The sequence below is a fragment of the Patagioenas fasciata genome, chromosome 5 (assembly GCF_037038585.1).
Source record: "Patagioenas fasciata isolate bPatFas1 chromosome 5, bPatFas1.hap1, whole genome shotgun sequence".
Lineage (NCBI taxonomy): Eukaryota > Metazoa > Chordata > Aves > Columbiformes > Columbidae > Patagioenas > Patagioenas fasciata.
The window spans coordinates 27,909,025-28,152,817 of NC_092524.1; the positions used below are offsets into that span (position 1 = coordinate 27,909,025).

At 42.2% G+C, this 243,793-nt stretch overlaps 10 protein-coding genes across 30 annotated transcripts; 5 read left to right on the top strand and 5 right to left on the bottom strand.

Moving 5' to 3' along the window:
- Positions 1 to 64,623: 64,623 nt before the first annotated feature.
- Positions 64,624 to 85,612, top strand: C1QTNF4 (C1q and TNF related 4). Its single transcript, XM_065840256.2, has 2 exons — positions 64,624 to 64,757; positions 84,085 to 85,612. The coding sequence occupies exon 2, from the start codon at positions 84,093 to 84,095 to the stop codon at positions 85,176 to 85,178; it is 1,086 nt and encodes a 361-aa protein (XP_065696328.1). The 5' UTR covers positions 64,624 to 64,757; positions 84,085 to 84,092; the 3' UTR covers positions 85,179 to 85,612.
- A 1,801-nt stretch (positions 85,613 to 87,413) lies between these two features.
- FAM180B (family with sequence similarity 180 member B) lies at positions 87,414 to 91,712 on the bottom strand. Its single transcript, XM_065839810.2, has 3 exons — positions 91,187 to 91,712; positions 89,283 to 89,362; positions 87,414 to 88,741 (listed from the first exon to the last, which is right to left on the bottom strand). The coding sequence occupies exons 1-3, from the start codon at positions 91,251 to 91,253 to the stop codon at positions 88,298 to 88,300; spliced, it is 591 nt and encodes a 196-aa protein (XP_065695882.1). The 5' UTR covers positions 91,254 to 91,712; the 3' UTR covers positions 87,414 to 88,297.
- A 7,182-nt stretch (positions 91,713 to 98,894) lies between these two features.
- NDUFS3 (NADH:ubiquinone oxidoreductase core subunit S3) lies at positions 98,895 to 104,939 on the bottom strand. The gene is made up of 7 exons (XM_065838775.2): positions 104,721 to 104,939; positions 104,557 to 104,619; positions 103,353 to 103,450; positions 102,934 to 103,083; positions 101,789 to 101,914; positions 101,388 to 101,507; positions 98,895 to 99,140 (listed from the first exon to the last, which is right to left on the bottom strand). The coding sequence occupies exons 1-7, from the start codon at positions 104,761 to 104,763 to the stop codon at positions 98,973 to 98,975; spliced, it is 768 nt and encodes a 255-aa protein (XP_065694847.1). The 5' UTR covers positions 104,764 to 104,939; the 3' UTR covers positions 98,895 to 98,972.
- KBTBD4 (kelch repeat and BTB domain containing 4) lies at positions 104,846 to 113,860 on the top strand. 4 transcript variants are annotated; one of them, XM_065838771.2, is made up of 5 exons: positions 104,895 to 104,920; positions 106,281 to 106,342; positions 107,070 to 107,690; positions 109,852 to 109,958; positions 110,546 to 113,860. In XM_065838771.2, exons 3-5 carry the CDS (start codon positions 107,099 to 107,101, stop codon positions 111,404 to 111,406), a joined length of 1,560 nt encoding a protein of 519 aa, XP_065694843.1. In that variant the 5' UTR covers positions 104,895 to 104,920; positions 106,281 to 106,342; positions 107,070 to 107,098; the 3' UTR covers positions 111,407 to 113,860. The 4 variants fall into 4 exon arrangements, with proteins under 4 accessions (XP_065694842.1, XP_065694845.1, XP_065694843.1 ...); XM_065838770.2 differs by lacking the exon at positions 106,281 to 106,342 and having other exon boundaries at positions 104,846 to 104,920; XM_065838773.2 differs by lacking the exon at positions 106,281 to 106,342 and having other exon boundaries at positions 104,869 to 105,001.
- PTPMT1 (protein tyrosine phosphatase mitochondrial 1) lies at positions 112,369 to 115,058 on the bottom strand. 2 transcript variants are annotated; one of them, XM_065838777.2, is made up of 4 exons: positions 114,717 to 115,052; positions 114,561 to 114,641; positions 113,871 to 114,062; positions 112,369 to 112,612 (listed from the first exon to the last, which is right to left on the bottom strand). In XM_065838777.2, exons 1-4 carry the CDS (start codon positions 114,885 to 114,887, stop codon positions 112,472 to 112,474), a joined length of 585 nt encoding a protein of 194 aa, XP_065694849.1. In that variant the 5' UTR covers positions 114,888 to 115,052; the 3' UTR covers positions 112,369 to 112,471. The 2 variants fall into 2 exon arrangements, with proteins under 2 accessions (XP_065694849.1, XP_065694850.1); XM_065838778.2 differs by lacking the exon at positions 114,561 to 114,641 and having other exon boundaries at positions 114,717 to 115,058.
- A 48-nt stretch (positions 115,059 to 115,106) lies between these two features.
- On the top strand, positions 115,107 to 176,510 carry CELF1 (CUGBP Elav-like family member 1). 13 transcript variants are annotated; one of them, XM_071809123.1, is made up of 16 exons: positions 115,218 to 115,282; positions 128,150 to 128,236; positions 133,128 to 133,168; positions 147,683 to 147,870; positions 148,630 to 148,712; positions 149,125 to 149,173; positions 152,357 to 152,491; positions 152,674 to 152,753; positions 153,064 to 153,225; positions 154,388 to 154,469; positions 157,472 to 157,600; positions 163,953 to 164,066; positions 164,250 to 164,435; positions 165,299 to 165,442; positions 167,096 to 167,264; positions 173,331 to 176,510. In XM_071809123.1, exons 4-15 carry the CDS (start codon positions 147,693 to 147,695, stop codon positions 167,221 to 167,223), a joined length of 1,470 nt encoding a protein of 489 aa, XP_071665224.1. In that variant the 5' UTR covers positions 115,218 to 115,282; positions 128,150 to 128,236; positions 133,128 to 133,168; positions 147,683 to 147,692; the 3' UTR covers positions 167,224 to 167,264; positions 173,331 to 176,510. The 13 variants fall into 13 exon arrangements, with proteins under 13 accessions (XP_065694828.1, XP_065694827.1, XP_071665219.1 ...); XM_065838758.2 differs by lacking the exon at positions 128,150 to 128,236 and having other exon boundaries at positions 115,147 to 115,282; XM_071809124.1 differs by lacking the exons at positions 115,218 to 115,282; positions 128,150 to 128,236 and adding an exon at positions 123,142 to 123,191.
- Positions 176,511 to 181,012: 4,502 nt separating this feature from the next.
- On the top strand, positions 181,013 to 190,979 carry RAPSN (receptor associated protein of the synapse). 4 transcript variants are annotated; one of them, XM_071809125.1, is made up of 8 exons: positions 181,015 to 181,570; positions 184,095 to 184,274; positions 185,704 to 185,862; positions 186,204 to 186,302; positions 186,400 to 186,522; positions 189,118 to 189,171; positions 189,807 to 190,006; positions 190,753 to 190,979. In XM_071809125.1, exons 1-8 carry the CDS (start codon positions 181,355 to 181,357, stop codon positions 190,823 to 190,825), a joined length of 1,104 nt encoding a protein of 367 aa, XP_071665226.1. In that variant the 5' UTR covers positions 181,015 to 181,354; the 3' UTR covers positions 190,826 to 190,979. The 4 variants fall into 4 exon arrangements, with proteins under 4 accessions (XP_065696325.1, XP_071665226.1, XP_065696324.1 ...); XM_065840252.2 differs by having other exon boundaries at positions 181,016 to 181,346; positions 184,095 to 184,433; XM_065840251.2 differs by having other exon boundaries at positions 181,018 to 181,570; positions 184,095 to 184,433.
- A 318-nt stretch (positions 190,980 to 191,297) lies between these two features.
- Positions 191,298 to 200,176, top strand: PSMC3 (proteasome 26S subunit, ATPase 3). The gene is made up of 12 exons (XM_065839329.2): positions 191,298 to 191,560; positions 191,647 to 191,727; positions 194,721 to 194,846; positions 195,557 to 195,661; positions 195,755 to 195,817; positions 197,291 to 197,428; positions 197,568 to 197,711; positions 197,937 to 198,085; positions 198,588 to 198,684; positions 198,833 to 198,978; positions 199,153 to 199,234; positions 199,357 to 200,176. Exons 1-12 carry the CDS (start codon positions 191,534 to 191,536, stop codon positions 199,465 to 199,467), a joined length of 1,269 nt encoding a protein of 422 aa, XP_065695401.1. The 5' UTR covers positions 191,298 to 191,533; the 3' UTR covers positions 199,468 to 200,176.
- Positions 200,177 to 200,833: 657 nt separating this feature from the next.
- LOC136102339 (transmembrane protein 178B-like) lies at positions 200,834 to 213,253 on the bottom strand. The gene is made up of 4 exons (XM_065839330.2): positions 212,549 to 213,253; positions 204,359 to 204,472; positions 203,057 to 203,194; positions 200,834 to 201,724 (listed from the first exon to the last, which is right to left on the bottom strand). The coding sequence occupies exons 1-4, from the start codon at positions 212,928 to 212,930 to the stop codon at positions 201,480 to 201,482; spliced, it is 879 nt and encodes a 292-aa protein (XP_065695402.1). The 5' UTR covers positions 212,931 to 213,253; the 3' UTR covers positions 200,834 to 201,479.
- A 2,129-nt stretch (positions 213,254 to 215,382) lies between these two features.
- On the bottom strand, positions 215,383 to 238,011 carry SLC39A13 (solute carrier family 39 member 13). Of its 2 annotated transcripts, none has more exons than XM_065838049.2 (10): positions 237,852 to 238,011; positions 230,801 to 231,100; positions 230,265 to 230,378; positions 227,846 to 227,967; positions 226,453 to 226,605; positions 221,130 to 221,219; positions 220,697 to 220,747; positions 220,336 to 220,468; positions 220,105 to 220,204; positions 215,383 to 218,197 (listed from the first exon to the last, which is right to left on the bottom strand). In XM_065838049.2, exons 2-10 carry the CDS (start codon positions 231,066 to 231,068, stop codon positions 218,122 to 218,124), a joined length of 1,107 nt encoding a protein of 368 aa, XP_065694121.1. In that variant the 5' UTR covers positions 231,069 to 231,100; positions 237,852 to 238,011; the 3' UTR covers positions 215,383 to 218,121. The 2 variants fall into 2 exon arrangements, with proteins under 2 accessions (XP_065694121.1, XP_065694122.1); XM_065838050.2 differs by lacking the exon at positions 237,852 to 238,011 and adding an exon at positions 237,706 to 237,804.
- Positions 238,012 to 243,793: the final 5,782 nt, after the last annotated feature.

Sequence of the window (243,793 nt, forward strand, 5' to 3'; positions counted from 1 at the left end):
AGGTTTCAGCTTACCAGTGGGTTCAAAAACGGGTCATTAGATATAGATGCTCATATAAACATACACATAGGTGGATCAAATAAGCCTTAAGAAATAAGACAAACTGGGTGGAACAAATCCCATAGGAAGAAGAGCTGTGGTTATTGAGTGGAAAGGAGATGAATGAGGCAAGACAAAAAGGAAGCTGACTTTGTCATGGCTTCAGGACAATTGTTGAAAGAGGAGGTAAGATATATTGAGACAGCGTTCAATAGAAAGAGAACTGGGAAGAAGGCAGAAGAGAGCGATTTATTGAAAAGGAGGAGAAGAGGGGATAGTGAAAATAGTGTGGCCAGCAGGTTCTGCAGAAGGAAGGAGAAGAGGAAGCTGTGGCTCCCGAATGACAGGCAATAAGGTTGGAGGGCAGGAGACAGCTCAGCAAACTGAAGGAGAAGATAATGAGACAAGAAGAAAAGTGAGCATATGCAGCAGTGGGAAATACAGTAGTACCATCTGACTGAAGGGACAGAAGGCAACAGGGACAGGTGGCCAAGTACAGAGATGCGGATATGGGGAAAGAGTAAGCTGACATAAGGATGAACTGTGTGAAGAAAATTGAGTAATGGGCATTACATCACTTCTGCCTTGCAACTGTGTGCCAGGGCTTGAGGAGGAGGGCTGGAAGGGGCTGGCAGGCCTGCTCAGCTATTCTGTGTTGTGGATGCTGCCAAAGGGGCAGGTGGAGCATAACTGGTAAATGCTTTGTTCATGAGAGAAATATTGAATTATGTCTGGTAATTATACAGCAAGGGAACTAAACATAATGATGTGCCTGTGCGTCAGTGTCTCTGGGAGTATCAATTAATCAGTGTCCCAGTCAAAGCTGATTGTGAGCTCTCCAACATGACATGGATTCATCAGAGCAGGCTGGCGTCAGCACCAGGATCAGCATCTTTGATGAATAATAGGGTGGGATTCCAGGGGATCGCCAGGAATTCAGACTCTGGAAGCAAGGGAGCCAGCTGGCTCAGAGGCCTAGAAACTCTGAAATCACAAGGCAACCCAGAGGACAGACCCATCCCAGTGATCCAGACCAGGGAAGGAAGCAAACACTGAGCAAAATTAGCATGATCATGAAAGTCACAGCTGGTGCTCAGGAGGCGGACAGCACTGAGCCCAATGAGCACCATACTGATTCCAACCAGCAGCTGCCAGGGATGATACTGCATTTCAGAAATCCTATGTGTTGGTATTTGCAATGGAAATTCCAGCTTACACAAAACATCAGAAAATGTTGTATTTCCCAGACTGAAAAAAATGTATCTGTATTTCTAATATTTGCCCAACTTTGCTTACCACATAATAACCTTTCTTTGGACACAGCTTCACTGAAAATGAAACTTTCTGAACATGCAAAAGACAACACAAAATGAAGAAGAGTTACTTTTCTTCTGAAAGCTTTCTTCAGCTCATTTTTCCTTCTCCCTCCCTATTTATGGTATCCTGTTGCTTGACTTTTTCTGTCATATTTCTCTGCCCTGAGGTTACTGGAATGTCCTGTCCTTGATACAATCAGAGGTTAGCCACAGTGACGTTACAGCAGCCTGCACTACGACGATAAAACACAGATTTGCTTCTCTGCCAGCCACTGCAGAAACACAGATGTTGAAAACTGTTTAAGATCATAGAGCTTGTTTCTTATACTGACAAGCTGGCAGGAGCTCCTCTCCTTGTTACTTACCAGAAAGAAGGTAGCTGCTTTTAACACAGTCTTTCCTTGCTGTTGTCTTAACTGTTCTTTCAGCATCTTTCTGACAAAGACCGAGTCTAAAATGTCATCTTATCATGTCACACATTGCAGTTGAGAAATAAATATTTCTATTACAAGAAAAAATTCTCCTCTTTGTCTCTTTTTAGGATGTAAGCACAAAATGGAAAAAATGGGAAAAATATTCAACCCTTAACTGTCAGTACTATGTAGCCAGAATATTTTTACTACTACCATATCATGCCTATCATGATTATCTCACATTTCAGGTATCTATAAGATATAATCATCCTTCTAGATATAATATTTTTCCCTACATTAATTATGTGTGTAATGTTATATATAGATGAGCTTTGGGACAAGGGTTTTATATCAAGTTTCTGCTCTGTGACGAAACAGAAATAATGACCAAATGTACCATCTCCTGGTCAGAAAGGGCCATCTGAAAGATATGAGTTTGCTGAAATAACCACTTGTGCTTTCTCTCATGGGTCTCACAGTTAATTTTAGAGATCAGTCTGCAGCTCTGGACTTCACAGATTACAGGACACAGGTGTTTAACATAGAAAAAAAAAAAACAAAACAGTATTTGCCAGCAGCTAGATAGCTCAGAGAAACACACAATGCTGTATACAGTCTTGACAATCTTGTCCAGTACATAGCCTTGAATGGGATAAATTTCTGAGGAAGCCATACTGGCAGGTCAGTCCAGAATGCTCTAATTGAGAGATGTGAGGAGTGTAACTGGACTCATGACAAAGACTTTTCAACTGTAACTGGACAAAATTGTTCTACCTGCCACTGACTCTGCTGTTTCTCTTCCTGTTCCCAAGCAGTGTGAATCTAGTAATCAATAAATAGCTAGAACTCTACAGATCTTTCATCTGCAAGAAGCACACACAACTGTGCAGGAAACAGAGGTGGAACAATATAAAAGCCCTGACTAAATACAGCTAGGGCTATGGACATTTGGATAAACTGGGTTAAGCTCCCTGAAGAAAGTCACAAGTAAGTATTGACAAGTCTGCAAAATTAAACAGGGAATAGATGACTGCACAAGCCAGTAGGAAAAGAGTGAGTAAATATGTACAACCATGACATTTAATAAACAGCACATTAGAAGAGAACATGATTGCTAAACATAATATGTTAGTGTCACACCTGCTACTATCTACATTGCTTTTCTCTTTGTTTTTGAGATGACATTAACTATATTGTCTATAACTAGATTAAACTGTAGAAGTCCTTTACCTACAAAGAGCACACACAATTCTCCAAAAAGCACTGTGCTCATGCTGGTCTGAACAAAAGATGCATTGTGTAATGGTGGAGAGGATGGTGGTGACAGTTGGTGGTTGCTGAGGCTGAAATCTTCCACATAGCCACAGACCTGTGACAGCAACAGTACAACCTTCTCTTTGACTTGCCATTATTGTTCTTCTACATTGATCTGCATGAGATAATTCTACAGGTGAGAGACATATGTATAAAACTTGCCATCTTCTTCCAAATGTAATCTTGAGATTCTTTCTGGTTTTTAGCCACTAGAGAATGCATTGCATAATCATATACCAAGACAAATATATGCCCTCGAGTAATCTAACCTGCTGGAAGAAAACGAAGCACTTGAGAACATACTGACATATTTTCCAGCAGGGATAGAGAGCCACTCCCAGAAGCTGGCAAAAACTCCTCAAAAAAAAAAAAAGGCAGTATTTACTTTTAACCTTGCACATATCTTCTCTATCAGCACTTTCTGTGATTCTTCTGCTTAGTTGGGTCTCATATTCAGCTCCACACAAGATGTCCTAATCATTATCTGATAGCCATCGTTGTTGAAAGCTGTGAACCTCTTTGAGGCTAAGTTTGTCCTTGGCAATATTATTCGCTTTCCCAGAACCATTCAAGAGGCTTGGTTGGCATTTCAGCTAGCTTGAAGAATGTCATTCTTCTTTGTCAAAACAACAGTAACATTTTACCTCAATTTGGGGCAGTTCAGAAATCCCTACTCCCTTTCTCCTTCATACCCTCTTGATCTCTTTCCAGTTATTGCAGCAGGCTCCATTCAGAGTTCAGTAGTATGGATCAAGCAGCTCTTGGCCTGCTGCACTCTGCAGCAGCCATAGAAGAAAGCCTTTTTTACCCAACGCAGTGGTCAGCCAGGTTGTGCGTGTTCATAAATGGAAGCAACCCCCACCCCTCCACAACACAGCTGAGGAAAGCTGGGCGATACAGACCAAGTCAGATGTATAGCACAGAACAGCAGGTAGATTGTCAAAGAACTCAATGCCTGAGCTTTGGTCCCATCCGTCTGATCAGGCAAAGACACTGGTGCTTCATCTCCCAACTATCTGCCCGACGCAGAAATGCTCAGATGAGCTGCGAATGCAGCGTTTGTACCGGTGCAAAATCCTTTGTCTCACTGACATTATGCTATGCTAGAAGAATACAGTATTTATTTTACAGTTTAATTCTAAAGCAAGTCAGGAAAAGTTTCCTGAAGAGGCACAGGCACGCCTTCATTTTAAAAATCTGTAAGAACAGTAAGTTCTTACTCGTTAGAACAAGTACTTTTTCTAGATCAAAGTGCTGTCTGTTTTTATTACTACTTTCATTATGATGCAAAGAGAAGATACTCTGATCTAGAAAACAGATAAAATATTTCAACCATTACAAAGTAGCAACCTCAATTCATTGTTTTTTAAGTAAATGCAGCTCTTTTATCAGATTATGGCACATGGCAGTAGTAACAGAAAAAATTCACTACTAGTGAAATTTTAGGAAACAATAAAAGAATTAGAGTAAAAACATCCTAGGCTAAGTGAAATGTCAAAATTCTGAAATGAAATTATTCAAACCCGGTTTTCATTTTATTCAATTTTTCCTGAGGAGTATTTACTGAAATTTGTAAGTTCACAAAGAATGTTCTTTTGAAACATTCTTCTTTCAAGCTGTTTTAATTACATTTTCTGGCCAATTCTATGCTTCTATAGACTTCTCTGGTAGTTTACTTCACAGATCCTTATATGAAGTGTCACATCCTGGATGGAAGCGGAGAAACCCCCATTCAGCTTTCTAGTTGTATTGAAATCAGCTGTTCCAAACTTAGAGGTTAGGCAGGTCACTAGAAGCTCAACAGCAGTTTGCCTCTTAAAGGCATATAGTCAGTAGGAGCTCTTGCCTCAGGCCAAGTTCAGATCCAGATACTGTGGAGAATCTACTTCCTGCAGACAGTTCTCTAAAGATGGTGAAGCTCCAGCACGTGGTTCTGTAGCAGATCTTCTCTGTACCATTTGAAGTATGCTTCCATACTCCCATTAGCACCCATGTTAGAGGTAGATGACCTGTACTGGAGGTAAACTGAGGCATGGAGTAGTTACCCTTCTGAGGGGGTAAACAACATCCTGGAATCCCAGAAGTCTAACAATATTAGTGTTCTCTTTGGAATAATATTTCCAACTTTGGCATCCCTTGCAGCTGGAACAGGTCTTCAGATCTTCCCTAAAAAGTGTACACAAACTTACCAGACAGTAACTAAGAGTCTAAATATCAGGACATGTGGCAGACAAGATGGGATTCAGGACACCTACTCCTGCCTACCTGTATCTATCTTCCTGCCCCTTAATACCTGGTTGATGTGGGAGGTCAGGAAAGCAAATGAGCTCCAGACATATCTGAGCTCTAGGCGCTGTCAGCATGTGACAGCTCAGGCTCAGAATACTGGCAGCCTTACTGATTGTCCCTTGAGCAGGGCAGGATTTTATTTACAACATTTAAAAAACAACATTTAAATTGAAAAATTATGATTCATTGATCCACAAATATTTGCTTGTAAACATTTTAGGCTCTACAGATGTGCACAAATCAATGTCTGAACTCCTGGAGGTCGTCAAGTGGCCTCAGTGCTCCCAGATTCATAGGTGTGGAAGCAGCAAGCTGTGCCAGAGCTTGGCATAACCTGAAAAGCCTGAAGCTGTGGGTTGGGGCCCTGGGTTTCAAGAGCAGTTTCACAGGGCAGACCAGAGTTACCCAGTCCTGCAGACTCCTGGTCTGTCTGAAGAGCCATATAAACCATATTAAGCCGTGGGATATTTTCAGGTAAGACAATCACAATCTCAGCAACCTTAGCAGCAGCTGAGTAGAAATGACATCCTTGTCCTTATGGAGAAGTGTACCACTATGAAGGTTTTCAGTACTCCTGCTTCTTCAGCTGGCCTATGTCTTTCCAAATTTTTCTACATTTTGAGTAACTATGCTGACAAAACTAGTTTATGGCTTAAACCAAGCCTCACTCCAACGCAAAAGTATACTGAAGTAATCCCAGGAGATCAAGGAACTCATTCTCTGGATGACAGTGTTACCAAAGGCTCTGTGTGTGGCTGCTCTTTTATCATTTTCAAACAGGTTCTCTTGCCTTTATAAAGATCACTGCAGCTTCTCTTCAGTGGAGTGACCTTTATAGAAAACAATGGTAGAATTGCATAAAGTCTCAGAGGCATTTTTGCCTTTAACCATTTCAAGAGAATCTTGCAATAGGCAATATCAACAATCTGAAAAATAAGAGACAAACTCAACAATCTGAAAAAATAAAAAGAGTCAGAGGATGCAAAGTAGTATCAACAACATTCCCCATTCTGTGTCCTCAGAACTATTTTAATACACTAAGTAGTGTTTTCACCAACTCATGGTAGGCCAGGGAAAACATTATTGGAAGACAAGTCTAGAAAGAGAGTCACAAACAGAGCTGAAAGGAAATTTTCCACAGATTTCTTGCGGAAAAAAAAAATGAGTGGATGTCCTGAATGTCCTGAGGTTTCATTCTCTGCTAGCGCACTACTAGTTTGGGACTTTACAACATCTAAAATATCACTCTATAATGTTCTATTATGGTGTCACTTACTGACATTAGCCAGTATTTGTGAGAGGCTCTGTGTAAGTGCAGCAGCATTAGACCAGCAATTCAAACATCTGTCTCAGACCAATGAAATTTTCTTTTAGCTAATTTCTCATTCACAAGATAATTGTTTTCCATGCTCTTTCATGTAGGAGAACTTGAAGAACAAATTCACAAATTTTAGACAATTTTTCTTTATCTCATAATAACTGTACATCAGATTGGGAATCTATTACGCTGCTTCCATACAAACATAATTTATCATTTACTTATTTGGGCCAAAAATTCACTGACTTTCAGTTCATAACATCTCTATTATATTTACCAGGATACAGAGATGAAAACATTACTAAGACATACATGGACCAACAGCTCATGATATTTTGAGTCATTGCTGTGGTAGGAACAGCAGTAATACAACTCCAGAGTCACCCTGATAGTATTCCAGTTTACTGAAGCCAAAATATGAGTCATACTTCCTTCTGTCAACAGTACCCTTGGTCATTGACAGGGTTTTGCCCTCACAGGAGTGAGAGGTTGCTTTGTTACCTGACTTTCTGCTGGGAGAGGACATTGGCTTCTGAACCAAAAGCCCACTGAAGAATGCCCTCCGTTGTCCTGGCCCTGGTCAGGTCCCAGGCACTGCAGCACTGGTCTTGGTTTTGTGCCCTGAAAGGTGGAGAGTTGGTGTAATTCATACTACAATTACTTCCACTCCTGGGTAAGGTTTTACTGTCTTGGCCTTGCAGTACAGCTTATGTTGATGGAAGCTGATTTAAACAAGGATTAAATATAATTGCACTTCAGTGTCACTATTCACACATATAAGGAAGGTGATGAAAAATAAATGGAGACTGCATTATGGTTATTTGACTTTGTAATATATTTAAAAGCTGTCTCTCACTGCTGTTCCCATTTTCCAAATTTGACTGGAAGCTGGGACCTAATTCCCTGCTACTTTGCATTGAACGGGGAAAAAAATGCTACTATCATGATAAGGTAGGATTCTGCAACTCCCAGTTTTTAAACATGTAAATACACGGGCATTTCTAAGAATCAGACCTAAACAGCAAGATTTTTAACTGAAGTCAAGTAAGCTCTGCTGATTTACCCAAATCGATTACCCAGATTTTGTCTTTACTAGAAGCTTAATATGCTTCATGTTTGAACTTCCCAAAGAAATTTGATGGTAACTGACTGACAAGCCCAGAGCTGCATAACAAAACAGCTTGCACTTTTCATTTCAAATCATATTTGGTTAAGAAAACCAAATTCTTCATTCATATGAGCTGTCCTAAAGAGGCATACACAAGCTAATGCAAAGACAGTCACGGATAGATTTTGCTACATATCCATTTAACTGAAGACAGAATCATGTTTAATTACCACTACAGTGATTACTGATTAATGCTAAATATTTTCACTTCAGGCTTCTGGGTACTTTTGATGGTCTTTGTCAATTGTTATTAACCAAATATTTGTTCCAAAATACTAGATACCAATGAACCTGAGTGCTTCCTTTTCATAAACACTTTTTTCCCTGTGGGTGCTCACAAATTCTACTTAAATAAAGCTTTGCTGCTATATCATACATGATGATTCACAGAAATTATTTCATTGTCTGTAGGCAAGAAAGCTCAGTAATTTCTCAGATAAACAGTAAGGCTTAATTTTAACCTCACATATACTAGTATTTTGTATTACTGTTCTTGATCTTGTCCTATTTTGTTTCTCTAGTTGGGGGAAGAGTAGTGTCTGAGGACCTCCAGTACCTCACTGTGGGTTGCATAAAAATGCAAAATGATTACAGAACGAGACAAACTTATTCCAAGAGATTAAGAATGTGAAGATAGCATCAAGAACATGGGTATCAGGAAAATCCCTGACAGCTCACCTATTTGGCAAAGACACTCTGCAAGTGAGGAAGAAGTCACAGAGGTTGTGAGTTTGAGTGATTTCAAACAAATGTCTCCAGCCAACACCACTATACTTTAAAGACAAAAATGGCATATTAAGAAAGCAAGCCTATTCACATCTCTAGAGCATTTTAGGAAATAAACTCTTGCGAACAAGCAAATCAATAAGTTTTTTATACTGCAAGAGCCAGTATGAAACAGATATCAAAATGTCTTGATTCTAATATAATGAATGAAGTACCAGGTCACCTCAGCAAGACAATGAAATTGTTAAAAACAGACTCTTGAACAAATGGATGTGCTGGTAAATGCTGTAAAATGTTTGAGATACCATCAGCTCCCAGATTGTAAAAACACTTCTACTGGTGACAGAAGGTCTGCTGATCATCAACTTGTCACAAAAATGCAATTTTAAAATTTAAACCAAATATGGATTTTTTAGAAATACAGAGTCCCATAGATCTCCTTCCTTGTAAATGAGAGAGTCTAAAATGCTGCTATTGAGGATTGTACGTAATAATACTTCCACAAGCGAAACAGCCCTGGAAAGGCTTTGTAAAAGAAAGAAGTTATTTGGTTAATATAAAAGAGGTTTTCTCCATATGGAATCACACACCTAGAGTATGAAGAGGAAAACTGTAACAGTGTAGCTATCAGTGCTAATTGCTTCATGTTTTGGAGAAACTTTATGGGGAGACATTTTCAAGTGAGCATCAAAATTATCTATAAAAATCTTCTGACTTCTCCTGGAGGGGAAAAAAGGCTGACAAACCAGACGAAAATCATATTATGGGAGAACAAGATAAAAATTACTCTTATTATCTTCATGGTTTCATTTGGTTACCAAACCATTATATGAAAATTCAAAGATACCAAATAAAATTATGAAATAAGTACAATGAGCACAGAAAAGATTTTTTAAAAGTTTTAAATAATAGCTGCATAAAAAACCCTCAGCAGATGTATGTTATAGTACTTTAATCTTTGGTCCATGAAACATTTTAAAAAAGATTGAACACTTGTGGAATGTAGTTGATAATAAAATGAAATATTTAAGCAGCAGTTCACTGTTTATAGTGACGAATAATTAAATTTAATATTAAGCCATTCATTAGAACCCTGTGCAGTAGAAGGTGGAACTCTCTGGTAAAAACCAGAAACTCTAAAATTAACTTCTTGCCCCTCTCTGATCAAAACAAACAAACCAAACCAAAAAGTAAAAAGAAATTTTTCAGAAATGTTCCAATGGCCAAGAATAAAACACAGTAATGAAGGACACATAAAAGGAGAGGAGAGAGGATGGAAAACGCAGTGGTCGCATATTTCAAACAATATGTTAGGATCATGTGTATCAGATCCTCTGTGGGATGAGGCATTAAGAGGCAATTATGACTGGATCATAAGATGGCAAACTAATTCTCATTATAGCAATTATAAGACTTTTCCTCCAATATTCTGGCACCCATGAAATACCACTTGGTAATTAAAACTGTATCTACTAATTGGTCACAGAAGAGACAAGTTATTGAGTAAAAATAATAATATTAATTTTAAAAAATCATATCCCAGAAATGTATCTTAATCAGAAGAAAAATAAAATACTTTCATATCTTCATTGAAAGAAACTGTAGTAAATAGATGATTTCTTACCAGGAGGAAGGGAAAAAGGCAATGGAAGGAGAAAGAGGGATGTACAATATAAATGTATACTATTTGCTTAGATTATTTATAATATTTCCAGACAAGCAACAAAGTAGACTAACTTCATTAGAAAGTATAATTCAAAGGCTGAAATTTTCATGATCAAGATTATGTCTAAAATATATGATTCATAGCTGGTTTTAAAAGACAAAGTGCATAAAAACTATTAAGTTATTTAATCTAGACTGTAAATATGAAATAACACCGAAAGACTGAGATGAGATCATGCAGATGATAAACACTCACTCCCAAGCTAACCGTCACACAGGATTCAGTACTATCTGGTTTACAGAATACATATTTCTCCATTGCTGTCTCACAAAATACATAATGTTGCCCCAGATGTCTGTATGAAATGCAAAACAGTCTGTTTTTCCTTTGTACATACAAAATGGGAATAGTAGGTGGTTAAAATATTTTGAAAATCAATGTTGAAAGCAGTAAAAAGTTGCTAGAGACAGAACTTGAACAGGGTTTATAGACATGTGTATGGGGATTCGGTCCATTCAGAAGATTTAAGATGGGCAAGGGGAAGCTACTGTTGTTACTGCTCTTTGTAGGAAGAAAAGAGCAATCTTAAAACCATAGACCCAGGAAGCAGCTCCCACTATATATTGCTGGAAAAAACTATTAGTACAGTATCTAATATGGAAGGCTCGACATATCCTGTGAGAATAGTGCCAAGTAAACTCTCCAAAATGGAGAGTTTGCATACCTTGCAAAGAAAAGATGGCACAGCAGAAATACTAAGCTTATGGAGAAGCTTTGATACAGAGAGTATGATCTTGTGAAATGAAGCAAAGAACATTTCAAGGGGAAAATAATTGAACTGGATACTCCTACTTCTCTAATCTTCTATACTGCCTCTCTTCAAAAGCATTTTCATCTCCTTCATGCTAGTAAATAGTCAGCTCAAAAAAAATGTCTCAGAAAGCTAATAGAAGTGTTAAATATTCAGATCAAGTTATGGTAGTATTAATAGATAATAATATGAAAGCAGAGGACAGTTACACTCAATATACAGTCATGTATTCTTAATCATGTAGCAAGTTGTCTTAAGGCCTGCCACAGTAATTACAATGGAAATGTTTTATTGTAAATAGCTAAAAATATTTACTTTTTATTTTGAAAATATTTTCTTTTAATTTCTTAACTAAAGCATTCTTTTCTTGGTTTCTCTTTTTCCTACTCAAGTGCTTCAGTTTCCAGAGAACCCATAGACAGTTAATATGTGAAAAGGTGCAAAGAAAAATGAGTTTAGCCTGGCAAATCATGACCAATATCCTTCCTTCAGCACCTTAGCTTCTCAGATTAATTTAGGACTATGTTTTCATATGGGTGAAACTGTTCAGAGGCACACATCCTTATGTATTCTGAGGTTTGTAGGTGCAAATTTGCAGCTGTATATTTGCTTTCAAAGTAGTACAAGGCAAGTGAATAAAAGTTCTGTAATTAAGAAATCTCCATTAAGAAATTGAGATGTAAGGTGAAAATAAGGAAGCAAACACAACCTAGCCAAAAAGCTAGATACCTGCCAGGAGAAAGAGGACTCTAATTTCTTTCATTAGAAAGTTTTGTTGAAATTCTCACATTAGAACTCACATTAGAACTAACCTTTCCCAGCTGTGATCTTGCCTTGTTTGAGCCAAGAGAGGCAGAAGTGGAGTCTTGGGTTGGAATGAGAGCAGAGATGAATGGAAGCCCTTTGTACCACGTCCAGCCTCTCTACCTGTGAATTTGCTTCCCAGAGGCATGAATAGGAATTAAAACAGGTGAAGCACCTCTGCTCTGCAGCTCTGGTCCATGCAGGCTGAATGCTGTGCTGTTAGTATGACTGCAAAATCTTGTAATAAGTGAAATGTGGAGTTGGTCTCCTCTGCACATTTGGAGTTTAGTTTTCTATATGAGAACAGAAAATTTCTGTGCTAGGAATAACACAATCCCACACAATATTGATGTAACGTTCCAAATATCTCATGCTTTTACAGTCTACAAATTAAGCATCGATACCAGCTTTTAAATGTCTCTTTTCACACTGAAAGAAACCGAGAAGAAAAGAATAGTGATGTAGCGTGGGACTAGACAGCAAAATATTTATCAATCTCAGACAGTTTCCATGTCATGAAGTATTTTGTGTTTCAAAGCATCGCTGAAGGAGCAGCATTAATGGTAAGACAAAAGATGAACTTCTGTCCAATAAACAGTTCAAAATTTAATGAGAAATAGTTTGTGTTCTCTGTTCTACAATTTCTTTCTGTTCAGATGAGGCCAGATGACCTTGACATTAAGACTCCAAACCATATTTGTGAGATTGGGTTTCTGTTCCCAGCTTCTGCTGAAGAGCTGCTGTATCATCCTGAGGAAGTCACTCTCCCTCTTTGTGGCCTCAATTTCCGTCTGTACACAAGGGGTAATATGACAGTCATAGCCAACTTGGTACAATTTATTGCATTTTAAATTGTAAGGCAGAGCCTGAGTCTTGCTGCTTGTTCATGTAGATACAAAAACAATCCTATTTTTGTCTTGCTGCTATTCGAAGAATTTTGTTGTCTATTGTGCTGTATTTGCGCTTGGAGCCTGAACCACAAGTGCCAATATACCAGGATGAAAGCTAATCTCTCAGCATTGCCAGCCTGTCTAGAATTAGGTGATACCTAAAATCATATTAAAACCTCTCTCCCTCTCTTTCACTTTCTCCCTCTAACATGCATGCACCCTAAGCCACCTGTCTACACCAGTCTGACAGCCAAAAGAAGTTCCAAAAAAGCTTCCAAATTCTTCTGGGATTATCTGAACCACACTTTGTGAAAGCTTCATTTCAACAGTTTTAGGACAAGCACAAGGATTTATGAGAGCATAAAGTGCAAGTTACCTACTGTACAGCCTATCAAAAATAAAAAAGGAATCAACAAGTTTTGTAAGATCACCATCCTGCAAGCGTAGTGCATTCCCCACCTAAGCACAGAACTGATCTGCTTCAACCCATGAGACACATGCCCTGACGTTATGGAAATTGCATACCTCCTGGGCAACGGATCCCAACAAGTAAACTGGCTGTGGAAAATTGCTGCGAACAGCAATCCAGTGTCTTTTCCTCATATTACATGGCATGGCACTGCAAACTGTGCTTTGTAAAACAACCCTGTGCTACCAGCTGGAATGTACCGGCATCTTTCCTGCCCAGCTCTACTGTTTTAATGATCAATGAAGGAATCTAGTGTCATTATCACTCTCCTACCGTGTCCTCCTCAACTCTTGGACTAAAGACCATCAGTAGTCTTCAAGAAAGTGACCAGTAATCCTGTTCTACACACATTCTTGTTATACAGAGCTGAAGCAAATTCATACACAGCTTAGAAATATCTAGAATAATCTCTAATAGAATTAATTTGGCACAGACCTCCCAGCTATTCTTCAATGCAGAGTTAAGAATAGAAGACCTTTTCACAGGACTGCTTTGAGACAATTTTTTGACAAGATGCTGTTTATAGGACTGCTATGGACCTAATAGTAAAGATGAGGGGAGGAAAAAATCCCTGCTATCCAATAAATGGTCAAAAATGAAATAGAAAATGGTTTATATTATTTTTACTACCATTTCTTTCTGTTCAAGAAAGGCTGAATGACCTTGACAACAAGGCTCCAGACCACACTTGTGAGATCAGGTTTCTATTCCCAGCCTCTGCTGAAGAATTGTAAGACTTAAGAAGCCTCTGCTGTTGCACAAAGATTGAATTTCATTAACATGAAACAAACAACCCAGGGTTCAGAATGCTGCAAAGTAGATCAAAAGGTTAATTCTTCCTTTGATGGAACAAGAAAGAGCTTTTAATACTTCAGCATACCCACAATGCTGACAGTAATAAGGGATTGTGAGTTTGTCAGTCGCAGACTGAAAGGTGATCGCATCAGCCACTTAGAGGAGAGCTGGGCCTGAGTCCTGCCGGGTGACAAACAAATGATAAAGCACTTTCACTGACAAACAGCAGAACGCATAAAACACATGAAGATTTCATTGCCAGGGCACAATATTCTCAAACAGAAATAACAGTTCTCTGAAAGAAGCTTTGTTCCGAGAAATATAGCCCCACTGGGTTTGGGTTACTATGCTGGCACTCCATCAGTGCCTACAAGTTTTCATCCCATGCAGACAAAACCTGAATACAGGCCTCCTTTTCCCTCTTTTCTTTTCTTTTCTTTTCTTTTCTTTTCTTTTCTTTTCTTTTCTTTTCTTTTCTTTTCTTTTCTTTTCTTTTCTTTTCTTTTCTTTTCTTTTCTTCTCTTCTCTTCTCTTCTCTTCTCTTCTCTTCTCTTCTCTTCTCTTCTCTTCTCTTTTCCTTTTTTTTTTTTTTGGAGGGACAGGTGATGGGATGCAAAGTTGCCAGACTTTTTTCTAAGACATGCCTATTAGTTCCAAAGATTCCCCCACAGTGCTTTTGTCCAAGTTGCAGAAACACTTTCTGAAGGTTCAAAGACCTTTAACTCATCTCTTACTCATTTGAACACTAGCTAAGACAGTAGCCTCCTATTGGAATAAAGGCTGAACAGAACATTGTTTCCTCTTTGGATAACCAAAGTGAAATCTTAGGTTCAAAACACAAAGCTGAAAGCAGAGTATTTTGCTTTGTCTCAGCACAATATCAAACCACAGCTCTCTAAACTAGCACATACTTCATGCTCACATCTCCCCTGGAGACTGAGCCCTCCACCAGCCTACACCTTCTGTGAGGCATGGTGACCTCCCTTCTTGTTCTTTTCCATAGTGCAGGTACCATCAAGTTTGACAGACAAATCCAGGGACTTAAAATAACTTCTAATACATTTTATTGCTTGAAAAAAATGTTAAAAAAAAATGTTCAGTTGCTTTTTTTCCTCCTCAATGAAACCTGTCTGCAAAAAGAAACTCTTAGCAAATTTGTTTGTCTGAAAACCTCCTTCCTTTAGACTTCATGTTGGAGTCCTTGATTTATTTTGTTATTTCTAGCAAAATGAAGTCTGTTAGTCTGTTATTTCTGGCTTGTATTATATAAACTCTATTTAGATATGGACCTTAACTGCTAAGCTGTCAGAACAGCTGGGAGACAGGGCAGGCCAGGCCAGGCCAGGCCAGTGCAGAGGGGAGTTCTGCTTTATCAGGACATCAAGATATTGGCACACTGAATATTTAGATGTTACATAGTAGTTTGGAAACTAACTTGTAAACTTCCATCAGGGTTGTTGGAAAAGTGCTTCTGTACTTAATGTGTGGTGCATGTGGCTGCTTCTGCTCAGTTATACTCTAAGGATCCTCCACTTGAACATGTATGTGATACCACAGACTGGGAACTGTAGTCTTTGCAAACTGCGCTTCATAAACACAGTGGATGTTCCCATCTGCTTTATTTTTTAAAAGCCCTAATTGTTGCAAAGTAAAATACTAGTGTATATGCTGTCCTCCAATCTGTGAAAATGTAGAGAAGAGGAAAGTTCTCAGACAATAGCTTCCCACACCATCATCTTTTTGAAGTCTTTAAATGGCTGGTACAATCACGCAAAGAGTGATTTTATCTGTATTCATCTTCATGTACATCTGAATGATCTCCACCTGTAAAGTGAGACCATGATTTCCATAGCCATTTAAACTGTATGTCAAGGCAAAACCAACTCCAGCATTTACTGTAACAAAAAATCCAAATTATTTTGCAGCTCCCTGATAGCAATGTAACAGATACACTGTTTCTGAAAGTACTGTTCTCTTCAGGATGCTTTTCCCATTCATTGTTGAATGTAGTTTGTAGAAGACACTAGCACAACATTTTGAAAATAAATGCAGTCCTTTATGAGGAAAGACATATTCTATCTCCTTCATCTTTACCATCACCTTTGAGGGATTTTCCCTCTCTCTTTCAATATAATTTAGTCAGACACCTTCATTTCAGCTTTCAGTCCCGATCCAGACAAAGGAAAACAACTAGGAATTATCTCACTGCAGAAATGCTGTACACAAAAGAATACACTGGCTTTTATTAGAGAGAAAGAGATCTGAAGAAGTTTGTATGTTTGTTTCATTTAAAGCAGATGCCAGTTTTCATTCAACCTGAGGTTTTTAAGGAATATAAACCAACAAGCTATCCCGTATCAGAATAATTTTTTAAAGAATCACTTCCACCCACTGGGCCCTTTAATTCCTGTAATAGGAAAATACCATTTGGGAAATAACCTGGTTCTAGCTGATGATGTATTTATAGCCAAATACAGGCAATGAGAGTGTTTGCCATTTTAGCTGAACTATTGACTCTGCAGGTGCTGTTCTGCGCAAAATAGGATCTGGTTCTGAAATTAAAAGCTGTGGCTGAGTGCATGAGCTTTCAGTTAGGCAGGGGAATCAAAGGCAGATGATGTCCTTTCTAGCTTTTAACCCTGGAGCAAGCAGGGGTCAGCTGCTGTTTGAAAAGCTTCAGGGCACTCTGTCCATAGATCCCTTTCAAACCATTCTTCCAACCTTGGTTGCTAGACTGCATTGTGTCCCAGTTCCTACTACCACTATCTTCAATATATTCCTCAAGCCAAAGGCATCAATCAGAAATTAAGGCTATTGTGCTTATTCAAGCAATGATGGCACAGGAACCACTGCTGGCTATGAGGCTGGTGTGGAAAGCACTTCCATGTCAGTACTCTTGTTCAAAGGGATCTTGTTGGGGACTGAAAATGTGGCCCTTCATTTTCAGATGTAATTCATTTTTGAAATACTGTATTTCCCAGCGGACAGATTTCTTACCTAGATCAACCTTCACACTGCTGGGATCAAACAAACATGGATCAGAAGAAAAGCTTCTTATCTTAAGAAGGGCTTAGCTCAGGCACAGTATCTGATCATGCCCCAAACTGTGCTGCGTATCTCACAGTACTGAACCTGTGCACCAGAGGCTTCAGCTGTACACCACTCCAGGTAGAGAAAAGGGGCAGGAAGCAGTGGGGAGGAAACAAGACAGGAAACAAGACTACAACAGCAACACATCAGATGGGATGTGAGCACGGCAAGGCTCGTTGTTCCTAATGAACCACAACAGAGCTTGGGTTGCCTCCCAGTTGTGGCAGATACTGTTCTCATGGAGAGATTTGAGCATGATGAGTGGCAACAGGAAGGTATTCTCACCACTCTGGGTATACAGCCATCCCACTGAGTACTGTATAGCACAGAGATATGTCCAGGTTTAAAATTAGCTACTCAGGGTATAGCATGCCATACTCATCTCACAGAGTGGAGGTCAAAATGGGAATGAAACGCAGCTAAGGAGCTGAAGAAAATGAGCTTATGCTGGGCTCTGTGCTGCACTGGACAAATGACAAAATGAAGCAGTTTAAACCTAGCTAGGATGCGCCTGTAACATGTTACTAGTTTGAGCGTTATATAGCCATACCCTGGCTGAGGTGCACCCAATGGACAGAGAAGCTTCACTTCTTCCCCCTCTCACACACAGATGCACATGTGATTTGAGAAATTTCTGTCTTCCTTCCACAGCTCCTCCTGGATCACTCCACACCACTTGCCCCACAAAGTAGAGCTCTGGCACAAGTACGTCTGGAAAATTAAGTTTTCCTCATATATTTGCAGAGTTCTCTCTGGGACTGGAGAGCCTTGCCCATTATTTTACCATAGCAGTTTTTATTAGGTGGGGCACAGAGCTGTTCCAGGGTTATTACAGTTGTTGTTATGAACTGAGGATCTCTGCATCACAGTCTGTTGAGAAGTATGTACAGCTTATTAAAGGAGACTTCATGCAGCACATGGGGTACTAATGTTCCTGGTGGATTGTTTATTCTTTCAAGAAGAGTCATCTGCAAGAGAGGAAGTCCCTAGTGCTTGGAAGCCCTGATGTCCTTGAGTTGCCTGAGCCAGGATAGCAGGTTATTTCTCCAATCCTAGATCTGACCAAATGTCAATTGTTAACGTCATCATTAATCTGAGTGGGCTGTGGGGAAAAAATGATAACAAAACTGAGATGCCTAATGTTGGTCTTTAAAGCTATGTGAAGGGCTTCTGCATAAAGGTAGCAAGATTTCCATGCAGCAGACTTCTCAAAATATGAACGTAGATTGCTTAAGGTTAGTTTCTGAGTTGAAATATATTGACCTCAGATTGAAAACTCAGAGGCAGAATCAAAACCAAGAGTGCAATATTCACATCTTGCTGATGAAGTATTCACATTTTCTCCTGGCTACTGCATACCTTGTAAAAGTATTCTGTAAGACTCCCAAGTAATAGGACTACAGTCCTTTTACTGATTAATCCTACAGAGGTTTGAAGGACACTGTCAAAGAATCATAAAAATTACAAGCCCTATTAATTAGAATCCTGCCTATATGTCTGCCAAAGAAGGGATTATTTTCTTCATTCCTTTTTCTGGGGTTTCACTCATCCAGTTTTAAACTGGATGAGGAGAACACATTTTATTACAAAGGAGATCTAATTAATGTTCTTTTACAGCTCTGGAGAGTTAATTCCAATTCTGAACTGCACTTACAGCATCGCAGCCATGAACTCAAAACCAGCAAAAGACATTTGAGCTCAGGAGCAGCTGTGCCTCTTTCCATGATACTCCCCTGTTTTACTTCTCGTCCTTCTTCCTTACTGATACAATTTATAGGAAAATAGGATCTGTTTAGCAGTTCATCTGCTCCTGCTGCATAATCCTCTGCAACACGCTGATGGCAGTTGTGGGAGTAATTATGTGACCAGGAAGGTTCTGGCAGTGGGTAATGCCCAGTGGCAGGAATGAACTTGAAAAGAATAGTTTATTTCCATGCACAGTCCTTCTAGAAAGCCAGAGAAATGCTTAGAAATCAGCAGAAAGGAATGCCTTTTCAATAAAACCACAGAATTTGCAGGCAATATCCCAAATCTGTCTGCCCAGCACTGTCACAGCACTTTGACCAAGCCATTTAGTTTCAACATATCTCAGGCTTCTCAGCTGCAAGACAGGGACAAAGTACTCCTGACAAGAGTGTTCTGTTTTCACCTCAAGACAGGGCTTATAAGTTGGGCACTGCTAAAGCATTTTCAGACTCCCAGAATTAGGTTTAAATGTTATTAAATACAGAAGACAGTTGAATACCCTAACAGAATGTGCTTCCAACAGGGCTCAGTGTTTTTTTAAAGGGTCTTTGTATGGTAATGTGACATTTTACAGTCTACATGTAGGCAATTATCTTTGAAAGAAAAATGACCATTTTTTTTTTTCCTTTTTGAGAAGAGGCTTTGATTAAAACACATTTCTGGGGGAGCTGATATGCAAGGATGGAATGTGGATACAAAGCTGATTCAAGAGCTGGAGCTGTTATTAAAGGTACTAGAATGAAGGAGCTTGAGGAGGCCTTAGCTAGAGACATTCAAAGAGCATCAGACTCCAACAACTGGAACCAGTGTAGTCTGTCATGTCTGTAAAGTATTTTTCAGTATCTCCTAGAAGGTTTTCTACAACTAGACTTCTGCATTCCAGCATGATTCTCAGTGAATGACAGAAAATAATAATTAAAAGGCTTGTTGTTGCTGCTTAGCATCTAAAAATTGTTTGGACTACTGTGTAAACAGAACATGCAATAATAAACATTAATATTGGTTGAATTAAAACTGGTTATATTGGTTTGAGTGCATATTAACTAATATTTCTTATTGTCCTCAGAACTAAGCTGTTACAGCAATGAGGTCACTGTAGTTTTTACCACAATTATACTGAAGGCAGGAATAGGTCTTAGCAACAGAGGGTTTGAAACTGCAGTCCAAAACACACATTTTGTCTCCATCCACATAGCACCTTTGCTGTTCGAGCAAAAATACTTTCTCTGGTTTAACTCACAACCAGCATCAGAAGTTACACCGCTTGTCATGCATATAACATTTCCACGTGCTGTGTGTATGGTGTCATTGTCTACTCAGGATACAGGTGGTCAGTTGCATTCACATATCAAAAAACCTGACTAAACAAGACTTCAGCATGCTTGGTAATCTCCAAACCAGGAACATATAGCCTGTATTGACAACTATTCCTACCAAACCCATTTTTTTCCCAGCTACGTTCATTCGGTTGTAATTTGACTTTCATTGACCACTCCTACATTCCACAGTTACACCAACAAAAGAATAAATTTAGGTCCCTTCAGACACTTCCTTTAACCTCTCCTTGCTTCCTCGTTCTCTCTCTCCCATAACAGTCATACATTCAGGAGTCTCCAGTTGAGAGTGCTCACCATAGGAATAAGGAGGCAGGAAGACAGGTTGAGCAGCAAACTGAAAAGGCACAAATGCAAATGTCTTCAGAATTCAACATTTCAGTGTCTGTGCTGGATGTCAGTGCTTTTCAGATAATGTTTTCTCCATCTGCTTTGCTTGGTGTGAAGTCCAGGAAGTCTGAAAAATAACAGGCTTCATTTAAAAGCACAAAAAAATGACAACCAGCCTTTTTCTGGGATTTAATCTAGGACCACGTGAACATAAATTGCAATCAGTCATTTGTAAATTAAACGGAACTAAGAGAAGATAAACCCCAAAATCAGGTTTTTTAAGGAGTTCTTTTTCATTCAGAATAAAAACGCAACCAGCTTCTGGGCAGCTTCATTCATGAGCCTTTGCTTGTAAATGAAGCCCTGTGCATTTGAAGAGCAAACCAGGTTGACAGACTAAGGACTCCAGTGAGGAGCAGTAGGCTGCTTACACAATTTCCTGTTACCAGAGAGTCTGTCAGAGCAGTGAGGTGTTTGTTCTACTGGAAAGCAAGCTGAATCTGGTGATGCTTAAGCCTTCCAGCTGAACCATCCCTAACACAAGAAATCTATTCCCCTAACAGCTTTGGTTTTTTGGCCTGTTTTTCAAAGGAAACGAGTCAATGTCTTGATACTATTACACATCTCTTCCAAAACACTGCTAGCCAGTTTTAACCCAGTTCATCAGAGGATATAGTGTGCTTACTGGTGTTATGAAACTAGGCAGCTAGGTGGAGAAATGCAGGAATGCCCCTACTGGGCAGAGGCAGCGAATAGCCTCTTTTCAGATATCAAAGGGTCTACAGGAGAGTCCTAACTCAAGACAAAAACCTGTGGGAAACCAGGTTTCATCAGTTCTACTGCTGCTGAAAATACTCATTTGACCTTTTAATGTCAGCTGGGGGATAAAGAGTTTGTTAATGATTGCTGTTATTGGAAGAACCATAGAATACAGCCTTCTCCTAAACAGTTTACAGTTCATTGTCAAATCATTTGTGTTCCTTGTCCTACAAGTCCATTTGAAAGGCTCTCTCAGAATGTGAGTGTTCTGATTGTCAGAAGTCTGGAAATTAGAAGGAACATCAGTTTTTCTGGGCAAGTTTGTATGATCTGCTCTAAAGCCAAAATTGTCTTTTGGCTGGAAGACCTCTCCTTCTTTTGTTTCTGCCTTCCCCAGACTCTACCATGGGTTTTCAGAACTTCTGCCCTCTCACCCTTGGCTTCCCGAGGCTAAACCAGGCAGACTCTGTTAATCCCCTTTGTATTGTAAACTCTCCATTCTCATCATCATCTGTCCTACTTTAATTCTTGTCTCTTGAACATGCTTGCTCGTAAGTCTACATAGTCATGCCTTGTACCTTACTGCTAGTACTTTATTTCTTCCTTCACTTGCTTGATACAAGTCCTAAGACTGCACTTTCTTTATGATTCTGTTACACTGACAGCTCACAGATACCCTGTGTCTTTCTCTGCCTTTGTCATTTCCAACTCATGAACTCTAAGCATGTCACAAAATTTCTGCTTATTAATTTTATACATGATCTTAATATTTTGAAATATTAAAAACCAACATGTTCCACAGGCTCAGATCCTTAAGATCTTTTGGTTCTTTCTGTAGCATATCCCAGTTTGTCATCTGATGGTATCTGCCTACTTCGGGCCACCAGTAAGTTTCATGACCATAATTTTGGTTTTTTGTCAATATCATACATAAAACTGTAAATTGGACTGGTCTCAGAACTGATCGTTCAGAAGCTACATCACTAAGATCCTTCTAAGCTGATTCTTCCATCATAATTATTTTTTTATCCCAATTGTAATGGGTATACAGTCCAGTTAATCAGTCTTTCTCTCTTGCAAATTTTTGCGTATTCACAGATTTGTGTCCTTTTTAGTCCTTCCATTTCATTCCATGATGAATTGCTCCTATATATGAACGCTTAGAATGGTTCCAGTCTGTACCTTAGAACTACATCAGTCACACTGGCCAGTTTTACATTATTAGGATCCAGCACAATCTCCTTGCCAGCCACAGATGATAATTAATATTTTTCACCTCTGCAGCTATTGATTGTGCAGTACAGGCTAAGAGGACCCTAAGGCTTGCATTCAATGGGGGTGATTGTTATTGGAGAAGAGCGTTTTCCTCTGAGTGCTTCTTCTCTATAGCTTCATTACTGTCTTATCTAGCTTCAGCCAGAGTCACCTGCTCATCTCTTCAGGACAACTGAAAACTATGAGTTCATTATGATTTCAGCTAATATTAAGCAGCCTAGAATAGGGCATCATATCCAGAACACTGGGACTTCAAACTCTCACCACCTCTCCTGATGTCCCCATACACATACTGTTAGAGAAGATGAGCTTTCAGACTACTTGTATGAAAATACATAAAAATTTTATTGAATATAAGTTTTAAGCTCAGAATCAGTGTAATGTTGCTGCTGTAGCTCTGTTCCTATTGGATCTGAGAAAGAATGGGCAGGGAACAGAACACAAGAATTGTATCTGCCTGTCCAAAAATAAAAGGTGGAAGTGAACATACAGAGAGGACATGGATTATAAACCAACTAAATAGAACCAGAATTACTTTCAACATTCTTCAGAATCATTTGATTTTAAGAGTCCTAGGAGATGCCTACTAAGGATTGTTGATCCAGCCTCCTAAGCAAAGTAGTAATTTTTGAGGTTGTGATGCCTGTCACCCATAGGATCAGTTATCTTGCTGAGAAAGAGAATAAACAGGTGCCATTCTAAAAATTTCACAAGATAAGGGGAAGAGAAAAGGTTAGTCAGACTTTGATTGTAATATCTTTTAATTGAACATATACAAGCAATCTGCTTACCATAGTTTTTCTTGGGAATTCATACAAAAAGTGAATTCAGAAAGACAATCTATCTTTAATACTTTTGAACAAAACTAGACTGCTCAGGGGTTGGGATTGCAAGGCACTTTTTTCTGACAGCTGATATTCACTGATTTGTCCAAAAATGCTCTTAGCACCCAGTCTCTATTTCAAACCACTTAAGTTGACTACTATCTCTCTAAAAATTGGAAGCAGTTCGTGTATTGAAGAATTAAAAGTGGACATTCCAGTAAACTACCATTTGTACAGGTTTTCAATGATCCATTCGTTTGGGATTACAATTAAAACATTTATTTTCCTGAATAAGAAAACACATTAAAATATGCCAAACTCCCCTACCAAAAATAGTTCTCTAAATAGAGCAAAGAATTTTTTAAATTTACTGCTGTAAAACTTTTATGCTGCTCAGTCACCTACTGCCTCCAAGCTCACTGGCCTTGTCTTTGGGCCCAAGGAGGACTTATTTGTGACCACTGTTGAAGACAGGATATTGAATTACATGGACTATTGGTCTGACCAGGTATGACTGCTTTTATGTTCTTGTATTTACATTATTAGACTCAACAATTTATGTTTAGACATGACAGGATCCATCCCAGTGAAGCAGGAGGAATGTTAATACTGAAATGCTGTAATATACTCCATCAGCAAAAAGCCTCTTTGAGATGAAAGACAGAAGACTCACAAACCAGATTCGATCATGTTGACAGAGTTACGTTGATTGTCTGAGAAATTAACACACTTGCAACTTAAATAAAACCCTCCAATTTATGTTCTGTAGAAAGCCTGATTAATATTTTATGGTTTATTACCATTCTTTTGGTAAATTATTCAAAAGCATAGCTCAGCAAAGCACACGGGAAGTCCAGAGTGTCAGGTCAATTAGTTCTTGAAGGATTATGTAGAATTTCAAGTATTTGTTTCCAATTACAGAATATAAATGTTATGGCTGGGGAACAAGAGGAAGTGGGGAAGGTTAGATGTATGTCTTTAAAAAAAAATCCACTTAAATATTTGGAGATTAATACCCCAAATGTTAGACTTCTCCCTGTCATTACAGGTCTTGTAGCAACAGTAGTTCTGAGGTGAAAACCTAAGTTTCTATGTGCTAGCTGAGAAAAATTAAGATGTATAACTGAGGATTTAATTTCTGCATGCCTCTATCACGAATAGGTGAGTAAACTGACTAGCTATAGAAGCAACTACTTTATTAGGGATCATCTAACAATCTGTTCCAAAATTTGTGGGCAGCTTGTTATTTCAGAAAATGAGAAAACTGTCATTTCCTGATGTGTTCCAGCTTCCTGCTACTGTGGGATCGTTCTCTCTTGTATATTTCAAATTGATCCCTCCAGACCACTGAAGCTTTTAAAGTCCCATGTGTAAGCAACAATGCTTCCTTTCAAAGGCTGCTCACAACACAGCAGAGCTCATCAGGAAAGACAGCCAGCCCAAGTATTACTCTTCTTAATTGAGTCTAGTTTCTCCTCTACGTCTTTCCTACTCTGGAAATTGTTCTTGTCTTTTGAGCAGTACATACATATCATTCTGGCATGTAAAAACCTTCAACATGCTTAGCTCTTAATTATTTCATCAGTTTCTCCCCTGGGTGCTACAGTTTACAGTCATGAAATGTTTCAGCCTTTCGATGGCAAGAAGATCTGTTATTATTCACAATTTTCCTTAATGACTGTTGTGGTAGTCCCCTCATTTTTCCTCAGTCCTTGATTACTCCTTTGACAACATAGGCACACCTACCCACACTGCACTAAAAATTTAATAAATAATCCTAAAGCAAAAAAAAGGCAATGAGAAGGCTAAGATCCTCAGTGTCATCCTTCAAAGCTATGATTAGGCTCCAACCCAGTCTTCTAGGTACCATTTAGTGTTCTGCTGTGCAGCATGTGCCTTTGTCATTATTTTGTCCTAGAAGGTAGCAACTTTGCCTTTCCAGCTGGAAATCTGAAGAAGCCTGTCAATGCACACAGGATACATTGAATTATCACGTTTCAAAATGACTACTCACCCTCATACCATCACAATCATCCCAGCTGTGTCTAGGGATGCTCCTTTTAGGCTTGCCTTTGCAGTTTGACAAAAGTCAGAACTAAATCACTAAGTATATTCCACAGCATCCTGGAAACTCCTGAATCTCCCAGGTTTCAAAAGCAAGAACCTCTTGATTCCTGTCCCCAGTGACAGCACTTCCTAGAGCTTCCTGCTTCTTCTATAGAGATTGGAGATGGAAAAGAATTAGTCCTACAGCCATTCTGTCTGTGATTACACAGTCACATTAATGTAAGCTAAATCCATGACAATAGTGAATGGGATGGTTCTGCCCACCTCCATAACACTAAACACTCCCTCTACGTACCTTGTCTAGGTATAAGAGCCCTTGCAGGTACACGGTGAGATAGACCAGGTAACAGGTCTGGCAGAAGAAGAAAGGACAAAGAAAGTCATGGCAAAGAAGAATGAGGGAAGATGGAAAAGGAACAGAAGAGTGAGGAGAGGGTGGAAGAAGGTGAAGAGGGAAGATAATTTAACTAGATGACTTTCCTGATTTAGTTTATCTGGCCACACAAATGCTAGTGCCTTACCAGGGGAAACAGAGGAATACTTACAGAAGCAGAGAAGATGGGGGATTACCACTCTCTGTGATAAGCATGGGTCTGTGCTAGATTGAACTAACTGCATAGCCACAGCTCTTAAGTCACAAAAATCCAGGCTTTCTGACCAAGTCAGCAAACCTACTACACCAGAGCATCTTGACTTCATAACTGAAACACCTCCCGTTCACCTCAGAGTCAGGAATGAATAGGCAAATGGACTGACATTTGAAGTAAGAAGCAGGAAATACATTTAAGACAGTGTTGATTATAGAAAAAACTGATGAAAGAGAGAAAGGAGTACTGAAAGTGAATGCTTTAAGGCACATCAGCATAAAGGCAAACTGACAATATCATTCATCAACTCACTGAATAATTTCCAGTCATCTTTTGAGCAAGAGAATTGTGCAGTTCTCACATCATTCTCCATTCTCATTTAACAGGGATCCCATGCAATGCTACAGGTTTGGGGAAGAGTAGCTGCAAAGCTGCTTGGCAGGAAACGATCTGGAGGTGTTGGCTAACAGCTGGCTGAACATGAGCCACTGATGTGCCCAGGTGGCCAAAAAGGCCAACAGCATCCTGGTGTGCATCAAGAATAGTGTGACCAGCAGGACTAAGGAAGTTATCATCCCCTTGTACTCGGTGCTGTTGAGGCCTCGCCTCGAATCCTGTGTTCAGTTTTGGGCCCCTCACTACAGGAAAAATGTTGAGGTGCTGGAGAGAGTTCAGAGAAGGGTGACAAAGCTGGTGAGGGGTCTGGAGCACACGTCTGATGAGGAGCGGTTGAAGGAACTGGAGCTGTTTAGCCTGGAGAAAAGGAGGCTGAGGGGAGACCTTATCACTCTCTGCAACAGCTTCAAAGGATGTTGTAGTGAGGTTGGTGTTGATCTCTTCTCCCAAGTATCAAGAGATAGGATGAGAGGAAATGGCCTCAAGTTGCACCAGGGAAGGTTCAGATTGGATATTAGGAAAAAATCTGTGACAGAAAGGGTTGTTAGGCGTTGGAAAAGACTGCCCAGGGAAGTGGTTGAGTCACCATCCCTGGAGGTGTTTAAAAGACATATGGATGAGGTTCTTAGGGATGTGGATTAGTGCCAGAGTTAGGTTATGGTTGGACTTGATAATCTTGAGGGTCTCTTCCAACAAAAATGATTCTATGATTATATCTTGTTCTCAAAAGCATTAGGCATAGACCACAGCTAATGACCAAACTGGCAGTGCAATGGTGTGGTCAAGTAACTCACATAAGTACTTCTAATACTTGGTATTTCTTCAGTTGTTCCAAGAGATTCTCAAAGTTCTTCACACAAAGAATTAATTATAATACAGTTCACAACAAGCTGATAAAGTACAAAAGAGCCCACTGCACAGCTGGAAAACAGAGGTACAGTGCATTACTGTCTGTAACCACATGGTAAAAGAGTAGAATCATGTGGGTTATCTGTCTATATCAAAATGTAAAATCTTCAACACCAGATTGAGCACCAGCAGTGGTCACAGTGGCAGTTACCACCACTGAGTCTTGCAGTTTTTGGGTGGACAGACTCTGTGCCACTCTGAAATGGCTCACTCCATCTGCCACCTCTGTCTAACATATCAAATACTGGCAAGGAAACACCATCCATGAAGTATACAAAGAAACTTTACAATCCAATGTTTATCCTTTCCCCAAAGGCGGGCCCTAAGGAGATATTTGGTTAGGCACAGAAATGTCACTGAAACATGGAGCCTTCCAGGCAATTGCTGATGAGCTCAGAGAACAAGACAAAAAGAAATCTAATGTTCCTATGAGAATCTGTATATTTTTCCATTACTATTTCCAGAACAATACAACAAGCCATGCATCCTTTGGCAGGCTGCTTTCTGCTTTGGACCATGGTGAGATACGTACATTAGTATCTGCTCCTAGGTATCACCTTTTCAGATTGCGAGCACCTCTTGGTGAGAGTACTTATGCTCAGCTCCCCTGGTTTGTTTCCACCCACCAACTGGAGGCAAATTTACACATGAAGAGATAGTGCAAATCTCCAGGAAAGAGACAATGCCCCTGTCAAATTCTAGTTTTTCCTGACTACCCTTGCAGAAACTGATACACCTGGTGTCTCAGATCAAGTGGGGTGTGGGTTGTCTGGTTTTGCACAAAATTAAATCCTTTCAAATAATCTAATACTATTGTTTAGTACTTTGAAGGATTATTCATTCTTCTTCTTGGCACATGCAAGGGAATCAACCTTCCCAATGTACCAGTTCAGCAACTTGCTTGTTGTTAGATAACAATTCTTTACACTTCCTACTTTACTGCCTTTTGGTACCCATGACATCTTATTTAAGTTAAACTGTTCTTAAGCCACAGTGGAAGAGGAAACATTCCATTTGAATGCAAGGGACAGAGAACCAACAGATACAAATCTGAGCACCTTCCTAGCTACATAACACAACTACTGCAATGTGTACCAGTGTGGCTGGACTGGGCCAAGCTGCAGAGCATTACATCGTTGCAGAAACCACCCTGTGCCAGAAATGCAGCATTCACTGCTGCATAATGTCCTCTGCAAACACTGCAGAAGATCATTTTACCTATCCCAGAATTCCTTCTAACTTCCCAAAAAGAAGGACACAACTTTAATGATGTGTTTTCTCACACTAACATTTTCAGTTCATCCTAATTTCTCTACCTTGTACAAAAATAGATGTCAAGTTTTTGGGAGACCTCTGCACAGTTTTTCTTGACAATGACTCACTGAAACTCCACAGGGATGCACATCTTTCCCCACGGGGTCAGAGCATACTTCACACATAATTTAAAAGCAAGAGATCTTCAGAGTAAATAGGGACAGCAGAAGGAGACATATTCTAGAAGAAGAATGTGTTGATTTAATCTTACATTTTCAAATGCTAGATGCTTAGCTTCGCAACTAAAATTATTTTGCATAGAAAATTGACATTAAAACAAAGATTGCATATGCACAGATCTCCTCATGAAACTGTAGTAAAGAACAATGGCAGGGGAGAAACATAAATTAAAGGGACCAAACCCAAGCTGTAATTTTAAGATAGCCTACCAAAAATTTTCAGGACACTGATGCAAAGAAGCTTAGCTCCAAATTTCCACATGGTTTTAATTTCACAAAAAAATAAAACTGATTACAGTTGTGGAAAAGCTCAAACCACAATATCCTCTCTAACACAGTGTTTGGAGTATTTCTCAAGGCCCTTAAAGGGAGACTGTCATCCTGACAGCCTTGTACTTCATGTTGCAAGATCAGATACATGTCAGCTATTTCACTGGTTCTTCAGTCACCTGTCTAACTTCTGTCTTTACTGTCATTTTTATCACTGCCTTTAAGAGGCTTATACAAATGAAAAAGCAACGGATTTCTAAAGTCCTAAAGACAAAGGACTGTATAGTTCAAAAAGTGAGGATAATTATATTTCAAGTGTTACCGAACTGGAAGACGAAAAGATTAGTGAGAGAAAGTACTTCTTAAGAAATAATCTCTTGGTCAGTTTGTGTGTTACTTTTAGCATCAGGTAAAAGCATTCAGGAAGAACTTTATAACCAAATGTTCTTGCAATGGGAAACCTCACACAACAGAAGAATAACTAATTGCCACTCAGCAGCTCTTCCAGTCTTATACCAGAAGTGTATGTGGGGAAATGCTGATACCCTGTAGATGAGCTCTTGGTAGTCTCCTTTCCAGTACGCACCGTCAGGATTGGCATCATCAGCCTGTCGCTGGAAAAGCACTCCACAGGGTCTTGCACTCAAGTTTCTTATTCTATCAGTTCCTCCTGGAGCACTTGCCAGCATGTTCTCTGTGCTACCAAAACGTTACATATGGCTTTGAAACATCAGTTAAGGACTTTCCATTACTGGTAGCCTAAGCAGTTTGGTTTCTAGCTTCAGGCTACTACTAGTTGCCCTTCCAAGTTCAGGTATTGTGCATCTGTTATTACACCTTATCATATACATGACACTTTAGGCAAATATGATAGTTTAGAAAATATAGATGCAATCCTTTCTCCAGAGTCACAAAACATACACACAAAGTTCTCATTCAGGGATAAATTCTTGCATCACAAAGGAAGTGAAGGGAGCAATGGAGATTTTGCCTTTGGGGTAAGATGTCGATTTTAAGGAACAGTTGAAAGGGAGATCACATTTTATATATGCATATGATAATACATGAATATATACAATATAACAATATGTAATATGTGTATATACACACACAGACATCACAGATGTTGGAAGCCCTGGGGTGGGGAGGAATCCCAGCACAAAGTCCTATGTGAGAGAGACAGAAAAGGAGCAGTTGAGAGACAAGATTGGCAAAAACAGCAAGTGGACTTGTGGGCAGAAACATGTGTGGGCAGAGTTGTTTACAGCCTTGAAAGCAAGGACAAGGAATATGAATTTGATGTGGATTTTCAATAAAATACACAAAGATTTTTTTACAATTACTTGGCTAGCATTTCTAGACTGTTCTGCCCTCTAATATCTTCTAGACTGCTTAGCTTTAGCATTTCTGAGTCCTTTAATGTGAAAAAGTTGGGGCAAGGGACTGGGATGAGGCAGGCAGTACTGCAACAGAGGGCCAAAATTCCTGGTACATACACAGAAAACTCGGTCAGCAGAGATTTCCCAAGCAATATATGTCGGTCCAGGTGATCTTCGATTTGTTCAGCATATTATTTTCTAGCATAAATGTCTGGATACATTCTTTTAATTGTGCAAACAGGCACAAATTGGAAGGGTGAATGACAGCAAGTTATTCACCCTTAAGAAACACATTTGACAAAGTTCTGGAAATAATGATTCTGGGTTTTGTCAGAATGGCAAAAGATAGGCTGCTGACATGTGGAGATGAGAATTAGTTAGGCACAGAATAATCATTACAATCCTATTGCCACATTCACCAAATAGAAAGCAAATATAGCAAAGTTACACCCTATATCTCCAGTACACTAAATCACAGTGTCAGCAGGGTGCCAAGAGCCATCTTTTTGATGTACATGCTAGCTCCCTGGCCACCAGGCACCAGGGTCAGGCACAATGCACCCCTGAGTGACACCCTGAGCATGGGCAGGTGGGTGACACAGTGGTGCCCAGTGGAGGAATATGAATTTCCTACTGCTGAGTGGGAATCACCAAGTAAATGTGTGCTCGTGTCTTACTTCAGCTGAGCATGCGGGGGCCTTCATACAAATTAGATAACACATATGCCTAAAAATACAAAAGGCAGGACAGAAATACAGATCTTTATCAGGTAGACATTCCATTATGCTAGTGCCAGGTTTTCAAGTGTTATAACAGAAGTATTTGACACATGGAGTAGGTTCAAAATCTCACAGACAGATTTTGCCTTAACTGAAAACCAAGCTGGAAAATTAATCCATGTCTCTCAGAAATCATGGTAAGTCTAGGAGAGCACACTGCTGCTCTAAACTTTTCCATGCTGAGACTTGGGATGGGTGGAAAGGGTTACTCTTACAGCTTTGGGACCTGCTGACAGCTGCAGCTCATCTTTGGTGGAACCACAATGATGGATGGAAAAGGAACACACAAAAATGTTTTCTGTGTAAAAGGTCTCCACAACCTGTGTAAGCCTGGCCTGCTAAATCTTCACCAGCAAAGTGAGTAAAGTGAGACAAGACAGTATTACAGCAATTCCCTGTTCTTGCAGGTCTGTGGGAAACTCAAAGTGGGTGACAGCATCCCCAAAGCAGTGCTTATTTATATCTATGGACGTAAAGGCAACTGAAATCTTCCTGTGCCCACACAGAGCACCCTCATAGCCATCAACAACACAGAAATAAAATAATTGATATTGCAGGCTTCTAGACACAGCAGGAATTACAGGAGTCTAACTTTGCCCCCCACAGAGAACCTCACCTGTCATTTGACATAACTAGCTTCAGAGGCAAGACAGCAATTCACTCTCCACACTGCCTCGAAGGTTTGGCATTTTTTGAGATCATTCAAAAAATCAGACTAAATTGTCGTATGTGTAAGACATGAATGTCGATCAGCTGAGGAGGCTCAAATTCAGCCATTGTTCCTGTTCTTCAGAGGCATATCTTGTGCCCAAGCAGTGCAGTAGTCGAGACACACTAATTCTTACAGCCACCAGCACAGAAGGGACCATTTTAGTTACCAGCTCGTCCAGCCACCTTTGATTCCTCCTTTTCCACCCACAAATAACTAAATACATGCCTGCAGTTGGGCTCCCAGGAGAGCTGAAACCCAAAACCAAATGTAAACTCACACTATACGTCCAGACAGTGAAACAGAGAAATTACTAGCCTCTACCAGTGGAAATCAATGTAGAGCTCTCCCACCATTGGCTAAAAGCCAGTCTGTCCATGGCATGGACATCTCCAGCAGACTAAACATAGTTCAGAAATACTGTGTTCATATGACCAGCCTTCACATCCATGTTCTTATGTAGTTTTGCCAAGTGAGTGCCCCTCTCTATAGCATAAAGTGGGGCATATGCCCACATCCAAAGGATCTTCAGGGAGGAAATGTTAGGGATGAGATTGCAAGCCAAGTAAATTGTGCTGAGACACTGAATCTGGATTGTAAATCATCAAATGCATGTTTTTTATCCAAACAGTGCTGAGCATGTTTTTGTTTGTCTGTGCCAATCAGCTGCACAAAGCTTGCAATCAAACCTTCAGCTCAGTCTAGAAATGTTTTTTTGCTTTGTGCCATACACTGCCTTGTTTTCTTCTCTGTAGGAAAGCAACAAAAAACAGACAACAATTACTTTTTTTATAGAAACTCAGTTAGTAAAAAGCAGCTACCTCTCCTAATCTGACATTATTTGGAACTACTCTCTTTCTGGGCCCGGTTTTATTTGCAGATTTGCAATAGCTTAACCAAGTCCATTTCAAAATATCTACCCACTCTTGGCCACTCAAAGCATTTCCTTTTTAGCACAAATTATGATAGCACACTTCGGTAGTGTCTCTCAAAATATACTCCTGTTTTCCTCATATCTGGGGAAAGGTGCCTGCCACTTGCAATCAACAGAGCTTCTTCAATGCTGGCCCAGCGCGCTCAGTAGCAGCCAGGAGAGGGTGACCTGTTTCAATCAGATGCCACTAGCCTGCTACCAGGGCAGCAGGAGCAGTGGCACTACTTCAGTCACATTGTCACAGGGTTAGCAATGAAAAGACATCCTCAGAATTTGTGAAATGAAAATCCTAGTGCCCAGAAGCAATCTGCAAGCCACTTGGAAAGGCAGGAGGGCAGCCAGGCATAACTTGTTTCAGGCTTTCCTCAGAGAAACCCACTCCAGGAGTGCTACGAAGTGGGGAGGAACAGCAATGAATCTTCACCTGTGGCTATAATTACGCCTGTCCTTGTCTTTCTCTATGATATTTATGAAGGAAAAGGGTGGTTTCAGATCTGATGGGGAGTGAGACTCGGGATGCTCCAAACAGCTTTTTAGCTTTGTTATACAGGGTACATGATTAACTTGCTCTAGTTGCTGATATTATAGAGTTGAATATCTCATGGCATTTCCCCTATAGATTTACCATTCTTTGCAAAAGAGAAGAGTGAGAAGTACCACCTGTACCACTTAATCAGTTTCCAATGCAGTTTGTATTCACTGTATATAATGTAAAGTAAGCTGTTTCTCATCTGATGGTGGCTGTCTTCTTTACTTCTCTCTGGAGATGACACCAATGATTTACTAACACCTGTACAATTGCAATGTCAAATTCCATCTCTTGAAATACAAAACTTAGCTCTGTGATACATGCCAAGACATCTGAAAGTACATATATCACCTCTACAAAATCTGCCTGGTACCAGTCCTTTATCAACTCAGGTATCAGGGTCCTTCATTAACACAAACTACTAGTAGCTGAAGTTTTAAATACAGGTTACTCTCTATTGTATAATGTTAATCAGCCATGAACTTCCTTCATGTTCGCTGGTGACTTATCTGGTAAATCCTGAATATTTTTCTTTCTGGGAATTCAGGACTAATATAAAAGACTTCTTCAGTTAAATGTTGAAAGTAAGAAACTGAATCAGCTGTAAAAATTCACAAGTACTGACCTATGGGTAGTAGAATAATATTTTATTAACATAGTATTTGACATTTGGAAAATTCATGTGAGTTGTAACAGTTCTCAATATAACTAGAAGATAAGCAACATAAAAACTACTTACTGAACAAGTTCTTGGTCAATCAAGCAACGTTATGAAAGCGTGATATGATGATGTATGCATCCCACTACAAAATTCTTTACATTTCTGTAGGAGTAACAGCCAAGGCATCGACTGACTATGTTAAACTCTTTCTTTCCTACTCTACCTGTTCCTCTGAGCAGTAGCTGTAGGGCCTTAACATTCATAGTCAGCTTTCTCAGTAATGTCCTTGGAGTGAAAAATGATCTTTGGCTAGAATGCAAAAAGGCAAACAAAAACTGTTGCCACTTATTATAGCTTTTCATATAGTTATGCAGCTATATAGTAAGCATTTTCACTGCTGTTCCTAAATCTGTTCCAAGAATCTCAGGAATTTGCAAAGTAGGCTGCTGTTTCTTTTCCTACCATCAGGAATCTGAGGAATCAATTCTTATTCCTCGTGTTCCCAGTAATCCTTGATGTTTTCAATTAACAACTGCAACAACAGCTGATGTTACAGTATCTAGGATGATCCAAGGCTTTTTTCAACTCCTTCACTAAGCTGTTTTTTTGCATTTTAACCCATCTCCTGCCAATTATTATATAAGCTTGGACCCAGGTTTGATATCTAAATTCAAAAGAATGGTGGAAGTATCAAGGATAATTAGGTTTCTACATGTCTCGTGCTAGGCAGGAGAAAATCGAGGGACATGCAGGAAGAACTGAACTATTACACATTCTGTTTATCAGCAAATGGCTTAAAGCCGGAGCTTGGGGGCAGCTAGGGTTGTTGCTGGGAGGAGGAGCTAGTACTTAGACGTTCAAACTATATAGATCCCTGAGAAGTCAGGCTGTATTTATTTTGCAGCTCCTGGAAAAACTTGTGTGTTTTCTGTGTTTACTAAAAGATTTAGTGTATCTGCCAGGATAAGATTTCAGTGTCTTCTTTTTCCTGCATTTTCCTGTGCACATCTACAGGGAGTTTCAAAAAGATGGACCCAATTTGAAATTACTGTATCTCTGCAACCACAAACTGCCCATGAAAAAAAGTCTCACAGACCATGCAGCAGGTGGAGGGAACACTGAGCAATTTTAAAAAGATTACTAAAACTTGGTAAGTCATTAAACTGTTTGCAAATTTTTGTGTCATTGTCACATGTTGGGTCCATCTTTTTGAAACACCCTGTAGTATTTGGAGGTCTCCTGCTAAGTTAAATCCGTATTTGTCTTGCAGATCTACATAGTAGTAAATCTGAATTTTGTATTGCCATGCTGAATATTTTCAGTGAAGTTTCTCTCAGCTTCCTCATTATTCTGAGGACACCTTGACAAGGAAAGGCTGTGCTGGAACTGGCAGATCTTACTGGATGTCTGAAACTCTGCATGAGAGTTGGTGCTCCCTGTCAGTCCTCAGAACCTTACATTTTTCCCTGCCTTGCAAACTCTGATTTTATGTCAGAAATCAGCATTCAATAGTTCTGTCAGTTCCATGATTTTAGAATGTAATTCAATTAGCCATATATACATTTCTCTGTCATACTCAAAATAAGCCCCACTATCCAGATTTTTGCTACGATTTGTGCAGGTATGCATTACTATAGATCAGTTTTTTATTATTTTCAGAAGCAATTATGGATATCATGTTGCATTGCCCTGTATCTTATCTGAATGCTTCTTCCAAGTGGAATGAGGTACTACTTCTCATTTGATTACATTTTTATTTTCCTAGATGGCTAGTTTGTATGTCAGCAGTGATTTATTTTCTCTGTGCCACTAGGATAAGCACTCACTCTTCTGTTAGTAAAATGTCCACCTTAATAATTTCTCCCTTAAAGTGCTGGTATCATACCAGTTTGTGCTTTAAGTCTCTGCTTTCTTCTGACCATCCTTGTAAAATTTCAGTTTATACTAAATAAAATCTCTCTATGTAAGTTACAGTGTGAAATTCTGTTAATTTTGAAATTATAAAAGGAGCATGCTTCACTACATAAATTTCATACCCATCAATATCTCTTTCATGTAGTATTGATCTGTTTATCACCCTACTAAAGAAATCCATATTTCCTCCCTTATTTATATTCTACAGAAAAATTGTGTCACTGTAGCTTCAGCATCCTATGTACAACTTTAGCTGGTTGTAAACCAGAAAGTTTCTTCAATGTGAGCAAATCTGGAATTCTTGCAGTCTTGGTAGGTGTGCTTCAAACAACCAAACTGGAACCAGTTCTTACTAATTCCTTTTCAAACTTGAAATAGTTTCTTCCACAGCAAAGTAAATATCAGGGAATATAAAACTGACTGTTCTTGAGAACACTCAGATCTGTATTTCTGGAAGATGCCTTTGCTGAAAGTACACCAAACAGAGGCAGATCCTTTGCATTGCTGTTTACTGGTGTGTTAAGTATCTCTTTGGTCTGCCTTCCCGATGTCAACAAAGCTCCTAATATGACATGTGATGCCTCCATTCTATGCAAGGATATGAAGAACTAATTATTAAATATGCTTATGAACATATAGTTCATAAGATGCCTAAATGAAACTTAAGATTCTGGTAGCCTTATATGGAAGGGCAAATATACATTTTTACCAAAAAAAAAAAAAAAAAAGTGTTCAGACATTTCCACCCCTGGTTTATAGGCCCTGCAAATTGTCACTCTTGCTAAGAATTAAGATGCTCATGCATAGACAAATCTGTTTCAGTATTACTCTTCTTTGTTATTTTTATATGCCCAAGCTAAAGTTTCAGAGCACCAGAGGGTTTAGTTGTTCAACTACAAAGAAGCTTCTAAAGCTAGTTTGGCTCCTTGGATTCCATGGGCAGGGTGACTATCATTGAATGGAGATGGTTCAAAATAGGCCAGCTGCAGGACAGGCAGGGGAAAAGTGAGAAGATATAGTAAATCAACAAATCACAGGAAAATACTTAAAGAGTAGTCACCCCCACTTACCTGCAGATCTCTATTATTTTCCCTTCACAGCATACAGAGCAGCCAGCAGACCTAAGAGATGCTGCTCCAGGAGGCCCTTACATAGTTAGTTTTAGATCAAATCTATATCTGCAACACCAGCCTATGTCCCATCTTTTTCTTAAGGTCAAAAATGCATTTCAACACAAACAGATTTGATGAACCATTTGCAATAGCCCAAAATTTGCAGCCATTTTTGCCATTTTGGTTTACTTGGCTGGATAAGTCCCTATTACACAGTCAAGTGTGGTGGGTTGACCCTGGCTGGACGCCAGGTATGCACCACAACCACTCTATTTCTCCTCCTCCGCAGCTGGACAGGGGAGAGAAAATATAATGAAAGGCTCGTGGGTCAAGATAAGGACAAAGAGAAATCACTCACCACTTCCCATCACAGGCAAGACAGACTTGACTTGGGGAAAATTAATTTAATTTATTACCAATCAAATCAGAGTAGTATAATGAGAAAATAAAAACTAAATCTTAAGACATGTTCCCCCACCCCTCCCTTCTTCCCAGGCTTAACTTTATTCCTGAATTCTCTACCTCATCCCCTGCAGCAGCACAGGGGGACATGGAACAGAGGTTGTGGTCAGTTTATCACACACTGTCTCTGCTGCTCCTTCGTCCTCAGGGGAGGATTCCTCACACTCTTCCCCTGGTCCAGGGTTGAGTCCCTCCCACAGGAGACAGTTCTCCATGAACATCCCCAGCATGAGTCTTTCCCACAGGGTGCAGCTCTTCACTAACTGTTCCAGTGTGGGTCCTTTCCACAGGGCGAAGTCCTTCAGGAAGACATTGTTCCAGCATGGGTCACAAGTCCTGCCAGCAAACCTGCTTCACCTTGGGCTCCTCTCTCCATGAGTCCACAGGACCTGCCTGGAGCCTGCTCTAGCATGGGGCCTCCATGGGGTCACAGCCTCCATTGAGCATCCACCTGCTCTGGTGTGGGGTCTTCCATGGGCTGCAGGTGGATCTCTGCTCCACCATGGACCTCCATGGGCTGCAGGCAAACAGCAGCCTCACCAGGGTCTGCATCACAGAGGAATCTCTGCTCTGGTACCTGGAGCAGCTGCTCCCCTTCCTTCTGCACTGACACTGCTGCCTGCAGAGTTGTTTCACTCACATCTTCTCATTCCTCTCTTCTGAAAACTACCATGTTGAGCAGTATTTTTATCCCTTTTCTTAAATATGCTATCACAGAGGCATTACCACCATTGCTGATGACCTTGGCCTTGACCAGTGGTGGGTCTGTCTTGGAGTCAGCTGCTGTTGTCTCTATCAGACACAGGGTAAGCTTCTAGCAACTTCCCACAGAAGCCACCCCTGTACCATCCCTGCTACCAAAACCTCGCCATGCAAACGCAATGCACTAAGGTTTAGCATTTGCAAGCCAAATTGAAGATACAATTAATACCAACCCGGATTGAAGCATAGATTATTCTGAATGAGGTACAAGCTTGTACTCAGTAGCATCCAAAGGTAGTGGAACTTCTCATGTCATCACTCAAGCTCACAACACAGACACATACAGAAGTCAGAGAGAATTTTAAAATATATTTCGCTTTACCTTTGTTTTCCTTCCTCTGGTACAATGAAATAAAATAGCTACAGGCAGTCGGCCACGCCTTTTGGATGATGGTTTAAAACTCTGTGTTCTGATAGAATACCAAGTCTTTGATTTTGTAAAACTCAAAATATACAGAACAGTCTTTCAGAACCAGCTCTTACTCCATAAGTCCATAGTAAATATACTGCAAATGTAATTTTCTGTGGTTGCAGCCTATTCAAAGTGGCCTTGTTCTAGTGCAAAAGAATAAAAAAGTCTTAAGCAGAAGTGAAACTTACTGGTCTATTTTCAGCATGCATACCCCAAAATGAGTGAAAAACGAAACACTGCTAATGATGAGATATAAATAATTTTCATTCTTTCAATAATAGCTGGCAACTTTAACATTTTAGTATGATTTTTATAGTGATGGCATCCTCTTAAAATAAAATAATAGCTAATTAAGAAAGTATATGTTTCCATAAATATATGCATAAAAAATAAATGACCCCATATTTCTGTGTGAGTAGGAAGTATGGAGAAAAAAAATGTACAGCAAGAGGTTGGTCTGTACCATTTTGATAAGTTGCTATAAGGTGGAGGCAGCAGAAAGAGGACACCATCTATTGTTGTGCATTTATATCAAAACCATTTAATATAAAAATGCTAGTAAAAGGGTTTGTTGAACCAGATCCTCATATAGCTCGGGCTTTCATCTTTAATGGAAACAAATTAACTCATCTGATGTGAGAGGAATGTTTGATGAGGGTGGAAAGAATGCAAGGGCTTTTTGAGTAATGAGGGTTTAAACTTACAGGAAACAAATGTCAACTTACTAGAGGTCACTTCACCTCCATATGTCAGGCACTCATTGTGGAGGAGTCCCAGTCTAAGCTGTGGACAGTGAATGCTGCAAAGGAATGGAGGGTTCCATCCATTAACCGGAACCCCAAGAATAATCTAAGTGATAATGGATGGCTTGAATCAGCAATCAAACAGAGGTGGTTTGCATATAACTAGGCAGCTAAAAGGTTTTGTGTGAGATTGGTTAGGGCTTGGAATTGGAAATAAAACATAAATGAAAGTAAACCTGCACCATAAATTAATCATACCACAACTGGAGATGAGCTCTGAAAAGGTCTTTTGACAACGGTGAGTTCGGCTACAGAAATGACCTGTCTAATGAGAGAACAGAGAAAGAGGCTTACATGAGAAGAAATCCTGGGAAGCAAGTGGGTGGGGCAGTTTCAGAGTTGGAGGGAAGATAACCTAACAACACAGGGAACAAGCCTTTCGAGCATTAGCTAAGCAGTCTTTCTTACACTCACAAAAAAACCCCATAAAATTACTAGCAAACACAGAGTTAGAAAACATTATGAGCTCATGGATCCAAACTGGGCCACAGCTGAGTCCAGAATCAGGAGCCTCTGTCCAAACTCAGCTCCAGAGGTCATGTTCTCATTCATGTTAAACTTCTAAAAATAATTCCCAATGATTTCAAGACTATCTCATTTAGAATTAAGTTGGTGCAGCTAGAAAGCCTTTTGTGCGCAGACACAAAACATCCCTTTGCTGTTCTGAAAGCTCTCAAATGCACTGTGGCATTCTTTTGCCCTAATATACGTGTATCTCTGGTGCACTTTGCTGCCTTCATACAGCTATGACAGCAAGTTGCAGAACAGTACCCTCCTGCAAACTGTTCATATTCTGCTGCTCTCCTGTGTTCGTCCGCCACGGACAAAGATGGAAGTGTTTCAAGTCTTTGAAAAGGACGGAAGAGGGACTGTCATCTGCAGGATGCTCCATCAGGGAAGTCCCAGGCTTTCCCTGCCACAGAAATAGAGAATAGGATTTTTGAGCTGCTCCTTCCCTGCCATATTCCTGTGATGTAGGGAGGACTTATTATTATCTTCTGAAGGGCAGAGAAGCAACCAGGAGTTTCCTGTCTCATGTATCAAGACAGCACCTATGATTCTTGTAGGAAGGAGTACTGATGTCTTCTGGGCCCTCCCTGCCACCTCGAGTTTGAGAAGGGTGTCTAATGTCTTCTGAGATAATGGCATGAAGAACATTTAAGCAAATACCTACTGGTTCCTTACAATTATTCTGGCTCCTCTTACAGCTGCTCCCAAGGAAGCTAGCTTGAATCTCAGATTGGTGCATGTAGTTTCACTGAATATGTCTGCCCAGCTCTCCCTCAGGTTATTCCGTTGGCCCTTGGGATGGCAGGGCCCCACATGCTGTCTTCTTCAGCCTTTGCACTGATCTGGAGAGATCATCTTGAAGAGCATGAAAGAAGTTTGTTCTCCAAGACCTGTTAAGCTTCTGGCCTCTGCTAGGGGCTTGTATATGACTAATTAGCACCAATTCGATGATAGATTTCAATTTAGAAATTGGGCAGTGACCTATCAGAGCACTGAGGTATGAAAATTTAACATAAATTTATCAGTCCTTTCTCTCTTGCATTTGTCTGTAAATATGGCCTTTCCGGTCCCCTCAGAGAAAGTGAGCTCAATTACCACAGTCTGTAATTATTACTGGAGGAAGAGCAGAAAGCTCTTTGAAACCTTGAAAAGTTAAGGGAATAATTTAAATCACTAACAGATTCAGTTACACTCAGGCATGTGAAGCTGAAAACACAAAAACCTTCTGTAATGTGCAATCATTATCCTCCTCTGATGGTGGTGTTAAATTGTGCACAATGGCAAGAAAAGCGAAGATCCCAAGCCTACCGACTGCTGTGATAAGAGAGAAAATCCTGAAGTGAACAGGACTGCAGTGGGATTGTGACATTTTAATGATAGTTTAGAAATACAAAAATATCTAAAGTGAAGATAGTCAGTCTTCTATTCCTCCTCTTTCTGTGTGAATAGCAGTCCACTAGCCTTTCAGTTTTGTAGACATAGATTTAAGGAACTATTTTAAATCAGAAATAATTTTTATCTGAAAATAATGTAGTGAGTTTTAGTTTCACTTCTACAAAGATCTGTCTATAACCAGTGATACAAATACATTACACATGGCCCTTCTTTCTTCTGTTTTCTTCCCCCAAGTTCACACGATCTGAGCCCTACCTAATGATTCATAAACCCCCAAAATAACGTCTTCCTAAATTGTTAAGATTGTCCTGTAGATCCCACAATGTAAGGCTAGAAATGCTGTCAGTCTGACACAATGCTGTTACTATAGGTTGTTCAATTAAAAAATGCAGCTATCTGGCTAAATTAGCAAGTATTGTTTTGCAATTGAAATTAAGGTAACTATGTAGGTAGATCAAAGTGGAGAGATGGAGAGAGCCTGAGTATAGGTGAGGAAGGTCCAGGGTGGAGAGAGAGATCACAGCTCGACTAAGGATGTGAGTTCAGTTAAAAATGTGATGTTTGGGTCAGTGCAGCCTCTAGACTGCCTTCAGGACTCATTAAAATATTCTCACCACTTCCACTAGAGCTTTATGAAGCTAAGTGCTTTGAAAAAGCTTTTTAAAAATACATCTTGTATCCAGGCAAGCTGTAGTTTTGAGAAAGTAGTGGCAGAAGAAACTGTGGAGTAGAGGGGATTTCACAGAGTGCCAAAGGAAGGAAATTAAATATGTGTGTCAGGGTTTTGGGGAGGATATGTATCATGAAGGTCTGCTTGCGGGACATGTTATTTTTGTCTCACACCCGGTCATGCCACAAGACTGCTTCGTTTAGCTCAGGAAACAAAAGATTTTGTAATATCTGGTTGCTTGATATAGTTGCATAAAAATTGTAAAACTGAGATAATAGTTCCAAGTCTGCAGTTATTAGAAGGAATCAAGTAACTGGCACCAAGTCTGCAAATAGGTAACATCTATCTGGTTGGGCCAAAATGAGCTGGCTTCCACCTATAAGAAGAAGTAACTTTTTGGACCACACTCATCCTGGTCTGCGCTGAAAGGCTTACAAACAGCAGTGATACACCAGGGGCTAGAGGTCAGGACAAGATGTGCACTTCATTTCCAGCCTTCTTCATCAAAAGGCTCTGAATCCAGGTGATCTTAATCTTGGAAAACATGAACCAAGACAGTGTCCTCCAAGCCAAAATGGCATCAGATTCACAGTATTGTATTCTGAAGATTTATCCAATACGTTTGGTAAGTGCTTGAACTTTAGTTGTTAACAAAAAGCCTAGTTCGTGCTATGAGACTTCATGGTGTCTCAGTCTCACAGGTGGTCCCATCATAGCAGCCCCAATTCCATGCTTACAGTTGCAACAGATCCATTGTGAGGAATCGTGAGGTTTTGAGGGGAGATGGCTCCCATGTTTGAACAGACTGCAAGGGAATCTGCATACATTTGTTTGATTTTGAGGGACAAGCTTTGGGGTACTATGGCCGGAGACCTGTACAGCTTCATTAGAACAGAGGAGATGCAGAGCCAAGAGAAGTATATTCTAAGCAGTGCAATGCCTGCCTGTATGACTCAGTGTACCAGGCAGTGGTCAGTGGCTTCCTGAGCTTATACGTCATTCAAAAATGAATAGAAATTCAATAGTATAATAAGTGTGACTGTCACTGATTACACATCCCAGAAGAAATACCATCGCTATATATCTGAGGTTTTTGAGGTCTGCCTCAGTTCTACTACACTGTATCATGTTGTTATCAACTGTTCCATAAATCATTCTCTCCTCTTTCAAAAACTTCTACGTTCTCTTGCTCAAGCTATTAATGCTAATAATACATTGCAGCTCTATTAAGTTTATAATATGGGGTTTAAACAAAATGTCTCTTTCCTCCCTCCCCCAGATAAAGCTAGAGGAAGAGTAAACATTCATCTTTTGATGAGGTATATTATAAGTTCTTTAGAGCATGTGAAAGAAAACAGGTATCTTCTTTGACCAGAGAGGATGTAAATGAAATACATTTCTGCCTTCAGCAAAATAACAAAACCAGTACTGGGATCCTGTTGAGAAAACAGTGCAGTCCAGGATTACTCAACTTATCATGGAGATTTAGCAGTCCCAGTCTAAGATAAGCACTTCTAGCAGCTTAACTGCTGAAAATATGTCAGTTTTAGATATAAGAAACTACCCTTTCAGTAATTAGAATTATATTTGCATTTCACTGTCTCGCTAGGAAAGACCCTCAAGTGAATCTGGCTCAGGAAGGTATATGGCCAGGCTACACAGCAACAACATGGCTCAGGCCAGGACTGAGCCTAAGCAGATGCCCCCAGTGAGGCTCCTCGCAGCTCTGCCTCGCAGAGCTCCTGCACAGCAGCCTCAGCCCAGGCTGCAGCTGCACGGGTCAGAGCTGGCCACCAGCACAGGCAAAGTCTCTGTCCGGGTCCCTGACAGCAAAGGCCCAGGAGGGCTGATGGAGTGGTCTTGCTTATCTACAAGGGTACAAGTACATTTAACAGAAAGTATGTTTTAAAATGCTGTACTTAGAAGTGGAAATTGTTTCTTTATAACTCCTCCTTCATGTTAAACCAGATTTATCAGTTAAGCTTACATTGACAAACATACAGTAACCGTCAGTCCCCAGGTAATCCACATCAATAAGAACGTTTATTTATTCACTGAAAAAGGGGTGGTGGTAGCTCTTCATTTTAACCAGATGTTTACATGAGTCACACCTGAGATAACTGATAATCCAGACAGTGACAGCTGGAAATAATGGCATTACAGGACTTCCAGGTTCAGTTAAAGTAACACTAATTTTAATTGTTGCCTGTTTCCACACTTGCACAATGAACCACTCATTCTCTGATATCTTAAAGCAACACAGTTCAGTTCTTCCAGCAGCACTGTGCTCCTGTGTGAGAGGAGGCAGGCAGGGCTGCAGCCTCTCTCTCTTCTCCTATGGAAATTCAGTCTTAAAGCCCCCGACCTGTGCAAGCACAAGCCAATATGTTCGGCTGGTTGGGCAAAGAGCACACTCTACCAAACACACACTTGTCTCCTCCCAGGAAGCTGGGGTGGGCTCAGTGTATCACACAGTCCCTGGGCTGCCAGCTGGATCAGGCCAAATTCAAAGAAGAAATTCTCATAATCATCGTTTATGTTTCTCTGCTGGATCCCTTTGAATTGCAAGATGTAATAATTCTGAGAATAGGCCATCACACTCCCCATAGTTACAAGTTTGCTCATCACTTTAAAAAAAAAATTATTAAGTATTTCCTTAGCAATCTGGATTGATAGTCAGAAAGCAAAATATTTCCTTCTTTATTAAAGTTGGAGGGGTTAATTTAAGGAGGTTTATCCTTTGCAACTGGATATTTGAACCTATGATCTCTATAATTCTGATATGTTCTTCGTCTTTGTTTTTAATGCCTTAAGCGTGTTTCTCTTCTGTTGTTTGTAGAATGACTAATACTATCAAATACAAATAACATGGAATTAAATATTTCACATGTCCTAGAACCAGAACCTTAAGTGTAGTTCAAGTTAAGAAATTTATGAAACTTGTCTAGTAAATCTCAGAGCTCATTAAAAAATCTGAAATATCAACACAGTTTTGGAAGACTAATATTTTAATAATACAAGTGACATTGAAAAGAAATAAACCTTACAACTGGAGAAATATTACCCACATTAACAATATCCAAAACCATAAAAAGGCTGCTGTAAAATTATTTTAAATTAAACATGAGACTCTAACACAGGTAAGTCTGATCAACTTATTTCCTTCTACAAAAATTGCAGTGAAATTTTTTGATTGGCTCCTGCCATCTACTGCATGTTGTAGGAAATACATCACAGAAATGGGAAAAACTATGCAAAGTGTATTTGCTGACAGTTCTGCATAACATAGACAATCCCTATTTTCTTACACTTTCAAAGCTTAAATACCGTGCATGGCATGCTTTCCCCACCACTGTGGATTCAAAAAATAGTTTTCCAGTGTCTCATCCATCCAGTGCATCAGTCTCACTCTGGAACTGTGATACAACCTGCAGCTCAGTGAAACCATGCGAAGGCTGAGGAAGAGTGAGAAATTATCCGCAGTCTCTAAGGCTGCACAAGTCCTGTGGTGAACAGCAGTATTCTCAGATTATGCCTGTGGCTCAAAGCTTGTCAGACTGACCATACCTGATCTGCTTCCCACTGTGAATTAGCAGCGTAGTCTGGACAAAGCTGTCTTGAAGGCAGAATATAGAGAGCCTTCGGTGTAGTGAGGCCACTTAAAGCCACATCTCTTCTTTTTGGCACTGGAGACAGAGCAGGAAGGGAAGAAAGAGTCCACTTCTGTTCAGTAAGCTGTTCAGCTGTTCAGCAAGCTGATGAAGTCAGAAATCTTGCTCTAAGCAAGCTCTCATGCTGCATGTTATCTGTCTCAGAAATGCGGCAACTATTAAAGGAAGCACCTGTAAGATCAGTTAATGTTTTTTTGTTCAAGAAATCATTGCCCTGGTGAATTCTGGTTTTAGGGAAGAAGGCAATATCTGTGTGCTGTTTACACCCACAATATCAAAACAAAAGGTGTTTGATTTAGGGATCCAGGATTCACTGTAATAATTTTTTTGTAATCTAGTTAATGGTGATCCAGCCTAATATCATATCCCTCAGCAGATTTTCATATTCTTGAGAGCAGTCTTTCCATAACTGTCCTTACATAACGTCCACTCACCTTCAAACAGCTTTAACTGATAGTCATTGTGAAAGACTGAAGATAGTTTCCGGGATCGGTAGACTGAAAATCATCAGGCAAACACTCAGAAGAATGCAAGAGAACCTCTGTTGCCTGTATGTGAAGTGCTGATAAAAGGACATCTGTTTCCAGGGAAATACAGTATATGAATCAGGTGTCAGTTGTGTTGACGATGTTAGTTTTGGTCTGTCAGGGTCAACGCACTATTATGCCTGCTGCACTAATAGACAGTTCACATATTTAATCGGACTATAAACCTTGTAAATCCTGTGACTGCTTAAAATTAATAGCAATTCAAGAAGCATTGTTGGAACTTGTCTTAAGACCTGTTGATTAACTTTATATCATGAGGAACAGGTCACTAGTAGGAAAATCAGTTTAAAACCCATCGCCATGATAAAAAAATATAATATAACTCAGAAGTTAACTACTACTTTGATTTGGTATATGAAATTCAAACAAGAACAAATTCAAAACAATATGTATGTGTTAGTTCTGCAAGAGTGCAGATCTGCCTGCATTGATGTGTTGCTGTTCTCTAATGACAGGAGCATTTTGGATCAGGTCGAGTCTCATATATTTGCAACCTATTCACCCAAGGAACTAGAAGACTGAAAGGAACAAAACACACGTTGCAATGTCTAAGGTAGTTGACAGTAATTGTCCTGCAGTTCAAGAGGTAATCTGGTTGCTGTGGGATTTCTGCATGTTTCTGGATGTCAGTAAGGGCCATCCATTAAGCACAGAACATGCTTTGCATTTCTACTCACTCCTCTGTAACAAAGAACTCTAAAATGTGAGAGAGGCATCAAGAAAAGCCCTTGGCTTTCTATCTTTTTAACAAAGAAGTTGTTTTATCAGTAGCAGAAAGAATGAGGCCTAGTGACCTACAAACTTTGTCCTCACATTTTCCTCCTTTCTTCCACTCCCTCAGTACCACCAGATAGATTGCCCCTCCAGTTTCTACTTGCTTAGCTGGACAAAGGGCAGGGCAGTTCACTGGGTTAGTAGTTTGCAATTATATTTGAGCCAACGCTCTGTTCAGGATTTCCAGGCTGACTCCCTAGCCAGCTAATGCCTCTTAAGTGGGTATCTCTCTCCTCATGATCACATGATCTTTGTTGTACAAGAAAACTAGATTGAAAAAAACAAGAGTAGTCCCTAATTCAGGCACCTCTCTCTGGATTACCCCTCCCTGGAATTTGACCCTGTTGGGTCAAATGGAGAAACCTTACTGGTTCTCTATTTTCTCCCTTTCCAGTAACTTGCAGGGAAAGTCACCACACAGTGTTAGATTTGAGGTGTATTGGGGAGAATTCCAGTAAGGCAAACCATCTTTTCTGTCCTTCATAAAATTCACAATGTGTGATGTGACGTGAGAAATGTTATTACACTGACAAGGATTTGCATAAATAAGATTCCTCCTGCAAAGTCACCACAATTCAAAAAGACTAAGGAGGAGCGCCAATCTATCGGCTTGGTAATTTTCTTGGAAACCCTCCTTTTCTTTTACAACACATTGTGTGTCATCTGGCTACATAGTTTGACAAGAAATATTAATTGAAGGAGACAATACGTGGGAGGGATTGCAACAATTTTATGTGGCTGCACAGAGCAAGAAGAAGGCATAGGCTATCAAAATTTTTTACAACCTTAGCCTTTCACTTCTAATCTAATACACTTTAAAATATTAACATCTGACATGTTTCTCCAATTTCCTTATATGTTCCATCATGAAAAGATGGCCATGACTTGACATTTAACCCCAGGATCCCTTCCTGGGAGTCCTGGACAGATCTTGCATCATGTTCTGTAAGCGTGGGAGGGACTGGGGGATTTTTTATTTTCCCTGGCAGCTCGTCATCCTGCAGCATTAATGGATGCTTACTGTGCAGGGGAGTTGGAAAGATGAATTTAAATGCAAGATGACCTTTTCCTCACCTTTTAGGAATTTGAATCCAATGCTTATTTTAGATTTTGGTGTTAAAGAGATATTTCTCAGACTTTATTCCTAGGTAACAGCATGTGGGTAGGCACTGGAACAATAAGCTGTTGTGTATCAGCTGCTCAAAGATAACTGACCTTTCTTTGAGAGCAGATGTAGAGGAAATTTGAGATAGTTTACCTCGAACTGACTTGTGTAAATATGATTAGAGATTTGTAAATATAAAATATATGAAATATTTTTCCTAATCCAGTCCTAAAAATTAATTTAGCGATTCAAAGCTGACCTACTTGTGGGTGTATACCATAATTTTCCTCTGAAAGAGCTCACATTTGAATATGTTTCTTGCTTAGAAATTTTGAGATCTTTTTCGAACCTTTACAGTGTTTTATGAATTTTTGTAACCTATTCCAGAACTTTGTCAGTCTCTGATCACACTCCTACCCTCCATAGTTTTTCTTAGTCCATAGTTGTCTGTAGCTGATAAGATGGTGATGCCAAATTCCCTCACCAAAAGAACCACTTGTATAGACAATCTTTCAAAGGACACTATGCATATATTTTGTACAGCTGCTCTTTTCCTGTTTTATTGCATGCTGTTTGATTCCTACCAGGTCCTCCCTGATACTCATTTCTGGTACATGTTCATGTGTTTGTTTACTAAGAAGAAAACACATCTTCATTTTCAGAGAACTTACTGACTTCCTCTTTACCATATAGAAGGAGGGAGCGGTAAAGAAAGGAAATTACTGACCTATTTTTTAGATGAAACACAGTAGTTTATGATTAGGCTCTTTGAAAGCATGATGTAGCAGCAAGAATTAGCTTTGTATTACGCAAGATAAGTTTATGTAGATGACTGAGTCATATTTAAGAGGTTAAGAGCTTTGACTCCGAAAGCTGTTTGTACCAGAGGCACTGCCTTCAGCTCTATTTTTAACTTGGTATTTTTTTCTCTCAAAGCAACGGAGATTACATATCCATTGTACATCCTTTTTGCATTTCTGGATGTGCTGATGGCAAGCATGAAAGTTTCTTTATGCATCTGATGACTCATAAAGTTGCTTCTTTGACTGGTCAGCCTTTGGCTTGAGATGCTTGAGAATCAAGCCAAATAGTAACTTCCTGGTTTTACACCCAGTTTTTTTTTTCCTTCATATCTAACCAGCTGGTATTTCAATTGTCACAAAAGTTCTCTCCTGAATTTTTTTTGTTGCATTGTGCATTACAAAGCAGGCATCAACAACAAACTTAACTCACAAAGTTTTCCTGGCTTTTTTGGTCAGATCATTTTCTCTTGTGCCACTATACATTACCGATGCTAGTTTTCTGAATTTTCCATGAGATAAGAAAAAAAAAAGGGGACCAGTTATACATACCTGGAGGTATGTATAACTCAAAGCACACATGAAATGCTGCTCTGCAATGTCTGAGAAAGAAGCTGTCACCAAGTCCATTGGTTGAGTCCCCTTCTTTAAATTATAGTTCCTACCTTTCTCAGATTGGGGATTGTTATCAGGGTTGGAAGCTATTAGTTTTTGAAAAATAGTGAAGGACAAATAGGTAAAGTCTCTTTTCATGTTCCCTCTCATCCTATTTTTTGCTTTCTTGTTTTGTGGTATAGGGTTCTGTGTCACTGGTGAGCTAGACTTTTCTAAAAGATGAAATAAGAAAAACAACCAAAGACATTCATACCATGTTTTCCAACAGAGGATTACATTTCACTGAATTGGAAATCAAGAGTCAGAAACTTAACAGATTGTGCAAATCCTACTGTAAGTCCATTTTTGCCTTTGGCAAAAGATGCTTTTGAACACTCTTCCCTAAAGGACTTATCTCTTAGAAAGGGGAATAAAAGGGGAAGGTGGCAAAAAAAAAAAATAGAAGGAGGCAATGTGAGTTCTCAGAGTTAGTCTTTATTAAACTTCATGTTGAAACCAAACTGAAAATTGGCAAAGCTTCCAGGAAAATTTAGCAAAGAAACAGCTTGCAGTAATCTAGCAACTAGGGTTACTATGGCAATAGCAGTACACTGTGAAATTTAGTAGATATAATTTTCCATGATTCACTGTATATTTTTAGCTATTTTTCTTTTTGTTCTTTCATACTAATTGCATTTCTGAAGAAAAGGAAGGATTGAATGGTTAGGTCATGCCCTTAGAAAAGACAGAGAGGTGTCAGTTGATGCTTTTGTGTTCTAGCCTCAAATGATCAACCATCCTAAGGAAATCTTAGGGTCTCAACTCCTACCCTATTCATCTTGTCTTGAGCCTTTAAGACCACTGTTCCCTGCTTCTTGAAATCCTTCCATCCCTTGTTCACTTGAATTTCCTTCTCTTATGCTTCTCCCTGCTAGTTCACAAACTGAACCATATGAATAAATTTTCTCCTTTCTTTCTTTTTCAGCTATTATCCAGCTTGATTCTTTTCCATCACACTATCTCTTTTCTTTGTGACATGGTTTCAACTCAGGGACTCAAAAATCTAACTCCCATCTCCTTGCCCCCCTCCCTCTGCACAGTCCTCTCTTTGGCATCTCTGTAGCTTGCTCATAACCTGGACTGATCACAGAATCACAGAATCACAGAATGTTAGAGACTGGAAGAGAACTAGAAAGATCATCTAGTCCCATCCCCCCACCAGAGCAGGAACACCTAGATGGGGTTACACAGGAATGTGTCCAGGCAGGTTTTGAATGCCTCCAGAGTAGGAGACTCCACAACATCCCTGTTTCCATGTTCTGACACCCTTACTGAGAGGAAGTTTCTTCCAGTTTGAACCCATTACCCCTTGTCCTATCATTGGTTGTCACCGAGAAGAGCCTGGCTCCATCCTCGTGAAACTCACCCTTTATATATTTATAAACATTAATGAGGTCACCCCTCAGTCTCCTCTTCTCCAAGCTAAAGAGACCCAGCTCCCTCAGCCTTTCCTCATAAGGGAGATGCTCCACTCCCTTCATCATCTTTGTGGGTCTGCGCTGGACTCTCTCCAGCAGTTCCCTGTCCTTCTTGAACTGAGGGGCCCAGAACTGGACACAACATTCCAGGTGCAATCTCACCAGGGCAGAGTAGAGGAGAAGGAGAACTTCTCTTGACCTACTAACCAGCCCCCTTGTAATACACCCCAGGACGCCATTGGCCTTCTTGGCCACAAGGGCACAGTGCTGGCTCATGGTCATCCTGCTGTCCACCAGGACCCCACAGTGCACTCTATTCCCTCATCCAAGTCGTTGATGAATATATTGAATAGTACTGGCTCCGGTACTGACACTTGAGGCACTCCACTAGATACAGGCCTCCAACTGGACTCTGCCCCATTGACCACAACTCTCTGGCTTCTTTCCTTCAACCAGTTCACTCAAATGTTCCTTTGTTGTCAGTCACACTGATTCAGTCACTTTTCTAGCCATTTAGATATACAGTAATGATTTTATATATAAGCCATGATTTTTATATTGCTCTGATATGCAAGCTCTCATGCTCTGTTTACCCTCATAGTATCTCTAAGACCTGGCCTCCTATTCTTTGACGAAATCCCAAAACTTGTCATACAAGTCCTTCTGCTCCTGGGCCACACATGCTCAGAGTCATTTAAAATGTTGATGGCCTCATGATCTTCCCTGCTTGCTTCTTCAACCACTAATCTCCTTTGTGCTGTTTTTTCTCTGCTATGCCAGGTTCTTCTTCTGTTCCTCAGCTGCAAGAACTCATAACTAAGTGCCTTTCTCTATAATGGTGCTTTTATCACACACCATCACTGATGAAACCCCTTCACTTTACTGTTGTCTGCAACTTCTATCATTTTATTCCACAGCTTGTACTGGTATCTCAGTGCTGTGTTACATTGAGCTTGATATGTGATGGATGGGTCACGGAAAAAGTAAAGAATATATCCTTTAGCTCGCTTTTTGCAGTTCATCTCTGCCACCTTATATGAAACAGCAGCATTTAAGTATGTTTAGGCAACTGGAAAACTACATGGGATTACAGGGAGCCACCAGAACATGCTCATGCTATTATTACTGGACCTTCCTTACTCTTCACCTCTAACCATTTGCTTGCTGAGTTCACTTCTGTATTGTCAATAGGGCTTTAAGTGTTTTAAGGCTGGGACTGTTTGCCTGCTATATTGCTGTATATAAACAGCTCAAAAGAAATGAGGCTCTGTGAAGCTTCTATGAACTTTGGAAGAAAGGCATAAATGGAACAAGTAGGAGAAATGCTGAAAAAGACCAATTGCCCAAGCCAGTCAAGGCTGGGAAGGCTTACAGGGATCTCTGGGCAACTTAATAAAGGACCAGAACTTGGATACCCACCATTCTCAACTCCTACAGATTTTAGTCTTAGCTGTTAATACCAGCATACATAAACACAAATAAACACATAAGAAATAAGAAAACATTCCTAGAAAATAAAAGTTTAAAACATACAGAAAAATAATTTTATTTAAGCATAATACATTTATATAGTCAAACCTCCTGCTGCAAGGTACACAAAAAGGCTATGTATTTGTTTATGTATATTCATGAGCATTTAAAAGGACCACAGTGCTTCATCTCAGACACAGCTGATTAGTAGCTGGGGCTGTGGTGCAGTGTTATATAATGCAAGTTTATGACTTTATAAGATGTCATTTTCTTTTCCAGCACTTATGGGTTTGGTTTTTTCTGTGTTTGGAAAATAAAGTATTTCAAACTAATTCTCACTTTATGTTTATTTTACACCATGTAGGACATACTAGATTCAATCACAGTATAAAATATAACAATACTCATTGTCTTCTGTCACAGAGGATAGTAGAATAAAGATGTCCTCATCTGTTCTGTGGTAACATCCCTATGTTCCTGAAATTACGTTTTTCTTTTCTCTGAACCCCTATAAGCTCTGGCAATATGGGCATAAGGGAAAGTCAAAGGAAAAGCTTCCCTGTTCTGAGTGACTGTTTGTGCATGAGGATGAAGAAAATGCCCCATCCCTCAGAATTACCCAATTTTAGACAAATGATTAATCCAAAACTCAAAGAACGAGAGTTTCTTTCACAAGAACCAGCAGTACTAGGGCTCCCATGGCTCCCCTGTAGTACCAGAAGACCCTCATGTTGCAGCAGGCTGAGGCTGTGAAGGGTCTGCAGTGCTCTGGTGTGGCAGGCGGCATCGTGGGCTGGGCACTCCAGTTCGCAGCTCCACTGCCCTTCTGCGAGCTGCGGGGCCTTCTGTTGAAAACGCAGCAGCGTTCTTGCAAAAAAACACATCCAGTAATAAAATGGTAACTGATCTGCATTTATTGTAGCTGTTCATGATTCTCAACACCTGTTCAGTTTGGGGGAGATTTAGAACAGTCCCTGTAGAGTTCTGCTGATGTTTTAAACAGTCTTTTCCATTCCATGAAGTGCATCCCTCTTTCAATCTGCCAAATTAATGTCTGACATCCCTTACAGTCAAGACAGTCAAGACTAACATTTCCCGCTGCACTTTATGTTTTTTCTGGCACAACCCAATTTCCTGCTTCCTCTCTAAGGTGTGACTGTGAATTATTTTTCTGGGTTTCTTTGTAAAGATGCTCAAATTGTTCTACAGCTAAAGTAATTAAGCCCCTTTTAGAGAAGGTTACATTTGTAATTAAATGCCAATATCATAATTTCAGAATGTCACTCTTCCTACAGTTATCACACAGCACTTTCTGCTACTTGAAGCTAGGACTCTTTAGGCAGAAAAAACATATTTAATCCCCATGTTTTACCAGAGAAAAACTTCCAGAAAGAAAAGCAAACGTGAGATGTTACCAAAAAAGGAGTTTGAGCTGTTCTGCCTATTCCGGATGACTTGCCAAATACAATAATGCAATATATGCTATTTGGTATTACTGTTTCCAAACTGTATTCCCTGTACTATCCAGCAGATGATGCTAATGTGTTACAAACTGTTCTCTGTTCAGTTTTAATCAAAGGAAAGATGATCAGCTAAAAGTTGTAGTTTTGTCACATTCCAGACATTATTAAAATTTTTCATATGTCCTCTTTAATTCTTCTCTTTTCTAGTATGTGTGATTCTCATTCTCAGATTGTGTTGTTTTTCTGAAGCAGATTTGTTACTAAACGTTGATCCTTTCAAGTACCTACCTACCAATCTTTCATAACCCTCTGAAATTCCTGTGAGTTTGACATATAAGTTTGACTATTTTCAGAAGTTTCTTGACTATATTTACCACCTACTTACTTGTATTTTGGGACATCCAGCATAAAGTTTTATGCTGTGTCAAGCATTTGTTCCTGTTGCCAGTCTGCAGTAAATACGGACAGTCATATCCTTGCACTAAAAACAAAAAAGCCTCAAGGGGAAATAAAACACGCTATTCATGTACATCAAGAAAAAGGCAGAACTGAGTTTGCGTGCGTCTTCCAGAATCCTCAGATTCCTAATCCTTTCTCTAGTGTAAGCATACCTTAATCATAGACTATGAAAGGAAACTTTATAATCACATCTACTTTGCAATGGCTTCTGATTCTCTTACTCAGGGAGACTTGCTCCTAATTTCACAAGAAGCCTCCACACAGGCCTTTGGATTATTCGCAGAATGAACATGCTGCTAATCATATATATCAGAGTCTAGGATTTTTCAAAATGAGTGACAGTGCCTGCATGGCATTTATAGATGTGGTTTATATTTTGCTGGTGAAAGGAAATTAGGGTATGAAGAACAGGTTTTCCAAGATGGATGCAGAAAAAAACTGAGTTTTCTCTGATTGCCTCTGTCTTGATCTCATTCTCTGATGTGGTGGGTTCGTAGCCAGCCCTCTCCAGAAGCTAGGCAGCTAGGGACTATTTCTCTTGTGCTAGCAGTCTAGTGCTTACAGTCCTTCTAGCCATAGGATCCTGTTGTAGCTGTTACTTGCTTGCTGAATTGCTGCACCACTAGAAGGAGACAAGCCAAGAGGAACAAATCCCAGCTTCTGAGGAAGGAAAAAGTACAGAAGAGGGAATTGAGCTGCCTTTCTTTGTCCTTTATTTCTTTCTCTGTCTCTTTTTTTTTTTAAACTCTGCTCCCTTGGGAAATGTATGGGCCTCTGAGGAGATGTTGAAAGAACCTTCGTGTTACTGGCAGCAAGCAGGTCAGATGTCTATATTTTCCAGACCATGAGGCTGAGGCTAATTAGACCATTTGGCTTTTCTGATACATTATTTTCCCCCAGGAGGGCTGAGTTATATGAGAAATCTGAAGCTTCTCATGTCACTGTGCAGCAGGCTCAAGGACAGGCCAACCCCATTACTGGTAATTGCATTGCAAGAGTTGGCGCTATAAAGGAGATCCAAGAATAGGCTGCCCAACTGGCAGCTGGGACATGAAGTAGACAGGTCATGCAGGATTCAAGGTGTAGGCCTTGGAGTTTCTGTGCTTGAAGCTAACAGCTGGGGAAAAAGTTCCAGATTTTACAAGTAAATCAGCACAAAACGCTTCAACAGAAGCACATTTTGTCATGTAAGTCGTGCAGGCGTAGCTGTGTGGTTAGTTGTTGTGTAGTCATTAAAGCAAAGAAAAACAAGAAGTCAGTGGGTGGGCAAATTGTTTTAACAGAGAACACAGAGGAGTCACCTGATCCTTTTCTGTTTCCTTGGCATCAGTCACCAACAAACACACCTTTGTCACCATGTGCAAGGAAGAGAGAGTAAGGCAGGGAAAGAGAAAACATAACACTTCAACCAACAACACATGTCCTTTCTCTTGAACAGGAACCGCTTGCCTGACCAAAAGTCTGCCTCTGATCTGGTTCTGTGATGTGTGAGTCCCTTTGGACATGAACTTCATGCAAGTGCATCAGAAGACGCTATATTAATGGCAGAGATAAAACACTGAAGTACTTAATAGTTTGTATCAATAAGTGTTGAACACTTACTGCTAACAATCCAATTACAGTTCTACCACATGAAATACCTGCTTTTCTCCACAATGTCCTGTTATATAGAGAGCTGGAGGACATCACAGAAGTACCTGGATTCCTCCCTTTGGCGATCGTCTCTGTGAAGCAAGAGAGGGAAAAACATTTCACAGAAATCTAAAAGAAAGGGAAATGATTGAGAAAACACAGACCTTAGAGAGGTTGCTTTCAGCCCTGGCAGGAAAAGAGCTGGACAGACAAATATTGAAGAAATGGATGTGTTTTATTTTGAAATTTGATACACTCTGGAGTGGGGCAAACTTTTAATGTAATTGACAGGAATTTCAACACAGAAATACAGCTGGATGATGAGAAAGAAGCTGCTGGTTGCTGTAGCTTAACTTGATAGAATTCATCAAGAATTACCTTGCTTCCTGCAATGAGTGGGCACAGGAGATGTTTGGTTGCTACTGCGCAGGCTGTTTTTAATTTGTTGGAGACATTTGGGATGGGAGGATCAGTTTATGGGCCATTGCATTTAAGTAATTTGGAAAAATAGTTTGAAGTAGTATAATGGACGCGATGTTTAGAGGATGTTGATAATCAGAAATAAATACTGAAGTCAGCCTGTGTGAGGCTTTTGTTTGAGTGGTATGCATATTGGCATGTGAGCTTCCTTGTATACAGTGACGTGGGTAGTTTTTAGTTTAGTAGAACAGAGGTGTGTTAAAATGATTTTGCCTTCAGGTATATAACATAAAATTGTGGGCTGAAAGCTCAGGTTTGGAGAAAACTTTATGTATAAGAAAGATCGATCCAAAGAAGGCAGATTGTGGGAAATGAAATTAATTTCAAAACAGTTAACAGGAGTGCGGATGTCTAAGAGGTGTCATCTTCAATGGCCATAATGGCAAAGACGTTCTGTCAAGGTATTAGCTATTTCTTTAAGAGAAAGTGAATTTTTACTGAGAAAAATGTTTACAATAAATACCCAGTTCATGCAATATTAAGCACTTAACATTCTGAAGGAATACGAGGTATTTGTCTTTTTAAGCAGGGCACAGTAAAAGTACACACACTGTAATTTCTATCACTTCTTTTATGCAATTTCTGCATGCCTAAATTGCTTAGAAAATTGTAGAGCTAGCAATCTGAAACTGCATGATTCACATGTGAGATTTCAGGGGGATTGGAGCGTACTGGGTAAGGAATTAAACATCTGATTGTTAAGGTTTGGGATTTTTAGAAGAACTGTAAATGTTCTAAACAGCTTAATGCAAGAAATATTAGGTACAGCGTTAGAAACTACCAAATAGAAGAAATTTGATCAAGCTTCCTTTTCAAATCAAAAACATTGTAGTCTTTTGGGAGGGGCAGGGGCAGAATTGCAAAGTAAGTAGAGTATGAACACAGCTTTTGTCCAGTTATATAGAATATTTAGAAGAAAATGGAATAAAACTTGTACTTGAATATTTTTGCTTCAATGAGTAACAAGAAAATAAAGTTATTCATAATTATAATAAATGGAATGTGTGTTAAGTTCATCCTATGATTTCAAGTATATATCTGAATATCAGGAAAATATTTTTATTCAAATAGTGAAGCTCGTTGTTTGCAGACAAAGGAGCTTGCACAGGTGGAAAGACAGAAGTAACTTCTTTTGCCTCTTGAGTAAAACACATATAACTTACCACAGATATCAGTTATGTGGGAAATTTTTGGAAGGAAAACTATTTTTTGAATGATAAAACTGACTTGGATCCATCTTCTGTAGCACCAAAGTCTCAAGAATGACAGAAAAGGTGGTTTCCAAATGTAAGAGATGTCTTCAAAAAAAACATTGTTCATTTTAAAAAATGGTGCTGCCCTCTGTTTGCCAATTCTTTTTAGAAGCCTACATGTAGTGAGTGCCTTGGACTTTGTTATGGAGATCTGGGGTTCAATCAAAGTTAGCTTTAACAGGGATGGGAAAGAGGAGTCTCCTATTTCACAGCACTGTTTGAAATAAAAAATAGTGAAGAAATCATCACTCAAGAAATGAGATTTTATGGCTGTCTTCTGTTGAGTGGGTAGAGTAGCATAGAGGGGTGATTTCTTGCAGACACTTCTGTTGTGTCATTATTCACTCAAAATAATGTGACTTATAACACATGCAGACTGGTGGTTTTTTTCAACAGACACAGTTAAGTGCTAAATTGAGAACTGGGGAAGCGAAAATGGCTGTCTTAAAGAGCTGGAGCACATGTGCAATCTCATCATTGACCTGGGATCAGATGTAGAGAAAGGGAAGATTTACAACTATGTTAAGACAGTTGAAGGAACTACCTAAGCACATCCAGAAGGTTTACATAAGCCTTACGAAGAGACCTAACATGATATTTGCAGGAGACTGTTTTTGTGTTTGAGGATGCCAGTTGACAAACATTTCTGCTATTGGCAATGGTGCCTGAGGCTGTCCTTGCCCCTGACTGATTTCTGACAGATGCCAGGACAACAGTTTGTGGAAATGCATAATGAACAGGACCAGGGAACTCATCCAGGTGATGAATTGTGGTTTTTTTCTCCTTGGACTGTTTTCCAGACAAATCTGTTTCCTAAATGTGGGTTACCACATGACAGCTTAAATACTCATCCTGAAACATTTAAGAACATATCTGAGGGACAAGAAAAATTGCAAAAGGTTAGAGGTTACTGCTTAGACCAGTGCTGCTCACCTTTGTTCCAAAATTCCCAGGTGCATTGTTATCAGTAAAAACAGCTTGGCAGGGTGTTAGTTTTATAATAAGGAGAGATCTTGAATCCCAGGGATGCCTAAAGGAGAATTTATAGTAATAAAAGTTTGTGGATTTACAGAATTTAATAAATGTGAAGAATCAAATCTTAAACCTGCATAGGCATGAAGAATACGGTGGGGTTCTGCTAATACGCAGATTGTCAAACTGAAATTTTGAAGAACTTAGTTACTGAAAAGGGTGTTCGATCCTGTAAAGACTTTTCTCAGCTTCTTTGACTCTTCTGTTCTGGTTAGTCTCTTGGAGTGAGGACGAAGAGTTTAACATTCAGACATTTGAGAAAACAGCTCAGAGTTGAAAAGTAATTGTAATTGTTGTGGGTAAACACCCACATACTTCAGCATTTAATTCAAGAAAGTTGTAGGAAAACCAAAGGTACACATATATAGGTACACACTGAAGACAGGATGACTTCAATATAGTTTTATTATGTGCCTAAAAACTAGAATTATATTATCTTCGCTTGGATATAAAGGATCATTTTGTAAAAAGATCCATAAGATCTTAATAACTTCAGGCAAATTTTATTAACACAGAAAAACTCTGAACTTAGCTGTCAGTGGATACCATTTTAGTTAAGATATTTATGCATTAAGGAAATAATTCCCTCTGCATTTATATAGTTACCATCTACAAATTGAGAGGGATTGTTTGGACTTCTGAATGGGTGCAAGTACAATAGTATTGTTAATCTTTCCTGCCTGCATATGCAAATTGATCTTCATCTTTAGAAGCTGATACTGGGACAATACTACAGAATATAACCAGACTTAGTTCTGATATTTACTTGTATCCTATTGATACGTGAAAGCATTAAATTTTCCAGAATATTTGTCTGGAAAAGAGACAAAGACTAAAAAAAAAGGGGAAAGCCAATACCTGGAAAGGTGTTGTTTTCTTCATTGGTAGATGCATAAGAATTAGTTCTTAGGCAAACTCTTTTAAAGCAATTGTTGGTTGTTTGCTTGCTCACTTCTTTCTCCTGTGTTAGAGAGATTTGTCTGTGGTGTCAGTTAATCTGTTGTTGACTATATGCAAGGCCTGTGTACTTGTCTGTGGGTATCCCAGTGGAATTCAGAGCTGTACACCTTTCTAACATAAGATATCCTCTTCAAATATAAGGGAAAATACTTAAGTTTCTTTCAGGAGGATTTTTGACCTTCTTTTCCTGTTTGGTCATAGTGAAATGCTTGGCAGAACTTTTGTGGAATTATTCCACACCTTCCCTTTCTACACAGTCAACACTCCAGTCATGAGAATTGTTCTGATATTTCAGTGTTGTCAGTTTTATCAGATTTCTTTTGTCATCAATAATTGCCTTTTTTTTTTTTTTCATCCTTGTTTCTCAGACTCTAGCTTTAGGAGAGAAACAGGTGAAATATTTATTTTCTTTAAATAATTTGCCAACTTATGTGTGCCATACACTGAGTTCAAACAATATTTTTTCTACCTTCTTCTTCTGTTGTCAATTTTGTCTTCTTGGCTGTTTCTCCAATGAAAAAGATCAGCATTTGTGTCTATCAAGTACGGCAAAATTGCAGCATGCTGCCCTGCTTTCACTGTGCTGTTGGCTTCATCTGCCTTTTCTGTCATGGAGTCACCAGCAGCCATTGCTCACCTTCTAACAAGAGCTGCCATCAGATATCTCTTGCAATTTTCTATTACATTTTGCCAGACAAATTCCTCAGTAGGTGACTTGCTGAGAGTCTAACACCTGTTTGATAAGCTGAGTGTTTTCCAGGTGCTTTTTCATCTCATGTCACAAGTTGCCAGTCAGCTACATGAGTTTCTGCTTTTCTGTGGTTTCCTGCTGCATTTCCAAGCTGCATTTCCAAGCTGCATTTCTGCTGCTTGCACCACATGCACACAAAATCTCTTTCAACTAGCAAAGAAGGAAAACAAAATACATCCAACACTGATCACAACTGTTTTTCCCTCCTCATTCATGCACATGGCATAGAGCTACTCCTCTACAGAAAGAATCATAATTGCCCTCTGACCTACCTTTCTAGATGGACCTACTCCAGACTTCAACAAACTCTGAATATCTCCCCTCTTGGCTTTCTGCCATTACAACACGCTCCAGTTTCTTGATATGATCGATGACCCCGAGGCTCAGGCTTTGAATTCTTCTAAAGGTAATATGAATATCTCTCTTAAGTAGACTATTTAGAATCACAGAGCCCCAGACCATGAAAAGAAACAAACCAAACAGAAGCTCACCAAATCCCTTCATTTCCAAGAACAGGATTCCATAGGTGAGCTCTCAAAAAATCCTGTTAATTAATCACCCATGACAGTCATTGATTATATCCTTGCTGTTGAGATTTCATTGTAAGCCAAGTGATGCCATCTGCTAACAGCTGTTCATTAGATTTCCAGGATAGTAATACATATAAAAAACAGCAGCAGTCTCAAAGTTTTGAGATACCTTGCTGTTAACTGTTACCACACCAAAAATGGACTACATAGGTTTATTTCTTTTAGCCTTACAGTGTCCCGCTATAAGCTGATTCATCTGTTAGTGAGTCTCTATATATTCTTGAGGCATTCTTTTTAATCCTTACGCTTGTTGGAATTACTTCTTATTTTGACATTTCTCATTTTTATAGTAATACAATACAGATCAAGGATTAAAAATATGGCATATATTGATTACTAAGGGTACAATCAGCAACAGTAAAACTGGTAATAAGAAATGTACATACATCAAGACCAGGAGGTCTGCACTTCAATAAGGTCACATAAAAGATGACTTAGCAGCAGAAAGCTTTGGGTCTGATAACAGGAGAATGGGAACAAGTTTTCAATAAGTCACATGGGCCATTCCTGTTCTCTCAACAGGAAGGCAGCTGTAAAGATACCCAGAATGAGAAAACAAAGATGATGGGTGGCAGCCTTGCCTAAGAATCAGGGAGGATGAAGAATGCAAAACCAAAGCCATAATCATGTCATAATGACTGCTTGACTCCCAGAGGATACAAAGAATTTGTCCAAATTATAGTTTGATGTGACTGTTCAAGACAAACCTAGGAGACATATCAAGGACTCAATAGTTATTGTCACCTGTCCTTTGTGTCACACACACACACACATGGTCCTGAGCAGACCACTTAGACATACCTCTTGGTGTGAGTGCATGAGTGAATGAAATAGGAGTCAGTGTGTACAAGTGACTGAAATGTCTTATTTAAAATAAATATGAGCATCACCTTCCACAGAGTTTTGAACTGAGTTTTGTGGCACTGATTCTTACACTTCTAAGGCTGCCTTTGTTAATAAGTTATGCCATGAGAGTTTTCATGATACTAACGCCAAAACAGCTTTCCAATACACCCATGGGGCATCAAGGGATACATCCTTGTGGGGAAGACTCTCACCTGCAGTCAAGGCGACAGTATGAGATGGCACCAAGAGGTCTAGTACTTTTCCTTCTCCATTTTGGCGGACTGTATTCCTTTCTCTTCAAAAAACCTCCGCCTTCTCCTACCTACTTCCTAGGGACACACAGGTAAGGCAGCTCTACTCTGTTCTAATACTTTTCCAGGAAAAAAAAAAAAACCCACTGGCTGCTACTGGGTAGAAGTACAGTCCATTTCTCAGCCCTCTGCCTCCCCTCAGCTGGGGCAGAGAAGGCACGTAGCAGTATTGCCTCGGTGAGAAAGAAAGACTGCTGGAGGCGTAGGCACCATTAGCAGAGGCAAAGCAGGGTACAGCTCATCTGGATTACAACGGACGATGCAAAATATATGCCCAGTTTATAACACTGTAGTATCTTTGTAGTCAATCACTTTGACCCCAGTGGCAACATACATACTGAGAAGGGCAGTTCTGTCATACTCTTGATAAATTACTCATCTCTATTGTCGTTGCTAGATGATTAAAAGGAATGCATTTGTCTGGGCTATGCTCAAGATGAACATTCTCATCTCCTGGGAGTCAGTGGTCCATTCATTCTTCCAGGAGCAGTAAATTGGGTCTTGACTAATCTGTCCTTTGCAATGTGTAAAGATGCTGTTAAGAGAGCACAAAATATGTTTAGCCAGCAGTACCAGCTGGACATGAGCCCATCAGGATACTTTGTTCAGTTGGCAGCTGTTACCAGAACCACATGATGGTTAGTCTCTCTCTTGTGTCTCATTCTGCTTGTCATTGTGCTCTTTGTTTTGCTCTGTAGGAGAGGAGGAGAAAGATATAACCCAGGGACAGATGCAGCTGCTGGTGGATAGAAAGGTAGGGATGATTTCTATGGTGGCAGTTATTCAATATGACGTGCACACCATGCTAGACATGATATTGAGGGAAAGAGTGGAAGAGAGCTCTTTTAATGCCATAAATTGTGTTCTCGCACTGAAAAGGAAATTACTTACTGGTTATGCCATCTGTCAATCTTCTTTGAGGAAAGCTATTCCTTTTTTTTTTTTTCCTTGCTGTCTTTCGTGGGGATTGGCCTCATGACTGGTACATGGGTGTGCCTGAGCTCTGACACCTTGTGAGGAAGGGAGGGGAGTGGAAAGGAGTGATGTGAGAACTGATTCAAATGCATCGGTGCACAAGTCCAGATGGGAAAGTCCTGGTGCCTGCCACAAGAGGGGTAAGAGGAGATAGAGGCTGGAGAGCATACCATGCCGACACAGGGCAACAAAGGCTGGACCATACTCTAGCAGAAGTATTACTAGGTGCCCCATCTGTACTCTGAGATGAATACACTAGCATCTAAATTTCTCCCATAGCAGATGGTCATGGAAGAATAAAAGACCTTTGGTATTGGAGAGCTAGGACTTTTTTTAAACATTCAGATCTTTACATCTTCTTTCTGGAAGTCAACATTGGATTTTACAATGCTAACAATAAACATGCTTTACAAAACCCCAAATGTGCTCTTCAACATTGAACAGTAATGTGAAAAGCCTGCTATTTTGCTGTCAGCAAAAATCAATGCCGACCTTCAAAGGAACAAGTAGTAGCTTTGTTATTTAGGTGATGATCTGAAGCAAGCCAAGCTTTCTAGAGAGAGATACAAGATTTCGTTGGACCAAATAAAACAGCTTTTGGATTCACAGATCTCCAGAGCAGGAGAAGGTCAGACACGAACATGGTCTTAGGTAGCCAAAAGCAAGTCGTTTTCTCCAATTTGTCTGACTGACGCTATCACCGCACCTTCACCAACCTGCCCGGGAACGCCGGCGTGGCAGTACTGCCCGCGGGCCGCTTCGCTCAGGACCGGAGGGCGCTGCCCTCTCTCCCCACCACCCCACCGCGGCACGGCCAGTCCCACAGCGTTGCCGCCGCCCCCTCACCGCCCGGTAACCCCGCCGGTGCTCCCGCCGGCCGCCTGCGCCGGGAGAGGAGCGGCGCAGAGCGCTCCCCCCTCCTCCCTCTGCCGCCGCAGATGCTGCCGTGGTGAATGGCTGCTGCATAATTCCACGGTGCCGGTTGCCAGCACCCTCTCCTCCCGGGAAGGCAGCGGGGCGCCCAGCCCGGCTTTCTCACACCGCCCCATCTCCCCACGGCCCCTTCCCGTACCGGCGCTCACACTCCTCCCCCGCCCGCAGTGCCCGCGGGCGTCGTCGCCTCCCGGAGGCCGACTCGCTTCTGGCTGTGACAGGGGCTCCGAGCCCCTTCGCCCCGCCACCCCCCCCCCTTCCCCTCTCTCGCCCGCCCCCGGGCCCTCCTCCTGTCACTGATTCGGCGCCGGGGCCCCGGGTGCCTGAGCCCCCCTCCTCAGCCCTTGCCCCCGCCGCCGCCGCGGCCCCCGAGCTGTCAGTGCGCAGGCAGCGCTGCGGCCCCGCGCACAGCCCCGCGCACAGCCCGCGCCGCCAACCACCGCCACCAGCCGCCAACCGCCGCCAACCGCCGCCGCGGAGCCGCCACCGCGGGGCGGCAGCAGGTACCGTGCCGGGGGAGCCGCTGGTGGCGGGGCCGGGCTGCAGCTGGAGGGGAAGGGATGGGGATTGGGATCCCTGTCCGGACAGCGGCTGTAGGAGGGGGACGAGGGCCGATCTGCCCTGCGGCGGCGCCTGTGAGGAGGCCGTCGGTACGGAGCGGTGCCCGGGCGGCTGCAAAGGGGCCGTCGGGGCTCTCACCGCTCATGCGAAGGCGGGCGCTCGGGGCACGCTGCGGAGCTGGAGCTCGTGGCCCTCGGGGCGGCGGGCAGGGCGCGGGCGGGAGCCTGGGCTGGCTGCGCGCCTTTGCCGACCCCGTTGAGAGTCTGGACAATAGCGGGAAATGCCCGAGTTATCCACACACACACCCCCTTTTATTTCCAATATTAAATGGGTAGAGTTTATGTGGGAAAGGATATGAAATTTTGGCCCCGCTTAGCATGGAGCCGAGGTTGGAGAACCATCCAGGGGCCGACCATGGAAAAGGGCATCCTGGAAAATTCCTGCAGGAGCAGTTTCTCAGGTGGGAAATACCATTAAGCGTGGACCTGTACTTTAGTTTCCTCGGGGAACTGACTCCCAAGGGTTTTGCTGAGACTGGCATACATGACTGATTGTCATGTACGATTTTCTGTCAAATAATCTGTCTTAATTCTTCCCTGTGTACTTGGCAATCCCATTATCATCTCCTCAGCCCACTCCCTAAAAGCTCCCAGGGAAGTGGGTCAGTATTTCCAGATGATGGTTCTGTCAGACACTCGGTGAGTTTCTGCACTGCTGGCTGACTAGAAGGCAGCATTTTGACCCTTCAGCTTATGCACATACTGAATGAGGTGTGCTTCAATTATTCATTCTGATGCTATTGCAACCTTCTGCAGTTTCTCTTCTCCAGGGACATGATGTGTAACAAGACTTTGAAATACTTTGCCAGTGAGGCTGCAATCCTATCTAGGCATATAGCATCTGTTTGCTTGTCTAGCCATTCTTAAGGGTTAATTTATGGCAGTAAAAGGTAAGTAAGTCAAGGATGAATAAGGATTCCCAATAGGGCAGCATTACCCTCTTCAGTTCCTCTGTTCCCCTCTAAAAAACTGAGACCAGAGTACTGAATGGTTACTGGACTAGGCTCTACAAATGAGTTTTGTATTTTCCACCTGGAAGAAAGCAAGCCTTCTAAAGTACATTTGATCTCCGTAATGGAGAACCTATGGCTTTGACATGGAATGGACTTACATCTGATGATTTGTCAGTGTGGTAGACATTTACTGTTTTGTAGACGAAGAAACAGGTGCAGAAATGAAATACAGTAGAACCAGAGATTTGTTGGCAAAACTTGGAATCCCATTTGTTGTTGTTTTTGTTTTACTAGTGTGATCATCTGTCATTGTACTGTGCTCTGTAGAGAATGTTCATTGATAAACTGAGAACCATTAATATTTTCCAGGTACAGAAGGCTGAGTGGACCTACAATGGCAGCAGCTGTACTTGTGGAAATATAAGATAACTATACTGTGACATGTAGTCAAGTGGGTGTATGATAGCTTTTTAATTCTCCATTTGAATAATAGATATACTTCCAAACAGCAGCAAGGCTCCCAAGTTCTTGGAATACTCACTCTCGTGTAAAATAGTAATCAAGCTGAACACAGCCACACAGAGAAATACTGTGTGTCTAAGGTGTATAGACCCAAGATAGTTTAGACCTTTTGTGCACAGCACCCAATATAAAGACCAAAGAAAGAGACCAGTGCTAGTGCAAAGTGAACATGCAACAATCCTCCAAGTGATCACTGTCATTGTGCCAAAATTTCCACTTTCTTATGGTTAGTTGTAGGCAGAAAGCGTTGAAATGAACTAATCTGATAATGACAGTAGATTTCCAAGGTGAAGAGTACCTCTGAGAATATTATAGTCTCAGCTACGAAATGTCATCCTCCAAGATGTGCTCATCTCTACATTGACTCTAGGACATGAGAATAGCGCAAAAAAAAAAGAGCTTAAAATGCTAGAGTCTTAAAAATGCTGATGTTTAAGGCTTTATTACCAGCATCTGAGGTCAGATGTTAGGATTTGATGGGATTTGCTCCTGAACTATTCCATTTACCTGTGCTGTTAACTGCCCAAACTATGACGCATACCTACTAATCTAAGGTGCACAGTTAAGAAAAAAAATGATCCACCTGCCTTAGAATTACATCTTACTGGCTAGTCTGTAAGGGTGAGAATCTTTGTACTGTCTTGCAAGACACATTAAGGCTGGGCAACTTGATACTTTGTCACACATTATTTGAAAGAATCTACCTGACTCTGATTTTCAACCAGTAAAGGTTAAAGGCTTCAGCTCTTACTTCTTGATTGACACCTGGAAATTTAATATAGATCCCATTGCCCATCAGATCCAAGCTGAAGTAAATCCAGGACTTCATTTTTCCTTTCGGTTTGGGTGCTAGGGAGGCTCTTCAGTGGGCCATCTCAGCAGAGGTAGCGGATGGAGAGCCATGCAGTAGCAAAGACACAAGGATTATAGATGTATTAGAAACCACAAAAGTGCCTGAGAATGGTCACAAAAGAATTAAGGCTTCTCTCCCCAGAAAGGTGGCAGGATCAATAGCCCAGGTGAAGTCCATCTGCACCAATGCACACAACATGGGCATTAAACAGGAAGAGCTGGAAGCCATTGTGCAGCAGAAAAGCTATGATGTAGTTACCATCACAGAAACATGGTGGGATGACTCCCACAACTGGAGTGCTGCATTGGATGGCTATGAACTCTTCAGAAGGGATAGGCAAGGAAGGAGAGGAGGTGGGGTAGCCCTAGGGAGTGTTTTGATTCTCTAGAGCTTGATGGGGATGACAATGCGTTGAGTGTTTATGGGTAAGAATCAAGGGGAAGACCAACAATCCAGATATCCTGATGGGAGTCTGTTAAAGAACACCCAACCAGGATGAGTGTTGTTGATGTTGTTTGTGAAGAGAAAAGGACTCATGGGTGATGTGATGGTCAGAGTTCGCCTTGGGCACAGCAATCATGAAATGATCCATTTTTCTGTTCTTGGAGAAGTAAGGGGGGCAGTCTGCAGAACTGCTGCCTTGGACTTCCGAAGGGCAGACTTTGATCTGTTTAGGAGGTTGATTGACAGAGTCCCTTGGGAGGCAGTCCTGAAGGGCAAAGGAGCCCAGGAAGGCTGGTTGCTCTTCAGGAAGGAAATCTTAGAGGCGCACGAGTAGGCTGTCCCCGTGTGCCAAAGACAAACCGGTAGAGAGAAGACCTGACTGAACAGAGAGCTGCATCTGGAACTTAGGAATAAAAGGAGAATTTATAACTTTTGGAAGAAGGGGCAGGCTACTCAAGAGAACTACAAGGACGTTGTGAAGTTATGGAGGGAGAAAATGAGAAGGGCCAAGCCCAGCTGGAGCTGAGCCTGTCTACTGCTGTAAAAGGGAACAAAAAATGCCTCTATAAATACATTAACAATAAAAGGAGGGCTGAGGAGAATCTCCAGCCTCTAGTGGATGCAGGAGGAAACATAGTGACAAAGGACAAGGAAAAGGCTGAGATACTAAACGCCTTTTGTCATTTATATGGACAAGTGGATTGAGTGCACCCTCAGTAAGTTTGCAGATGACACCAAGTTGGGTGGAAGTGTTGATCTGCTGGAGGGTAGGAAGGCCATACAGAGGGATCTGAAATGGCTGGATCAAAGGGCTGAGGCCAATTGTATGAGGTTCAACAAGGCCAAGTGCCAGGTCCTGCACTTGGGTCACAACCCCAGGCAGTGCTACAGGCTCAGGGAAGAGTGGCTGGAAAGCTGCCTAGAAGAAAAGGATCTGGGGGTACTGGTCAACAACTGGCTGAACATGAGCCAGCAGTGTGCCCAGGTGGCCAATAATATCCTGGCTTGTATCAGAAATAGTGCGGCCAGCAGGTCTAGGGCAGTGATCATCTCCTTGTACTCAGTGTTGGTAAGGCCCCACCTTAAATACTGTGTTCATTTTTGGCCCCTCACTACAAGACATTGAGGTGCTGGAGAGAGTTCAGAGAAGGACAACGAAGCTGGTGAGGGAACTGGAGAACAAGTCCTGTGAGGAACGGCTGAGGGAACTGGGGCTGTTTAGCCTGGAAAAAAAGGAGGCTGAGGGGAGACCTTATCGCTCTCTACAACTACCTGAAAGGAGGTTGTAGCATGAAGGGTGTTGAGAGGAAACAGCCTCAAGTTGCACCAGGGGAGGTTTAGATGGGATATTAGAAAAAATTTGTTCACAGAAAGGGTTGTGAAGCAGTAACAGGCTGCCCAGGGAAGTGTTTGAGTCACCATCCCTGGACGTGTATAGAAAACGTGTCAATGAGGTTCTTAGGGACATGTTTTAGTGCATGAGTGAGGTTAATGTTTGGACTTGATAATGTTGAACGCCTCTTTCAACTGAAATGATTCTATGATTCTTTAATTCTATAAGGAAATTTGCTGATGCTCAAATGAGGGAAGACCATGATACACAACTGCTGTGCTGCTGGCTCTCTTGTCAATCTGTTGCCTTCTCGAGTGCTTTCTTGTCCCTGAAAAGCCTCTTTCTAGTCACATACTTCCTCCAGACAGGTTAGAGAGCAAAGGAAGAATTCCTGCTGCCTCTAATCAAAGGCCTGAGGTTTCCTGCAGAGGTAACACAGACAGAATCAGGAGATGATCACAGAGCAAGCAGTAAGTGGCTACTCCAGAGGCTAATAATTGTTTACTAGGGTCCCACTGGAAAACAGTACAAATTCATAAAGTCCTATTTCTCCCTCTTCACCCTCCAGCTGGTTAATTCGTCGCATGCATGTTTTCTGCTGTGCCAGTGCCTCAGTCACAGCGCCAGGAAAACAGTCTATTTTGGGCTAAGGAATCTGGGGGACTATGGAAGTAGTTACTAGAACGAGAGCCAGAGCCAAATGAGAGAGACAAGTTGCTGTTGTCAGGAGGAATACCAGATCATCTTTATTCATATGTACACAAAGGCTTAGTATCTGTTAGTGCCTGGTTGTGACCACCACAGCTGGCACATGAGCCCTGAGGAAAGGAACCTGCAGTCCTTTGGTCAAGGGCAGATGCAAAAAAATGTTTAGTCCATTGAACTCAACTAGCTGCCTCAGTGCACCCCTTCTGGTGTGTGTTGCTGGTGTAACTATTGTGAATGTAATAGATGTTCACATTTATAATATATCCTTAAATCTGTGAAATGAGCTGGTCATGTATTTCTCATTCATTGTTTCAGTATTCCAGCAGATTCTAACAGAATTGGCTTTTGTTAATTTTACATATTAAAAGATTTTTTGTGGCATAAGGGTCAGAGATTTGAGGGGGTTTTTAAGTAAAAGTTGAGATTGTTGATCATGGTTGTACATTAATTGTATATATTTGCTTTGGTGAGGCACAGGGCATAGCAGGTGAAGGAGACTATAAACTGGGTAAACATGATTTTCTGAACAGGAAGATCTTCTTTAAATAGTACCAGAAGATTCGGAGCTCATAATCTGTGTGCTTTTAGTCTGTACCAGTCCTTCAGAGGGGCCACAAGCTGCTTAAAACTGATACGATAGCTGTGTTGGTGTGTCCTGGATCTGCTTTTGTTCAGTGTTTTCTTAGATGACCTGGATGGTAATATGAAGACTGAGTTTATCATATTACCAGAGACATAAAACTGTGAGACTTGAAATATGCTGGAGGAAAAAATTAGAATTAAAAATTATTCCAGCAAATTTGAAGAACTACCAGGAAAAACACGGATTAAATGTGATAGGGATAAATACAAGGCACCACAATAAGGCAAGAATAATCAACTGCATAAGCACAAGAGAAGCAAATGAGTAGGTTGGAACTCTGCAGAAAAGAATCTGACTGTTATGATAGGTCACAAGCTGAACATGAGTCAATGTCATGCTGTTGCAAATGAAGGCAAGCATCTTGCTAGGATATATAAAAGACATATAGCCTGAAAGACATGTGAAGCAATCCTCCTGTTCTGTTCAGCGTTGCTAAAGCCTCAGTTTGGATGCTGTGTGGAATTTTGATTATTACACTTTCAGACAGGTGCAATTCAATTGGAGAGTGTTCAGAGAAGGGCAGCAGGACTGTTGTGGTTTTACCCCAGCCAGCAACTGAGACCATGCAGCCACTCGCTCTGCCCCCTGCAAGTGAAATGGGGGACAGAATTGGAAAGGTAAAAATACCTCATGGGTTGAGATACGTACAGTTTAATAGGGTGGCAAAGGAAGAGATAATAATGATAATAATAATAGAATGTACAAAACAAGGGATGCATGATGCAATTGCTCACCACTCATGACCCAGTGGCCCATTCGGTCCTGAGCAGCAGTATTTGCCCCTCAGCCAACTCCACTTTGTATACTGAGCATGACATCATATGGTAAGGAACACCCCTTTGGCCAGTTTGGGTCAATTGTCCTGGTTTTGCTCCTTCCCAACCTTTTGTGAACCTGGCAGAGCATGGGAAGTTGAAGAATTCTTGACTACCTGGCAACAACCAAAACATCAATGTATTATCAGCATTTTTCTCATATTAAATCCAAAACACAGCACTATACCAGCTACTAGAAAGAAAACTATCCCAGCTGAAACTAGGACAAGGACTCATCAGAGGTCTGAAAAACGTGACCCACAAGATAATTTGAAAGAACTAAAATTATTTAGCCCAAAGACAAGGAGGCAATCAGGGTAATATTACAGTCTTCAGACAAAATTGAGGAGGGAATGTCTTTTAGTGGGACTCATGGTGGAAGGAGCAGAAAGGAAGTTGTTTTTTTTTTTTTTTTTTTTTAGACTACAAGAATAGTTTTCTAGGACCTAGGATAATAAAAACTGCTGAATATTTGATCTGGGGAAGTTGTGAAGTCTCTTATTTTAAGAACAAGACAGACAATTATCTCTGAAGAATGAAATTAGGCTAGTCATCCTATTATGGGAATACACCTTGGACTATTTGACATCTTAAGTTCTCTTCTAGACCATTCTTCTATCAGTTTATTAAGACAACATGCTTATTTCATGTAAATGAAATAAAAGCTGTCTGCTGGCCCTGTCCTGATGCTTGTCTGATATCCAAAGGTAAGCACAGCATCAAGAACACAGTGCAGCTCTTTCTAAAAAGACCCTGAAAGAAAAGTAGGAGCTTACTAGAAGATGGTTAAAAGAGGTCTCTCTTTTTGGGGAAGACATAGCTAATGGGACATTCCAATTTCCCTGGAACAGATGTTTGACTGAGTCTATGAATGCTGAAAACATTGATATGGAAGAAGAAAAAATGAATAAGGATTAGCAGTAAGTAAAATTATCTGAACTGAAAGTACAAACTCTTCTAGTATTTTACTCCCTGAGTTAAAGACCATCGTATAAAAGACCTTTGTAGAGATAAAATGAAATAAAATAATTGAATTCAGAATAGAAATAAAATATAGTTCTACAGGTGATGTGTTTAGGAATTTCTCCAGGGAGAAAAAATCTAGGACCTATAGTACTCATAGTTTAACATATATTGTTTAATGTAAGTGGAACAGATGGTCCCCTGTGCATGGTGAAAAACTGCTGAATCTCTGTGAAGAGACAGGTAGAAAGAAATAAGAGAGCAATGATCATTTCTTTTGGATGTTGTAGTGGTGAGCTGCATATAAGATCCTAAATAGAACACATTGAGTCCAACCAAACATTTTTTTAATCCCCTAAAGGGAGAAGGATTTTTCTTTCTCCCCAGGCTTTAGACCTCACCACTCAGACAAAAAGAAAAGCTCTTAGATAAAGTTAAAGACATACTAGGAGGAGTGCAAGTCTTTTTTAGACCAGACAGACAATAGAGATTTTTTTCTAAGAAAACAGGTACTCTCTGGGACTGAAAGGCTGCAGAGCAACTGCTGGAAAGAATCTGTGTTGAATGAACAAGACAAGCAGAAAATGAAGAATCAGGCTGTGCTTTTTACAAGGCTGTTTTCACGGAGCTGTTGCTCAGTGAACTGGAGCATATTAGCATTATAATCTGCTGTCATTCAAACACTATAACACTGGAATTATCCATACACTGATGGAAATCCTCATATTTTTATTTACTCTGGACATGTGCGAACAAACTGTGACACCATATAAGTTCTGATTGCTTTTCCCCCTGCCCTCATCTTCCCTTGCTGATTGAACACTTTTGGGAAAAATAATGATGTGCTTAGAAAGCCGGTCACTTGATGCCCCAGATATTTTGAGGTAAATTCACGTTCCTTTCACCCAAGGACTGATCATTGCTTCCCATTAGCTTGTATTGCTTTTCCTGAGTCTATTTCATCACTCCTTCTCCCATCCTTCCCTTCGCTTTCTTTACTCCTATGAGTATGTGAAACACAGTCTTTATTTGGGAGAGAGAAAAGGTATCCAAAAGCAGGCTTGCCGTGACTCAAAGGAAGTTCAGCTTTGGAAAAAGGTGGCTCTGGAAAGAGATAAAGCAAAGAATAGCTAAAGTAAAAAATCTCCTTTTTACTAGTAGGTGGAGGGGTTGCTCTCTGTGAAACTTGTGAGGAAATCTGAGACAGGCTGGGCAGAAAACTACTGAGCATGCTGGAGGGGGTTCCTCAGATGGTAATCTCCTGTTGGAAGAGTTAGACAGAAGTACCTAGAAGGAAGCTAGGGGACTGAAAGAATTTGAGAAGAGGGAGCACTGGTTTGAAATATGAACTGAATATGAATATTTGGGTTTCGGGTGCATGCTTGAAATTTCTCAGCGTGGTTGTGAGGAAAGTGTGTAGGCTATTGCAAATGGCACTTCTGTCAGTATGAGCTGCATATTTAATGCAATGTAACAATATCCAAGCCTGCTTTAAATAAAGCATCTGCAATAGCAGTGTTCAGAACAGCTATATCCTTCTTGTTATTTTTTTTTCTTTTATGTTATGCCTAGTTAAGGACTAGAAGTTACATAAAACCTGCCAGTGGGTTACTGCAGTCTTTATTTCCATATTTTAGCAAAATTCTTTTCCTATAAGCAAGAATCAGAGGCAGCAGCTTCAAGCTGTCAAAAGCGATTTTGCCTAGGAGGAAACTGACCTGTCACGCAGATGAGCCTGGAATCTGTGAACACTTGACAGGCTCTGAGCACTTTCTCACTGTGAATGAGGAACTGATGAGTGAACAGCAGTGTCCAGCAGCGCTTTTTGATGGTAATGCCAAAGCCTTTTACCAGCAGTTTCCCAGTGCAGATGGTAGATTTACAGAAATAGTCACACAAAGATTTCTACTGCCATTATGGCATTTTTTAAATAATGGACACAATTTAAAGCCAGAAAGGAGATATGGGAAAACTTTGTAAAACCTTGTGTGTACTGAGGAGTTTGTTCAACAAATGCTTCTCTCTGTCCCTCCAGCCAGGGTAGCAGACTTTGCCTTGTCGGCAGCAGCACCTCTGTGTCAGATTGTCGCAGAAAAATACAGATTTCAAAGCACAACTGTGAAAACTTGACATGTACAGGGTTTAAGGGAGGAACTTCACAGCTCCCTGTTGAAGAAGATGACAAGCTGATTAAATCCATGGACCAAAATATACTCAGAGTTTTAAAAGTGGAAACAGAAACTGAGGTTTTCCTGAAGAGATCAGTTACGAATTCACAGCTTTGGGATGTGTCATTTGCACCAGCTATAGCCTTCTGAGAAACTGCTGTTAGTAAAATGGCTGATAATCTGAAAAGGCCCAAGTTCCAGCTATCTAGGCATTCCTCAGAGAGGTCTCATGACAAGAGATTTGACAGGAAAAGTCACTGGAAATGGGGAACTGCACATTGCTTATTGTGAAGGGTTAGTACCAACAAATGTGACAATGGCTAACTTTGCTAACTTATTTTACTACTTTTAACTGTGTAACTGTAGACATAAAATAAAGAATGCTACTGGGCCTGTAACTTGATAAACCTGATTCATTAAAAGAAATAGATACTAAAGAGCACTTTGTAGAATTTCGTTGTTAGTCAAGAACTTCTGTACCACTCGGGACAAGTCTTGGTGACAAAAATGGGCGTAGTCACCTGCAATGATTAGTCTTCGAATGGTTGCTTCTCGATCTATCTAGCAATTCACTGGAAATGAAAGCAACAGGATTGTCATGTCAGACAATCAGAGAACAGGACCAGAAAACAGAACTCCTTAGTGTACGTGAACTTTGACTGACACCTCCCTTTCCCCAGAGTCTGACAGAGCAGAGTTTTCATTCTGGAATAATATTGGCCTCTGCTTTGGTGCTAAGCACATGGTGGTTGTTTCTTCTCAGTTCTCCAGCTCCAGGTCTGTGTCCTGACCCAACAGGAGGAGGAGCAGAAAGGAAGATGCCAGAGCAGAGATGGAAGATACACAGATCTTAATGCCTTTGATCACCTTCTTCACTAAACTGGAGCTCAGTGAATTTCCAAACCGAGATGTTGCAGCATGTTGGCAGTGAAAAGCAGCACTGCAGTGCAATTAACAGTGTTCTCTGAGTACCTTCACAGTAATGAAACAGCAGGGCATGAAAAGAAATGAAGGTGATCCTTAGCTGAGTGTGATGGCAGATGTTAAAAGACGGCATGCTTTCCTGCCTTACCTGTCAAAACAAGAAAAAAAACTCCCAAGGAAAGTAGCATTCCTGTAGGCAAATGACCCAGTACAGACAGTTTTTTCAGATAGATTTGCAAAGCCTACTGTCAGAAAATACCAGTCAATAGCATGTGACATTTTCTCAAAGTATGTTATAGTGTAGCATTTGATGGATAAAAAGACCAGAGCAATTATGTTTCCCTTGATGAAAGAGTGTTACAAGTTGATATATCATGCAAAGGGAACTGAATCTCATCCCTTCTGAAAGTTTCCTGTTAACTGCAGGTAATTGAGACAGGGCCAGAGCTACCCCATTTGTGAACATCTTTGGTTGCATTACTAAGTCAGCTCTTAGCAGTTAGTGAGCTCAGACATGACTAGGAAACAAAAATGCTTTTTGTTGTTGTTGCATGTAATCCCAGCTGGCACTCAGCAATCCATTAATTCCCTCAGGGTCTGATTACTGGGCTCCACAGGCTCATCCTAACTTGCAATTTGGTGATCAACCAGCAAGAATCAGCATATTCCCTCTAGCTTTCGCCCAGGTGGGTGATGTGGCAGGTCTTGGAGCAATGACTGGAGGGCAGCATTCCAGTGAGTGGGGGAACAAGTTGGAAGCAACTATTGCAGGCACAGAGTTCCAGGAAAAGTTAAAATTACGTGCCCACTCAAGGGAGAGAAAGAAAGAGAAGGTGTGGCTATGCAGCTAGAGAAGTAAACACACAAGAAAAATCTAGAACATGTTCCTTTTTTTTAATTTGGACCTTACATAGCAGTTAAGTTAAAATCATGTATTGGCTTATGAAAGTGCAGGAGCACAGAATCACAGAAAGGAAATTGAGGACATAAAACCATTACAGTGAGGATAATGAACACACCTTGAGAATACACCATAGGTTTCAGTATCTCTTACAAGACCCCCACAATCACATGTACAACAACCTTCAACAGGAAGGTGTAACACAGAAGTTGTGATTCCTGTAATGTATAGACAGTCAAAATGTCTTTTCTGTTTAGTTCACTTTCATGGGTGCAGGTTCCACAGGTTCCTATTAGCTCCTGGACAAATAAACCTGCTATTAACAGTTGGTTTCATTCTTAATGAGGGCACAAGAGGGAAACATGAAATGATCACTTCAAGATTTTTCCCAAATTATTCTATGATTCAATGACTATGACTTTGTCACTCACGGTTCAGCTTACCCGATTGATGATAATGTACAGATATTTTTTTTAAAAAGTGTCCCTAAGGATATGAGCTACACCACCACTTCAGGAAAACTTAAGAACAAGCTTATGTTCAGCACGGCTGTCTGAAAAGCTTTTTCATTTTTTATCAACCCTCTAAAGTCCCCATGCTTCTTTAGTTCTTGGAAGAACTCTTCACATTCTTCCTGCTCAAACTCTTACTAAAAGAAATATTAAGGGAGTAGACTGTGATGTTGAACCCATCTGTGCCTTCCTTATTTACCATTTTCTGTCACCAACCCAGAAATGTCTTCTACAAACACTTCTAAACTTTCTCTCTCATTGCCTCAGGAATGCCTTTCATGGTTTATGTAGCTTTTACCTTCTTCACATTCTCCTTTAGCACTGCTGTGGTACTAACTGGATCTTGCCTGTTGATTCCAGCTGGTTGTATGATAAAATTGAACCATCCTGTTTTCTGATTCTTTCATTTTAGCACCTTTAATCCTACAGGGTTTTAGGTTTGGGGGGAGGAGGGGTGCTGTTGTTTCCTCAGAGTTTATCATAAGATAGCAAAAGTAAGAAATCCTATGATACATTTGCTTGTTATTAGCCATGTCCCCTATCCTGTGACTTCTAGGCTGTCAGCATCTTTTAAAAGTTCTTCTGCAGAATCCAGCAATGGCCTGTTCAGCAGGCTACCAGTTTCTTTGCAAAGTACCGTAACTGATTATCTTCAGCCAGGTCAGAACTTTAAAATAAAACTATCCCTGTAACTAAGTCTTGTTCATTTTTAAATAACAAGTAGGTCTGTTGCCAGGCAGTCTGTCTGGCAGTGTCCTTGTGCTTCATATGGTTTTACTTCCTCAGGCAAAGCAAAAAAAAAGGACTCAGGTGAAAGGTCCTCTTGCTACATAACTTCCAGCCCAGCCACCTGGAGCAAAGAAATTGCCCTCTGCTCCATTCTCTGAGGTCTCTGTGCCTTTCTGTCTCTTTAGAGGTAGCTTTTGCACTGGCCACTCTGTCTTTGGGAGCCTTCCTGTCTTAACTGAGATCTTTATGGAATATGCTGCCAAAGTGTCAGTTACTTTATTTTGTCTATTGAAATAATACCTGGTATTTCAGGCCAGACTGTCTGTGTTAATCCTTTATGCCAGTGTGATCTGCCTTCTGGCACAGAAATCAGTTCCTCCTGGAGAGATGGGATGCTTCAATAAAGCCTTGTTCCACAGGGTCAGCATCTCTTGGGCACACCAGGAGAAAGAAATGCACACATAAACCAGGAAAAAAAAAAAAAAAAAAATTGGTTTTACTTTGGCATTACTGTAACTGTGACCAGATCCATGTAAAAATTCCTGCTGTTGAAATGGTCTTGGTGTTTTTTGTCTAGGTGTCGCAGTGTTAAGTAAACACTGTATAACAACAGACTTTTGGCTTTCTCAAGCTGTGGTTTCCAATCTTCTTTAGCCTGTGCTTTCACAGAAAACATTTATCACTGAACTCATTCCCTCAATGGCTAGTTTTTTTCACTACTTATTTCTGGTGTCATTTCAATGATGGCTTATCAACTGTTTAGCTGCACGTGCAGAACAACTTTATGGTATTCAAGACATTTTATGAACTACAGTTTAAACTCAAATGTTCTAACAATGTTTTCTGTTCTTTCACTTCTGATCAGTGTTAGTGTATGTTTCTCTGCTTTACAGTTTTTATTGTTTGTTTGAGGAGTATGCTTGTGGTATAGAGTTGGATTTGTGTAATTTGTTCATTTAGAAAAGGATGTAAAAAAAAATTATATTACACTTTAAAGCATTAGTCTGTTAGAATAACTCCTTGCTCCCACCTAGGATTTATTCAGCTATCTTCTCCACTAAAACATCACTTTATCTAAATGTATATATTTTAAAATATACATAGTAGCCAAACCAGAAGACATGGTGTGTCACTCTGGCACTTCAAGTGTGTGTAACAAATATATCTGAATGCCGTTATAGGAAGAAAAATCTTAATATCAGAACTAATTTATTTCCATTTTCATCCATGAATATCTACCATCTTACATATCATCATTATAGCTTAAATAGAGTTGTTAGGACTTTGGTTGAAATATAGCAGGTTTAATTAACATTGGGAAGTGCAGCATAACATTGGAGCCTTCTGCCAAAATACAGTCTCTTCATTTCCTTTTCCTGAGTATGGCTAGAGTGGAAGCACTTCAAAAGAATTTTTGTCTCTCCACAGCTTTGTGTACACAGAAGCTGGTTTATTACGTTGAAGGTCTCCCTTGACTCACAGAGACATTTAAAATGAAGTACTTTCTATAGTAATATCATACAGATCTGTTTTTCAAAGTGTGGCGCATAGTTTCCAAAAAAACATCTTGAATGCTTCAGGCAATGTTTCACCTCTCAGGACTGTTCAAGAGTTCAAAAAACACATTAATCAAAAGCAGAGAAAGGCTGAAGCCATAAGTGATTCCCTGATTCTGTCATACAGTACTCTTTATGCAAATTTTGCTTTTGAGGATCTGCTACAATTAATTTCTCCCTGACATTGGAAGAAGTGATACATTTGCATTATTATCTGATGCTCTTAATCTGTATCCGATGAATGGAACAGACAGTATGTGGTATCTGGGGGAAAAAAAATCTTGCTAACCATAGTCCAAGAAGGCTGTTCATTACGCAGGCTTTCAGTGATTCAGATAATTGAAACATTTGCAGCTGTCCTTAAATATGAGAGTGAGATCTAGGAAGAACAGGGTTTTGCTCTTGCAGCTTACAGGATTTTAAGAATTTTTACTAACAGTTAATCCAACTGCACTACTTCACTTTTGGTTTACATCTCATTCTTCAGTAATCTTATGGGTAAAACACCCTCTGGAAGTCAAGGACTCTTGCCTAAGATATGACTAGGGAAGCTCACTCAATATTTTAGAATAAAAATAAAAGCCCTGTGAGTTTTACAAGAATATCTGGCCTACAAATCTAGAAATGGGTGACCTTTCTATTATTGAAAGTCCTTTCCTAAATCCATGGATTTTAGTCAAAGAGTGAAGCTAATTGTCTTTCCACTGGTGGATTGATTCTGTTCCAGGACAGAAAAATCACCTCCAGGAAGAACAAAGCTATTAAAATTTCCTGGGTCATGCAAATGGTGAATTCTGTCTCTTTCTTTTCAAAAAAAGATTTGCAACTCCTGTTCTGCTATGTGAGTCACTACCATTTTAGCCTCTTCTTTTCAGGTCATTAATTTAATGTCAGTGCCTTTGAGAACTGTTTAGCTCCATCACATTTTGTGCTTCCTACTCCAAAATTAGTTTCTCGACTTCCCTGTGGGCTGATGTCCCTGTTGGTACTACCTAATGTAAAAGCAGTATTATACCCTGATTATCCTTTGCCTCTGCTTAGGTTCATTGCATACTTCCGTAATGTTACCATAATAAGGAATGGTAGAGTAGGGGACAATGGGCCCTGATTTGTATGTAAATGTAATGAGAATAAAACAGCTGCTATATTTGACACGTGCATGACCCATGCTGAAGACCCACTTTGCACCTCTGGCCTGGGTCTTTCACCTCACTCTGCAGTTTTTAAACTGATGCCATAGCATGAACTTAAGTCCGATAACACAGTGTTCATAGCCTTTTCCATGCTGGAAGAAAGCTATCCTAGTAAAAGACTTGGGCACCGGACGCATTTGCTGAGGGAGCAACAGAGCGTTTTGGAAGCTTTATCTTTCGAAGTTACTATGCTAATACTCAAGTCCAAGAGTTGCTGTGAGTTGCCTATGTTTATGGCAGCCGTGTAGCTAGCTGAGTCTTCTTAATTACTGGCAAATTATTCTTAGACTAGTTTAATGTGAGAGGCAGTTATTAGATACTTTCTAAATAATTTTAAATAGATGAAGAACCTGAATAGTCCTGAGAGTGGTGAGTGGGAGCTGTCAAGGAAACAACTTGCTAATGGAAATGTGGCATAATTAACTACCTTATTTAAATGACACGCCAGTAAGCTATTGGGTAGAGATGATAAGGGACTGCAGCAGCAGAGAGTCTTTGCAACTGAGTGATCCAACCTTTTTCAAAGTGACCTTATTACAGAGAAATTAGCTTGGGGACAGAAACAAGGATAGTGGTCATTTGAAGGAACATAAGGTCAGATTTGCTACAGAGTTTATTAAACTGTTTTGTCTTTTTGTGGGGTTTTTTGGTTTGCTGTTTTTTTGGGGGTTTTTTTGGTCAGCAGTGACGTGGTTGCAGTATATTCCCTAACTCCTGGATATGCTCAGCAAGCCCTGAAGAACAGGCAGTGCTGTAGAACCAGACTGGTTAGTGTAGCTAAAAATGCAAATGCCAAATCCTTTCCTGTAATTTCTTCTCTCAAGAGTGTGCAGCCGTATCACAGTCATCCTGGTTCTCCATGTGACCACACCATGGTGATCATTGGGATAGCAATGGATGGATATGAATCAGAAATATCTAATAGCCATTATAAGTTTGCCTTCAGGGCATGGCTTTCTAAGCTAGAAGATGAAGTGAGGCTGCCACGCTAGATATAGCACTCTGCACTCTGCAAAAAATAATACTGCTGAACCAGAGGCTGAGCTCGCAGTGGGACTGTTTGGGATTTAGTTCTTGGTGAGATGTTAGGACTTATTAGTATTGTTTTAATGGCAGCAATGGTCAAATGCTGTACAGACATGGGAAGAGAAGAGTCTTTGCCCTGAGGAGCTCACAAACTAAATGGCAAAGTAAGGAAAAATAAAGACAGCATGGAAGCAGATGTATGGCAGTTAGCAATGGCTAATAGTTCCATTGAACATGTTTTCTTAAATTCATTTGCTGGATGAAAGATTGTCTGTCAGCCATGCCGTTAGCTGGTTAGTTCCATGTAAGCGTCATGGCTTGTGTTAGTAGCAAGTGAATTTTCAATTGTTTACTGTTGTCTCAGTAACCTCTTCATAGGTACTGGAAGGCTACTCCTAGTTCTCCCCAACGCTTTCTCTTCTCCATGCTAAACAAGCCCAGTTCCCTCAGCCTCTCCTCACAGGGCAAGAGTTCCAGACCCCAATCGTCTTGGCTGCCCTCTTCTGGAGTCACTGAAGTACCAACTACAAGGGAATAATGACTGCCTGTGGTTACTGGCTACATTTTGTTGATGCACCCCAGTAAGCTGTTAGCCTTCATTACTTGCAGGGCACAGCACTAACTGAAGTATAAGTTGTTGTTCTCCGGGACTCCTAGGTCATTTTCAGTAGCATTGCTTCCCAGCCAGTTTGTCACCAGCCTGCACCAACACACAGGGTTTGTCCATCTCGCATATTGAAATTTGCATTCATTCTTGCCGAATTTCCTTTCTAGTCCATTTCTGCAGCCCATCCAGGTGCATCTGAATAGCAGCTGTGCCTCCAAGTGTATTGACAAAGCCCCTGTTTTGGTGTCATCTGCAACCTTGATGTGTGGGCATTCTGTCTCCTTCTCCACATCATTGACAAAAAATATTGAAGAGGACATTTGAAATTAAATATTGAACACTAGCCCTTGAGCCTAACAACCCAGACAGTTTTTCACCTATATAGTAGTCCATTTATCTAGACTGTAATATCACAACTTGGGTACAGGAATGCTCTTGCTAAAAGACAGTTGACATCCACTGGTGTCTTCTCACAAGAAGGCAATCAGTTTGGTTAGATGTGATCTACCCTTAGTTGATCAATGCATGCTAAACGTCATGTCCTTTTGCTAGAAAAGTGTTCCAAGAAGGACACTCCATGAGCTTCCCAGGGACCAAAGTGATGGACTAATGGGTTGACTGGCCTGTAGTTCATCAGGTTGTCTCAGTTGTCCTTTCTGAAGACAGGTGCAACATTTGCCTTTCTCCAGTCACTAGGGACCTCCTTTGATCTCTTTGACCTTTAAAAGATAATAGAGATTGGCCTCAATATTACATCAGTCAGCTCTCTCAACACCCTTCAGTGCAGCCCATGGGGTCTCATCTATATATTCAGGAAAATCAGGCTGAGTCAAAAAAAAATTCTGAATTCAGGGGTATGGAGGAAAATACTGAGATGTTTGTGAGAGAAGTGATCTAATGCAAAATTAGGACATGGATGGAGATTTCTTTTTGTCTTTTCTAGTGTGTCACTTTCATGTAATTAAGTAAGAATCTAATTCATCCTTGGATCCATATATATTAGAGCTGCATTTCAGATTTCAGTTGTATTCTCAAGTGTGGACTGTAGATCACGCTAAATTCCTGATGGTGAGTAATTCAGGTATCACATCTTGCCAAAACAGGATCTCATTGCCACTTCACAGTCTATGTGCATTCCATTTGCTTTACTTGTATTTTTTGCTTTACTTCTATTACTAGGCCATCCCAGTTGATTCAAACATTTACCTCTTTATCCTTTTTAATTCAGGATTTGTGTTCACCCCTCCCCCCAATGAGTAGCATGTTTTGCTCCTGTTCTGCTGGTCTGTGAATTCATTGTTTGCAGGCTGGCAAGACACCAGTTCTGAGGTGACAGATGGGGGAGACTGCAAACCAGGCAGTTGCCTCCCAGTCTCAATGATATTTTAATAAGCACAGAGAGGTGACAGAGAGAGAAGCTTCTCACTGGAATGACTGGCAGTTTTGTTTTCAGCCTGAAAGCCCTAATAGATGATTTTTGGCCTTAGTCCAAAAAAAAATTCAGAGAAACTCGAAGCAGAAAATCCCATTAGCTCCTAACTTACCTCACTTTTTTTATGAGTACAAGAAGCTTTTTCTCTCTGGTCTTCTATCCAGATAGGGAATTGTTTCCTTGTTTTTTGCATTTCAGTTCTCTCTCAGGGATTCTAGACTTTGGGAGACTCGCATTTTATTTATCTTTTGTTTTCCTTTTTTTTTTCTCATTTCTTTCGTTTTCTCGATTGTCTTTCTTCCTTCTCTAAGCAATCCCTCCTCTTTTGGTTTCTTTACAGTCTTCACAAATTGATGGTGAAATTTGTCTGAATAATGGGGTCTACCCGCTCACTTGGCTTCCAGCTTCCGTATCATCCTGTGAAAAAGCTCGTGCAGTGCAGAGGAATGGCGTCTGCATGGCAATCTCTAGAGCATATGTCCTCTTCTCCCTGCCCTTCTGTATCTCAGTTGTATAATACAGGGTCTGTGTAGGGCTTTGTTTCGTCCTTGGTCTTATAAATAAAAGCACTACAAAAGGGAGCTCTGGCGAAGCCTCAGCAAGCTCTGAGATACTTCTGCAGTGTGAGCAGCACAATGTTTTGCAGACAAACTGTAGGACAGCCGGGCTTTCAGGGGAGAAGATCTTTTTTCTTCCTACAAGTAGAGGGAAAAGAGATCCAGTTCGTGTCAGGAAAAAATAAAAATTATGCTGGCATCTGAACTGGGGTATGCTGCCTAACACTGATCAGAGAATGCACTGGAAACTTCTCAATATTTGGACACAGACCTTCATGTCTATTCAGCAAGATCTGGGTCTGAGTTTCAACTGGAGCATGAGCTGGAAATTAATAGGAATCCTGCTAAAATATACTTATTTTTCCTTTCAGATACAACTATGACACTGAAGGTTCAGATCCTGTTTGGCTTCCTTTGCTGCATGATTTTTCTGCCTACAAATGGCTTCCCAGCAGACACTAGTACTGAATTTCGCTCTGCTTTCTCTGTGGCCAGAACCAGCAGCATGGAAGGGAGCTCTGAGATGGTCATTACCTTTGACAAAGTGTATGTGAACATTGGCAATGACTTTGATCCCAAGACTGGATTGTTCCGCTGTCGAATCCCTGGAGCCTACTACTTCTCCTTCACTGTTGGGAAATATCCAAAGAAAAATTTGTCGGTCATGCTGATGAGAAACAAGAATGAAGTGCAAGTGATTGTGTATGATGAACATCACCGCAAGGAACGGAAAGTAGCCAGCCAAAGTGCCATGCTGCAGCTTGACTATGGTGACACAGTGTGGCTGCGTTTACATGGAGACCCCAAGTACGCTCTTTACAGCAACGTGGGCCCCTACACAACTTTCAACGGCTACCTAATCTATCCAGACACTTCTGCCTTCTTCCAGAATGCTCTTAGCTCTCAAGAGCTGAGGCCACACCATAACACTATTCAGCAACTTCCCAGAGAGCAGAATGAAGCTTCACAGCAACACGTGTTATCTGATCAACCAAGCAGGGAACAAGACCCTCGGTCTGCATTTTCTGTTGCCCGCTCACAAAGTGTCCTGGGGACAGATGACAAGCAAACTCAGCATGAGCCAATCACATTTGACACAGAGTTTGTGAACATTGGAAAAGATTTCAATTCCTCCACTGGTATCTTCACATGCCGTATACCAGGTGCATACTATTTCTCCTTCACCATTGGCAAAATGCCCTTTAAGACTATGTCAGTGAAACTTATGAAGAACCACAATGAGGTGCAGGCCATGATCTATGATGACAACCATTCCAAGAGGCGGGAGATGCAGAGCCAGAGTATCATGCTGCCTCTGCAATATGGGGACACTGTCTGGCTCTACAGCCATCAGCACGATGGCTACGGTGCCTACAGTAACCATGGCAAGTACATCACTTTCACAGGCTTCCTGATCTATTCAGAGGCTCAGCCAAAGTGGTTTCCAGGTGCCAGCTCACCCTAAGGGTCAAATAATGAAATGCAATGTGAAAGGAGCACAAGAAAAGCCAAGGTGTCACGAACTTGGGTATAGTTCCTCTTTAGAATCATCCTCTACTTTGAGCATGCTATCATGTGTCCAGTGCTTTCCTTATGCTGCACGCTTGTGCCGTCTGCAGGGCCACTGCTATGTCTGCCATTCATCCGTAGAAAGGTCTCTACAGGTTGTATGTGTGTTTCCTGTGTTGGTGTTTGATTTAAGCATAAAGCATGAGGTAGTTTTGGGGCAGGGTTGGGGCAGTGTAGTGAGATGCTGAGGACCAGAGAACCACTGCAGTAATGTTACTGCAGAACTCCAGCATCCAGAAGTCAAAGGATGTGGTGACTTTCCTTGCACATCTGGGGAGGGAATAAATGTAATGAAAATGGGTGTAATAAAATACAAAATATGTAACATTTTCTCAGACTGGAATTTGTTGTTACTTTTAAGACTGGTGTGCTTGTCACTGCCCGAAGTACCAGTTCAGGAGAGAAAGAAGCATGGTGATCATATGAGCTGCATTATGTGTCACTGAGCCCCTCTGCATCGGTGTACACTTTTTTTATCATTCATGTGTGTGAAGTGTTTTTACCTCTTACGTTTTTATTGCAAGTCTCATGAAATTTGGTGCTTTTCTTAACCTGAAGTTGCTGAAATCAAGAACTTGTGTTTTGAGAATCTCAACTTCCATTTAATGCAAAATAATACATTTAGAAACAAACAAAAAAGCAGGCATCTAGGTCTTGTAATAAAGGATGAGGGCTCAAATCTATGAACAGACCATCCTCTGAAAGCTCAGAAGTAAGGTACATAAGAATAAAAAATGTATTTTTAAATCTCTTAATGTTTGAGTAAGGAGCAGGCTCATCATGTGTGAGTAGGTTCATGCCATGAAATAGCATTGTTGACTTCAGAGGCATTACATTCTCCAGAAATTAGCTCCTTGAATAAAAGGATATGGTTAACCTGCCATATGCTATATTGGTAATGTAGTGCAAAATGGGTAAAAAGGTACCATTAAGTGATATATTAAGCATCTGTGTTCTAGTGGTTTCTCATACACTGTGTTCCACCAAGCCGTAGTGCTGCTGTAGAGAGACTGGTATGGCTGTCAAGGGCACTGGTGTGTTCCTACAGGTTAGTCACGATGGACAGCAGGATTCACCGAGGTGGGTAGCAAGAAACCAGGCGGCTGGAGGCTTCGTTGTGGTGTGGTTGGTGCTGTTTCAGTTGAGCTAAACTCTGGTTTGTCTCCCAAACTGCATAAACTGCAAATGTGCATCATCCTGAGCATGCACAAAACTTTGTGACATCACTTGAGTGTAATTTGTAATCTGCTCAAGAGATAGCAATGCTTTTAAACAAAATCCTGGATTCAAAACAGTGTATTTGCATATGAATCACCAAGCCAACCCCCTCAACCTTTAGCCAGACATTCATATAGCTTCGACAATATATTCTCCAGCAAGACGACAGTTTCATGCACTAGTGCCATCCCAGCTCAGTCTTTTGATGAAGTCCTCTGTTCAAATTGGACTTGTCTGCAACCACTCCCCACCTCCATCACTCCGTATATATCCAAAACATTAAAGACTGCAGGCATACTTGGGAAAAGGATGAATGGTAGAGGTTGGAGGTGTGTAAAAAAAGAGTGTAAGAATAGAAAAACACTGGGTGGGACACTAGTTTACTAGAAATTATACTTCAAATAAAATGCTAATCTTAATTCCTACATCCTTTGGAAAAACAAAACAAAACAAAACAAAACCAAACCAAACAAACAAAAAACCACACACACCCCCCAGGAAAGAAGAACACCACCAAGCAACAAACAACCTGCTTTATGAACTCTATAAATCTGTCTTATCCTGTCATAGCCCTAACCTGACCTTTAAAACCATTCTCTGTAGCATCTTGCCTCCAGGATTCTTATTCCTGCCTCACCATTTCTCCTTTCCATCTGTTGGGGAACAACAGCTTGGAAAAAATTAACTAGGTCAGAAGCTAGCAGTTCCCACTTTCAATGTCACACATGGTTCCTTTGCTGAGCGGGGAAAATTAAGATAGAAAAGGAATTATGGATCCCATCATCTAAACACATGAAATGAATGTTCAGAATTAATGCACCTGTAATGGCAGCAGGAAAGCTAGCAGAAATAAACAACAACAACAACAATAAAATCAAAACCCTACACAAGTAGGTAATTTATTTAATTCCACACTGCAATATGTAAGACAGAGAAAAGTTAATAATCTCCTTCCATAAAACAGTTGTATTTCTGATTTTGAGGATAGAGATTGTACATTTATTATATTTGTCTTGTAAAGTGTCATAGCTGTACAGAAAACTTCATAGAGGAGGTAAAATCTGCTGAAGAAATAACTAGGTCACAATCCTTAGGAATTTAAATGAGATTTAAGGAAGTATATTCCAAACTGATAACTGACACAAAGCAACGTACATGTGTAAATATGATATGCAAATACTAGAAAGCTTCATGGAATACATACATTTTAGGTTGCTTTTTAAAGAAAAATGAATACATCAGATGGGAAATTACTGTGGACACATAAAATTTGATGCCACATGAGCAGAAAGCTGAAATTAAATATGTGACCTATATCATGAAACACAACAGCATATGCTTAGCTGGTTACTGCAGAGGAAAAAAGATACCGTATTCAGCTGAAATCACAGGGGGAATATGAGGACGCTGAACTTAATTATTTGAACTGAAGTCAGCTAGGACACCAGTGTAACATCTTGGAAAAAAACTGCCAGGGCATCTCTTCAGCAAGCATCAGTGATCAAGATATATACTAATAAAACATCTAAATAGCACTGCCTTCTTCAGCACAGCCCACTAAAAACAAAAACAAACAAAAAACAAAAACAAAAAACCAGGAAAGGCTGACATGCACTTTATAGTTTTGTCCTATTTGATTTAAAAATAAAATACTGGGTATAAAACCTTAGAAGCTTGCCAGTGCAATGCCAAAAGCAGGACAAAAAGATGTGGCGTATTTGTACAAGGTCCTGAACAATGTGGAAAGCATTCAAAATACTGAAGTCAGGTGTGTCCTTTCCTATGGCGGTTTCCCTATTAAGTGTCTCTCTTGGCCCTTGCCAAGTTAGAATGATAGAAATGTTTCAGGGATGCTAAATGTGAAGGCTTCTCCTTCCAGGGCCAGGAGGCCAGGAGGAGGGTGGTATTTGCAGGGCAGAGCCCCTTGCACAAGTCACGAAATATTTCATCAACCAGCTGAGAGAAAAAGCTAATCCAGAGATTTTTATCCAGACCCTGTATGGAGCGAACCTGATAGGCACAGTAAATGCTGGTGAAAAGGAGACGGTCAAACTCTGCTAGAGGCAAGGGGCTATCGGCCAGTGAGTAATATCTCAGATAATGGTCAATCTCTGAAGGTGTTTTGGGAACTTCATCCTCTAAAATCTTCATGAACCGCCGTACCGGACGCAGGGACGCCAGCTCTTCATCCTGCAGCCGAATTGTCCCATTGGCCTGAATATCCAGCCCTCCCCAGAGCATCTGAAAGAGAAGATCAACATGCGCACAGGAAGCCCAGCACAAACCCTTCTCCAGTTATAACTGAGCTGTAAAGCCACCTGCAATGCTGCCAAATCTCTGGCTGGACCGAGAAGCAGCCCCTCCCTGACTCACTGCCCACAGCCCGCCCAGTCCCACTCCGTGTCCTTCTCTGTCAGGCCCACACCCCTTCTCTGACCGGCCCCACGCCTTGGTTTCCCTGTGGGACCCATGCAGCTCTCGCCTCCCACCCTGCATGTCCCACTGCAGTCCCGCCCACAAGCAGCGCCCTGGTGCAGCTGCCTAGGGTGGGGGGAGTCCCTTGTCCCACCCCAGAGCTGTGAGATGCTGTGGAGGGGGTCAGAGCTCCACATGATGGGAGGGAGTACAAATGCAATTAGGGCATTGCCAATGCATTTTCCAGGCACTCCAAAAAACCAGCGGGGATGAGAACAAGCAGAACATGTGAGTTTTTACATTCAGGGCAGTGGGAGCATGGGCACTAACACTGACTCGGCCCACAGGCCCCCAGTGCCCAGGAGACCTCTAACATGACGTTGGCGTCCTCTGGGCTACGATGGGGTGTGTTGGCACCAGTAACATCCCTGCTGTGAAGATGTTCATCTGGAAGATATCAGGCAGATTTTGATAAAGACCATGGCCCTTCCTGTTTATTTTTGTCATTTGGTTGTCAATAACATCTTTAACATTTCTGAGCTGTCACTCAAGGCTTGCCAAGCATGACAAATGCTGACCACGGCATTTTGATGAGCAAAACAAGCTTTTTAAGAAAAGCAGAAATGGTTAAGGGAGGCAAGTGTAAGTTCTGGATGTGATGGCCCTTAGTCCTGCCAACAGAGCTAAAGCGTACAGCAGCAAAGGCACTTGCTTTGACAGGCAGCACGAAAGCCCAAGGGTGGGTTTTGAACTGATGGGGTTTGGTTGCTTGGCAGTTTTTGCTGGAGAAAGTAATGCTGCTCAACGGAAGGAGCGTGCTGGGAGGCTCCTCAGCCTGCTGGTGGAAACATAACTTGATGCTTCTCCTGGTTTCATACTTCTTCCCTGAGCATCTGCTGCTGGAAGGGGCAGAGTGTGAGGGCAAAATAACCTGGTTGGATCCATTACGGCTGGGACACCTGACATTATTTAAACTGGGAAAAGTGGATATGAAGCCAGGGGGATGAGAGTTTATTAATACCAAGGGTCACATTAATCCTAAAAAATCTTCCATGTTCACTTACTAATTTTTCTAATGTTTTAACTTTCTGTATTTGTTTTGTCTTTATTACTTCTTTCTTCATGAAAAAAAGGAGAAAAAGTAGCCTCAGTCCAGGACTGTGAGAGGCAGGCTGCATTCCCTCCTTTTTCTGTGTTGATCAAGACCCTCTTCTACTTCTTACATACTCGTCCCACAGGTCAAGAAAGATGAAATTGAAAAAGCTCGTATAAAATAGTAAGATCTCTGACACTTTTTTTTTTCATTTGTATATGGATGAAGGCTTTTTGATATAAAAAAGAGAGAATTTATGTTGAGTACTCCAGAGTTGAGGTCAGCAGGTGCTTGTAAAAAACATAATAAAGATTTAATACTCTCTATGTGTGATGAGTACTACCAAACCACCCCTCCAACTTTCCATTCTTGATTAAAGCTTTTCAGGAAGATGAACGAGTTGCCTGAAGAAGTGCCCTGCCACCTCCCAGGCTGAGGAGGTTTGTTTCTCTGCACAGCTGCAGGCTTCCTGATCCAAGCCAGCTGTGGCTTTGGAATGTGAGCAGGGATGTAGCTACCCTTTCCTACTCCTCCATGGGTGTGCCAGCAAAGCTTTTAGCTCAGGTGAAGATACTACATCATCTGAAAATTTCCTCGCTTCTCTCTGCTAACTGATCTGCTAATTCTGCAGATCTCTCTACTGAGAGATGTCTGATTGGCTGCAAAGTCAGTGAATCTGTTGAATAGCCACCAAATTGCTGCTATTAGTAACTGTCTGTCCTGTCTTATAAGTATATGCAATGTTAGATTTTTGAGTAGAGTAAAACAAAAATTAAAACATAACAAAGAACGTATTGAAATAATAACATCAATATCCTTTGGAGATGGGAAAATATCCCTTCCTTATTTTATCATTCAACATCTGTTGGGGTTTTTTTTCTGAAAAGCATCCAGAATATCCACAAACATTATTGCAGGAACAAACTTTTTCAGCAGAGACCCAAGAAAACTCTCCTCCTACTACCAAAAATAGCAACAGGTCTTCATACTGCAAGTAAGTACAAATGTCTCCCCCAGTGAACAGCCCAGCTGGGACTTGAGCTACCACCCTTGCTCTCATGTCAGCACAGATAGCTGAAGCGTATGGCCATCTCTGAAGCAGCAGGCAAAGTGCCACTGGCATTTCACACACGTTTGCCAAGCCAAGAAGCCACATCACTAGCAGATGCCCTTCCTACCTGTCAGCCTCTGGGATCCAGCAAAGATGCACAGGATCAGCCAGGCGTTAAATGGCACCTGGGCCATAGCAGCCCTGCTCGGGAGCGGCTGCTGCCCTCTTCGCAGACAGTGCCGTGCCTAAAGCGAGAGCGGTTTGCTGTGGCCTCTTCCCTTGCTGCTTCTGGTCCCAGCAGCCTCTGTTGAAACGGGTCCATCTCTCTGTGTTTCTGTTTGCAGCCATGGGAAGGGCTTGCAGTTCAGCTTGCTGACCCCAAAGGATATTTTCCATCATATTTTGGAAACTTGCAAGACCTTGTTGTGAAGTTTTTTGGCAGAATTGTTTAAGATTATTTTCCAAGGACTGATTTTCCACTGCAATTTATTATAGGAAGTTAATAGCTGAAAGAAATATTACTACATGTGATTGCTTCTTAATAAAGGGGGACCTTCTGGTCCCTTCTGCCTCGGCACAGTGCCTCTGTCACATCTCCGTGACACTTCTGCTCAGCTCCTTGGCTTCGTTTTCAGTTTTCCATTTTTTTCTGAGTTTGAAAATCTGCCAACAATCCTGAAATGTTACAAACAGATAAGGCCAGCAGTCTGTGCAGATTCATGGAAGGGCAATAGAAGCCAAAAGCAGGAAGAAGAAATATCACTTGTTCATTTCTGTATCTGTATCAAACCTCCCAGAGGGAGAACTCAATATACTGACTTAACAAACAGCAAGGGTCAGAGCCTGCCAGCCTTTAGCATCTCATCGTCCTCTCTTGTGACAAGCCTTTTGGATTAAGATGAGCACAGTCTGCTTTAGATGTCGTGAATTACATAGACGAAACTTCATCTGATTTTGTTTGCAGCAGATATCTGTTCTCTACACATTTTTGCACTTCTATTAGTGCCCAATCCGCAGTCAAGATGTTCTGTATTTCTACTCTGTGTGGCAGAGTATGGTCCCCAGTTCTCTGACAGGTTCTGAGATGCTAGGGTTATGCAAACATATAATAGTGTGCATAAATAAGTAATAGTACTGTCTCCCTCAGATTAAAGGGGAAAGAAGTATGGCCAGTAAAGAAGTAGAGCTGAAACACATCCCTTTCTCAGCAAGTTACAGGATATCAGTTTGTAGTGACTTCTGTCACCAGATAGTTTACTGGGAGTAGGGATGATGTTCCAGTTGGCAAGTTGTCAATGTGCAAAGTAGCATGTCTCCTGAAGCTTCCTGCATCTGTAGCTGTACCTTGCAATATGTGGACTCACACCAGCTGTGAAGAAAAGCTGAACATAATGGAGGAGTCCCAGATCTGTTCCAGGAGGAAGGGCCCTCAATATCTGGAGGCATTCTCACCCTCAGCTGGGATCAAAATAACAACTGTGTTTCTGTCATAGCCTTGGCTAACTTCAAATCAGGCTACTCTTATTTCAGTTTTCATTATTTTCTGTTGCTTCTGCTTCTTCTGGCATGAGATATCTTTTATTAAACTGTGAATCACATGCTACCCAGGAGGCAGACGCTGATAACCCATCTGTGCAGTGAGACTGATGTGCCTTCTGTTTTGTGCCAGAGTCCCTTACCATCCACAATGTATGCATGAGTTTGTCTAGAAGTCACTATGCATAAAAGCACTGCATCTCCTGGGCCATGAAACAACCTCCCTCTAGCATGCAGCGTGTGACACAAGGAGGAGTCCAGGATTTTGGCCAGCAAAGGCCATATATGACTTTGTCAACGGGAGAATCTCCTAGGAACAGCTTGCAGCTGAAGTCCCTACAGGAGAATACCATTTTGGTGGGAGGGAGAAGAGAGGAGGCCCAGAGGCTGTGCTTAGGTGACTGATACAGTGGCAGGTGGCAGATGAGCATCAGTGGTAGGTGCTGCTTTGACCTGAGGGAATCTTGTAGAATTGTCTCACAATTCCACACTGAAAGGTAATTGCAGAATAATAAATATATGCCTCAGTTGTTTGCAAAGCAGCAGCAGTTGTATGGTGCACAGAAAGAAGCCTGAGTTTCTGACAGCTCCACATAGTCCCCGCAAGTACAGTTGCAATGTTAGACAGCGCACCTGCTTCTCCCGAGGGGTTTTGTTCTTGCCAGGTATTCACAACTGGGTATGTACAGCCCTGCTCCTTCACACTCCCCCAGTCACACCATCTGTTGTACCAGCAGTTTCAAAACGTCACATCAAGTCAGGGTTTTTGCAGGGTCACCTTGACTAGTTTCATGCTTTCCACCATGACCTGCTGAAGGTGACCTGCAAGAAGATGGGAAAGGGGAACAAGACATGAGGGATCAAAAATGGCAGAACTGTTTGGATGCTGATGCAAAATTTGTTCCAGGTGGCTGAAGCTTTGCCTGTCACAGAGGAGGTGGGCAATGGAGTGAGAAATTATTAAGGGAAGAGTTTGTCACAGTCACAAGTGGCATCGTCTGCTGGGAAGACTTCCTCTGGTTCTCACATCACAGGCTCCTGCAAGCCCTAAATCCTTGTGTCTATTGGTTTATTTAGTGCCTTCATCCACCATTACATATTTTGTACAGACCTTTATTTTGCCGCCTTGTTTGGGTCTTACCATCCCATTTTTCAATTGTAAACATATGCATAGCTGAGTTTGTACAGCTGGAGCTACCTGTCCTCTTGACACAGTACATTTGTGCTGCTTCTTTGTCCCATTGCAGATTATACCTGTACACTGGACAGGGATCTTGGCACAGGGACACACACAGACTGTGCTCAGAGACACTTGTGGTCCAGGGCAGTGGTAGAAGGCACAAGGTGTGGTTAACACAACACCAAAAGAGCTTTGGGAGGGAGGTTTCTTTAAGATGGGACTGAAGGGAGTTTGATAGCATCTTCATGAAAGGGAAATTCTGCTTAAAGAATTGGAAAAATCTCTTGCTTCAAACATCTCACCAAGAATTTGGGGAGACCACAGTCCCCAGCCTGGGCCTGTCTGGCAGGTGCTCAGGGGAGGAGAATAAGGAGAAGAGGAAGGTTAAGGAAAGAGGGGAAGGAGGGAGGAAAGCAAGTGTCACTCCAGTCTTCAAAAAGGGCAAGAAGGAGGACCCGGGTAATTACAGACCGGTCAGCCTCACCTCTGTCCCTGGGAAAGTAATGGAACAGCTTATCCTTGGTGTCATCTCAAGGCATATCAAGGATAAGAGGGTCATTAGGGGCAGTCAGCATGGCTTTACCAAGGGTAAGTCATGCTTAACCAACCTCATAGCCTTTTATGAGAATGTAACAAGGTGGACGGATGATGGCAGAGCGGTGGATGTGGTCTACCTTGACTTCAGTAAAGCCTTTGAAACAGTCTCTCACAGCATCCTCACAGCTAAGTTGAAGAGGTGTGGTCTAGACAATAGAGTAGTGAGGTGGGTTGCAAACTGGCTTAAAGAGAGAAGCCAGAGAGTGATGGTCAATGGTGTAGAGTCCAGTTGGAGGCCAGTATCTAGTGGAGTGCCTCAGGGGTCCGTACTGGGGCCAATATTATTCAATATATTCATTAACAATTTGGACGAGGGAATTGAGTGTACTATCAGCAAGTTTGCTGATGACACTAAGCTGGGAGGAGTGGCTGACACGCCAGAAGGCTGTGCTGCCATCCAGTGAGACCTGGACAGGCTGGAGAGTTGGGCGGGGAATAACCTGATGAAATTTAACAAGGGAAAGTGTAGAGTCCTGCATCTGGGCAGGAACAACCCCAGGTTCCAGTATAGGTTGGGAAATTACATATTAGAGAGCAGTGTAGGGGAAAGGGACCTGGGGGTCCAGGTGGACAACAGGATGATCATGAGCCAGCACTGTGCCCTTGTGGCCAGGAAGGCCAATGGCATCCTGGGGTGTATTACAAGGGGGGTGGTCAGTAGATCGAGAGAGGTCCTCCTTCCCCTCTACTCTGCCCTGGTGAGACCCCATCTGGAATATTTTGTCCAGTTCTGGGCCCCTCAGTTCAAGAAGGACAGGGAACTGCTGGAGAGGGTCCAGCGTAGGGCAACAAAGATGATTAAGGGAGTGGAGCATCTCCCTTATGAAGAAAGGCTGAGGGAGCTGGGTCTCTTTAGTTTGGAGAAGAGGAGACTGAGGGGTGACCTTATTAATGTTTATAAATATATAAAGGGTGAGTGCCATGAGAATGGAGCCAGGCTCTTCTCAGTGGCAAACAATGATAGGACAAGGAGTAATGGGATCAAGCTGGAACACAAGAAGTTTCACTTAAATTTGAGAAAAAACTTCTTCTCAGTGAGGGTGACAGAGCACTGGAACAGGCTGCCCAGGGAGGTTGTGGAGTCCCCTTCCCTGGAGACATTCAAAGCCCGCCTGGACATGTTCCTGTGCGACCTCACCTAGGTGTTCCTGCTCCAGCAGGGGGATTGGACTAGATGATCTTTCGAGGTCCCTTCCAATCCCAAACATACTGTGATACTGGGAGGGAGGGAGGGAGGGAGGGAGGGAGGGAGGGAGGGAGGGAGGGAGGAAGGAAGGAAGGAAGGAAGGAAGGAAGGAAGGAAGGAAGGAAGGAAGGAAGGAAGGAAGGAAGGAAGGAAGGAAGGAAGGAAGGAAGGAAGGAAGGAAGGAAGGAAGGAAGGAAGGAAGGAAAAGGAAGGAAGGAAGGAAGGAAGGAAGGAAGGAAGGAAGGAAGGAAGGAAGGAAGGAAGGAAGGAAGGAAGGAAGGAAGGAAGGAAGGAAGGAAGGAAGGAAGGAAGGAAGGAAGGAAAAGGAAGGAAGGAAGGAAGGAAGGAAGGAAGGAAGGAAGGAAGGAAGGAAGGAAGGAAGGAAGGAAGGAAGGAAGGAAGGAAGGAAGGAAGGAAGGGAGGGAGGATCCCAGGGAAGGTGAGGTTTGAGTCACAGGAGAAGAAGGAAGAAAACCTTGAAGGAATTGCAAGTGACACACCGTATGTAACCAGATGGGACCTCCACTGTTATACTGATATTTTCCAGGCATGGTGCTGCTGATCCTCATGCAAATGTTTCCTTGTCTTGTCCCAGTTTGTGAGCTGCATCCCTTGCTTGAAGGAGTAAGGGACTGTGTAAGAAGTGACAGGGACAGATTCATCCCACTTCACCTATTGCACAAAAGGACCCCCATGAGGCCTCATACAACTTGGAGATTTAACAGGATACACTGGATGTGTTATATGGGGCATGGTGTCATCCAGCCTATCCCTCAATATCCCATAATCTCTGTTTTGTAGGAGTGCCAAGCCCAGCAGAAATCCCTATCTGGATTTTGGCTGGAGATCAATCATAAGGGCCTGTACAGATGGTGTGGCTGTGATGCAGGTGGATACCCTGACACCATCAATAGCCACATCCTCAGGGAGTCTGGTCGCCAGGCTGTAGGAAGAAACGCCAGAGTTCTGGAAAACACCAGCAAAACTTACTCAGCTGGGGAAGCTCAACATGGTGACTGTGAGTCACCACCTAAAGTCTATTTGTCCCTGCACTACCAGAAAATCTCTCCTCTGAGTAGCGTGTCTGTAAGTCAGCTACATCTGACTTACATCTCATCCAATGTTCTCCTACGGCTGGGAAAACCAGCCCAGGAAACGAGCCTCATGGAGGCTGGCAGTATGGACCAGGCAGGGACAGAGGATTTGGCGGGCAGCTGTGTTCTCGGCCAAGCTGACCACAGTCTCACTCAGCACAAAGCAAGTGCCCACCAGCCACATGGAACCCAGATGAAGCATTTCTAAGGGCAAGGATGGCCTCAGGAGCAGTGCAGGAGGCAGTGTGCTAACACCAGCAGTACTTTGTGAGGCTGTGTAACCTCTTGTGCCCTGGGATAATGCATCTGGGTGAGTAAATTGCACTCTCTAATGACATTTGGCTCCATTAGCAACTATCCCACATATTAAAGACCTGCTGGAGCCAGTGCCTGTCCCCACAGGGCTGGCTACTTTGAGTCCAGTACACACATTCTCCAGCAAACCTCACATTTTGTCTCACTTGACAGAGCATTGTGTCTAACATTTCTTGATGTTACGTTAATCAAATTCTCCCTCTGCACAAACATTATGTTTAAATAGCAGTTTTCCGTCTGTTCCTGCTACCATCAGTCTTCCGACTTACCGTACTGGGAAATACGTATTTTTAATGATACGAAGACCATGAGTCTTGGCATGGTGCTTCAACCAAACTGAGATGGAGGAGGGAGAACGTGGCAGGGACATGTACTTTATAAAGACTTTTCACAGTAACAGAAGTGGTGCCAGGAACTTTTCTGTCTTGTGCAATAGGCGTCAGCATGAAAAAAGAGCCACTGCAACAGAAAACAGAACCAGCTGTGGAACACATTGTAAGAAGGACTAGAAGTACGTTTCCTATTTAATCAGCTCAATTGATGGCAGACCCAAAGCGGAGCTAAGAATTGTATAAATCCCTAAACTTCTGCTGCTTTGTGTTCCCTTCTCTTTCCTCTTTCCCATAAAGAGCTGTAACTTTTAAGGTGAGTGGGAAATGCTATTAATTTTAACTAGAGAACACTCTTCCGAGTCACATCTCAAACACTGCCAGCCACAGCAGCCTGTAACAGATTTAAATAAATAAATAAATAAATAAGCCCATTATTACAAGGTTGGGGTGAAACCACACGTGAAACCTGATTCTTACCATAGAATCAAGCTCTTGATTCTTGCAAGCGGATCAAATTCTAGTCACAATGAGTGCTCATCCCTTTTATTTCTGAATTGAATTTATTGTTGTCCTATCCCATCCTCCATTCTATACTGTAACATCCCCCAAACCCCCTTTTTAATTAGTGCTCTTACAATTTAAAGGCTTAAGCAGTGATTCAGGGGATCTCTACAAACAGTTTATGAACTATTTTATGAAATCTCTTACACAATAGCTTTCAGATCTTAATGAGGTCAGTCAGCTTTCTGATGCAGAACCGCATTACGCATTTTCTGGACTAAGGACAAGAGATATTAATTGATGACTGCTGTAATGTCATCACATTCAAACAGGTGGTGGGTGGACTGAAACGACAGTATTTTTCCAGCTTTTGGGAGAGAGATGAAATTTTCCACAAGAGCATGCAGATAGTGGTAATGCTATTATATCATAGAACTCAAAATAATTGGAATAGTGACAAAAAGACATAGACTCTGTGACAAGGGGAGATATTTTTGACTGCAGGAAAAAGTACCATCTGAAGATGCTGGAGAAAGTAAAGACTGCTTGATCGTGAAGAAAAAGCCAGCATGAGGCAGTGGCTCCTGAGAGGTTACCTGCAATTTCTTCTACCAGAAGAGGCACTGACCTAATTCCCAAGGAAACAATGCACATTTCCACAATCGTTTTGGCCTGGAACCAGGTATATCTTGTGTTGTCCAGATAACCGTACTATAACCATCTACAACCACTTTGCCTGTTCACTGTATTTTTAAGGTCTTCCCAACACCCATCTTGGAGCTGAGACACTGTTGTCCCATTGCTTAAGCTATGCAAATGCTTCAGCAGAGTCTCCTGGGGAGTGCCGAGGGTGTGATTTATGCCTGCAGGGACAGCCAGCAGAAGCAGTGCATATAAAGCACCTTAGCCGCAGGGAATGCCTGTACTCCATTCAATTTGCAAAACAAAAAGACAAAATTCAGTGTCTTACAACTCAAAGCAGCAGATAAGCATCTATTAGTTGGATTACCAGGATTCTAAATTAGCATCCCTCACCCTGTGCTTTTCATCCAGTTCGAAAACAGTATTATTCACATGACCACAACAGGCAAGAATATTGTATCAATTTTTAATATTATAAATACTATGTCAGAACAGAAATGATGGTGCTGTGCATCTGCTCCATTCTGCTGCTACTTTGCATCTTCTTTCTTGGCTCCTGCTTCTATTTTTAGGGGTTCTGGAGCTGCACGATAGGCAGGAAATGCTTCCCAAGGACTATTCAGATCAAACTTGCGAAATTCCTGAGATAGCTCCACAGGCTCTGCCACTACCCGTTTCACTTCATCATCATACCGCACCTAGAACAAAGGACACGGGCCAGTCATTTTCAAACAGTCCCCATAGCATCTCTGCTATTGGCTGCACATGGTAATGACCCAGACCACCCCCTGGCACAGGCAATCCTGCTTCTTATGCCATGGATAGGCCACAGGACTCAGCCACAGCTTCAGTTCTTCTCATTACTAAACAAGAGCCCTCCAGATGCCACCATGAACTCTGGACTCTCCAAGAAAAACCTCTTCTTTGCTGCCACTTACCTCAGGTGTCCTGACTAACCACCCTGAATTGGGAGTGACCAGCCTACAATCCATATGAAGTCCACGTGGAATAACACATTTAGTTTGTCATATGACAATGGAATTTCTCCTGGAATTTCTCGCTGAAATAAGGTGGCCCATCCACCTGGTATAGCTGGGGACTAGTCTCATGAATCTTTGTAATATGGAAGTTTCTTTGGTTTTCATTGTGCTTCTTAGCATTAACACTCAGAACATGGTACAAAAAGACAACCAGGGTGAAATGCAGGTGACTGGCTTCTGATTGGCTTGATTTACCCTCACTGTGCCAGTCCAGATCTCCAAACCACAGCTCAGGGGAACCTGCCTGGTCCTCACTTGCAGGATTTGCTGTTATTTCTGTTTTTCTTAAAACAGAACCTCACTGCCTGCAGAACCTCAGCGTTTTCTCCTGAGACTCAGCTCAGTCTTAGAACTGTAGCAAATATGACTGCTTCTGCAAGGCAGTACTTTGAAAGTAGACAGACACCAGGCACACTCATTTCACTTGTGGTTTGATATAAAGAGGTAAATATTTGATAAATGCCAAGAGTCTGTTCAACTACAGTTTTATAAACTGCGTCTACAAAAACTCAACAAAGTGGAGTTCCAATTGCATTAAGATCAGTGCAGTTCTTTATTCCTTTGGGAATCTCCAGTATTGCAGTGGAAAGTTTAATCTTCCAGAAGACATGCCAAAAGCAGAAGCACTTCCTCTGCCTGACAAATTTCTTTGATACATAGCACATGAAATATGCTGAGTGTCTCTGGCCTTCGGCAGCCTTATTACAGATAATACTTTGCGATGACTTCAAATCTCCACGCAGGAGATCTATACAATTCCTCTGGAATACAGACAAGTGAAAGATCCTTAGCGCCTTTCAGACAAAGGACCGTAAAGCAGTCACGCTTCTGTACCAAAACTCAGATCATAGAATCACAGAATAGTTTGGGTTGGAAGGGACCTTCAAAGGTCACCTAGTCCAAGCCCCTGCAATGAGCAGGGACATCTTCAACTAGATCAGGTTGCTCAGAGCCCTACCCAGACTGGCCTTGGATGTTTCCAGGGATGGGGCATCTACCACCTCTCTGGGCAACCATTCCAGAGTTTTACTACCCTCACTGTAAAAACTTTCATCTTTATTTCTTGTCTCAATCTCCCCTTTTAATTTAAAATCATTACCCCTAGTCCTATGGCAACAAGCCCCACTAAAAAGTCTGTCCCCATCTTTCTTACAAGCTCCTCTTAAGTACTGAAAGGCCACAATAAGGTCTCCCCAATGCCTTCTGTTCTCCAGGCTGAACAACCCCAACTCTCAGCCTGTCCTCATAGCAGAGCTGTTCCAGCCCTCTGATTGTTTTTGTGGCCGCCTCTGGTCCCTCTCCAACAGGTCCATGTCTTTCCTGTACTGAGGGCTCCAGAGCTGGATGCAGTGCTCCAGGTGGGGTCTCACCAGAGCGGAGGGGCAGAATCACCTCCCTCAACCTGCTGGTGGCGCTCCTTTTGATGCAGCCCAAGATACTATTTGCCTTTTGGGCTGCAAGTTCACATTGTTGGCTCATGTCCAATCTTTCATACACCAGTACCCTCAAGTCCTTCTCCACAGGGCTGTTCCCAATCCCTTCACCCCCAGGCTGTATTGATTCCAGGGATTGCCCCAACTCAGGTGCAGGACCTTGCACTTGGCCTTGTTGACCCCCATAAGGTTCGCATGGGCCGACTTCTCGAGCTTGTCCAAGTCCCTCTCAATGGTGTCCTGTCCCTCAGGTGTGTCAACTGCACCACTCAGCTTGGTGTCATCCACAAACTTGCTGAGGGTGCGCTTGATCCCACCACCTATATCACTGATAAAGAAGTTAAACAGTACTGGTCCCCATATGGACCCCAGAGGGACACCACTTGTCACTGGTCTCCATCTGGACACTGAGTCATTAAGACATAAGATATTGGAGAGACTTGATAACTTCTGACATAAGCGTATCTCCTACCTCCACATAACCAGAGAGTGGAAAGTCCTTCCGGAAGGGATGGCCCTCAAACCCGTAGTCTGTGAGGATTCGCCTTAGATCAGGGTGGTTGGCAAAGAAAACACCGTACATGTCCCAAACCTAAATGAAAGGGAGCCAAGTAAGTTGAATTTGATTTTAAAAAAAAACAACTCTTGATATATTATGTCCATAAAATTTCAGTTCCATGCCTGGCTGTGTGCAGTGCCAGTGAAACTGATGCAGGAACCCATTCAAAAGCAATCAAACAATCTTTTATCTCCCATTCTGAAATGGTAGCCAGGGCTGCCATTCTTCTCCTTCAGGGCCCTGGGAATCAGTTTAACCAGGAAAACTCAGTCTCTCTCCAAAAAGACTCTGCTCCCAAGTACACTAGCACTCACCTCTCTTTCATACCAGTTTGCTGCCTTGTGCACAGACACTGCTGAGTCAACAGGCGTCAGCTCATCAGTGTACGTCTTCACACGGATCCGACTGTTGAACCGCAGAGACAGGAGGTTGTACACGATCTGAAGCAGAATAAAAGCTGCATTGGTCATGTAAAACATTTGTGGATCTCTCTGCAGTACAGTACTGACTAAGCAAAGGCACAGGAAGAATATTGAAAATATTCTTTATCAGCAGAATCACATTCAGCACTTAAGAGCTGGGCACGAAAAGACACTATTACAACTGAGGTTCCAAGAGCTTAGCACTTTGATGCTTACAAGTGTAAAAAAACCCAATGTGAGATGCAGAAACCATGACTGATGAAGCAGAACTGAAGTAAAGAGGGATACTAAGTCTTAAAAATGAGAATACTGAAGGGATGGAGTCACTTGACAATATTATTTCAACAGTCTGTCACAAAGAAAATGGCTACCAATTGTTCTCAGAATCCAGTGCGAGAAAGCCAAGAAGAATTTTTCTGCAGCTGAAAAGCTATACAGTGAGATTTTCAAAAGCATCCGCAGGGACCAAATCTCAAATATCCACTGGAAGTCAGTGGAAGTTCAGTGTCCCAGATCTTCTGAGAGCTTTCTGAAAATCTGTGTCATCTCCTATTTGGTCCTGACTTTCAGGGAATGTTTTTAAAACAACTAAATAGTTTTTTTGTTTTGTTTTTAAAAATGGGAAAATTATTAAGAAAGTTGATGGGATTTAAAGAAAAACATGATCAGTTGTGTCAACAGTAGCTGATGGGCATAAGTGTAAGAAGGAAAAGCACCAGTTCACATCAGGCCAGAAAGTAGTCTCGAGACACCTTTGTAAAACCCAAAACAAATAAACAACCCCCCGCAAAAAAACAAAACAAAACAAAACAAAGACTTTCAGCAGAGTGTAAAAGAAAAGCCAGGATAGGAACACATGCAGTATTAGTTCTGCTAGTGCTTCCATGATCAACTGATTAAAAACCTCAGTATTTCAGAGTAGATTTTCTTTTCACTGTCAGAAAGCAAAACAGAAAAAAAAAAAAAGCTGCAACAGCATCCACAGCCATCAGCACTTGTGAAACTCTCCAAGTCCTGCACCTACGAGTAGTTCTTACCTCAAAGCGGTACTGCCGAGATGGGACATCAACAGCAGTCAAGTCAGCCAAGGATTTGAACTGGGCATTAGTGTGATCTCGTAGGAAGGTCAGAACTGGAATGATCCCATCTGGGTGGATCAAAAGTTCCAGCTCATTGAAACAGGTCACCTGATGGAAATAGCAGAAAGAGCACGAGTACAAACACCAACAGGACTGAATATTACACTGAATCCAGCAGGACACCTAAACAAAGAGCATATATCGTCCAGCAGACACATAATGACATGAGATGAAAGGGCTTAATAACAGCAGTGACTTTCATGTATTTCTGACAATATTTCTTATTCAGCACAACTTCTGAAACCTTCTAATGAACAAGTAGTGTGTTCACTGCATCCTGTCCCTCCCACAAGAACAATTTCTTGAACACCACCTACCTGTACTTGCTGGATATACTTGGGCAGAATCTCAGCCACATATTCCCCAAAGGCACACAGCTGCTTCTGTTCTACTTCATTTTTTGGTCTGACAGTAGCTAAAGAGAAAAATAAAGTTCCTAAGATTATGGCAGGGAATACAGAAAGCTACAGAAAGAAGGGTAGTAAATCCCATCCCTGACTTAAATATCCCTTTAACAAGTCTAGATGACTCTCAGTAGCTCTGGTAGAAGCCAAGCAGCTTCAGGTTCAGGTGATCTGCAAAGTTTATGGTAAATGCGATGCTAAACGTAACTTATATGTAAAATAGAACACATAGGATGCTGTAACAGAGACTAGAGAACATACATGTGGTACACAACACAGAACTAGAGACTTTGATAAGGAAAGAAGTTTGTGACAGTGTTTGACAGTATTTTTTTCGTGCATTGTATCAGCATAGAATCATAGAATCATTTCAGTTGGAAAAGACCCTCAGGATCATTGAGTCCAAGCATAAAAACTATAACTTTTTGACAAGGATGGGATTCAAACCCACACATGCACAGTACAATGGATTAGAAGTCCACTGCCTTAACCACTTGGCTACTTTGTCACAAAGGGGAACAGCCCAACAAGATGACGGAGAAGCAAATAACAAGAGAGAGGCAGAGATGAGAGAACAATCTGAACACAGATGCTGCTTTTGACATTTAGCCCACACCTAAAAGGATCCTTTTTTCTAGACAAAATAATCCTGGTTTTGTTTCATGTGCCAGCATCTAAGCAACTCCCTCATAATCAAAACATCCTAGGATCTTATGTTGCCTTTTTGTTTGTTTGTTATGATTACTAACACTCCTCAAGATCCAGGGCAATGAGGGGCTATGGAGCTGCTGCCCGGGCACAATATTGCACAGAACATCAGGCAGGTCCCTGGGGAAGGATGCAGATGTGACCACAGTGCAAGTACCGTTATCAAGAGAACCGCTTTTCTGGATAAAATGCAGGTTTATGTGCGACAGGCGTCAACCATTTTCTGATGCACCCACCACGTTTCTACGGCACAGAACCTCCCCAAGGGCCCCAAGGCCGGGCCGGGACCGGACAGGGACACAAGGGCTCGCCCCGGTCTCTGACGCTGCCCCCTCCCCCAAACCAAACCAACGCTCCAGCCCTGAGACCCCGCCGGGCGCCCACCCCGCTGCCGGCCCCGCTCACTTACGGCGAGTCTCCCCCCCGGAGCTCCCAGCCAGCCGGGCCTGCGCCGCCGCCGGGCCTGCGCCAGCTGCGGAGAGAAACGGACATGTCATATGTCCTAAGTCCCAACCACCGCCAGCCGCCCGGCCCAGCCCCGCTGCTGCCGCCCCCTCGGCTCGGGGCGCTCACCTCGCAGCGCGGCCCGCACCAGCCCCCGCGTCGCCGCCAACATCCCCGCCGCGACACGGACGGGCAAGGGCACGGACCGGAAGCGGAAAGTGGCGCCGCCGTCGCGCTTCCCCCGGGGGGCGGAAACGCGCGCGGCTTCCCGAGGACGCTTCCGGGTGGGTGTCCGGAAGCGGCAGGTGCCCGGCGGAGCGTGGCGCAGGGTGAGGGGCGCGGAGCCGCTGCTGGGGCACCCCGGGGCGGCGGGAGGCTCCGGGGTGGCGGCATGAAGGGAGGTGCCGCAGGTGGGTGCCGTGCTGCGGCGGGGCGGAGCCCGGGGACGGGGCTGGAGGAGCCACTGCTGCCCCGGGGCGGGCTGGGAGCTCGGGGGGCGGCGAGAGGCCGCGGGGATGTGCCGGGACCGGGCAGGAGCAGCCCAGGCGCGGGGGCAGCGAGTTCTGCGGAGACGCGGCCGCTGTCAGGTACGAGCGGAGGCAGCGCGGCGCGAACTGGCAGTTTTCACCGCGTTAGTGCGGGCCTGATGGCGGCCTGTAGCTTTCCTTCGCTTCCCCCCCGAGTGTAAAGTCGCTCAGCTGTGTGCGTGGGATCCCAGGCACTGTCACGGCACCCGCATGTCAGGAGCAAGTGAGGCGTGGCGTGTGCCAGGTGCTGGCTACCGCCTCGCTATCTAAAGCCCAGCATATGGGGCCATTGCTTTGGTAATTAAAACAATGTGTGAAATATAAAATTTGGCTTCATGGGACACTTCAGTCTTCTTGCCCTTTTCTTTCTTTATAGTGGCAATGCCGTGGATGAAAGGAGAACTTTGTGTTTACAAGAAGGATGTGTGGTTTACAGCAATCTTTAGCTGCTGTTACAACTTCTTTCATGACTTGGCACCAGTCCTCTGGAAATTGTGCAGGACAGTGGGGGCAGCCGGTTCTGCTGTGCCAGGAGGGCAGAGTAGTTGATCCATCCATGTCTTGGTGTTCACTTCAGCATTCTGGGCTGCATCTTCTGTGCACCTTGACTGTAAGGATCAAGAGCTTTCACTGAAGTGGGAGCCAGTTTGCAGGATAGGCTTGTGCTTGGTAAAGCTGGAAAAACAGTACTGATGTGTTCTGTGCTGATTACAGTCCCTCAGTCTCTTACAGACTAATGTATATGTAGTTTTCAGACAGACCAGAACTATTGTAAAATCACAGTAAAGGTATAATTAAGGCAGGCCATCATCAGGAATGGGATGGACTTGCCCAGCCCATTAGGGATGTAGACACTACTTCACGTGACAGAACTTGAGCAAAGAACTTAGGAGCCCTCTTGTATCAAGCAGAGCTATTGTAAGAAAATGCATGTTTGAGAAAATAAAGCAGGGAAGAGTAACTATGAATCTACTGGAGAAAAATCCTGTCGTTGGAAAACATTGTACTGGAAATAATGTTTGGTATTAACTGAAGAAATTGTGATAACAGTTACCATGGCTGATAGATGAGGTGTAAAAATAAATTTAAGTGAATTCAGGTGGGCATCTGTTTACTACTAGTGCTGTCAAGGACCATGTTAAAAAAGGCCTCTTTTCTGCAGCACTCCTTCTCTGGTTCAGAAGCTTTCTGACCCTCTAACTGCTTGGAGCTCTGCAATTTCTGGTAACTACTAATAGGTGTTATCTTTTAAACTGGATTCTCTTTGCTACTTGGGAAACAGTGGCTAACAACATCTAATAGGTTATTTTGCATGTTGAATGTGTCTGGTGCATTAACAAACTGAGCATAACCATCAGTTATCTCATTTGTTTAACTTGAAGGACTGGTGGTTATATTTGGCAGACTTCTCATGCATCTTTTTGGAAAAAATCAACTTCACCTTACTTGATACCGCTGCACAGATTCATCATGTTGGTTTTGGATGGTGATTAACTTCTCCTGATGATATGAACTGCTGTCTGTGCTCTTTGTTAGTATGATACTGTAATCCTTTTTCCATCTAGCCCAGCTATGGTGCTGCCACATTTTTTTGGCTTTGCAAGTTTCCTAGGGCGGTTGCTGGACTTTCCACTTGAATAACTGTTTCTGCATTTCTTTGTGTCGGTGAAATGAGCGGTGAAAAGATTTGCACGTCTCCCAGTTCTGCTGGGATGTGATGCTCACTGTACTGGAAGTTTGGTATATATTATAATTTTAATTATGCCAACTTCTCATTTGTTGTTTGAGATTCTGAAGCTCAAGCAGAAGTTTCTGGCTGTGCTATTTTATATTCAGTCTAAAATATGCTGGCCCCTTACCAAGATGTTTGATGTTTTTCCCTGTGCCCCAAAGTACAGCATAATCTTGGTAGTGGAGAGAGAAAGCCATATAATTATTGTGATTTTTACAGATTGCTGGAGATCTGATCCGTGCAGCACCATGGACGCATCAGAAGAGACTGGGGGCTCCTCTGCAGAAGAAAACTACTTTGTGAACTACACCTTCACCGACCGCTCCCACTCAGGCCGCGTGGCCCAGGGTATTATGAAATTATGCTTGGAGGATGAGCTCTTTGCTGATGTTACAATATCAGTGGAAGGCAAAGAATTCCAGCTGCACCGTTTGGTCCTTTCAGCTCAGAGCTGCTTTTTCCGTTCTATGTTCACTTCCAACCTAAAGGAGGCCCACAACCGGGTGATTGAGCTGCAGGACGTTAGCGAGAGTGTCTTTCAGCTCCTTGTGGACTATATTTACCATGGGACCGTAAAGCTGAGGGCAGAGGAGTTGCAGGAAACGTATGAAGTGGCAGACATGTACCAGCTGACTGCCCTTTTTGAAGAGTGCTCCCGTTTTCTGGCCCGTACGGTGCAGGTTCGGAACTGTCTGCAGGTCATGTGGTTGGCAGATCAACACAGTGACATGGAGCTCTACACAGCTGCCAAACACTGTGCAAAGTCACATTTGTCTCAGCTGCAAGACACAGAGGAGTTCCTACACCTGCCTGTCCGCCTGCTGACAGACATCCTGACAGGTAAGGAGTTCCAGAGACCAGCCAGGATGTGGATCCAGAAAGAGACTTTCAGAGAGTTTATCAGGGGTTGAACAAAATAGGTGGAAAGATGCAAGCTTTCATGATCACTGTCTATTCAGAGGCTTAGCTAAGCAAAGCAAAACATTCTAGATAACTTAATCAGAAAAAAACTTTGAATTTTTACCAGACATGCAACATCTAAGCTATAGAAAAGGGACAGAGTATGTTGGTAACTCCCAGCAGTTCCTGAGTCAACAGGTCAGAAGTATTACAGATTTTTTTATAAACGTAATTTTAACTTTCAGTAACTTGTTGTATTTTGTTTGCATTAAAAGTAAAACGAATAAGCTTTACCATAAATGAATGCCCTATGAAACTTTTTCTTTTGTTCTTTATAATTTAATATAGTAATGCAACAGCTGAACATTTTTAAGAATGCTTGAGCAAAAGCCTTATTTTTAAACTGTGTCAGTGTTATCAACAATTGTATATAATTGTTAGGATTATTTAGGCTAGGCACTCAGCTGACTGAAATAGAGGCATTGTTACACCTTAGGTAATAATTGCCCTTCTTGTGAGGGTAATAGACTTCCACTGTAATGGATGCAATGACTCAGGGTTCTGAAGGATGTCAACACTTCAACAACTTAGTCCAACTGCCACTGATCCTTAAAGATTCTCCTCTGCCCTAGTTAGTACAGGCAGTACTTGAAAACCTCTCCATGATGCTGCAGTCGCAACTCCATTTTTGTCCATTTATGTACATTATTTTTTGGCCCTTGCTAGAGGGAGCAAGGATGGAGAAGCAGCTCATACATTCAGATGTACTGGACTTGGGACCAGAGAGTACCACTTTCTTGCTTTAATTAAATAACTTTGTAAATGAGTAAATAACTATACTTTATGTGTTGTGCATTTTAAATGCTGTTAAAATAAAACTACCATGACTGGCTTCTTAGGAATACTGGCAAATCTGTCTCTAAGACTTAAAATAGCCTTTAAAGTTGATGCTATGCATACAAGAGTCTTTACAGATATTGCATTGTATTACCTCTTTTTCATCTAGAGAAATTTGCAGTCAAAAACCTATTGAGAGTATGTACTGATAGCTCAAAAAAAAACTCTATGATAAAATTAGAGTAATTTTGATAATTATCTAGCTAAAGTTTTTAATTTGTGACTTCATTTTAAAAAATCCTTAAATAATGAAATAAAGCTATAAACGTCAATCCTAGGGATTCCATGTAGTGACCATAGTTTTAGGACTATGATCTTTAGTGTTTGTGTTCTTAAAGTAAATTACTTGCTTAATTTTTTTTTCCATGCTTCATGTATTTCCATATATAGAATCACATTACTCAGTATTTATGCCCAAACCTAGCTCATAAAATGGATTAGAATCTGAAATATACTCCTACTGCTGGCAGGGAAAACCTTTTTCTTTTGCAATTCCTGCATCTTTGTTTAGTTAATGGAGATTTAAATAGAGGAAGCTATTAGTGTCAAGGATTAAAATTAATTTCATGAAATAGTAATTTATTAAGCTTACCTTTTGTTGCACTCTAGGGCCCATTTCAAAATCAAAGTGTTTCCATTTAACCACTACATGTGTGGATAGCTTATGGAAATGAAATCTCTTTTACTAATAAACAGAGTTGAAATACTTGTTCTACACTTTTTCTCCTCGCTTCCATTGAGAACAGTGTTGGAATTTGTCTGATCCCTTCAGCGTAATTAAATTCAGGGTTTTTTGTGAGAGCAAACTACAAAATCAGAGGGCCTTCACCAGGAAGTCTCTCAATGAATACAGGCATAATTGCTGGCTTTCTAACAAGAAGTAAATATCCAAAATCTTCTAGGTAATGTACTGATGACAATGATGCAATCAATAGTTTGTGGCAGAACCAAAACTTCTAATCATCCAAAGTGCTTAAGATGTGGCAGCTCTGTCTTCTGTTTATCCAAACTAATTTAATGTAGATTCCTGGCTGGCAGTGCTCATGCCTGACAAAATCTATAAATCTCTATGTCTTTTTTTCCTCTCTAGAAAGTAAGGTTTGTGGTGGGAGTGGGGGGGAGGGGAGTCACAGGAAAAGGATGTTCTTGAGTACACACATCTTTGTCTAGGTATCATAAATGCCTTTCTGTCCCCAAACCATAGATGGTGTTCCATGTTCTCAGAATCCAACGGTTGCTATAGAAACCTGGATCAACTTCAACAAGGAGGAGCGAGCAGGCTTTTCAGAGACACTGCGATCAAGTCTGAAGGTATAAAAAGACCTTCTGTTCTGGGGTTGGTGTAGCACTTGCTGGTTTTGCACTTCCCAAGACAGGGTATTGTGCTCAGAGGTGTGACTTGAAAGTCACAAATTACAAATATCATGGAAATTCACTGTGCTTGTGTGAGGAATACTTTTATTGTCATAAATAGCAACCCCACTGACAGCTTTTCTAATTTAACCTGAAGCTGCTTTCAGTAGTGATTTGAGCAATGCCACGAATAACTTTTTTCACCAGGTGCTCAGTTACCAGAGAGACCATTCAGAAATCTGAGTTTGGCATTCCCCTTATTAAAAGTCTACTCCATCAGTGATGTCACCAGCCCTTACCTAAACCACAGTCACTGGGGTTCCAGTGAAGTCTGTTGCTATACTGCTATGTCAGATATGACTGGTATCTTGAAAAGGCTTTGAGGCTCCAAATCCTGAATGCTGTAGGGTGGCAGGACTTGGGAAGCAGGTCACACACTTTTGGCTCACAGGTGGGTCCTAAAATGCTGAATAATTTGGTCTTAGGCATCACCAGTGTTTGTGTAAACAGGCCTAATTCTGCTGACATGCTCTCTTTTCTCTCAGGTGATTGGAGAAAATGTTCACATCTACCTGATTGGAAAGGAGTCATCACGTACACATTCGCTTGCTGTCTCTCTGCATTGTGCTGATGATGACTCCATAAGTGTGAGTGGCCAGAACAGCCTGTGTCACCAGATCACCGCAGCCTGCAAGCATGGTAGCGACCTATATGTCGTTGGTGGCTCCATTCCACGACGCATGTGGAAATGCAACAACGCGACTATAGACTGGGAATGGTGTGCCCCTCTGCCCCGTGACCGGCTCCAACACACCCTTGTCTCTGTGCCAAGCAAGGATGCAATATATTCACTGGGGGGCAAAACTCTACAGGACACTCTCTCTAATGCCGTCATATATTACAGAGTACGAGACAATGTCTGGACAGAGACCAGCCAGTTGGAAGTGGCAGTCTCTGGAGCTGCAGGTGTAAACCTTAATGGTGTCATTTACCTGCTGGGTGGGGAGGAAAATGACTTGGACTTCTTCACCAAGCCCTCTCGGCTAATTCAGTGCTATGATACCAACACAGAGAAATGCCACGTGAAGCCATACGTACTGCCTTTCGCAGGGCGCATGCATGCTGCTGTACACAAGGATGTGGTGTTCATTGTAGCCGAGGGGGATTCACTGTTATGCTATAACCCCCTTCTGGATAGCTTCACCCGGCTGTGCCTGCCAGATGCCTGGAGCTCAGTACCGTCCCCCTGGAAAATTGCTAGCTGCAACGGCAGTATCTATGTATTTCGTGATCGCTATAAAAAGGGTGATGCGAATACTTTTAAACTTAACCCAGCCACCTCTGTTGTAACAGTCACAAGTGGCATCAAAGTGCTGCTCACTAACCTGCAGTTTGTCTTGGCCTAAGCGGGAAAAGAAGGCCCAGTGATAGAAAAGGCAGCACCGGTGTTCTGCTGTGCAGCTCAGAGTCCTCCACCACCCTCAGCACCAGGCCCAATTACTGCGAGCTCACAACATCCAGTAAAGACGCCATCCTCTATACCTGTGCAGAGGAAGTACAGACTAGCTGGCTGTGGGCCTATTTTATATAGCACTATTAAAGTTGAACTGCAGCATCTTAGATTTCAGATGGACTAAATGCTATTACTTTGATCCCTTGATCATAAGCTGCTTGCATTGGAGGCCCAAACTGCAGCAAATGTTTTTTTTAGCCTGGAACCAATCCACCAATAACAAATCCTATAATGTATGAACAATGTCCTCTTTGGCTTACATTGCTAGTTTTAACTTCATAGAACACTGTGAGTTGCTGCCATGTCAGTCACAGAGTTAGATGTGCACTGTGTCCTCCAGGGATGTCCCCATTTAAACATTCCTGTGTTCCTATTGCAGAAGGAGGGACTGGCAGAAATATTTACAGCAAACGGATTCCAGAGCTGACCCCAGGACCTTTAGTAAGTTGCATTATTCAGCATTTCTCCTAGAGAAGTCGTAACAGACTGGGAACTTGCATACTGCTCTGTCATCACCTACCATAAAGGGAGATTGTTTTTATGGGCATTGGCTTCCTTTACTGTACAGGGAATCCCCACCTGTAATCATAAGGTAGTGTTGGTGAAAGATGGAATTAAGACCACTTCCTCCTACCCCTCTCTGTTGGCACTGTCACCTTTTGGGTAAGAATCTGAATAAAGTCTCTGCTGAGACAAAGTTTTCTTTTCCTTTGCTGCAAATACTATAGAACTTCCCATGGATTGCAGTCTGGCTTAGCACTGATTGTGTGAGAGAGAAGAACTATGGGGCTCCAAGAGAACTAAGATATTAGCTATAAGGCAAGAAAGCTTTAAAGAAACAGCCCTTTACTGTAATTTATGTAAAAAGTTATTTATTTATGGTCAAAAAGTACAACAGTTATGCCTTCATTAAAACGTAAGGCTTTTTTAAAGCAGCCAACACAGATTTTTATAGTTCTTACTGACACTCTGCAGTTGTCCCAGTTATTATGTTCCTGTGAAATGTCTCCAGGACCTGGACTTGTTTGTGCCGAATGAGGATGTGGGGACGGATCTTGGCAATAGCGTCTATTGCTTCCTGAGGGCTCCAGTGATGCAGCTGAAAATGCAGAAACCCTGTGAGTTAAAATCCATTCCATCCCTGCACCAGTTAATGAAGACTTCCTGGAGGCTATAGACAACGTTAGAGTTGTTAGAAAACTTGCAGCTTTACCCCTTCGTGTTCCTCTCAGAGGGGCGTGAATGTCAATACAAGTTAATTAAATGAGTCCCTCAGTTAAAGAAGGATGGCAGCTGCCTCAGACCTCCATTTTGTGTCTTACTCATGCTTCCAGTGTGTTGTGAATAGTTTCCTGTCCTAGTCACACCTCACACTAGACCAGAGCAAAAGGGCAGCTTGCTTGTTTTGTTTTGTTTTTCTTTTAACTTGACTAGTACTCCCATTGCACTTCAGCACTAAGGGAAAACTTTCCAGGGAGTACTTCATGACTCCAACATAACAAGCCACAGGTAGGATTTTGCTCTTAGTGCTGGTTTACCCAGTTGGGTCTGTAGAGGAACTCAGAAAACCAAAGTCACTTCTCTTGATCCTAAATTGTATGTATTGAAAATCTTAGAATGGCTCACTGTTTCAGTTAACCAAGGAGAAAATCTGAACAACAAAAATGGATGTTTGTCTGCTCGGTGACCTACCCTCACAAGTGACGTGTTATTCCCATCTCAATCTGTTCCTCCATGGAGAGAATTCAGAATGGCAGAGTAGTTCAAAACCTTTTGAGAACTTAACAATATTAATGGCCCAGAAAACTGAGCAGCTTCCTGAAGTCTGACTGATCTGCTAGAACCAGCAACAGATATTATCAGACCATGTGTTTCAAAGCTTTGTTGCAACAACAGTTTCCCATAAGATCAGAACATCTTTGCCAGTGCTTGTGCTAATAACTGAGCTGGCAGAGGCAGACTACAGATGAATGAAAACACTACTTACGATGGCAGCCTGTTGCAGCTTCATCACTCTCATTGCCAGGAAGCATTGTCTTGACAGTATCACAAGCACAGATTAACAATGTGTGCAAAGATAAACTAGATTATTAAAGCTTAGACCACAGTTCAGCAAACATTGTTTCACTTGTTCATTACTTTGCATTTGCCAAGTTCTACAAAACAGCAATGTAAATTTGGGGCCTGGCTATCTACCTCTCTTGAAATGGGTCTCCCATCCAAACTCTGTAAAATCATGGAATATTAATGCACCTGTACATGCTCAGGCCTCTTGAGCAAAAGGAAATTGTAACGGTTGGCTGTACTTGCCCAGACTGTATGAAAATAAACCCCATTTAGTACAGAACCCTTCTTACTTGAATTAAATATGCTGCCACCATGGTGGCACTGCGGGAGCGTCCTGCCTTGCAGTGCACATATACACTGTTCCCACATGCTCGGTGTTTCAGTATGAATTCAACACCCTCATGGAGGTTTTCCAGGGTTGGGACTCCAGTAAGATCCACGGTGCTGAGACGCAGTTGTTCCACACCCATGGCCTCCCATTCCTGAAATGTGCATAACAGATTCCATCATTTAACTTTTTTGGATTTGTTTTTTGTTTGTTTGGTTGGTTTGGTTTTTTGTTTTTGTTTTTCCCAGAAAGAAAACTCAGAACTGTCGCGGCAGTTGGGAAATTCAGTGAGGCTGTAATCAGACTTTGAATGTAAATCCTTTAGATCAAATGTATGAAAACTTCAGCATTAGTTAAAGGAGAAGTGGAAAGATGTGGTTCAGTGAAAGGAAAGGAGGGGAGCTGGGATGTCCTGAAACAAAAGGCATTCTTCTATTGGCATACACGGATTTAACACTCCTCGTCACCATCTGCCACTGGGGCTGTAACACTTTACTCGTGTCCTCACGTTTTACTGCTTTGTCGCGTAGTTTTAAGGGATACGAAGAAGCCGCGTCTTTGTTGTCAGATCCCAGCAGCAGGCGGCCAAAGCCTCCCGCGAGCCGGGACAAGCGGCCCTTCCCGCGGGCACTGGCCAGCCCGCCGGGCTCACCTGTGCGGAGCAGCAGAGAAACCGGGTCTCGTACTCCTCGTTCAGGGTCACCACGGCGCGAACGTTCTCCTCGGCCACCAGCTGCGGGCACAGGCACCGTCAGGCACCGGCTGCCCGCCCGGCCCGGCCCGGCCCGCCCCGCCGTGCCCGCCTTACCCTACGGCTGCGGCCCCGCAGCGGCAGCGCCCCCAGCAGCACGGTGCCGTCAATGCGGTGGAACCAGGACCGACGGGATCCGGGCAGCTTCGCCCGCACCGCCGTGTAGAGCAGCGTCGGGTAGAAAAGCAGCCGCGCCGCGCCGGCGCCCAGCGCCGCCGCCACCCCCATCGCGGGCCGGCCGAGCGGCGGGGGAGTGCCGCGGACGAGCGCACCGAACGTGAGCAGATGGGGGAGCCTGCGGGGCAGCTCGTGGCGGGAGCGGGGACGCCGGACGGACCCACCACCGCCAGGACGGCCGGAGCGGGGCAGTGTCGGGCGGTGCGCGCAGGGGCCGCGGCCGCACTCCCGCCCTCCCCGGCCGGCCCCTCCACCTCGGGCCCGCCTTGGTCTCTCCCGGAAGCGCCGCCATCTTGCGGAGCCGGCCTGAGGCGGCGCAGGGAGCCGAGCGGGGCGCGGGTGGATCCCCGGGGGCAGGTGAGGGCGGCGGCCGCCAGGAGGAGCTCGGGCCGGGCAGAGACGGTCGCGGATCCGAGCCCGCGGAGAGCGCGATCCGCCTCACGCAGGTAACGGCTCTTCTCTTTCTCCTCTCGCTTCCCGGGGCTCCCGCCGTAAGACCACTCGTGCCGGGCCGCGGCGGCAGCCTCTGCGGCGGGCGCTTCTCTCGCTCCCGCCCGCTTCTCCGCGGCGCGGAGGGGCAGGGGCCCGCGGGGCGACCGTTCCGCCGCCGCCCTGTATGCGCCACGCTGGGGGCGGCGGCCGCCCCTCCGGGGCCCGGAACTGGAGGCCGCCGGTTGTCGTATCTGATCGAGTGCTGACAGCGCCTCGAGCGGCGCTGGGCCGCGAGGCGGCGGCGGGGGGCGCTGCAGGTGCGAGCGCGGCCCGTGGTGGCGTCGCCATTTGGGGGCAGGGGGGCTGCGGCCGGCCCGGGGCGGCCCTTGCGACGGAGGAGCGGCGGCCCTAGGCTGTGGCCGCAGTCAGCCTCCCGGGACGGGCTGGTCTGCTGAATCGCCGTGGAGTGGCCCGGGGGCTTATCCTGTGGACCTGGGGTGCGGCTGCGTGTCGCCAGGGGCACGGTAGGGGTCTGTCGTGTGGACTAGTGAAACGTGTGCTGGTATGGGAGGAGGTAGAGGCAAGTCGAGTGTACAAGAAGCACAGGCAGGGGAATTGGAGTTCAACACGGTGTGGGGATGTGCAGTCTCAAGTGTAAGAAGGCATGATGGATACTACTGGAATGAAGTAGGAATAGAAATACAAAAACTAGGACAGACTGAATATAAAATGAATGATAAATACACGAAAAAGCAATAAAGGTTGGTAACAGCATGAGACTTTTATAAGATTGTTTACGAGTAGGAAGTTGAGAGGCAGCATTATAATGAAGTGTGGAAGCTTCACTCCTTTAAATTCTTGAGGAATAGTGACACAGATGTTTTCACCTTTAAGGCATAGGAATTCTCTTCTGCCAGAAGTTGTTGAGGAGGGTTTTTCAAATGTTGCAGCGTTTTTGTATACAGTGTGTGAGTGTGATCATTGGGTGTGTTTCTCTGGGAGGTCATTTGATTTAGATAAATATTTGGTGGGGATTTACATCTTGAAGCATGCTTTGCTTCTGGTTTACAGGAGCTTAGACTTTCTGAGTACCTTGCACTTTTTTTTTTTTTTTGGTGCATCTGTTCTTCTAGTCTTATTCTTTGTACTACTGATAACAGTAATTGCTAAATTATCTCCTGCCTTTTGCATTCTTTCTATAGACTAACTCATCGGATAGAAAATATATACACTGCACTGACTTGGCATTGCACATCCATAATAAACCCATCACATTTTTTTCTTCCCCTCAGCTATATTCTTGGGAGCTCTGCATAATGTGAGATATTGAGCTTCCTAGAGTTGTGTCTGGATCCAAGCCTTTAAGAGGCAGTTTTGTTGGAAATACTACTGCTGTGGCAGGTGTTTAAAAATACTACCTACATCTTTACACTGAGATAGGAAATGCCAAGGTGGGTGCAGCTTGTATCCTGCAATTTAATATGTTCAGTTGCATTCCTGCTGATGGAAGAGTCCTCGGGGCAGAAGCACGATTTTTGTCTGCTCAGAGACACGGATGCAGATGTATATACCAGTAAAATCCCTAAATAGGGATTTTAAAATATGACAATATAAAAGGTTTGCGGGGGGGCGGGAGGGGCGGGGTTAAGTGCTTACTGTTCTCTTTCAGCCTGTGCTCACTTTCAAATTATTGCTGATATTTATTCTGAGAAAGTCTATGCTGTTTTGTGGAGTGGGTTCAACCTTTCTGACTGATCGTTCTTGGATGACTGTGTTTTTCCTTTCCTTGTCAAAGTTTCTAATGTTACATTAGAGAAAAAATCAGTCTCAGATCCTACCTCCGTAGTTATGTGCTTGCCATTATGTAGCTGCTTGTTTTTTATATATGAAACAAAGTAATAGGTGGAGGCTTGGGAAACTGTGTTTACATGCAAAAAAAAAGCAGGAGCACAGAACCTGTAGAAAAGTAGACATTTGAAAAGTGACTGTCCTGAAATAATGACCACTAAAACACAAAGTTTTTTGCGTTAGTTAGTTTTGGTTTGAAAGTATATGGTTTATCTATCTTTCACAGTGGCAGATATGGTAAAGAACCCCACAGTAGTACTGTGTGCTTATTAATGTATCCACCTTTCTGCTAGTCCTTCAAAACTAGATGCATTTGTAAGACTATTGTTACATGGTTTGGGGAAGGTGTCTTTAACTTCTATTTCTTCTGTTATGAGTAGGGATTCTGAAGACATGCTGCATGGAGCTACTCCTCTAAAGGGAAAAGCAAGAAAGGTGACTGTATCACAGATATGCAATAATTGTATATCTCATCAATAATAAATCCATAATTTGCAAGGTTCTTTGCAAGTAACTTTTACATCAATTGAAGAATCATTAGATGAAAGAAATTATGGTGCTCTGACATAAGATAAATATTTATGATGTTGTGTAACTTTCTTTTGAAATTACTGCAAACAATGTTATGCTGAACTAGTCGAATTTCATAAAAGATAGATGTTTGTGTGGGTCTTAAATATTTGGACTCTCATTGAGTTAAGTAAAATACTGTTCTTAACTGAACTTAGTAAGAAACTTTATTATGAGCAGGTTGTTCCTTAACTATTTTTTGCAGCTTTTTCTGAGATGTGATTACTGATTATCAGTTACTATGTTTCTTCATTTTGTGTCTCTGCCTTCTGGGTCTTCTGCTGCAAATCTATTCAGAGGGCCTGCTCTTATGTTTTATTTAGTGCTTTCTTTGGGCTAGGTGGGAAGTGATACAAATTGTCCTTGTTTTGAGATTTCCTGATTTATTGGTCTCCAGCTCTGGTATCCAAGAAGAGCCCACTCTTCTGGATGTTAAAATAGAGATTGTTTTTCAGCAGTATGTCCAGGAGACAGTCCAGTTTTCCAAGTCATAATGTGAGTTTTGCTACTGAAACAGCAGCAATGGTCAAACAGGCTCAGATTTATATTTCTGAATTCTTATTTGTCAGTCTTGCCATGAATGTCTTAAATGTTGTATTTCAATCTAGGCATGTTCACTATTGTTTCTCGTCCTTTAGTTTACCATTCGCCAAGACAATGTGCAGAGTTATTCACTGCCTTGGCAACGGCCTTCAGGCAAGAAGGGCATCATTTTTATCCATTGATCAGATATTTGGCAGGGGAGAAAAACAGTATAAATCAAAGCAGAGTAAAATACTTCAGGGTTTATTAGATTGGGAGTTGTAAATTGAGAAGAGTTATCTAGGCCCTCTAATGAGTATTTCTTTTAAAGTATTACAACACAGTATCTTGAGTTGTGATCCTGTTGCAAGATTTCTTGAAGCAAGAGAGGTTAGCTTGATCAGAAAAGAGTGCCCAGTAGTTTTATTGCCCTTCCTCCTGTCATTAGAGATGCTTGTGTTATTAAAAAAAAAAAAAAAAAAAAAAAAGCAAGATACCACTTTTCTGCTGTTATTGTCTACACCTATTTTAGATTGTCCTGCCAAGACACCATATTTGAGGCATAACAGAGAAAGCTTTGGCATTCACATTTTAAAGAGGAGATTTCCCAAACATCAGCTGAACATCATCTTGTTTGCACCTGATGCAAGATTCAAGTGTGTAAAGCCAAAATATACATTAGGTTAAAACAGGAAATTTGGATAGAGCAAGGGAGAAAACATAAACGGCTTTAAAGCTCCCATGCAAATCAGTCTGCGGATGCTTTGCTGTAGGGATTAATAGCTCATGAATCTGAACTGTGTTTGACAGAGCAGGCTTGTTTGACAGCAGTATAGTAGAGCACGGTTGTGTTCCCAGGTAAAGGAAGTATTCAGCCATCTTAGCCCCGTACTTTGTAAAATAAAAGGCATTGTTGCTAACTGAATTCAGGATGAACAGTGAGCAACTAGGTAGCTGAATAGAAGTCTTCAGTAGTTTTCAACTCTTAGTGAAGAGTTTTAGTTTAAGGGACCTGGGGGTCCTGGTGGACATCAGGATGACCATGAGCCAGCACTGTGCCTTTGTGGCCAAGAAGGCCAATAGCATCCTGGGGTGTATTAGAAGGGGGGTGGTTAGTAGGTTGAGAGAGGTTCTCCTTCCCCTCTACTCTGCCCTGGTGAGACACACCTGGAATATTGTGTCCAGTTCTGGGCCCCTCAGTTCAAGAAGGACGGGGAACTGCTGGAGAGAGTCCAGTGCGGGGCAATGGAGATGATGAAGGGAGTGAAGCATCTCCCTTATGAGGAAAGGCTGAGGGAGCTGGATCTCTTTAGCTTGGAGAAGATTGAGGGGAGACCTCATTAATTGTTTGTAAATATGTAAAGGGTGAGTGTCATGAGGATGGAGCTAGGCTCTTCTCAGTGACAACCAATGATAGGACAAGGGGCAATGGGTTCAAACTGCAACACAGGAGGTTCCGTTTAAATTTGAGAAGAAACTTCTTCACGATGAGGGTGACAGAGCACTGGAACAGGCTGCCCAGGGATGTTGTGGAGTCGTCTTCTCTGGAGACATTCAAAACCTGCCTGGATGCCTTCCTGTGTAACCTCATCTAGGTGTTCCTGCTCTGGCAGGGAGATTGGACTAGATGATCTTTCAAGGTCCCTTCCAGTCCCTAATAATCTGTGATTCTGTGATACACTTTGTGGCATAGGTATGTGTATGTGAAAGCTTTTTGCCAGAAGTGGAATCATCATCTGTAAGCTGTCTTCTCTGTACCATGTATCCACGTTATCTCTCTGTCTTCAGTATTCTCAGTATATCGTGGTCTGGGGTTTTTTTTTGTTTGTTTTTAGGAAAGATGTGTTGGTTTACTGGCTGCTCTATTAGAAGCAGAGCACTAGTGGCAAACTCACCAGCTGCAAGTTCTGGTAGTGAGTCTGAACTGATTTAAGAGTAGATTTAGAACTGATTTAATGGCTTGACTTGCAGTGATGAACTTCCAGGTAGACAAAGATTATATAAACTGGGCTTAAAATCGTATCTCTCAGGGATTTTCACATTGAACTTGGAATAACTGGTTTAGATATTGCTGAAATTCATGCAAATGAACAGGCACATCCAGTTCCTTGGCCTTTTCAGCTGCACACCTCTTAAATGAGCATGTGGATAAGAGGATGAGTCTTTTGCGGAGTATTCAGTGTCATGCTGGTGTGATATTCTAGCAGGCTTTCCTTTGCAAACAAATGTTTTGGGGGTTTTTTATGTTTGTATGTTATGTGTTCTCTTAGAACCAAATTCCCTTTGAGTTTTTGGGTGAAGTTCTGTGATGTCTTACAATGTTTTTACTTGAAATTACTTTGAGCTTTTCAGGACCTTGTCTTTTTTTCAATTCGTTACCTTTTACTTGTCTCTGCAGGCTGTTTTATACTGCACCTTTCACAAAAAATAATGTAGTTCTTATCCACTAGATTTCAGTATTTCACATGTCAAAGTAAAACTATTGTTCTTCAAATGTATTATCATTTAAAATTCAGGTGTTCACTGAATCCATGAGTATTCTGTGCTATTTTTGCCTTGAACTATGCAGTTCAAAAGATATTCCAACATGTGTATGCTGTCCACAAATCCTTCAGTATTTGTTGGAAAGGGATCATTTGTATCTTTTTTTTCCAAGGCAGAGGAGATGATTACTTGTGAAGTCTTTAAATCAAAGGAAGTACTTAGCAGGCAACATCCAAGTCCACATACAAAAATGATAGCATTTTCTTTAATTTACTGTATGTAGAGATTTGCAGGATGGATACTATGCATCTTAATATCAGCAAAATTTTACAAAATAGAGTTTTGGTAAATGATTCTTCAGAAGACAGTGAAGAGAGAATGTATTTTGAATATCATGTCTAGTTGTTGCATTTCCTGCAACACAGTGTAAAGGTAGTTCTTCTCTCATTTATAGTATGAAATTGCTAAGCAGAGCACTGTCTCAAAATCTTTTTGCCAATTCATCTGTGCCTCCTTGTTATTTCCCTTCCAAAAATTCCTGTTGTCCTTTTAAACTTCCAAATTAAAAAACATACACCTTGATGACTGGTCAACTTCTCGGTTTTTTGTCTTGCCTGTCATTGTGTTATGACTGTACAGCATGTCACAGAATTCACAAGTGAAGCAGTGTCCTTGCGCAGTTGTAAGTGATACTGGAATTTACCATTGAAAATTATTGATATGCAAAATCTTTGGAGGGATAAAAGGTGTTGTATATTCTCTAAAGCATAGTTTTGACTGCTCAGAAACCTGTGATCATATGCTTGGTGACTTAGAAAAAGTAAGAATATTTTGATATTTATGGAGTAAGGCCACCCATATTACATTTTGGATTGTACATTCAGTGCCAGAATTTGATCACTATCAAAGACTAGCAGTAGGTGGTACTGTCTGTATTTCACAGTGTGACACTAATTCTCTGCTGCAGAATTTGCTTTAGAATTTCTTTGGATTTTAAGGTATTTTTCACTTCATTCAAGACTAAGTTTAATAGTCATTTCATGACTGCTTTCAGGGGAGTGGTATTAGGATACATATTCTTGATCATTTTTGTGAGGAAGATAATTCGGGATATTCTTAGGCATAGAGCTAATTCTGGGTAAACCAATATCTTCCAGAATTTTCAGGGAACCTAAACCATTATATCAGTCACAAGAAATTTGAGATATATTGAGATTGTTGGTTTGAACACTAGTACTTTTATATGTACTTGCAAGTCGTATTAACAGAACTATGCGACTAGTGCACCTCTTCTAATTCTGAACTGGTTACTGCTTTCCTGGTATAGCTGAAAGTTGCAACTTACCCTTATTTTTGTGACAGAACATTTCTGGTAACTTCTGTAAGATAGGTATGTATCATCACATAAATGTGGGATACACTAAGTATAAGAAATAGGCAGCAGCATAGGATAATAAATCTGTCTTATGATAGATTTATATATAAATGAAACTGTTTTCAAGTTTGCAGACTGTCATACTTGTGTGCTAAAAAATCAGGAACCATACCACTTTTTTTTTGCTTTGAATACCTAGGGATTCAGGTTTTCAGTTACACTGATTTTACTCTCTTTCCATGCCAGTACATGAGAAGAGGGGAAGGGAGGAGGAGATGCTGCATGGATGTGTATTTCTTCTGTTTTTAAGAAGAATGCATAGAAAAAAGTTCATTTGTGTTTGGTGTTAAAGGACTGCTGGGAAAGCAGACATATGGCAGGTCACCATAGTAGTTTGTATCAACCAATGGGAAAGGTCACACTTGCTGATTTAGGGAAATATTTAAAAACGGAGAGAGGTTTAAAAATAGTGTTATAATTTAATTTGGGGTGTGGAGGGAAGGTTGAACCAAGAGTTTAGTGTGTGGATGTGTGTGTCCAGAAGCAACAAGTATGACCTGGCCAGTTCAGTAGTTCTTGAAATGCTGGTGGATGTGGGCATTCCCTGAAAGGTGGATTTTTTGTCTTGTGTCTGAGTTGCTGCCCAGATTCTGTTAGATGAATTGTGGTGGTCATTTCTGCATTATTAAGGTGGGCTCAATCAAAATGGACTTGGAACTCATTTCAAAACAGTAACTCCTTTAAGCTTGTTCACTTTAATTCTTTTCTTCCTCTGCACGGTGTGTCAGTGAGTGAGGGTGTGTGTGTGTGTAAAGGAACTTGTCTTAGCAATGGTCTCTTTCAAGAGACCATGTATGGGTAAAGAAGTTCGGCTGGTTCAGCTCCCTGCTCCTCCCTCTTGGGTAGCTGAGCAGAATCTCTTCTGCTGAAACGGTTGTTCCACTTTCTGCTTTCTATATTTGTACAGCAGCAGCATGCGAGCTCACTAGGCGGTGTGGCTGGCCCTCTGTGCATTCGGCATTTGCTGAGCAGAATTGAGAGCCAGGGCTTACACTCTCTGTTGTTCCATCCATCTGTGTGTCTGTCTCTGCGTCTCTGGGGAGGACTGGCATTCCAAGTGAAAGGTGATCTGTTTGTGGATGTTTTCTTTTTCTGTAAAATGGAGTTCATCCAAGTTGGGAATCAAGGGAGCAGGAGTGGAGAAGGAAAAGCAGTTATCTCGCAGGGACAGTATATAGTGGGCAGCAGCAGCATCAGAAAGATGCAGTTTTAACCTGCGAAAGAGCTGCTGTCTTCTGGGATGAGGATTTTAATGTCCTTGCCTGCTTTGGGGAGTGATTAGCCAGGGCCTATATCTTTCCATAAAAAGTCGATTGTCACTGTCTGCTGTGAAGATTAATGAAAGCTAGATCCTGTCCTGGGAGAACTGAGTACTGTCTTTACTTGTTATGGGCAACAGGGATTAATGAGGAGCTAGACCCTGGCCAGCCTTGTTTGGAATAAGCAGTTGGTGATGAGGGATGGGGTTGTAGGAAATACCTTGTTAGGAAGAGCTGGAAACTTGTAATGGGGACTTCCCTGGCTGTGTGTTTGCACAGATTTTTTTTAAGGCCCTGCACGCATTGGGATGACTATTCACAATTGCTTTTCTTTAGTAGTAGATCAGGCAAACAAATAGTGCAGAAAGTCTGGCTTCTGAGGCTGTAGTGAACTGTTATGATTTTCTTTGAATATCAGAAAGATGCTTAAAGTAGTCACAGCAACTGGATCCACCATTAACATTGACAATAATTTTTTTGAGAGAGAAGGAAATAGGTTATAGGGTATTTTTTTCTGTCTTTTAGGGGATGTTGTCTACTTACAAATTTTGCTGCCTTTTTAATATCTATGCAAATAGGGTCCAGACCTTTGATTTCTTGAATTTGAGCAAGGGAAACTGTTTTCCTTGTGAAACAGAAGGTAGCATGTTGCTACAATCATTCTTGAGGACAATGTTCCATAAACTCAGTATGAATTATTTTTCTTTCCTACCACTGCAATGTCTTCAATGTATTTCTTCCAGAGAAGACTATGTGTATCTTGAATTTGGAATAAGTGAATTGTGGAGGCAAATTGGGGGATCTCAGCTGCCTGGCAATTTCTGTGTCACACTGTGTCTGCAGTCAGGGAACTGTGATTGATGTGGGACAGAAGGTCATCTCATTCTTGAACTACTTGAACTCAGCTTTGTTGTCTAACTGTTTTCTAATCATTCTTTGTTTAATGAGCACACACTGCAGTAGTTGTTCCATCTTCATGTGGAAAACCTATGGAATTAATTGTAAATAGGCAGCTTCTGAGACATTAATTTTGTTGTCTGAAGTGCCCTGATACATTTCCCAGTTCTCACATCCTCTTAAAGCCCGCTGCCTGCCTTTCTTCCTTCCCAGTTTTCCACTTCCTGATTCCCCAGTTGAAATCCTTTCATTTATACTAGCCAGAGCAAACTGGCAAAAACATAATCAAAATTGTTTCTGAGTTTACAATGCCAATTAAAATCAAAGCTTGGTATCACTTAATGCCAGTGACCAGGGTTGTACAATTCCACTACTTTGAAGTGTTTTCTGGTCTCATACTTAAATTTTGCTTGTAGTCTTATAGCAGGAATATGGTTAGGCAGTTTCAAAGGCCTCTTGAAAGTGAACTATTGCATGTTTAAAAAATCTTGTTTGTCTGTTCTGTGAAAGATGTAATGATGAATCAGTAGAACACTGAGGAAATATTTGTTCACCAAGTGCATTGAGCAGGTGAAAGATAAAGCCAAGTTATAGAATGGTACGAGGAGCTTTAAGTCTTTTATTTTATAAAAATCTTCTTAAAAGCAATATGTAAGAGGTAAGGTTGTTCAGACCTAAGCTGTCAGTTTTGTTTCTCGGAAGGCAGATGCTTTGAGCTATGTAGGTAGTAAATTTGTCTTGCCCTATTGCCCACTAGTGCAAAAAGAGTAACTTAGTGTTCTGCCTCTTTCCAGGAGTTTAAGTTATTCATGCAGCAAAATATAATGTTTTAGATGCATAAGGACAGGAAGTCATATTTACCATATATACTTTAAGGGAGAACACCTAGTAATTCATTCTGGATTGACTGCATTAGTATCCTGTTAGGAGAAAAGCTTTCATCGAGGTTGGAGACAAGTGAGAAATTAACTTTTGTCTGACATCCTTTGAAGGTCCTGAAATTCCACAGGAAAGTGTATTTTCAAAAAATTTTCTTCTTTGTTGCTTTTATTCTTTAAGAAAACAATTCCTCTTCTTTTTTAAAGTCATAGTTGTGCAGTTGAATAATACAGTTAGGTTAAGGATGGATATGTGGGAAGATTACAGGAATTTGAAATCGAGTCCAGTTGTTCATCTGAAGTTAGTTAAACTTACAACTGCTTTTGAAAACCAATTACAGGTATTAAACTCCAGGAAGAGTAAGTGAAAAGTGAAAGTTGAAAAGGATTTACTTACTGTTTTAAAAAGCTGAATCATATAATTTGATCAAGGATAGGGAGTGACAGGTCTTTAAATATTGGAGGCAGTCCATTGACAAAAAATCGGTACAATAAAAGTGAATGTATGGAAGAAAATGCACACGATTCTTAGAAGTACAGTGTTTTCATAACAGAAGTAGTGGATGTATCACCACGGACCTCCAAAAGGAAGTAATCAGTAGCGATCTAATTATGTGAAATTCAGCATCTAAATCTGATGATGTAGTTTCACAATTAATTTGAATGAGCATATGCCAGTATTGCTCTGAAAGAGGCCTGTTCCATCTTTCATGCGTTTCCCCTTTCATTTGTACTGCCAAGAGCATCTGTGTCATTATACAGTGAATTGAATCAGGGGACATTTCTGAGTTAAAACTGTTATTTTGCTGTTGTTGGTAGGCTAGATCACACCTGGATCATCTCCTTCCTCAGGCTTGTTATTCAGAGATACGGATGGATAGCTGGTGAGAAAAGAGTTGTGCTCTGTTCTTTTGGCAGGAGCATTGGTTTAAACTAGATCTACAATAGGAATATCTTGATCTATGCCTGTGTATTTCTGCCCCGTTTCTATCTAATCTTTATGGAGAGCTTATATCCAGTCATCTCTAGTAATGTAACCCAAGAAAGTGAAGTAAGAATTGTTTGCTTGTGTTAGCTGCTGTGGCACATACCATTTGGTTCTAGACTGGGAGATACTAAATGTTGTCATACCATATTTCTTTATGAATGGAATATTTTATATCATAGAGTCCTACAATGTTCTGAGTTGGAAGGGACACACAAGGATCTCAGAGTCCAACTCCTGTCCCTGCATATAACAAACCCACAGTTCACTCCGTGTGTCTGAGGGTGTTGTCCAGTCTCTTCTTGAACACTGTCAGGTTTGGGGCCATGGCTGCCTCCCTGCGGAGCCTGTTCCAGTGCTCCACCACCCTCTGGGTGAAGAACCCCTTTTCCTAATATCCAACCTGAACCTCCCCTGGCACATCTTCCTGCCATTCTCTTGGGGTTCTGTCATTGATCACTAAAGAGAAGAGTTTGGCGCCTGCCCCTCCTGCTCCTTTTGTGAGCAAGCTGTAGGCTGTGTTGAGGTCTCCCCTCAGTCTCCTCTTCTTGAGGCTGAACAAACCATATATGTGGCATTTGCTGCTGTGCAGAGAGGCCTGCTGTTTGTGAAGAAACTGGTGAGCTTTCTTGATGTGAGAACAGATAGAAGATGATGTGCCATGTAGACTGTTACATGTGAGGTTTTGATTCAGGAAGTATAAGGTACCTCCAGAATCTAGGTCTGAGGTATAGAAACCCCGAGAATGCAGCAAGATGTATAGGCGGATTTTATGTCTGAATCTTCATGCAGCCAAAACTGTATTTATAGCACTTGTTTTTGTCATGAAGTTTCTGGAGTCTCCTCTGGCTAGCAGTGGAAACCAGCTGATGTCATACTGTGCCTTCCAGGAAAAGTGAATGTGAAGAATTGATGGAGAAGTGTGTAAGTGAAGAGTGTCTGAAAATACGTGCATAAAACTACGAGCAAGTACTGAATCTCTAGTTCTTGGCAAAGTGCGTTGACACTCTTGATCCTTCCCACTCCTTTCTCCCCCCACCCAGCTAAAGTCTAAGATCAGGTGACGGATCCAGCCTTATTTCGGAGGCCTTGGAAAGAGAGAGAAGCAAGCGAAGCTGTGCTGGCATGAGAGGCAGTGAGCATGAATCACCACAGGCAAGCAGCTTGGAGGGGGTGTTTCAGGGTCACAAAATGAGCCATGAGAGTAGTTTGTGGAGTAAAAGGCTGCTGATATCAGTAGGAAAGACATTCTGTTAGTCATCCTTAGATATTTGTAGCTGAGAATGGAAGTTAAGCTTCTTCAGATGGAGAAAAGTTCATCTTAACTGTGGCATTACATTTCTAAATGGTATTCAGACAAAAATAATGCTTCAAAGTGCTGCATGTGTTTATGTGTTGGTGTGTTTTCAGTAGGTATTAAGTTGTAAATTAACCCAGAATTTTTTTCTGGATTTTTCTGTATTATTTACAGGGGGTTGTATGCTTCAGATACTATATAAAGATATTGAAGAGAGGGGTAAATGTTGAAAAAAAAAAAAAAAATGCTGCAAATGACGACAAATGAGAAACCTTCGGAGAGCTTGAGCAGAAGCTTAGGAGGAACTGCTTGCAGTGAAATTGTTAGATTTCAGTTGTGGTTTTGATCAAAAGTCAGGACATTCCTAAGTTAATGTTCCTACAGCAATGCCAGTGTTTGCCTCTGGTGAATAAAAAGAAATAGTACAAAATATTTTTTTAAAGCTTCAGTTCTACACACCCAATATTAAATCTCTTGAAGTGTTAATGAAAATTATTTGCTGTTGAAAGTGATTTGTATCAATATTCATTTCTTTAAAAGAGTATTGACTCCAGTTCTTTGCAAATGTAAACTAGTGTGATTTGAGGCTTGTATCCATTTACTTCTGCAAAGGATTTGACCTTTTGACCTATTACCAGAGGAAAAACAAAACAAAAACAACAAAAAGAAACAAAAAGTGTGCACATTTTTACTCTTTGGTTTGCAGGTGTGGCAATGGCAGATTCTGTACAGTAGAGTTCATGGCAAGTATTTGTCTAACATAAGCCAAGCAAGAGACACATACAAGCTTAAGGTAAATCAATCTTTCTTAGTTGTGCTTCTTTGAAATAAAATATAAATGTTTATACTTAAACATTTGCAGATGCAGAATTTCACACGTCTTCAGAATTTTCTATCCAGTTTGATTCTGACATTTGAAAATTGGGACACCTCAGAATTATTTTCCCTCTGAAGCCGGCAGTAAATGCTGGTAATGGTCATATACACTCTGTCTTCTTTTCGTAATTTAGGTGTAATAGTACAGAACAGTGATTGCATTTGAGAGTCTGTGTGGGAAGACCTGCAATACATCTTCCTTGTTTGGATTTGAACTATTTCCTTTTGTGCAATGAAAAGAAAGAAATGTGTAAGTACCTTGATACCATTATAAAAAAACTTACTTTAATGCAGAGCTATGCAAGCGGTGTCTGTCTAAACACTGCACAGGGTCGATTTTCCCACTGAGATTTTTTTATCTTGCCTTTAATGATAGGTGATAGTGGTAGTATTTTAATCTTTTGGCTGAGATGGGTGAGATGATTAAAGTTCAGCTGGTGGTGTTCCTGCTAGAAGTAGGCTTAATGGTTAAACTAGGAATATTGTTTCTGTTTCCTATACCCTCAGTCTTTTACCCAAAAGACATTAAACTCTGTGCTACATTTGGTAGGTCTTTCTCTGGCATGTACTGTGTCCATAAAGCAAAACATGAATGTGTGTTTTCTGAATATTTTGTATCCTCATTCAGAAAGTAAAAGCTTACATTGCTGCATTCCATCTACATTTGCAACTCTTAAGATATTTTGAGAGTTCCTTAATGCCATAATCTGGAAGGATATAGCAAGCTTAAATCTTTCGTTTGTTAGATTCTTTTTTATTAGCAGACAAATGTTTAGTGGAAACTTCTTTTATAAAGTTGTTTGCTAGGTTTTCAGCTGAGGTGCAGTTGCAACAGTGTGATGGTACTGTCTGACTCCTATGTAGTACATTCTGTCACTAGTTCCTAAAATATCTTTTCACGAAGAAAACAAATAAGGTGATAATACTGTACAAATGGAAACTCTGAGGACCATAAAGTGACTTGTCCAATGCTGTTCAATCCCATAATTAGAGCTCATGTCTTCTAGGCCCCAGTCCCAGTAGACCATAGAATTGTTTTGCATTCTCAAAGTGTCTCTTTCGTTATGGGTTGTAAGGCTAATAGTTGATCTTGGGAATGTTTAAGCTGTAATTGCTGACTGGGCATGGAACAGACATTGTAGATTGGTCTACATCCCAAATCTTAAATATTTTATGATCTTCTGTTTACAGTAACTTGAAGCATGGCATTTAAAATGTTTTCTCTTTTTTTATCTTAATCTGCAGTGGTCCTAAAATGTGCACCTCTTCTGTTTTTCATTCTGTTCTTCCTATTGTATCTTCAACTGAACAAACATTCTGATAGTCAAACATACTGTCATCAGTAATTCAACTGGTCTGCTTACTGTACAGGTTGTTTGCTAACCTGTATGTGTGTTAGTACTTGTCGTGACAACACTGAGGAAAACGGTGTTTGACGGCATCTGCAAAAATGAAGTGAGCAGGCACGGTGACTGGGGGCTGCTGCCTTGCATTGAGCAAGTAGCTTCTGGTGCTGAGAGGTTTGGGTGGTGTAAAGATTGCAGTAGAAGATGGGCATTTCTCAGATAAGAAATTACAGCAGCTTCCTTGGTAAGGTTTTGGCACTATAGGAATTTCTGGTCGCTATCTCTGTCTTGCTGTCTCATAAGTAATATTTACTAGAAAGTGACACTTTCTGTGGGTTGTGGCCTAAGCTGTACAGTAATTGAAACTTCATCTGATTTGTATAGGCCTCTCTATTTGTAATTTGATTTATCTAGTACACTTGCTCCTTCGCTCTCTGCATCATTATCTCCCTCGTGCACTACCTCCAGAGAAACAGTTATTTTTGTATCTCCAAGTTTTTATTATTGGCCATATTGGTACATAAAAGTGTGTAAATCAACAGTGAATCCAGACTGAATGTTGATTTATGTGACAGACTGTTGATGCCAGGATATATCTGAGGTTGAGCTACGTGGTATATTTTATCTCTTAGCCTCTTTAATTGTCAGTAGTAATCTTGACATCCCACAAACATTAATTCCTGGAAACTGCGATGAGAAATCAGAACTAACTGGTCTAGGCAAGTGCTGACTGTGACAGTAATTGCATTGATCAGGATCCATTAAATGATCCAGTATTTCTTACAGATGGTCATGGGTGCTGGTGAGACTGAAGTTTTGCCATTAAGTATCAAAGCAATATCAGTAGATTTATTGGGCTCATATCCGTTGCCTAGTACTTAGTGGCTGGAGCCACTTGTTTTCATTACCAGCTGCAGGGCTGTTTATATTATATTGCATACCAGAAGTTACAACTGTTTGTTCATCAGTGAGAGTGTATTTTGTCACTCTTAGATCTGGCAGGGCTAAGTGTTAAATCTACGTGTTAAACCTTCATTTTTCTACATGGAATTGTCAGGTGGTGTCACAGTTCTTCCCAGCTTTGTACATGAGTTGGAATTGACATCTGCACTTGGATGCAGCCCTTCAGTCATGGGGGCATTTTCAGGAAAAATCTTCTTTGCAAAAGCTGTGATGAGATATCCCAGTTCACACTGGTTAATTATTTTGCTGTCCCCACTAAGAACCTACACTCATGCAACTATGTAAACAGTCCGCTATCAGTGTGTAATGCTGGGCTGGGGTGAATCTGCAGTTTGCACAGGATCTCTCTGCCATGTCAGTTAGTTACAGAAGTTGCTATGCTGCACAGATTGCTGGCAGAATGCTGGCTGTGTATAACTTGGTCTGAAGTATCCAAGTCCTGATTTCTTCCTAGAAGAAATACAGTTGTCAGATTCCTTATCCTTTGGGCTAGGTTTGTCTGATGTATAAACTTGGATGAAGTATTTGGTGTATTTATGTTCTGCATGCAATTAAATGAACCATACTAAACCAATTTTGTTTTGAGAAACATTTGTGATTTAAGAGTATTCTCCCAGGCTTTCTACAGGTGGTTGTCAGATTTGCTGCTTGCTTTTCAAAGTGTTTATGGTTTTGGATTTTGCCTTTGATTCCTTGAGGTGTATTTTTTTCCCAAAGGTATCTAAGAGTTATGGGTTCCTCTGGCTATGTTAGCTGTACTCTAGGTTCCTTTGAAGTTTTTAAATTAATTCTTTAGAGTGTTACATAGTTACATGTGGGAAGGGAAGACTTTCTTTTTAACATTAAAAAATTGTTTACAAGTATATTCTTAAGCATTTACAAGATCAATGAGCTGTCTATTTCAGTTTTTTCGGAAAGCTGATTATCACAGAAATATAACTTCGCATTTATGACAACTTCCATAGGGCTTAAATATCTGGCAAAGATTGGGTTTAAAAGGAAGAAAACAAAAATTTTGAAGCCAGACATGTTAGCAGGAATCTGAGACCATTTTTTGGCCATAAACAAATATTCTTTAATTAAACTTCAAAAAGGGAAAGGAATGTAGGTGAGGTAGAAGAAAGTGTCCTCGGGTTAATGTATTTGCCTGAATCACCAGTAGGAACTTCATAATCCAGAATGTTATTGTGAAACAGAACAAAATCAGTATGTAAAGCATTCCCTGACTGATAGTCAAGATTTAGTAATATTCTAGAAAATATAAATTCGTAATTTTGAAAAATGCAATTTAAAAATTACGTTTCAGATAACTGAGTTATGTTTCTCAGGATTTATGGATCGATTTTTGTTGTTCTTAGCTAGTATTTTAAGGAAAGGGGTTTTTTTGTGTTTAGGATTCTGTGTTCCTTTAGAGGGTATAATCTATTAATTTAACAAATTAGGAAGAAATTAGAACAATTGAAAATTGCTATAAAATAGGGATAAAAAATTCTCAAGAGATTTTCCTCTGGAAAAGAGGACATAAGTACAGGTGATAAATATACAAGTATATTACGAGACAAGTTAGAAGAGGATATGTGTCACTTATGCACACTTCTCAAGGAATATAGAACAAAGGTTATGAAGGAACCTTCAAAGCACTGAAAATGTGGGAACTCCAATACTCTTATTGCAGATGGATGCAGTTTTTAGTTTGTTACCTACAGATAAGTAAATGGATTTGGATTTTCTGTAAAATGCTGCTGGACAACCCTGAGTGTAGTTCTGAAAAATAGCCTAGGAGGAAGCAGAGAAGAAATTATTTTAAAAAAATTTAAAAAATTAAAAATCCAATGTTTGTTTTTAAATATATACTAGCTTTTGTCGTGGGTCGGTTACTGAATCTGCAGAAAGAGAACCCTGAATCACAGAGTTGCGGCCCCTACTTGTGAACTGATAGTACAGAAAGTCTGGATGATTCCTGGTTGATTTGTGTATCATCATGCAAATGCAAAATAACATTTTTCCTTGTGTTGTTCTTTGCATTCCCTAATTCAGAGCATTTTCATACATTTCCGTCTGTGCTATTGTATGTCAGAGTTCCCATCTGCAGGTTCATTGTCATCTGTTGGTGCTGCAGCTGTCAAAATAAAGTAATGTAGGAGCTACGATTGTGGGTACTGCTGCTGATAACTCTGCTTCTGTCATGAAAGCCAAAAAGCCAGACGGGTAGGATAAGTCCACTGAATGTTATTAGGAAGCCATAAGACTTCTGTTTTCAGCCATGTTTTGTTTGCAGTCCTTTCTTTTGCACCTTTCATTTATTCTCTGTATTTTTGAAATGTACATCTTCGAGTCTGATGAGGATTGTTACCACCTCATTATGACCTCTGTTATTAGAAATATGCTTCACTTTCACAGTCCTCAGTGTTTTACAAGATGGAGTTCATGTTGTAATGATTGTTATTATCTGATTTTATCTCTGGGATACTCAATGTCTGGTTTTTTTATTCCTTTTAGAGTGAAGACTGGAACGACTAGAGGAAGTTGCATAGCTGCAGGTATGAACCAACTACAGTTGGTATCCCTCAGTTGCCTATTGGAGATTCCTTTCAAAGGTTAGGGAGAAGCTGGTTTTACTTTCAGTTATGAAGGTAGTCGTTTTCCACTTGCAGTGAGCACTGTTCCTTGAACCATAAATTCTTCCTGCCTTTTTACTGCTAAAGGGGTTTGGGAGCATTAACAATTTAGGACTGTGAGTACGAAGTCAATAGGCTTCTTCAGCTCCATCTGTGGTTTAATGATTTTAGAAACATGACAAACTACAAAGTAGAAATGCGTGTCTTCATAGTAATTTCTTGACCAGAACAAATCTTAAGTACTCTGTAGTACATGAAACCCTAAAGGTGCATATTAATGGAACAACTCTCTGTGGGCTGAGATAAATTTGCTTATGTGCAGCAGAATGGGAACAGTCTACTATGAAAATGCTTTGAGCCAAATGCAAGGATCTTGCGTTGCAATTTTTTTAATGGCTCTGAAGTCCAGCAAGTGGGTAGTTTCATGAGGCAGCTGAGACAATTCCCCCTTATTCAGATTCCAATTGAGTAGTCCTGTGTCCTTTGGTTATGCTTGCTTCTCGTGATAGTTTGACTGCATGGTATGCAAAGTCAGCTTGACAACCCAACAAAAAAGCTCTTTTGTGATCAATTAGTTCTTTCCCTGGTTTAGCAAGTTGGAGTGATTTGGTGTGTGGTCAGAGGAGTACAAAACAAATAGATCGGACTTTCTGGAACTGTGTGTCTTAAGAGTTTCAGTTCACTTGTGAGGACAGTTGACCTGTAACTGCTGTGTTAAGCAGCACTATCATGCTCAAAATGTGGCGATTGTTGCTGTTCTGATGAATCACCTTTGCTATGGCAGAAATAGTTAAGATGTGCTTTAGGCTGTAGGCAACGAAGGAGAGATGAGTTTTGATATTGTCTAGAGAAAATGTTTTTTTTCTGCTGTGGTCAGACATTTGCTACAGTTTTCACAGATATGTTGGAAAGGATTTAGTTATGTCTCTATCAGAAAGAAAATCAAATTTGTCTTTGAAGTGCAGGATATCCTGTCTCTCCATATGTTACTCATCAGGACGCAAAGAGCTAAAGTTGGATTAAGAAATCCAGGAACATTTTCAAGTTATTTTTAGAGAACTGGTGGTTGACCTCTGTGTATGGACATACCAGTTAGAGGGCATTGGTCTCCAGGCATTGTGGGTGTTGTAAAACACGTAACTTATTTCCTAAATTACTGGTGCTCTGTACTTTGCTCTTCCTACCCCTTTGTTCCTCCATTAGGACCACACAGAAGATAAGAGATAATACTGGTCGTTATATAATACTTGTAGCTTTGTCTGAAGAGTTTGTGTCTTTTGAGACAGACTAATCTGTGCTTAGATCTGTTTTTTCAAACTCATGGGATTTTACCAATTACAAAACACAGGTCCAGAATCAGTAGTTTGGGATTATTTAAATAACAAAATAATCAGATTATTTAAATAATAACAAAATAATCATCAAGTTTATGGTTGCTGAAAGTAAGTCACAAAACTGAACACATTTGGTGTAAGGTTTGTGGTTTCTCATCTTAAGAGCAACATAAAGTTGAATCATCTGACCTAATACAGATGTAGAAAGGTGTCCAAATGAAAGAGGATAGAGTCTTTTCTTGAATATCTGATGATGGTATATAATATTGTCTGTATGCATCCCAGTATGAAATGCCTCTTATGATGATTAACTCCATAAAGTGAATCCACAGAGACAAATCAGAATAAAACTGATGGCATTCCGCTTCAAGTCTGGTACCTCTGAGCAGGAGTCAGCTTTGCTTTGAGTTAAGGAATCAACCGGCCTTTGAAATAGCACTTTTTTTTTTACGCATTTTTCTGGTAGCTGCTGTCTATAACCAGACAGGTTTTTGAATAAAGAGTTTACTCTGAGACTTGCAATTGTAGTGCTTGTATTGTTCTTACTGCCCTGCCCCTCCTTTAGGGTGATCCTGTTGTTCTCCTGAAAATAAGCTCTCATGAAAGCTCCATTGGGACAGATCTGTAGGCATGTTGTGTGATGGAGAACAGCAACTTATCTGGTTTTACCTGAAACATGTCTGTGTTCAAATAGAATTTCTGCAGAACTGAACCTCTTTCAAAATGGAAGTCTTTGGTGTAGAGATGAAAATAAGCATTAAGAGATTGTAGATTTGTCTACTTAGAAGGAGCTTTGGTTCTTTTACTGTAAGAGAATTTAATTCTTCCTCAATACTTTTAAAGCCATTTATAGTGTAGGAAAGTACATGTAAATATTGTTTGGTTATAAATTTGTTTGTTTGTTTGGAGGGAGTGTTCTGGATCAGAGTGTTCATTTTCATTCTTTCTGGGCTTAGCTCTTCCTGAAGTTGAAGCCTACTATAGCATCTAATCTAAAGATTATTTAGACCTTGGTAATAAGGAAATTCTAGATGGTCATGGCTGTATTTTCTTAGCTGATTAGGAGGACTAAGGCACATATATATCATACTGTTTCTCCTTTGGCCTTTCCAAGAGGCTTGGAAGAGGCTTTAGATATTTTTCAGAAATACACTCTCTGACATTTTTGTTATGGTCCTGCATGTGTAGCTTAATAGCTAGTGAAGTTTTGTAGGTGGCTGCTTGTCCAAAATATGCAGCAGGAGTCTCAACTTTGATTAGGAGACACAATAACCAAATAATAACTTCCTAAATTGATTGCATTTCTTATGTGCTGGGAGTGATGCTGAAGCTTCCCTTGTTTCATCTGTTAGTTTTTTTCTACCCACAATGTATGTGGGAGCTTGAATTGTTTGCTTTTCCAGGAATACCACATCCCATCCCCATCTCCACTCTGCTCACAGACGATACTGGAGCTGCACTGCTGCCTTTGCAGCCTTGTGCCAAGAGCCAGGGAATATCATGCCTTATTGTGTTCTAAGTTAATGCACAATGTAGACATTATTATTACAGCGATTACTATTTTAACTGCATAGTGTCATCTCCTGGAGCTGCCTGGACTGCATTTGAACTCTCTTCAGGTAACATGCAACAAAAAGCTTTCATTTGGATAAAATGAAATGAGAAATAGTGATTGATTTTTTGGTGTTGTATAATGTTAACTGCTTCACATTTGTGTCTGCTACTATTAGTAGAAACAATTTGATTTTAAGGAACTTCTCAAAATGGCTTGCATGGCTGGTCTGATGACTGCAAAGAACAGTGAGACTTGGGAGTTGTTCCTTTGTGTAGTCCAAACGGTCTCTTGAAACTGGGAATAAAAAGGGAAATAAGAAGAAGGCCTCTGTCATACTTCTCAAAGATTTTTAAACAGTTCTGACTACTATTCTAAGACATTTCAGAAAGGAGATGTTTAAAAATAATTGAATAATATGAAGTTGGTTCCTTTGAATTAAGATTACACATTATGTTTCTTAAGTAAAAATGTAACTCTGACCAGTTCTTACTTTCATATTTTACTTTACACATACACAAGGTATGTTGCTTGCAATAAATGTTGGTTAAAGGCATTTTTGATTCTCATGTAGGGCAATATGTGGTATTGTCCTGAAACTATATAGCTGGTTCTGTAGTCTCCACTGGGTCCAATATGCAACCACACAACAATTGTCTATGCAAACGTAGTTGCTTTGCCCATTGTTGTGCTTTGTGGCATGTTTGGCTTGAAGACAAGCACCATGATCAGAGCTTTCCAGGACCCGGTGGATTTAGAGTTTCTTTGCAGAATATCAACTTTTGGCTTTGTTTTAGTGGCAGAAAACTAACCTAAAATGTGTAGTTGGTTGTTGAAAAAATGTCTCTAGCAAATATTGCAGAGATGATGTTTGTTTCAAGTGCATCTTTTTGACTAAGTACAGAGATGCAGAATTGTATAATATAGAAAAAGACAGCAAAATACAGCCCTATTTGAAAACAGATTTCTAGGTCTTGTGTTTGTATTTGCAAAGTAGGAAAAGCTGAAAGAGATATTAAATATTCTGTTCCATAGAACTGCTTGCAGTGTTGATTCTTACACAAAAACTGAAATACCTGGAGTTAAACTTCTGGCCAGTCTTTAAAAAAAAAAAAGGTCAGTTTTGTAAGCTCAGAGATAACATTCAGGGAGAGAAAGAGAGGAAAGTCAGTGTGAGTGGATCTGTACCTCTGCTTTCATGGCATGATAGCTTGCAAGCATTAGTATTCTTCTCTTCTACTGAAGATTTAAGCATTGAAGTGCAAGCGTGATTTGTCATCCGTAATTTCTGTGTGTCTCATGGTCTGAATAAACAAAAAGAAAGGGGGGTAGGAACCCCTTCAAACCTTGCTACTGCTTTAAATATTCCATCCTGTCTTCTTTTAATAGTTCTCTGTCCTTTCACAGGATAGAAATGTGTGTCCTCACTTCTTATACTCTCATTTCCTGCCTTGTCTCCTGGTCTGTGTCATTCTGCTTCCTTTATTTCCTCTTACTATTGTTGTGACCAAGCCACTTTTCCTACTTTCTCAAGAATTTTTTTCTGTCTACAGTGCCAAAGTGTCTACAGGTCTTTCAGATCTCTCTTAAGTGCTTAAGATTTCCATAGTTTGTCTCTTGCAAAATATCAGCACTAATATTGTGTTCTAGGACTGTGATGATAAAAAACGCGAAATGCTTTCCAAATCATCTATGAAATGTTGGCAGGCGTTTAAAAAAAAATTTTTAACTGAAATTTTTTGCATACCTTCTTATAGAGCTAAGCTAAGCTGAAATACACGTTTCACATCTATTTAAAAAAATGTTGGTTTTAACATGTATATGCCTTCATTTAATGCGAGGAAGAAAACTATACACTTCTGCTTTAAAAGCAATTGCCCTGAGAATCATAGATCAATGCTTCTTCCTCATATCAATTATTAATTGTAAAATGTCTTGCAAAGAGGGATAAACGTGTGATGATTACTTCTTGTCTATGATTTGCCAAAATTCATTATCCTAGGGAACCTGCATTAATGCTTGTTGTTATCTGTTCTACAAGTACAGATGCTCTAATAGGTTGTCATGCATTAACTGCTCCAAATTAATTATTTGGTCTTTTGGCAAATTGTTCATCTACTCATTTGGATTGTATATAGGATCTTCCATACAGTGTTTTCTCAGTCAGGCCTTTGCTGTCGTCTTTGCATCACAGTAAGTTTTACTGTATTATAGTTTTCTGGGTTTTGTTTTTTAAAAATCACTACTACTACCAAGAACTAGCTGATAATGCTGGTTTTGATCTCCATTTCTGTTCCCTTAGTCTGAAAAAAATGAGGAAATATGCAAAATGAAGAAACAAAATTTAGCTGGGAAGGACACAAGTTGAATATATACTTCAGATCACTAATCTGAAGGTCACAATTGCTGACTTTAATTACAAAATAGAAGCTTAAAGCTAGTAAAAGAAAATGCCTTACTCTGTAAAGGAAACACAACAATTCAGGTACCTCTTGTTATATTTCTATGAAGATTAATGGAAGTGTTTAATGTATCCTTAGGGAACAGGCATAACAAGATGATAATTAAACACTCAAGAGAAGATACAGTTTCTAGGAGAATATTTTAATTTAAACATACTTACATGGACATCTTTTTTATGTATTTCTCTACGGTAAGTTAGTAGACTCTTACTCTAATGCTGCACAGGTACTGTCATTGAAAACAGGGTGGGTAGGTACTGGCTGCCTTTGGGAAAGAACTTAACTACTAAACTGAAGTTGACAGTCTGTAAATGGTGCTATTGCAAACTCTGATATTTGAGGGTTTTTTGAATTTCTGCCTTTGTGTAAAAAAAAAAAAAAAAAAAAATAGATACAGCTGTGATATACCTCAAAATATTGCAAGCTTATTTGCCTAATCTCAAACCAGGGAGCTTTGGAGAGGCTATCGGTTTGCTTAGGCCTCACTGCCATAGAGTAGTAAGAAATGTTATGGTCAAAGATAGGTGTTTGAGGTCATCGTCAGGAGGCAGTTTCATGGCTGGTCAATTCCGTATTTTTTCTCTTTTGGTACTGTCTATGTAGACTTTTGTAGTGTCGTCACTGAAGCAGCCGACACAGCTGCAGCAGGTCACGCACTGACTTGGTGGCCTCGTGCTGCTCTATGCTGAGAAAGTAAAGCTCAGGGAAGCATCGTGCAGCTGTTCTGCCCTAGAGAAGCAGATCCTTGTCTGCAGAGCTGTGGGTTGCTCACATTTAAGAATTCTGATACCCACAGCCGTGACAGTGTATTCACAGCATGCTCATGTGTCCCCTCTCAGACAAGCAGATGAGGAGGCTATGTGTCAGAGAGAGGTGAGAGGAAAATTGACGAAGTTTGGAGGCTCCCAATTGGAGGCTAATAATCTGTAGTGTTTGTTTTCACCACAAAACTGACTTAATAGTCTCTCAGCCTCTCTGTTTCTAGCTCAGGAAAACCTATTGTGGTTTGTCTGGTAGCTTCCAATAGGTCTCTTCCAAGTACTTGTCCAGTCTGTTCTTGCACTCACATAAGTTTGTTGCATCTGCACTACCTCTCAACAAGGAGTTCCAAAAATTGCATGAAGTATCATCTCCTTTCCTCCTCAGAGGAGGAATACTCTTGTATCAGTTATTAAGATTTTGTGTTCTTAGCTGTCATTTGAAAAGTTAGTTTGTAGATACCAGCTGCTTAAGAAGGTAATAGCCACACATGACCTATTACAATTGATATGTGCATTTACTTCGTTGCTTGTTGTTTGAAATAAAAGCAAGAGGGACATCTAGGCTGGTCAGGCAAATAAATGTGTGGCAGTCAAAGCAGAACTGTTTAGAATCGCATTGGTATATGGATAATACTGTGGATACAAGTTTTGCTTACATGTTTTTACTGTTACATTAAGGTCAAAGATTTTTCTATTGGAGCATAAGTTGATTCCTGGACTTTATTGTTTGTACTTCTAGCAAAATGATGGCTTAATGTCCCTGGCGTGTCTGAAGACCTGGTGTTCTAGGCTACTTTGCCGGTGTCCTTTAAAGTGCTTTTGCGCTAATGCATGCAGGATGGGGAACAAATGGGAGGAACTGGATGTCTGTGCAGTCTGTGATCTAATCTAGAAGTACTTTGATTAATAGATACCCTCAGTTGGATTTTTATTGGCTTGTTTTTAAAGGAAACAATGCACAAGCCATACACTGTGATTCCATCTTGGAAACTTTTGAAGCCACTGTTCGTATTCAGATAGATTTGTCAGAGCGGTAAATGTCTCAAGGCATTAAGTTCCTAATAGTATAGCATTAAGTGAGAGGCAGATCAAAACAGAACATTCAGCTCTTGCCCTTTGCCCATCAGTGTGCAAGTAGCTCTGAACTAGTCTGGCTCTTGGCTATGGTCTGCACAACTAAACAGGTAGAAGTTACTGAAAGATCTCAGGACTCAATGGGTTTCTTGTAAGGAGGTAAGACACCTCTGTAGGAACAGCTTTTTTAGTTCTGCTTTTGGTATGTATTGACATACTTGTGTAAAGGGTTACCTCTCCAGCATATTGGTTTATTGTATAGCAAACAGTATTCTCAGTTGTATCCCAGGAAAGCATCACTGCATCCTGGTTTGCCTGTGTGACATATGGAAATTGAGGAGCTAAGGGAAGTTGTTTGGATTTTTGGATGAAGTTGGTAGAGAGCTGGGAATAGAGCTGCCTTTTCTTCTGCAGCTTGTAATCCCTTGGTGCCTCTCTGAAACATCATGTTCAACCAATAGGTCTTTTCTGACCAATTTAGTTCAAAACCACTTTGTACAACAGACTTACACAGGTATAGGACTTTATATACTGTTTTGCCACCTCAAAATTGTCATCTCAGTTACCGCAGAGAAGCAGTGACTTCTGTGGATTTGATCCAGTGTCTTCTGTATCTATTTTCACATGAAGATTTTGCACTTGATTTAGAAAGGTAAAAAGTTGTGACTAAGGAACTTAAGAACTGCCACACTGGACACAGTCTAGTTTGTGTTTTCCTTCTGATAATGACTAGGACTATGTGCATTAGACAAATGGGTCTAAAATCTTAATAATTATTGATCAGTCTGTATTTAAAAATCAGGTTACTTAGTTGTTCATTCCAAATAGTAGTTCTTATGTGCAGTATTTTGATGCATATAGCCCATGGGTTACCTGTTAAAAAAATTTTAGAAAATAATTTAGAAAATAGATTTTGTGTGATTTATTTTTAATCATTTGTCTTTACTATCAAATAAAAGGGTAAGTTTAGCTACCATTTTATTTTTCCCTTTCTAAGAGCATTAGGCAGAGAAAACATCCTGTAAGCCAGAGGGATAGGTGACTTGCTAATTTGTCTGCTGGAAGAAAGCTGGGAGTCCTGGGGATTCTTCAGTTAGACAAAAGTTCAGAATTAATTCGTTTTGAGCTTGCACAGAATTAATTGGAGCAGAAGCTACAGGTAAACAGGGCTTCATTCACAAGCTGGAGAAGTAGGTCAAGAATGTATTGATTTACCTCAATTTTTTCCCCCGAAATATTTTGAGGAAGGGGAAAAAAACCAAAAAACATTAAATTATTTTTAGAAGTAAATGTACATGCCGAATTTGTGAAAATCATCTAGATTTGGAGAGTATGGAGGAATTAAGTGCTCTCAGATAAATGCATGAGAGAGCACTGTGAAACTTTGCTGTTTCTGAGATAAAACCAGTTGTCATCCCTCCCCTACTGTCCTTTTTCTCCACCTGGAAACTTCTACAGAAATTTCATTTAAATAAAAATGTTTTTCAGATAATCTGAATCGTAGGCAGCCCTAAACTTCATGTATTCTGATGGTAAATTCAACTTGGTGATTGTGTCCAATTCCTATACTCATGGTGCGTGACTGCCTTAGAGCTTGGCAGAGGAAGAAACTGCAGTTCTGGCAACTAGGTAAGGGGCTTTTTGTACCCAGCAAGCCATGGGAAGACAGTTTGGATTTCATCATAGGCAGAAAACATTCTCACCACATGCTTACATGATCAACAGTGAAACAACAAAATATTGACAAGTAGTTACTGTATTTTGATGCACATAGCCTAGGGGTTCTCTGTTTAAAAACAAAACTGCAATTCAGCAACACTGCAGGGATCTGGATATGCACAGATAATACAAGGGGAAGTTTATTCTAGGATCTGTCTCCTTCAAAGCTTCATAGCATCTGATTTCCCCATCGCCTGCATCCTTTCCCATAGTTTGCTCTCATCATCCCAGTAGTCCCTCAGTCTCAGATTTGTATATGTTGTCTGAGGTTCAGCCTATAAAATGAAAGATGGTATTATCTTTAGCTTTCAGAGTTAATTGCTCATTTAAATGAACAAAGCTTTCTTAGGAGAGAAAACACCACACAGTTTTTTAGTTTTGTTATGTTTTGTTGGTGGTGGTTTAGGTTTTGTGCCCCAGGATGTGATGTAATTCTGTAAACTCAAAAATAAAAGCAAAACTTTTAGCATTTATACTCTGCAATCTCTGAGGAGCATATATAGTGAAATATTCTGCAGCATCATCTAGGGCTTCAGAAGTGTAGGAAAAAAAAAAAAAAACCAACAAAAAAACCCCACACTTTTGCCTGTAGCATGTAGAAGTTTTTAATGTTCGTATTGTCCTATTAGCACTGCAATTAAATGTGTAGCTACAGTCCATAGGGCTTGGAATTTCAGACATTGTTTCTATTCTCCTTTGAATAGGAACAGTCAAAGAATGGATCTGGAAGCCAACAGGGATTTGACATCTGAGCAAAAAATAAGTGTGTTTAGCTCTTCTGTTTTTCTTTCTTTGTGAGCAATGGCTAGGATTACTTTTACGGGTTTTTTAAATTATTCCACAGAAACACTGCTTCCTCATTCAATTCTTATTTCTGTGCAGTAGTGAAATACCTTTTTTTTTTTTTTTGACTCTTTCTGATATTTTCACAAGTGAGGTCCATGAATCTTTTCATTTCACTACATACTACAAATCTGTTTGTACGCTAGTGTTTTGTCACTGGAATTTCCATCACTACTGCCGAAGTATGCTACCCCGAGGCACTGAGTCTTGGCTAACATGCCTTCACATATTTATTCACCATTCTAGTATTGATTCTTTCTTTCTTTCTTGTACATAACAGCATGTGAAATATTTTTGGCACACTTCATTAAATGAAGTGAGCACATCACAGGAGAAATTAGAGCAAATATAACAAGAATTAAAAATTAATATGTATCAGGATAGTTGCACAAAACTGATGTTTTAACTATAGAAGCAAGTAGGCTGAATTTGACGTGGAATGTAGCAGTGCGGCAATGCCTGTAATTTGTTGCAGTTTTGTCTTAAGGGAACAAGCAGGTATGACTTCCATTTTGGGGAGCAGAGAGATGAGGGAAAGGGTGTCTGTAGGATACAGTCATGATGACTTAGTGATTTTCTCCAGTAAACTAGTAAATCTCAGTAACCTTTTTAAGACCCATTTTCTAGAGTGTCTGTAGCCAGTATCATCTTTGATCAAACTTGCAGTGAATGTGGCTGTTGGGGTATTTTACTGGCTGCTTAAAAAAATCTCAAGACTACTGGAAGATCAGAAGGAATGAATTCTGATCTTCATAGGTAAGAGCAGAACTTAGTGTTGTCTGTATGTTTATGTGAACAGTGGCAAGAAACCCACTGTCTCTTCTGCTGTTCTAATCATCTGAATCTGAAGTGTTTCTGTGGGCTTATTTTAGAGAAATACATAAAGTGGGCTCTGGGCTCAGCTTAACATTTCAATATTATGTGTTTTACACAACATGGTGTTTTTCAGTGTTGATGAGTCTGAAGGGTAGATATGAATAATTTACTGAAAGCTAATAAGTTGACCTGTGCTCCCTAGTGCCTATTTTTATGTTCTTAACAGTGGTGTTAAAAGATACCTTACACCTTTTTGATTAAAGAATAAGCTTTCTTGCATTTACCACATAGTAAGAGCATGCATGAAGTAGTTACTGTTAAATATCTGATGTCTGCTACATTCACGTCCTCTCTTATTTTGCAGTAACACACATATCTCTTTGTATTACGAGGCCTAACTCCTTTTAATAACCTTTTAATTAACCTTGCTGTAGGCACAAGATGGGAAATGTTCTTTATTTCAGAGATTGGAATGGTTATTTATGAAAAAAATAATTGGCATTCTGTAACTGTGCAAGTGTGAAGAAAGCTGTGTGTACTGGCCAGACTAAATAAGTGCAAGTACATGTTTGTCATTGACAGACAAGAAAGAAGCAATCGCAGCTGCCCAAGCATGTATTCCTTGGTGCTCTAAGAGTTTATTTTGCAGTTATATTGGCTGTATATGTAAGGCTTATCTGGATTCATGTTTGGCTTTTAATTAAGTCATCCCTCCTGGAATGCTTGGACACACCTGGCTACCTCTGCAGCACTTACTCTCTCCAGTCTCATATTTTTGCATCTGTCAGTGCATCCAGTATTACCCAGATTATCTCCCCATTAGTTTGGGTTTTGGAGATTTATCAAGAGGTCTGTATTGTGTGTACAAATATAAATACCGTGTGTATAAAATCCTTGATCAAGGTGTTATTCCTGCTTTAATGATGAAGCAGCTGAGGTGTTCTGATCAGTGTTTTCAAAGATTATAAACAGTTTTCAACAAATCACCATGGTTTTCCCTTTCTTTATCATCTATAGGCTCTGCGTATCTCTGGATTTATAGATGAGCAAAGTATGTTTTTCTTCTATAAAAGAAGTATGTTTTGATGTTCTGTGGTAGTTAAGGAATTTTTGAGTAATCAAATCTGCTTAGCTTTGATTTTGTTGGCAGGTTCAGAGAAACTATTTAGTTGGCATTTTTCTCCCTAGAATTTAGGAAAACGTCAAAAATAGTGCACAAGGTAAAAAGAGTGAGATCAGCCATTGAAAATGTTTATGATGAAGGAACCTCTTGACTTCACACCTTAGTATTGGTGATATGGGAAGTGTCTGTCTGAACCTCAAGGCTTTGAACTGCCATTTTGGAAAGCAAGGAGTTGGGGATGGAAAGACTGGAGTTGGTATTCTTTCTGCTCTGTTACCCATTGCTATCTTCATGGATCTGACACACTGTTTATCTGACAGAGCACTCAGTACTGCTTCGCCAGGGAAAATTGCACAAAACAAGCCCAGTGCATCAGCATTTTCATTGTGTATTAAGCTGAGCCTCCCTTCACATGGTCACATCCCCTTTTTAATCTGGGATTCCATGTCCCTTTCCCAGTCCAGCCTGTTTCTGTGGTGTCTATTGCTGGTCTCCCTGAGCTTCTGTTTCTGTGGTTTGAGTGGTTTTTTTGTGTGGCTGAGTGTTAAGACCTGCAGGACTTTTGGAAGTGGCGTTGTTTGGGGGTTAGGCAATACACTGATTTAGTGTTAGTAGTTTGTCACAGACTGAGGTGATGGCTGCGTTCAAGTTGGATTTCCTCCCAGAGATGATGGTGGATCATTGCTCCTTGAATGCTAGCAATGTGTAAGTATTTTGTCTTCATGTCTAAGTTTATGACTAAAGTGATCATTGGAATTGCTGTCTCTGAAGCCTCTGCTGTCTGATGAGCTCCCCTTGGGGCGGAGGAAAGGAGAGAGAGCAGAGACTGCAGTTTGTTTTCCTGAAGAAATCCTAGTGGACATGAACAATTGATGTTGGATTCTGGTTAGGGCAGAAAAATAATCTGATAATTTGGGGATGAGGGCTAAGGAGGAATACAGCTGTTCAGCAGTGTTGTTTATAGTGTTCTACAGGTGCTAATTATTATAAAATCAGTTATTTAAATCAATTGTTGGGAGGGCAGTTTCTATTCTTCCCTATTAATTACTCGAGGCTAAACATTTTAATTAGGAATGAAAAATTCCTTGAATACTGTTGAGGTCATGTTAAGAGTTGCCCAAGTAACAGGAGCAATGCCCATGGCATAAAAGGCAGCACTGAAAATTATCATTGGAAGGGAGTAAATGATTTCTCAACGGGAATTAAAAAGTGTTGAATGAAGAGAGGTAGTTTACCTCTTTGTAAAATGCATTGTTTGCCTTGGATATTTGGAGAGGTGCTGATGCTTTCTGCGTGGAAAGGTAGAGAGGAGTGAGAGAATTTATGATGATTCCTCCCCTCCTAGTCAGAAGCTTTGTTTCTGAGGTCTGTTCATACAGTTGTAAAATTAGAAGCTTTCCCAGCATCAGTTTTTCCTTAGGCTCTGAACAGCAGCCTGTTAAGGGGAAAAAAATAACTAAATGTTATCTGGTTTGGAGTTTTTTCTTTAATATTCTGTTTGGGGGAAATATGATTGCAGATGGACAGAGTTACTGTAATGTGCAGTTAATAAGCCATTCAAAAACTGTCTTTAAAGAAAAAATGCAGAGATGAAGAGAGCTGTCTCCTCTGGAAGAAGACCACCTGCATTCTTCAACAAAGAGTTTGGGGGCAGGGGGAATCATTGTATAGTTGCTATTTCACTCCCCATGTCCTTTCTAGATTATACAGGGGTCGGTCAGCAATTTTAACCTACTAATCACTATAGCTACAATAGGGTGTCATTACAGTCAGTCTTTCACAGAGATCAGTCCTGTGATATATATAGATATACAGATATATATATAGCAGGCTGTGACCTCACATTGCACTTTGCAGACAATGAGGAGTGAATACAGAAAGTAGTATATGACTGTCAATTAGCTGGGTGGAGTATAACATGGTTGTATTAATAGGCTATAAACTGTTCATCTGGCTAGATGTAATGCCTTGAAGCCTAGTGAAGATTCCCATACTCGTAACTTCTGTGTTGTTGTAGTCTAGGAAGTGACTTTTTTCCTATATTAACACCCTATCATTATTTAACTTGATTCAGTCTGTGACTAACTAGATTGTCCAATCCCAACCTCTTCATGTGCAACCTAAGCCTGTTTTATTTCTTAGAGATATTGTGCCCAGTTTTACTAAGAGCTCTTGCCTTGCAAAATTTTAATGAAACTTCTTATCTCTTCACTTTTACCTGCTTCTCTGTTTTAAGATGGATCTTCACCCTGGGAAACAGTTACAGATAGTCACATTTAAAAACAATGAAAAAAATGTTATCTTTTCATTTTCACTGGTTACTGGTAACTTCAGTAGTTTGCGGGTAGACTGAGTTTTGGTTCCTTCCTATTCTGGTTTCTTTTCCTGTAAAATTGTACATGGTTGAACTGGTGATATTTTTCAGTTATCTCAACAGATTTATCTTGTGAAACCCAAGTGTTGACTACATTTGTAGGAACAGATGTTATTGTAAGAGAAGTTTTAAGCAGCTGTGTAGAGTGTTTGGTTTCCAAATACACAACTTGTCAATGAATGTGGATGATGTTTTTGAATATTCTCAGGACTAGGAATGTGCAAGAGTCTCTCTTTAGATGTGTATTTTAATCATATACATTTATGTGTGTAGAATTTTTTTTTTTTGAATCTCACTGGAAGCATGCTGCTTCTAGCTGCAATAGCACCTAGAATCTGTGAAAAGTTATAACCAGAAATTCGTTCTTGTTTTTCGTAGCTCAAAGAAAATGAATGGAACACTGGATCACCCAGACCAACCTGATCTAGATGCCATCAAGATGTTTGTGGGTCAGGTCCCACGGAGCTGGTGTGAGAAGGATCTAAGAGAACTTTTTGAACAGTATGGTGCTGTCTATGAAATCAATGTCTTGAGGGACAGGAGCCAAAACCCTCCTCAGAGCAAAGGTGAGAACTTTTGTACTTCTCATGTGAGACTTTAGGTGCTTTCACATAGTTACAGTCTTAGTTGTTTGCTTATTCAAACTTACGTGTGTGTTGGAGCTCTGTGTGGCCAAATGTACATGCACACCCAGCTTTATGTGTCTGATTATACTTGGACCATGATCCAGCGAAAGTTTTTTAGAACTCAGAAGTAATGGAGATGCTTGAAGAGTATGGATTATAGTTGTAAAACAGAACATCAAGCTGATACTGTGTTGCTCCAGAGCATCATTGTGATGCTACGGTGTGACTGAAATGTTGCTGAAAGTGTCCCAATTTCATATAAAATGTAAAATTGAGGTCTTAGTCATTTGTCTATATCAAGTACTTGTGTATGTCAAATCTTAGCTAAATGCCTTACCTGGATTTGCAGTTGAGTTATATGCAATATCTTCCTGTGAAACTAGGTAAGCTTTTGGTACTAGTAAATAATTGTTGAGTTTGAAAATGGAAGTAGCCAACAATTATTTCACGGATGTATCTAAATGTTTGTTAACGGTGTTTTGGTGATGTTGGGTTGATTCTGAATATATCCTATTTTAACGTCCATAGAAGTCTTTTCTAAGCTGACACAATCAGTAGTACCTACCTATTTACATGTCTAACCTCTTCTGTTTGTCATACATTTTGCTTTGGAAGGTTAGAAGCAGGACTTGCAGTTTCTGTAGGGCACATCAAGATTCGTATTGTTCTTTCTTGGCTAGAACTGTGTTTCAATTGCAGGGTGCTGTTTTGTTACATTTTATACCCGTAAAGCTGCACTAGAAGCACAGAATGCTCTTCACAACATGAAGATCCTCCCAGGGGTAAGAGAAGAGCCATGCTTTCTTCGCAACTCTATCTTGTTTTTCTGAGCCCTGGTACCACTGGTGTACAAACGTATGTTTTCTTGCCCTCAAATCATGTTGTAAAAGAACTATTCTAAAGAGCAGTGTCATGAGATTTGTATAACAGATCTTAAGGGAATTTTGGGCATTTGGGGGAATAATATGATGGTGAAGTGGGTGGACATGGCTTCTATAATGCATTCTGAGGAAGAATGATGGCATATCATTAGGAAAGCTGTTTTTTCTTCTAGAAATTTAGGTATTGTTACGTATGTATTTCTGTAGAGGAAATTTAGGCTACCATTTTTTTTCTTCCACAATTCTTATGGGATATATTTAATATAGTATAAATTGAATGTGTCTAGGATTAAATAATCTTTTTACATTACAGATGCACCATCCTATCCAGATGAAACCAGCTGACAGCGAAAAGAGTAATGGTAAGCCGTACTAAGGCCTAAGTTTGATATCACACTAACAGGGAAGCTTAAAGAGCTTCCTTTTGTTGAACAGCTTCTGATGAAGTAATCTTGAATTGGAAACCTGATTTTTTTAAAAAGAAAAAAAAAAAGTGTATTTTCGGTATAGTGAGTGGTGTTCCATGACTCAATGTCCCCCACTGCTGCTGCTTGTGGTAGAACCATGTTAACAGTTGGGGAAACATCCAGTGAGTTCTTCTTTGTATTAAGGTGGTTTAAATCTTTGTTGAGGACATGAACAGTGGGATTGAGTGCTCCCTCAGCAACTTTGTGGATGACACCAAGCTCAGTGCTGTGGTTGATGCTCTAGAGGGAAGGGATGCCATCCAGAGGGACGTGGACGGGCTAGAGAGGTGGGCACATCTGAACCTCATGAAGTTCAACAAGGCCAAATGCAAGGTCTGGCACTTGGGTTGGGACAATCCTAAACATGGATACAGGCTGAGCAATGCGTGGGTTGAGAGCAGCCCTGTGGAGAAGGACATGGGGGTATTAATGGATGAAAAGCTAAATGTAAGCTGTCAACGTGCACTTGCAGCCCAGAAAGCCAGTCATATCCTGGGCTGCATCATAGGAAAGTCTAGCAGGTCAAGGGGGGTGATTTGCTTCCTCTACTCCACTCTGGTGAGACCCCACCTGGGGTACTGTGTTCAGCTTTGGGGCCCCCCAGCATAAGAGGGATATGGACATGTGCGAGCGAGTCCAAAGCAGGACCATGAAGCTGATCAGAGGGCTGGAGCACCTCTTCTGTGAGGTCAGGCTGAGAGAGTTGAGGTTCTTTAGCCTAGAGAAAAGAAGGCTTCCGAGAGACCTTATAGCAGCCTGCCAGTACCTAAAGGGGACCTACAGGAAAGATGGGGAGGGATTCTTCATGAGGGAGTGCAGTGACAGGATGACGGGTAATCGTTTGAAACCAGCAGAAGGTAGATTTAGGTTAGCTATTTAGAATAAATTGTTTTTGTACAATATGATGAGGGTGGTAAGACACAGGGGTTTCCCAGAGAGGCTGTGAATGTCCTCTCCCTGGAAGTGTTCAAGACAAGATTGGATGAGGCTTTGAGCAACCTGATGTGGTGGAAGGTGTCTTTGCCCATGGCAGGGGGCTTGAAACTAGATGGATGATCTTTAAGGTCCTTTCCAATCCAAACCATCTATGATTCCCTGAAATCTGGAAATGCTTTTTCAAGTGCGTGACCGATTTGAAATAAGGCCTGTTGCAGCTAGGGTGGGAGTCAAAGCTTCTCATAATATACAAGGGAGACTGAGAATTCACAACAGCTCAGTAGAGAAAAAACTGTTACTATTTCTGCACATTGGCCATTTTGGATGGATGAAGACATTTAGCATCTACCATTGGGTTAATGATTATTTATCCATGTATTTCCACAATGAGGTTATATACATACATACCTACATGCTTAAATGTGTGTATGTCTGTATATATGTTGCTGCAAGGTAAGCAAAGACAGTGTTTAGCATCATGTAGTTTCAGCCTTTCTAGGCTTGGCTGAATTTTATTTTCTTCATTTTCCATAGTTAGTATTAGTGTTGCTACATGAAGTTGACAATCCTGGTTCCAGAAAGCATATACTGAATTAATTGGAAACAGAAGATGAGATATATGGGTAACATAGTAGGAGTAATTCCATCTGCAGACTCCTCTATATATATACAGGATATCTTTCTGTGTCAATATATCTAGAAACGAGTAATTCTTCTGAAGTATTGTTGAGAGAACATAGTATGTTCTCTAAACAAAAATTGATCTTGCATTATACACACATGAATATCCAGGAAAAATAATGGAAAGGGGGAAAAAAGTATTTAATGGGATTTTAGGGTGACTGTTCAGAGGCTATTACATAATTATATGAGTTTTAGTAAAAGATGCAGGTGAAAATGTAAATAATAAAGTATCAGTTAAAAAAGAACTTTAATTTGCTATCAATAAAAGGGATTCTGGATCTCTTGATCTAAAATGGACTGCAAAAAGCATTTGAAAGAGCTTGGAAGTGAACTGGCTACAACATTAAGATTTAATAGTCAATTAAAATCATGTCAGATGGAATAGTTTGGAGTATTCCTCTTCAACACCATAGAAGACTCAGCAAATAAGTTGATTTCCCCTCATCATGACACTAAATAAGAAATTACTTTCTCTGTTGAAGCTTTAAATTGTGCTACAGCCTTCATCATAATACATTTTATATTGTGCTGAATGTTGTATTTGCAAACTGGTTGATATTTTGAAATGGTATTCTGCATAATTTGATTCACCCTTTTAAAACAATATTTCAGACATGACTAGCATCCTTAAATAAACAAAATGAGAGATACAGAGTTCTACTCTGGATTCAAATTCACCCCAGACACGTGACGTTAAACTGACATTAGTAATCCGTAACTGAAGTTTAAAAAAAAGTCTTTCTGGACCATTTTTTTTTTTAAATAGTCTGCACACTGAAAAGCATTCTACAATTCTAATGTATCTGGTAAAGTCAACATTAAGAGGCAAGATACAGTAGCACACAGTTCACTGTTCTGATTTGAGGTGTTACTTTCATGCTTTTGGTACAGATCAGAATGGATGAATCTGAAACAGAACAGCTTTTGCTTCCAGTGTTGAGACAGAAGCATGAGGAAATTGGCAGATCTAAATTTAAGTGATTGGCACGATGAAGAGGCTAGAAAGAAGCTTCCAGCAGCTCACTTGCTTGTTTAGATACAGTTAGGTATGTTGGTAATCTAAAGATAGAAGAGACAGAGGAGAGAGGATTGAAATAGTCCAATAAAATACATACAAGTCTTTTCTCATTCACCAGGAACTGAATGTAGGAGATAAAAGTGCTGAATCTGACATATTTTTTCCTTTTCTTGCATTCTTGCAGTTCACAGGCTTGCAAGGGAGAAACAGTCAGCAAAATGTAAGCACAAAACATTGTAAAATAGGCATCCTCCAGGTCCATTGAGGTATCTCATATACATCCTCCTAAATGAAAGAGATTCCATTATTGGGAATCTGATTTTAACAAGCCTCTCCTCTAAATAAACGGGAAGTAACTGCAGTCACTGAAGAAGACTTAACAAAATAATATCTAATAAACACATATTTGCTGGTAATACTGTTATCCTTTGATTTCTTAGCAGTAGAAGATAGGAAGTTGTTTATTGGAATGATATCCAAGAAGTGCAATGAAAATGATATCCGAGTGATGTTCTCCCCCTTTGGGCAGATTGAAGAATGCAGGATATTACGGGGCCCAGATGGCCTGAGCCGAGGTAAGCAGGAAGCTTTGCTGACAGTTCAAGGTTCTTTGCTGGATGCGGCCTTTTGCAGCTTAAGGTGGCATTTCAGCTCTTTCCATGATTCCCTCTGCCCCTCTAGGCATTTTCATTTCTTTATTCATCCCAGTAATTGTGGATGTACTGAATGACTTGGTTCCTTTTTTTTCTTTCCCCAGGTTGTGCATTTGTGACTTTTACAACAAGAGCCATGGCACAAACAGCAATCAAAGCAATGCACCAAGCACAAACCATGGAGGTAAAACAAGTTAGTGGGTGTCAGGAGAAGATTTAATTTGTCAGGCAGTAACTGTGGAGAGCAGAGAGAAGGACAAGTGCAGTGTGTGTTTCTTCACAAATACTATCCCTGGACCTTTGTGTTTATTCTGCTCCTGCTCTCTGCAGAGAAAATAGCAAAATACACATTTGAATTAAAAACAAATTAGATTTTGAACCTTTAATGAAATGTGCCATTTGGGAAAAAAAAAAGTGTGCTTCCAGTGACCGAGTAGTGTATTTGTGACTGCTGGGTATAGCAAGTATGTAATTGTTTGAATTGCTCTTTGCAGGGTTGCTCTTCTCCCATTGTGGTAAAATTTGCAGACACGCAGAAGGACAAAGAGCAGAAACGAATTGCTCAGCAACTCCAGCAACAAATGCAACAGATCAGTGCTGCCTCAGTATGGGGAAACCTGGCTGGTCTCAACACACTTGGACCCCAGTACTTAGCAGTGAGTTTCTGATTTGGGTTCATCTCTTCAGGAATTACAGTGGCTGTCTTGTAGTGTTTAATGTGTTCATTTTTAGAAGGCTCTTGGTAGATAGGAGCAGAGTTCTTAATCTCATTTTTTGGGTGAGGAGGCTGAAATTATGTACTAGCAGTTAGGGTACATTTAAGTGAGGATTTCAACCCCAGTCACTGTAGCCCTAACTACTGAAACTTCTTTTTCTGTCTTCTGTAGAATGACATTGTGCTGTCCAAGTAGAAAAGATGATCAGGTTAGAAGCACCAAGCAGCTGACAGTGCACAGTAAAAACAAAAAACAAACCACAAAACAGACAAACTACAGAATATAGAAGCTACTCTCTAGTAAAAAAATGACACAACAGAGGGTAGTCTGCTGTTCATCACTGATTTTTAGTTGGTTTTGCTGGATTTCTATAGGGTGAACTTTTCATGAACTGATGTGCTGTGGCTCACAAGGGTTGCCAGAGTAGCTATGAGAAGTATATTCATGCAATATAAGGTCTTGGGAACAGAAAAGGAAAATTTCATCTCATTCTTGGTATGGTGCACTGCTGAAGTGGGGACATTATGTCTTTTACTACTGCTCTAGGTTTGGTAGATTGGAATTTCTTATGACAACACCTAGTTAATACAGAAAGGAATAGGAGATCCCTTTAAATAGCTTCTGAGCTGAGGCTTGAAATTTCTCTCATGGCTGCAGTGGCTCGTTGGTTTTGGTATGGCATTTGCCATTTGTCCTGTGCTGGCAGTGTCAGCTGTAAAGTCTGGCTTGAGGTAGTATATCATATGGGGTGGCAGTGCTGCCTGAGGTGCTTTGAATAGGATTCTCTCTTGCTGCTGATTCTACTGGTTTTGTCTTGGTGTGTTAGCTGTAAATTTCATTCAGCATTGGTTATGTTGAGTGGGGAAAGCATTGTGTTCTTGCTTTGGCTGCAACGAGGTGCATGAGCAATGTGGATTTTCACTACAGTGCTCTGGCTGTATTGCGTGAGCAGAATTCTCTTCACGCTTTGCTACGATGTGGTGCATGGGCAGTGGGAATTCCTTTTGTGACGGCGCTCTGGCTGTGGTGTGGTGCAGTTTCTCCCAGAAGCAGAGCCAGCCCTCACTCTCACTCTTGTTTTGTTTTTTGGTGTAATGTCTAGCTTTATTTGCAGCTCCTTCAGCAGACAGCAGCTGCCTCATCTGGGAACCTGAACACATTGAGCAGCCTCCACCCGATGGGAGGTGAGTTTTTCCACCAGAAGACAAGTTCAGTGCCAAAGAAAAAAGGAGAAGGGTAGACAAAGTAGCCAAAAGGCCATAGACACATTAACACCATTTGAAATAAGTAGTCCTGAGTTAACCAATCCTTTGGAATGACAGGAGTGCTCTGCTACAAGTGTGGATGTTCCTTCTTAATCTTAGTTAACCATTGTCACCCAGGTAAGTCTGGAATGCTGGTAATCTGCCATACCTGTGGCATTCAAAATTATCTCATGGGTACAAAAAGATGGCTCTGTATGTTTATTTTCATGCGAACAGGTGCGTATTTGAAGCATTGTGTTTTGAAATAAGCGCTAATGCATGTGTTTCAGCAATAATGGATTCTTAAGTTTCCCATTTAAAATTTTGTTCTTAAATACATCAAAGTTGAAAATGCAATGTTAGTAGGAATGTGAACCAGTTGTTCATTCAGGTTCTTTAGTTCCTTCATTTGAATTACGATTGATTACAGCATTGCCGTTAGGGAAATATCAGTGTAACAGGTATGAGCCAATTTCTTGCTGCAGAATGCTACTCAGAATGTTCACTAAGTAGAGCAGTACTGGGGCTGCAAATTGATTATTCCCTCTGTCTTCACAGCGTGGAGAATAACAAAGCACATGTTAGTAACACTATTCACCACATTCTCTAAATTATTTTGCTAGCAGAAAAACTAGGTTTGGTTTTAATACTGAACGTTTTAAGCTTTTAAAATTGCCTCCTAGAGTTGTACGGTAGTCCACAATATTACATGTCCTGTCTGTGCAGAGGTTGATCTAAAAGTGTTAAGAGATTAAAGTGTCTTTGTATATCTGACTTGTGTTGGTACACCCATCAGTAACAGTTACAAGCTTTTGCAAAGTATTACATTTTCAGTTGTAAAAACTTTGATTTGTACTTGAGGTTGATTCTAACCTTAGCTTCTTATGTTTACTTTTTCATGATAGACCTCTTTCAAGCTCTTAGACTAAGACTCTTGGCAAAACCAATTTAAAAAAATCAGTTTGAATAGTAGCCGGTGTGGTGGTGATCTATAATAGATTTTGTTATGTGCATAATACTGTTTCCCCTCCTGTCTTGTGTCTGTTTAAAAGCAAGTTGTAATAAAGCAGAAAAACAGCACCACAGCTCATGTTAATTGTTACTACAGTGAGGATTGGGGCAGGGGGAAGAGGCTAACTAGCTGATGCTGCCTATGAAGTTTCCAGGGTAATTATGTCTTTACTATTTAAATAAACACCTTAAAATTGAGAACTCAGGCATATAAGTAGCATATTGCATGGTGTTTTGAAAGAATTATTTCACGTCTGCAGTTCTTCATACAAAGTTTTCATTTCAAAATCCTGTTAGTATCTCAGCTGATCGCCTTTCTTGACATTCATAGAAAGAAAAAGTAAGTAGGTGATTAGATCCCAAACTGTATCAGTCTTTGTAGACAAAATTTAATCTTGACCCTGTTTGAAAGCAGATGGGGAAACAATGTGATGACAAGAGGACAGGTGCAGTGTGTCCATGCCAAACTTCTTCAGAAAGGAAGCAAGCTACTTTGTTTTTCACAAGCTCTAGCACTTGCACTTTAACCCTCTGTAGCACACTAAAAAAAAAAAAAAATTGGTATAACTCTGTGCTTTTGTGTTACAATGACACCTTCAGAATCTAAATAAAGGCAGAATCCTCTTGTTTGAGATACTAAATGTAGTTAGGGAAACAGTCACAAAGAGAAAACAATTGAAAATATTAACAAAAAACCCCATAAGCTATGCTAAAGGTAGTAGAATTTTTTTAGAAAATAAATAGTTTATACTGACATATTCTTATGTTGTCTGTTTATATACATAAACTACAAAACAAAGATTTTAATTATTTGAGATGTGTGTTTGTCACCAAGTATTTACTAAGCATCCGAAAGATGAGGTGCCACATCTGCCTAGGATGTTTTGATAGTGTTATATGCATGGTGATTAATTTAATTTTGGTTTTAACTTTGTAGGGAAAAATTACTAGGGATTATCTGAATTCAGATGAAAAGGGGAGAAATTGTTAGAGTAAGCAGAAGTGGAAACAAGAAGGGGAAATAAGGGAAAAGGGAAGAGAGGCAGAATTGGAAGAATGGAGCTAGCCTAACCCAAAGAATGGCTGAAATACATAATTCAGAAGATCAATATCAGTGATAATCTCTTGGCAGGAAAAGACGGCAAACTACAGGGTCAATACTGACTGAATGGTTTCATTCAACACTTATGACTCAAAGTTAAGGCAAATCAGATGAGGAAATTGACCAGTAAAAGTCCATCAGCACAAGGATACCTTCCTCATCCTCCAGTGTTTCTGGCTGCTTACCCACATCATGCCTGTTGTTTCCCATTTTCTTTACCACGTTTGTTTGACCAGCTGACTGGCCTAGACATACATTGTCTGATCTTGTGGTCAGGAGTTGCCAGTTAACATTGTCTCACAATTGACTGTTGCTTCTTGGCTGCCAAGAGGACCAAACAAAACCTGCTGATACTCAACTGATGGTGGGTTAAAGGTGTGACTTTGTGAACACTGTGGTGTATAGGCCTCCTTGAAATAATTCTGCAGTTATTGCTGTTCTCTTACAAAGAGAATGGAGGGACATAAGATGAGGTTATTAGTCTGGTGTCTAGACAAGATCTCTGGTTTGCAGAGGAGCTGTCAGACCTGACTTAACTCTCAGTTAAAGCTGTTACGCTTTTGTGACTGGAGAGAATACTGCTTGAAACATTCTATACTGTGGAGTCTACCTCTGGAATCATGACTACCTGTTCTTTTACAGAATCTCTTCTTTTTTTAGTTATAAGAAGGAATCACAATGTAGAAAAGATCAGTAACTAGTATTAAGCCTGTTGTTTTTAAGCTGCTTCCTGTTACTTGCTTGTGATGTGCTGAGGTTGCTGGATCTGTTAAACTTGGATAATGATGACTATTGTAGGAGAAACTGTGCATTCTTCAATGTGTTGCAGGACTGAATGCGATGCAACTACAGAACCTGGCTGCATTAGCAGCTGCGGCCACTGCAGCTCAGAATACACCGAGCGGTACTGCTGCACTTACCTCCTCCAGCAGTCCCCTGAGTGTGCTCACCAGCTCAGGTAAGGGACTGCCCGTGCTGCACTGTGTTGTGACACGGCTTGCATTAGGAGTCATTTCAGGATAGATGTCCTATCAGTTTAAAGTAAAAAGAGTTTTTGAGGTCATCATGAAGCAGAAAGGTAAGTGACCTCTTTCCAGTCACATTATTACAGTCTCATCACACACTCATTTTATCTGTGATTTTAAGCAGGTACTGTGGCAGATGTACACTGTTCCTCTGGACATGGAGATAGAAGATGCCTTAAGCATGAAATAATGAACTTTGTGCCCTGGAACAGTATGGTTTATGTTTTTCTGGCATTAATTAAGACAAGGATACTATAACTGCCTCATAGAAGTAGAATAAACAGACCCCTAGCACATTTACTGGAAAGCATTGTCTATAACTGAGTGTATAAGTTGCACATAAAACTCAGTATCTTGCTCTACTGGGTTTTTTGGTAGTTTGGGGGCTTTGGGGGGTTCAGTATTTTTGTGGGGTTTTGATTTGTGGTGGTTGTTTTTTTGTTTGTGTTTTTTTTTTTTCCTACATCAGGTTATGCACGCTATCCAGAGAGGTTAGAATGTCCAAGTAGTGTTCTTTTGCTGCCTTCTTGTTAAATGCGATCATTAAATGCAGCAAACAAGAAAACAAAAAATAAATTGTGCTTACATCAGATGTGCACAGTTTTCACCACAAATGAGGATGAGTATCCTACTCAAGCTATTTCTATACTATTTTCAGTTATTTCTAGATCTGGACATGGGAAGGGAGACCCTGTATTTTCAGGGTGTCAGTTTCCCAGCATGTATGGCATGATATGTGGGTTTGCTTTTGGTTGGTTTGTTTGTTTATTTTTCATAAAAAAAGCCAAATTGTTCATCCAGTTTTGAAATCCAACCTACAGAGCTGACATCCTTGCCTGTGATTGTGAGAGACAAAAGGAGGTTGAGAGGTGTTTTAAATTTCCACAGGGAGCTTTTTGTATTGCGTGGGACCAAGGAGCCATACCAAGAGATTATAAAGAGATAACAAGAAAAAGCTGTTCAGAAAACCTTACGTCGCATGAGCAGGAGTTAAACCGTGGGGGCTTTGTACAATTTTCTACTTAAGGAAATCCCCAAGAAAGAATTCAGTTCTAAGTGTTCTGTTGCTGGACAGGGTTGGTTTTTTTTTTAAAATAAAAACTTTGTAGACTGCAATCCTTACTGAAATTTCAAAATTCATCTTTACTCCCAGCTATAATACCCCATAATTTTAAAAAAAGGAGTTGAGGCTATAGAAGAGCTGCATTTATAACCCACTAATGCTGCTTTATCATAGAGGAAGCTTAAAGGTGAAGGTATCTGATAATTTCTCTTATGTTTCCTCATGCCGTACCAGACCTGGAACTGTCAGGTTACAATTTTCTGTGATTGGCATTTAGAACAAAGATTTCCTTATTAGCTCTCACATCTACTGACTGGAGCAAGTTTGTTCTCTTGATTTTTTGAGGGTGGGGAATGGGACTGGCAGGTTGTGAAGTTCAAATGCCAGATGTGCTAGAAAAGGCAGAGACAGCCTCTACTCAAAAGTGTACAGTGAAAGGACAAGGGCAATGGACACCAGTTGCAACAGAGAGAATTCTTTCTGGAAATAAAAGAAAAAAAATGAATGGTGAGAGTGATTAAGCCCAGGAACCAGCTAGCAGAGGGGCTGTGGAATCTTCATCATTTCAGAGATTCAGAATGCAATTGGAAAGGACCCTGACCAGGCTAACCTAACCCAGAGGTTAGACCAGCTCTGAGCAGATCGTTAGACTAGATGACCCACAAAGGTTGCCAGTGTTCTGTGATTCTTTGGAATTGATTTCCCATCTGTGAATTTTGGCCGTTCCACAGCATTCTGAAGGTTTCTTATCCCTTGATGAGAGACATATCTCAGGACTCCGTTCCACTTTCCATTGTGCTGCTGGAAGGCCTAGGGCTGGGGAGCAGTTTACTTTTAGGCACCTCCTGTGCTGAATCCAGACAACTTTCTGATCGCCAGTCATAGCAATAAATCATTGTATGTCAACAATCAAGTATAATAATCATGATAGGTTATTTGAATTAATATCCTATACAGATGTATCAGTTAGTTCACTCTTCACAGGCTTGTAACATGAAACAGTCACTATTATGACTTAATTTCAAGTATAATTTTAAAGAGTAGAGCTTAGCTTTGTTCAAAAGAAATAAAAAGTTCTGGAGGATATGTGATCTGTATGTAGTCACAGACACCGAACTCTGAAACAGTTTCTGTGCTTTTCATTAGAGTTATGAATATACTTCACGTTTTAAAACTGTACTTATGTTGGGGGAAGAGGAAACCTCAATGTACACAGCAATAAATCTCATAATACTTCCTGTAATTATACAGTTTTTCAGCTCTTTACTCTGACCTGGATATTATCTCTTATAAAAGCAATTTTGACATTTTCTTTTAATTAATGTTTATATGTGCATTCACACTGTATGTATTAACCTGGAAGGCTGTTAGGCTCCACACATTCAGAGCATCCCTCCTCAACCATATCTAGACCTTGAAAAAACTGTGTGTAGCTGTTCAGTACAATGTGTTAGTAAATGCCTTCCTTGTCTGTGGGACATATGGCGACTTGTACTGTTATAATCCCTTAAACCTAACTGCACATGATGACTGCCGGCTTGACTTCTGTCCATCTGTCGTCCAAATGTTCACCTGATGCTGATTTGGACGTCTATCACAGAATGTCCTCAAATTGCGTAACTGGTGGAAAAAGCCAGACAATCATTATGTGTAGCTACCTTTGTGATTGTCTTTCATGTGCACTCATACCTTCTGTGTTTGGGGAACTTGGAAGTCTACACAGTGTAGAGTCTGTGGACTATGCATGGTTACATGTCAGAATGGTTGAACTCGGAGGCCTTAAGTGTTGTTGTTGTGCTGCCTTCCTACTCATTTCAGGTGATTTTGTTTAGATATTTTCAAGCAGTATTGTGTATTTTGATGTAGAATAGGATGGAGCAAAACCTTCGACCTTGCAATAAAGCATATACTCTTTGGAACTGAACAGACCACTGCTGCATCCACCTATTAAGTAATGCGTGTCACAGAGACTGTGGCCTTAGATAACTGCTAGCTTGTGAAAGGGACATTCAAGAAAGTATTGTAGAAGCATTTCAGGATTTGGCTTTCTTGTCTGCCATCTTTTTGACTCAAATGTCAATAAGAATTGTCTATTCCAGAGCAAAATAGAATGTTTGCAAAAGCTGATCTGTGTTTCCATTTGGTCTCCTTTCCAAGGCAACCATCAAAGGTCCAGCAAAGACTAGATCACTTTGCTGGCCTTTGTGTGTCTCCAGCAAAATTATTTTCAGAGACATCATAGTCTTTCTGCTTTTACTGGAACTAATTCTGGTACAGTTCAGTCAGATTCATTGCCTGAATTTTGATGCTCTTTAGCACATTGCTAGATGAGTTAGAACAGACTTACTGTTCCCTCAGTTTACCTACCTCCACAAGCTGGTAGTCGATGCCCTTGTCCGAGTTGCATTATCTTTTCTAGGTATTCTTTACTACATATTCAGATTTTCTGAAAAGGTTTTCAAGTGTTTTCAGCTAGTTCTGTTAGAGTTAGCCTTTTGACTCAGTAGATAGATCTAAGAAAATATGACCTGAGTAGCAAGCAAGAAGACCCAATGACCCACCAAAAGCTGCACAGAAACAATGTTAGGTATTAGGGATGGAGTAAAGAACATGTATAAAGCTGTATTGGTTTTCCATCCCCATTGCTGTGTGCTGTTTTCCGATCTAAAATAATACATAAAAAACCAGAAGAATTAAAAGGGTGACTAGAACTGTGGAACTGCTTCCCTATTAGGAGCAACAAGGGAGCCTGAAAAACAGGAGAGTGACGTGAGGACAGTATGATTGAAGCCTACAAGTATATTAGTGGTGTGATGAAGACAAATAGGGAAAGACCAGTTAGATATTTCAAGACAAGAATTACAGGATATCAGGTGAAGATGTCAGCAGACAGTTCAGAAATTAAAAGAGCTATTTCTTTGCATAGTGCACGGTTAAATTGCAGAAGTCGTGCCTGAGAACATTAGAGAGTCAAACAGTTTGGTGTTTAAAACACACTGAAACCATAACTTTAATATAAAGACATTGCACTTGGTGGAAAGAAGTGCTAGATTAGCAGATTACTGCATTGTTATCTAGACTATAACTATGAAGTATTCCTTTGTAATTGCCCTGTAGTTCTGCTCTACTGTTATTTATCTGCCTCTAGTCATCATCAGAAATAGGGTACCGACTCAGTACAACAATTCCTATATACATATGATGAAGAAAATAAAACTGTTGAATTTTCTTGGCATTTTCAATACTAAAGCATTTCTTGTTTTGCTTAAAGAGATTTCTGGTAAAGTCAGCTAAACTGAAGTAACTGTGTGTTCAGCTTTTTATACTGGTTTAAATGAATCTATTAAAAATCACAACCTTTTCAATGTAGGGAAGACATCTGGTCTCTCTTTTGCTCTTTAGCCTTGGCTTCATTCTTTATTTTTCCCCCCCATACCACTAACTACTTGATTGTAGTTGTACTTTTTTTTTTTCTTTTTGAATTATGCAGATTAGCAATGAAGTGTCACAGAAACAAGCGATATCCTAAAATTAAGGCAGCTGTATCATTTCTGAACACTGTCTTTTATTCAGCCAAGTGTGCTATTTTTTTCTACCAGCTTTAGGGTTATTCTGCAACTTGTTCTCTATGTTTTTTAACATGTAATATGCTACTAATAGTAAGATGGGAGTTGTCTCCTTTTCTTCCAAGTAAGCACCTTAAAATATAGTTTGAGACATTGTCTTTCAACTTCTGACTTAAGAGAGTTTGTCTAGAACTTTTTCCAGAGCAGGTTTGTCATTTCCTCTGTCAGTACAAAACCTAATCAGTCATATGAAGTGCAGCTCCCTGGGTTCTCCTGCAGTTTTCGTTAGGTACAGCTACTTCTGTTGAGTACAGCCTCTGCTCGGGCTTCTTAGGCAAGTTTGCTGTATTCCATTTTAATAGTTACCATATTCCACTCCAAGAGAGACTTTGTGCCACATATTTGAAGTGATGAATATGTAATGTGTGTCAATCTGCTCGAAAGATGCTAACAATTCTTTTGAAAGTTTTACTGGACGTACACAGCATAACTGAGAATCACAAAAACATCAAGGAAACTGAAAATGCCCAAATTCCAGTTCTAATGTTACACGTTTCATCTGACAGATAAATTCCTCTTAAAAGCAGACAAGAAGATGCCTCTACAGCACCAGTCTTCAGTATCTTTTGAGTTGTAGAAGCCATAAATATTTTCCAGTGCATCTTAAGCAGTAAATTTAGGCTTCTGGGTTAACAGCAATATGCATAGCTTTTCTTATTTACCTTCTTCAGATTTCTGAGTAGTCCACAAACCTGTTAGGAAAACCACTGCTGAATAATCATAAAAAATGCTATTCTTTTCTTAATTTTTCATGTCGATAATCTTTGTAGATGACCTGAATTTGAACTTCTGTTTCTTTTGATATACCAGCTCGGTAAACTTTTTTCCTGTCATTTTGATGTATGTTTCTGTAGAACTCCACCTGTTATAGACTTTGGCAGCTACATAAACTGTTAGTCTCCTAGGAACTGTATCTACAGACTTCTCTTACTGAGCAAACATGGTTGAAGATGTTAGTGGCACAGTCAACAGAGGATAGACTACATATTCTGGATGTACATTCCAACACATTTCTTGGCCCACGCCCCAGCCGCTGCAGTGGGATTTTTAACGGAAAATTATTTAATGTGTCAGAATAATCTGGGCATCTGCTGTTCCTCTTCTGGCAGTATAGGAAAACCAGATGTTCAGCTTGACTGGAGCTTTCTTGAATGTCGCTAGTATCTGTGTTTCAGGTCTCTCACCTTGTGTGATGTTTCAAGGGTAGATATTAATATGTAGCAATTCTTACTCACTTTAGTCAGCAGGAAACAGGCATCACTGCTTGTCACCTCATGCTGAGTTACAAATTTTATCTAACATTCGTATATTGCCTGAATCTTAGGTATCTTACACTTAATGAAAATATTATTGCTACAAAGAGTAGACCTTATGATGAACTAGAAACATCTCAAAAATGTAGGAGGGGATTAGAAGGTAGAAGCAGTATGAGCAATCAAGTTGTGTGGGTTTGGAATTTATTTTTAACATTAAGTAGACTGTGTTGTCTTGATCTGTTCCTTACTAGCCTTTTCTGCAGAAATAACGTAATGAAGAAGTTGAATTATCAGGACCAACCAAAATATTGCTTGAAGTTTAATTATCTTATTTTAATAGCAGGTTCCTCACCTAGCTCCAGTAGCAGCTCCTCTGTTAATCCAATGGCTTCTCTTGGAGCACTGCAGACACTGGCAGGGGCTACAGCAGGCCTCAACGTTAGCTCTTTAGCAGGTAAGTGATGTGGTCTGGTGGGTTGGGGAGTAGCTGATCATCGTTCCTCAGGCTGTGCTAGTTTGGGACAAGTGGGGCGGCGGTCTGCTCCCTGCTTTTTGTAACAGTGCAGAGTATTTGAAAAGTAATTGAGGTGGTTCAGTGGAGGTACTCACTCATCTTTATTTCCTCTTTCTTATACAGGAATGGCAGCCTTAAATGGAGGACTTGGCAGTGGTGGTCTCTCAAATGGGACAGGTAGCACAATGGAAGCCCTCACACAGGCTTATTCTGGAATCCAGCAATATGCTGCTGCTGCATTGCCCACGCTCTATAACCAGAGTCTCTTAACACAGCAGAGTATTGGTGCAGCGGGAAGTCAAAAAGAAGGTAGGCAGAAAGTTGTAGAAAGAACTTGAGAAAAGGGGTTTTCAAAACGGCAACCTCAGCCTTTGCAGCTACCTTATCTGCAGAACTTTTATTTGGCAGCATTGTTTAGAATCCTAAATCTACTGAAGATAAGGAGAAACCTGTGAGGTGTCCCTCTTAAGGGCTGTCCAGAGTAGTTTTTATACAGGTTTCTCTCAGGATTTGTCTAGTCTTTAATGCTTAGTAATCACACTCCTCTATTTTCTCAGAGGACAGGGAGTATACGTCTGCAGCCCAATACATCAAACAGCTGGAGAATCAGTTGTGGTTTTGTTAATTTTGTTTTCTTGGTCCTTCACCTCTTCTCACAGATACTTAATGCCGATCTCTTCACTCAGATTCAGAATCAATTTAATGTGCAGTGTAAAGTATGAAGAATGTAGGAGTAAGTTTTCAGCAGAATGTAGGATGATGCTTAGCAAAGAATCTGCCAAGCAATTGATTGTATTTTGTTTTGAGATTTACTTAATTTCTTTGAGCTGCAAGCTTTACATAGCCGTTTTTGTTTTGGTGAGCATCTGGGGCTCAAACTCACTGTTCAGCTTTCATTGCACCAAAGATCTGTGAACCAGTTTTTGTACAATGTGGAAATGGCAAGCAAAAAATGGTGAGAAAGAGCTAGAATTATTTGAATGATCAGTCCCAGCAAACAGTCATGCTGATTTTTTCTGGAATCAAGTACTCTGCAGAAGTGCAAACAGCAGTTTCGTTGTTTTATCTAGAAAATTAGGCTTGAATGGCTCTTTCATTTTTTTTTTTTGTGAAGTGTGGGCCTACGTTATCCATGCTCTTTCTGAATTTATATTCCTACTTGTTGTTTGAAGGTCCAGAGGGAGCCAATCTGTTTATCTACCATCTCCCCCAGGAGTTTGGGGATCAGGATCTGCTGCAGATGTTCATGCCATTTGGAAATGTTGTCTCTGCCAAGGTTTTCATTGACAAGCAGACTAATCTAAGCAAGTGTTTTGGTACGTTGCGTCTAATCATTACCTGTAGAAAGGTGGCTTCTTTATGGTAATCTCTTTTCCAGCATATTGTCTGGTCTAGCATTTAAGTCAAGCAGTGACTCTTTCTCTGTGTCCCTAAAAATTAATAGATACATGCTAGTGACTCCTTCTTTATATCAAAAATAAATAAATAAATAAATAAACAAATGGAAACTCTTCCAGCTATGAACTCTGTTTTCCTAATCTTCGTTGTGACTTTTTGCCTTTCCTGATTTTGTACTATTATGTCTAATTTTACTGTTACAGCCCTGGATAATTCACTGTGGCTGGTATTTGTAGACTGTACTTATGGTATAGTTCCTTCTCTTCCCCCTTTCTGACTTTTCACTAGTTGTTTGCATTGCTGTATATACTACTTATTACATTGTCATTGTTATTTCTATTAATATTTTCATAATTATTATGGCTACCGTATAGTACAGGGGCATTTGACTCTGATGTTCTGTAAATGCCGTAAAGGCAGTTTTAAAGCTTCATCGTAATTCTTGAAAACTCTGTAATAGTAAAACCATTTCAGCTGTTATTTACTACTTAACTTTGGTTGCATTTGTTATGCTAATTTTGTTCTGCTTATTGTGTGTTTAGATGGGAGGCATATCAGGCCAGGAAGTGTATCCTAAAACTGTAAATCAACCTGTCATGCTACTGTTGCTATGCTATCAGATTATTTTCAGTTAACTGCTATAGTCTGTGAGGCAAAAATAGCAAAGAACGTATTCTTCCTTAGCTTGTGTAGTAGGAGACTGTGCACATGGACTGCAAGATTAGTGGTTTTATTTTCCTCACTTTGAAACCCCAGTGCAAGCAGTTGTAGCGTTTTTGTAGTGCTGTAAGCTCTCGTGGCTGTTTTGATAGATGAGGATTTCTGGTGATGGAGTAGGAGAGGTGAGCCTTTCTCTGTGCTTGTGATAGCTTTGTGCCTATATGATACCCTGTATTTTTTAGTATTTTAGCCAAAAGATATGAACAATCTTATCCTTTGTGTGAACATAAAAATATGCTCAGCATCAAGCTGTAACATCTGTACATGGAATGATCTCCCAAGGTAGTGCTAGCAGTTGTTGACTGGAGTTATTTAAAATAGGTTCCATCAAAACCTTGGGGAAGTTTATTTTGAGGATGCTCTTTCTCTGGAATGATATACAACTTTTAATCAGAGAGAAACCTAAAGTGGTACAAGTGCCACACTACCTTGACAGCTACTTCTCTCCAAACAAATCTGCTCCCATAATGCCAAGAGGGTGATTTCAGTCTTGTGTGTTTCGTGAGTTTTCATATAGCAATTAACACCTTCCAGGTTTCATTTTCTCCCAGGTATGAGTTCTTATAAAACAAACAGCAGTAGTCATTTTTGTTGGAATAATAGAAAATGTTATTTTAATTTCCTGAGCTTTGTGTGTCTGTTGGCCAAAGTCCCATATGTCAGAAAGCAATGCTTTTGTCTGAGGGCTATTAGTAAGAAGTTTTAGTGAAGCGTCTAAAAGAGTTGTGAGCTTCTGAAAATGGCATTTCATGCAAGGCTCTCTTACCTTGTGAGCACCTGCATTTCCAATTGTGGGTAGCTGTTCTGGATGGCTTTGGCATGGCATAATTATGTATTTTCTTTTTCTTCAGGTTTTGTAAGTTACGACAATCCTGTCTCTGCACAGGCTGCCATTCAGTCAATGAACGGCTTTCAGATTGGCATGAAGCGTCTGAAAGTACAGCTCAAGCGCTCTAAGAATGACAGCAAGCCATACTGAGCGCCCCTCCCCTCCGGGACTGGAGTGAGAAGGATCTTCTGGTAAGTTGGAGAGGAGCGCACTTAGTGATTCGAAGCCCTAAGGCTGTGTTTTTACAGTCCTGGAAGCTGATCCATGCCTTCTATCTGGCACATCTTCCCCTGAAGATTTGGCTGCAGCCTCTGCTGAGAATCCCGCTTTGGATGGAGGACAAGTTTGTGCTTTTGTTTCCAGTGTTTTACTTTGGAATTTAGGTGCCATATCGCTGAGGTTCTCTTTTTTTTCCCTTATTTGAAGTTTGCTGTGTTTGTAACCAGTGTGTGTTGAGAAGGACCAATGCCAGCTCCTTGGGGGTGGGGAGGGAAGGTTAAAGGGAGCAGCAGGAACTGACACCACACTGCCTTCGGGTAGAGAGGAGAAGGGGAAGCAGAACTGACACCACACTGCCATGGGGGAGAGGAGAAAGGAAAGCAGAAATAACACAGAGCAACTGATGAAAACAGAGATGGGGAATGAGAATTGAGTCCATCCAAGTTTGGGCGAGCAAAGAACCAACTCCATGTAGCCCTTGTCATGCCCTATCCACTCTTTGAAATTTATTTAGCTGTGTGCCATGGTGGGAATTTAGTAAATCATCTCTAAAGCAGGAGACAGGCTAGAAGGGTGAACACATTAACAAGCCAAAGGAAAACTGCAGTGATTTTTTTTTTGCTGTATATAAAGTGGTGTTTATATAGCACTGTGAATGTACACAGCACTTTATGAAATTATTAAATAGTGTCCCTGCCCAGAAAGTCTCACTGTCCATTTACAGTTGAATATTGAGATGCAGTGAGTTTCTCCATATTTAAGAAGACTTATCCCATGTATTTTTTCTAGGTTTTGTAGAAAGGTATAGAGCAAGACAGCTTAGTCTGGATGAATGCATCTGGGGCTGGAAACAAGAAACTTTTCATGCCTGCAGAATTTTTTGACAGTTTTTCTTAACAGTTCATCACATTCCCCATTTCTGTGAAATAATGTCCTTTTTGCAGAGTATTAATTTGAATTCATTCTGATAAGCATAATGTAAACACTGTTTGTTTCTCTATTAAAATGACTGTTAAACTGAGATACAAAGCCCAGAGTTACTCTAACACAGCTCTTGGGGCTCCTGTTTCATACATGTTCTCATAGGATTTGATTTCTCAGTCTTAACTCTGTTGCAATAACTTCCTGGGGGGTTATAAAGAAAAAACAAAACACGAAACAATTTGTGTAGTGATTTGATCTAGTGATTAGGTATTCCTTTATACTGCAGTTTTCCTTTAGGGAGGTGTGTACCAGTGCAAAACGGGCTAACACAGGAGCTGTGGAACCAGAGCAGAACATTGAGCCATTCAGTCTTATTCTGCCTTTTGGTACTAGCTGTTATCTTCTATATTGAAGGAAAATGGAACACACCCCTTCAATGAACACGCACTTTTTCTGTACACTTGTGAAATTGCTAGTGCGTTGCTAAGGGCCTTTGTTATACACTGGTTTTAGGGGGCTCAAGGGATTTTTGACACTCTGGCCTGAGTTGTTTTAAGAAATCAGAGTCCCATTTTTAATAACCACCAAAATCCACCTCTGTCACAAGAGGAAGTTTACAATTTCTGTGCGTCTTTAACAGAAGTTCCATTTACCTCATATTTTCTCCTTTTCCTTGTTTGTTTTTGTTTTTCTTTTGTATTCCTCGTTCATGATGCTGTTCTCCAAGGCACCAGCTAACACAGCAATTTGAGTCCCAGCTGCTAAATAATGGGTGTGTGGGTCAGAAGTAGGGTTGGGACTTCCTGTTCTGCTCCAGCAGGAGGAGCACTGAACCCATCAAATTGAGATCATGTTCAGAGTATGGGTGCAGTGATCTGTTGGGAATGTCGGGCATTCCCAGGGACTGGGTCCCCTGGGATCTCAAACCTCAGAAGTGCAAGACCTGACCTGTAGCATCCAAGAGCCCTTTCCATTCTTAAATCAAACCGTTTATGCCAGTATGTCTATATTAATGGCAGACAGGTAAATCTATCAGTATTATTCAGACAATTCTGTGGTGGCAAAGGTTCAAAGGCCAGATTGCCAAATTTCCCAGTTATGCCGGCATGTGGTACCCTTCTGTGTTAATTATTTCAATCTCTCTAGAAACTTAAACGTACACTTAAGTGAACCATGTACACTTGAATTCTGCACGATGGGAAAGATGTGTCCTGGTTTTCTGAGAAAAAGAGTATTGGAGTGTGAAGGCCTCCAGGGTGATAATGGGATTTTTTATATATATATAAATATTATACTTTTCAAAAAAATTAAAAAAAAAAAAAGAAAAAAGAAAAAAAAATAAGAAAATCACACAGGAGCAACTGCTCCAAGTGCAACCTGCTGTAACCAAGAATGTTGTTTCTATTTTTATAGAAGTTTTATACCGCTCCAGGGTGGAGAATATTTATTACCTAAATTATTTCACTGGAAAAAAAGGCCAGGGTTTTGTAGAATCCTGAATGTGATTGTTTTACACACATAATGATGTGCATGATTGAAACTACTGATTTTCAGTGGCCTGTTTGCAGCCCAACAACTGCTAAATGGGGAAGACGAACGCTGTGAACCAGTGGAGGAGAGCACTGTGCTCTGGGGTCTCTACAGTCACTCTTACCTTCTTTGCACCCTGCCCCACTGTATTATCTGAGACCTTTGTCCTGTTTTTCTTGTAACCTGATGCTCTGACCTCTCTATTAGTCATTTCATTTGCCCAAAATTAGATATTTTAGCTTCTGCATCCTGTAGTGTGTCCTCAGTACTGTAACTTACGGATCAAGCTTGCCATTGTTGCAAATAGGTGCAACTCCTTTATTGACTTTAGGAGGGAGATTCACCAGCTTACACTGTGGCTTAGTTTGATCAGTGACTCCTGCCAGACATAATCACCTGAAGACACCTAACTTGGGCTAGCTCTTGTGCCTTACTGGCATAACTATAAGTATTGCCAAAAAAAAAAGAAAAAGAAATTTAAGAATCTATGCAGGTTAAATTTTAAAAGATGTGATCCTCAGGTGGTTTGAATCAATGCAGTTCTGCTCTCTTCAGTAGAGCTGCATCAGTTTTTACCAGCTGAAGATGTTGCCCTTTTTGTGTATTTGTTTCACATTTCCCTTTCTTGGTGTATCAATGTATATGTTGCCAAAGTTAATAAATGTATCAGGTTTGTGACTTGGGCAGATTTTTTTTCTGATAACACAACTGATCAGATAAAGTCAACATTTCTGTGTCTGGTGGCTGCTGCGGATTCTAGAGATTTAGGCTCTTCTTGCCTTCCAGTCTGAAGCCAGTTTTCTTCCTTACTGGTAGGAAAGTCTGGGATTTGGGGGACTTGGGGCTTTTAAAATTTGTTTTTAATTCCTGTCATGCTCCTATTCAAGCAAATCAAATCAGTGTCAAATACTTTATTTCCTGGTTATTAGGATAAGAGATGTGTGAGTTCAAATAAACAGCAGAAAGATTAGATTAAGTAGCCACATGGATAAAGTATTCTGTATCCTCATAAACCAAAGAATCTGCATTTTCTACAACAAAAGTTAGTACGATTTCCAGTAAAATGGAATTCTGTGTTACATGTGCCACCAGGAATTACTTGCCTATTTTTAGAACCAAGATAGAAGTGGTCTACTTGATAGATTTTTTTTTTTTTTTTTTTTCTCTGAAGATATTTGGTTTTACTAGATGTGCCATAATATGAAAATATTATGAACAGCTGAAGGCTTAGTATGATACTGCTTAATATTAAGTACAGTGGTAAATGAAATCATAGATTCTTCAGTCCCCTAGACAATCAACAGTCCAAAATAGGTTATCTCCTCATAGTTTATATTTTTTCTTGAAGTACTGCAAAGCTTGCATTATTAGAAAATGGCTTTGATATATAGTGATTAAATTATAACTCTAAACAGAATGAGGATTGGAATTTTTCAAAATTATCTGAGACGATGGTGAATATCTGTTTATACTTATATGGCGAGGCAGTTTACTTGCTGTGGGCACTACTGTCTGGAAAATAGGCACCTCAGAAAATTCCTCACTGGCAAATGCATCTATGAGGAAAAAGCTTTTCATCTGAGTACTGAAGTTAACATAGCACGGTAGATTCTGCTTGCATGATAGAATTAACTGAAGTGTTTCTTCTTGTTAATGGTTGTGAGTTAGGGAAGAACAGCCAAGCAGAATTAAATTGTACCTATTTCATTTGGAAAAGTCTAGAAGCAACTTGGATAAAGCAAATTGCAAATGAAGCATGCAACTATGAACATGTAAAATGCTTTGAGAGCTTCTGGTTGCAGACATTTAAACATAGGGATGTTATATGTCCCTGAGCATACCTCCCACAAAATATAGAACACAGAAGACAGCATTATCATGGTTGTGAGAATAAAACAAGGATAAACTGGAATAACTCTCCCCCAGTCATTAAGTTCTTGCCCAGCATCTCATGACTCTGCTTTTGGAGGCCAGTGATTCCTCGGGGCTTTAATGAAACTGAGTATTTCCCCTCAAAATTTCTGAGTGAAATATTTGAAAAATTTCTAAAGAAAAAATAAAATCACACAGAGAATTCTGTGGTACATACTTAGATGTCACTTCATTTCATGCCTCTTGTTTCTCATGCCTTAGTTCATGATGAATTTGCCTTTCTGGTTTAGGACTGAAACCTTACAGCTATCCACAAACTATCTAGAGAATTTCTATAACTACAGAAATAACTGCAAGAGTTCCATTGTACTCTGTTTGCTGGAGTTGGTTTAAACTCCCTACTGGGTCCTTTCCTTGAATTTGGAAAATATGAAGAGCAAATTAATCTCAGCAGTTTTAGTAAGTAGAGTGTTGCAGGTTTAGTGAACAACATGCTGCTTGTTGCTTTGAAACTAGAATGCAACACTTGCTATTCTCAAATGTGCTATAAATGGTGTAAGATAATGTGCAAGTCTCACCTTGCTCTGTTCTCTAACCACCAGCTTTGAGATGTGCTGATGAATAAGGCCACGAAGAGGAGATAAACGGGAGCTGGGGGTGGGGAAACAGGAAGGGAGAAAGAAAAAGAAGAAACTTGCTTCCTCTCTCCCCTACCTCCCATGTTCCTCCCAAAATGTTGTCTCTTGCAGCTTACAAGCTGAGGGGAGGAAACAAAGGTATTCGTATCACTTAATATAAGAATTATTTTATTTATAAACTCTTCCAAGAAAGCTTCTGGAAATGTATTTTTTCTACTCATCAAACTGGCAACAGTGACTGTAGAGCTGCTCAGAGCCCAGAATCCCCTCCTCACGAAGTCAGGGAGCTGGGGGTTGTTTATATAGAAGCCTGGGAAAGTCCCTGTGCAGGTCTAATGGTATGAAAAGTGCTCAGCTAGGACAAGTCTTAACTTGCAGTCAAGTCTTAAGGAATTCTTCTCTAATGTGTGGAGTTTTTGATTCCACTTACTTGTCTTGTATAATCTTTTTTTTTTTTTTCTCCCCTGTTCCAAATCACCCACCCCCAGTTTCATGGGCTCCTAGGGAATGAGAAGGGACTGTAACTGAAGGAAAGAACATGGATTTCCTGGGCTACCACTGCCTAAGAACTTCCCATGTTAGAATGCAAGAAAAGTCTCAGCCATCAAACCACCTGTGAATCACTTGTGCCCTCTGTCTTGTCTCATGGTCTCAGTCTCAGTGGGCGAGTGTCAGCCCAGGAGCCCTATTGTTTGGAGTTGGTCTCCTGGGGAGGGAGCTTGCTCTGTTCTTCTCCTCAACAGAGCCAGTGAAGACACGGGCACAGGGTGAGGTGAATGCATGCTAACCAACATGTTACTGGCCTGTGAAGTGTTCCACGGACTGGGTGGTGAGAGGGAAATCCAGGCCTCTGCTTCCATTTGGTTTCTGGCAGTCTGATGTTTACTTGGTGTCCTTCATGTACTTTGACTTTTACTTGTCCATCGTTGGCATGTGCTGCCCTTCCCTGTCAACTCCCTTCCCCAGGAGATCTCATTGTACAGTGCCCATTCTTGTTCTCTCTCTCCGTGTTTGGATGTACTGCTCTGTGTAACTCAGTGGGTCTCCCTCTTTCTGGTTTGTTTTTTTTTCTAGATTCCTGCCGTTTGTTCATCGTTGTGCCTAAAGCATGTCGATGTGGCGTTCAAGTACATCGTCCAAATCCTTGTCTCTTCAGCTTCTCTGATGCTTGAACTCTCACCTTTGACCTTGTGTTGACCTTTGATGCTGATGTGTATTTTTATTACGTTTGTTTCTTTCTTTTTTTTTTTTTTCTGTGCTGCCAAATTGGTTTTGCTAGAAAGACTGCTGAAGGGGAATATTTAAACTTGCATTTGAATATAAAAGAATTTCTATTTTTCTAGACCTTCGTAAGATAACCACTTGATTTTGTGAATCTGATTCTTTGTAATTGTCTTCAGAGCAGCCTTGCTAGCATACCTTGTGGAGTATTTGTATTTCTGTGAACATACAGCCAATCACACTTTCTAGGCTTAGTTTTTTCTGTGTGCTTAGTTTTAAAAACACAGTTTTGAAGAAAAAGTCAATTATGTGGTGTGACTCAATCTTTCAGGAGACTTCCTAGTCACATTTTGCTGATCTGGTTTCTGTGCTTGAGGAGACAGCGTATGTTTTTATGAGTTCAAACTTGTGACTTGAGTGGCATCAGCAGAAAACACTTGAACTACATTTTCTTCTGATTGTAGCTACATTTTTTGCCCTGGCATTTATTGATTTTTTTTAATTATTATTATTTTTATTTTTACCCCTGCTTCCCTGTGTGATTATCAGTCTGCAGTGAAAATTTGATCATAGTTGGTGTTGTATTTTGTTAAGCCCTAGCATGTTTGGTTTTTTTGTAACTACAATCTCCTCAGCAAAATGTGATGTTTTTGTTTTAATCTTTCAGACTAAGATAGTGCCCAGAAATGTTTTGCATGTTCCCTGCTGTTTTCTTCACACCCTCGTATATATCACCTTCACCTCTCTGTTTTCTATAGTTTGTGCAAAAACTGAGCAATTTAATGGGTTTCAAAGGTATCTTTTAAATTGGTGGTTTTGGTGTGACAAATATCCGATCAGAAGCCACCTGAGGGCATCTACCTGTGCACTTAGACTGTCTGCCTGACAGAGCACCTGGACTTTGTTCCATCTCCAGTGCTGTCAGAGGCTCCCAGGGGGCTCGGTTGCACTGTTCCTGTACTGGAAGTTTTGGTGGAAGGGGATAGCTGGGGAGCAGGAAGGTGGGGGAGCTTCACAGTTATTTCTCTTTCCAAAGTTATGTGAAGCTAGGGCTCCTTTGAAACGCTCTTTATGAGCATTTTGTGTAATTCAGGGTACATGTTTGTGAAGTCCAGCCCCAGTTTAATACCATCAGTCAGACCTTGGTGGCAGGATCCTGAGGGATCTAGGTTAGCTCTTGAAGTACAGTGTTTGAAATATCCCAGAGAAAGCATTTGTAACCCTGATCCTACAACTGCTGGCTCTTTTCCCAAGTGACAAGCACAATACAACAGCCTCTGAAGCTGTTACCTGAACAGGGTACCATCCCCAGCTCTCTTCTCAAGGGCCTTAGCTGGGGAATCTCTACGGAGATTTTTTAGTTTTTGTTTAGTTTTTAATTGGGTAATGAGCTAAGCAGTTTTTCTAGCTTGCAGAATGAACTCAAACAGGTTACTGCTTTCTGGGTAGCAGGCTTCCCCCTACCCTATGTACCATCTGCACAGGTAGAAACTGGGATGCAGCTTCTGGATCAGGGGTGTCAAACGCATTTTCCCTGGGGGCTGCATTAGCCTGGTGGTTGCCTGGAAAGGGCTGAAGGTAATTTTAGGACCGTATAAATATAACTGCTCCTACACTTATACAGTCCTAAAATTACATTCGGCCCTTTAAAGGCAACTGCCAGGCTGATGTGGCCCCTGGTGAAAAAGAGTCTGACAACCCTGCTCTAGATGAAGGCACCTGAAGAGTGTGTGCTGTGATGAAGTTTCAGTCAGAAGGAGAAGCAAGCTAGTGTAGGTATCTTAACAGTAACAAATAATGTGGAATTAAATCCCAGAAGGGGTTTTGCCGAGAAAGCAAATCGTGTTTGATCCAGAAATCTTACTTTTCTCCAGTGTTTGGGGTAATGCAAAGATGCAAAAGGATTTTTTTTCTGTCCTACTTCGGAGTTGGCTGAGGATACTATATTCTCGATAAATATTGGTAGACTCATGTAGACAGTCCTTCATCTGCTTATGAGACAGACCATGTTTGGAATTGGTCCATATACCTGGGAGTGAAGCGTGAGGCTGGATGAAAGGAGGACAGAGACGGGTTTTTTGGGAGGTAGGGTTGTGGGCTGGCTGCTGTTAGTCCCACAGTCTGAATGCACAGGGCTGTGCGTCAGTGGGAGCACCGATACCCTGCAGTGTATTGAGTAACTGCCAATACGTTTCTGTACATGTGCATTTGGTTCCATACGGAACTTTGGGGAAACCTGTGGACAAATATCTGAAGAAAACCAAAATGCCAAACGTTGGGTGTTTCTTTCCTTTCTTCCTTCCTTTTCTTCCTTTGGTTGTTTTAATTGTTCTGTGGTGGTTTTAATGGATTTGAGACAGTGGAGCAGCAGCTGCCTTTCTGATTTTTGGCTGCTTTTTGTGAATAATTTAAAAAGAAAATTTACATTTTGGAGACAAACCTGTGGGCTTTTTTATTGGTACAAACATTGTATTTAACACTAGGGGTTTTGTACAGTTTTTTGCCTTTTCTACTAGAAAACAATGTAAAGTGATTCACAATGTGATGAGAAAACAAATTGCCACTATGACCAAATGTAGAGTCTGTTCTGCAGTAATGGGATTTAATCAACTCAAAGTCGTGGTTCAGTTGTAGAAATGCTTTTCTTTACCTTGTTTGAGCTGTTCCTTTTTTTTTTGTTTTGATTTGCAAAACAAAATGTCTTTTTGTGTGAAATTGTGTTGTACTCTGTAGAGATTTACGGATTTTACTTTAATGGTTTAAAAAGCAGAGAAGCACATGTTGCTTTTCTGATCTGATCGCAGAGTTTGTGTAGTGGATTGAAAAATGAAAAGATTTGTTACAAGTTTGGAACAAGCGAGTATGTGTTAAAGGAATTTTCTTCCTTTTGTGTGTGTGTTTTTTTCTTTTTGTCCCAAAGGGCAACTTAAAGCTGTTTTAATTGCACAGACACACCAACAACAAGTCATTTTGTATATGCCAAGTGTGGTACCTTCCTTTGTTTATTTGCTATTAAACTGTTTGAGAAGAGTCCTTGTGTGTTGTATTTGTGTCTTAAACTTCAGGTTCTTTGGGGGTCCAAGTGTGGGGAGATGAGGAGGGAGATGAGAGCACAGTTCCTTAGCTGTGAGCCACAAAAGTTTCCATGGCCCAATACCACTTGTTCTGGATGTACACTATAGCCCTGGATTTTTACCTCTCTGTAGGTGAGCTACTTTGAGTAGAAATGGAGGAGGTTTTTTGGTTCTTTAGCCTCCAGTTTGCATCACTGGGCAGTCAAGTCCTCTTTAGACATCAGATACAGGAAAACTGAGAATTCTAGATGATGCAAGTATGAGATACACTGCGGCGGGAGGTGTTGGCATGTCCAGCCTCACAGAACTGGTGCTGTGTAGCCACGTGCCTGTCCATGCACTGCGCTTCGTGGTGTTTCAAGGCGTAACACCAGACTTGAGGTACACAGGAACAGTACGTCTGCCTGGTGGTGTGTGGGATTAGTTAAGCCCCAGCTCATACCGCTCCTACGAGCCCCGTACCTGCTACTGCCTTCTTCCCCCATCCAAGAACACAGCCAAGCTTGCTGAGCCTGCGCTGGATCTGCAACTTGAAGGTATCTGCAGTCCCCAGTACTCCTGATCCTGGAAATACTGCACAGGAAAACCCCAAATGGGTTGGGATTACTTACTAGCTCAGGTTTTGTGACAAGTGAAAGTTGCCTGCTTTGCTTTTAGAACTAAGATGTTAATCATTTGAAATAAAATGAGTTGTAAAAAAATATACATATACACATTGGGTAAAGGCAAAGTATAATTCATTTAGAAACTTGCCACAAGTCTGACTGCCTCTCTAAGAAGGAAAGTACCACAATGGCTGTGACTTTGCTACGTTTCTGAAAGCTCCTAAAATTCAGTAATGTTACTCCTTCCTTCTGCTGTCTTGCATCTCAGAGACTGCAAGGATTTTCAGAGCAGCTGTGTTTCTCCTCCTTGTCCTTTTCCTCTGTTATCTGGCATACTGTGTTTCACCCCATTGCTTCCTACATGACTGTGAATCTGAGAGCACTCACAAGCATGAGGATTCAGGGCTGCATTCCTTGCCTTGCAGCTCACCAATGGCCAAGGGAGGCGCTGAGCCACCTGTCGCAGAGTGTGCTGGGATCCCTGCAGTTAATTTGCAGCTGTTGAGAAGGGAGGCTGGAGAGATTTCAGTTCAGATGTGTCTGAGGTGAAGGATGGAGAGAGACAATCAACACCAAAAAAGGGGTTGTTTGGGTGGGGTGGAAGCTTCCTGCTTGTGCACGAAGTTGACTAGCCTCATCTTAGGCAATTAAAGCTTATGTCATTTGCTTCTTACAGAACTACATCCTGCTGGCTAGGTGGCTTTTTTATTTTTTGAAGGTTTTTTTCTTTAATTGAAAAGGCCACCACCAATCAGTAGACAATTAAACTACAAATAAGAGCCAGTCTATTAATCTCTGAAAATAATCAGCATCTGACATGAGTTGTTACATTTATCAACATCAACAGGAAGTACACAAACCTGTAGATTAAGTCCTGACGTTGAATGTTTTAGGAGAAATTTTTTTCCTCTCACATCCACCTCCGCCTTTCACTACTTGTTTTGACTGCAGTCTTCCATCTTCGTGACTTCACGAGCCATGTTCTGCTGTCTTCATATGGCCAGGAGTCACAGGGGATGCATTATGAAGAGCGATGGGGAGGAGGACAAGCAGCTCAGAGTGGTCACTCTGAAGAAGTGACTCTGTGATTAGCTACACTACATGTATAGCTCCACGGCATGACAGGTGAGAGTCCCTGATTTGGAGTTCCCATGCACCTTGCAGGCTTACTTATTTGCAGTTCCGAGAAGAAACTGTGGATCATGGACTGTAGAAGCCATACCTGAATCTTGTATAAACTAGAGCCATCCTGAGCCCCAGGCTGATGATGACTGTCAATACTTTCTCGAAGCAGCACAGGTAGTCAGTGTCTTGGTGATTCTACCCATTTACCCTGCCTGATTTAGGCAGCCATGTTGGGCTCAGAGTGGTATGTTCCATATCAGAGTATGTTTCTGTGTTTTGAAAATTACCAATTTGAGCTTGATTGGTCTAGCCCTTATTTTACTAGGATAAGTTTTAATATCAGTAGGTGAGTTGCGAGTTGATTCTTAAGAGGCTAATGAGGATTGTTTAATAGGAGAACTCAAAAGCAAGGAAGTACAGTGTGATCAACAAAATGCAGGCCACATCATTTCCCTCCTGTTATATGGGTGTTGTCAGACTGCAAAGCGTCCTCTTCTCACTTTGCCTATTCTTTTGGGGTATGAGAGTAAATATTGAAAGGAGCAGTGGTCCAAAAGCATGAGGATGAGTTACAGGCAGGTTACCTGTAGAAAGTTAATTTTGCAAAATAGTCTCCTCCAGCAAAGAATGAGGTGACTTTTGCTTTCCCCTTTCTTGGGTCCTGGCTTGATTCTTTTATGTAGCAGACTCCAGTGGTTGCTGTCCCTGACCTCTCCTCCAAGTCCAGTAATCCAGTGGCCTCACCATTGTCAGTGTTTTCCATGGGGATCAGTCTCCTGTACCTTTTATCCATCTCACCACCCACCTCCAGAGAGACACGTAAGAATTACTGCAGGGAGGGACTTTTTAAATTCCGAACCAGACTTTCATGGAAACCCTAAAATCTATAGATAATAATTTTAACAGTGCTGCTGAAATGATTTTTGCACATTACCAACTGTGTATGAGCTTTACTTTTTTTCAGCCTTCTGTAGATTTTTCTACAGTTTCTACTTCCAAAGTTTGAGAGGACACAGAGTCTATGCTGATACATCACCTGTCACACTACCACTCTGGAAAACAATGCTAAATTAAATATGGTAGACCACATAAACTCCTAAGAGAGAATCTGTCTGGTTGTAGCAAGACTTTTCTACCATTTAAAATGCTTTTCTTTTAAAAATACTTTTCTGAGGAAATTTTAGATAAAGGTATGGTTGGAATATCTTTAAGATCCATCACTGCTATTATATAAAGCCTCTGGGTAGACTGAGGGTCATTATTCTTCTGTATCCTGCTTTTCTTAGAGATACTATGTCAGGAAGGCTCCCTTGGGTTTGTGTTACCTTAGGCAGCCGTGACCCAGGCCAGGATGGTCCCACTGGTGGCCTATGAGATGATTCTGTTGGTATTTTCCTTTCCTCGGAGAAGAGCTGCCACCAAGTTCACACAGAAGTAGGGAGGCAGCTGGAGATACGCCTGCTTCTGGGTGCGGGTCTGATGTTAAAACTCTGAATCACCGTTTCTTCTCTTTGACCTGTAAAAGGATCCCAAAACAGGTGTCTGGGGCTTCTGTATCTGAAAAGCAATAGACTTCCCTGAGGCATTCCCCACCTCCCAACTTTGGTATCTCTTCTTGTGAAGGACAGAGTAAATGTATAGATAACCAAGACTGGGCCAATTAAAAATGCAGCGCATTAATGGGGGTATGAAACTTGTGTCCTAAAGGAACCGGTCTAACTTTTTCAAAGGTGTGTAGGAGAGTTCAAGCTATCTTGTAATTGGACTAAGAATCCTCTTACACAACCAGAAGGTGCAGAAATCTGTTGCTTTGGGTCATTATTATCATTTGTCATAAAAGTTCAAGTTCTGGATGCAGCAGTGCCTTTGACAATTTCTGTTGAAAACTCTTGGAGGACTTTCACAGGTATCTGATGGCAGTGAGCAATAGTCAGTTGTGAACAAAGCTTTTCAGGATGGTAAGCTTTTTGTCCCTGAAATTAAGAAGTCGGTGCCGTATTTGCAGCAAATCTGTGACAGAGCTGACCCTTGTCCACAGAAACAGTCCATATCGCCAGCTGAGGTCCTCAGAAGTGAGACAACACTGGAAAGAGTGGCCACCTTTGTATCTTCCTGTCTTCTGCTGTCTTTTCGTAAGATTTTCCACTCAAATCCTACATTTTTGACTAAGTGGAGTGTGTGCAACCACCACTGAAATTTAATTAGGTAGTTTAAGAAATTATACAAAGTCACTGATATTATAGTAGCTACTTTGAAGTAGTTCTGGGGTGAGAAAGACACAAGTTGGGAAATGGAAGTGGGGGTACAATCCTCTTAACATCTTTTCTTTGCAGAAACAGAGTGATCCAGGAGGTGCTGCAAACTATGTGAAAAGGGATGCTGAATCTTGTGCCTGGCAAAGTATTAGGCACATTGTTGCAAGTCTAATACTGCACATGTGTACGTGTTTTAAGGCACGTTATTGTTCCTAAAGCTACTATCGTAGCTGAGGCTGCCACCTCCCAGGCTAGCCCACCACTCTGAGTACTTGTAAAAGGGGATGGTCAGAAAGAGGAAAGAGACAACCAAGACATCCCTGTGACTGCAGCGATTGTCTCTCCCTGAGGTATTTCTAAGCTGCTGGCGGGCAGGGGTGCCAGTTGGCTTGCCGTGACCTTGGGAGCGGGGGAGCCTGACGAGCATTCCTGGGGGCCACGTGAGCCAGACTGGCAGGCGCAGCTGCAGCCAATGGGGAGACCAGCACTGGCTGCTCAGATTGAGTTTCACTCCTGTCGCTTGAGATTTTTCTCTTTCTCTCCCTGTTGTGGTTTTCCTCTTTGTTTATGGGACTGGACAAGCGAATGCACGGATGGAGTCCTAGCGAGCAAGACGTTTGCCTAGTGGATTTGGGGATTCTACCTTCAGTGCTGAGCAACCCCTTCTTGCCATTGCCACAATTCTAGCCCCCTGACACAGCTGGGCTTGTATGGCTCCAAGTCTTCTGAGCACACAACCCGCCTTCCTCTATTAATGGGCATTTTATGCTGTGTTCTCTTCGGTGCACTTCCTTTTTGCTGCCCTTAGAGGTTAGTGTATGAGGCTTTTTAATGCATGGGAGATGGGTCAGGACCAGACAAAGCAACAGATAGAGAAAGGACTCCATCTTTACCAGTCTAATCAGACCGAAAAGGCGCTGCGAGTCTGGATGAGGGTTTTGGAGAAGTCTGCGGATCCTGCTGGCAGGTTTCGGGTTTTGGGTTGCCTCATCACTGCTCATGCAGAGATGGGCAGATACAAAGATATGCTGAAGGTAAGGTGAACTGGAGATGAATGCATGCCATTGTGTCGCATCCACTATGGAGAGTGGCTGGAGATTAGAATGGGAAATGGGGTTTTATTTTGTATATAGTAGAACATACCCGCTATTGGGTGCATATTGTGGACTGCCGTAATCACTGTGGTGACCAATAGCTCCATCCCACAAGATACACAGAATACTACTTTTCCTTCAGTCTGGTCCCTCGGGATTCCCAGGTTATTGAGATTTTCCAGTTAATCATGGGAGCCTTTCCTGATTTATTGCCCACATACAGGCACGCCATGCTATCAGGCTCAGAAAAAGGTATAAAAGCAGAACCTTTGCTCCACTTAAAGCTGTGTACAGCCTGTATGTCATTGTAAAAAGAAATCTCCAAATGGATTCTGTAGAATAAGCAGCAGTTTTGTGGAGATGTCTGTTATCTTGTTCAACTGCTGCTTGATATTTAATATAGATTTTACAGTGTTTTTTATTACAATAATGTGTTTGCAAGGGGGCTGATTAAGAAGGGAACACGGGAAAAAGGGTGCTGTTTTTTGGCTGGGGGTTTGAGACAGGTTCCAGAAAGGGTCTGACAGTTGAAGTCAAAGAGGGGCTCCCAGTTGTCAGGACAGCACAGAAGAAAGGAGGATATGGGGCTTGATGGAAGAGTGGTAAAAAGAAGCTGAAGTTACATTTCAAGAGCGTGTTTGATTAAATGCAAAAAAAAAAAAAAAAAAATTAAAAAGCTGATGTGTAGATGTGAGAAGTAACAGGATGCATATAGAGAGCAGCAGACAGCATTTGGGAGGGTGACTCAGGAATCTGGAAGAGAAGGCAAGAGGATGTTGTAATAGTCTTAAGAAACTCTCTCAGTCTGAAATAGGGTCTTGCTAAAGGGCCTTTATATTCTTGTCCTGATGTTTTGGATTGCCTTATACCAGACTGGTAATCATTCAGCACTTAGCACAAAACGTGAAGTGGGAGCACCCACATCTCACTGGAAAACTTGGTTGCTCTGTTTAGAATGGGGGGGCTGCATCTCGCTAGTAAACCCATGCACGTGTATGTCAAAGCCCTGTCTTAAAACCAAGTACTTAGGATGAAGAAGAAAAGAGGGATACTGATACATTTGGAAATCATTTGAAGAAAAAAAATCTGCTAAGTGGTGTGTAATTGGGTGGTGGCAGAAACAACCAACTAATTAGGGAAGAAATAAGCAAAAAGGTAAGATGTGGCTACCTGAAGGAAATGCTGAAGGCTTCACAGAAAACAAACAGGCAAAGGAGTGGGCTTAATATACCTAAATTTGTTACCTGAGAAGACAATAGAAAGCGGGAGTAGGAGGATTTTAGTCCTTCCCAATATTAGGAAGGAAAAGTTGCTTCGGTCAAATGAGATTTTACACCACAAATAATCAAAGATAGCAGAAGGAGAACTTCAACAATAAACCATTGAGAGAGGAAATAACAGGATAAAAGGGGTCAGAATTAAAGGCATGTAATTAACTGTGATTTAAGAAGGGTTATGATGCTCAACTTCTTTCGGAGAGAAAAATTACTTCACACCAAGGAAAGAGGCTGTGGCAATCAGGAAATAACAAAGAACTTGGACAAAGATAAGGGAATATGGGGAAGCATGAGCTAATGCACATTACTGGGCCGACACAGCAGCTTTCCTGAAGTGCTAAGGAAACTGAGAACACATATACCCAAACATACACAATTTATGGTTGTGGGTTTGTTGGTTTTGGGGTTTTTTTATTTTTTTGTGGAGAACATAAAATGTAGCTTAAATTATTATGTGTTGCCATTATACAAAAAGAGGCAATTGGTACCCTTGGGAACTGTTATCCGTAAATCTAACTGCTAATCGCTAATGAAAACACATTCTGAGAAAATTGCTGAATATATATTTATCATCACAAAACACAGAAGAGAGTCCCTGCTCGTAAGAGTTTGCAGTCTAAAAGAAAAAGACTTCAAATAATTTAAGAGAACTGTATGCAATGAATCCTGAAGGTTATAGAACAAAAACCATCAAGATTGCAATTTGTTAGTATAAAATTGATGAATAAAGCACCTTGTTTACTTTCTTTTATTAATAGACTACTTTAATATCATAAGAGTTCCAGAGAAAGTGCAGTCAATTAAACTGAGTGAAAGAAAACTGAGCTGCATTGTCAGATGTCTTCTTCTTCACCTGCTTCTCTGTAGGGCCATTTAACAGCTTTTTCCCACTAACTGCCAGCCTAGTTCGTCTTCCTTGCCCCAGAGACTGTGGAGAAAGGGAGAGGTTTCTTCAGACTGCTCATAGGCCTTTTAAACCACCAGATAACTGCTTAGTGTATACGATGCTTCTCAGTCTGCGCTGATAGCTGCTCAATGTGCATGATGCTTCCCAGTCTGCGCTGCTGGACTTCTCTGCCCTGCTCAGAGATGAGCCGCTTCTCCAGTACAGGGTGCCACACTGTGGGTGTTTGAGCTGTGTTTAAACAAACTACACACTTTATAAACACTGTCTTTTCTGCTTAAAGTTTGCAGTAGTACAGATTGACACAGCACGGGAGCTGGAAGACCCAGATTACCTTACAGAGAGCTACCTAAACTTGGCTCGCAGCAATGAGAAACTTTGTGAATTCCAGAAAACAATCTCGTACTGTAAGACATGCCTGAACATGCAGGGTACGACTGTGAGCCTGCAGCTGAACGGCCAGGTGAGCCTCAGCATGGGCAATGCCTTCCTGGGCCTCAGCATTTTCCAGAAGGCTTTGGAGTGCTTTGAGAAAGCTTTACGCTATGCACACAACAACGATGACAAGATGCTGGAGTGTCGAGTCTGCTGCAGCCTCGGGAACTTCTACGCCCAGATAAAGGTGCAGTAACCTAAGGGACAGAAGGGTGATTGTTTCATCGTGGATTCAGGAAATAATTGGAAATGGTGTGAATTTCAGCCTATTTCTTTACTATGGGAAGCGAAGTACTGAGAGAGCATTGTAAACTAAAATCTCTTCTCTGTAAGACCATCATTGAGCACTCTTTTCACAGTAAGGATGGGAGGATTTAGTGTAATGTTTGTGTAGCACAACAGAAACAGCTGCGAATATTCCTATGTGTTGAAAAGATCGAACTTAGCTTCAAAGATCACATCAGAGGAGGTTCTGCTAGCACACAGGGCTCGCAGCCAGAACTCATGGATTCACTATCTGTTACTACCACTATCTCAGGCAAATAGCTATTTATATAAGCAAAACCAGGCAGGAACTGAGGAGGGGGTGATCTGCCAGATCAAACTTCTATTTCAAACAGCAACAAATACTTTTTCCTCTCCAAGTCTTGATTTTTGTCAATAATGGAAGACTCACCAACTGAAGTGTTGAAAACCCTCAGTAAATTGCCCTCATAGTACCAAAAATAAAGAACAGAACGTTGTATTGGATACTTCTAAGGTATGAAATAAGAATGGAGAAAGGAAATTTTAAAAATTTGTTGTTTTCTTCATGCATCTTGGAGAATTAAAAAATATGAGGACTCTTTCACTTCTGTAGTCTCATGTAACTTACTTGTGAATAGGTTTAGATATTTAGATAAAAGTTTTATGTACTTGTTGTAAAATAAGATTTCTTTCTAAAATGCTTTTAATGCAGAAAGATGCTTAAAGATGAAAATATATTGTATGATTACTTATTGTGGATTTGGTGAGGCCATGATTTTTTTGTTTCTGTTTCCTGCAATGATGGATAACCAGTCTCTCAGAGATTCTGACTCACTATGTGGAAAACATGAGAGCTCCATGTGGATGTTGAAACCAGAGGTGATGTAAGAACAGAGAAAGTTTTCAGCTTTTGATTTAGAGAAGGGTAAATAGCTCCTGCAGCATAAAGCTGCCGATGTCATTGCCCTAGTGTCCTGAGCCCAGAGAGTAATATGAATTCAGCGTATGGCTAAATTCCACCTTCCGCAGTTTGATATCCACTGAAAATATCTAGTGAAATAGGCCACGTGGAAAATGAGCAGCAGGGGTTGAAAGCTGTACAGAAATCTACTAGCTGCTGCAGTGTTAGTAAATAAAAAATACTTGGGCTTTGTTTTCTTTTTGCTTTATTTTTGCTGTAAGTGCTGTCTGTCTGCTTGTCTGCCTTACAGGACTACGAGAAAGCCTTATTCTTCCCATGTAAAGCAGCTGAGCTGGTGAATGATTACGGAAAGGGCTGGAGCTTGAAGTACCGTGCAATGAGCCAGTATCATATGGCAGTGGCCTATCGGAAGCTGGGGCGCTTGGCAGATGCCATGGACTGCTGTGAGGTATGGATGCAGGCAGATGCAGAGCTCTCAGAGATCTCTGCCAGGGGATCTTACCTGCAGAAACGAGAGGAAGAGAGATACCAGGGCACTCACCCTTGACTCCAGATGTTCCTGCTGCCTCCCACGCTTAGAGCTGTGGTCTCAGTAGCCCACGGGCCCTCAAAAGTTTGGGTCTATGAATGGCCTTTGGTTGGGAACATGTGAACAAGACTTTACTTGCCTTAAAAAGACTCTGCTATTTCTTTGGAGCTGACCCTTCAGTGGCTGAAGTGCGCAGTCCCAGCCCTGCTGTTCTGAACCAGGAACAAGCTCTTTTACTGACCAAAGATGATTTCTTTCAGGAGTCCATGAAGATTGCACTGCAGCATGGTGACCGGCCTCTGCAAGCGCTGTGTTTGCTGTGCTTTGCAGATATCCATCGGAGTCGCAAAGACGTGCAGGTACAGCTCTTTCCTGCCAGGAGGGACAGAGGGGATAGCAAGAGGGTGTGAAAAGCAGGCCATAGCAAAACATGTGTTTTCCTCCCTGCCCCTGCAGACAGCCTTTCCTCGATATGATTCCTCCATGAGCATCATGACAGAGATTGGAAACCGCCTGGGCCTGGTCCAGGTGCTGCTAGGAATGACTAAGTGCTGGATGATCCGGAAGGAGCTGGACAAGGTCAGTTACAAACTTGTTTCTACAGAAGTTTCTTAGACAAAATTAGAGCGTACAGTCTTTTTCTGAACCACAGGCACATCAAAGTGCAGTAGAGACTTGTACCCTTTGGTCCTACCAACAGGATCTGTTAAATTTCTCTGAATGGTCCCCTCACCCAGGAATTTGTTACTAACAGTCAGACTGCTAACTTACAGAATTGTCTCATTAGTCACTCCTGATGACTTTAAACACTACACTAAGAAACCAGCACTGAGAGAAGGAAGCCTGCTTCTGCTATTGGAGGCAATCAGCTTATGCACTGAAATAGATTCCACTGCCTGCTACTTAGCTATATGACTAAGCTTGTTGTGATGGTGATCATGTTTAGACAGCTCTACAGCTCCACCATGTGCTTTGCAGACAAACATGGCATCAATTTCCTAGAGAAGTTTTGAAGGTGTATAAACTGTGATGTGAAACAGAGAAATGAGAGCAGAAGATCATTTGGGGATAGCCAACTGGTCAATATAGTACAAGGATATGAAGTTACTTACTTTGAAAATGCTTAGGCAGTGTATGTGTGTTAAAATCCAGATAGCACTAGATACAGCAGATTGCACTGCAGGAACATTACTGGGCTGCAGAATGAGATGCTCAAAGGTCAGCCTTGAACTAGTGCTGAACAACCTGGAAGGCCTGCACGTTGCCACATCAGGATGCTGTAGATACAATGAAGATTCACTCTTAATCACTCATATGAGACACAAAGAATTTTAATTCGAATGAAGCATCCCAGATATTAGGAAATCAAGCACCTGTCTGTCAGAAAAGACAAATTCAAGCTCCTGTCAGCATCTGAGTTGCCTACAGCAGGGAATTGGTTGAGTGAGATACACCTTGCAATCTCAGTAGGTAAATGCTATTTTTGCAATGGAAGAAGAAACTGTGGACTTAAACACTTTGCTGAGGGCAATTCCTTCCCAGCCTCATATCTCATATTCAAAAGAATGAGACACAACACAGCAGGTAGGCCTCTACGGAAGAGAATATTCAGGCCGGTCATCAAACTTCTACATCCGCTGGCCCTCCCTCCAGCCATTGCCACCCTCTGATATCACAAGCAGTTCGCACTTGGCAAGGGCTTTGCAGAGAGTCCTAATCTCACCAAAACCCACAAAATAAGAGAATGAATAGATATGTCTTGTATTCTGTTCCAGGCATTAGAGGGAAGTCTGCCCTGGTGGTCAGGGACCTTACGCCCATTGCCCCAAAACTGGCGTCCTCAAATGTCACAGCCCTGGATACTCACCCAAGCCCTCTCCTCAACTTGCCAGGCCCAGTTGCCATTTCTCATGCTGCTGATCCCACTATCAATTACCTAATGAACCAATTTGCTAACTTTCCACTTGCAGATTCCCTGTTCTTGTCCTAGCTTCCTTCATCTTTTCGGTCTCCTTGGCCAGTTAGTCCATTTCCTTTCATTTGCATGTAGTCAATGCTATTGGAGACCCTTCCCAGGCAGCTGTCACAGCCTGCTTGCCCTAACTCTTCCTTTCCAAAAGAAATTGTCCTCTGGACTTCTCAGCATTTCTTCTCCCACCTCACATGCTTCACTTTGAAATTAATGACCAGGACTAAGAATCAGGGGTTTTCAGTACACAGTCACTCTTCTTAGGCACAGCTCAGTTATGTTCTACCTGCTAGCCTTCAGTTCCTGCTTCCCTCTTCTCCAAGTTCTTTATCCTAGGCTGTTGCTGCCACCACAGGTTTAATACCATCTGCATTCAAAGTGCCTTATTTTGTCTCATCTAGTCCTCTTCTAGAATACCAATAATGCCAAATTATAGGGTAGAAATTTTACAATGGTCCTCCCAAAAAATACTGCATCACAAGGGAGACCTCTTCTTCCCCTTGAACAAACCTGAAGCAGATCGCGATAGTTCTGGAAAACAGAAACTGACAATCAGAACCATGAGGAACACTGTGGCATCTAGGGTAAAGCAGGGACTCACTTGGTATAACAGCTGCTATGCGAAATACTTTCCTTCAGATTGAAAAAGATGGATAGCAGTATACTCCCACATCACACCATGTGTAAGTAGGACAAAGTGGATATATGAACAGCAGGGAAAAAATGGAAGAGCGTGGTGTGTTGGTGGTGCTATCTTTTTCCTCCCTTCTTGCACAAGTGAAATTGGAGTTGTCCAATGATTGTTGAGCCTGTAGGGTAGGATGGAGAAAAGGCTTGGTTTGCGTGTGCTTCATACCAACCTGATGACCATGTGTGACTGAGTTTAAATGAACCTGTATTCTCTATGCTTGGGAACACCAGCTTCTGCCAACATCATACCTCTGCTTTGCATGGTGTGGCTGGAACATAAATGTAGCTCTTGGATTGCTTGTAGCCTTTCAGAAACCAAGCTTTTCTTATGGATGAACTTTTGGGAGGGAAGTCTGCCAGACAGCTGTCTTGCATCTCCAGAATCACAGGGACGCTTGTTTATCCACATTCTACTCTGCACCTCTTTATGCCTAATAATTCCCGTAGAACATTCATACAAGTCTGGTTTTGATATATCAGGCTGAGAACTGATGATACATGCTCTCTGTTCACAGGCTCTGGAAAGCATTGAAAAGGCACAGGAGCTGGCAGAGGGACTAGGGAACAAGGTAGGATCCTACATCTTCTCTTCAGCACTGTCCATAGTCTTCTGTTAGGCAACTTAAGAAGCCAAGCGTTAAAGTGTCCAGACTTGTTATTGCTTATTAATCAGTCAATGCTCGGGACTTGCTTTGTTATGAAGAGTTTAGTTGTGGGCAGTTGCACAGATAATCATCAGTGTGCAGGTCTGAAAAGTGAGGGAGGAGTCACAGAGGGATAAACAAAGGGGAATGGGAAGCAGTAAAAATGGGACATGAAACAAGTGGAGAGCTGGAGGATTAGGGGTCTCATCTTGAAAAATATTATTGCTCTGAGCAGCAGCTGAACTGTGTGCTGTTTGGAGGCAAAGGACAGTGAAATGTAGCGTATGTCATGGATAGCTCAGGAAAACCATCTTGATGAAAGAGCTGCAGAGTGCCTCAAATCTGCATGTGTCCTCTTTTGTGATACAGAGAAACACGTTAATGGCAGGAAGGGCTGAAAGACCCAATGTCCTTTTGACTGATCCTGTACCTCGGGCAGATTTCTGTGCTGATGTTTCTCTAGCTGGCTGATGGGGCTGTAGTGGTTTCCATTCCTTCTGTTACGGGTCTTTCTTCACCTTGTTGTTACTTTTTCTTATGTTTCTTCCCCTCACGTGCAGCTTGGCCTGCTGAAGCTCCACTGCCTGTGTGAAAGGATCTATCGCACAAAGGGGCAGCAGCAAGAATTGCGTGACCATGTTGTGAAGTTCCATGAATGCGTGGAGGAGATGGAGCTGTACTGTGGCATGTGTGGAGAGTCCATCGGGGAGAAGAACAACCAGCTCCAGGCGCTGCCTTGCTCCCACTTCTTCCACTTAAAGTAATGAGCCGGAAGTGCTAAAGATCCTTGTCATGACATTAGTCATAGGAAAGAGCTGTTGATGGCCAGAGCAGGACTGTCCTATGCATGCTGTTCCCCAGGTCTTCATCCTACTTACCTATGCCCTGCAGGATCCCATTGCAGTGCTGAGAATCTCATGACCTTGAAGGGTGGGACATAGCCATTATATCCATCCCACTCCCACCCTCTTAAATGATTGTTCACCGCTGCCCTCACCTCATGCTTAGCCCAACCTACAGATTCTCACTTAATGTGAATCAGTTCTTCACTCTCAGGGGCAGTTTGGATTTTTCCCATGACTCCACCACTTTCTCTCTTGTCTAGAGCTTCACTGAGGTGAAGGTGTTGTCAGTTATGGGGCTACTGCTGTGAACGAAGTTAGTTGTACCATCATTTTATTTTTAGAAGAAACATGAGTGTGACCAAACACTTAGTTCTGCAAATTAAGCGCTTAAAAGCACAACCTCACAATGACACCAAAATTAGGATCAAAGCTCTGTGCCTTTGTGTCCAGCAGGACAGGAACCTCCTTTTGCAGAGGCACTTGGTGAAGTGCCTCTGGGGGACCGGTGGGAAAGGGATCAAATCTTAACCCAGGGCGGGAGGGAGGGAGCGTTCTGCGGAGCAATGCGGTTAATGCACGGAACAGCGCTGTGAGCTGCCCTGAGGGAGCCTCCGGCCGCGGGACACGGAGCGTCCCCCGAAACGACCTTCTCCTGTTGCAGGTGCCTCCAGACCAACGGGACCCGGGGCTGCCCCAACTGCCGCCGTTTGTCAGTGAAGCCCGGCTACGTCTGACCGCCCGCGAGGCTCGGCTGGGGCCGCGGGGCCCCCGCGCCTCCCCGGGCCCTTCAGGCTGGGCCTGGCAGCCCCCGGTGGGCGGCGGGACGTCCTCGGTCTGCCCCGCGTGGTGGGGTGGGGTCAGCCCCGACCCGCTCCCCCTCCCCGACCCGCTCCCCCTCCCCGGCCCGCTCCCCCTCCCCGGCCCGCTCCCCCTCCCTCCGCTCCCTCCGCTCCCTCCGCTCCCTCCGCTTCCGGCCCCGGCTCGCTCCCCCTCCCTCCGCTCCCCCCCCTCCCCCCCGGCTCGTCTGTACGGGATTCACTGTAATAAACGGTTCCGCTGGAGCGCGCGCCCACTTCCGCGCCCCGCCCCCGCGGCGCCTCGCGGGCGGGGCTCTGGGGGCAGCAGCGCTCGGCCCCGCCCCTGCCCCGCACCAAGATGGCGGCGGGGCCATCACTCAGCAGATTTGGCCGGTGGCACGTGACCTGTGCGACGGTTTCCCTTCCCCACCCCCGCCAGCAGATTCGGTACATTCTTTGGGCCGCTGTCCGGCCGGCGGGGGCGGAGGGAACGTGCCCGTGGCGGGGCACCGAGGAAAAAGAGGGGGTTCGGGGCCCCCGAGCCGCCTGTCCCGCTGTCTGTCGCGCTGCTGCCGGGGTGAGCAGTGCGGAATCTGCCGCCTGGACTCCGCCGCACTGTGCGCTCGCTGGCTGGCTGGGGGAAAGATGGCGTCGGTGTGGGACGAGTCGGAGGTGAGGGGCAGCGGCGGCGGGGCTCGGGGCGGCGGGGCTGGGGCGCGGGCCGGGCTGGGGCTGACGCTGCCGTTGTGCCCCCGCAGGATGGCGTCGGCGAGGAGGTGCTGAAGATGTCCACGGAGGAGATCGTCCAGCGCACCCGCCTACTCGACAGCGAGATCAAGGTAGCGGCCGGGGGCCGCCGGCCGGGCCGGGCCGGGAAGCTCTGGGGCCGCCCTCGGGAACCGGGGGCTGCTGGTGCTCGGGGAGGGCTCGGGGACAGCCGAGAGCAATGAAAAATACGATGTAGTTGACTAGATCGGGACTGAGTAGGCTAAGGAACAGTAAGCCTGGAAGGCAAGGAAGAAATGCAGAGTAAAAGAGCTGGGACCCGGGAAGCTGAGGAGATGGCTGTTCCACGGAGCCTTTGAAGCCTCGATGCTTCTGCTAAAGGCACCCCAGGCCTTCCAGCTCTCGTAGGCACAGGGGAGAGGGAGCCTGTTCCTTGGCCTAGGTAAGCTGGGATCATCAGGTGATACAGGTTGGAAGGGACTCGAGAAGATCTCTGTTCCGACCCCCTGCTCAGAGCAGGGTCAGCCATAACCCAGGCTGCTGAGAGCTTTGTCCAGTTGGATGGTGAAAGCCATCTGGTGACAGAGATTGCACCACTTCTCAGGGTATTCTGTTCCACTGCTTGGCTGCCCTTGTGGGGTTAAAGATTTGCTTTGCGTACAGTATGAACCTTTCTCGTTTCAGTCTTTGTGTGTTGTCTCATCCACCCACTGTGCAGGGTTGTGAAGTGTCTGGTTCTGTCTTCTTGACATCTTGCCCAGTAGTTCTCTTCTTCAGCTGAACAATCCCAGTTCTCTCAGCTACTTCTCACAGGGCCTGTGCTTCAGTCCCCTGGCCATTTTGGTGGCCCTTTACTGACTTCAGTCAGGTTTATCGATGTCTTTGCTGTATGGGGGACCCAAACCAGACTGACTGCTCTAGATAGGATCTAATAAGTGTTGAGTAGAGAAGGATGATTACTTTTCTTCGTCTACCAGCTACATTTCTGTTAGCACAGTGCAGGATGCTGTTTGCCACCCTTGCGGTCAGGGCACGTTGCTGGTCTGTGTGCAGTTCATTGTCCACAGAGAACCCCAGGTCCCTTTCCACAGAACTGCTCCCCAGCCAGCCTGTCGCCAGCCTGTGTAATGATGAGGTGCTCTTCTGCCTCAGATATGGGGCTTTGCCTTTGTCCTTTATTATTGTAAGGGTTCTCTGTGCCTATTCCTCTAGTCTCTTAAGGTCCCTCAGAGTGGCAGCTTTGCTCTTGAGCACAGAGACTGTGACCCCCAATTTGGTGTTGCTTGCAAACACAGTGAGAGTGCACTCCATCCACTTGTCTAGGTCATTCACGAAGATGTTAAGTAGGACAGGCCTGGGTAGACCTGGTTCACATAAGAGCTCACTTACAGCTTTAGAAGAAGTTTGTCTCTACTGCCTGGTGTTAACAATATGGAGACAAATTATTTTGTTAAATTCTGCAGAGTAACTTCATTCTAATGCTTCAGGCTCCACAAGTAGTTCTGACTTGTTTACTTACTTTCTTATTCTTTGAAAACAGCAAAGATAAATGTGTGTCTTATTATTTAATTGCAGAATACAGTAAGGAATAAAACCAGCTTTCTCTCTTTTTTAATAAAAACATCATAACTGAGGTGGCAAACATATTTATTGGCATCTTCCTTTCATGCTGTTTCGTTGACTATTTCCCAGACCGTGTTTATTAAATCAAATTTCTAATTTTTTTGCATTTTATGCAACAAATTCTATATTGTTTCCTGTAATAGTTCTGTCCTATAAATAAGTGTGTATTACAGCACAGTATTATGCTTAGGCATCAAGAGTTTTAAAAAGCAGTAGTAAAAGCTTCAGAAAAGTTAAAATTATAATGAAGATGTAGGAATTTGAGCTTTCTGTTATGCTACTAATAGATGCTTTGTTTGTTTCTTTTTTTCTTATAGAAAGGTTTTGTATTTTATTGAAGCATAGGCCAAGGTTAATTCAAAACATAAATTACTGGTCATAAATTGAAAAAATAGGCGGTTCCACAGGGGTATGAAGACCTCATCACTGTGAGGGCAGTCAGGCAGTGGAACAGGTTGTTCCAGAGAAGTTGTTTAGTCTCTGTCCTTGGAAATTTTCAAGAGTCAGTTGGGCCAAGCCCTGAGCAACCTAGTGAGAGCCCATGGCTGCCCCTGCTTTGAGCAAGAGATTGAAGTGGAGAACCCCAGAGGTTCCTCTCAACCTGGCTTGTCCTATATCCAAAACGTTCCACTGTTTTGTAAAGGACCTGGCTTTGTGGGGAGCAAGTACTGGATATTACTCTGGTGTTGAATGTTTTAAGGAGAACAAAAAGTATTTTTGCCCTGCAGAAGCAGCTGATCTGTTAGTTTCTCATATGTACGTGCCAATATGTGTGGTCTTGCAGAACAGAACAGCTTTATAAAAATGGCTTTTCTGTTTGTCTTTGTGCTACTAGAAGCAGTGATGGTACATCTCTTTGCAGAGGTGCTGCAAGTCCCCCTGCTCTCAGTGGACACAAGCCTCAGTTCTGCCATTCCCTGTTCATACTTTCAGTTTACTTTGATTCTGTACTGTGATATTTTCAGCTTAAGATCTTTCTGGGTTTTTGTTCCTACGCTATTGCATGTCATCACTTCAGGGTTCCGGCATGCGATTTTTCTTTAAACCCAGCAAAAAAGAGCTTTAAAATGGGTGTGTGTATATGGATGCATATAGATACGCCTGTGTTTGTGTATCTAGTTACCTGCATACCCATATATATTAAAAAGGAAAACCACAAAGTTGCCTTATCTAGATCATATCCTTACCTAGGTCATATTGCAACCCTATAAGCTGATGTGTTGATCAGGCTAAGGTTATCCAGTGATACTGGGAAGAAATTACTTAGGGATATTGATTAGTTGGAGGCCAGAATGGGCTGGACTAACCAATTTCAGCTAATTTGCTGACTTTTCCTCCTTTTATATTATGTTTCCCTTTATACCTGCTGTTTCCCCAGGCTTATTTTTTTTTTATAACTGTTTTACTTTTAGACTAACATATGAATTTTATCTTGCCTTAGTCTTCTAATACTATTCCTATCTCTTCTGTATCCTGATTCCAGATCATGAAGAGTGAAGTACTGAGAGTGACACATGAGCTTCAGGCCATGAAAGACAAGATCAAAGAGAACAGTGAGAAAATCAAAGTGAACAAAACCCTGCCATACCTTGTCTCTAACGTTATTGAGGTGAGCGGTGTGCTCTTCTGCAGCAACATGAGAAGCACGCACAATATATATCAGGAGGGAAGAAGGTAGGGGAACTCATCAGTAATTTGAGATGTGGCATATTCTGAAACCGCTGATGTTCCTGCAGCCACGACTTTGAGGTTTTTTAGCTGGTTTTATTTGTGACCCAGAAGTGCACATCACTTGCATGCTTCTTGTCTGGATTGTTCCTTAGGTGTTGGCTGCTGTTCATCTGTATGTGACACAGCCATCAGGGGGTGACACACCCTTGTGTAGCGTAAACTTGGAAATGTGCAACTTGGTGCATGCTTCCTGCCACTTTTGAGACAGTGAATGAAAAGTCGTGGCTCTGTGACTACGTCATGTTCTTTTTGTGATTGAGTAATTTTGATGATCTGCTAAAAAATACAGACAGTTTTCTGTTTTTAAAAAAGGGTTTCATTTGTTCTAGTGTTTTAGAAAGAGAAATCAGTGCCATTAGCTACTGCTTTGTTCTGGACTTTATAGCATCTATGTGCTATTGTGTGCTGCTTTATGAGGACAGGAAGAAATGCATTTTTATAGGAGGGCTTTAATGCTTTCAGATTCTACTGCTGATGAATGACAGGAAGTTTTATTTCTCCTACTGCATATAATTTAGAAGCATTAATTCTGGGGTCATCTTGCTAGCCTGGTTACATTATCATGAAATCTCTCACATTATTTTTCAGCTGCTGGATGTTGACCCCAACGACCAGGAGGAGGATGGAGCAAACATTGACCTAGATTCCCAGAGAAAGGGCAAGTGTGCTGTGATCAAGACCTCTACACGCCAGGTAAGACCCATGTGCCCAGCCATGTGTGAGAAGTGCTGAAAAGGACCTTGTCTCAATACAGCTGTTTTGCTTACTTTGAGTCCTTTCCTACAGACGTATTTCCTGCCTGTTATTGGATTGGTTGATGCTGAGAAGTTGAAACCTGGAGACCTAGTGGTGAGTGATGCTGTTGTGACTGTTAGATACGATGTTGACCAGAAAATTGCATATGGCTTGCCCTTTAGAAAGGAGACAAATCTGTCCAGATTTCTCCAAGACCATTTCTATACTTAAATTTTAATAAAAAGATACTATGGATTCAGTCATATTTGTAGTATAGAAAAGTAGTTGGATGGGGGTCCTTATACATACAGTTAGATGCTGAAAATTTAGATATAGAATCACAGAATGTTGGGGATTGGAAGGGACCTCAAAAGATCATCTAGTCCAATCCCCCTGCCAGAGCAGGAACACCTAGATGAGGTTACACAGGAAGGTGTCCAGGCAGGTTTTGAATGTCTCCAGAGAAGGAGACTCCACAACCTCCCTGGACAGCCTGTTCCAGTGCTCTGTTACCCTCACTGTGAAGAAGTTTCTTGTCATATTTAAGTGGAACCTCCTGCGTTCCAGTTTCAAACCATTACCCCTTGTCCTATCATTGGTTGTCACTGAGAAGAGCCTGGCTCCATCCTTGTGACACTCACCCTTTATATATTTATAAACATTAATGAGGTCACCCCTCAGTCTCCTCTTCTCCAAGCTAAAGAGACCCAGCTCCCTCAGCCTTTCCTCATAAGGGAGATGCTCCACTCCCTTAATCATCTTTGTTGCCCTGCGCTGGACTCTCTCCAGCAGTTCCCTGCCCTTCTTGAACTGAGGGGCCCAGAACTGGACACAATATTCCAGGTGTGTCTCACCAGGGCAGAGTAGAAGGGGAGGAGAACCTTTCTTGACCTACTAACCACCCCCTTTCTAATACAGCCCAGGATGCCATTGGCCTTCCTGGCCACAAGGGCAGAGTGCTGGCTCATGGTCATCCTGCTGTCCACCAGGACCCCCAGGTCCCTTTCCCCTACAGAGCTCTCTAATAGGTCATTCCCCAACTTATACTGGAACCGGGGGGTTGTTCCTGCCCAGATGCAAGACTCTACACTTGCCCTTGTTATATTTAGTTGAATTTTTCCCCACCCAACTCTCCATCCTGTCCAGGTCTCGCTGGATGGCAGCACAGCCTTCTGGTGTGTCAGCCACTCCTCCCAGCTTGGTGTCATCAGCAGACTTGCTGATAGTGCACTCTATTCCCTTATCCAAGTCGTTGATGAATATATTGAATAATATAGGCCCCAGTACTGACCCCTGAGGCACTCTACTAGATACAGGCCTCCAACTAGACTCCGTCTCAAAGTAAGCTTACCACATAGTAAGCTTTCTAAAAACGATCTCTTGTATTGCAAGTAAATTGGGCCCCTTCTTTTTAAAACATGCTAGGTTAGCTGTGGCATTGTCCACTGTGCCAAGCTGTGGTGATTTGAGGAGTGCCATTGTCAAAGCTGGTTATTTCTGCATCCTTGAGGTCTAGTGAATCATCTTTGCTTGTTTAATAATTGCTATCTGAAGGGCTTGTTAAAAACAAAGGACTTGTGTTTACAGGGAGTGAACAAAGACTCTTACTTGATCCTGGAGACTTTACCTACTGAATATGATTCACGAGTGAAAGCCATGGAGGTGGATGAGAGACCCACAGAGCAGTACAGTGACATCGGGGGGCTGGATAAGCAAATCCAAGAGGTGATACTTCATGTTTAGGTTCTGGTGGGATTGAGGACAACAGTCTTTGAACCTCAGCTCAGAAATTCAGCTCAAAGCAGGCAGACTGGGTCTATGGAGGAGAATGTGTTTATGTATTAGTATTTTTCTTTTGCTGTAGCTCGTGGAGGCCATTGTCCTGCCAATGAATCATAAGGAGAAATTTGAAAATTTGGGTATACAGCCACCCAAAGGAGTCCTTATGTATGGGCCTCCAGGAACAGGGAAGACGCTTTTAGCGCGAGCATGTGCTGCCCAGACCAAGGTAAAAGGAACCTTTGAAAGTGTGTGCTGCTGTAGAATACTACCTGAAAAAGAGTAAGAACATCTCCAAGGGGAGAGGGGACAAACATATAAACTGGTGTTACAGAGACTGGGATTTTCTTGTCTGTTTGCTTGCTTGCTTGTTCTAATTAAGGGCTTCTTGTAGTTCTCAGAACTGACCCTATTGAGAAACAAGGCATAGGATTGATTCTCTTTCTCTCCCCAGGCTACATTCCTGAAGCTTGCAGGTCCACAGCTTGTGCAGATGTTCATTGGTGATGGAGCAAAGCTGGTACGCGATGCTTTCGCTCTAGCCAAGGAGAAAGCTCCTTCCATCATCTTTATTGACGAACTGGATGCGATTGGTACGAAAAGGTGAGGTGTAGGCCATGTTGTAAAGCTCTTGGGAGCTGTCTAGCAGCCCTCTTTGCTGTGTATGTGAGGGAACCCTAGCTTTAAAGCATGGCTTTTTCAGAAACAGTGGAGAATCCATCACAGACAGCACTTGCCACAATCATTTTGCCTTATGAGTGAAGTACATGAGACTCAGGATCTATCTGATGGTCTCCTGCTGTACAGAACTGTTTTCTCGTAACTGCCTCGGGTGCGTGGAGACGTTTACCCTGATTTACTACTTGGGCCTGGACAACATTAGTCCTGTTCAGCTCTAAGGACATAATAAGGCTTAGATGCTGCTGACAGTTACTGTAGTCGTCGTCTTCATCAAGGCAGGACTTCCTGTATCTTCAAGGAGGAATTTGGAAGACCTTAGCTAAGGAGTGTGAACTGTGGTCATTCTGTCTTTTTATGTGATTAAAAACATAGGGGCAGGTTGGTCAGGTTCATGCTGATAGTTCTTCCCTTGTTTCCTCCTCAGGTTTGATAGTGAGAAGGCTGGTGATCGGGAGGTGCAGAGGACCATGCTGGAGCTGCTTAATCAACTTGATGGTTTCCAGCCCAACACACAAGTCAAGGTTGGGATCTAGCGGGGCGTGCTGCTGAGGTCCAGGGCTCTCTAGTAGGGGATGGAAAACAGTGTATGGGGAAGAAGGTTGGTGGAGCCTTGGAGAGGAGAGGCCTGTCCTCCAGGTGCCTCATACTGATGACCCTACTTCGACTTAGGTGATTGCTGCAACCAACCGGGTTGATATATTGGACCCAGCTTTGCTCCGCTCTGGACGATTAGATCGTAAGATTGAGTTCCCAATGCCTAATGAGGAGGCCAGAGCCAGAATTATGCAGATCCATTCACGCAAAATGAATGTCAGGTATGGAAGAGGCATGACCTTCTGGGGCTGTGCTTGTCACTCATGGGCTTTGGAGCAGTTGGCGCTCTCATCTGTTGAATGCTCACTGTTGGGTTTTAGGGAAGCTCCACACCTTGCTTTTTCTATTTGATACATGTTCTCAGACTATTTTTTCCCCCCTCCTGCTCATATCAGCCCTGATGTGAACTATGAGGAACTGGCTCGCTGCACAGATGATTTCAATGGAGCCCAATGCAAGGCTGTGTGCGTTGAAGCGGTAAGTATCCCTCTACAGCAGCCAGCACTGATAGGAGGGGCGTGTGAAAGCTAGCAGGGAGTAATTACTTTGAACTGATGTGGTGCTCGCATGCCCTTTCTAAATCCTGTCTCATTGGGCAGGGTATGATTGCCCTCCGCCGTGGAGCTACGGAGCTCACCCATGAGGACTACATGGAAGGGATCCTGGAGGTTCAAGCGAAGAAAAAAGCCAATCTGCAGTACTATGCCTGATCTCTGCCCAGGCAAGGTTGTGGCCTTGGCAGAGGACAGGACTAGACTGGACTGTACCACTTTCTGTCTGGAAAAAATAAAGCGTTTTTTCCCTCTAAAAACAAATCCATGATGTGTTGGGGCTGTTGCCCTTCCTCAGGGGTTCTACATGTGCAAAAGGGAAGGTGAGAACCTCCTGTCCACGGTGCCCATCATGCTGCCTTTGAAGCCTACTCCTGCTGGAACTGGATTAAATCTTGCTCTGCTACTTCTGGATGAGGACCAGCAGGTTCTACTGCAGAAAGTGTACTTTGAAATTGATGATCTGCAGCTCAGACAGGATCCCCTGTTTTTACCTGTGCAGCCAGTGAACACACTGTACAGCTTTGTTAGAGTATTTGAAACTTTTGAACTAACACTCATTTGGCAAGAGAGAAGTGAACATGATTCACACGTGAATGATTTTTTAACTTTGTCATTTAAACTTAACTCTGGAAGTTTTAGTACCATTGCTGTTACGTATTTGAGCTGTGTGGTGAATCAGTCTGGTAATCAGTCAAAAAGAATTCAAGGTTTAATCCACTGAGCAAGTCTTTCAGTACTTTTAATGCCAGTTGAGAATTACAATTTCCATTTAAAAATTACACTTTTCATAAATACACTGACTTTAGCATTAAGTATCTTACATGCCACTGTATTGTATTTTAAATACAATGTAAACATCTCCAAATGCTGGCCATCTCATCTTTACCTGTGCAGTTTTTGGACGCTTGGGAGAGGGGCAGGGATGTGAGGGAGAAAAGATGAAAGAAAAGAAAGAAAGAAAGAGAGAAAGAAAAAGAAAGAAAAATGTACCCCAGAGTACTTTGGCTGATGTTCCTGAGTTAGCCCTAGTGCCTGCACTGGTTCCAAGGTCCTTACTGCTCATTTTGGAGAGGGAACTTGTTCCAGCAGAGCACGCATGTTCTTGACATGCCATGCTCAGGGGCACTGGACATTAGAAAGGGGTGAATGGTGAAGTGAGCAGAAGCCATGCATTCCTGAGGAAAACACATTGTGGTTCCTTTGGACATAAATATTAGAGGGGGTTGTACATCTTCTGCTATTTTAGCAGTGCTGCTACTTGAATTTGGGGAGAGTTACTCATCTCCTTCCATAGAACAAGAGTTACACCCACAAGTTAGTTGGAAGGTAGAAGTTGATCCCAGCAGCTCAAACTGACATACTTCAGGAACAGATCCTGGCCTCTAGTGGAATAGTTCTAAGCTGCATGTTGCAGACATCTCCCCATTAAAACAAGGGTGTGTTGTTAGCCAAATGAGTAACCTCACCTGTGTTTTTTTGGTTTGGTTTGGTTTTTTTGTATTTGTTTTGTTTTGTTTTGTTGTGGGGTGTTTTTTTTTTTTAGAGTCTTGCTGCTCAGCCAGCTACTTTTGGAAACAGCTTTAGTCATGAGTAAATAGCTGATACTACAGCATGGCATAGCACAGATTTCTGATTTAAATAAATAAATACTAAGAATGGGCTAATTCTTTGGCCTAAACCTCGGCTTAGATCAAGGTTATTTTGGGAAAGGATGGCCTGAGCCAACACTAGACATGCCTGTTGCAAAAGTGTTCAAGCCAACTTCACATAGTTCCTTGCCCTAATTTGGGTCTGACTTACTCAGACCTGCAGCAATAGAGTTGGTGCGTAAACATCCCTTACAACTGGACAATAACAGGACCATGGAGGTACAGTTCAAAAAACAGCACAAAAAAAGACACAGCCTTTGACTTAATCTCTTGTAAACAGAAGAAAAACAAAAGAACTGTCCCCCTTAAACCATCAATGAGCAAATCAGCAATAATTCAAACCTGGAGTTACTTGCAATGTCTGTGTCCGCGACTGGAGGCTGTAGCAGCATCCCCCGGGCTGCTGCTTCCACAGCTATGGCACTGCTCTCCACACACTGACATGCCACCTCTTCTGGTGTTAACCCACAGCTCTGCCCAGGCTGCGCTTTCCAGAGTCTCTCCGCGCTCCCTCCGAGGTCACACGGCCCCATTTTCCTGTCTGGGTTTTTGTACGGATGCCCGCGAAGTGTTGAGTGACGGCGCCAATGTGCAGAGGAACCCAGCTAGCAGGGTGAGGCCCAGGCCTCCCCAGGCACAGAACATGGACCAGCCATAGCCATGACTGATGTCCTCTGGCAGCCCATAGACGTAGCGAGGATAGCGCGATAACTCAAAATTGATCCCAGCTACACATGTGCAGAGTGAGATGATACAGCATGTACCTGCAGGAGAAAAGCAAGAGGGTTCTACGCTGCCCTCAGACAGGTTAATTATGCTCTGTTGTTTTTTTCCCTAAGTATTTTCAAAATAAAGTTTTACCTTTTTTTTTTTTTTTTCCCCCACCCCGTAGTCCTACCAGTCACTCTTCTTACAGGGCAGGGAAAAAAAAAAAAGGCAAGATACGTAAGACTAGAGGCTACCTCACTTCCCAAAGAACCAATATTGCCTTGCCTCTGTTGCTGTTTTGAACTCAGTCACAATTCTCCTCAGACTGACTTTAATGACTAAAGTCATCAGGTTCCGGACAGGACTTTGGCAGCATCTCCTATGCAAGGTAAATAAATGAAGGTCAGGGCTGCCAAGTGCAGGACTGCTTGATTTTTACTAGGAACATTCAGGCTTCTGCCAGCTGTAGCCTAGGACCATGGAAAGTGCCCAGGTTTTTGTCATCTGCTACATATTCACTAACCACCTAGATAGAGGAGCAAATAAGCCAAAGAAATTTGTAGTGGAAGGCACTTTACTGTGTCTAATACACACTAGTACACTAGATTCAGGGGTGAGGTGAACATTTCATTCTTTCCAGCTCTGGATCTGTGTCTAAATACTAATGAAGGGGACCCAGTCTACCTGTTCCACTTATAATACTTAATTCTCTCAATGCTGTGCACTAAAGAAATGCAGATGTTCTGTAAGGAAACTGCAGTTAAGCAGCACATATGATGACCAAGGATGGCACAAGCCTACTTCCAGGCCTTCTGGCATCATGCTGTGTCAGCACAGTGGTTTTCTGTGCAGCTCCCCAAAAACTTCTCCTTAAGAAGCCTCGCTGATGGCAAGGGAAGATCTGTAACACCCCCGCCCCCGCCAAAAGAAAAAGAAAAAAAAAGGCACCACAGCAGTGTCACACCTACTTGTTTAATTTATATAGGTGCTGTTTTATCACCAAGTTCCTTGCTTGCAGCCACTACAGATGCTGACAATGGGCCTCTAGGATAGCAGCCCTGGCTTTAAGGTAGAGCGCCATTTTTTCCTACTTGAAAGTTGCCTGTTTACTGCTTGCAATTTAAGAGTCCCCATCCTTGCAGCACCCCAGGAGCTCACCCTTTTGCTGCATTTGTTGCTACTATGCCTCTTTCAAATAAAGACACTCCCTGTTTTTGAGCTGAACAGTCAAAGCTCAGAAAAACCACTGGTCGTGCAGAAAGTCTGCTCCCAGCCAAGAGGAACAGGTGTAACACCCCAGGCAAGCACTATTGTTACTTTTAAGAGCACCTCCCCAGCCAGCGATGCTGACTGTGCTGACTTCAGGGGTAGAAGCAAAAGGCTCTCACCTCCCATTAGGAAGAGCAGCCCAGCAACATACTGCATGAGCTCCTGCTGTTTGCAGCAGCCCAGCACACCTATGATCCACCCAAACAGGATGATGGAGACTGCCATGCCAATGAAGCCAGCGGTCATCCTCCGCAGATCTGAGAAAAGAGAAAGGAGAAAGGCAAGAAAGAGACATGAACATGGCATGGCACCCAGACAAGACAACCAGGGGAGAGTCCAGACCGACTTAGATTTGCTGGTTCTAAAGCTTATACTTGACCTATGGAGTCCTCCTGTAGCTTCTTTGAGGTAGCTAGTTTGCCCATCACACTGAAACTAAAAGAATCCGGCTAACATGATTCTCTTTTGCTGGGCACTGTACAACTAGAGAGCATTTCTGTCCTGATCAAGAGGAATGTTAGTACTACAAAGGTTTTTTTCTTTTTCTTCTTCTTTTTTTTTTTTTTTTTGTGTGTGTGTGGTGTGTTTCTTTGGGATGGAGTTTGTTGGGTGAGTGTCTGCTGAAAACAGAAATAAAAGAAGGAAGAGGGGATACTGAAGAAAAAAAGGCAGATAAAGCGAACTGAAAAGAGGAATAGTGGGAGGACAGAAACAGCAGATCAATACAGTATGATGGGAGCAACTCCAGTAAGCTCTAAAAAAATGCCTGGGCACCAGTGATACGAACAGCACTCTGTCATCCTTAATACAAGCGCTATTCTTGTCTCTTCCTAGTTCAGTCTCTAGCTGCTTTTCCTCAGCACTGAGGCTCCCATGACAGGGGCTAGGAAGAACTATGGGAGGCAACAGAACCAAAAAACAAACATCAAGAGATGCAGGAGCAGAAAAAAAACAGGCTAAAGGTCAGTAATTTGTGTGGGAAGGACTTGGGCATGAGGCAGGTTGTGGGCCAGGAGCTGGTAACAGCAGGTTGCAAAGACAAATGGAGATGTTCCCTATAAGAGCTGGTTGCCAGGGAGCTGCACCAGGTCACTGGCGCACACACAGAAAAATGCAACAAGCTCTATCCAGACTGTACAGTGATGCAGCACCTTTGCTGTAAGCCAGCTAGGAATTGTCTGTCCCCAGATCCCGAATATGATTACACCTTATAACACACTACTCACACACCTGAATTCCTGAATTTGATGCTTAAGCCCCTCCAAACCTCATGTCCCCTTGACAGCTGCTTGCCCTTTGTCACTATCTAATACATATTTATGCTTAAAGCCCAGCGACAGTTGATTCAGAGCCCTCATTTAGTATTGCACTCAGGCATTAAGGAATCCAAACAGTCTTGTACGCTGCTTTGGGTTACTTACGGAGCGCATGCCACTCATCCTGCCGGATGGTGTTGGTGATGTTGATGGGTAAGTTGCGAGGCAGAGAGCTGGAGGTGTAGTGGTACTTCACAGCAGTGCAGCGCTGAATAACCCCTGTAAAAGAGACACGGTGTGAAATGGCATGAAACCCCTGTGCCTTGCACTTGCTCCTGCATTGGCTGGCTGAGCAGAGCTCACACAGGAGAAACCTTAGTTCAGTAACAGAGCAAATGAAACCAAAACAAGAGCTATTTACTTCAAAGCCTATGGGGATTAGGAGGAGAGTCTTGCTACAAAGAAACGCTAGCAAAGAGGGAGCAAGGCGCTGACCCAGGCAGGATCAAGCAAGGCACTGCTGAAAGCAGACAGTAAAGACAGTCACCAAAACCAGCTCCAGAACCTTCCTAGACGAACCGGTACAATCTCTTGCGAATGGCTGAGACAAGAACATGGCCAAGTACCAACAGTACTGCTTTGTCTCTAAGAACACAGAATCACTTTGAAAATTTTGAATGAATGCTGGGAAGTGAACTGCATAGGAGAAAAGTTTCAATTCATTCCAGTAGTCACTGGCTCTTTACTTTTGATGAACAATAGTAGTCAGGTAGGCTTGTTTCCATTATAGCTTAAAGAAAAGTGTACCCTAGATGCAAATGTGAATCTACATGCTTGCTCTTCTTGAAAGGCATTTTTAGTTTAAAAACCAATAACAAAGATACTAGGGGCAGAGAAATCATAGAATTGTATTTTATATCATAGAGTCCTACAATGTCCTGAGTTGGAAGGGACCCACAAGGATCATAGAGTCCAGCTTCTGCCACTGCACATGACAACCTCACAGTTCACTCCATGTGAGGGTGTTGTCCAGTCTCTTCTTGAACACTGTCAGGCTTGGGTTCATGACACCTCCCTGGGGAGCCTGTTCCAGTGCTACAACCTTTTCCTAATGTCCAACCTCAGCCTCCCCTGGCACATTCTCCTGCCATTCCCTCGGGTTCTGTCATTGGTCACTAAAGAGAAGTGTTCAGCGCCTGCCCCTCCTCCTCCCCTTGTGAGGAAGCTGTCGACCACAATGAGGTCTCCTCTCAGTCTCCTCCAGGCTGAACAAACCAAGTGGCTTTAGCTGCTCCTCATACAGCTTCCCGTCCAAACCCTTCACCAACTTTGTAGCCCTCTTATGGACACTCTCCAGTAGCTTTATATCCTTTTTATCCTGTGGCGCCCTGAACTGCACACAGTGCTCCACGTGAGGCTGCACCAGTGCAGAGCAGAGCGGGACAATCCCCTCCCTGCCCGGCTGGCAATGCTGTGCTTGATGCACCCCAGGAGACGGTTGGCACTCTTGGCTGCCAGGGCACACTGTTGCTCATGTTCAACTTGCTGCTGACCAGAACCCCCAGATGCCTCTCTGCAGAGCTGCTCTCCAGCATCTCGTCCCCCAATCCGTATGTACAGCCAGAGCTGCCGTGTCCCAGGTGCAAAATCCAGCACTTGCTCTTGTTGAACTTTATGTGGTTGGCGATTGTCCAGTTCTGCAATTTGTCCAGATCCCTCTGCAGGGCCTCTCTGCCCTCAAGAGTGTCAACAGCTATTTCCAATTTAGTGTCACCAGCAAACTCGCTTAGTATTCCCTCAACCCCTATGTCTAAGTCATTCATTAAGATACAAAGAGGGAGAGGAAGCTGCCTTGCCCTCCCTGTTATAAATATAGCCAGGGCAGGGTGGAGAATAAATGTGAATGGTGGGTGGAAGAGAACAGCCAGAAAAGGTAAAAGAGGTAAACAGTACGAAAAGTTCCCCTTAAACAATGGCTGTGGGGTCATTACTGCTATTTGAATGCTGGGGCAGAAGAACCCTTCAGAAACAATCTATTGGCCAGCGAGCTAATTAAGAACAATCACTAGTAGGGGACTGCAGACTCAGTCATCAGCTTTGCAAAAGACACTAAAAAACCCAGGAGAAGAAATGGGCTTTGTGCTGCTCCTGCAGTAATGGGAAGCAGGATTTTGTTCTCTAACAACATTCACTGGGACTGTACTGACCTGGTTCCTGCAAGGACCTGCAAAGAGGAAGCCACTGCTCCACAAGATTAGGAGTTGCACACACAAGGCCCAGCCAGTTCCAGCCATCAGGCCAGGGAGGGAAAGGTGATCTGAATTCCCCCACATTAATGAAACAGCAACATTTATTACTAACGTGGAACAAGCCAACATGTAAAGAGCATGCCCTAAAAGGGGAAAACTCAAAGCTAGAGTTCCAAAAGCCTCTGAGCATTGAAGTATTTCAAGGAGATCCCTGTCCTCAGCTGTGCTTCCACCACCCCTTACCCTGCTGTGATTCCCCACCACCTCCTCGGACACCAGCGGGCACTGGCAGCGATGCAGCGATACACCCAGACACCCACACACTGAGTTGCTGCCCTTCACCTTCAGCTGTTCGCCTCCCCCTGTGGAGCGGTGCACCCCCCTCGTGGTTATTTCAGAACAAGTCTAGTGCTGCTAGACCAAATGGATCAGCAAGACAACCCAGTAATGGAGGATGGCAGTTCATCTGCAAAAGCTCTGTAAACATCTGGATTGAGAACTTAGGCCATAAACAGCACGTCACAATATCTAATTAAATTTCACCTATAACTGTTGACTGAATTCAATCTCAATATTGACATGATTTACATGTGTTGTTGAGAAATAAGTCTATGGTACAAACTAATGACATTGGATTTTGGATTACAGTGCATTGGATTAATTAAAAGCAAGATCTATGCACTTACATAGTCTGATTATAAAGGTACTATATATGAAGCAGCATTTTATATAAGAGCGAGGATTATTACCTTTATAGCTCATTAAAGAAAAATCAAAGAATAGGGATGTACATCCCTTATGATCAAAGCTATGGACTCCTCAGCTAAAATGTCACTGAGAAAATCTTTGCTCTGTATTATTACAGGAGTTTACGTGCATAGACTAGAAGTAAAACCTCTCCACCTTCTTATACAAATCTGGTTATTCAGAAGTTTTCAAACATCAACTCATTCTGCTTCTGGTTTAAAAACTTTACTCCTAATCCTTTTTTCCCCAGAAATCAAAGTTCTAATTTTATGTAGGTAGCACATACACTTATGTTAAAACAGTAAGTTTACAAAACTAAGAGCTCAGGAGTTAGTGAATTTTAGGGTTTATGCTCAGCTCTGACCTCTAATCCATGGGCTGGGTGACAGCCTTTGATTAGACCATCACAAGCCAGTTTCCAGTAAGACTCCTACTTCCCTGAGAGCACAGGCTGGACCTGCTCTGGTGTGAGCCACCAAAGGCACAACAAGGGCAGCCTCTCCCTGTACGTCTGCTAGAAAAGCTGAAACAGGTAGGCAAGACAGTCAGAGGATCAGGGAAGCAGCAAGGGTGGTCTCTCATGAGGATATCTACCTACCCACTTTCTACCAGAAAATTATAACATGCACCCAGGCAAATCTCAGTAGTCAGATTTTGCATCTGGCAGTCACTAGTTCATGCTTCCTATTTTCTGAGTGAATCTCTTAAGTCTAATTTGCAGAGACATTACACATTCAAATATAGCCATGTATTCCAGGAAGCTGCATTCACCGAGTACTCCAGAAAAAAGAAAAAAGAAAAAAAAAATCAGGTTTGCAGCCTCAAAGTTATAATGAAGTCAAAAGTATCACAAAGGTCCTCCAGTAAGTCCTTTGTCCTGAGCCTTTTACAGATCTTAAATCCCAGCCTATAAAACAGGGGCAGCATCCTGCCCTCCGTTTCAGAAACCTGCTAGCAAAGTGATTTCATTTTTGCTTATAACACACTCAGATGAGCACCATAAGAAAGTCTGCCAAAATTAAAAACTTGGCCTTCAGGAAAGGGCTTGAATAAGTTGGAGTCATGTGGTGAAAAACAAGTCTTTTTTGGCACATGAGTAAGTTGAGAACACAGTACAGAAGGGAGCAAGTGCTCATGTCATTAGCTCACCATAAAACACATGTACATTTCTTCGAGGCATTAAAAGAACACTATGGGAGTTGCACTGCATGAACCATTTTCTTGATTAAAAAGTAAACATAAGAAGAAATGAACTGCATCCAGCAGTGTCACACTGACACTTTCATAGCCAAGCCACATGCCTGTGCCATCCCACAGCCAACATTGTTTCTCACACCTTGTCCTGAATGTGTTTTGTTGGTTTATTTGTTTTTCACTCGGGATTTTAACTGCAGACAGGTTCCCCTCCCGTACTCTCTCACAACCCCTGTCAGTGTCTCTGGACGAGTCCTTTCTCCTGACTCAACACAAAGGCCTGGAAAGACCAGAGGGTGCTGGCTAGAAGGAATTTCAGGGCCTCCAGATACCCAGGCAGAGCACAGGCCCCTTGTCCCTACCCTGCCAAACACCTGGAAACCCAGGTCCAGGCCCGCTGTAACACATTCCATTTGCGACCCTGGGCTCAGCACACCCCAATTATTTTCTCGGTTTAGTTTTCCTCTCTCTCTGACTCTGAAACATGCAGGTTTTCCTCTCTACACTGCCTCTGTGCCACTGCTATGAGGAGGAAGCAGAGGGGATCTTGTTTTCTGTTCTGCTATGTAGCCCAGTCCTACCTTGCAGGACCTTGGCTCTCACACTGCTGGAAGAAGTGCTCTCCTTCCCACCATGAGCAAGGCCAGGCAGCAGCCATTGGCAGTCAACACTGAGCTACCATGGGAGGTCTGGCCCTCCCCTCCCTCCTGTCCCAGGACCAAGTGGCCACTGAAGCTCCATGGCCTGTTGCTATCATCTCTGCCCAGGACTGTGGAGAGCATCACAGCTATGAGCTCACTCTGTCCACATCATCACCGAAAAGCCACTAGATCTGGTAAATCAACTGTCCTTTAAAATACCATGATAACTCTCAGAGATCATATTTACTGAGACATCATACTTACAATGGCCTGATCAAAGAGATTGAGTTTATTAAATATGCCACTATAATAGATGCTCTACAGACATAGTCACTCCTGTACTCTTCCAGTTGGAAAGAATGGGCAGTACAGGCACCAGGACCAAGCAGTTTTTCCTCAAGGGCCTCATTACTGCCACAAACTGTTGTGTTCCTCTGATAAAGCATCCAGTGGTTCTTCACGCTTCCTCAGCTACACTGTAATACTAAGAAGTCACTTCTGCCCAGTATATGTGAGACCTACCAGTCCCACACCAGAGCCTTCTCAGAGTAAGCTTGAAAAGCAAAAAAATTTTTAAATTCCTTCAGTGTACTGGTGTTAAAATGCTTGTCATTCAAATGAACCCACCAAGCTATCCAAAGCAGCCTATTATAACGGATCTTTCCAAACTAATCATTTTCTACTGTCACCACTTTGTTAGCAACTCTTTTTTTCATATTAATAGAGAAGACCACTAAACAGCATATAATAAATCCCTGCAGGACCTCACTGCTTAAGAATTCTACATACAAAATGTCTTTTTTTTGTTGCAGCATCAGTTATCCAGTGTGTAAGCCACATAGCACAGGCTCCGTAAAATGATGTATAGTGCTCAAGTTTTTACACTCACAGAGTCCCTCTCTACACACACAGGTCCTTTTAGTTTCCCCAAGAAGCACTTCAGTTCTTCAGCTGCTATCTTTTACCGATCGCTAATCTCCATTTTCCACATTTGGTTTGTACATTATTTTTTATTTTGCCTTCTTCACTGTATTTTTAAATGAAACTATCTATTTTTTTCACAGTTCCAAAATAGTGGTTTTACATTTTAAGAAAAATCCCACACATCATTCCCCTCTTACATTTAAATATTTCCCACCTCTCAGTTTTGCTCTACATTTTTTTACTCCCATTTTTTCCTTCTAAATACATAAAGCAAATATATTTTACATATTTTAAAAAAATGCATATTATATAGAAATGTGTGTATGTATACACATCATTGGCTAAAATGCTCAAGTATGAAAGTTTCCACAGAACTTGCTTTGTATTAGTGGAAGTAGATAAATACTGGATTAGAAATCCATGGAATTATCTAAATGGATACAGGCACTTATAGACTTAGGAATTCATACAGAACTCAGGAGAAACACTGAAAGGAAAGAAACCTTATTCCTGGGGTACCAGAAAATGAATAAATGAATAGGTATAAACCCTAATCAAAATTACTACTGGACTTTCACCAAAGAAAAACCAAAAACAAACCAAAAAACCCACACACCAAACAACACACACACTCAAAGAGAAAAACACACTATTTACTCCTCTGTCACTAAAAGCCTATAAAAATCTCAAGTTTCAGGAATATTAGGAACATAAGAAGGCATCGCACTTCACCAAAGAGCTAGCTGAAAATTACTGCAAATCGAGGAGAAAGCAGGACTTTCAGAGGTGCACAGTAATGATCTCCAGCTCACACTAGGAAAGAAAACATTTTTTTTTCTCTTTGCAAGCCCCAGATCTAGTATTGTGCTTGAGAGAAAAGCTCTGCAACAGTCACACCTGCCCATCAGCTGGAAAAGGCTGCTTAATCACCAATGGCAGAGAAAAGAGAGACACAGTGGGAACAAGGAAGGGTTGCTAGTAAAGCAGGTCAGGGGAAGGGATAAGAAGAGAATTGTATCTATTTAAAGAACTGACTCTAGAAGAACTATTATTAATAATTTCCCTCTATAACGTGTAAATCATTACATTAACAATTGCAGACCTAACTGGCAAAGAATACGAGGGAAGCAAGGCTTGTAGGTAAAGACAAGGTTTGTTGTTAGAACATCTGATGAAAAAAAATAAAATAGATGGAAAACCTTTTGGATTCAGAGTCCCTCCAGTTTTACACATCAGACCCTGAGGAAGATCATTCACCACCCTGAAACACCCTCGTGCATGCAGAATGCAGACTCTGGTCTCTCTGTTTGACTGTTGTAGTGCTGGGAAAATATCCCCAAAACAGAAGTCCTTATTAAGGACTAAACTAGTATTCTTGCCATTCCTTCCCCCACACTTTGCTAATCTCAATGGGAGCTGAAAGTATCTGTCTTGACGTGAAGCAAAAAAATAGATAAATATTTTACATGACAGGCACAATTAATATAAATAAATTAATGAGCTGCCTTTTAGTGAAATGAGATTGACATGGAAGTAAAAATGAAAATGCATAAAATGGATCCTAGGAGATTAAATAAAGAAAGAAGTTAATCACATGGCACTAGAGTTTCTAAAAGTCACTGCTGAGCATTGGGAAGAACAGACAAAGATGAGCTGAGCTTCACAGAAGCAGTCTATCCATCCTCTGCTGTGCAGGACTGGCGTCACAGTTGGAAGCCACGCTGAAGAACTGCTCCCACTTTCTTAAGATAGCATTTCCATTTTGTGCCTCAGTGGAAGCACTTCTCCCAACTCCTACTCTCCCTGTGCTAATATGTACCTGCTGGAACAGTAAGTCCTGTTATTTATCACTAACCATACACGGCATTTCTTATCTTAAGCTTGTTTTATATGTCATTTATTTTGACTTAGTGGGTCAGCCCACCACATTATTTCTACCATCCAGTCCAAGAATTGTATTCATACTTTGTGAACTCCTTGACTTTGTGCCAGCACCACAATAGCAGAAGATCCACAGCTTTCTCTGCTGTCACCCCTGGAGCCCTGAGTGACATCTGCCACCATGAAGACCTAGCAATCCACTGCAGCAATGAGAACTCCCCCACGCTAGAACACGAACAACAGGTCCCTTTCCCCTTTCTGCAAACATCACAGAGCTATAAACACTACCATACATTTCTCAGGGCTCAGTAATGCGATGTCAGGGTCAGGGGAATGCCCACCGAGCCCTTCTCCGAGCGCCAGGCCCTGCACTGGCCACAGAAGGGGCTCTCCGCAGACGCGGTCCCACCCAGCACTGCAGCATTTTAAGCAGGCAGGGAGGCATACGAGACCCCGCTATCGCGTCAGGGCCACGCTCGCCGCTTCCCGCACGCCAGGGACAGCCGGAGCCACGGAGCCCGTGCGCGGCTGCACCCGCGCCCGCTCGCCGCCCTGGTCAAGCCGCAGCAGCGGGCGTCGGGGCCCCGCCCGCAGACCCGGGGCCCGGCCGGGCCGCGCCGGCAGCCGCGCTCAGCACCACGGACAGCGGCAGGGCTCCAGCGCCTCCCCGCCGAGCCGGGCCTGGATCGCGGCCGCCCGCCCCTCCACGGGCACCGCACCTTTCCGGATGAGCTCCTCGCTGTCCGGCTCGTAGCCCGCGCGGTGGCAGCGCCTCCAGAGCCCCGAGACGGTGGAGTTGAAGCGGCGGCCGCAGTGCGAGTCCAGAGCGGCGGCGGCGGCGGCGGCCGGGGCGGGGGCCGGGGGCCGTCCAGGCAGCAGAGCCCGCGGGGGACGGGCGCGGAGCGGCAGGTGCGAGCTGGGCGCCGACATGGAGCCGGGCGGGTCGCTGCGCTTGTGACCGAAGCCGCGGCAGCGCTCGCGGTGCCGCCGCGCGTCCGTCTCGTACCAGGAGTCGGTGCCGATGGCCACGGCCAGGAGGGCGAGGGCGGCGGCGGCCAGGAGCAGCCCAGAGCCGCTCAGCGCCTGAGCCGCGGCCGCCATCTTACCGCGCCGGGGGCGGCAGGGGCGGGCGCTTCCCCTGCAGCCCGGCTGGGGGCCTCCGCCCGTCGCCGCGCCGCCCCCGGAAGGGAAACGGAGCCAGCGTCCTCCGCTCCCCGACACCGGGTTCGCGGCAGGCGCCGCCCGGCCCCCGGTGTGGACTCGGTCCCGCACCTGTGCAGCCCGCAGGGCACTCCAGGCCCGGTCTCAAGGGGGTCCCGGGGCCGCTCGCCCCCACGCGCCGCCGCGCACGACGCGGGGACTCGGCCCAGGCTCCTGCTCCGCGGCACGAGGACCCTCATGGCCCGCGCGCAGCAACGGCCACGTTAACGGCCCCGCGCAGCGGAGCGGCCTGGGGAGGGTCCCTCGCTCGCCCCGGGGCCATGCGGGCGGAAGGGCGGGAGCGGCAGCTACAGGGGATGAGCTGGGGAAAGGGTGAGAGAGGGTCCCCGACCGCTTCCGCGGCGTCCTCTCGCCCTACGCACCCTCCCAGCGCCGGAGCCGCTGCCGGGGCTGGGCTGGCCGGAGGGCAGAGATCGGTCCTGCCAACACCGAGACCTCAGGGGATCAACCGCTTTTTAAAACGTGGATGAAATATAAACACCACTAGCAGCAGCACTTGTTGGCACTTTGATTACGATTTCTCCTCAACCCTTCATTATAAGCCCGAAGAGCTGAAAAATGTCAATCTATTTTATGCAATGAGAAGCTGGCTAAATCCAAGCCATTAGTTAAATGCAGCATTTCCCAGGGCACAAAATCCCTTTTGATCCTGCTTTTTCCGTGGGACTTGTTCCTCCAGCTGCAGCTCTATCAGTCCACAAAGCCAGTTGTTAGGACAGAGTTTTCAATTCTGGCCTCCAGATAAAATGATCTAGTGGTAAGTCTAAATTATAAATTTAATGTCCAGTTTTTAAATCCTTAGTCTGGTTTGCTAAAAGTATTTTAAATTGTCTCCCATGATGTTCAACTGTAGGAGATTCAGATCCTTCCCCCCACCCCTGTCACTTCATGCACTCTTGGCTACAAACACAACCCAAGTGTCTTTCCCAGGACTGCTCCCAGGGCTGCTGCCCAGAACAGAGTGCTACTTCTCTCCCCACAGCGCTATGCTTGGTGGAAACGTGCAGCAACCACAGATAAAGCTTGTTTTAACCACATTTCAGCATGATCCTCTTCAGCAGTTCGTACTGGACAGATGGGATTATCATCCATGCAACTGCACATTAGTGCCTTCAAGGCAGACAAACTGAAAGGGCTGCTGTCAAAAGAATTTTCCTGCACATACCAGCTAAATTAAGTCTTCCACATCAAGAACAATAAAATTTCAAATACAGTCACTGCTCTAGATAACATGGAAATATCCTTCAATTTTAACACCTCTCTCCTGGAAAGAGCCGATTCTTCATGTTTCTTCAATCTGCAATCCCGTTATGTTACCTTACTCTCTACATCAGTTCCTCAGGCTATAGTTTCAGAAAACAGAGGCTTTGGCAAGACCACCACCTTAGAAAGTTGACATGTACGAGAATCCTTCCAATTGTTTCTGTGCTGCAGCAGTTGTGCCAGAGCCACTCTGTGGAACCTGTGAACTAGCCAGCCGATTAATCCTTGTTATTGTTGACTGCTTTTGAGAAAGAAAAAGGGATGGGGGAGAAAGCCTCACAGCGCAGCCCCAGGGGCAGGGGTACCAGCACAGCCAAAGAGAAATCCAGGGACAAAGATTCCAAAATGTACATTGCTGGCAAAGCCCCCAGAGCTTGAAGTCATGCCCTTGATCACCTACCCACCTCCATCTTCTTCCAGCTCCTGGGTTACAGTTTTCTTCCTTCTTAAAGAAAACTCCTGGTAAGAACTGAAGGCCATGTACTACCATCCAGCATTTACAGGTTGAAAATCTTTAAAATGAGGAGAGGAATAACACATGCTCCAAACCCATGTTTTTGAAGGGTGGAAAAAAATCCCCTTAGTCCTTCCTGTGCAATTCCTACATACAGTGTTTGATGACTGTGCCTTTGTCCCACATGGCAGGTAACCAGTGCAGGCCTTGAGGATTTTAGATAAAAAATTAAAAAAAAAAAAAAAGAAAAAAAAAGCAAAAAACCCCACACTGATCACAACAAAATATGGTTGCAAAACTCTCTGGATAGTCAGTTAACCATGCAAGCTCTCCCTTCACAGAGGAGCAACTCACTTGGTGATACTTTTCAGGGAACCCAGAGCAGCAGCCAAGAATTACGATCAGACCACACCAGTCCTGGCCCACAGTCCCATGGCAGCAGGAACAGGAAACAGAATTAGAACCTTTTCTTTCAATTGTCAAAGTCTGAGGGCAAGATAGAGCCCAGACTTCTCTAGACTAACTCGGAGATATTGCTATGCAATTCAAATGAAATGTGAATTGAATTTTTAATTCAATGAAAAGTAGTAGCTTCAACAACAAAGCACACACACACACAGAAAACCATTTATTTCATCTCTATTGTCTCCATGCAGAGCAGACCAATACAGATGAAGGGGGAAAATGCATAAGAGCAGCTGAAAAAATAGAGCTGGAAAATACAATTCTCTCTGCATTTCCAAAAGTGACAAATGTGGTGGAGTGATGCTCCAATCCCTCCCAAGGCTCTGCATCCTCAGCCCCAGGGCTGATGTAGTGGAAAACTAACAAGCCCCTCCCTCCCACAAGGCCTGTGCTACCTCCTACCAGGGTATCTTCACAAGAACCGCAGACTGTCCAGGCCTGTGGTAGCAGCCAAGAGAAACAACTCAGAAATTCTTTCTTTAGTGTTATCCACTTTGCATTCCTGAACGCTGAGCACAAAATCCTGACTGTGGTTTTCAGTCTTTGCAAGGCTCAGTGCTGATGCAACACCACCAACTCATGGGCACTCCCCTGGAAATGCCTCAGCTTAAGTATCAGCCTCATTTTGAGAAAGACATCTTGGGAAACAGCATGCACATCTTTCTGTGCAAACCTGCTTCCTCCAAATCCCTACTACAGGGTCTGCTTAGCCTCAGTTTCTGAGGAAGGGTGGAGGATGAGGAGGAAAAACACCCCAAAGCTGGAACTAGAGGGTTTGCATACGCCACCAGTCCCCGCAGGCTTATCAGATTAATCCTCCTTCCAGGAAGGCAGGAAGCACATGCTACCTTCAGACTTTTCAGAAACTGCATGATACAGGAAGCAGTTGGAAAGGGAAGGCAACCATATAAAGAGGAATCAAAAAATTGCACTAAGCCTCCCTCATTGTTGCAGTGAAACTAGTTACTGATGTTAGCCTGGGGTAAGGAAAGCTGAAAAAATTTGAGACAGCAGTTCCTGGGCAGAGAAAACTGCAAGCATGAGCTCTCCAGTGCTCCCTGAAAAGTAGGACAGGAGCTGTCATAAAAAAAGAACTGTGTCAACAGTTCAGGAATCTCTTAGGGAAGTAAATGCCTCCACTGTGGGCAGTGTACCTGCCTTGCTGCTTTGACCCAAATCGCCCTTCTCAAGGGATGAGCCCTCTTGATAAAGCCCTGTGCAGACCAGAGTTATACTGATTTACAAAAGCTGTTTAGAGACAGAACTGAGTTGGCGCAATTCTCATTGTGGCACCTGTTTTGTATTCAGTTACTCCACTAGCTCAACTAGACCTCTTTTAAATTGATTTAAGCAAAGTGAGGATAAAGCTCTACAGAACAGATGATCTAGTAACTCTGCACACGTCTGTGACAACAAAATATCTCTTTGGAATGACGGCCTGGTCAGCCCCCTTGGGATGTGGGAAAGCACTGAAAATGTCATTTACTTTTATTGGTCTCAAATTGCGAAAAATTTTATCCTAAGCATCACACAGTGGAAAACTCTTAAACCATACTTATTGTCACCTTTTCATATCCCTTTTTCTTCTTAATTAGCACACAGCTTTTCCAGACCCACTTGAAAAAAATCTTTTCACCAGCAGTTTCACCCTTCCCATTTCACCCTCCCTCCAGTATTCTTTGCTGCTGTGCCCCTTCCTTTGAGAGCTGTCAGTATTATTTCTTACCCATTCATCCCCAACAGACTAACTCCATTGTGAAGTAACAAGCCCAGAAATAGGCTACTATATATTTTTGGTTGTAGCATGCTCTGTTCAGTCTCCACTGAACAGAAGAACAGAGGAAAAGCTCACCAGGGGTTATCAGCTGCTGACCAGGCTGTAGCATTCAACCATTGCCCAACCTGCCCAGACCTCTGCCTTGACAGCCTAGGGCTGCTGTTGCACACCAGGCAGGACTAACTGCTACACCTCCAGAGAGCTCTAAACATGGTATAAGGCAGATGGTGGGTGAGCCAGATCTTGAGAGCAGGCTCAGAGCCATGTTCAGCTAATGGTTACAAAGCAAGGGAGGTCAGTAGCAGCAACTGCATGTCTTTCCTTCCAGATTTACATGAGCTGATAGCATAGCAACAGAAGACACATTTACTGACCATTTTTCAAATAAACAGGCTGTGTTGGCTATTGGTTAGGGCTGAGGTGAGTAATCTCCAGGCTGAGCCATTTAATTGTAGTGACCTATCCTAAAGCACCTCAAGCTCTGGGCTTGATTTCAACATAAACAGACACAAAACAGACCAAACAGGTGGACTGCTGAGGCTAACGCTACCTTTAGGAACAGGTGATGTCAATGAAAAGTCAGAGATCAAGTTGGAAAGCTGCCCTTCCCCTCTACCTCATAGCACCGTAACGCCTCGTGGGTAGACAGTTCTGGCTAAAGCTGTTAGTTTATTGTTGCTTTGCCATCTCTCTTCTGCCTCCAGCCCTTAGAGTGGTAGGACAAGTCCCTCCTCTTCATCAGCTGCAGGAATTGCCTCTGTTGTTTTCACGCAAGAGCTTGGGAGTTGTAGTTCCATCAGAATGAACCAAATGAAATGTTGTCCATTAGCTGTGGAGCAGTTGTTCAGTTCATTTCTGCTCACTGTATCTTTTGCTTCATCAAAACAAAACAAAAAACAAAAGCCCTGATGTGTGGATTTTAGCAGAACAGGAATAGGAGAGCCAGGGAATGAAGTCCTGCACAGCCAGACCTCTTTATCACCTGCTTCTCATACTAGCAGCCAGATCTGCACGCACACACATAGAAAGTAACATTAGTGTTCCTTATTGCTTTGTAATAGCTCAGAGTCACTGTGGTGGCTCTGGGAGGCATCATGAGGTCTGCGCAGAGGTCACTCAGTTGTGAGTGAGAGTAGCACCATGACTGTAATGCCTGTACACAGGAGCAGAATTTGCTGCAGGGAGTTCCTGGGAAAGAAACAACAGAATTAGGAGGAGCCACAGACCAGTCCCAATAGGCAGCAGTGTAGGGGTTCACAAATGGTTTGTTCTTTGCCCTTCCAAATCTAGTACAAGGAGAACATAACAGCTATGAGACTCTTTCTCAGCACCGCAAGCAAAGAAGTTGTCTATAAACTGACAAGTATTTGTTCCACTCAGCTGCAAGGTCCAACTTCAGGTTTCAAAATCTATTTAAGCTGATTCAGTCATGCAGCTACCCAGGTATACATTCCTGTCCTTTCACAAGAGAACCAGCAGTTCTGCAGCATGCTCACAGATGCGTTAGGGACCTCATCCAGCTAACAAGTACAGTTAAGGAAAAAAAAAAGCTAATGAATTTTGCCATTCTTTCAGCATCATCTCAGGTTTATGCTGGATGTACCTACCACCTCTGCATACCCTGCCAACAGCTCTGCCAGCACAAGAGGTTACCAACCCAAAAGCAAGTTCCCAACTGGTCATTAACATTTCTCTACCAGAAGTTCCTCCCTCCTCAGATATAACTGTGGAGCTGTTTTCTGAGTACTTCCTTAACTGTCTCAGTCAAAATGAACCAGGTGACCCAGGGCCTCTTATTACAACTACTGAAGTTAGCTGTCTCATTACATCTGAAATAGGAGGGAACATTCAGGGGCAGCTCTGCTAGCAGATCTGGGAGAGCCTTTACTCTGGTACAGCTGGGTTTGAACCTGCTACAGCCTTAATCAGACTGCAAGAAACTAGAATAATACAGATGAGAGGAGGCCAAATATACCAGAATATATATACACCAGTGCAGAAGAGAGAGAATTGAGGTGGGATACGATAAAAAACTATGAAATGCTGAATGATAAAGAGAAGAAACTATTATTTTCTACTCACACAACAGTGACATCTAATAAAAATCAATAATCAAGAGGCTAAAAACCAAATAATAAACATCATTTAACACAGTGCTGTCAAACTACGCAAACTGGCTGCCAAAGGGATATTGCAGAAGCCCAAAGTAATAGATAGCATCAAAAAGGGACGAGAAAAACACGTGAAAGATAGGTTCACATGTGGTTATCACACACACACCTCTATGGGCCCCTGGTTCAGACAGTCCCTAAACCAGATCATGCCAGAAGTTAGAAAGATAGACTGGGTGTAATGATTTTGCTGGGATCGAGTTAATTTTCTTCGCAGTAGTTAGAATATTTTCTTTTTAGTAGTTATCACAGTCTTTCGTTCTGGATTTAGCATGTGAATGATGTGATAACGCACAGAACTTCCCATGCCTTTTCCCAGGACAGAGTTAATGTTTCCTTTCCAGCAGGCAGGCTGCGTTTTAGAGTTGGTATGAAAAGAATGTGAGGAATCAATGATGTTTTGGATGTTGCCAAGGAGACCAAGGACTTTTTCAACTTTCCAGTTGCAGGTGCAAATAGAAGCTGGGAGGGAACACAACAGGACAGCACCTAGACTGACATCCACGCTGGCCAATGAGATATTTCCTACCATTAGTATTATGATCCCACTTGGGGGGTGAGTGGGGAGGAGTAAATGGAGCAAGTAGCTGCAGGGTCCTGATTGCTGGCTGGGGTTAACCCACAACACTGAGAACAAGTCACCTTACTGGACCTGTTTCTGAGCAACCTGCTCTAGCTGGTCACGCTCCATACAGCTCTAGCATGATCTTTGGGACTGACCCAGTTGAAGGTTCTTATGTTTTATATGGTCTTTGTGGTCTCATAAATGCAATAGTTAGTACAGCAATCTAGCTAGATTCCAGCCTTGCCCATGAGATTTGGAAAGCTGGCATTCATGTGCTCCCAGAATAGGCATGGGGAAGGGTTGTATCCCTGCTCCCTGGCAGAAACAATTGCTGCAGCAGAAGAGGAGGGAACACTTACCAAGGATTCTTTTCCTCTAGGAGATCAGGCACAACATTTACCAAGGCAATATACAGAAATCCTCCAGCAGTGAAAGGGAGGATCCAGGCTACTGTATCCCCTGCACAAATAGAGAAACTTTCTTATTACTGAAACAAAGCCATGGGAGAGAACAGAGAAGGGAAAGAAGATACACACGTGAGAATGACAGGCCTCCTCTCCTATTTCTGCAGAGGTCCCAGGGAGCCTTACCTGCTCCTTTTGGTGACTGAGCACATATTGCAAAGGAGGCTCCCAGAATTCCTCCCAGAGCTGTGGAAAGCTGCATCTTGGCTGCACTCCAGCGGTCAAAGCCAGCCCGAAGTAGGATTGCAAAGTCTCCAACCTAAGAAAAACACGAGATGATAGTTAATGAATATGAACATTCTCAGTCACAAAGGCCATCCATAACAAGACTGGTGTTTCAAGACTGTTTCTAGTTTTCCGTGTTACAGTCTCCCAGAGGGAGCAGCTTTCAAAGGGACAAGAAAACGTTTACCAGACCCAGCGCTCCTCTTAGTAGATGGAGCACCCTTGTGATCCCTCATGATGGCAGGATACAAAGCTCACTCACCTCATGGGGGATTTCATGCAGGAGAATGGCCATTGTGGTTAGGAACCCAACCTGTAGCAGAGGAGAGGTGATTAGGAAACAGTTCTGCAGCTCTGAGAGATAACACTTTCATCAGCATGTCAAGACCCCTTTCTCCACGTTAAGACTTGTTACTCAGAGTTTAGAACTATTCAGCATAAGGGTAGATGAGCTAACCCTCCTCCTAATGTCTAACATGTCCCAGGTTTGAAGAAGCTCTGCATCAGAAGATCAGGATAGGGTTACTTTTTACTGTAGTCTCTGTTTCCTCAGAAACTTCCAGAAAACAGGAAGGAACTCCTCTCATATTTGTGTTGTTTTGTTGGTTGGTGGTTTTTTTTTTTTTTTGCATGTTGCATCACACTTGAGAAGAGGCCTTTCTAGTTCAGTACCCAGCTGGTGGCAGAAACCTTACCTTTCTGCTAACTAGGAAGCTGGCTGCTACTGCCAGGCCGTGTGTGAAGTTATCAATGGTGTTGGCCAGCAGATTGAGGTATCCACTAATCTGCAAAGAGAAGGAAGAGCCCCTGATAAAGGGAGAGACATAACAAGACAAAAGAAAGCACATGGCTTAGACACAGGTTATACAGAGTCATGATCAGATGGGAAAGATCAGGACGCAGCAATTCTGGCAAAGATCTTAAACTACGTCAATGCTCAAGTACAAATTAAATGTTACATTCAGTTTTAGAGTAAATGAAGTTTTAAGGTAGGCAAGTATTGTCCAAGATCATGATAATCATCTTATGCAAATGACAAAGAGCTCTAGAAACAGGAAAAGAGAAAGGAAAAAGAAGAAAGCCAAAATGCAAGAATACACCTGACTCTAAATCGAACCAATTTTAGGTAACGCTAACCTACACAGGTGACTGGCTTCAAGTATGACCTGACCTTGTTTTCTAGGCATGTACTTTAATATCCAACAGTAAAGTATCTCTTCTTCAAAAGCTGGCAAGAACAATGCAACAGAGCAAATGCTGCTGAAAGTGCTTTTTATAACTAAACAAATCTTCAAGCATTGTACTAAAAAAGATTGTGCTTGTGGGTTTGCTTTCCCTTAACAAAGGATAAAAAGAGAAGATAGTGATGACAGTCACCCATAAGCCACCTGCTAGAAGGATGGGTAGCATGTATACACATTTGCATATGAATACATTTCTTATAACTATAAGCATAAAGCAGCTTCCTTCCTCCCAAGTCCTTCTCCATGTTAGACCTCCCTATCATGCTAATTATGGTCATCTGCAGACAAATTCTGAGTATTTGACCTAAAGGGACTTATGAGGGTACCACCCCAGCTCTCTTGCTCACAAGTTTGATGTTGTTTGTTTGTTTTCCCCATTAGATTTAACAAAAACTACTGCGTGTGGGTCCTGAGATACTGCAGTTCACTACATGGGACTTCAGTTTAAATTATTATCAAATCAGTGGTTAGCCAATACATCAGGATGTCTCTAGACTGCAAGAACAAAGCTGGCATACATTAACTCTACACACAGGGCAGCATCCAGCCAAGTCAAGAGACTGTCTAGACTAGTCTGGGTTTCATGGGCTCTTTTTAGTCTTCTGCTCTTCCCTGTTTCTAGCAAACTCTGCTCGGGGCATCTTTTCTTCCTGCCATCTGGATGCCACAGTCCAGGTGGGGATTTCTGTCAAGCATCTCCCTCCAAAGTACCACCTTTCCGCAAGACACTTTAATGGCAAAATCTCCGGACATCTTTATAGGCTCTAAATTTTTAAAAGTGTATTGATGATTAAATATGAAAATTAAGAATTAAGCAAAGCCTAACAACAGGTCACGTTTAAGTAACAGTCTAAGCAACATCTCCACAACAGATGCAGAAGTTCCCTGCATGTTTTGGTGAGAAGCCGAACACAAACGGACGCATGTAGGCAGACCCATGAATATAGCAGTTTTATTTCTCATTCCTCATTTTCAGTAAAACATGACTGTCTAAAATTTCTCCTTTTCATGTTGGGATTTTATGTGATTGTGTTTTCTCCACAGGCTAATAAGAATTATTCACATAAATGTTACACAAAAATGCTTTCCCATATCACTGCATATGGAAAAAATAGAATTCATGATTAAAACATTATGACTTTTTCTTGTTAGTGGCTTGGCCAAAAGCTGTCACTGAAAGAAGCAAAGCCTTGGAGTGCTCAGAAATAAATTGGGTTGATTTGACAGTTATGAGCCTCTGACATTTACATTCTGTGAATTCCTAATAGGATGTTCTCTTGTTCATAAAGAGCACAGCCAGACGAAGTGTTTATGTTCACGCTTCAGAATTAACGTCACTGTAAAATAAAACATACTTCTACAAATCAGCAAGGACCCCATGTGCCACAGGGAAAAAGAGAGAATAAGCAAGGTAGAAGTACTCCGCAAATTTTTTGCTTGTTGAGGGAATAAAGGTTGCAATACAGGACAGAACTGATCTATGCTTGGGTGCAAATGTAGCCTTCCACCTGCAGTTCTCAAGGTAGGACAAATTATTACAGCAGCAGCTCAAGAACAGAAGTTCTGAAATATATGGACAAATGACGACTGATTACAGCTTACTAATCATTAAGCCTGGAAAGGTCACCTCATTTGTTTAAATAGCATCTTTCCCTTTGTTTTCTGAAAAAAAAAAAAGGAGGTTACTGAGTGAATAGTAGAAGCAAAGAAGACTGGCTTGCTACAGCTTTCTCTCTTTTCTTTGCAAGCACCTACTTTGCTCACTTCCAGCAACGCCATTTCCCTGCATGTTCCTTCCCTGCTCTGCACTGCATGACGGCCACTTCACGCCAGGCAGGCGCAGTGGGACTTACCGGTGGACCTGCCACACAGCAGGCAACATCTCAGTTCTGCCAGGGTTTGCATTCCTCCTCTACCGCCATGCTGATTTTTATGGAACTTGAAGAAATTTGATTACCCTCAAGACTTCTATCCTCTCTTGAACTCAAGTAAAATTAATTATGGGTTCAAAAGTTATTGAAAATGAAGGGCAGAACAGATGGACAGACAGATGGAATGAATGCTTACGTTGTTGCCTAAGGAAACAGGCTAAAAAGGCAGGAATATCTTGGTAGTTTTGGTAATTTTCCCCCTAACAGAAAGACTGTTAAAACATTCAGATTATATGCTCAGAAGGCAGAAACTTAAAACTACACACATTAACTCATTAGTTTCTATTTCATGCATATTGACAATAGTCTGTAAGACTGAACAGACGTGTTAGGATTTTAAAGCTAGAAGGGCCCTCCACGTTTGTCTAGACCTTCTACATAACACAACTGAAAGAATCTTATTCAATTTCTGCACAAAGCCCATTGTTTCTTAAGCTATAGTGTACTTTGTAGAAAGCAGCTTAGATCACAGCTTAAAGTCCACAAGTGATAAAGAATCTACTATGTCTCTAAGGTAAGGTGGTCCACTGGCAAGTTACCTTCAGTTACAGAGTTGTCTTTGATTCCTAGTCTGCTACTGTTTGGTATAGCTTTAACTATTTCAATTTAGTCATGCCTCTTACATGGGTGTTTGTATACTTTAAGTCACCCCTGATCTGTCACGTCTGCAGAGCTAAAGGCTAAAGAAAAGCACCTCTTATTACATACTGCAAACCTAAAACAGTAATTTCACCTCTCTTTCAATACCTTTACAAATTATCAGTAGTATTTTGGTTATTGTGAATAACACAACTGGAAAAAGTCAGATAGCTGTTTCATGACTGCTATACAGAAAGAGGAACACTTGCCTCCTATATACTATTTCCTACTCACTCATCCTCCCGGCTGTAGAATCATAATGGAAGAATGTGTTCAAACAATTTCCTACTGTGATTCTCATACCTTTTTCCAAGGCATTGACTTTCTAGAAACTGTCCTTAACTTGTAAACGTGATCTGCATTCTCTCTTAATCTATTCCTTAATATTTCCACGTATTAAAACATGTTAAAAATTCAGCTCTTTTGATGAAGTCACTCAGTTTAGCTGATATCACTCACCTCATGCAGTCACAATGTGCCACTTAAGTAATATAGTAGCATCTGCAAAGGTGAAGATATATTGGTTTTATAAATAATCACTTACAAAAATCATAAGCCACCAGTGAACAGATTTGAGAGGGGCTGCATTAATCCAGTCACTGTTGGTAACATATAACTACTGATTTTTAATACAGTTAATATTAGCAAAGTTGATTTCTTGCAGTACTAGTTTTATTCGAACGTGGGAGAAAGTTGCTTTATATACTTTTACCAATGTCATTACCTTTATCGAACTATCTTATGACTGAACAAAAGGTAGGGGAAAAGTGTCTTATTGACAATTATTTATCTTTCATAAGATCATATCAATTAGCATTAATTACATTATTTTTTTTTCATTAGGACCAGGCCCTGAGCAGTTGTGTCCCATCAGTGTTTCATTTCTACTTGCAATCAGCGGTAAACTAGCCATGCTCTAAGTCCCTAGTTCCTTATATAAATCTTCCTAAAATAATGCCACAATGTTTCATAACCCAGTAATATTGGTTTCTTCATCACTATCACCTCTAGAAATGCCAATGCAGTACCTTGCAGTTTGTGCACTGTTTTGTATAGGTTACATGAACGTGATAGATATAGAAAGTACACAGGACCTCAGCGTATCTTTCACATTGTGTAGTAAGAGCTACAAAATTACAGGAAACCATATCTGAAATAGAAAGACTGAGGAGTCTCTGACTGACCACATATCCAGGTTTGGGTTACTTCCTACAACCGCACTTTCTGTTCATAGTTACTCTCCTACAGTCTTGCACATTTTTATGGGCTTTCAAACTCAAATTATAGGTTCTCCTTCACAAAGTCATCACTTACTCTCTTGCTTGTAATGTTCACCCACACAGGGGTTTCCACAGCACAAAGATAGTAACGTAAAACTGAAAGCAAAGTCAATCTAAAGGTTCGCTGCTGCCCAGTGGTACAGTACTCCTTTTCCTTCTCCACTGCCAGTCCCTATGAGCTTCCTGATCTCTTTTATCCCAGCACTACAGGCTGCCTGTCTACATGTCAAGCTGATTCAAGAAGGCAGGAGAGAACTAAACCTATGGGAAAAAAAAAAAAAAAAAAGATCTAATTCTTTGCCTGTTTAGTTCCCTGAATAGGTTCACTGTGGGCTCAGATGAAGTCCAGTGCAAAGAAAGTGACGGGAAATACAGGTTTGGAGGCAGAAGTGGACAAGAAGCCCTTTTTGGCAGCAAATGAACTGCTAACCTGAGAAAGTGAACTTCTAAGTTTTACAGTAGGTAGCTTCAACTATGAAAAGATTCCCAAAAGGTGCCTTAAAAGGAAATGTGCAGCTCACAATTGCTACACTGCAGGCACTAGAGAAGAGAGATATCAAGGTACAAAAATTTAAGCAGCTAAAGATATAATGGCTACAAGATATAGAGTAATAAAACGTGAAAGTACTGTACTGTGGTCTCAGGATTCAGCCAAAATGCACATCATCACGCTTATGCCTTCACAATGGTGGCTTTGCCTCTTTTGCATAAGCCGCAGAGTGGATTTTCTCTAAATCTTCTATTTCCTCCCTGTTGTGACTTTAACAGACACTTTGACAGAGCAAAATCAAGCACAACTCACTCAAACACTGAGTTTTTCACTCAGACATGGTTCTTTCCACAGACAACTCATCCTCCTAACTGAATTTTAAAATATGTGCCCTGAAAAAATAAGATACAAAGGTCGGTTTGTGGGTCTCTTACCTTGATTCTGTTGTCTTTTGGACAAGACTGGAGAGAGGAGCCATTACACCGAGTTGAACCTGTTCCTGCTCTTTGGGATTGGCCTGCCACCTTCAGCAGGGGGTAGCCACTTCCATTGGGAATCTTTCCAGCTGGTGCTTTGGAATCACAGCCCTACAGTAGGGGAAAACAACTTGTCACTGCTTTTTTGTCAGTGATGAATGAGCATGAATCAAGGTCAGAAATCCAATCTTCATCTTGATCTTTTTGTCCTTACAATGCAAATCAGCACTTTGGTACCCGAGTTTAGTAACAACTGCCAGAAATGAGACAGATTTCAGAGAGCATTATGAGACAAGAACAAAGACCTCCTCAATCACCAAAAGAAGGAAAGTAGAAAGAGAGAGGAGGAATTGTCGTCACACACCCTTGGCATGAGCCACATTCCACCGGAATGACAATGGACTGAGCCTGCCACTCCTGCTGGCAGCTGCGGCCCAGAGAAATACAACTCCATCTGGGAAGGGAATGGGGGAAAGAAAAAGTCTTTCTCTCCCCAGTGCATCAGAATAACTAAGTCTAGAGAATTATTCTACAGCTGGCATTGTCAGTGTTCAAACAACAAAATGTTTATCTCAGACTTCAGTTTCTCTGTAAATGTGAAGATTAAGTTCCTTTCAGACTTTCAAGTTGAGTCAAAATAACACCTAATTGCTCCTATGCAGTGCCTGACCTGCAGTTTCACCTCTCAAAAGTCATGGCACAGCAAGGATTGAATTGTCTATCAGAGCTGCTGCTAGGAGCTGTGCAGATGTCTGACAACTAGCTGCTCTCCTCTATCTTGGAATTACCTTCTGGCACCTCTGTCTACATTGCTCCTTTGCAGTTGGGTGACTGTCCTCTAAACGATTACTTAGTATTACCTGGCCAATCATAAACCCCTTCTAACACATAAAGTTAACTGAACAAATGCCTGGTGCAGGCCCTACCCAAGAAGAGTGGGCAGTGAGAAACACCTTCCAGAAAAGGTTGGTCTTTGTCCTGACTGAGGACCCAGAAGTGGAGTGAGCCACGACAGCTCAGTGGAACATGCATCAGCAAGCTGTCATTCCTCAAAGCTGACTCGAGCAAGAGTCTCATCTGCAGAGTACTCCAGCTCCCAGTCCCCATGAAAGGGGAGCTCTGTTTTACACAGACCACATGAAGAACCAAACCAGCCCAGAGGTGAGAAATCTAAGTTAAAACCACAAAACCAAAGCCTGGAGATGAAACACCCTTCTTCTAGAGTTCGGTGGCAAAAAGCTCCCAAAGGCATAGGTAAGCTTCAGGATCATCTGCTGAGCCTGTCAGATAAGGTGTTTAGTACAGTGCTCCAAACAGAGCAGCACTCCCTCCCCTCTGGCTGCTAACTTACCACACCAGGGCACTCCTTCTCTTCGTTCTCTAGGAAGATCTTCTCTAGCACCAGGAAAGTTAGGAAACCAGTGATCACCCAGAGACCCAGAAGCTTCTGCTGCTGAAAGCTCTGCCCTTCTCCTGAGGGACAAGAGAGAAATCTTCATGTCACTACAAAGTACAGTGTTTCCCACATGTGAACCCACCTTAGCTCGGTTTAACAACAGTTCCAAGACAAAAAACAAGAAACGACAATGGAAACACCTCCTGCAAGGAATAAGGAGCAAACATATCTCACAGCAAATTAGTTTAACTTAACAACTCAGAGTGAGAGGCCCCATCCCTTTTCCTTCAATAGTGCAATCCAGAATATTTCCTGACAACACTGGGAATTTCCCTGAGCTCCAGAGGCAAGTGAAGATTACATCAACACAAATCCTGCAGCTGTATCTATTGAGCAGCAAGCCCTGGCATGAAATCTGCCATTAGTGGAGATGCAGATTCACCTTCCCCTTTCTGCCACACCTGGGTAAGTTATTAAGCCCAAAGCTACAAACGTTCTTTTCAATTACAGCCACACTTGTGAGAAAATCAACCATTCAGCCTGGCAGCAGAAAAGGAGATTGCATTGCAATGGAAGAACAGAATGACTCTGTAATGGGGTTTACATGGGTCAAAGAAACACTTATGCTTCAGGACAGTCTGGCAGAAGCAAACGAGCTAGAGCGGGAACACACACTCATCTGGGAACTACTGTGGAAAGGAGAGAAAAAGGACAGCGGGTTCTGCTGGCAACACCAGAGCTGTGAGGAAGAAGAGGACCAAAGGCCCAGCAGATTTGAAATCCCCAGACACAGGTGCAATGAAGTCCGTGATACTCAGGGCTTCCTCTTCTCTCTCACACATTTCCAGCAGGGAAATGATTTCCTGAATTCTCAATGGGTGGGATGCAGCAGCACTTGCCTTCTAAGCTATGCATTTGCTGAAGCAGAGAGATACAATCACTACAGGTTTCAAGAACTCTGGTGAAGGAGATACACTGGATACCACAAGCTCTATCCCAACCCAAACAGTGCTAAGTTCACTGGTGAACACAGGTTTCTGTCATGTGCATTTCCTTTTTGTCCCCCTGTCCCCCGGCCCCACCTTTGTCATGGCTCTATGGACAATTTGCCATGACTTCTTGAGCAAAGATTGAGAGGGTAACACATTCGGGTTCCTGGAGGTCAAAGTACCCAGCAGAGGGTCCCCAGTTAGTCCCAAGAAATAGGCTCTAGGAGTAACACTGTGACAAGGTGACCTGCTTAGCGGATGAGGTAAAGGCTGTGGATATTGTCTCCCTAGGCTTCAGTAAAGCCTTTGACACTGTCTCCCATGGTATTCTCCTGAAAAAACTGGCTGCTCATGGCCTGGATGGGTGTACTTTTTGCTGGGTAAAAAACTGCCTGGATGGCCAGGCCCAAATGGTCGCAGTGAATGGAATTAAATCCAGTTGGCGGCCGGTCACAAGTGGTGTTGCCCAGGGTTCAGTATTGGGGCCAGTTCTCTTTAATCTCTTTATCAATGATCTGGATGAGGTGATCAAGTGCACCCTCAGTAAATTTGCAGACGACACCAAGCTGGGTGGGAGGAACTGAGGTGGGTGCCAGCCTCTTTTCCCAGGTAACAAGTGACAGGGTGAGAGGAAACGGCCTCAAGTTGTGCCAGGGGAGGTTTAGATTAGATTTGGGAAAATTTTTTTCATGGAAAGGGTTGTCAAGCAGTGGAACAGGCTGCCCAGGGAAGTGGTTGAGTCACCATCCCTGGAAGCATTTAAAAGACATGTAGCTGTGGCACTTAGGGACATGTTTTAGTGGTGAACTTGCAAGTGCTAGATTAATGGTTGGATTCTATGACCTTAAAGGTCTTCCAACCAAAACAATTCTATGATTCTACAGGGACAGATTCATTGACAAGATGCATCTGGTGGGGCAGAATCCCCACCTGCGATGGTGCACACGTTCCATGTACCAGACAACACACACATTCACAACTTCCCACCAGGTTAAAGATTCGTTCCCTTTCCTTACAGAAAGGACAAAGGAAAATCAACAGATATTTACAGGAGTTCAAGGCAAGATAGGAAAAGTTGAAAGACATGAAATCTATTGCAAGTTACTAAGCATAAAGAAACTATGGCCAACTCAGGAAGCCTCCAATTTCAAAATCTTTGGAGGACTGCAAAGTACAAACATGAAGTATTACACATGGTTTTTTTTGTTCTTATATCCTTCCCTAGAAATGTGCTTGTAGACATTGTTTGAAAGAAAATACCAGCGTAGACCAGTTTTTGGGCTGGCCCAGCCCGGCTGACCTCACGTTTTCAAGACAGAACAGACTCAAAAAACGTAGCAGTACGCATAGCACAGGCTGCTTCTAGGCACATAAGGCTTTCATACCTGTCGTTGCACTGCATGTGTAGGCCCAGGCTTCAGGTAGGAGGTGCAGAAACACATTCCCCAGTAGTCCACCAATTGCAAAACTCAACAACTGCTTCAAACGGTGTGATCCAGCTAAAAAAAAAAAAAAAAGCCACAGACCAATCACAACTCAGCCAGGAGCCAAAACATCTCCAGCTGAGATTTTGCACAAGGAGATCTCAATTGGAAGCATCCGCAAAGCAAGGTTTCAAAGGAGAGAGCACAAAACAAACAGCCAGAGTGCAAGAAAAAGCCCCTGCATCACTTGGCTGGGTGTGAGAGGGTCCTGGACTAAGCAGGGTGCAAAACAAACAATACTCTGCACAAGCTCTGTCCAGGGCTTGCATTTGTCTGAGGATTCCCTATCAAATTGCCAGGTATGGCCTAAAACACTGGAATGGATGGCCTATTGTAAAGGACAGTATTTCTGTGACAAGGTCCTGTTCATCACTGTGCCGTTCAGTCACAACCCAAGACTTTGGCTTCAGAAAGGCTAATGCAGGTAACAGGCTTACCTTCTGACCGCAGAGCAGCTCCCGTCTCAAACGGGATCACCAGCAAGGGGAAGACCCCACTCAGCCCCACCATGAACGAACCGATGAGGGAACAGATCCATGCGTCCAGCCGCTCGCTGCTGAAAAGGTTTCCCCAGGACTCTGCCTCCTTCTCGCACAGAGGACCAGAACTAGCAGCAACATGACCCCTTGGGAGCTGCTGAGCTTCACAGGCCACGATCAGAAACAAAGATAGCATCCAATCAAACAGAAGCTTTTGTTTTGTCATCGCTAAGGACTTTCAGCCAGGCTGGCCAATTTCTGAAAAGAGCACAGGAGAGCAGTTCTGAGAGCACGTCCTCCCACCATCCTGGAGGAAAGGCCTCAGTCACACCACACCACCCCCTTCCTCGGCATCTTAGCATATGTACATATCTCCATAAGGAACATTTGAAACTCTTCCTGATTTCAAAACAGTACGAAAGCACAGAGAGGCTGTTTATTGTTGGGTGCACAAAACTGCACATGAGACATCTCGTGAAATCTGGCTTTCAGCATCTCCCCTGAGGTGGACTGGACAAAGACTCCCCGTACCCTTGTCCTCGCCCTTCATTGTCCTAAGGCTTCAGAGGAAGGTATTGACCAGAGATGCTGCCCAGGTAAGTCTTCTCTTCGCCATGGAACAGCATCCATGTAACAAATTAAGATGCAAGACAGGCAACACAACAGAGCTCTGTAAAATCATGAGTGGTGTAAAGACAGGGAGCAGGGGTAGATGATTCACCATCTCTCCAGACATAAGTGCTAACAGCCATCATATGAAGCCAGTGAGTGTCAGCTTCAAAACACAACAAACAAATGTGACTCTTCACCAGCATGTAACTTGTGTAGTAGTACTTCTCCAAAAATGATGGAAAATTTTACATGGATTCAACAAAAGACACAGAAGTACTAGAAAGACATATCCATTACTTGTTCATGGTTAGACAACTCACACGGGACTCAGGAAATCCCCTTATCTGAAAGGAGATGTGGGTTGGAAGAGTAGTTGGAAAATATCATATATACTTGTCCTATTTTTATTGTTCCCTAGAAGTATATTGGTCAAAATCAGCACAGCTGTTACTAAGAACTCTTCAGTCAAGAAAACTGGAGCAAAGTGGGCATATTAGAAGAGGAAAATAATTACACTCTCATTGGCAAACAAGAAAGCAAATGATGCAGAGGCTGAAGTACAAATGCTTCTTCAGTCTCTAGAAGAAAAAGTGAAATGTGACAAGCAAAATTAATTTGGAAATGGGAGAAAAGAGTGGGTTAGAAAAGCTTAACAAATGTTCACAAAACAGCTGTAGATTGAGAGAGAATACAAGCATTCACCTGAAAGCATGTAAGAAACCAGCCAAAGTAATCTCTGAAGTGCTAGTTACCATCTTTGAAAATTTACAGGAATATGGGAAGGCCACAGAAGGCTGGAGAACCATCATGCCTCACCTACCTTTATGGAAAGGTAAAAAAAAAATAAAGGTGGGAGAAGACTTAAGTTAATAGACCGGTAACTTCAATCCTCTGAAAGACTCTTGATCAAGTTAAATGATCATTTTGTAGTTACCCATAAGATAAGAAAGTGATAAAGATAGCAAAGCATTAAGTAACAGCCAGACAGAAAGGGGCCTGAAATATCAAGACAAAATCCAGGGTGTTGTAATCAATCCAAGCGCTTACTGCCGCTAAAAAGGGCAGTGTTGCCCCTTGTGCCCCCCCATGCTCACACGTGACTCCATGAGTGAGCAAGGTCAGAACAAACTAGCAGGAAAACTATTTTTTTAGAGGCTTGGCCCTTTTCCAGTTTCAGTCCCTGAACAAGATCACTGCAGGAGGAAGGCCCAGCTGCAGTGAGCAACCAAAAAGACAATTGAAGGACAAAGTCCCATGGCTCCTCTGAAGGGGACACCAAGCTCCAAGCACAGTGACCATGGACATCAGGAGCAGGGAAGATGCAGGAAGGAACCAATGAAGACACTGGCTTAGGGAGCTGTGGAAGAACCACTAAAACTTTTTGTGGCAAGATAATGTCTGCTCAAGTGTCAACTCTACTGACTCATACAAACCCCATCACTTTTTTTTTTTTTTTTGGCAAGAAACATAGCAAGTTCAAACCAGCTCAGGATTTTGTAGCATCATATTATAGTGTTTTGATCTGGCTGCAGGACCCCTAGACCTACTTATGGCATTCTATCAAAACAACCTCTGCAAAGATCAGTACAAAACAGCATACTAAGGGAAAAAAAAAATCAAATGGACATGACAGTAACTCCAATGTGCCAGAAAAAGAATGCATACATGCATTACATTGATTCAGAAATTAATTCCAAACCAGCAACATAAGCCTGCTACAAAGTAGGCAAATGACATCCTGGGACATGTCAGTAGCTAGACTGTAGTTGTGACACAGAAGCAAGGATTCTCTCCTGCTCCATGCAAGTGAAGACTTCAGCCAGCCAACTACACCCAGCCTCACATACTCCTCTTTATAAAAGAGATGCAAAAATCAGAGACATTCCAGTGGAAAGAAATAAAAATCAGAATGTAGAAAGCACAACCTGGAAAAAACAACTAAAGGACTTGGGTGTGTTTGGTCTTAAAAAGATAACACTGAAGGGGACAGAACAGTCTGTAGACATTAGAAGTCACAAGAAAGGGGGAAAGTGCTCAACTCTTCTTCCACATGCAGCATCAGCTCAAATGGTAAACGAGACTCAGCCTGGAGATGAAGAAACAAATTTACGTGGTGCCAAAGTGGTGATATACTGAAACAGGTTATCTATGATGCAGAATCTCCAGCACGTTGTTGTTTTGTTGTTTTTTTGTTTGTTTGTTTTCTTTTGAGAAAAAGAATAAACACCTGATGCAGATGCTACTTGATTGCAGTCCCTTCCTTCTTGAAGTCCCTCTAGCCCTACACCTGTAATTCAATGTAAGCTGGTGAAACCCTTGTTCTACTGGCAGGACACTAGAAAAGGGGGCAGGTCATCAGCCGCAAATCACTATTGGCATAACCACTTCAAAAAAACAGGGAAGGAGTATGGGCACAGGGGCTGCAGCAAGGGACATTTTCATCTCCCACAGCAACCAACTCAGGCACTGAAGTGAACATACACTGGGCTGATGCCCACAGCGCTGTTAACAACTGCGAGGAGAGCCTGATGGGGCAGAGGTGCCACCCTCTGCCCTGCTCCACCACCAGAACGTACCTGGGATGCTCACAGGCCCTCTAGCTCCCCTCACTGGGGTTCAGGCTCCCCCCACAGCTATGCAAACAGACACTATGGTAAAACTATGCCACAGAAGCCCCCAAATTTCTCCTGGGGGCAGAGAAGGGGGGGAAGATAGGAAGGTATTATGGCTTGTCCCCTAACTGAACAGTTTCTTCTGTCCCAAGTACCTATACAGGCTGAAGCCATCGGCAACAGAGGCATCTGCACAAGGAGGTGACCAGACTATTCAGGGAGACTACACCAACCCCAGCCTTTTCTCTGCTTGCTAGGGGCTGCGTAACAACCTGCAGTGAGAGAATTTCCTGCTTTCAAAAAGATGGGCACCCCTACCAACCCCAGAGCAGGCCTGACAGATGTCCTCTTCCTTTGTGACAGGATTACACCTAGAAAATGACTGAGAACAGCTTACTGTGAGCAGAAAAAAAAACTCAGGATTTATACAACCACCACGTGCCTATGAAGAGGTAAGAAACACACACGGCAAAACAACTGCTCTCCTCAGCTTGAAAAATGATGTGAATTGGCACAAACTGGCCTCTTCTGCAATACTGTCATTCCAAAGTTAACAACTTTTGAGAATCAGTCTGGAAAAGAAACCACTGCAACTGATGCAACAGGTCCATTTCTTCCATCTTGTCTTCCAGACTCACAGCCCACACCTGCCTCAAGGGACAGCTGAAAAGGTCTCTGAGACAAAGCGACCAAAATCCTGGAGAAACGCAGTAGCATATAGGACAAAGGGCATGTCCAAGGCTCTGAAAACAGGCTGCATACCTGGCTTCATGTCCTTCTTCAGCAGCAAAAGGGACCAGGTTCCTCCAAAAAGGGATGATGGTAGACAATAACTGGGCATAAAGGGGTAGAAAATGGATTCCCCTAACTCACATTTGTGTCAATCAACAGGTCTTTCTTCTCCTGTTTCTCACACAAGGTAAAAACAGTGCATTTCTTCACACCTGTGATGCCTGACCGTCATTACCTTGTGGCTCAAGAACATCCCCTATCTCATGCAATAAATTCCTAATGCTTATAAAACATCTACGAGGAACTTGGTGCATCACCCAGGACACACCTGCACTGATCTTTGTGGCCAACTAATTACTTAGAGTATATTCCAAGCATTTGCTTCTTCCTAACATATCATAACCACTTGCTCAAAAAAATGCACTTTTTATCCCTGTAGCCCCTTTGCTTCTCTATCTTATTACCACATGCTGCTTATGAGATATTAAGTTTACTTAAGGTTTGCAAAGTCTCTAAATTCAAGCTGGCTGCTCCTAAGGCAAATACTTAAGAGGAAGAAAAGGAACAGTCAAGATGTAGTACTAGGATAAAAAAAGTTCAAGAGAGAAAATAATACCCTGCCAGTACAATTTCAGAGGGTGAAAGAAGCCTTTACCTACTCCTGATTTTGGACAACAGCATCTGTTTCAGGAACTCAGCTAGATGAGGTTTTGAGAAACTTTTAGAGAAAGCACCTGAAGGTGCTCAGAGAAGTCTGTGGTCCCTACGAGGCAGAGGCAGAACCAGGTCCATAGAGAAAACCGCTACAGAGAACCTTCTTTTCTCAAGAAGGGTATATGACCTATTTAAGAATGCATGGCAGAGAAATAGCCAGTGCCTCATTTACTCATCTGTTTTGACAACACCACTGTTTGGAATGACAGCTCCCAGCCATGCAGGATCACAATCTGGTCACCGTTACCGCTGACAGCACCCTCCAGAGCACCATGTGCCCCACGCAGGTCTCGGAGCTGAGCACTCAGGTCTGCTCAGCTCCTTCTGCAACAGCCTCAGGACTGGCGTAACTGTGAGGTCTTCCCAACTCAAGAAAAAGAAACAAATGAGAATTTGCCATTTACAGACCCCTGAGTGGGGGGCAGGAGAGGGCTGCACACCAAGCCAGGAGAAGACCTCCTGCCCCCTTCCCAGGAGGCTCCCATGGCCTCCAGCACCACACAGTGCTCACTGAACAAGCACTATGTAGCAAGCACTCTCTGAGAAAACACAGACAAAACTTAAAATGGCAAGGCAATAACCTATCGGAAAAGAGAAAATAAAATATTGACACAAGGATGATTCCTGCAGCAACCTGTCTCCTCTGCTCCCAGATGCTCTTGCCTTCTTAGACCGCACAGCTTCATCTCTGTCTCAGCATAATTGCTCATTGCCACACAATGATGTTTTAGATGTTGGGTGAAAAAAATGAAAAAGAAAAGGCTTTTTTACAAGTGTTTTCTCTGGAAGCCGGTTGCCTGGTCTTACAGTTGCAAAAGAGTACTGCACGGAATGGAAAAAAAGTTATTTTCCTGGGAGGAAGCATAATTTTCAGCCAAAAAATTCTCTGCAAGCCGCCTCCCTCCATTAGCCCTGTGTAGAGCATTTAATTCCTCCTGAAAGCCCTGACCCTGGCAGAGGCACAAAAGGTCTCCAGTTTCCCCAGAGCATTCCCTTCTCTCTCTCCATCCCTGCCAATCTTCAGGGAATGCACTGCTCTGGTGGGATCCTTCCCCTTTCCCTTATACCTCTTATAAAAAACCACTTTGCACAGAGACTCGCATTTCTGCAAATCACGCACACCACAGCATGCACAGCTAAAAGCTGGAGATGCCCAGGATTAAGAACAATGGCGTATCGCAGATCAGAACAGATTACAGACCCCAGGCAAACCTAAGACCTGGAAAGCAAGACAGTTAAACACTGATGGAACCCCACCGCCGTTTGGGAGACCGCGATTCCTTCTGTACCCTACCTAGGATGAAAGACGAAAGTTTGCGGATCAAGCCATGGCGTTCACCCCCTCAGGGCTAGGAGGGACTTCTCTCCTCCCACCCCACTCACCGCGGTAGCCCGAGGCAGAGGCCGGGCAGACACCGCCGCCTCCTGTCCCCGAGAGTAGTCACCTAGTGCCGCAGCCCTCGCCTCCGGGGCAGGCTCCAGCACAGCTCTTATCTACAGGCGATTAACACGGCGGCCCCACTCTTGTCATTGTTTCTAACATCACCCCGGATGGCGTCCGATGGGACAGACAGCGAGGGTTTTCCATCACAGGAACGCTGACCAATGCAAAGTGATACGGATTGGCCCGGGGGGCGGGGAGAAGGAGTAATTAACCCTGATCACTCACCGTACTGGATCAGTACCCTAGTTGCCTCCAGGGTCCATGTCCCACTGCGGCCGCGTAGACCCCGGCCAGCTCCGGCTGGGGACAGCGGGGACACGTCCCCGCGACGCGCGTCCCGCGGGGGGCAGGGAGCGGAGCACCCCCCGGCGCCCAGACCTTCCCACGGCATCGTCTGCCGAAGGAGAGACTTCTAAAACTTTCTCCGCTGCGTCCCGCGGAGATTGAGCTCCCAGCCCTAGGCTCGCCCGCAGCGGCAGCCGCACAGCGCCGCTCCCCCGGCAAGCTGCCGCAAAGGCGTGCTGCACCGGGAGGACGCCGGCCCGGGGAGCCTGCAGGGAGCCGGGAGCGGGCGGCGCGCAGCCTGCGGTCTCGCTGGGCCGGGGCACGGCTGCCGGCAGAAGCGGCCCGGCCGGGCTCTGCCCCCCGCGTCTTTCCCAAACTTGCCCCGCACTGCCTGGGCCGGGCCCCGCCGGTGCCAGAACTCGGCTCCGCCGTTGGCAGGGCTGCCTGCCGCTGCCCTCGCTCACCCCGTCCCGCCGCCGCCCGGGGCTGAGTTGCGCGGCTGCGCCCGGCTCCCACAGTCCCCCCTCGCCCACCGCAACAGCGGAGCGGGGGTAGCCCGGCCACCTCTCGTGTCCCGCCGCGCCGGTCCCGAGCCGCGAGCCGTCGTTACCGTGCGCCACCGCCGCCGTGCCCCGGGCCGCCGCTGCCATCCAGCCGCAGTTCGGCACGGGCCTGCCCCGCCCGGCGGCCCCTCAGCCCCGCCTCCCCCGGCCGGCCACGTCGGTCCCGGCTTCCTCGGCACCAGCGTCGCCGCCCCGGCGGGGACCCGCCGCCGCTCGCGCTTCCGGCCGCCGCCGCGGGGGGGCGGGCGCCGGGCGCGCTTCCTGCCGCCCCCCCGCCGCGCACGGTCCCTGCGGCCCCGGGCGGCCCCGAGCCGGGGCGGAAGCGGGACTGGACGGGCCTTGCGCTCTTCCCCGTCCCGACGGCCCTGGCCGAGGGGGAGTGGCCCGAGCTCCGCCGCCGGGGCCCTCGGTGCCTCGGGGAGCCCCGAAGCCGCGCGTCCTGCCCCAGCGGAAAGAAAGTCTTCGCAACAGCCCTTTACAGTTCGCATCTCGTACAGACAGTGAGGTATTTTTACATATCCTCCGTACGAGCTTCTGGGCAGTGAGAAGCACGCGTGCTGCGGAAGACCTGTCTTTCCAGAATATGGTTACTCAGATTCTTCTTTTCTTTTTCTTTTTTTTAATCTGTCTAATTGGATTACAGATTCTTTGAGCTACAGATAGGTAAAGGCGAGCACAGTGGAAACTTGGTTTAGAGCAGAATTTCTGGAAGTTGTTGGAGCAGAAGAAAGTATGGCAGCCTCCTCTAGAACTTAGTCTTCAAACGTTTTTAAAAGATAAAATTACTTTTAAATATATTTGCCTCCTCCTTACAGGTTCATCACAACCTTCATGATGACATTTTTGTAACCCCAGAGCTCCATAAGCACTAGTGTCCTGACTGTTGGTGGTGAAGAATATTCAGTTCTTACAAATACGTGCAGAATGTGTATGTGCTCAAGAAAAAACAACAAACTGAGCTGGTTTGGAACCCTATGGTACCAATACACTTTCCAAAATGTACTTAGGTACCCTTTAGTTTCATCTCTTACCATTTTCCCTGAGAGAGAACTTGTTTCTCACTCCAGTTTTCAGAATGAATCCTGTTCCCCAAGTAGACACTGCTGATGCTCAGGCTTCTTTCTACAGTTTTGCCCTGGCCTCATTACATCATACCAATGTCATGCCCTGGAGCAGGAGTTAGGAATCAAGTCAGCCACAGACAGCAGTCTGCACTGGTTTAGCTGCTCTTTCCACATTCGTGTAATGGGAATGCAATCCATCGTGCTACGGCACTAAAAATATAGTTTAAGAAAAGTTACATTTTACTCACTTGCAAGAGGAATGTTTATATAGGAAGGTGAATTCTGAAAGTGAATTTTCAAAGGAAAAGTATTTCGCATTTTTTTGTGAAGCTGTGAGATTTATGGTGTCTGTGTTCCACAGCCGCCTTCCTATTGCCTGAACAGCTGTCATCGGCCTCATCGGCCTCCCTGAGCCTTACTCCAGTGGCACAGTTCTCTGTGCTGCTGGATCAGACACACCTGTGATTATCAGGGTTACAACAGGCAGGTACCTCCTCGGGTAAACCAAGCCACACTGAGAATTTTGGATTATTGCAATCTGTAGTGGTATCATGGTCTCAGAGAAATAAGTGGGAGCTGCTTTTGGCTTCATTGATGTAGGACTTCACCCCAAGACATTAAGTTTTAATTTGTATCCCATCGTAAGCCAAGAGAGGAAGAATTCTGGACAAAATGTGCGCTCAGTAGCTTGTGTCTTCAGGTGGCAGTGACTACTACACTGTGCATCAAATGGAGCTTTTTTTCACAGTTGATGACTGTATAGTGAATTTTCAGTGACAGTCTAGAGGTCAGTATGGCAAAACCAGAGTCCAGCAGGCTGGGTCCAAAAGCAGGTATTTTGTCACAATTGTGACTAGATTACTGGAGCTGGGACCTTCTCCTGCCTCTCCTGAGTCACAGAGCTGCTTCAACTTGTTTTCTCTGAAAATGACATTTAGGTTTCTGTTTTCTTTATTGAATTATTTCCTCAGCTGAGGAGAAAAAGAAAAACAACAACAGATTACTTTTAAAAGCAGACTAACAAAACCAGGCACTGTACTCCCAGTTCTCTTTAACATGTAACTGATGTTCTTGCCTTTCTAATACCTTTACATGGGTGTCTCCAAAGTTTACCATTGTTTACAGGCATTATGGTCTTGTGTCTTTCTTGCCAGAATGGGGCAATGATGGAACTGAAGGAGCTTTCCAGAAAAAAAAAAAAAAAAGTTAACCCATTACAGCTCACTGGCACCCATGAAGACAGAGGCGTGGGGTACAGCTTGTGCAGAGCCCCCAAAGGCTGGTGTGTTGTGCATCCACAAAAGCCTAGAGATATTGGTGGAGCTTTGTATAGATTTTGGACAAATAATTTGTTTACTGAAAAATTCAGTCACTCAAAAGTATTAGTTAATGACATAAGCTGCAAACAGTTTGATTTTAAAAGTCACCTTTTTATCTGATATTTTTTTAAGGTACTACTTTGATAAAGTCTTATATTATTTGCTGGGTCACCAATCTGAAAATCCGTTCACAGGGTTCGAGCTGAAATAAATGATGGGATAAATATAAAAGGAAAACTGGAAAATCAGTTATTCTCGCACACCTGATTGTTTCCTGCGGTTTCTGGAGTTGGCAGCCCCCAGCAGCGGGAGCCGGTGGCCGCGGTGCCGGGGGAGCCGCGCTCTGCTCCGCTCCGCTCCGAGCGGTATTTCTGCAGAGGCGCCGCACGGAGGTGCTGCCGGCCCGCGAAACGAAGCCGGTGCGCCCGGAACAACGTCCCCTTGACCTGCTCGGGCTGGAGCTAAAGCTGCTTTCTGAGGGGAAATTGGGAATTTCACTCAGTGTCTGGGCAGGTAGGAACATATCACCTGGTAGAGTAGATCTGGTCTTTCCCACAGCTGCTGGACACAAGCAATTAAACCCAAGGGTAACACTACATAAATGGCCTTTGTAAAAGGCTCCAAATGCTGTGGGGAGTTATGTGGCACTTTAGAGTGAGAGCTTAGTGACAACTTGTTGTGCCATCACAGCTGGCAGCTCAGCACAGCACCTGGGCTTTGTGTACAGTCTGGGTTGGGGAATGAGGCTGGTATGGCTGTACTGCTGGTTGCCTCTCCCCGAGAAGTTGAGGTGGTGTGCTGGCAGGATGGGGAACCCCCAAGCCCAAGGATGGTACTAAACCTTCCCTCAGTCACTCCGAGTCTGTGAGAGACTTTCCTTCAGCCAAGCACAGCCTCAGTGGGAGTGAGCCTCTGAGTGTCTCATGCAAGCATGGCAAGCATCTGCCTTGGTTGAAGGAGGGGACGCTCCAGAGGAGCCTGGCTCTCTAGCCCCCGTGGGAGTGTTCTTTTCTAGGAAGACATTTTGATAGCTGGATTTCCACCAAAAAAAACCCGTTACTAATAAAGGGGTTAGAGTGGCTTAGTAAATTCATGTTTTCTCACACCTAATGGTGCTCTCTGCACTCTGTCCTCAGGACATTCTTATCCTTTGTTTTTTCTTGTCGTGCAGTCAGAAGGTCGCTTTTGAAAAAGGGTGGGACATAAATGGTGCCCTGAAAGTGCACTAACTGCCAAGAGAAGGTACAACAGCCTCAGCAAAATCTCTGGAGAGGGTACATAAAAACATCTCTGGAGGTTCCAGATGTATGAGATATTAAGGACTGATAGATGGGGCCCAGGCAAAAGAGAGAAATGCAGACAGACCATGAATGCAGATAGAGCAGGGAGATTTTAAAAGTTCTTCCCAATAAAGGTGGTCAGGCGCTGGAAGAGATGTCTACGGTTGCTGTGGTGTCTCTTGGAGATTTTCAGAAGTTCAGCTGGCCTTGACCTTGAGCAACCTGATCAAATTGTGAAGCTTTGAGCAGGAGACTGGCCTACGTGACCTTCAGAGGTCCTTTCTGACCTAATATTTGCTATGCTCCAGAAAAAAACAGTATCAAGAGGTAACAAGTGAAACAGAGGGAGAGCCCTCTAAGTGTACGAAAGGAGCTGTGAGGCCCCAGCAGCAGGCATTTTTGCCTGCTGTTTGGTGGGAGCCAAGTGCAGTAATGCTACTGCCTGGAAGTCTTGCTCTGACTCATCCCAGGACACATTTCTGCAAGGCACAGAAAAAAGGAGAAGTGACTGCTGAGCCCTGAATGAGGGGGAGGGGATCTGGCCCCATGGAAGCTCAGAACAGGGAATTTTAGTCTTACTCATCATATTATTTTTATATTTGGTTTTTCAGATGTAAACCTCAGTGTTTCTGTCAGCATATTAACTCTGTGTGCACCACAAGTTTGTTCGCTGGCCCCAGTGACTCCCTTACGCCTGCTGCCATGCACAGACACACAACTTCCAGCTGGGAGCTCAGTCTGACCCACTGCACCTTACTAGTGTTTGTAAGGAATAAATGGACTGCCTGGTGAGTGCTATTTAGTCAGGGCAGATTTCAGTGTCATGGTGGGGAAAGAAGGAAAAAGATGGGCCTGGTCTGGGAAAGCTATGGCCAGAGAACAGGCCAGGGCAGCTGAGTTAAATGTGGCAGATGGTCCATAAAGGATTTACAGAAATTAGAACTGAGACTCATCCTGAAAATGTGCTCTACCTAGTTTTAACTAATGTAAGTAAGAAAAAGAAGGGAAATCTACATGACTGTGAACAATGAATAGTGCTGGAAGGTCTAGCAGAATCTAGACCTCTAGCAGAAGACCAGCATGGGTTTGTTCTTTGCTGAGCTTTCAGACTTCAATAATGAGGCCACATTATTACCCTGCCAAGCTGGGTATCCGTATGTGCTATGTGTTTGACACACAGTTTTCTTCTTACATATAAATGTAGTTAATGCTTGGTTCTGACCATGTAAGAGAGTTTTCTTATGTTCTTCAGTGCTCAGTAGTGAAAACCCTGATTTTTGCAACCTAACACATAATCTTCGTGTCTCCAGGGTACAGCCCAAACAACGGCTCCAGTCCCTCAGCTGACAGAGGACAGGCTGCAGTTCAGTATGGATGTTTCCATATCAGTGTTGCAGGCATACAAATACTTTACAACCGACATTCAAACTTCCATTCTCTGCACAGAGTGAGATCTACATCCCTCCCTAGTGAGGTCCATATTCTGAATGCTAGTGCTAAGGTTCACACTCTCAGCTACTGCGAGTAGTGAGACCTGTGCTGTCAGTCACCCCGAGTGCTGCAAGCTCCAGACTGTACAGGGCTGCATATCCTGTAAGTGGAGTAGCCACCACTTAGCAGAGTTGTAAGATTAGTGTTCACACTCTAAGGCATGGTGTGCAGAAAGGGTTAAATATCAGGCCCCTGTAAATGAAACCATTAATGGTGTGCAAAAGGATCTCCAAAGTAGTAATATAGAGACAGAATTAAATTCTCCAGCTTCTTAAATGCAGGAGGATCCATTATTAGTATTCACCACTCAAATTCTAAGTCCAGATATTAGAGCCTAGTCTGGTTTTCATCTTACAAGGATGCCACAGTGGTGCAGAGATCAGTGGTTTACAGTCTCCTTCCAGACTCTTGATGAATCTATGCAGTCTCCATGTGGGTAAATACAAAACTACTCAGTAGGCTGGTACAAATGGGTTTGTAGAAGACCAAGGAGAACATCTCCTGCTACATTTCAATGTGACATGCTGCATTATGAAATACATTCTCAAAGACGGAAGAAAACTATGAGATTAGGGTTTTTCCATTTCTGTTTGTCTAAGGTGACAGAAGTTGTATAAAGCTGGCACTGAAAAAAGTGCAATTCATAGCAAAGTTCATCTGAGGTTCTTCAAAGTAGGTGGGGGAAGCCCTTTTTTTTTTCCACTTTTCTAGTTGGCAAAGAAGCCCAGAACTGCAGCAATAGTGGGAGTGCCACAGGCAACGGTGCAACTTGGTGGCAGACATTATTATGGAGGAGGATTCAGAACAAGAATAGCAAACAGAATTGGCACTGAAG

Excerpts from the sequence above, each read along its gene's own strand:
- C1QTNF4 (XM_065840256.2), top strand. The coding sequence starts at position 84,093 with ATGACACTGAAGGTTCAGATCCTGTTTGGCTTCCTTTGCTGCATGATT.
- FAM180B (XM_065839810.2), bottom strand. The coding sequence starts at position 91,253 with ATGGCCCAGGTGCCATTTAACGCCTGGCTGATCCTGTGCATCTTTGCT. Across the intron at positions 89,363-91,186 it reads TGGATCCCAGAGGCTGACAG|ATGAACATCTTCACAGCAGG; the intron begins GTAGGAAGGGCA and ends GATATCTTCCAG. Across the intron at positions 88,742-89,282 it reads ACGCCAACGTCATGTTAGAG|ATGCTCTGGGGAGGGCTGGA; the intron begins GTCTCCTGGGCA and ends CTTCTCTTTCAG.
- NDUFS3 (XM_065838775.2), bottom strand. The coding sequence starts at position 104,763 with ATGTTGGCGGCGACGCGGGGGCTGGTGCGGGCCGCGCTGCGAG. Across the intron at positions 103,451-104,556 it reads CTCCGGGGGGGAGACTCGCC|CTACTGTCAGACCAAAAAAT; the intron begins GTAAGTGAGCGG and ends TTTTCTCTTTAG. Across the intron at positions 103,084-103,352 it reads AGTATATCCAGCAAGTACAG|GTGACCTGTTTCAATGAGCT; the intron begins GTAGGTGGTGTT and ends TATTTCCATCAG.
- KBTBD4 (XM_065838773.2), top strand. Across the intron at positions 107,691-109,851 it reads GCTGACAGACATCCTGACAG|ATGGTGTTCCATGTTCTCAG; the intron begins GTAAGGAGTTCC and ends CCCAAACCATAG. Across the intron at positions 109,959-110,545 it reads CACTGCGATCAAGTCTGAAG|GTGATTGGAGAAAATGTTCA; the intron begins GTATAAAAAGAC and ends CTTTTCTCTCAG.
- PTPMT1 (XM_065838777.2), bottom strand. The coding sequence starts at position 114,887 with ATGGGGGTGGCGGCGGCGCTGGGCGCCGGCGCGGCGCGGCTGCTTTTC. Across the intron at positions 114,642-114,716 it reads TGCGGGGCCGCAGCCGTAGG|CTGGTGGCCGAGGAGAACGT; the intron begins GTAAGGCGGGCA and ends CTGTGCCCGCAG. Across the intron at positions 114,063-114,560 it reads TTCTCTGCTGCTCCGCACAG|GAATGGGAGGCCATGGGTGT; the intron begins GTGAGCCCGGCG and ends TGCACATTTCAG.
- CELF1 (XM_065838756.2), top strand. The coding sequence starts at position 147,693 with ATGAATGGAACACTGGATCACCCAGACCAACCTGATCTAGATGCCATC. Across the intron at positions 149,174-152,356 it reads TGACAGCGAAAAGAGTAATG|CAGTAGAAGATAGGAAGTTG; the intron begins GTAAGCCGTACT and ends TTGATTTCTTAG. Across the intron at positions 153,226-154,387 it reads TTGGACCCCAGTACTTAGCA|CTTTATTTGCAGCTCCTTCA; the intron begins GTGAGTTTCTGA and ends TGTAATGTCTAG.
- RAPSN (XM_065840251.2), top strand. The coding sequence starts at position 181,355 with ATGAGGCTTTTTAATGCATGGGAGATGGGTCAGGACCAGACAAAGCAA. Across the intron at positions 186,523-189,117 it reads TCCGGAAGGAGCTGGACAAG|GCTCTGGAAAGCATTGAAAA; the intron begins GTCAGTTACAAA and ends CTCTGTTCACAG. Across the intron at positions 189,172-189,806 it reads CAGAGGGACTAGGGAACAAG|CTTGGCCTGCTGAAGCTCCA; the intron begins GTAGGATCCTAC and ends CCTCACGTGCAG.
- PSMC3 (XM_065839329.2), top strand. The coding sequence starts at position 191,534 with ATGGCGTCGGTGTGGGACGAGTCGGAG. Across the intron at positions 191,561-191,646 it reads CGGTGTGGGACGAGTCGGAG|GATGGCGTCGGCGAGGAGGT; the intron begins GTGAGGGGCAGC and ends GTGCCCCCGCAG. Across the intron at positions 197,712-197,936 it reads CATGTGCTGCCCAGACCAAG|GCTACATTCCTGAAGCTTGC; the intron begins GTAAAAGGAACC and ends TTCTCTCCCCAG.
- LOC136102339 (XM_065839330.2), bottom strand. The coding sequence starts at position 212,930 with ATGGCGGCCGCGGCTCAGGCGCTGAGCGGCTCTGGGCTGCTCCTGGCC. Across the intron at positions 204,473-212,548 it reads CGAGGAGCTCATCCGGAAAG|GGGTTATTCAGCGCTGCACT; the intron begins GTGCGGTGCCCG and ends TCTCTTTTACAG. Across the intron at positions 203,195-204,358 it reads GGATGAGTGGCATGCGCTCC|ATCTGCGGAGGATGACCGCT; the intron begins GTAAGTAACCCA and ends CTCTTTTCTCAG.
- SLC39A13 (XM_065838049.2), bottom strand. The coding sequence starts at position 231,068 with ATGACAAAACAAAAGCTTCTGTTTGATTGGATGCTATCTTTGTTTCTG. Across the intron at positions 230,379-230,800 it reads AGCTGCTCTGCGGTCAGAAG|CTGGATCACACCGTTTGAAG; the intron begins GTAAGCCTGTTA and ends TTTTTTTTTTAG. Across the intron at positions 220,748-221,129 it reads GCTTCCTAGTTAGCAGAAAG|GTTGGGTTCCTAACCACAAT; the intron begins GTAAGGTTTCTG and ends CCTCTGCTACAG.